We start from the raw sequence: 288,358 nt of genomic DNA on the forward strand, positions 1-288,358 counted from the left end.
GTTGGTCTTGCCATGTAGGTCACAGCAATCAATGAGACTTTTGTTGTAAGAGGTTAACATTAAGGAACTTCAATGTAGCTGGCTTTCCAACTAGGATTGCCAGGCTCAAGGCCCGAGGATGCTTCTATAACTTTAAGAGAAGAGAAAATTCAGCCAACTGCAGGTTTTCTTGCAACACTGTAATGGGAAAAACCACAGAAGACCTCTTGGAGGCTGGGCCTGGTAACCAACTGATGTAGTTTCACAGTGTTCCAGAGTATCATAGAGAGTAAGATGCTAACACTGTAGAATTTCTACACATAGACCTACAAAGCAGCCTTGCTGCAGCCCCTGCATGTGTCAAATCTCATTTTACATTCTGAATCATAGAAATGTTTCTGGCGGAAATAATGCTTGACTTGTTATACATCCAAGTATTATGAACTGGACAAATTTGTATTCCAAACCACTTCATTATGAGCTCCAGCGATATCTCTGTTTCACTCACTGAGCACTACTTCTGTTGGTAGCTTCTCTTCCTACAGCTGCTTCTGTGTGTTTTGCCCCAATGTGTCAGCTGATTACTGGGGACTCTCTGTGACATTAGTAACCATTAGTTACCATTAGCAGTAACTCACTCATGTGTGCTTATATGTGTCAATTTGTCCTTTGCTGTCTCCCTAGCAAGGACAAAAACAAACAGAGATGGAAAGGCAATTTAGTAGAAGAAGAAAGGAAGGAAATATTTTGTGGAAGAACACTCTCTTTTAGCGTTGCCAGGCTCAGGGCCTGAGGATGCTTCTGTATCTTTAAGAGAAGAGAAACTTCAGCCAAGTGCAGGTTTTTCTTGCAACCTGTAATGGGAAAAACCACAAGGTAGAATTCTCCCTTCCCCCTGCACAACTTTTAAAGATACAGAAGACCTCTTGGTTGCCAGGCCAACTTTTAAAGATACAGGAGCATTCTCAGGCCCTGTACCTGGCAACCCTACTCTCTTTAGATCTCCCTCTTCTAATTATACTAGGAATATGCTAGGACTGAGACTCCCAGGGAGTTGCAAAGTCATCCGGGGGGGGGGGTTGCAAAGAGTCAAGAGAAGAATTATTTATTAATAATTGGCTGGTCTGAAGTGGGATATTTCTATTTATTAATTTTTAAAAAATAATTAATGGCTGGTCTGTGCACTAGCAACTAGCACGTGCATGCAGCCATTTCCAGCTCCCCTTCTTTCCTTCCTTCCTGCCCGTACAGTCAGTTCCTGCCAAACAGAGCACTGAGCAGTATAGCACTCAAGTGAGTACATCAAGAGAAGGGGCCAGCTGGGCTTATTTAAGTTCCAGTACATCTTTCCCCCCCCCCTCCAATTTTGTCAGTGGCAATGAGGGAAGATTGATTAAGCTGGTTGTCTCTGGCTTTAGAGACAGAGGGACCCCGGGAGGGGTCCACCTGCCAAAAAAAGTAATGTATGGAGTCCTGGAGCATCCCTCCACGAATGCACACCTAGACATTCATTAAAAATTCACTATATAGTTAACTTATCATACAATGTATACATGTCTACTCAGAAGTAAGTCTCTTCATATTTGATGGAGCTCACTCCCAGGTAAATCAAACTGCAGTAATCAGACCAGACTAAGAGTCTGTTGAAGCTTTGAAGGTGTACTACTTTTGGGTGGTGGGGGGAACATGGGGATTTATAGTATAAAGAAGCATCATTCTGGTTAAAGGAAGTAAAAATGTATGTCTATAATACAAGGACATACACTGCAATCCTAACCAGGTCTGCCCAGAAGTAAGTGCAATGGAGCAACAACCATCTGAGGTAGGTTAGGCTGAGCGTTAATGGCTGACCCAAGGTAGTAAGTGAGCCAAAAATAAAATAAAATGGGTGAAATAAATTTTAAAATGTGAAATTGCACGTGCTCAGTGTATTTTCGTTGCTGTTTATCAAGGCTTTGAGTGTGTTTTCATACAATTGTATATGTTCATTGTAAGATATTTTAAAATATATTAGGTTCTCCAGTTTTGTTGTTTTTACTCTTAACTTGAGTTCTCTGCATGGCTTCGGGTTGCCATTGGGGGAGAGCAGGGCTCTTGCACCTTAAACAGCTGTGTGGCAGGCAGAAATTAAACAGAAATTAAATTAAGCCTTTTCTAGTATGGAAATACAATTGTGGGGAAAGCACCTGTTGAGATTTGGTCTGTTAGGCATATTATTAGTATCATCATATGGAACCTTCTGAGCCAAGTGCTGAAGAGGAGGCATCGTTGTATACAGGTGGAACACTTAAAACCAGGGTCCAAATACCCTGGCATCAACCAGGCTCTGTTCACCACTCCTTCCTCTCATTTCCTTCAGCATTTGTTAAAAGGCATTTATATTGCTGTAACCTGCCCAGGGACCTTCTGGTGAAAGGCAGGTGATAAATGACATCATCATCGTATTTGTTTTTGTGATGAATAAAAAGTGGCATTATTTAATTCTTCGTTATGTATTTTTTCAATTAACAGAGACAATTAGCATGTGGGGGGAATGAAAATTGTTGAGGTTACAAAGGGGGTCCCATACTCATAAAGACTGGGAACCACTGTACTAGTATATTCCTTATACTAGCAGTGGGCAATCAGTCTATTTCAGCCCATGTCACTGTTGCATGTGTTCATTCATAAGTCTGTTGAATCCTGTTTCAATGTATGCTACTTTCTCATGTGTTGATTCCTAAATCTGTTGCATCTTGTTTCTGCACTAATCTGTAGACGATGATGATGATAGATTATTTCACCCCTTACATGCCCATATAATCACTGCACTCTTCAAGGGTGGGTCTCCTGCAGATGCAATCTCATCAGGAGCTCCATTCTGTACAACGTAGGAATCAGGCCTTTAGTGTGGCAGCATGTGCCCTTTGGAACTCCTTCCTGTTAGATATGTAACATCTCTGCTATCTTTTGGTGCCTATTTAAAACACCTTGTTTTTCCAACAAGTCTTTTAGGTAGATATGCATTCCAGATGTTTTTATGGGAAGTGATTAATTAATTAATTAATTAATACACACACACACACCCATTGTACATTTGGGAAAGACAAAAGCCACAGTATAACCAAGTTCCAAACTGCGCTTTAGTGAATCAGGTGACTTCATATTGGAATTTGCAAATACTGGATTTGTTAAGTGTCTCTACCTTACCGGAAGCCGCAAGAGGAACTCGCCAAGCAAAAAACAAAAGCAGACTACAAAGCCACATTCCCTGTTACAGTGTCCAAAGTGTTTACTGGGGGGGAAATAGAATATGCTTCTTTGAATAAGCATTTAGAAGCCTTTTTTCCCCGGAAGGAGAACGTCTGATTAACTATGTTGGGGGAAGTTCTGTGTTTGCCAGAGTTTTATTTAAAAGCAAACAATAGGTTTGGAACTGAGAAAAAGAAATATTTCTTCATGCAAAGTATTCCACATTTATAGAAGAAATTGCCATGAGATGCAGTAGGCTACTAGCTTCAAAGTGGTTTAAGCAAATGTGTGGAGCGACAGATCTGTAATTGCACCCACAACATGGAATGATGAGGCAAGATACTGAGATGGGGTAACTAAAGGGTAACAACTTTATTTAGTCTCCCTGTATGGTATGAGTAAGCCTAGCCCTGTTCTGAGTGCGAGCAGTAGATAGCCTCGCTTGTGCTTGGCCATCTCTTGATTCCTCCTAACTCCCCGTCCCCCTGAAACCTCATGACTTTGGGTGTGTGGTTCAAGTGGGTCTCAGAGGGGGTCCTTTCCCCACTCCAGGGACCCATAGCCCTTTAGGACAGGTCTCCACCTTTTGTGCCATAAATGGGTCTGAGGCTCACCAGTGGTTCCCTTTCCCTGAAATCGCCGCACAGCCCTGCAATTGGGATCCATGGGTTGGGCCTGCTTTTTGCATGCAGCAAGAATTATTTATTTCAAAAGTTACATTCTTTTTAGGCATGCAAACTTTATTTCTTTTCGTTTCATATCCCCACCTTCAACAAAGTCAAAGTTTTTATAAATGCCCTGCACCTCCTTTCCCACAGCATGTAGAAGAATGGATGATTTAGGCATAGGAATATAGGAAGCCGCCTTATATCAATGGACATTGGTCCATCTAGCTCAATATTGTCTGCACTGACTGGCAGCTGCTCTCCAGGGTTTCAGACACAAGTCTCTCCCAGCCCTACCTGAAGATGCTGGGGATTGAACTTGGGGTCTTTTGCATGCAAAGCAGATGCTTTGCCATTGAGCTATGGCCTTCCCCTGATTTGATCTTATTACTTTTCTCTTCTGCTCCTATTGCTGCCAAATATATGCACTTTTGTACACTTTGTTTGGTTGGAGAACTGCATCACAACATTCAGAGAAGTGTGAATGTCAAAGGATAATTGTGTTTTGGTTCATGTGTTGGCTCAAGAAATGACATTTGTTTGCATTTCATTAACATGCAAAGAAAATAGAATTTCTCCCTCATCCCAGTGAGGGTCCCACCAGAATCAAATAGGTGGAATGGGTGCCTAGAGAACCTTGGTCACAGACTAGGAGAGTGCTGTTCTGCTTGTGCCCTACTTGCGTGCTTCCTATAGGCATTTGGTTGGCCCCTGTAGGAACAAGATGCTGGACTAGATAGGCCAGTGCCCTGATTCATCAGGACTCTTCCTATGTTCTTAGGGCATTGGATTATGCAACCCTCTCCAGATTTAGCTAGCAAAACAATTAAATTGGGAGAGTTCCTGCTATGGGATACCAACAAAATGAAGTAGACCAATTAATCTGGGGGTTTTTTAAGCCAGTTCTTTTATCTCTTCTCCAACACATGCAATATTTTTAGGGAATCACTCCCAACACATTCCAGCTCTTACAATCTACCATATAGCAGCCACAAATGATTTCCTTTATATTTCACTGGTGAAGTTACAAAGACCAAACCTTTGTGATGGATTGTCCAAGACAATAAATTTCCTAGTGCTGAGAAGGCCCATGCTACATTTCAAAGGAATACACTTACTGAGATAACACTGTCATGTCAACTATTGGCACCTTCCCTAGAAAAATATTTAATGCACATTCAGGATGTATTTATAAATGGATCTCCTTGTTTGCAGCTTGCGGGGGGGGAGCACACAGACATCACACTCCACCTAGTGAGAAGTGAAAATTGCCTGTGAATATGTTAACACCTACAAAATCAGGTTTCTGCTCATAACGTGCATTCACTAGGAAAGAGCAGAGAGAAAGAAAGCCTTTCAGTACATTGAAAGCCATGCATTTTTTCAACGTTATGGATAAAGGGGGGCACAACACACACACCTCCACTCAGATCAAGAGCAGTAAAAATAACTTACTGAAACTTTTTCTTGTAAGCTTATCACCCTCCTCCAACCCTCCTCCCCAAAGCCCTCAACACTCTTGTATGAACATATGAAGCTGCCTTATATTAAATCAGAGCTATGGGGTGTGTAGACCAGTACCATCTACTTTAATTAGCAGCTCTTCTCCAAGTTCCCTTTGTTTTCAAGAAGCTAGAGACTGAACCCAGGATTTCCTGCATGCCAAATATATGCTCTGCCACCGAGCTATGCTCCCTTTCCTTCTAATTAGGGGAAGCAAGGCCCTGCTTAAGTTCTTGCGATGCAGGGTGCCTGACAAATGACCATCCAGACTTTGCTGGAATAACCCTGGTTCGCCCATTAAGCTTACTTCTAAGTAGACCTGCCTATGATTGCACTGTTAATTTCATTCATAAAATAGATCCAGCAGCCATGAGCATGGGGAACCCAAACTAGTAGGTGTGGGCGGGGGAAAGTCTCTGTCCCTACAAAATTAATTTGTTTCTGTAAGATCCTTTCATAAATAACATATGATAAGAAAACCAACTGTGATTCTCTTGTATGGCAATCGGCAATTTCTTCTTGCACTCACATCAGTGTGGAAACTGTTGATTTAAGGTCAAGGTGACTTGTTGACTCAGTCCTTATCAAGCTACACCCTGCTGAAGACTGCCGCTGTTTGGAATAGCTAAGGACTGAGTAAAATGGAACCAGGACCTCAGAGTATAGTTCAGCATAATGAAAGCTTCAATTTAATAACTGCTAATTTGTGTCGCTAGTAAACCAACAAAATTAAAACCAAACCTTTTTTTTCTCATGTTGCTGTGGATACTTTTGAAACCCACCACTGATTTTTATTTTTATTTTTAACTGTAAAGGCTGCTAACTGTGATGAATCTCAGCCTTGTGACATTTCCTTCCAGGGACCATTATTTTGCGCAACACTAAGAGATTTTCACATACATCTCCACACCACTGACATAGCTTGACACAACACAATGTCAATGGCTACTACACAGTTTTGTTTCTTTTTTTATTTTCTGTAGTATGTTCTGTATCAGCTAATAATTGAAAGGCATGTTTCTGCTTTTAAATATGATTGAAGCAAAACATCTCTAATTTATTTTAAGTTGTCTTTATTGCATTTTTTTTAAAAAAACTGACCTTTATTTAAAATCCTGTCCTTTCTTCAAGTTTCTCTAGACAGTGTACATGATTTCTTGTCCTGTTCCGGTTTAATGCTGGATCCCATGGAGAAAGCGGCATGGCTGGAGGCAAGGCTGATGGACCACAGACCAAGTGAGCAACTTGCTGAAAGAAACATTGGGAGAAGACTGAGGCCTTTTGTGCCTCTATCTCCAGACTATTGCCTCCAAAATTTGCTCTCTTGAGAGAACCTCAGAGCCTTAAAGAATCAACCCCCTGGGCACTCCTTCTCTATTCCATAGCCTCCCACCTGGTACACTCCCAGAACTGCCAGACTGGTGATGTGTGGTGGGAGGCATCTGGTTCTTTAGGGTAAGGGAAGTTGCCCATGAGGGCCCAGGCTCTGGCCCTACAGGCCTTGGTGGTCTGGGAGATTCCTCTGGGAGTTCCTGTCCATTAGCCTCAGTTGCAATAGTCTCTCTGTCTTCAGCAGTCACCTCTGAGCCCTGACCGGGTCCCCATCTGGTGCCCCTGCAGCCTCTGACTCTGTGCCCAGATCACTGCTGGTTACAGGGGTCATGGAATTGTTAATCTTTTTAATCTCACCCTTTTTTAATCTTCACAACAACCCTGTGAGGTAGGATAGGCTGAGGTGGAGTTGACTACCCAGGGCCACACAGAGAGACTGAATGGCGATTTCAACCTGTCTCCCTAGTCTTAGTCTACAACTCTGAGCTCTGATACAACATTGTCTGTCTAGTTTCATAGTCACTCTGAGGGTACCTGTGACGTTCCTGTATGTCTCTGGGATTCCACCTTCTGATACCAAAAGCCTAGATCAGGAAATCCCACTGAGAAGTCTGCCTCAGCCTGGGTCAGATATGCCCTCTTAACCCCAAGCTTCACCCCACCACCTTTTCTTCCAATCCCAAAAGGGGTGACCATTGGTGTAGACTGTCAGTATAATGGGCATATGTATAGGTATAGAATAGGACCCTGATTGGGTGGCACACATGACCAATCTGACAAGCAAGATCTTAAAGCAAACAAAGGTTATTATTTACAAGATGTTGAATGCTGATAATTATTAAGATGTTGTTCTCCCTATTCTACCTACCTATCCTACCCCTCTAACCACAATAAAGCCTCCCTCAACACCCCAGCCCCTCTACCTAGATGGTCACTTCACAATCCCTAAACCTATCTCCCCCATGTCAATTCCTTATATAACTCTGTCAAAAGCAGCTGCTTTGCACTTTCACAACCCACTTGGAAGTCTCACTCACACACACCCTCCCACCTGTCAGCCTTGCATCATCCACACTTCCTGGCATTCCACGAAGTCTTTCTTACCTGAATAACATTTCATAACAAGCTTAAACATATAAACAAGTCTGATTTCATAACAGTATCACGTTCAGTACAGCTGAACACAGGCTGGTGAAAAAGGCTTCCCAAATTTTAAGCTGCTTCAGGGGTGTTTGGTGTTGTTCTGTTTTCCTGGCTGCTGAGGCCAGTGGTAGTTGGGGGATGGGGAACGGTCTTGTTGCTGCTGCTTACTGGGAGGTAGAAGGGAATGGATGAGGTGGTAGTGAGACTGGTGCAGTGCAAGCACATCAGCAGAGCACACTCCAGTGCTCCCACTGATGCATTTGCAGCACACCAACCTTTCTACTCTTTCGCCCCTTCCCCTCTATCTTCCAGTAAGTAGCAGCAATGTGGAGGCAGAAGGTCAGGTGAGTACACCAGGCCCATTGACCACTGCAGGCTACTGCTGCTTGGCACCATTTTCATTCTTCATACTCCATGGCCTTGTTTGTCCATGCTGCCTTTGAATCTGACTGGCTATGACAGACTACATGATTTTCTTTATGAGTATCCATGTCATCATAACATCAGGTGTAGTGTCATGTTAATCACATCGCTTGTGACGGCCAATGAATTAATTTTGGCACTCCAGATGTTGCTGAACTACAGCTCCCGTCATCCCTGGTCATTAGCCATGCTTCTTGGGGCTGATGGGAGTTTTAGTTCAACAACATCTGGAGGGTCAAAGATCTTCCACACCTGGATTAAGTAGTGGTGTGGGCATTTGAAGCAGAGGGATAGGAGGGCAAAAGAAAAGAAGGGGACTCTGGACTGGAAGAACAGCATTGAACATTTTAAAAATGAATATATTAACAACTACCTAAAAAACTCAAAAATGGGAGTCGGTTTTTAACACTCATAAAAAAGAATGTGATGTGAGTTAAGTAGTTGTACATGTCAAAAAGCCTGCATAGTTCCCATTCATTTCAATGAGATTACAACGGTCTGCTGAATAGATGGTGCCTGTAGGCAATAGGCTTACCAGAAAGCCTCAGGAAAACATAGGACACTTTACATCTAAAATGTAAGGTCTTGATGATTATGATGATCATCGAATCATACAACAGTAGAGTTGGAAGGGGCCTATGAGGCCATTGAGTCCAACCCCCTGCTCAATTCAGGAATCAAACTGCATTGATGATGGAACTGATGATGATGATGATCTCCTTCTTCCATATCAATCTGCCTGTGCTTTCAGATCAGCAGATGATGTCCTCTTTGGGGTACCAACACAAGTTGAGGTAGATGGTATACGGCGGGCCCAGGGAAGTACCTTTTCACTGGTGGCTCCTCCTATGCAGAACTCCCTCCTTACTGAGCTGCATCTCGCCCCATCTCTTTACAGTTTTAGGTGGCTGGTAAGGCCCACCTTTTTTGGCAAGCATTTGTAGGAGGAGAGACCTGGTTAGAAAAGTGGATTAATTGCTGCTGTTATTGGTAAATTGCTATTTTGTGAGACATTAGTGAATTTTAAGGACTGCGTTATTTTATGGATTTTATGGATGTTATATATTCTTTTTATCTTACTTGATTTGTTATAAACTGCCCTGTGACGTGTGCAAAGGATGGTATATAAATCATCCACATAAATTATCATTATTATTGTTATTAATATTAATATTGTTTTATAATAATTTTATGGATCTATTATGTTGGGTGGTAGTCAATGCTAATTCTACTCAGAGTAGACCCACTGAAGGTAACAGACATGATTAACATAGGTTTATTAATTTCAGTGGGTCTACTCTGAATACGGCTTGTTGAATACAAGCATTTGTTTTATTGTTCCTCTCTGATCCAAGGGGAATCAGGAAAATCTAGACATTTATAAATATCCACCATTCCTGTATTTTGAAAGCCCATTTTATTTACTTAGCCTGTTCCAGTTTCTTGAGCAGCCTAACAAATCATATATTTTTTTAGCATGCAAAACTTGGCAAACCACTTCAGCGAGGTTAGATGTCAAATCAACAGTATGAAATTATGATGTGATTCTGAAGTGGTTTGGACAGCTAGTCAAATTTGTTTTAATTGAGTCTTGTAGCATCGAGTAAATCTCCGAAAGCAAGTCAGCGAACTCATGCAGGGAGATCATTAAAGCGAGCTATAATGATCACATTCTAACAAGCTGACATGCATGAAAAAGTTTGAATGTTGTTTTTGTAGTTGTTGGACTCTTGTTCTTTAAGATAAGTGAATGAAAATTTGACACACAATTGAGGGAGAATTTGGGGAAATATGGGCAGCAGGCAAAGGCAATTATCATTTGTTAAAATGCTTTAAATAACTACAGTAATAGTGAAACATTCTGCAGTGCTATCATTAACATGAAAAAAATATGTCTGGCAAGAAACAGCGTTGTCCAAGAGGCAAATTTTGAGTCAACTGACTTCTGGTGCTTGCTAAGCCACTCTATCTTACATTATGTCAGCCACATTAAAAAAAACACCTGGTTGGCTGCTTAGATCTCTCTGCATTCCCAAAGAAACAAAGTCCTGTTCTGACTTGCATACAGTTTTCCTGGACAAGATCCATCTTCTCCCAAATGAGAAGCTGCTAGAGCTGGGATGCATGAAAGTGAGATGAGGTCCTTGTAAGTCAAAAACAGATTATTCCTTCTTCATTTGTCTTTGACCTGCATAATGTGCCTCACCATTACCTTGGATGGGAAGGTTGTATACACCTCCCATAGGTGGACCCAGCAGCACTGCACTGTACCCAGCACAAGATGCACCTACTGAAAGCTTGTTGGTACAGATGGCAGCCACTAATCCCCTTCTTTCCTCAAATTTGTTATTTTTTTAGTTTTGTTCTTCCTTTCAGGAATTTGTTTTTCCTGTTAATTATTTTTCTACACAGAGCTGGCACCAGAGGGTGGCCAGGTTGGGCCCTGCCTGAGGGCCCCTGGGTCCCAAGGGACCCCTGAAGGGCCCTTCCTTAGGGTAGGGTGGTTGATGGCAGGGATGCACGTGCACAGCACACATGTGTGCCATCAACCAAGATGGCAGCGGAGGCAGCGCCTGCAGTGCAACCAACATTTACATCAAGGGAGAGGTAGGTAGGGCCTGTGTGGCAGTAGGGAGTGTCTGGGAGCTCCCTATCCACGGCAGGGGTGGGAGCCAACTCTGCTGTGGATCACAGAAGGTAGGTAGGTGTGGCGTGCTTGTGGGTGCCAGGGCATACCTGGCATCGGCCCTGCTCCTACATGCACCTGGTCATTTGAGTTCAACCCAAAGGGTTGTTAATCCAAAAACTGTGATTCAGAAGTGAACAGTTTTTAAATCATAGGCAAGGGGTGAATATATTGGCGTGCAAAACCTGTTGCTGCATGGGCAGATAAAAGAAAGTACTTCTTCACGCAGCCCATAGTTAAACTGTGGAATTTGTTCCCACAAGAGGCAGTGATGGCCACCAACTTGGATGGCTTTAGGATCATAGAATAGTAGAGGTGGAAGGGGCCTATAAGGCCGCCAGGTCCAACCCTCTGCTCAATGCAGGAATCCAACTTAAAGTATACCCAACAGGTGGCTGTCCAGGTGCCTCTTGAATGCCTCCAGTGTTGGAGAAGCTATCACCTCCCTAGCTAATTGGTTCCATTCTAGTACCACTCTAACAGTTAGGACATCTTTCCTGCTATTCAGCCGATAAAAAGTGGATTAGACAAATTCATGGAGAAAAAGGCTATCAATGCTCTGCCACCGTAGTCAGAGGCAATATGCTTCTGGAAACCAGTTGCAGGAATCTGCAGGAGGCGAGAGAGCTGTTGCACTAGGGTCTTGCTTATGAGCTTCCCATGGGCATCTGGTCAGCCACTGAGAACAGGATTCTGGACTAGATGGGCCACTGGCCTGATCTAGCAGGCTCTTCTTACATTCTTACGTTCAAATCATCGCTATCATTTTACTGTCACTTGCATTCCTATGACCTTATCTTTTTGTTACAGTCACCCAGAGGGATTTTACAGCCACCATTACTATTGGCTTTCACCCCTCATGGCAGCCAATAATGTTCTTTCTACATGCTCCCATCTAACAGCAAGAATCTAACCAAACTGGGAGCTATACAGACAAGATTTCAGGATAGCATCTCACCTTCACGGTGAACCCTGAAATGGCACCCCCCCAAAGGAAATTTCTCTGCAGAGATACTCCCAGCAAGCCAACCATCAGCATACATCTTTCAAAAAGCAGAAAACACACAGGCTTTCTTCCCCTTAAGGAGTGTTACAACCCTAGCCTTCCCCAACCTTAGTGTCCTACAGACAATTTGAACCACAACTCCTGACACCCCTAACCATTGGCCATATCGGCTCACATTGATGGGAGTTGTAGTCAAACAACATGTAGAGGGCACCAGGCTGTGACAGGGGCATAGGAAGCTGCCTTACACTGAGTAGACCATTGGTCCATCTAGCTCAGCCTTTCCCAACCGGTGTGCCTCCAGATGTTGTTGGACCACAACTCCCATCAGCCTCAGCCATGCTGGCTGAGGCTGATGGGAGTTGTGGTCCAACAACATCTGGAGGCACACTGGTTGGGAAAGGCTGATCTAGCTTAATATTGTCTACACTGACTGGCAGCAGCTCTTCAGGGTTTCAGACAGGGTTCTCTCTCAGCCCTACCTGGAGATGCCGGGGATTGAACCTGGGACCTTCTGCCTGCAAAGTTAATGCTCTACCACTGAGCAACGACCCTTCCCATGCTGGGGAAGTTATAATAGAGGGCAGTGAGGGAAAGGCAAAGACTTGGAAGGGAAGAATGTGATCTGTGGCAGTGCCTGATGTTGCAAATGAAATGTGACCTAAATCCTTCGCTGAGCTCAAAAGCACCGGCCACAGCCCTTTCCAGACAGAAGAGGATGTGTAATTCATAGGAGAAACCAGGTTTCAATCTGCACTCCTTGATCTAGCTTTCCATCACTAAATTAAAGTTCAGCGTCTTGCTTAGAAATATTTCTCTTTCATCTGTTGCCATAAATCACTCATTTCAATGTGCTGTGTTTCCTTTTTCATATTATTATAAAGAAGGATCCAAAGTTTGAAGTGATCAACATGAACAATATTTTACCTCTTAAAAGCATCTTAGGTTTTCCAGGTTCTGAATCTGAGGGTGGAATACAATAGCCGCTGTGATCAGTGCAAACCAGGCTCCTTTAGAAGCTTTCCTTTACAATGTAGGCAGCAGAGGAAGTACCCATTTAATTGATCCAAATCATCTTGCAAAGCTAAGGCATGACATGAGAGTTAAAGAATGAATGCAGTAAAGATAGAGCAAGGCCCTGCATCTCCCATCATTATCCCCTCTAATTATGCTCCTCACTTTAAAATAAGCTTTGCAGGTCATGGCATAGAACTTTATCAACTTCCTTTCAACTTCCCTGTTCTTTTGCTGCAAAGTTTCCTATCAAGAAGCCTGTCCAGTGCGAGAAACTTCATGCCCTTGAAGTATTTTTTAACAACACAGAAGCTCAAAGGGAAAATGAATGAAGCTGCTTTGAAAGGTCAGCCATGCTAATTTTTTTGACTGCGCAGATCACAACCTCACTTTGTTCCAGCTGGAGAGAAGCTCAGGCTTTAGGACTAAGAAGGCACAGGAAAATTGGATTGTGTGCTAGGTAGCATTTAGGGCAACGTCTTTAGTTAGTTGCCACCAAATTTTTCTGAAATCAAAATTCAAGGTGATTTTCGCCAAATGTCTGAGAAATGTTGAGGGCAGTCCAGAATCCTGATAAGATGCGCGTGTGCATGCATGTGTGCGTGCGTGCGTGTGTGTGTGTGTGTGTGTGTGTGTGTGTGTGTGTGTGAGAGAGAGAGAGAGAGAGAGAGAGAGAGAGAGCTTTAGGTTCCACTAAATTTCACCTAAAATCACATGTGAAGTGAATTTGGTAGTTTCTGCTCATCCAAAACATCAAAAGAATTTTTATGACCAAAGATCAGCAATCATTCTCTGTAGGGGTGAGGTCCCTAATTTTAGCACAGTGAAGAGAACTTCAGATTTTGTGACACTAGGGTTCAAATTCTAGTTCTACTCTTCTGGGCAAGGCTACTAAGATTTTATATGAGACAGATTATATACCAAAAATACACGAATGTGCTGCCAATTCATGTGAGCTGCACAGAGTTGGGTATCACCACATGCTCTTCAAATACCTTTTACAGTCTCATTCCATTGTGATGTCCACCACAAAGGGAATGTGATGGCCCAAACAGGGCGATCAGTAGGTCTGAGGTTTTGGAGTAGAGTGGAAACTTAAGGTAAAGCTAGATCAGGACCTTGGACAAGTCCCCAGATGCTAGTTCAGGACCATGGTTAGCACAACACAGCACAGCAGCTTAGGCATAAAGCACAAGTTGTCTCATCTCAGAGTACTGGATCAACTGGCAGAACTTTAGTCTCAGTGAGGTAGTACTAGTCAAGACAAAAGCATGCAGAGCTTTTGGTCAGCTAAACAGTTGGAGCTACAGAAAGAGGCACCAAAAATTTAACTATTAGATATATATTTAACTGTAGCATGTATAGTCACAAAAAGCAAGCCACCAGTGAAGATTGTCTTGTCTCAAGGTTGAAATGATGAGCTGGTTTTTGCTCCCACAAGAGGCTGAGGGAGGCTGCTGCCTCTTTCTATGTCCTCATTTATTTTAACGGCTTTGTTCATTTATTTCTTACATTTGTATCCCACCTTTCCTCCAAGGAGCTCAAGGTGGTGCACATGGTTCTCCCAGGCCCTAGTCCAACAAGGTTCACCATGCTGTCTTTAAAAGGGGATTAGAGAAATATGGAGCGAGAAATGCCAGATGTCCAAGCTGGATTTAGAAAATGAAGAGGTACCAGAGATCATATCGCAAACATACGTTGGATAATGGAATGGAGCAAGGAATTTCAGGAGAAAATCACCCTGTGCTTTACAGATTACAGCAAAGTCTTTGACTGTAGATCATGAACAACGATGTAATGCTTTAAAAGAAATGAGGGTGCCACAGCATCTGATTGTCCTGATGCGCAACCTATACTCTGGACAAGAGGATACTGTAAGGACAGAATATTCAGAAACCAATTGGTTCCCAATCAGAAAGGGTGTGAGACAGGGGTGTATTTTATCACACTATTTGTTTAATCTATACGCAAAACATGTCATATGGAAAGCCGGATTGGACCAAGATGAAGGAGGTGTGAAAACTGGAGGGAGAAATATCAATAATTTAAGATATGAGATGATACCATACTACTAGCAGAATCCAGTAATGTTTTGAAATGAATGCTGATGAAAGTTAAAGAGGAATGCACAAAAGCAAGACTACAGCTGAACGTCAAAAAGACTAAAGTAATGACAACAGAAGATTTATGTAATTTTAAAGCTGACAATGAGGACATTGAACTTGTCAAGAATTATCAATACCTTGGCACAGTCATTAACCAAAATGGAGACATAGTCAAGAAATTAGGCTAGGACTGGGGAGGGCAGCTATGAGAGAACTAGAAAAGGTCTTCAATTGCAAAGATGTATCACTGAACACTAAAGTCAGGATCATTCAGACCATGGTATTTCTGATCTCTATGCATGGATGTGAAAGTTGGACAGTGAAAAAAGTGGATAAGAGAAAAATCAACTCATTTGAAATGTGGTGTTGGAGGAGAGCTTTGCTCATACCATGGACTGCGAAAAAGACAAATAATTGGGTATTGATTACATAAAGGAAGCCACAGATCTGAACTTACAAGATCTGAACAAGGTGAGTTATAACAGATGCTATTGTAGGTCGCTGATTCATAGGGTCGCCATATGTTGAAATCGACTTGAAGGCACATGACAACAACAAGAGAAAATCATGGAGGATAAGGTTATTAACAAGAGAAATTCATGGAGGATAAGGCTGCTAGTCATGATTTATTTATTTATTTATTTATTTATTTATTTATTTATTTATTTATTATTTGATTTATATTCTGCACTTCTTCCCGGCAAGAGCCCATGATGACTATATTAGCTCCAATATCAGAGGTAGCATGCCTCTGAATACCAGTTGCTAGAGACCATAAGTGGAAGAGTAATTTTTTCTAGGGGTGTAGTTGTCTGGGGTTGTGGGGGGTTGTAGACTTCTTAAATTTTGGTGACCAGGGTACGAGACAATCAGGGTCCCAGCAAGGTATGAGCCAATGAGCATGGAAGGGGAGTGAGTTAGCCACTGAGAAGAGTCTTCTCACTTGGGTAACAACATACTTGTCCTTTTGTGCTGATTGGAGCCAATCAGAATGAAAGGAGGTATTTCAGGACTCTGAGAAGACTCTTCTCAGTAGGTAACACATGCCTCCCCTTTCATGCTGATGGGCTGATAGTAAGTGAGAAGTGAGCTTCATGGCAAATTACCTTTTTCTCCCACATCCTAGTGGTATCGGCAAGACTAGCCCCCTTACCAGTGAATGCACAGGGTATAGGATTCTTGTCTTCCTTTCCCTGTATCTACATAGAGTCCTTGTATGCTGAACATTAATTCACCTAAGCTCACAGGTTATCAATAGCAGTCATCCGGTGTAGGCAGAGAATTCTTGAGTCTTGGGAGGTACCAGAAATTTTCTATTTGGGAGTCAGACTTCAGACAGCACAACAGTCTTTATAATATATGCTATTTATTCATATCTTGCACACTACAACGAATAAAATGCATTCTAGGTGGCCTTAGCCATCATTGCAGAAACAGAAAAATAGAAACATATATCAGCATGAAATAAGTTGCTGGATATCCATTTAATATCAAAGTATAAGGCTCTGAAGGCACATCTTAGTTAAAGCGAGTTACAATAGATGAAGGACTGAGTTAAACTCTAAGTCATATCACAGAGCCAAAGTTACAAAGTACACAGGAATACTTGTCATGATACATCATCCATCAGACATCATTGCTGGAATAGATGGTTGGTTCTCTTGCATTCTTCGACCCCACACTCCAGCAGAGCTGAGGGGTCCTGAGTACTATACAACCTGGCTTTTTATACACTTTCTTATCTAAGGGAAGGGGTGTTCCCATGGCCTTATCAGCTATTGCCTGTTCACAGCTCTTTACTGTGCCTCAGTCGTTAGTCAGGCTCCTGGTGGGACTTCTATTCTCAACTCTCTGGAAAATCTGCTTTGCCCTGCTTGCAAGTATCAACCACACCATATAATGAGCTTCCTTTTGCTTCATATTGATGGTAAACATAACACATTGGCTGTCTGCCCAGACATTTTATCTCTATGTCTGTACTCTGCTTTAAGAAAACATTGTTCAGAAGGGAGGGTTGGAGAAACCCACTTTCAAAAAAGAACTTTTCCTCTATGTTCTATGCCATACTAAGCCATTATAAGTTTATGTAAATGATTTCAGCACATTATATGCACACTTTAAGCCATTATCTGGGCTGTCCCATTACACTAGTCCCACACTTGGCTTCATTTCAGAATTCTTAAAATCAAAACGTTTCTGGCAATGTTTAGCCCCCAGAGAGAGAGAGAGATACAGGGGGTGGGGGAAGAGAAGCCTATGTACACAGCAGTTTTATTCTGGTTCTATAGTTCTGCAATTGAACAAGAGAAAGTGAATCCTGGGAGCATGGCTGTGAGGAGGCAAATCATGACTATCATGAAGGGACCCTGTATTTTTGCATTTGCCATTACACAACTGCTTATTTCACTCATGTCCTGCCTGTGGGCATCCCAAGGGGTATCTGGTCAATCATAGAATGCTGGACTAGATAAGCCTTTGATCTGATCCAGCAGTCCCCTTCTTGTGTTCTTAAGAGATTATGTGTTGTATCCAACTAAGTAAACCCATTGAAATTGATGGATCCAAGTTACCCACTGAAGTTAATGCCCAGGACTATGACAAATATTGGATGCAACCCATTGTCACAACTGCACAATTCTGGGAAAGCATTTTTAATGGCAATTTGCCAATTTCTGTCATCTAAACTCTGAAATCCAGATTTTTAAACCCAGAAAATCTGGTCTTTCTTCTCATCCATAGGTGTACAAGCAATTTCCAAATAATCAGCTGCTGAATGGAGACATGATACCATTAACGTACATTTTTTTTCTGTGACTCCTTAGTTAAACCCAATTTACATTTGGAGAGATCATGAAACTTTGTATAAACTTATGATTATCTGTAATTAACATTAGAATGGGAATGCTGCAGCTCTCCTTTTTGCCTCTGGGTTCCAGTGTCTTGCACCACAAAAAATTGGGGAGGGGTGTGTGGAGGAGAAATTGTAAAGTAGGCTTAATTAAATTTCCCAATTTGAAGTCCAGAATAGCTCACCAAGGTCTCAACAGCCTCAAGAAGTTGCAGATGAACCAGATGCAAAGGAAAAGAGGGGTCCTGTACCTTTGAGGGTATTGTGAATTGGGGGAGGGGACTTGAGCAAGTGCAGCTTACCAAGCAGGAGTGAGAAAAGCTACTTCCGCTCAAAATCCCTCATCTACACAGCAGTTGAAGATACACAACTTCAGTTCTTCATTGTGTCTTGTATACCTGTGGTGAGCAACCTGTGGCCCTCCAGTGGTTGTTGGACTTCAATTCCCATCAGCCCTGGCCAGCCTGGCCAGTGGTAGTTGTAGTCCAATTGGAGGCCCACAGCTTTCCCCTCCCTGTGGTTTTTCTTCAAACAGATGAAAATAGGAACAGAAGTATCATAGAATAGTAGTGCTGGAAGGGGCCTAGGAGGCCTTCAAGCCCAACCCCCTGCTCCATGTAGGAATCCAAGTTAAAGCATACCTGACAGGTGGCTGTCCTCTTGAAGGCCTCCAGTGCCGGAGAGTCCACCACCTCCTTGGGTAACTGGTTCCATTATCATATTGTTCTAACAGTTACGAAGTTTTTCCTGATGTTCATCCAAAATCTGGCTTCATGCCCCCATTTTCTAACTAAGGACCAGTGGCTGAGGACCCACCTTCCCACTAGCTATTGTACGTCAGCAAATGCATCATCATCATCACCATCATTTATATACTGCCTTTTATTGCAGGAATATATTACCTACTAGATGCTATAATCATGCACTCTGCAAACCTCAGTCCTTCACTAATTTAAAAGCCAGAAGAATGTTTGTTTTTGTTAAAGATAAACTAGAAAAACAGAATTGTTCTTAAACTGCTCCCCCTTCTATTTTCTGACATTTTCCACAAATCAAAAAGTAGCTACAGAGCCCCACCACCACTGTAACCACGGAGGGTGGTGGTAAATGAGCCCTGCAGTGCCACTGTGTGGAACAACTAGAGCCACAGTGAAATGGTGCCTTCTCAACGCATTCCCACCAGGTGGTCCACAAGGATACCATGAGCAGTGGTACTGAATGCCACTGAGAGATCCAGTAAGAGAAGATGGAGAGAATGAGAAAGAATGAGAGGGCGGAGAGTGCATAACCATTTCCCCTCCAGCTGATTTCAACACAAAATTTACTCCTTAAGTTGCTTTTTCCCCATGGGGCAAAAAGATGCATCACCTGTACCTCCAGGAGCTGAACAATGGATAAAAGAAGGGCTATGCAGCCTCTGCTCTATCCCTTTGTCTACTCAAGACTGCAGCCTCCTCTCACAGCAGCTTTCAGCTTAAGAAAGGCAACTGTGTGTCACATGTAGTTTCCTTCAGGGTTAATATTGTAAACACAGTGGGATGTAAGACCAAGTACTGGGCTTCCCTGCCACATGTATAAGCTTAAATTAGGACAATGACATATGGACATAGGTAGGCTTCACAGACACAAGCTGCCCATCACAGAAAATGGTAAATGAATCACACAAATAGGCACATCATACATCATACAGCTGCTTATGTGATTGTGTCATGATGCCACATAGCCAGTACAATTCAGCTATATGGTGATGTTACTAAGAGCAAATGATGTCAAATCAGAGTGAGGGCAATACTTCCTGTACAGGTCACATAGGTAATCCTAGCCAATCAGGGACCATACTGTAAACTGGTGACATTACTGAAGGCAGACAATGTCTATCGAGGGCTGGAATGGGAAACCTGTGGCCTTCCAGACGTTGCTGGATTCCAACTCCCATTTGCCCCAGCCAGCATTGCAAATGGTTACAGATGATGGGTAATGAATTTCAACAACATCTGGAGGGCCACCAATTTCCCACCCTTGATTTAACGCAATATTTCACCTATCACTCAAAGCATTTTGTGGCCTATTGTCCCCTAAAATATCATAAAGGGAAAGAGCACCTTTCAGTGTTGAGGGGAGATTGTGTGTACTTGCTCAACCTTATTTTTAATGGGATTTCATTACTGGGATAAATATCTTTCCTTTTTCCTCCTACAGCAGTGTGACCTGAGCAGGAACATAAGGCTTAGCTTCAGTTTGAAAAACAATTTGTTTACCCCCCCCCCCGTCTCTTATTTATGGGTCATCTGAAGGACTAATTAAGTTTTAAATGTTTGACCAGTCGCTAAGGCCAAAAAGAGAGAGGTAAACACAGGGAATCTTATTTCCTTCGGTAAGTTTTCTCTATTGAAAATGCTGAATGTTTAAAAACAACTTGGCATTGTGGGAAAATTGTTCTCCTATTTCTGCTTCATAAATATATAATGCATGGTTTTATAAGAGAACCAAACTAACATCAGCAAAAAATATGTAGTTCTTTCATATTTTAAAACCTGAAGGGTCCCCCACCTCCAGCTTAATTGGTTTTACTTGTTAACCTGGTTAAAACTATCCACAGAATGTCCCTTTGCCATTGGTTCTGATTTTGAAAAGGCTTGATTTTTGGATGCTCCTTCATGGCTCTGTCAAGCCAAGTTATTTGACATATGGGCTTGCAATCAAAAATGGCAATTCCTGTGTACATTCTGCTATGGCACTGGGGGAGCCAATCCAGCACTTTTGCTGGAGTATCTGCCCTGACCTGCCCTCCACGCTGCCTCAGCTTTCTCCCTCTGCCTCCCAGTAAGCAGCAACAACACGACTGGCCAGAGGTCAGGTGAGTGTGGTGCCCCACTGCACTGTCTGGTACGGTCTGTAAAAAGTAGCAACACTTACCTAATAATGCACTATCATCAAAGCATGCTTTTCTCCATCAACACTGCAAATCACTGATTGCTGTCTATGAGGATAAGCACTCAGTAATGTCACTTCCCAGGGCTTTTCAAATGGGTGCTTCAATCTGGTGTTTTGGACACCAGTTCCCATCAGCCCCAGCCAGCACAGCCACACTGTCTGGGGCTGATGGGAATTGAAGTCCAAATCAGGAGAAGGGGCTGTAACTCAGTGGCGGAGCATCTGCTTTGCATGCAGAAGATCCCAGGTTCAATCCCCATCATCTCCAGGTAGGGCTGAGAGAGACCCCTGCCTAAAATCCTGGACAGCTGCTGCTAGTCAATGTATATTTATTTATTTATTGGATGGTAGGGCATTAAATTGAGCCAATGAAAATGCCCTCCTACACTTGGGAACAGATAGCCAACTAAGATAGGGCTTCCCATCCTTACAAGGAGCCCCTGATAGGCCCAATGTCAGGGGGGATCAGGGGCCCTGGGCAGCTGCCGAGAGCTCTTGGGTGTCAATGTCCGCTATCCTCTGTTTAACTATCACCTTGGCGGTTCCAGGCTCCATAGTTAGCAAGTCTGAGGGAGAAACACATACTGAGATAACTTTTTTGATTACCACCTTTGTCCATGATGGCTCATAAGCTTCTCTCATAACCAGGGATGTAAAGGGGCTGTGAGTATACACACAGCAGCAGCGAAGCCAGTAATGAATAACACAGACCCAAGCTGAGCATTTCAGAGAGTTAAGGCCAGTCTCCAGATTGAGGGTAGCTCCAGAAACACATCTTACATGTTTTGTATCTTACATGTTTTGTTCAACTGTAGATATTATGCAGGGGCCAGAAAAGATCTAATATACCCAATTATACAGTCCTTTCCGGGCTGCCCCCTTGAATCTCTTCTTATCACTCTACTTGAGGGTTCTGACAAGGCAATAACCGTGCAGGTGGCAAAATTTCTGAACCTGGCCATCTCAATCAGACCCTGTAAGATTGTAAAGGGCAACTAACTCAATTGGATTGTTTTGTCTGCTATAGTCTCTGAATTCAAGCATTGTATCTTTTTATCTTTTAATATTTAATACCATGTTTTGTATCTGTGGTCGGTTGACCGTAAATAAAGATTGTTGTTATTTATTTATTGCATTTGTATACCACTCCACAGCCGAAGCTCTCTGGGCGGTTTACAACAATTAAATTTAATTTACACAAATTTAAAAACACATTTTCTAAAAAGCAATTTGACAATACTGATCTAGATGGACTCACGGTCTGACTCAGTATTATTTATTTATTTATTTAGTTGACCGAAGAACGGTACACTCCTTCTATCTGGGATGGTTGTCCTCTTCCACCGAGCGTGGAGCTTCGGGAGGGACACACATGGAGCGGTGAGGGAGGAAGGGGACACCCGCCTAGCCAGCCAGATCAGCCGAATCAACCCTGGCGATCAATGGGGTGACAGATGTCACAGCCAGATCGCCCTCACATCCAGTTGTTTATTTATTTATTATTTGATTTATATCCCACCCTTCCTCCCAGCAGGAGCCCAGGGAGGCAAACAAAAACACTAAAAACATTTCAAAACACCATAAAAACAGACTTTAAATACATTAAAACAAAACATATTTTAAAATATTTTTTAAAAAGCTTTCAAAACATTTCTTTTAAAAAGTTAAAAACATTGTTTGTTCGTTTGTTTTTTAAAAAAGAAGATTTAAAAACATATTAAAAAGCAATTCCAACACAGACACAGACTGGGATAAGGTCTCTACTTAAAAGGCTTGTTGAAAGAGGAAGGTCGTCAGTAGGTGCCGAAAAAATAACACAGATGGCTCCTGTCTAATATTTAAGGGGAGGGAATTCCAAAGGTAGGTGCCACTACACTAAAGGTCCACTTCCTTTGTTGTGCAGAATGGACCTCCAGATAAGATGGTATCTGCAGGAGGCCCTCACCTGCAGAGCACAGTGGTTGATTGGATATATAAAGGGTAAGATGATCTTTCAGGTATCCTGGGATAAGGTCTCTACTTAAAAGGCTTGTTGAAAGAGGGTCTTCAGTAGGCGCCGAAAAGATAACACAGATGGTACCTGTCTAATATTTAAGGGGAGGGAATTCAACAGGATAGGTGCCTCTAGACTATAAGTATATATACTTCCACACAGTATAAGGCAGCTTCCTGTGTTCCTACCTCTTGAAGGGCACCAGGCTATGAAAGCCTGCTGTACATTAAGGGAATTGGGGTAGGACACCACAAGAAGATGTCATTTTATATAAATGCATGTTATACACATTTTTATACACATTTTTTGAACTGACACTGCACCACATAATTCAGGGAAATGTGCAATCCAATTGTTAACTGTGCTGCAATCTGTGTATAAATCCAGGCTCATATTAGGGCAGTTTGTTTTAAAATACGGATCCCAAAAATCAAATTCTCTTCTATCCCATCTTCCCACCCATCTTCCAAGAGTGAAATGAGATGCATTTCCTGAAGACTATGAGTTTCTTCACAACCCCAAGTAGAAGTTAATGAAGTGGAATGGGGACAGGGGAACTCTGAGTGATACCATAGGGACATACATAGAACAGAGAAAGCTATCTTTCTACCAAGTCCAATCATTGGTCCATCAACCTATTGTCTGCATTTATTGGCAGCAGCTCTCCAGGGTTTCAAGCAGGATATGCCAGGGTTTGAACCTGGGACCTTCTGCGTGCAAAGCAGATGTTCTGTTGCTGAGCAATGACCCTTCCCATCATGTCACATGTTTGGAATAACCAGATGTTATGGGTTGTAGGGGAAAATGCAGGTTTACTATTTTGTGCAGGAACCCCATCTTCCATAACTTCATATATAGCCATTACAAGAGAACTGATTTGACTGTTTCCCTCTGTAATCCTTTCCCCTAGATTCATTTTTTTTGTTCTCTCACTGATTTTAGTATTTGCTTTAGAGTGTTTTAATGCATATCTCTTAATTATCTTTGATGAGGTCACTGCACGCTGTAGCTTTGACCTTTTTGGCTTAATTAACCTTTGGCTTGAACACATTTCTAAGTGGAAGGGGGATTCTTAGAGGCTGAGCCATGCAAGAGAAGCTCCTTCACAGACAAAGCCTCACATCTGCTGAGAGATGCATGACACTGACGATTACGCCAATTATTTGTCCTGCAGTACGAACTCTGCTCAAGTGGCTTTTAAGGAGATCCTTACAGCAGAAGCACAACAAGGCTGACTATTGTCCAGGTTTACATCAGTAAGAAGCCAGGAAATTAAAAGCCCCAACTAATGAGATGTAGTTAGCTAATTTGGTTCTAGGTGGTGCATTTGTAGGAAGTTTTTCCTGCTTGTCCCAAAACTGGATCCTAAGCTCCTGGCCTCTACACTCATCCTGCTTGGCCCATGCCTTGCTGAGTCCTAAGAAGATAAGAAGAGCCCCACTAATGCTACGCCAGTTACACTGTCTTCCAGTCCATATCGGGGCCCAGTTCAAAGTGGGGAAGAATTCCAAGTTCTCTCAGTTAACTGTTTTTCCAATCTTAAATTAACTTCTCTGCATTATGACATCAGTGTGTGATTAAAAGAAAAAGAGCCATTCGCATTTTGTGTGCATTTCATCTAATACGTGATTTTTAATGTAGTTTTGCCAAAGATACACATTTAAGCAAGCAAGTTTACCTAACATAATTCATTTTATATTCCTTTTTGTGAACTGTGTTTTTGCATGCACCATTCCTTAATATAATTCGATTTTACATTATTTTCATCAATTAAGCATGTTTGTGTTTTATTTTCCCTACTATAATTAATATTTTCCCATTGTTTTCACGAATCAAGCATTCCTGTGTGTACTTTTCCCTGGTACACAATTTTTTGTGTGCATGTTTTGGTCGCAGAACTGCATCACAAAGTTCAGGGAAATGCACATTTTGAAGAACAATGGCATTTTGGTTCACATATTGCAGAGCTGAGGAACCTGTGGTCCTCCAGATGTTGGACTCCAATTCCCATCAACCCCAGGCAACAGAGCCAATGGTGAGGGTGCTGACTATGACTGCATTCAGACAAGTGGTTTATTGCGTTAGGTTAACTGATTATAATGGTAGTGCTTCTGTCCCGATTTCTAACATTCCTTTCATACTGTAGTACCTGTTGCATTAAGGAGCTGTGGCTATTTGACCAATATAGTGCATGTTGCACTAAATTTCATTGAAACCACAATAATGAACAAAGGACATCTTACTGTTGCCCACCTGTTATGCAGATGCACTGGCACAATTTTTGTCAGGTGAATTGATGTGAGCCTAAAGAGTGGGCACTCATTGCATGCTGGGATACTGTATCACAGCGTGTCTCATAAGCAGCTGCAGCTAACACAAAGCTACCATGATTTTCTGGGTTTCAAAGTTTGCAAATGGATTATTTCTGGAAGCATTTATCATGGAAATGAACACTAAACTTCCACCATATTCTGCTAGATTCCCAGGTCTCGCTTTTACATCATATGAAAGATCAGATAAAATGTGGGAATTACGTTGTAAGGAATTGTCGGGGGAATGGAATAACATGCAGTGTGAATGCAACCTATGTTAAACTCAATTTAGGAGCCCACACAACATGCCAACAGCCAGCAAATTGAATTGACAGAAGTGTAGCGTAGGCAAAAAAAGGATGCCCCCAAAGGCCAATCAGAGAGCACTCTAAAAATTCCTACTCAGACCTAGATGCTGTCTGGCAAGACTCACGCTAGGGATGGAAAGATCTGTCCATTTCTCATTTTTCCAATTTTAATTTCAGGTCTCCACATTTCTGCAGCAATTTGCGACTTTTTTTTTTTTAAAAAAAATCCTAATGAAAATTCTCCAGTCCGAATTTCTTCTAACAAACAAATTTTTGTATGCCATTTTGACCAACGTACACATTTTTGCAAGCAATTTCTCATCATATACTGCATTTTTGTATGTTATTTCCACTCGTATATTCATTGTTATGCACACTCTCCCCTCACATAAGGATTATTGTAAACATTGTTTGGTTGGCAGACTGCATTGCAAAATTTGAATAAGTGTGAATTTTGAAGGGTGGTTGTGTTCTGGTTCTCATATCGTTTCAGAAAATGTGAATTTGATAGGTTTGGCTTTAAATGCAAACTGAATCAATTTTCTCAGCCATCCCTAACCCACACTACTCAAAGGGTAGGTGGGAGATACTGAAAGAGGTGAAGTGCAAGTGCCCCAAACCTCCTAGCCCAAAGAGGCTATGTGGGGAAAACCTCAACCCCTCCCTCCATGGGGAGACCTTGCAAGTCTTCTTCCTAAAAGGAGGTGGGGTAAAAATCACCCCCCAGCTAAAGGCCAGGAATGGCATTCTCCAAGGAGATCAGCCTGGTGCCTCCTTTTATTTTAATCTTTGGGTGACAGGTGAAGACCCCAGGCCTTTATTTTCCTTGAAGATTGTTCTAATCTGGCTTTTAAGATACTGCTGCCTTTTAATCTTTAGGTCTTATTATTGTCTTATTATTATCTTCCCTTTATTGGAAAGTATATAGAAAGGCAGTGTTGAAATATCTGTCATAAATAAATAGATAAAATGGATAAACAGAATCAGACTACAGGCAGCCCAGAATCCTGTTGGTCACAGCAGCCAACCAGATGCCTTTGGGAAGCCCACAACTGGGACAAATTGAAAGAACCAGAGAAGAGATTAAAAGAGCATGTTGGCCAGTTCCTTGCTGTAGATAGGACCATCCTTCCATACATCATGTGCACATCCGGTTCTGCAACTCAGACCACAGATTTTTGGTAATCTTGGTTGATATTTTTTGGATAAGTTTACAAAACTTTCATAATATTTTTTTCCCAAGAGGCACCTGTCTTTTGGGCAGTGGGAATTGCTATGAAGCATGCCATGGTCAAAACCTCAGGCCATCCATTTCACTTTTGCCCTTCCTGGAGCCTTACTCAGAATTGTGCATCAACCTTCACCATCCTGGTGTCCTCCAGAAGTATTGGACTACAGCTCCCATCAGCTGTAGTAGCTGAGGCAGATGACAGCTGTAGTCCAAAACACCCAGAGGAATCTAGGTTGGCAAAGACTACTGTGCAGCAAAAGCTCTTGTCAGATGTGTGTTCCAAACACGTGCATAGGCCTGTGAGAATGCACGAGGCTATCTCTGCCCTCCCCATGATGCTTCATGACCCAGCAACACTCCTGAACCAACATGTGATTGGCTGAATCTGAAGAAGACCACCATCACTGTGCATAGAGTTTCCAACAGAGGGATGGGAACTCTGATTGGCTAGGATTACTGTCCCTGTGTTGAAAACCCTACCTGTGAAGAGTAGCCACTTCAGACTCAGCCAATTGTGTGGTGGATTAGGAGTGTTGCCAGCATGAGCACCGTCATTCATGGAGTTGTTGCTGTTATTGTGATATACTGTACAACATTAAAAACAGTTTAAAACAAATTGCAGTCACAAGGATAAAGTGGGTCCTAAAAATATACTTCTCAAATGTCAAACGCCAGGGCAAAGAAGAGCATCTTCAGCATTCACCAAAAACTGTATAGTGAAGTTGCCACATGCACCTCTGCGGAGAGGGACTTCCACAACTTAAGGAATGCCCCAAGGAATGTTCTCTCCTGGGCCACCACCACCCAAGCTTCTGAGAGTGGCCGAGAGGGTCCGTAGGGAAGGAGGTGTTCTTCTAAATATTTTGGGCCTAAGTCCTTTAGGGCATGAAATACTAATGTGAGCACCTTCAATTGGGCCTGGAAACAAACTGTCAATCAGCGCAGCTGTTTTAAAAGCAAGGTTTTATGAATTCTGAATAGAACCCCAGTCAGTTATCTAGCTGCTACATTTTGGACCAGTTGAAGCTTTCCCATAGGTCTCTTCACAGGTTCAGAAATCAACACCTGAAGAGGATTAAAATGTTGCTGTGAAGGGAAAGACTTTTCAGCCCACTGCTGCAGTCCAAAGGCTTCCTTTCCTTGCCATTTGCATGGCTGATGCTGCTCACTTGCATGAGAAACAGGCATGTAGATCTCCAAACGGCAGGACACTTCCACCTCAGCCTGGTCCTTTATTCTTCCTAACTATGAACTTCTATCTTGACCATGTGGATTGAAAAAAAGGCTTGTGTCATTTCCACAGATGATTTTATTTCACAGCCCTACTTTACCAACAACTCCATTTCAAATACCGCTCAGAGAATCACGGAGCCAAACATTTTAGCTGGATTGTCTTAATGACTATTGTCATTTTGAAAGCATTTCTGTTGCTTGTCAGTTTCAGAAAAGTTTGTACTATGGTTGCCAAAAAATGAGGGTGGGGGAATGGTAAAAAAGAAAAAAAATCCCTGTGCCTATGAATAAACCTGGGCAGCTAGCACTGAAGGCCAATTCATTCATAGTAAAAGGCTGAACTTGCTAAATTGATGCATCTCCTTGGCACACAGTCCAGGAATGTATAGTACTGGCACTCTTTCAAATGTCTGTCCTGTAAAGGAAGTCAATGCGTTGGAAGAAAAACCACAATGAATGCATCAAAAAGTCAATATATACTATAGACTTGAACTTCTCAAGGAATGCTAATGAATATGTCTCTTGAAACAGAAAAGGAAAGTTCCAGCTGATAACTCAGAAACAATATTCAGATGTACACACCTTAATCCTAGCAATTCCCGTGCTATTGAATGCGGCTCTTATTGATTGCCAGTATTACTGACTCATAAAATGCCCATTGGTTTAAAGGCTAGCATGGGTACCAGTTGGCAGCTGCCAGGAGAGGCTCAGGAGACAGTCAATGAGTTGCATCACCCACCCTTTCCCCCCACACACACACATACCCATCCCAAAGCTTTCCTGGGTTTTCATCACTTTTTTCTCAAATGGGAACTGTTGTCTCAGTATTGTCAGGCCCAGGATGCGACTCAGGAACCAGACCAGAGGTTGTAGTTAATTCGTGTTTTATTAGAGTAATGTCCAACAAAGACTGCGCTTTCTCATGAAGCAATACAGGGATACAGGTCCTGCGACATTGGGAGAAAGTTGACAGAGCAAGGGGCTGCTTCCCACCTGTTCTTTAAGAAGGGGCTAAACGGGCGCGCAACCTTTCGCTCCTCCTTAACTCCCCCTCAGGTACTGCCCGCCTTCCCCCCCTTCTCTCCTGTCTTTTCAACCGTCTGCGTGTGCGTGGTGAGGGGAGAGGCATCACCTCCTCCTCTTCTGAAGTGTCCGATTCCCTTATGGGTGATAAAGGAGGAGCTGAGGGTAAACCATCTCTCCGCCTTTCTGCTGTGATCAGCCCTCCCTCTTGCTCTGAGCTGCGGAGAAGGGAGGGCCTGGGAATGTCTGGGGGGGATTCTAAAACTTCAAGGCTCTCAGGCTCCCCGTTGCTAGGCGACCCTATCTCTGGCATGTCCTCTGTTTCGGCTTCGCTCCACAGAGGGTAAGTTCCTCCCTCCTCCCTCTGCCAGCCATTTGAATCCTCTTCTGACAACCCCCCAGGAGCCCAGCTCATCCTCCCGACACCATCCCCCTTCTCAAGCTGTGCCCCCCTCCCCCTGTCTGGCTTGGGGCGGTGAGGAAAACGTTGATGGAAAAGCTTTACTAACTCTGGAGCATGCACATCATCTGCATTTTCCCATGATCTGTCAGCCACTCCATAGCCCTTCCAGTGAATCAAATACTGCAGCTTGTGGTGTCTAATCCTGGAATCCAAGATTTCCTCAACTTCAAACTCAAGCTGCTCATTTACCAGGAGTGGGGACCCAGGAGGCTCCTCCGGCCGCAGCTCACTGGGAGGGGCAGCTTTCATCAAGAGGGATCAATGAAACACAGGATGTATTTTAAACGTGTCAGGTAGCTTCAGCCGGTACGCCACGGGATTAATTTGAGTTTCTATTTCAAAAGGACCCACCCTTTTGTCTTGTAATTTTCTACATTTGCCCGGCATCTGGAGGAAACGGGTGGACAGCCATACCTGGTCTCCTGGTTGGAGGGGGGGGGCCTCCTTCCTGTGCAGGTTAGCAAATCGCTTGTACTCTGTTTTGGCTTCGTTTAACTGCTGTTTCAGTGTTTGTTGCGCCGCTTGCAATTCTTTTAGGAAGTCCTCAGCTGCCGGTACCAGCATTCCTTCTGAGCTGCTTGGAAAGACTTTAGGATGGAATCCATAATTCGCGAAGAATGGGGTTTGTTGAGTGCTGGAGTGTAGAGAATTGTTGTAGGCGAACTCAGCAAAATGCAAATATGATACCCAGTCAGTCTGTTGATAGGACACATAACTTCTTAAATATCTTTCCAAAACGGCGTTCAAGCGTTCCGTTTGCCCATCTGTCTGGGGGTGATGGGCGGAGGAGAGTTTTAATTCCGTCTGCAACTGTTTCCACATTGCTCTCCAAAATTTGGCTGTGAACTGAGTTCCTCGGTCTGAGACTACACTGTTTGGCAACCCATGCAGTCGGTAGACTTCTTTGATGAATAACTTGGCCGTTTCCTTAGCCTCTAAGGCCCCTGCACAAAGGAGGAAATGCGCCATTTTGGTGAGTAGATCTACCACGACTAAAACGGCTGTCATTCCTTGGGATTTGGGTAGATCAGTTATAAAATCCATGGAGAGATCCTTCCAGGGTTCATGTGGGACAGGTAGCGGTTGTAACAGTCCTGCTGGTTTTCCTGTTTGTCTTTTTGTCCGCAGACAGACAGAACAGGACTTTACATAGCTTTCAATATCCCTACGCATTTTAGGCCACCAGAAGTCCTTGGCCACATTCTGAATGGTCTTGTAAATCCCAAAGTGTCCCGCTGTGATGGAATCATGGCACTGGCGTAGGATTCTGAGCCTTAATTCTCCTTCTGGCACATATCTGGCTGTTTTGAACCATAATAGTCCATTCCTCCAGTGAAAGGTTACTTCTGAGTCTTGACTTTGTCCCGTCTCCTGCCCATATTTTAGTACGTCTGCATCTTCTTGTTATGCCTTTTTGAGTTCCTCTTCCCACGAAGACTGGCATGATCCCAACATTAATTTCTCTGGCGGGATCACGTACTGAGGCTGGTCCTCGGATTCACTTTCTTTGTACTGTGGCTGTCTGGATAAGGCAGCTCTCTGGTTTTTGGCTTGGGCATGGTAAGTGATCTTGAAGTTAAACCTGGTGAAGAACTGGGACCATCTTATTTGTCTCTGGTTCAGTTTTCTGGCAGTTTGGAGGCTTTCCAGGTTCTTGTGGTCGGAGCGCACTTCGATCTGATGAGGGGCCCCCTCTAGGTATTGTCTCCAGTTTTCAAAAGAGTCCTTGATGGCCAGCAGCTCCTTCTCCCAAACTGTGTAATTCTTCTCTGCAGGCTTTAACTTCCAAGAGAAGTACGCACAGGGGTGCAGCTCCTTTCCTTCTTGGTCTAATTGCAGAAGGACCCCCCCGATAGCAAAATCTGAAGCATCTGCTTCCACGATGAAAGGGCGGGTCGGGTCAGCAAAGTGCAGAATGGGCTCAGAAGCGAACCTTCTCTTCAGCTCCTCAAAGGCCTGGGTGGCATTCTCTGTCCATTGAAACTTCTTCTTTCCCCTTAAACAGTCAGTCAGAGGAGCTGTCAATTTGGAAAACCCTGGAATGAACTTTCTGTAATAATTGGCAAACCCCAAAAACCGTTGTACATCCTTTTGGGTGACAGGTTGGCCCCAGTCCAATATACAGCTTACTTTCCCTGGGTCCATCTCCGCGCCTTCCGCTGAGATTCGATATCCAAGGAAGTCTAGAGACTTGAGGTCAAATCCACATTTCTCTAATTTAGCATACAGGTGATTTTCTCTCAGTCTCTGCAACACCATCTTCACATGCTGGCCGTGGTCTTCCTGGTTCTTTGAGAACACCAGGATATCATCTAAGTAACAGATTACATATGTGTCCAACAAGTCTCTAAACACGTCGTTCATGAATTTTTGAAAAATTCCTGGGCTTCCACAAAGTCCGAACGGCATGACCAGGTATTCATACTGTCCGTAAGCGGTCGAGAACCCTGTTTTCCATTCATCTCCCTGCTTCATCCTGATCAGATTGTACGCTCCTCTCAAATCCAACTTCGTGAAGATTTTTGCAGAGCACAGTCGGTCCAACAACTCTGAGATCAGGGGCAGCGGGTAGCTGTTGGGGATGGTGATCTGGTTCAATGTGCGATAGTCGTTACAGGGTCTGAGTTCCCCCCCCTTCTTTTTCACAAACAATAGTGGCGCTCCAGCAGGGGATTGTGAGGGGCGTATGAATCCTCGTCTCAGGTTTTTATCCAGGAATTCCTTCAGGGCCTCCCTCTCAATCTCTGTGAGAGAGTAGATTCTCCCTGATGGAATGCTGGCTCCTGGCACTAGATCAATCGCACAGTCGTAAGGGCGGTGGGGGGGTAAAGTCTCTGCCTCCTTTTCATCAAACACCTCTTTGAATTCTTCATACTTTGGCGGCAGGGTCACTTGCTCGATCTCTTGCACTGCCCCCGCTAAGGTGTTCTTGATTCCTTCAGGTTGACAGTTCTCCTGGCAATACTGTGAGGTGAACCACACCACCGCCTCCTTCCAACTTATTGTGGGTTCATGCTTTGCTAGCCAGGGCATTCCCAGAATCACCTCAAAGTTCGAGAGATCTAACACGTATAGCGAAATGAACTCTTCGTGCCCGGGGATTTGAAGTTTCACTTCCTCCGTGGCTTGTGTCACCCCTCCTGACTTCAGGGGTCTCCCATCGATAGTCTCCACAGCTAGGGGAGCGTTCAGTTTCCACCGGGAAATTCCATGATGCTTGACTAACTTTACATCAATAAAATTTGTGGAGGCTCCACTGTCAATTAAGGCAGTGGAATTAAACACCACTCCTCTGGAAGTTGTAATCCGAATAGGCAAGACCAACACCCCCTTTGAGGGAGGTTGGATCGTTGGGGGGCCTTTATACAACGCTGCCCCCAGTCCACCGGCCTGCACGTGGACTGGGTGTTCTAGTTTCCCGACGGCTCAGCTTTCCCCCCTTTTAGTCCACAGTCTCTTGCCACGTGGCCCGGCTTTGAACAATAAAAGCATAAACGTTCTCGGTGGCGTCTTTCCTTTTCTTCTTCCGACAGTCTTGGCCTAGCCCCTCCCTGTCCCTCAGCTGCATTACCTGCCATTCCTGCAGAGGGAAGGGTCTTGCTGCGAGATGCCGAGGCTGAGTATCTCGGGACCTCCTGCTTCCTTTCCAGGTGCCTTCCTTCCATCCGGTGATCTATCTGTAGGCATAGCCGGATGAGCCCTGGTAGGTCAGTGGGGGGGGAGGTCCTGGCCAACTCATCCAGGATTTCAGCATTTAATCCACTCCGGTACATAAACATCAGGGCGGCATCATTGTAACCAGTTTCCTGGGACAGAATTTTAAAAGTGTTAGTGTACTCGGATACAGTCCCTTTAGCTTGCTTCAGAGCGCCTAGTTGCCGCGCTACTGTTTCAGCTCTTTGCGGGTCTTGGAACATCTCGGTCATCTCCTGTATAAATCCTCTGTATCTTCTTAAGACAGTATCTTTTCTCACAAGATACGGAGTCACCCATTTTGCAGCTTCTCCCTCCAGGAGGCTAATCACGAAGGCCACTTTAGCCCCATCGTCTGGAAACTCCATGTGCCTGACATCCAGATATAACTCACATTGAGCCACGAAAGTTGCCAACTGATCACTTTGTCCCGCGTATTTTGGGGGCAATCCAATGGGAACCTTTACTGCGGCAGCTGGAGGGGCTGTTTGCATCTGGTCTATCGTGGCCTTCAAGGTTTGATTATCCGTCTTCAGCGCCTTGACTGCTGCTAGCAGGGCTTGGACATCCATCTGCAATTCAGCTACCTTAGTCCTCAGGAGTTTCACTTCTTCCGTCTCAGAAGTGGGGTTCGTCCCCCCCGCTGCTCCCTTTGACATCTTGTCCCAGTCAAGTGAAGAGAGCGTTGAGGGTGATTTAGGTGGCTCTGTCAAGCTGTCAGGCCCAGGATGCGACTCAGGAACCAGACCAGAGGTTGTAGTTAATTCGTGTTTTATTAGAGTAATGTCCAACAAAGACTGCGCTTTCTCATGAAGCAATACAGGGATACAGGTCCTGCGACATTGGGAGAAAGTTGACAGAGCAAGGGGCTGCTTCCCGCCTGTTCTTTAAGAAGGGGCTAAACGGGCGCGCAACCTTTCGCTCCTCCTTAACTCCCCCTCAGGTACTGCCCGCCTTCCCCACCTTCTCTCCTGTCTTTTCAACCGTCTGCGTGTGCGTGGTGAGGGGAGAGGCATCACCTCCTCCTCTTCTGAAGTGTCCGATTCCCCTATGGGTGATAAAGGAGGAGCTGAGGGTAAACCATCTCTCCGCCTTTCTGCTGTGATCAGCCCTCCCTCTTGCTCTGAGCTGCGGAGAAGGGAGGGCCTGGGAATGTCTGGGGGGGATTCTAAAACTTCAAGGCTCTCAGGCTCCCTGTTGCTAGGCGACCCTATCTCTGGCATGTCCTCTGTTTCGGCTTCGCTCCACAGAGGGTAAGTTCCTCCCTCCTCCCTCTGCCAGCCATTTGAATCCTCTTCTGACAACCCCCCAGGAGCCCAGCTCATCCTCCCGACAAGTATTCATTATTCAAGTCCAATAGCGCATCATAATTTTCCTACCATTTATCGCTCTTGGCTTTTCCCTCATCCTTTGTCTTCAAGGGGCGTTTCAGACAATCATCCATGCCTTGAAAGTGTGTGTGAGGATGGTCATGGGTAGGGATGGGGGAGCAATTTGCTTCAATTGGCATTCAAAGGTGAACTAACCAAATCCACACTTCTTGAAACAAATGGAAACCCAGTTATCCTTCAAAATTTGCATTTCTCTGAATTTTGCAATGCAGTTCTTCAGCCAAGCAATGTGTACAAAACTGAAAATATTGCACTAAAGTGTGCATACAAATGCACATAATAGTGAAAATAACAAAAAATGAATTGCATTAGAGGCAATTGCTTTATAAAACTGTAAATCAGAAAAAATGTATACAAAAGTTGGTACATTAGCAGAAACTCACTAAAATGCTGGTGAATTTTCATGAGAATTTTTTTTAAAAAAATTGTAAATTGATGTGGAAGAGCGGAGAACCTTATTTAAGACTGGAGAAATGAGAATCTGAGATATACCAAAACTGACATAGTCACCCATCCCTAGTTGTCAGACTGCATGTGCTAATTCTGTCCTCACAGCTGACCCCACAGCCCTCTGTATTTGGCTTTACATAAGGGCAGGGATTATAGACACTAGGGGACATCCTCCCTCACATGGAGAAGCACTATATCTGTACTAATACAGAGTAGGGGAACCTCAGGCATGGGGGCCAAATGCCTCCTGTACCAACGTAAAATTTACATTTATTACTCTGTCCGCTTTTGCCTCTAGTCCCACCCACAATGTGGCTCCCAGATGTGGCTCCTGGAATGTTGCCCAGAAGCAAATGTGGCCCTCAGACTGAGTACTAATGTATGCACATTTAGCCCTTTCACATGTCAATTGAAAGTGCAAGTGGCAGGAGGTGTAGACATAGTGCATGTCAGTGGGGGTGGGACTATTCTGAATGGCCTTGCAACCTCTCTCAAGCATTGTTTCAAGGCATGTGTGAATGGGATTAGGTGAGCCATTGTTTGTTGTTATGTGCCTTCAAGTCAATTACGATTTATGGGGACCCTATGAATCAGCGGCTTCCAGTAGCATCTGTCATGAACCACCCTGTTCAGATCTTGTAAGTTCAGGTCTGTGGCTTCCTTTATGGAATCAATCCATCTCTTGTTTGGCCTTCCTCTTTTTCTACTCCCTTCTGTTTTTCCCAGCATTATTGTCTTTTCTAGTGAATCATGTCTTCTCATGATGTGTCCAAAGTATGATAACCTCAGATTCATCATTCTGGTTTAATTTGTTCAGACACCCAATTATTTGTCTTTTTCGCTGACCATGGTATCTGCAAAGCTCTCCTAGGTGAGCCGTTAGAGATGCAGAAATCTAATCCCCTGAGTTGGGCAAAATAATCCCCTCCTGTCTCTGACCCTATAGAGTTTTCTACACCTTGCTCTATTGGACTAGGCTTAAGGAATGCACAGCCTCCTGATCCTGGGGGCTGGAGATGGCAACCACTTTCAATCAGAAATGGATTTTTCAGGGTTTTGAAGCACAGTTTTACCAGACACTACTGTGAGATGCTGGTACACACTACAAGGAATTGTGCTTGTTTCATACTGTCTGATTTGCACCACAAATCAACTCTCTGAGAAAACTGTTATTTGTCTCTAGCCTTCAAGGGATAAAGACTGTACTCGTTGGCACAGGCTATCACAGTGAAGTTTGGCTATGATGAAGAACCTTGTTTTAGTGCTTGGACTGTTCTCAGGGGCCATCATAATCCTGGTCCTGGTCCAAACCTTCTGTTCTCCAGACCTTATATAATCAAATCCCATAATCCAGCAAGGGAGAACCAGCTGTAAAAGTATCCATCTCTCTATGTCCATAAGATCAGAACAAATCAAGTGAAGATATAAGAAATTTGTATATGGGATGGGAAATCTGGGACCATCCAGATGTTGTTGGATTCCAACCTCCATCAGCCCCAGCCAACATAGTAGTAGTTATAGTAGTAGTAGTAGTAGTAGTAGTAGTACAATGATGATTTAAGAGGCATACATACCATTTTTGAGAGCAATCATCTCACAGAGCAGTTTACAATCACAAAAATGCATGAATAACAATCAATAAAATACAGCATTCCATTGCAATCAGAAAATAAACATAGGCTAAAATAGGCTAAAACCAGCATTGGATACATGGCTCAGCCATTCTAACCCATCAGCAGACCTCACACTTTAATCCCCAAAGGCCATTCTGAAAAAGTATGTCTTCAGAGATTATTTAAAAGAGATTAGCAATGGGTCTTGCCTAATTTCCCAGGAACTGTTCCGTCAATGAGGGCCACTGCAGAAAAAGCCCTGCTCCTTGTGCCCGCCAGCTGAATAGCTGTTACCGACAGGTATCTCTACAGGCCTCCAAAGTAGATATTAGAGTACAGGTAGGTTGGCATCGGTGCAGGCAATTCTTACAGCTACCTGATACCAAACTATTTAAGGGCTTTAGTCAGCAGCATGGCCAATGCACATTATGTTAGTTGTAGTCCAGCCACATCTGGAGGGCTAAGATTCCCTGTTCCTGATTTAAGATCTGCACTGAATATTCTCCAGTTGGGATTTTCAAATAAGAACCAGCAGTTTCAGAAGTGTAGCTCCCCTGTAAACTCTTTCACTTGGTGAATGTTCACCCTGTTTCTGATCCTGTTTCTGAGCCGTTGTTCCCCTTGGTTGGAGTGCTTCAGCATGCATTCCTCCCCTAGTGGTGACTGCTGCTTCCTTCTTGGGCTAGTCGTAAATTGGGGGGAAAGTCACAAAACCAGGCAGCCAATCTGATCTAACTCCATGATGTGGGCACAGAGGGCAATGGAAAGTGAGGACAATGTAAATAATCTAGCTCAGTACCGTCTACAGTGACTGGAATCAGCTCTCTAGCACAGCAGGAAGGGAACATTCCCAGCCCTGCCTGGAGATGCTGGGGATTGAACCTGGGACCTTTTGCGTGCAGAGCAGATGCACTACCACCGAGCTATGGCCCTTCTCCAAAACAGATGAACCTTTTCACAAGAAGGGTAAAACCCCACCATCACCAGAAAGGAAGTATTTAGCTGAATAGCATTGTGGAAAGTGTGTGTTGTCTCTTCTCAGCTCTAATATATCCATATCTTAAGTGGAAATGTATGTTGTGTATATACTTGAGTGATTCTGACACTGCATTTTATAGCAATCCCAGAACAGCCAAGATAATAAATAGCATTGAACAGGAAGGCATTGTAAATGCGAGATTAATGGGTAAAAATGTTTATGTTGAGTTTTTTCCTCATCGATAAACTACTCCTTGCACCTATTTGCATTTTAATGGCTACCCTCGTTCCGAAGTATAAAAATGCAGACTTTTCCCAGCTGCTCTTTAAATGCTACATTATAATTTGGAGGAAGCATAATACATAATTATATTTAATAGACACGGAATTGATTGAAACACTTAGCAGAAACAGAAAGGGGGGGGGACGGGAAGCCAGGCCTGATTTTGTAAACATGCCATTGTACAGTAACCCCTGATGAGTTTGTTCTTAAATCTCCTAATTAATTTTTAATTAAAAAGCTCAAAGATGCTATTATACTCCTTGTCGTAAATGGCAGCCTTATGTAAGTGCAAACGATTTCAGTTCTCAAACAAATATCTCCCATTAAAGCCTCTGTTAATGATGGCTCTGGTGTGCGGTACAGTGGCCATTTGAGCACCAGCAGACACCACAGTTCAGAGTAATCATTGTGCAGAGAATGTGGCTGACTTTTATTCTTTTCTTAATGTGTGTCCTAGATATAGGTTTGTACAGGACAGTATAGCTTTGCACATGACATGTACATTCAAATTGTCAGTTCAGCCTTATGTTTTCCTGGCCCTACACAGTCACATCTATATATAGATCTGCAATGAAGTGTTAAATGATGAGTGGATCCTTGATTTTGTTGCCATAAAGCAGGGCTGGGAAACTTGTGGCTCTCTAAGTGTTCCTTGACTCCAACTCCCATCAGCCCCAGCTAGGATGAGCAATGGTCAAGGATGATGGGGCTTGTAGTCCAACAACATCTGGAGGACCACAGCTTCCCCATCCCAGCCATAAAGGCACATGGGCAACTTGGTGGCAGCGTGTTTAGTGCATTCAAAACAAAAGCAGCCGTCTGTACTGGAAATATGCAGAAGAGAGTTGTGCAGTGAGGAGTAAGATGTTGGTGAACCACTCTTGCTTCTTTCATGGCTAGAGATTCTTTGGGGTCTAAGCCTTGTAACAGGTTAATTTATATAAATTAAATAATAATAAATAAATATTTTCCTCTTATTCTATAAAATTGTGGCTGTATGCAGAGATTACACTGCTGGGCAGAGCTTGGGAATGCTTGTCATTTCTCTTGAGAGAGATAAGCCTAGTATAGTCCCATGGTGTCCACCTGGTATTGTACGGGGCTGGAAAGCTGATTAGTTATCTGTCTTGGCTACTCGCGTAAATGCTATCTTGACCTTGCAGATGTAAAAACATTGTCAAGATTATTGATGTATAACCAAAATAGCAGATGTGATTAATTAGAGTACAACAGTATATGAAGCCCTGCAAATACCTCCAGTATTGGAACTCAGACTCAGCATAGACCCCAAATCCCGGGAAGGTGCTACATATTGTATTGGCCAGCTCCAGCTCCAAGGGTCCATCCATTGTTGTTTTGAGGGTTTCCCAGACAGCAGAAAGGACATAAGGTTGGTAATCATCTCTCTTTGCAAGCTTTTAGTTACTAAATAAACATTCAACTTTCACCCCATTTGTGTGGTCATTGCCTCTGAACCCACAAAGAACCATTGCAATTCATTCTGTGCCAGAAAACTACAACTTCTTCAACTTGGGGTAGAAGGACGAGGGGCTCAAGAGTCAGAGTCCCTGTCTATGACATCATCAGCTTGTGCCCAACCTAAAGAACTTGGCAAGGTCCTCAGTCATTAAAAAAAATAGAGGTTTCTGCAGAGGCTTCTGGGATAGTGTCATTTCCCTGTGATAGCTGGGTGAGAGGCAACAACTTGCATGTTGCATTTGGACCTGCCAGTGCTATTCATAAAGCTGCATCTGCACAATAGCACTCAGGCTGATCAGCACAGAATAGGCAGGAAGGGTTGGAAGGAATTAGAATGGTGCCTCATGAGGCCTGCAGACCATCATTGTAATATTTCACTTATAATACAAGAGGTTCTGGGACTCAGGGTCAGAACCAAGATTTATTTATATGTATTTATTTATAGAAAAGTGTTTGCCCATCTTTCTAATGTAACAAAAAATGCCTAGGCCATCACTGGACCATCCCATAATAACTCTGGAATGGCACTACAACACGAGACGGTATCGTTGCCAAACCAGGCATTGTGAGGGCAACATGATGGCTTTCTTGGCTACCGCTTGAAAGACCTCTACATGACTTGAAGCAGAGCAGGCTTTTGTTTTGTTTGTTTTAAGTGAGAAAGGAGGAAGAGATTATGTTTACACTGCATTTACTAGTAAGCCTCCATCCCCAAAGACTTATGACTTTCTCCTGCCCTTTCCCTTCAGTTCTGTCCTCCCCTTTCACACACACATGCACCTGAGATTCACGCTTTGGTTAGGGATCCATCTCTGGACCATGTCCATTTCTCAGGTACTCATTTATAAGCTTGTTCCATCCTGCTTCTGCATTAAGCTGTCATTTTTTTAAAAAAGTGATGAAAATTCATTTTCAGTACTTATATGAATATGCATTAATATGCATTTTATCACAAAATCTGCATTTAAAGATATATTTTATTTCAGTGTATGCATTTCTGAATGCATACACTGAACTCAAAACTCAGCCTCTCACCCAGTTTCTTGCTGGGGCTCCACCGGCTGCTATAAACAATGAGACCTCCATTTTGCCTCAGAGGTAGAAGCAAGACCTAATGACAGCTGAAAGGTCAACTTTAGGGGAGAATGGATTTAATCCTTGCATCAGCAACCCTAGCTTTTGCAGATCTTGTTAGCTGTTAAATCTTTCTCTGTGCACAATCCCTCCCCCCCCCCCAGCTATAACAGAAGTTCAGGCTTTGCGAAACCTCAATCTCAGCAAAGGAAAGCCAGGCACCACGTTGATCCTCTGGCCCTCATATAATGATCATTTCTGTTTTGTCCATTTTAATGGCTCTTTCCATCAAATGCACCACAAGAGTCTAATCCAGTAATTGAAGCACAGTGTGTTATCCTGGGAATGGGGGTGATGTCACAAATGTGAGATTATTAATAGCGTAAAACTGTGCAAGCGCCTTTTCTATGAGCAACAACCTGTGAATAGCAAAAAAGGGGTTGAGGTGGAGAAACACCTGAGAACAAAAGAAAGCTCCTCATTTGCTGATTTTCTGTCCCTCCTCCCCTTTTAGCAAAGAGTGAGAACCAATTACTTTCAGCAGAGTTCTGTTCCTGAGAGGGAGCATTTCAAACAGAATTCAGCAAATTTTATCATGCACAAAAGCAAAGTTTTGGTGTTAAAAATGGCCAAAAATAAAGCAACTTGATCTGCCAAAAGAGGGAAAAAAGTGTAGTCGTAGTTCCAGTACGACAGGAACAAAGATTTCTCTATGTCTCCAATTAGTTTCTCTCAACAGAATGCTTGCTCTTTTCCTGGAGCTCGCAAATATGATTGCTGATGTATTGCAAATGTCCTCTATCTATTTGTAGCTATGTGTGAACAGGGCTAACATTAATTCCCAACCTCTGCTTTCCCATAGATAGACAGAAACATGAGTCCTTTTTGGGACTCATGTGATGTTAACAGAGAGTCACTTGGACGTACATGAATCTTTTAAAAAGTGACAACAGCAGCCATTGGAAGGGCCAGTTAGGACCAGAACTACAGCACCAGGAAGGAGTTCCCTCTTTCTTTCCAAGCCATTGTGGAAGGAAAACTCTTCACGCTTAGTTTAGGAGAAACTGCCAGATGGACAGAAGTTTATTGCAATGCAAATATAATGATTGAATTGAAATTGAAATTGAAACTTTATTTTTACCCTGCCCTTTTTCCAAACTGGAACTCAGGGCGGCTTACAGATAAAACTACATATGGTTAAAAACATAGAAAAACATACAATTAAAATACAATTAAACTATGCACAACCTTAAAACCGTAAAGGGCACTTAAAAATCTAAAAACAATTTAAAATAATACAGATAATAATATAAAACAATAAAACAAGCCTTGTAAAGCCCAATCCTAAACACCGTCTATCCCAAAAGCCTGTCGGAATAAAAAAGGTTTTACATGCCGACGGAAGGATGGCAAGGAGGGGGCCATTCGTGCCTCCCTAGGAAGAGAGTTCCAGAACCTAGGAGCAGCCACCGAGAAGGCCCTATCTCGCATCCCCACCAATCGCACTTGCGAGGGTGTTGGGATTGAGAGAAGGGCCTCTCCTGAAGATCTCAGGGCCCGGGCAGGCTCGTATAGGGAGATACGGTCAGACAGATAGCCTGGACCTGGGCCGTATAGGGCTTTAAAGGTCAAAACCAGCACTTTGAATTGTGACCGGAAACAAACTGGGAGCCAGTGGAGCTGTTGTAACAAGGGAGTTGTATGGTCCCTGTAACCAGCCCCTGTTAGTACTCTGGCTGCAGCTCTTTGTACCAGTTTAAGTTTCCGAACAGTCTTCAAAGGCAGCCCCACGTAGAGTGCGTTACAGTAGTCTAAACAGGATGTAACTAAGGCATGCATCGCCATTTCCAGGAACGGGCGCAGCTGGCGCACTAGTCTTAAATGGGCAAAGGCACTCCTGGCCACAGCCAAGACCTGGGCCTCCAAGTTCAGAGCAGAGTCCAGGAGCACACCCAAACTGTGAACCTGTGTCTTCAGGAGGAGTGTAACCCTATCCAGCACAGGCTGATGACCAACAGGAGAGAGTTCCTAGTGACGCACAGCTTGATCACTCAGGATGGCCTCTCTGTCTGAGGCATGGTTACATACTGTTTTTATACTGATGCCAAGCAGACCATGCCGGAATAGGGGAATGCGGGACAGATGCATTATATCCATCCCATGTTCCGGGTCTGCTCAGAACCAGACGAAAACTGGGGGATGTAAGGTTCCTACCGACCTTTGACTGCTGTTATGTAATGCCAGGTCTGTGGCTCAGAAAACCTCGCTCATCCATGATATGATCTTGGATGGGCGGGCAGACCTGGCATGTATTACGGAGACTTGGCTGGACGAAGCCTCTGCTCCAATTCTTGAGGCCATGTGTCCGCCAGGTTTCCGTTACGCACAGCAGCCGAGGGTGGGAAGGCGGGGAGGGGGTGTGACAGTCATTTATCGAGAGTCCTTGGTTTTTACCAGACCTCCTCTCCATAGGACTCAATTTCTTGATTGTATGTACTGGAGGTTGGGCCCGAAGGGCAGTCTAGGGATCTTGCTGGTGTACCGCCCACCCCGCTGCACAGCAGATTCCCTGGCCGAGGTGCTGGAGGTGGTCTCGGCTGTACGGGCATTGTCCCCAGAATTGTTAGTGCTGGGTGACTTTAACGTGCATGCCGAGGCCGCCCTCACAGGAGCCCCTCGGGATTTCCTGGAAACCATGGCTTCCTGGGAACTGCACCTAAGTAATACTGGGCCCACCCATGTAGCCGGTCATGCTCTCGACCTTGTGTTTGTCCTGGGAGAGGAGAGAAGTGGTCTGAAGTTGGGAGTGGTTCATGCCACTCCTGTGTCATGGTCAGATCACTACCTGGTAAATATGGACTTCTCATTTCCATGCCCCCTCCGCAGGGGTGAAGGACCTATTAGAATGGTCTGCCCCAGGCGCCTGATGGATCCAGATGGATTCCTGACTGCGCTAGGGGAATTGGAACCTGCTGAAAGTCGCCCGGTCGAAACCCTGGTGAAGGAGTGGAATGAGGGGATCACCAGGGCATTAGACCGGGTGGCTCCGAAACGTCCTCTCCCCCTGAATAGAACTCAACTAGCACCATGGTATACACCACGGTTGCGTAGTTTGAGACAGGAGGTGAGACAACTAGAGCGCCGGTGGTGGAAATCTCGCTCCGAAGATGTCTGGACACAGGTTAGAGCAGCAGTAGCTGCCTACCAAGTGGCAATGAAGGCAGGAAAGAAGGCTTTCTTTGCTGCCTCTATTGCGTCTGCGGAGTGCTGTCCCAGGAGGCTGTTCCAGGTGGTCCGAAGCCTGGTCGGTCCAGTTGCTCAGGAACCCTTGGAACAGTCAAAGGCCTCCTGTGACATATTAGCAAAGCACTTCGCTGATAAAATCAAACACTTACGGAGCTCGATCCCATGCGCCGTGGATACAGTGAGTGAACCAGAGTTGGCCAGTTGCAAGCCGGTAAGTTGGGATCGGTTTCAGCTTCTCCCTTCTGAGGAAGTGGACAAGGTGCTTTCGTCTGTGAAGCCTACCACTTGCCTCACTGATCCTTGCCCCTCGTGGCTCCTTATGAGCTGCAGAGAGAAATTGGGCGAGGGGATCAAAGCGGTGGTAAACGCATCCTTGAAAGAGGGTGTGATGCCATCAGCCTTCAAGGAGGCAATTGTAAAGCCCATCCTGAAGAAGCCCTCCTTGGATCCCCAAGTTTTTAATAACTTCCGCCCAATTTCAAACCTACCATTTTTGGGCAAGGTCATTGAGCGAGTGGTGACCAACCAGTTGTCAGCACACTTGGATGAAACGGATTACTTGGATCCATACCAATCGGGTTTCAGGACTGGTCACGGAACTGAAACAGCCTTGGTCGCTCTGGTAGATGATTTGAGGAGGGCATTAGATAGGGGAGAATTCACCTTTCTTGTCCTCCTCGATCTCTCAGCGGCTTTTGATACTGTCAACCACAGTATCCTTTTACGTCGCCTGGAGGGATTGGGAATTGGAGGCACTGTATTACAGTGGTTCCATTCCTTTCTGTCCGATAGGTACCAACAGGTAGCACTGGGGGAGGAGGTTTCAGACCCTTGGCCTCTCAATTGTGGTGTGCCACAGGGTTCTATCCTCTCTCCCATGCTATTTAACATTTATATGAAGCTGCTGGGGACAATCATTAGGAGATTTGGGCTGCAGTGTCACCAATATGCAGATGACACTCAGCTCTATCTCTCGTTTAAATCTTCACCGGAGTTGGCTGTGGAGACCTTGTCCAAGTGCCTGGAATCCGTGAGTGGATGGATGGGAAGGAACAAGCTGAAGCTGAAACCTGACAAGACCGAGGTGCTGCTTGTGGGGGACAAAGGAAGGTTGGGAGATGTTGACTTGAAGTTCAATGGGGTAACTCTACCCCTGAAGGACCAGGTCCGCAGCCTTGGGGTTGTACTTGATTCCAGGCTGTCCATGGAGGCTCAGATTTCGGCAGTGAGCCGGGCAGCCTGGTATCAACTATACCTCATACGAAGGCTGCAACCCTACCTTCCTGCTCATCAGCTCCCACTGGTAGTACACGCCCTGGTCACCTCTCGCTTGGATTACTGTAATGCGCTCTACGTGGGGTTACCCTTGAAAACGGTCTGGAAATTACAACTTATACAAAATGCGGCGGCTCGACTACTTACGAACAGTCGCCGCCGAGATCACATCACACCAGTGTTGTTCGATCTACACTGGCTTCCAGTTGTTTTCCGAGCCCAATTCAAGGTGTTGGTATTAACCTTTAAATCCCTATACGGTTTCGGCCTAGTTTATCTTACGGAGCGCCTTCAACGCCACCAATTATGCTGCCCGACAAGATCAGCCACACAGGGCCTTCTCTCAATCCCGCTGACAAAAACAGCCAGATTGGCAGGTACTACAGAGAGGGCATTCTCAGTGGCGGCCCCCACCCTCTGGAACTCCCTCCCACAAGATCTCCGGCACGCCTCTTCCCTAAATGTATTTCGGAAAGCCTTAAAGTCCTGGCTCTTTCAACAGGCCTTTGGGATCTCCGGGGAGGGTTAATTGTCTTGATTGAAATGCCTGCTGCCCTGTTTTAATATTGTTGTTGCAGCTGTATTGCTTTTATACTGTTTTTATATTATATTATTTTATTTTATTATATTGTGTTTTAATGATTTTGTACGTCGCCTAGAGTGGCCATTGGCCAGATAGGCGACACAGAAATTAAATTTATTATTATTATTATTATTATTATTATTAATTATAATACCATATTTGGTAGCAAAGTTATACATGAGGGATGGTCTAACAAGCAGATGGGTCAGCATACACGTGAACATATTTCCAGTCCTTTCCAGCAAACTTCATGACTTGGTGTAACCAATAAACATCTCCAACTGTTACCAACATTTCCTGTTTTCAACTCTCCCATCCCTGAAAGCATAAGGCATCTTGTGCAACCTTACTCACTTCCTCATTTCTGCCAGCAGCTTGCAACTCAAAAAACTATGACTAATATGAGTGCAGTTTAAACCATTAAATGATTAGAGTCTTATATGGGAGGGGGTCGAAGCCAGCCTTCCACACCATCCACCTAATCAAACACAAATGCACACTAAGGATGAGGGAGAAATTTGATCAGTTTGAATTTATGGCTGAATTGATCAAATCCGCACTTTCCAAAACACTATGAAAACTGAAACATAGCCGTCCTTTGAAATTCACACTTACCTGAATGTTGCAATCCAACCAAATAATGTTTGCAAAAATGTATACATTAGGGGGCAATGTGCATTAAAAATGAATATATTTGTGAAAATAGCATATAAGAATGCATTACATTAGGAGAAATTGCTTGCAAAGATTAGTCAAAACTGCCTACATAAATGTGTTTATTAGGGAAAATTTGCACTAAAATGCTGGAGAATTTTCATGAGGTATTTTTTAAAAAAACTGCAAATTGCTGCAGCAATGTGGAGAACTGAATTTAAGATTGGAAAAATGAGAAACCGAGAGAACAGAATTTGGTAGATCCTTCCATTCCCTAATGCACACAGACTTCTATTTGGCAAGGGAGGGAAGTTGCCGCTGGCCAAAATGGACCAATGGAGGAGGGGAGGGATAATTTGGACCATGATATGGGATGACAATGGCTGGTGCTATGAAAGTTTGCAAAAAAATTCATCTTGTAACAAAACAGATATGAAGCTATTACCTGGCACAGTCTTGATCTATCTGGTCTACTGAACAGAGTGTTGGACTTAGACCTGCAGCAGGCCAGATATAATCACATCCCTTCTCAACCATGAAGCTCGCTGGTTGGCTTTGACCAAGATGCCTTCTTTTAACCTACTTCATGGGTTTCTTCTAAAGATACAATGGAACTTCCCCATGGATTCCACCCTGAACTCCTTGAAGCAAGGTTAGGTGTGACAGGTACAGATCTATAAACCACCTAATGTATAGATACAGACAAAGATGCTGCCCTGAAACCACTGCAGAGAGTAAGCATATATGTGTAGGAAGCATACTGTCCCTTCCATGGGATGGGAGCATTGCAGAAGGTGGCCCCAAGACCTGGAACCAGAGAAGTGAGGTCAGCCATTTGGGGATTGGTTCATTGCACTCAATAATCTCTGCAAACAACCGGCACTACTACTGACAATATTCAAGGTGGGCTTGATTTTTGTCTTCAGCTTTTGTCCTCTGAGGAAAAGCTATACTGCTTCTCCAGATGCCTTTACACTCCCTGAGCATTTCATTTTTCCCCACTGCCCCCTTACACACACACAAACCATCCTCTGATGACTCACCAGTTTCAAGGAATCTCTTTGCCAGTATCTCCTGGTTCCTCCTTTTCCCCCTCTCCCAAGCAGAATAGAGCAGCCTTTCCCAACCAGTGTGCCTCCAGCATGAGGCTGATGGGAGTTGTGGTCCAACAACATCCGGAGGCACACCGGTTGGGAAAGGCTGGAATAGAGCATCTAAATCATCCTAGCAGCTGTCCCCATGGGACTGTCTGGAGGTGCCATCTTGCGACAATGTGAACTGCATGTTATATCTTAAGAGAGTCAAGCCAGTTTCAAGAGTCAGGAGAGAAAGGATTTATGGAGAAGACCAAAGAGGTAAGAGCTCCAGTCCCCCTGCCAGAGAAATGCCGCTAGTCTTATCCAAACTCCTTTGATGTTCCTCAGTTTTGTCACCTGAGAAGGAATCTCCAAGTTCTCTTCTAAATTTACCACAGCTGAAAAGTTTGGGGCAGATCCTCTAGCCTTAACTGTGCATGTGCGGAGATAGCCTCCCATCACAGGCATCACTGCTGTGAACCGGCATGAGGCTAGAGCAGGGCAGTGTTGAGGCTGAGGCTGCATGGTTGCAATGGTGGGAGCACTGGATTGCTGGTGACTAGGGAGTGGTTCTGCAGTTCCGCCCCACCACACACCCCACTACTGGAACTTGCCCTAGGGAAGAGGCTCCTTGCCCTTTTGAAACATCCACCTGGCTTTTATTTGGAGCCGGTCCTCCTTTGGGAAATCTATGAAAGAGGAAGTCAGCATATCTTTGAACTCTCAAGCTAACATGGGCCTGTCTTGGTCTATAGAGCAGGAAAATATTCAAAGCAGGCATTACCCAAAGAAAGATGCCCAGTGTTTTCAAGTGTTCTATATTTGCCCAAATCTCTTTGTGGGCTTAAACGAGAACCCCTGCTGTGCCACTTATTCATCCAGCTGACAGCACTTCACATATGCTTAGATTCAGAAACTGGTTGTCTGTTTCCTTCGAATCTTACATGACATGCTGTTGGAAAGGTCCATTTACTGCTTGATGATAGTTATCTTCCCGGTTTAAGAATGAAACCTATAAGGAGAGGGGGATATTACCTCACTCCTCACTTGGGGCAAGCATTCCAGGGTTGCAAATTTTTGATCCACTCCCCTGTGGCTGTCACTTCAGTCTGCTCTGCAGCAATTAGTGGTTAGGTACCACTTCTGCAAAGGAGACACTTCTGTATGTACAGCTGAATCAGGACCCCTGTATGATCTGGTGTGCATGAAAACCTGCACACATTGAGCTGTATTTGCTGATGTGTCCCCTTTGCAGGTGTTGCACTCAGTGTGCTGGTGTCCAGGGGGAGGGGCATGTGATGGCAGAGCTGGGGCTAGGAAGCATGGCTCCATTCTCCGGCCATGCATGTAGCCCAACTCATGGGTAGGGAAGGGGGAGGAATTTGATTCAGTTCACATTTAAAGACCTAATTCACACTTTCCAAAACAATCACAAACTGAAACACACCCATCCTTTGAAATCCGCTCTTCTCTGAATTTTGCAATGCCATTCTCCAGCCAAGTAATGTATAAAAACAATGCATATGCTAGGGTAAACTGTGCATAAAAATTAATTCATTCATGAAAATAACATTTGAAATGCATTGTATTAAAGAAAATTGCTTTGCAAAACTGTGTACATATGGCAAAATTGCATAGATGTTAATTGTGAATGTTAGGAGAAATTTGCTGATGAATTTTCATGAGGACTTTTTAAAAAAAGAATTCACAAACTGATGTGGAAATGTAGACAACTGAAGACTGGGAAAATGATAAAATAACAGCAACTAAAACTGACAGATTTTCCCCATCCCTATGTCTGTTGAGGGCTAATGCTTAGCTTTATGCCACAAACAGTTCAGTCCCCTGTAAAGGTCACTAGAGCAGGCCAGGCCAGTTTTTCCCCTGACCAGTTGGCAATCCAATTTCACTCCCTTGTGATCCTCATCCTCATAGCTGAAGTGGTGGTTCTGCAAGTGCAGACCCTGAAAGTGCACAGAGATTGATCAATTTTGCAAACAGGATGCACACCTGACCACAGAAACTTGAAGAAAACTTGCTCAAAACAGCATTCTGACAAACAAGCTCGGGGGGGGGGAGAAGAGCCTTCTGCTTCTTTTCCCCCCACTGTCTTCTTTTCTTTCACACTCTTTTTAGACTTTCAACAGAGCCGAGAAAAAGATCAAATTTTCTTTCACTCACATGAACATAAATGCAGCTCACAGGAGGGGAAACCATTTGATGGCGATAAGTACTATATCCATCATGTTACGCTGTATAACATCCAATTTTCACAATCTTTTTTTAAACAAACTTAACAATACTTTCCTCCCTGCAGAGGTCTGGGTTGCTATTTTGCTATAAGTGTGGGTTTCCTAACACAGTCATCACAGGATTTGTATAAATTTTTGAACCAAGGTTTCACCGTGAGACTGTTCACACTGCATGTCTTACCTTGCAGCCCATGTCAACAGGAACACATTTACTTATTGAATTGAATTGAATTGAAACTTTATTTTTACCCTGCCCTTTTTCCAAACTGGAACTCAGGGCGGCTTACAAATAAAACCACATAAAAACATAGAAAAACATACAATTAAAATACAATTAAACTATGCACAACCTAAAAACTGTAAAAGGCACTTAAAAATCTAAAAACAATTTAAAATAATACAGATAATAATATAAAACAATAAAACAAGCCTTGTAAAGTCCATGCTAATAATGCATTATCCACAGCATCCAATAAATTAGGTTAATTATCAGGAAGTGTCTGTATGTTGCATTGCTCACTTCAGATTTTAAAAGTTTGAGTTTTTCTTGGGCAGGGCCAGAGGGCTGATACAGGAGGGTACAGGGAAGTTTCCTATATTATTCTCTCTGGATTCTTGCCCTTTTCTCTTTTTTTAAGCAGGAAAAAATAATAATGATCAAAGTTGAGGGCTTGTCAATTTGTGTAGAGCTGCCTGGTGGGTAGATAAAAATAGCAACAGCTGAGAGCAACATCTCCTCCTCCCCTGCCCCATCCTCAAAAAAGTGCTAACATGGTGTGAAAACGCTAGTGTTGTTGTGCTAATGAATGGGTGTTGAGAAACCAGATTTGCCTCCTAATGGGTTCTTTAAACTTAAAATGACCTTTAGGAACAGATTTGCATCTAGGCAGAGATCATCGTTATTGTTTAACGGAGGAGCTCTTTATCTACAGAGGGAAAGTTTCCCAACTCTTGTTTGGTGGGGATGGACATTATTTCATTTGATGGATTATATGGTTCTTCAGCCAACTAAGGCCTGAGAATTTAAAATGAGAGACAATTTGTGTTGTATTCCAAGAAGATATTTGAATGCACTGGATGTTTTCTGTGCGAGAGAGAGAGTTGCCCTGTATATTGCTTTTTAAAGCATGGGAAATGCTTAACCTTGTTTGTTTTCACAAGGCAAAGGTGCAAAAATGCAAGTACCCAAAAGCTGCTCTTGTGTAAAAAAATACATCATGTGCATCTTGGCTATTGTAGAGGCCAGGGATCCTAGAAAACATCATTGGCTTCTAAGTTTTGCAAAACCCAAAGGTCAGATATATTGTGAATTAGCGACAGGGAAAGAAATTTGTTCAGTTTGCATTTTAATGTGAGCCTACCTAGTTCACACTTCGTAAATCAACAGATGAACTAACATTCTTCAAAATTCACACTTCTCCAAATGTTGAAATGCTGTTCTCCAGCCAAATCTATGAACCAAAAACAAAGAGAGAGAGAGAGCACATATTAAGGGAAAGTGTGTGTGAGAGTGAAAACAACATGCACTAAATTAGGGAATGCATTACAAAAACACCTTTTATTTGAGGAAACTGCTTGCAAAAATGTATATATTAGGTGAAATGCACAAAAATGTGTACAAATTTTCATGCTGGATTTTTTTTAAAAAAAGGTTAGCAAACTGATGCAGAAATGATGCAAACTAAATTTAAGACTGGAAAAATGAGAAACTGGAAGCAACTGAACATGGCAAATCCATCCATCCCTGTAATTAATGGGCCCATTTTGCTGGAACCCCCCCCCTCAGCAGAATGACCAAGAGGGCCCCCAAATTCAGCAAGTCTGGCTTTACCCCATTTTGAAGTAATAGACATTACCACCTAAAAAGAGGAACCCTGTAGGACCAACAGGTCCAAACAGTGGCAGCTGGTGCCCATCGGGAAGACAGGGAGCCCAGCAGCAAGCGGAGCCCGAGCCAATGAGTGGCAGAGGCAGCTAATTCTGGTTTTATCCCCATCCTGCTCCCTTTTGAGTTCTACAAGGACAACAACAAGACAGAGGAGGAAGATGACAGGTAGCGCCACCCCCTGGATAGGTTGTAAGTAAGAAGGCAGGCAGGCGAGGGCTGGCTAAGGGTTGGCTGAGGTTAGTGGGGCAATGCCCCACTTGCCCTAATATATCAGCCTCCACTGAGTCCAAACTCTAAAATTTCCTCACTGTACCCCTGCTCCAGCCTACATGCATATCAATGCATACACATGAACATTAGTGCACTGTCTAGTAAATAGGGACAATCAGAGTATTTGGTTTCTTCCCATAAAAGGAAAGATAGTAATCATAATCTATTTCTCTCTCTCTCTCTCTCTCTCAGCAGAGAAACCAGTTTGGGGGTGTAATTTTGACTTGAAACGGATGGAAGGGAAAGGGTTCAGCAACTCCACATCATTTTATTTGTTTGAACTGACAATCTCCTGAGGGGGTTCTGGTTAAAAGAAAGAAAGAAAGAAAGAAAATCAAGGGGATATCATGAAACCTTACGTGACCTCTATCCTGAGCCTCACTGTGAAGTAGAATCAGGGAGTGGATCAGAAATATACATGCTCCTTAGGAATAATCAGATGAAGTCTGAAAAATGGAGGGCGGGAAGGAAAATGACCCCCTGCTCTCCCTAAATGGTATCCTGCAGCATAAGGCACGCTTTGCTGCTGCAAAGCAGCCTGGGTACTTGCCATTTAGTTATAGCTTTGTGCTTATGAATAAACCCAAACAGCTGATGCTATAGGCTGATTCATGTTTACTAAAAGACTAAGCTTGCTAAATTAATGTATTTCCTTGGCACCAAATCCAATGATGTATAGTATCATGCTGACTCTCTTTCAAGTACTTATTCTGTAAGGAAGTAAACATGTTAGAGGAAACCACAGCTCATGCATCAAAAGAAGTCAATAAAGAATTGATCTTCTGAATGAATGTAGATGAACATATCTCAAAACGAGATTTACAAGCAAAAGTTGATAATTCAGGTTCAGTTTCTCACTTGTACAGTGTAGTTAGTAAGCAGGGCCGGTTCTAAAGGGCGGCCAGGTTGGGCACTGGCCCGGTGGCCCCGGAGATACAGGGGGGCCCTCAGCCACCCCTCCACTACCCTTCCGTGATCCGCAGGCCCCCCACGCCCCCCCACACCCCTCCACCTACCTGTCTGCTGTCTTTTACCATTGCCCTTAACGAAGATGGTGGCTGCAGTTTCCCTAAGTTTCCCTTAGTTGATGGCAGAGATGCACACGCATAGCACACACACATGCCATCAACAAAGATGGTGGCGGAGGCATCATCCCCTTAGGGAAACCACAGCCGCCATCTTCGTTAAGGGCAATGGTAACAGACAGGAGACAGATAGGTGGGGGTTGGGGGTGCTGCACATGCATGCATGCGTGCACGCACACACACACGCCGGGGGCCAGGGCAAGCTGATGTCTAAGGGTCCTGGCATTCCTGGAGCTGGCCCTGTTAGTAAGCAAGCACCTACTTCACAAAGATGCTGTGAGAATTATAATCCATTGTCATATACTGGTTTAGGAACTTTTGACACATTCAAATAAATTATGGGGTTCAAGGTTGACAGATGCCATTTTCCTTCCCATTAATGCTCCTGTGAGCTATGCTGGGTCATCATGCAGCATCATTCACAGAGATGTTCTGGAAATGCAATGGCAGCCACTGGTGATGCACTGCTCCTTTTGTATGTGTGAATAATTCCACGTTGTAGAATCTATGTGGTGACATGACATCTCTCACAGAGGCATTGGGAGGAAGGGTGACAACTGCTATCTGAAGACCACCAAGAAGAGCACAATGCATCTAGGTGTGACTTTGCTTTCACCTCACCCAGATTTGCCTAATGAACATTTGGTACAACATCTTCCATTTCAGCAGCCACAAATAGGGTAGTGAAATTGAGGCAGGGGCACTTTGGCTCAGCCGTGTGGCAGGTAGAGATTCAGGGCCAGTGTCAGGAATCAGCATCAGAATCCCCTGGCCCTTCTCTGCCAAACACTGACCTTACATGATGTAGTTGCCACCACCTCTTTCTCTAGGTAGCAATGGTGAGACTGGGAACCCTTCAGGTCTGCCCCATCATCTTGGAGCAATGCCATGAGGCCACTTGCAGCTTTAGCTACTCCCGGTAGAATGAAAAGAGGGGAGCAGCACTGTCTACCTTGGGGTAGTGGTGGCAGATTGCTGTTGCCCAGAAGTAGGGGCATCTGGTAGCTCCTCCTTGCTGGCACTGATACTGGGCATTCTTGGAGAGAGGAGGCTCCTCTGTTGCTGAGTTGGTGGCAATAGGGCCACCTGCAGATGGTGGCAATTCTCCTCCCCCTTCTCATCCAAGTAGAGGAACAAGGCAACTGGTCTCCTCCCCATCTTGATAGGCCTTGCATTGATTGTTTTGATTGCTAGTTGATTGATTGCATTTGCATTGATTGATTTTAATCTGTGAACTAACCAGAGAACATGTATTTATTTACCCCACCCTTCTTTCACCAGGAAACCCAAGGTGGCATACATGTGGTTCCCAGGCGGTCTCCGAGGCACTGACCAGACCCAGACCTGCTTAGCTATATAGTAGATAGATAGTCTGACTGACTGACATGCGTTAACAAATATTGATCAGAATGAATAGCCATTTTTTCCCCATTGTGGAGTGTTCTCCAATGATGCCATTATTGTTTGTTTGTTTGTTTGGTAGATACTTCAGACGTAAAATTAAATAAGCTGTGATCACATCTGACATATCTTTTTTTTACTGGCTTCCAATTATTCCTCAAAGAGCTGAGATGTTTGACAATTTGTGCTCAGCTTTCCAAAGCGATGTATATAAATAACAGAACCAGATATTTTTTTTAATTGGACATTAAAGAATTGAAGTGTCTGAAGAACCCAATCAACTAGTAGCGTGTAGCCAAATAGCTGCCTTGTTGTTTCAAATTCAAATGTGAAACTTGTCTCTGCCTCTGTGCCCCCCCTCGCTTGTTCACACTTTCTTAGATCTTGTTGTCATTCTGAACTCTGTTTTTGCCTTTGGCTCCTAACCACCTTGCTTCCCTATTTCCTGGAATCTCTTCCCCGATTTCAGCTTGCTCCCCCACAGAACCTGTACTGCAGGTATTCTAATAGTTTTATTTCCTGAGAAGGTGGGATATTCATAAAGATTCTGTGCCATCACACTAGTTCAGCCAATTGGCTAATCTCCTCCTCCTCCCTCCACCTAGCAGTTGTCAAAGTCAAGAGCCAAGGTCTCAATACGAAGTTACATGGTCAAACTATTAATTTGCTTATTCTATGTCATCTTATATCACACTGGCTTTCAGCATGGCCCAGAATAAAATATGTTCAGAGAAGCAAGGGAATGTTGAGAATCACCGTGAGTCTGCGAGTCAAAGATGTCGGCACGGCTGCAACAATTATAGCTGTTTGGGGAGAAAAAAACCTGTATACATTCAGTGTCTGCGGACATTAATCTGCAAGGCTGTCATTAAATGGAATGGGGTCAGAGAGGGAGCTGTCTGCCAGCCATTCTCCATTAAATTCAGCTACTTCGGCACATCTCTAATTAAGAGACTCCAGCTTGAGTTCCAATTGACAAACCACTACATCTGGATGACAGACACTCAAGAATGCTTGAGGATCTAATACAGTGAGATGGGGTGATGGTTGAGGTAATTCTGGGGGAAAATTCTAATTACTTTCCACTTCAGAGGTTAAAAGCAGAGCCGAATTGAATTGGCCACTTCAGATTTTATGTGTTTCATCCAGGTTGCTGTGCTCTAAAAGCAAATATCTGGATCCAAACGGGTGACCCTTTGCTGATATATTCAGTATGATGCCATTTCATCTCTCCTGGCATTCATTGGTCAATGCTTTGCCCCTTCATTGGTTTGTAATTCAGTATACCAGTGCTCTGTTCAACTTAATTTCCAGTACATAATGCAAGATAATCAATGACATACCTTTAGAGAAACAAGAGCCATCAAGTTGAAAAATAAGAAAGAGAACCAAATTCAAGATGATGAACAAAGAACTCTGTATCTTGGTAAGTGAACTATAAAAATCCAGGCAACAAATGCACAGGAAAGGTGATGAATACATGACTGAATAGTCAGTTCTGTCCTAATATAAAGGCATGTTGCATGCTGGAAACTGACAAACAAGCTACAAATTAGTGGAATCCCTGTTTGTTAGGGATGCTTAAGAAATCTGATTTCTGCAAATTACAATACGAATGGAACTGATCTGCATCTCTGGATTAAAATATGGATTGGAACTTAATTATCTACTGTCTTTTGAACTTCCCATATGTTCCAGCTGAGCTCTCATCTGAAGAACTATCTCAAAATACATTTAACAATGCATTTTATTTAGAAATACACATTAAGAAATGCATATTTTGAGAGAAAATACGTAAGTCCAGACATACATGCTTGCGGGTAAGATGGCGGCGTAAGAGCTCGCTACGGCTGGAGCTCCGCCACCATCTGTTTCTTTCAACATCTTTCAACATCTTTTTAGCATTATTTTTGGGATTGGGAACGCCTCCTCTCTGTTTTACAACTTGCAATTAACGAGGGCCATTAACAGCAAGAACGCTAAATAAGAACAAACATAGGAACGAGCGCGAACTTACCATCAGCTGTCGAGCTGGCGCTGCGAGGTTCGGGTGAGAGCCGTTCCCTCGTGGTGCCGAGGTCGGGTGAGAGACGACCTTTGTTGGCTCAGGCTTGTTGCTTCTGCCTCGCCCTGCCGTCCCGTCGCTGTGTTTGTGCCTTCGGTGGTAGCTGTGTTGTTGTGCTGCTGACTGGGGCGTCGCGGTGTTGTGGCGTTGTTCCCATTACCTCGCCTGTTTGCATGCAGCTGGGCTGCCGCTGGAATTCCATTGCTGGGGCTTGCGCACGCTGTGGCCGACCTGCTCCTCGGGGTGCCGTTGTCGTGGTGGGATCGCTGTTCTTCATTGCTGTCTACTGCTTGTCTGCTGTCGTTGTCGACTCGTTCGCTTCTGCCGCTGCTGTGCCGCCGCCGTTGCCGCCCTGCCGCTGTGGGCCGTTGGTCTGTGCCGCTGGTGGTGGGCGCCTGCTGTCGAGAGTGAGAGCATGGCGTGCGGAGTTTGGGGCGTAGCGGCGGGCTGGACCCTGTGATGGTGAGAGCGTCGCAGAAAGGGTCCAGGCTCATGTTTTAGAGGACACCGCGTGGAGCTGCACATGAGGCAGAGATTCGGCTGAGTACAGAGGACGCTGTGTGGAGCGACGCTGGAGGAACGAGACTGCCGGGTTGGCAAGAACAACGCGGAAGCCCGGGTGAACGCCCAGGGGCCATGTAGCAGCTTGTCAGTGGTGAGAGCACCGCAGGAGGAGGCTAGGCTGTCGTCGTGGGCCAGCTGACGGCGACGGCAGGGAAATGCTGCGGAGGATACTCTAGAGAAGACTTGCTACGGAGGAGGGTTTTTAATGCTGGTTGTTGTTGTTTGGCTGTATTTTAATTTGTTTGTTTGTTTGTTGTCTGTTGTCTGTTGTGTGAATGAGATTGAGTGGATGTGTGTGTGTGTTTGTGTTTATGTTGTTTAAGTGTTTTGTTGTGTTAGTTTTATTCTAAGATGTGCCTGGGAGAACATACCTCGGGTTTCGCAAGGAGTTTTTCGGGGGCCCCAATTAACATTGTGATGGGTAATGGGAGGTACGGTGTTGGGAGGAGAACGTGCCAGGTAAGGGGAAGTTGTCCCAGACAAGTCGTGTCTGTGCCTTGTTCCGGTTCTCCTCATACCCACAGGATTGTTGGTTGTACTGTCAGCCAGCTCTCGGTTCTCCAGGTGCTGCTTTTAAATGCTAGGTCGGTCATTAATAAAAAACCCCTTATCCACGATTTGATTGTGGAAAAGGGCGCTGACCTTGCGTGCATTACCGAGACCTGGGTGGGTGAGGAGGGAGGAGTTGCTCTTTCCCAGCTTTGCCCACCTGGGTATTCGGTGCAGCACTGTGGTAGATCTGAGGGCAGGGGAGGCGGGGTTGCTGTGGTCTATCTGAGTTTTTTCTCTCTCACCAAGCACCCTGTCCAGTTGGCGACTGGTTTGAAGTGTCTTCATCTTGTGTTGGGCCATGGAGACAGATTGGGAATACTGTTGGTGTACCGCCCACCTTGCTGCCCAACGGCTTCCCTAGCTGAGCTGACGGAGATAGTCTCGGAGGTATTGTTGAGGTCCCCCAGACTGGTGGTACTGGGAGATATCAACATTCATGACGAGGCTGTCTTGTTCGGGGCGGCTCAGGACTTCATGGCCTCCATGACAACCATGGGGCTGTCTCAAGTTGTTACTGGCCCTACGCATGTATCAGGACATACTCTTGATTTGATCTTCACCGCTGGTCATGGAGATGGTGATCTGAGGGTGGGGTATTTTTCATCTACCCCATTGTCATGGACAGATCACCGCTTGCTGAGCTTTAGACTCACGACAGCCCTTTCCCTCTGCAGAGGTGGGGGACCTATTAAGTTGGTCCGCTCCCGGAGGCTTATGGATCCTGTTGCTTTCCAGAGTGCTCTGGGAGTTTTTCCGGCCAATAGTACTGGCGCTCCTGTCGAGGCCATGGTCAACCTGTGGAATACGGAGATGACCCGGGCCATTGACATGATTGCCCCCGCGCGCCCCCTTCGGTGCAGAACTCAAACAGCACTGTGGTATACCCCGGAGCTGAGAGTGATGAAGCAAGAGAGAAGGAGGCTAGAGTGCAGGTGGAGGCGAACTCCTGATGGATGCAATCATTCTTTAGTGAGTGCCTCCACTAAGGCGTATGTAAAAGTGGTTAGGGCGGCAAAAAAGTCTTACTTTGTTGCCACCATTAGATCATTTCTTTGCCGCCCAGCGGAGCTTTTTAGGGTGGTATGAGGGCTCTTACATTCTGCCCCTCATGACACTAAAGAAACATCAGAAGCCCGCTGCAACGAATTTGCGGAACACTTCCAAGACAGGATTGCTTGCATCCATCAGGACTTAGATTCTGATGTTATTACAGATGATTCCATTGGAGTGTCCAGAGCGCGGTCTTGTTCTCCATTGTTGGATGAATTTCAGTTGGTGCAGCTTGAGGAAGTGGACAAGGTGCTTGGAATGGTGCGGGCGACCACGTCCGCCCTGGATCCTTGCCCATCTTGGCTGGTGAAGGCTGGCAGGGCTGTAACCACCGGCTGGGCCAAAGAGGTGATAAATGCCTCCTTGAGAGAGGGAGTAGTCCCTGGTAGTCTCAAGGAGGCAGTAGTGAGACCTCTTTTGAAGAAACCTTCTTTGGACCCAGATGTTTTGAACAACTACAGGCCGGTGGCGAATGTCCCTTTTTTGGGCAAGGTCTTGGAACGGGTGGTCGCCGGCCAGCTCCAGGCGCTTTTGGATGAAACCGATTATCTGGATCCGTTTCAATCCGGTTTTAGGCCCGGTTTTGGTACCAAAACAGCCTTGGTCGCCCTGTGTGATGACCTTTGTCGGGAGAAGGACAGGGGAAGTGTGACTCTTTTTATTCTCCTTGATCTCTCAGTGGCGTTTGATACCATCGACCATGGTATCCTTCTGGGGAGGCTCGTGGAGTTGGGAGTTGGGGGCAGTGCTTGGCAGTGGCTCCGCTCCTACTTAGCGGATCGTTGCCAGAAGGTAGTGCTTGGGGAACATTGCTCGACACCCTGGACTCTCCATTGTGGAGTCCCTCACGGGTCGGTCTTGTCCCCCATGCTTTTTAACATCTACATGCAGCCTCTGGGTGCGGTCATCAGGAGTTTTGGAGTGCGTTGCCATCAGTACGCTGATGACACGCAACTCTACTTCTCCTTTTCACCTTCTTCAGGTGAGGCTGTTGATGTGCTGAACCATTGCCTGACCACGATAATGGACTGGATGAGAGCTAATAAACTGAAACTCAATCCAGACAAGACTGAGACACTGTTGGTGAGCTCTTTACCTGCCCAGATGGTGGATGTTCAGCCTGTTCTAGATGGGGTTACACTCCCCTTGAAGGAACAGGTTCGTAGTTTGGGGGTCCTTTTTGACCCTTCCTTGTCACTTTTGGCTCAAGTGGCCTCGGTGGCGCGGAATGCGTTTTACCATGTTCGCTTAGTAGCCCAACTACGCCCCTATCTGGACAGTGACGATCTCGCCTCTGTTGTTCACGCTCTGGTAACTTCTAGATTGGACTACTGTAATGGGCTCTACGTAGGGCTGCCCTTGAAGACCGTTCGGAAACTTCAGCTTGTGCAAAACGCGGCAGCCAGGTTGTTGACGGGGACCCATTGGTCCGCGCATATAACACCTGTCCTGGCCCGCTTGCACTGGCTACCTATTTGTTTCTGAGCCAGATTCAAGGTGCTGGTTTTGACCTATAAAGCCTTACACAGTGTGGGACCGCAATATCTGATGGAACGCCTCTCCCGCTATGAACCTACCCGTTCACTTCGTTCAGTATCTAAGGCCCTCCTCCGGGTACCAACCCATCAGGATGCCCAGAGGATTGTTATTAGATCCAGGGCCTTTTCTGTGGTGGCCCCCGAACTATGGAACAGCTTACCTGAGGAGATACGCCTGGCGCCTACGGTACTTTCTTTTAGGTGCCAGGTTAAGACCTGGTTATACTCCCAGGCATTTTAACGTTCATGTTTTATATTCAATGTTTTTTACTCTCCCTTGTTGTGACCTTGTATGTTTTATTGTAACTTTGTATTTTAACTCTGCTGTTCACCGCCCAGAGAGCTATTCGCTATGGGTGGTCTATAAATAAATTAAATTAAATAAATAAATAAATAAATAAATACTATCATCCCTGGGAGGGTGTCCTATGGATCATAAGAAGCACTGGATCTCTCTGTTCAAGGATGGAGAGGGAACTCTGACCTCAAAAAAGGAGATCCAGTGTTGGATTCCTCCTCCCTTCCATTCTGGCCCCACCAGTGTTTGAGCTCCAAATCCCTGTTGATGGACAACAGTGAAGATGTACTGTTCCACTCATGTCCTTCTTATGAGCTTCCCATAGGCACCTGATTGGTCTGTGTGGGAACAAAATGACTGAACTAAATAGGCATTTTATCTGATCAATGAAGACAGGAGATACAGCAAATATGTTCAATGATGGCTATAACATCTACCTATGCAAGTAAAATCTAGGTAAGGCCAAATTTACCCTCTCCAGGCATGCAGGCTTAGTTTCTACTAAGATGAGAGCTAGAAAAGCTATATTAATTATCATGCTGTTTGATAGTGTCTTGAATATTTGTATCATCTCTGCAAGGTTGGACTTCCTCTAATGGAAGAAAAGCAGGATAGAATGACATTTCTAAAATCAACCAGTCAATTAACCAATCAATTTCCAGCAGCTCAATTTGGCCAGGTGACTTCACCCAGGCTCCAAGCATCAAATCAATAATACACCTGGCCATTCCTCTCCACTGTCCACATACCTTACAAATTTGTCACGGAGGCCTTTAAGTGTCATCCATCCTGAACCAATAAGTGTTGGGGTAAATACAATAAGTGGATTCTGAGTGGTGCCTCCCTGCCAACTGTCACCTCAAAATGGTAAGGCATAAGAGCTTTCTTTGGGTAATATTTTAATCGCTTCCTCCACTATAGCCTCCCCTGGTCATGGCCTCCTTGAATAACCTGGCATAGAAGTCACTATAGTTGGCGAAGGCACTGACTTATAGTGAAAGGTATTCACTCACAGCACAATCCTGTAAATGTCTACCCAGGAACAAGTCCCATTGATTACATAGGTGGGTGGGTCTTTTGCTGTGAACAAGGATGTACAGGAACATAGGAAACTGCCTTATATTGAATCAGACCATTGGCCCATCTAGCTCAATATGATTTACACTGACTGGGAGTGGCTCTCCAGAATTTCAGACAGGGAGTCCTTCCCAGCCCTACTTGGGACAAACCTGCATGCAAAGCTGATGTTCTGCACCAAGCTACGGGCCTTCCAAAACAAGCCAAATGCTTGAAATATAATATCTGTACAAAACATTGATCTTTTTTCTCTTGCTCACCATATTAATAGAACCACAAGCAAGTAAATACTAATTATGGGATGTAATTGGAAATCCCCAACAACAACTCCTGTATTTATGGTGGAAAGGATTTGGACAATAGCTTTCTTGACTGCGTTCACTTGCTAACAAGAGATGAGATTAACGTTCTCAGCAATGAAAGGTCTCCATTCTCTGTTTTGTTTTTTCACTGCTAGGTTCTGGAGGAGGAAAGGTTCAGCTACCATTTTGTCTCCTCCCATAATGCCCTACATGTAGCATTGTTCCAGGGCATTATGGGGGGAAATGGTGGCTGCCACATTTCCCCCTAAAACTGTTTGACACTATGCCCCAGACACCACAGAGGCAACAAAAGAGTAGCTAGGCTGTCCAAAGAGGTGTTCTAGTCCTGCAGACACTTGGGATAGTGGCAAAAAAGATAAATAAAACAGTGATGGTCCCCCTAACACTGAGGACCCCTCCCAAAATTGACGGTGAATTTTTCCGTCAGCTGAAAATCAAAACAGTGCATTTACCAATGGCAAACGGGAAGGAGCATTTCACAACAGCCCTACACTATAACAGAGATAAAGACAGACCATCAACAGACGTATATATTGAGAGACGTGTTTCATTCATCAAGCACTGGAATACTAAATGTAATAGTAATGTTAGCCATAGTTGCTATTCTCCCATTATAGAGAGAGAGTGAAATGAATATACACATTCATATCTCTAACTGCAGCTTTGCCCAACCTGGTGCCCTCCAGATATTTTGTACTATTTATAACGTTATCCAACTTGTTTGCAAAATGAAACTCAGTGTCTGTTATTATTGCTTGCATGTACTATGGAACCATCTAGTTACCCAAGGCCACCGATGACAGAGTGCCCTATGTTATGATAACATGTAGAGGATGTGTGGTGTGAATGAATTTCTCTTTCAAGTATGGCTGAAACTGGAGGCTTGGAGGTGCTGAAGGTTATTAAGGCGACAGCAGCTGGAGGGTGTCTTGATTACATCAACCATAAACAAATGTTATAATTCTAATGTATGTCTGAGTACCCTAAAAGAGATCCTGTGACCAGCGCCCTTGATAGGCACCAAGCTGGTATGAGAAAGAGGAGATGCAGTTCTGAGAGCATGTATGTGCCAAGAGATTGACATCACTTCAAGTGCCAGCTGACCAACTGATGGATGAGATACCACAGCTCATTGAAGATATCAAAAGAACATAAAAACATTATTTGAATTTAAAGACACCCCAGCTTCCCCAGAAGATCTGAGAAGTTTTCTACCACACCCTACCACCTGAGACTCTGTGAGTATGCCTCTTTCTCCAAGTCTCTTCTTCCTTACTACAGCACTGTTTGGCCACCTGTTACTTGCATGGGTGTGTGAGTATGAAAGATGAGGACTATTGGGCATATTTAATTTTTTTATTCTACCATTCCTGCAATGGGTGACTCACAAGAGCACCTCTGGCTGTGTCAATTGGACATCTTTCAATAAATCTTTTAAAACCTTTTATCTTAGTGTGGTCCCAACACTCCTTCTGCTCATTCCCAGTTATGCCTGGCTTGATCACCCAGGAGTGGCTTTGGGTTCAATGGTAAGACCTAATTCCCCGATGCTACATATCAGACTCATGATTTGACCATCAGACAGTCCCCACCACCCTTCCACTCTGTTTACCATCTTCTAATCAAATGAAGAGTTCTGAAGAACTCGAAAGCTCACAAAGTATTTTGTGAAATTTGGGTTGGGTTTGGGGTAATTCGATGTTACGCTAACATGGATTTTGGAATTACATGAATTTACCTAGAATCATAGAATCATAGAGTTGGAAGGGGCCTTGTAGGCCATCGAGTCCAACCCCCTGCTCACAGCAGGAAATCCACAGCTAGAGCATCTCCCGCAGATAGCTGTCCAGCCTCTGCTTGAAGACATCCAGCGAAGGGGATCCCACCACCTCCCTAGGCAGTTGGTTCCATTGCCGAACTGCCCTTACTGTCAAGAAGTTCCTTCTAATGTCCAATCTGAATCTACGCTCCTGCAACTTAAAACCATTAGACCTAGTCCTACCCTCTGGGGCAGCAGAGAACAAATCTGTACCCTCCTCTATGTGACAGCCCTTCAGGTACTTAAAGAGTGCAATCATGTCGCCCCTCAGCCTTCTCTTCACCAGACTGAACATGCCAAGTTCCTTCAACCTTTCCTCATAAGACTTGTTCTCCATACCGGCTATCATCCTCGTCGCCCTCTTCTGAACCCGCTCTAACTTGTCTATATCTTTTTTAAATGAGGCGCCCAGAACTGAACGCAGTATTCCAGATGAGGCCTGACCAATGCAGAATATAGTGGGACTATTACTTCCCTTGACCTGGAAACTATAGCTCTGTTTATGCAGCCCAAAACCGCATTTGCCTTTTTTGCCGCAGCATCAGACTGCTGGGTCATGTTCAACTTACGATCCACTACAATTCCAAGGTCCTTCTCACATCCACTACTGCTAAGCCGGGTATTTCCCATCCTGTACCCGTGCATTTTGTTTTTGTGGCCTAAATGCAGAATCCTGCATTTGTCTTTATTGAATGTCATTTTATTAATTTCAGCCCAATTTTCTAGTCTATCCAGGTCCCTTTGGATTTTATTCCTGTCTTCCATTGTGTTAGCTATCTCTCCCAGTTTCGTATCATCCGCAAACTTCATAAGGCTTCCCTCCACCCCATCATCTAAGTCATTGATACAAATGTTGAAGAGTATCGGCCCCAGGACAGAACCCTGTGGCACTCCACTCGAGACCTCCTTCCAGTCCGAAGCAGAGCCACCGACGACCACTCTTTGAGTACAGTTTTCCAACCAGTTGTGAATCCACCTGACAGTATTTCCATGTAGTCCGCATTTGACTAGTTTGCTAATCAAAAGGTCGTGGGGGACTTTGTCAAACGCCTTGCTGAAATCTAGATAGATGACATCTACAGCATTTCCACCATCTACTAAGCTAGTGACCCGATCAAAAAAAGAGATGAGATTAGTTTGACAGGATTTTTTCTTGACAAACCCATGCTGGCTCCTTCTAATCACAGCATTGTCATCTAGATAGTTGCCAACGGACTCTTTTATTATCCGTTCTAATATCTTTCCCGGTATTGAAGTCAGAGTGTCCGGCCTGTAATTCCCCGGATCTTCTTTTTTACCCTTTTTAAAGAGCAGGATGACGTTTGCTAATCTCCAATCCCCCGGCACCTCTCCTGTTCTCCAGGATTTCTCAAAGATGATGGCAAGAGGTTCCGAGAGTACATCCGCAAGTTCCTTCAATACTCTGGGATGCAGTTCATCAGGCCCTGGAGATTTGAACTCATTTAGGTTAACTAGGTATTTCCTGACTATCACCTTATCAACCTTGAACTGCAATCCCGACCCCTTACTGAGATTGCTACCGATGCAAGGTTGCACACTGTTCCCTTTTTGGGAGAAAACGGAGGCAAAATAGGTGTTGAGCAGTTCTGCTTTTTCCTCGTTATCTGTCAACATTTTGCCATCTTCATTGAGCAGCAGTCCCACCGTTTCCTTGGTCTTTCTCTTGCTTCGAACATATCTGAAAAACCCCTTTTTGTTGTTCCTCGCTCCCCTCGCCAGCCTCAGCTCATTCTGGGTTTTAGCTTTCCTTACGCTATTCCTGCAAGCCCGAGCTGCTCGTCGGTACTCTTCCTTGGTGATGCATCCTTCCTTCCATTCTTTATACATGCTCTTTTTTACTTTTACCTCCTCCACCAGTCTTCCGTGTAGCCACATTGGCTTTTTCCGATGTCTTCCATTTTTCTTCCTCTTTGGAATTGTTTGCGATTGCGCTTTTTGTAATACGTTCTTCATGAACTCCCATGCTTCTTGGGCTCCTTTTTTCTTTAGTCTATCTAGCCACGGGATCCTACCCATCATTTCCCTGAGCTTGCTAAAATCGGCTTTCCTGAAATCCAAGGTCCATGTTTGACTGTATTCTTCTTTGGCTTTCCCCAGAATCCTGAATTCCAGCATTACGTGGTCACTTTCCCCCAAGGTACCGACCGCTTTAATTCCCGTGACCAATTCGTCCATGTTAGTTAAGATCAGGTCCAGGATTGCCGATCTCCTTGTTCCTTCTTCTACTTTTTGAAAGAGGAAATTATCAGCAAGGCCCATCAGGAATTTGTTGGAGGCTTTGTGCTTCGCAGAGTTTGTCTCCCAGCAGATATCCGGGTAGTTGAAGTCCCCCATCACTACTACTTCTTGCCTCCTTGAGATTTCAGAGATTTGTTTGAGAAAGGCCTCATCTACCACCTCTTCTTGACCAGGGGGTCTGTAGTAGACACCTACTACCATGTCGGTTTTATTTGTTTCTCCATTTATTTTTACCCAAATGGTCTCTACCAGACCACTTTGTTCGCTCTCTTGGATTTCCATAGAGGTGTATTTGTCTTTGACGTATAACGCTACTCCCCCTCCTTTTCTGTTGCTTCTATTCTTTCTGTAGAGTTTATATCCTTGAATGGCTATATTCTAATCATGGGAGTCATCCCACCAAGTTTCTGTTATCCCTATGAAGTCATATTTGCCTTGATGCACTAAGACTTCAAGCTCCCCTTGCTTGTTTCCCAAGCTCCGCGCGTTGGTATATAGACAGCAGAAGTCTCTTTTGTCCCAATTGGATTCCTCCGTTAATATACTGTGAGCTTTGCCGTGCATCCCTTTCTCTCTCCCAGTGTCTCCTGTACCCTTCAAATCCTTGCGTTTACAACCCGCTGTCTTTGGATCGGTATTTAAGCTATCATCTCCATCCCCCAGAGGCTTTAGTTTAAAGCCCTCTTGATGAGTTTTGCCATACTTCTGCCCAAGAGATTCTTCCCAGTCCTCGTGAGGTGCAGCCCATCTCTTGCCAACAGTCCCCCCTCCAAGAAGCTTAGCCCATGGGCCCAGAATCCAAACCTCTCCCGTCAACACCATCTGCGTAACCAGTCATTGACCTGCAGTATCTTCCTTTCCCTTTGTAGTCCTCTATCCTTCACGGGAAGAATTGATGAGAAGACCACCTGCGCCCCCAAATGGTTGACCTTCCTACCCAGAGCCTCATACTCCAAGGTGATCTGTTCCAAGGTGTTTCTGGCCGTGTCGTTCATGCCCACATATATGAGGAGAAAGGGGTACCTATCTTGTTTCCCAATGAGCCTCGGCAGGTTGTCAGTGATGTCCCGGATGCGTGCCCCAGGGAGACAACAGTCTTTCCGATTCATTTTGTCTGGCTGGCATACCGGTGCCTCTACCCCCCTGAGCAACGAGTCTCCAACCACCAGCACCCTCCTCTTTTTGCCACGAGCAGTGGTTGCACCAGCTTCCTTCTTCCGGGGTGTGGAGTCTTCCTTTGCAGTCAGTGTCTCTTGATGCAGGTGAGTTTGTTGAGGCTCTTCAGAGGTGCTGTCTGCCGAGAGACACTGAAAGTGATTTGTTAGTTGCATCAGTTCTGAATCCCTCCTGTTTTTCCTTGCCCTTACAGTGACAGTCCTCCACGGGGATTTGTTGCTGTTGCAGTCCTGTTCTTCCTTGTCACTTTCTTCCTGTACTTTGTGTCACTCCCTTAATTCCTCTTGTGTTCTATCGAGGAAGTCCTCATCTTCTCTGATAAGTTGCAAGGTGTCTATGCGTTGCTGCAGCCCCCTAACCTTTTCTTCTAGGAGCGCCATGTGATGTTCCTGTATTAATGTAAATATGGTAAGTGCTGTTTATATAGAAGACATATGTAAGTGGAGTGAAAGAGGAGGGGGGAGTACATGAGCAGTAGAATGCTGGATGATTGGCTGAGTGTTTGAATGGCTGGAAGTATAAATGGAAGAATGACAGTTGAATCTGGGTGGGTGTTAGTTGGTGGATGTGAGAGGAAGAAGGTGTTTGGTGGTGGATGTCAGGAGAGTGTGGAGAAAGAGGGAGTGGGAGTTCGGATTAATAATAAGACAAGTATCACAGGAATAGATGAAACCATATGCTTATGTACCATTATAAAAGTAATCTTGTTATTTCTGATATTTAATAAATACTATTTTGGTTTACCGAAGGCCTGATCCTTGGCTGGGGTTTTCACAGACCAGAAGGGAGGGCAAGGTAATTACCAAGGCTGAAGGGAAACAGTAACGAATGGTGGCAGCGGTGAAGAGAAGAATAATAACATTACAAGTATCCAGCACAACCCAGAGTTATATGAGTTATCTATATAGATACAAAGGGGTTGGGAACAGCATAAGCATGCAGTCACAAAAGTAACCAGATAGAGAGAGGCTCAGGCAAAGTCTCTGAGAACATTGGTTATAGGACGTGACTGGTGGTGCTGCCTAGCAGAGGGATCTAGTGAGATCTGTGCTAGAGCGGAGAGAGAAACCATAAAAAAGGACAGTCTGGACTGGTGGAGTCCCTGGTGGTGCCTAGTGAAAGGTAGTAGCCACAAGCAGGTGGGAACCTGACAGGGAGAACCAGGGAAGGACGTCACACGCCACCAATCTGCACTTGCTGCAAGTGTAATCTCATCTGGTTTCCTTTAAGAAGATGAACATAGCGCACACGTTGCAGGTGACAACAACTGCTTCATCCCCCTCCATCTTATGTTTGTTGTTTCCTATTTCTGTTGTCAGTGGCAGTCTTGATGTTTCTCTTGTGAGTGCCAGGAATTAGTTGAACGGATTTTGGTTTGGTTTTTTTGTTTTATTTAAATTTGCGTGCCGTAAGGTGATGGGAAAGAAAGTATGCAGATGAGCTGCTTACCTCACCAGAGCTCCGCCTCCTCTCTTGGTCAGCTGCCTCCCAAGTCTCTCAGGTCTTTCAGGGTCAGGAATCCCGAGTCCCTTCTCCCTTGCAGTGAGTGGTGCCGCCGAGCCAGATGGGAAAGAAAGTATGCAGATGAGCTATTTACCTCACCAGAGCTCCTCCTCCTCTCTTGGTCAGCTGCCTCCCAAGTCTCTCAGGTCTTTCAGGGTCAGGAATCCCGAGTCCCTTCTCCCTTGCAGTGAGTGGTGCCGCCGAGCCTCACCAGAGCTCCGCCTCCTCTCTTGGTCAGCTGCCTCCCAAGTCTCTCAGGTCTTTCAGGGTCAGGAATCCCGAGTTCCTTCTCCTTGCAGTGAGTGGTGCCGCCGAGCCTGATGGGAAAGAAAGTATGCAGATGAGCTGCTTACCTCACCAGAGCTCCGCCTCCTCTCTTGGTCAGCTGCCTCCCAAGTCTCTCAGGTCTTTCAGGGTCAGGAGTCCTGAGTCCCTTCTCCCTCGCAGAGAGCGCCGCCGAGCCTGATGGGAAAGAAAGTATGCATATGAGCTGCTTACCTCACCAGAGCTCCTCCTCCTCTCTTGGTCAGCTGCCTCCCAAGTCTCTCAGGAAGAACTTCCTACTGTGGAAGAACTTGAGATGTTATCATAGCACTTTCTGGATCTCATATGCTCTTGGTGGAGTGAGAATCAATCTATGTTTCGCTAATTTGCCCTTAACATTCATCTCCTTTGCACTGTACAGATATAACTGGATTGGGACACAGAAACCAGGATATGAGATCTTGAGAATGTGCGGCAGCTGCAAGGCAAAGTTTGCACATGTTAATCTTATTGTCACTGGGGGGAGGGGAGTTTTATTATCAAAGATTAAAAATGTAATAAAGTAATAAGACAAGGAAGAAATAGAAATTTCGCTACAACTGATCCAGAAAAGCCTGACAATAACTGGGCTTAGTCTGTGGCTTACAAATATCAGGAACCTGGACATGGTACTGATTCACTCCTGCAAAAAATTATAATGATGAGTACTGTCAGGGCAGGGAAATGTATTCATGGAGCATCACAACGCAGAGAAAGGAATTAGATGAGAATCTTGACACTAAGAGATTAAGGGGATATAGGGAGGAAATCAGAAAGCTCAATACAGGAACATACAGCATATTCGTAGCTTATTTGTTTTCTGCTTCGTAACACCAGCCATGTGGGAGCTTCTGGAAGATGAGGAATGGGGTGAATTCTATCATAGTATAAAGGACCCTAGAAAGCTGCCTTGTACTGTGTCAGACCATTGGTCCATCCAGCTCAGTATTTTCTATGCTGACTGGTAGCACCTCCCCAGGAGTTCACACAAGAGCCTTTTCCATCCCGACCTGGAAATGCCAGGGATTGAGCCAGGGATCTTCTGCGTGCAACGCTTCAGGTAGGTTGTGTTCATTTTGGGACACTTCTCTGTGTAATGCTCAGTGGTTGTGTTATAGACATGGAAAGTTTTTGATGAACAAAGGGCAAAGTTCATCATACTCTGATCATCTTCATGGTTTTGTTGTTTAGAAAAGCTTATTTCTAACCCTCAAAGTTATAGAATCATAGAATAGTAGAGTTGGAAGGGGCCTATAAGGCCATCAAGTCCAACCCCCTGCTCAATGCAGGAATCCAAATCAAAGCATTCCCGACAGATGGCTGTCCAGTTGCCTCTTGAATGCCTCCAGTGTCAGAGAGCCCACTACCTCTCTAGGTAATTGATTCCATTGTCGTATGGCTCTAACAGTTAGGAAGTTTTTCCTGATGTCCAGTTGAAATCTGGCTTCCTGCAACTTGAACCCATTATTCCGTGTCCTGCACTCTGGGACAATCAAGAAGAGATCCCGGCCCTCCTCTCTATGACAACCTTTCATGTACTTGACAAAGTGGTGAAGATAATCTTTAAAATGTATAGAGCACAGGTAGGCTGCTATCATTCTTGCATGGTGTAACAAAAGATATAATTTCAATTCTCTTGCTCTCTTCAGAAGAACCTACTTCTCCCCCCAAATTCTTTTTGCCCGTGACCCCCCAAGTGAGCAACATGTAGACACTGGGTTGGTTTTGCCTGAATACATATGGAGTGTCTGGCAGGAGGAGAAGAGAAATATCTCAAGTTTGCACCTATTTAAATTTATATCCCGCCCTTCCTCCCAAGGCAGCCCAGGGAGACAATCAACAAAAAACAATTGATCAAGAAAAAGAAAAACATTCTAAAAATAGTTTAAAACATTCTAAAACACAGTTACAGTTCACAACACTTCCTCAGTTGAATCAATGTGTCAAGTATGGCCATTCTGCATATGTGTGAAACCTGAGAAGGAGAAAGCCCAGGACACGAACCAATTGGTCACTTGCTTCTCTGCCATTCCCATCTGCCATTGACACTGGAAAACAACCTTAAAAATTATCAGTTTAGACACACTTTTGACTTCCATTTGCCTGGGACGGCTTGACCTGTTCCCTTCCAGAATGGGACCCATGCTATTGGCATGCAGAAGAAAACTACGCTTCCATCAGTAAGTTATTGGAATTACTTTGAGGGTCTATATCAGTCATAAGGACTACCCAGAATATCGTTTGATTTTATTTCAGTGCAACTTCCTGTTTATTCTCACTTTCTCACTCTAACTTCAAACTCAAACAAAAGAATTGAATTAGATGTCTGAAATTAGTATTTTGCTAACTCAAGACTGGTGTCACACACTTGTCTAATAGGGGTGTGCACTGAATTTGAACAAATCCCAAGATGCCTCAGGGATATTTTGGATTTGTCAAAAGTGAAGCAATATCTCTACTACATGGGCATGTACAAGGACCTCTGAAACACTCCCTAAAGTGAAGTACTATTATCTGTGAGAACAGTAAGACAGAATGAGGCTACAGAAAATCATAGATAAACCAAAGTCACATTGGCCAGATTGTCTATACAAGTGAACAATCTCAGACCACTAGGTTTCCAGTATTAGAATCTGGAGCCTGGCTGGGGACTCCCCATACAGTAGGGCCCCACTGATACGGCGGGTTCCGTTCCGGACCACCGCTGTAAAGCGAAATCAGCTGTAAAGTGGAACGCATCGACTAACATTGAAAAAAATGGCGCCTGATGCCCGGAAAATGCCGTAAAACCGGAACAAGTGCCGTAGGAGCGGGGCCTTTCTGCAATTGACAACCGCTGTATCGGGATGCTGTAAAGCGGAGCACCACAAAGTGGGGCCCTACTGTACGTTGTTGGAGTCCAACTCCCATCCCCCCCAACCAGCATGGTCAATGAATTAGGGATGATGGGAACTATAGTCCAGCAACAATTAGAGGGTCACAGGAAGGTGAAATTCTCCAACAATTTGGGCGAGTGGGGGGTGAAAATGGAAATTCTCAGGAAGTTTCTCAGAATATTATCTTGAGAAAATTTCGGTTCACCTTGTGAGCAATCCTAAGTTCCCAGAAAGGGCAGCTGGGAGGCCATTGGGTACTGCAAACCTCCCTCTTCATAAATGTAGGGAAAGATCTGAAGCTGGAGGAAGAGGCCCAAGGCCTCCTCAGGGCAGAGGCAAAACGCTCCATGGCCATTGCTGATCTGCCATTCGAATCTTTTTTAAAAAGGAGTTCTGGGAACATGTCAGGGTCAAATCAAGGGAGGTTTGGATCTTCCAAATCCAACATCCCCTCATTCACCATGGATGGCTCAGGAATGCAGGGGGGGAGAGGCACAGTTCTACATTGGAACTGGTGTAATTATTTCCTTCCCTTTTGAAATAGTGGGAGGGGAAATTTTAAAAGAAGGAATTGGAGATAGAGAAATCGGTAAAAACATGTGTTCCTGTCAATCCTCCTTGAACTTGCAGAGGCAATTGATACCATCAACCATGGAACACTTCTGGAGTGACGGTCCAAGGAAAGGTTGGGTGGCACTGTTTTGCAGTTGTTCCTGTCCTACAGTTCACCTTCTTCAGAGTGTGGGATCATCTGGAGTTTTGTATTATCAGCAATATGCAGCTCTCTTTCTCCTTTATTATTTGTGTTTATTAGAGTTATATCCCACCCTTCCTCCCAGTAAAAGCCCAGGGAGGCATCTGCAGCTGCGACAGTGGATGTGCCAGACCAGTGTCTGGCCTTGGTAATAGATGAGATGAGAGCCAATAAATTGAAGCTTAATCCAGATAAGACTGGGGTGCTGTTAGTGAGTGGCTCCCTAGACTGGATGGGTGGCATTCAGCCTGCTCTGAATGGGGGTACACCCACTCTGAAGGAGCAGGCGTGTATTTTGGGGGGGTATGTCTGGATCCATTACTTTCACATGAGGCTCCAGTCACCTTGGTGATGTGAAGTGCCTTCCATCAGCTTCACCTGGAGTAGCTATGCCCCTCTATGGACAGGGATAGCCTACCTTCTGTTGTCTCTGCTCTGGTAGCCTTGCATTATAATGGGCTGATTTTGAGGACAGTTCAGAAACTGTAGCTGGTGCAGAATTTAGTGGCCAGAATGACCTTGCTGGCCAGGGCAAGACAGTCTGAGCATACAAAACCAATCTTGGTACAACTGCACTGGCTACCACTTAGTTTCTGGATCCAAATCAAAGTGCTATTTTTGACCTATACAGATTAGGCAGCTCTGGATCCTAATACCACCTCTCCCAACATGAACCAATCCAGAGCCTGCATTCATCATCTGAGGCTTTTCTCTGTGCACCCCCTCCAACAGAGGTGTAGAGGGTGGTGACACAAGAACATGTCTTTCAAGTGGTGGCTCCCATTTGTGGAATGCTCCCCCAAATGAGGCATGCCCGGCACCATAACTATCTGCTTTTAGGCAAACATTTTTATTCACCCGAGCATTTTATCATTAATTTGAAAGGTGCTTATCTTTATAGCCTATTGCTTTGCTTATGTTTATAGTGGGATGAGTTGAGTTGGATCTGCCCTTTTATGCATAATATCGATGAGCAGTTGAGGTTGTTTTTACTCTTGTTTTTATGCTTGGTCCTAATGTTTGCTTTACAAATTGCTTTGAGTCACTTTTGTGTAAAAAAAATAAATGTAAATGTACTGCCTTCAAGTCCATTCTGACTTATGGCGACCCTATGAATAGGGTTTTCATGAGGCTGAGAGGCAGTGACTGGCCCAAGGTCACCCAGTGAGGTTCATGTCTGTGTGGGGATTTGAACCCTGGTCTCCCAGGTCGTAGTCCAACACCTTAACCACTACACCACACTGGCTCTGTGTAAAAAGCAACCAATAAATAGAATAAATAATAATAATCAATCATCATAATCATCTTTCGATAATGTTGCTCTGCCCACATTGAATGTGACCCTACTGTTGGTTCATATTGGTGGAACACAGGAGTCCACTATTCCCTTCAATGAGATTAAAGCCATTCAATAATATTAAGTCTGGATCCACAGCTACACCTGAAATCTTCCACCCTATTCATGGATGGCAAAATGGGAGAGGGTTGCAAAACATTCTTCAGAGGAGGACTAAAATTTTCCAATCGTTCAGGAGAAGCTCAGAAAAGACCATCTCCAAATGTTTATTTATTTATTTTTTAAAAGTTCATGAAAGCCTATACCATAATAAATTTGTTCAACATTAAGGTGCCAGACAACTTTTTGTTATTAATAAATTAGCTCAGGGGGTAGACAATGTTGTACTCTCCAGATGTTTTGGACTACACCTTCCATCATCTCTGACCATTGGCCATGCAGGCTGGGGGGAGCTGTAGTCTATAATTTGTGGTTGGCCATCCCTAAATTAGCTACATATTTGTATACCACTATTTTGTTAAAAGCATCAAAGAGGTTTGTAACAAATTAAAACAACCATACAATAAAAACATTAAAAATACAATAAAAACAAAGGTCAACTATCGCAAAAAGATATCTTCTTAAGTGCCTGCAGAAGCCTGGAGGAACAGAAAGGTTTTCAGCACATGTTTAAAAGTTAAAACAGAAGGCACCTGCTAAATATCTGTTGGCAGAGCATTCCAGAGAATGGGGCCAATGACACTGAAGACTCGATCTCATGTCGATTGTAAAGCAGCCTCACCAACTTGGGGGATGACCAAGGCTGCTCCTGCAGATGATCTCAGTTATCCATCTGGGATACTGTATTAGGGTTCAGATGGTTCCTAACATACCTTGGACCTAAGTTGTTCAGGGCTTTGTAAATTAATACAAGGATCTTGAACCTGGCTCGGTAGTGGATAGACAGTCAGTGCAGATGTTTTAAGAGTGGTGTCACATGTTGTCAGCCACGGGCTCCCATCAGCAGTCTGGCCACCGCATTTTGCACCAGCTGGAGCTTTCAAACCAGGACCAAGGGCAGCCCCACATAAAGTGCATGCAGTAATCCAGCCTATGGTAGCACTGAGAAAGCTCTCTTTCTCCCTCCCATATTTGCTCAAAACTTATAGGGTGGGGGGGAATGTTTGTTTTTTTAAAAAAGAGAAACCTATCTGAGCATGGTGAAATTCAAGAAAGCACCAGAACTATTCTGAAAGGACAAGAAGTATTTAAAATATCAGCAGTGAACTCTTCTGCCTGGAGGGCACCTCTCTCTAGATTAAAGCTCTGGTCTAGCCCAGAGAACAAGATGAAACTTTAAAAAAAAAAAAATCATTTGCTCAGGTCAGAGAAGTGGTATGGGAATTTTTCATCAGGGAGCTAGTTGTGCTGCAGAAGCAGCTTAAAAAGTAAGAAAGGCCAATTAAAACTTGAGCTATTCTAATAAATAAATGATAAGCCCTGTATGAAAAGACTAAAGGAATTGGGGGAGGGGGACCCAGCTGGCTCAGACTGCACAGATGTAAAATAAGTTTAGAGGCTCTGGTAAACTTGTGTAAAGAAAAGAAGCATTATCTGGCTGAGATAAAGGGGAAATCCCACTATAAGCAACATACCTTTCTTTCTGTGCTTGGAAAATAGTTTTTATTCCCCACCCCAAGAAAATAAAAAAATCTAGAAAAATATACACCACCGTTTTGTAAATTATAAAGATGGTTAATTTATCACTTATGACAAAGAAGCTCACAAACTTAAGGACACAGGATATGGTGATCACTGAACAAAGTAGGGCAGCAGGCTATTGACTTATCAGTGCATGTGTATCCTTCAAGAAATGAGGAAGATTAGACCCAGGAGAGCTTGAGTCATCTCCTGTCCGCAAAGCACTGGCATCCATCTTCTGTCCATTCTGTCTTCTTCTTTTGTATCTATCTTCTGTATCTTTGTTTTGGAAAGTTGTTTGTCCATCTGTTCTCTATGTATTTGGACACCTTTAAATTATTGTAACCACATTCCCAGAGTGGTTTAACAATCAATCCTTCTTCCCAGGGAATTCTGGGAATTGTAGCACTCTGAAGGAAATAAGCCTCTCCTAATAACTCTCAGCACCCTTAACAAACTACAGTTCCCAGTTCCTTGGGAGAAGCCATGCCAGTTTAAAGTGATATGATCCTGCTTTGAATGTATAGTGCATATGGGGCCTTTGAGTATAGCATTCCTACCACATGGTTATTTTAGGCAATCACCTTGCAGTGGTTTTTGAGATGGCTGTGCCACCAGCATTCAACAAGCAGGCCCAGATTATTGCCTTGCTAATCTCACAATGGTGGGGCCAACCAAAAGAGGAGAAAACCATTTCCAAGTCCCCAGTGCCTCATGGATCTTCACCCAACCCGCCCCCCCAAACAAAAATTGTGGCAAGAAGCTGTGGAGAGGGAGGGAAAGAGATGGTCATCTAAACTTGCTCTCTGTTCTTCCATCTTGCAATCCTCATTTCATGCAGAGCGGGTACATTTTCAAACACTTCTCCAACAGGACTTAGGGTAAAAAATTAATTTGCTTAACATTCATTCCATGTTAAATATTAAACTTTCAAAGATGTGTTTAAACTTGAAACAGACTGAAACACCTCTTCTTTATTAAACAGTGCAGTAAGGGGCTTTCTCCTTCTTCTTGAGCACAGAGCTGTTTGAACAAGAAAAAATAAAAAAGCATGGCATTGAATTGTAAGATGTTTTAACTTAATGCAGTACTTAGCTTCAGCAGAACTACTGAGTGAAGCGCCCACCCAAACCAAATCCCTTAGCAATGGCAGATCATTTGAAATGAAATCAAACATAAGCGCTGCATAAAACATATTTATGGAAGAACCCTTTTTAATCATGGAAAATGTAATTGAATTGACGTTCCCGGAAGTGAGTGCCCAGCTGGTGGTTGTCTCTGAGAGATCTCTGCCTCAGAGGAAGCTTTTTTCAGTTTAAAAGCCAGCCAAGAGGAAACTTTGACTGGCTTAAATGTTCTCCAAGGTAAAGGTGAACCGATCAGATTTTACACAGGACTTCGTTGAGCTGTCGGCGGCTGGAATTGATCAGGAATTCCCTGAGATAAGAAGGCATACCGATCGGCTGAAGACGGGGTCAGGACTTCCAACAAGCTGTACTGAAAAAAAGCGAGGCGTTTTTTCTTCTTCTTAAAAACGTTCTTAACCAGCGAGCCTCCTTCTGTCTAAATCTTATCATTTGGCTTAAATTACTACAGTAAAAGGGATTTGTTTACGAATCAGCAATTGAGAAATCTGGGTGAGTCATACTTTTTCTCTGTTAAATATAATTAAGGAAGAAAGAAAATGTAAACAATTTATATATATTTTTTATGACAAAAAGCTGGCCTGAATTTGGAGTTATAAAGATTAAAAACGGATGAGAGGCAATTATTATTTGATGGAAATATATTTTGGACTATTTTTCTCCTTGGATTATTTCTTTTTGGACGAATCTGCTGTTCGTATATGTTACTAATTGCTTGGTGTTGTGAACCAGAATTGTTTTGCATTCCTGGACGTAGATAAGAACTGTGCTGGCCGGACTATAATAACAGGCCTGGAATATTAACTCTTTTGTTGATGGAGGAAAAAAAAGAAAGAAATAGACTGCCTCTAGGTTTTGCAACAGTGGTTAATATCAGAAATTAAAGGGTTCTTTTGAGAATGACAACTAGAAAAGCAGCTAAGGCTCAGGAGCGAAGAGGTTCAATTGATCCACAGGAAGGGGTTATACCCCCAGATATGTTTCAAAAAATAATGGAAGGGATTAGTGATCTAAAACAAGAAATGAAAACTGAATTGAAAGATATAAAAGACCAAATTAAAACACAAGTGGATGAGATTAAAGGGACAATTGGGCAAATAATGGAGGATGCAAAAAATACTAAAGAAAAGGTACAAATCTTGGAGAATAGAACAGATATATTAAATCTGGAATTAGAAAAAAAATTGGACTACATGGCTGTGATTGAGATGAGAAATAAAGAACATTGTTTGAGATTCCGTGCAATCCCTGAGGAAACAGGTGAAGATATCAGAGATAAAATTGTTAATGCCTTAGTAAAATTTTTGGATTTGAATGAAGATCGGATGAAATTTGAAATAGATAAAGTTTATAGAATTAATTCCAGATATGCAACAATGAAAAAAATTCCAAGAGATGTGCTTGTTCACTTTATAAAAAAGACGACCAGAGATATGGTATTACAACAACACTTCAACAATACCTTTAAAATTGATGGTAAGGAAATACTGGTGATGAAAGAAATTCCTATTAGACTTTTACGTAAGAGAAAAGAATATGCTTTCTTTACAGAAAAACTTAAGCAATGCAAAATTCAATTAAGATGGGATGTTCCAGAAGGAGTGATTTTTTACATTCAGACAACAGAAATATCGATTGAATACTGTTCAAAAAGCAAGGGATTTCTTGAGAAAAGCTTCAAAAGACATGGAAGAAGATAAACTCAAAGATATGGATATAATTCCTGGGAAACAAAGTCAACAGGAACATGCAGAGGAAGGGAAGGAAGATGATGGATTAAAGGGAGCATCAGGTACATTTTAAAATACACGCTTAAAGATGGATTACAAATATCTAACTTGGAATATAAATGGAGCCAACACGGCGCAGAAGAGAAAGAAAGTGTTTCATTATTTGAAAAAATTAAAATTGGATATAATTTGTTTACAAGAAACTCATATTAAGAAGAAAGATTCCAAATATTTGATTTGTAAAAATTTGGGTGAAGAATTTATTTCGGCTGGATTAAAAAAAAATGGAGTTGTTCTTTACATTAACCCACAGTTGCTTCCTAAATTGATATTACTGGATGATAGTGGTAGATTTGTGGGGGTTGAAATTACTTTACAGGGCATAAAAATTTTGATAGTGGGTGTTTATGCCCCCAATGAAGATAAAACAAGGTTTTACACAGGACTTATGGAAAAATTGTCAGAGTTTTCATATGATCATTGGTGTGTCATGGGTGATTGGAATGGGGTAATCTCACCAAAAATTGATAGACTTTCTGAAAAAAATATTAAAGAGACACAGGGTAAATTACCGAAGATTTGCTTTGAATTGATGGAAAATTTAGAATTGGTGGATACCTGGAGATATATAAATGATAACGCAAAGGAATTTACTTATTTTTCAGAAAGACATAAAACATTTTCAAGGATTGATATGATTTGGATGTCTAAAAATCTAGTGAAAGATATTTTTAAAATGGATATATTACCAAAAACTTTTTTGGACCACAATCCTGTGATATTAACTTTCAAAAAAAAAAAAATCTTGGATTTAGATGGAGACTAAATGAATCTTTATTACAGAATGACAAAGTAGTACAAGAATGTAAGAAGAAATTAAAAGAGTTTTTTGAACATAATTTACATAAAGGAACAAATGAAAATATTGTTTGGGATACAAGTAAGGCATTTATGAGGGGATATTTTATTAAATGTAACTCTGAATTAAAAAAAAGAAACAACAGAAAATGCAATTAATTTTGGAAGAAATAAAACAAAAAGAGGAAGAATTGAAAAAGAATCCAACTAAAGTTTCTATTGTAAATCAAATTAAAATGTTACAGAATCAAGTATCAATGCTGACAGTTAGAGAAATTGAAAGGAAACTACATTTTGCTAAACAAAGGACTTTTGAATTTGCAAATAAACCGGGGAAATGGTTAGCATATAAATTAAGAAAAGAATGTCAAAAAATATTATTTTAAAGATACAAGAAGGAGATGAGATGCTGACAGATAATGTAAAAATCAAAAAGATTTTTCATCAATATTATTCAACATTGTACAAGTGTCAGGAAATCCCATCTGAAAAAATAGAAGAGTATATATCTAAACAGAATTTGCCTAAAATTACAGACTTTCAGAGACAAGCAATTAATGGCCCTATCACGTCAAGAGAGATATCTGAAGCTATAAACAAAATTAAATCAGGAAAGGCGCCAGGACCAGATGGGTTATCTGCAGTGTACTATAAATGTTTGGAGGAAGAACTCTTGCTACCTTTACAGTATACAATGAATTCTATTTTGCAAGAGGGAAAGATACCGGATAGTTGGAAAAGTGCTAACATAACATTAATACCTAAAGAGGAGCAAGATTTAACTAAAACAAAAAATTATCGGCCGATATCTCTATTGAATAATGACTATAAAATTTTTACAATGATTTTGGCAGAAAGAATGAAAATAATATTGCAACAATTTATCCAGGAAGATCAATCGGGGTTTTTACCTAAAAGACAATTACGTGACAACGTCAGGAATGTCTTGAATGTGTTGGAATATTTAGAACAACGAAATGATAAACAAGCAGCTTTGATTTTCTTAGATGCTGAGAAAGCATTTGATAATTTTAATTGGAAATTTATGTTTCAGGTTTTGGAGCAAATGGATTTTGGAGACAATTTTATAAAATGGATTAGATCGATTTATACATCTCAGAAGGCTCAGATAATTGTTAATGGAGATTTAACGGATTCATGTGAAATACAAAAGGGTACAAGACAGGGATGTCCATTATCTCCTCTTCTATTTATTCTGGACTTAGAAGTGCTGCTTAGAGATATAAGGCAAGATAAAAGGATTTCGGGATTAAAGATAAAAAAAGAAGAATATAAACTGAGAGCATTTGCTGATGATTTGATAATTGTATTAGAAAACCCTTTGGAAGGAATTAATGTATTGATGGATAAATTAAAAGAATTTGGACCGTTAGCAGGATTTAAGATCAACAATCAAAAAACAAAGATGTTGGTGAAAAATTTAACTTTAAGGGAACAGAAAGAGTTAATGGACAAGACAGATTTTACAATAGAGAAAAAGTTGAAATATTTAGGTATCATTATGACAAATAAAAATTCAAAGTTGTTTCATAATAATTATGAAAAATTATGGACAGAGATTAAGAAAGATCTGCTAAGATGGGATAAACTACAATTGTCATTAATGGGTAGAATATCTGTGATAAAAATGAATGTATTACCGAGAATGATGTTTTTGTTTCAAACAATACCTGTAATATCCTCTGATTTACCTTTTAAACAATGGCAAAAAGATATTTCTAAATTTGTATGGCAAGGAAAAAACCAAGAGTTAAATTTAAATTACTACAAGACGCCAAAGAAAGAGGAGGACTGGGATTACCAAATCTGAGACTTTATTTTGCTGCCTGCTGTTTGGTCTGGATAAAGGAATGGATTTTATTGAGGAATAAAAGACTATTGGATTTGGAGGGCCATAACCTGAAGTGGGGATGGCATGGATATCTATGGTATGACAAAGTAAAAGTAAATGTAGACTTTAATAATCATTTTATAAGACGTCCTCTGTTGAAAATATGGAATAGATATAAACCAAGGTTCTATTCGAAAATACCATTATGTGTCTCAAGTCAAAAAGCGTTTTACAGAAGAGAAATGGCTGGAAAAGAGAAATGGTTGACTTATCAAGAACTATTAGAAAATGTACATGGAGAATATATAATGAAAGAGAGAGAACAACTGATAAAGGAATGATATAGTTCTCAATGGTTTGCCTATTTACAATTGTTAGAAAGATATAAAATGGACAAGAAAATGTATGGGTTTGAAATAAGTAAATCTGATTTTGAAATAGGTTTGTGTACAAATGATGAAAATACAATTGTGAAAATGTATAAACTCTTGCTGAAAATGGATATGGAAGAAGAACAAGTAAAAGAGTGTATGGTAAAGTGGGCAAAAAATTTTGGTTATAACATACAAATGGATCAATGGGAAAATATGTGGAAAAAAGGCTTGAGATTTACATTATGCTATAATCTTAAAGAAAATTTCTATAAAATGATGTATCGTTGGTACATGACTCCAGAAAAGTTGTCAAAAATGTATAGTAATGTTTCTAATGTTTGTTGGAAATGTAAAAAACAAGAAGGATCATTTTATCATATGTGGTGGCTGTGTAAAAAGGCAAAATCATTTTGGGCACAGATAGGTAGGATGATGCAAAAAATTCTAAAGATAAATATTCAGTCAAAACCAGACTTTTTTTATTGGGTTTTATGGATAAACAAATAGAAAAGAAATATGGAAGAATAATATTATATATGATAATAGCAGCAAGATTATTATATGCACAAAAGTGGAAAATGGAATCAACACCAACAACGGAAGACTGGCTATTGAAATTAATGGACTTAGTAGAGATGGATAAATTGACATGTTTACTTAGAGAAAAATCGACAGACACATTTCTTAAGGAATGGAAGCCTCTCTTAGACTTTTTGTTGAAAGATCAAAATAAAATGATGATATTGGGATTTGACGATTAACTAAGATAGCCTATGGAGAAAAGTGATCCTGTACGTATATATTAAGGGACAGGTTTGATATATATTATATACTTATAGCTGATCTGCGACAAATCGGAAGTCAACTATTTTATTTTATTTTATTTTGTTGTACTGTTATGTTTTTGTTGTTTGACCTTGTTTTGTTTGTCTTTTGAAAAATTTGAATAAAAATTATTAAAAAAAAGAAAAGAAAATGTAATTGAATTAATTAATGTTAACTAAGTGCCTTTTTTCCCCCTCAGAATAGGATTTGAGATTAGGATTTGAATTAAATTCCTCATCTCCGTAATGTGGCAATTAAAATACCCACCTAGGATAATGGATGGTGTATATAAATCATCCACTCCACCCCTCTCTGACATTGGTATTATACTTCTGGTCTAATGAAGACTAGCAGTGATTATTCAGTAATGAAAAAGAACTCTGCATACGTTCAGAGGCTCTCTTTTTATTACTTCACATGTATCAGGGAGAACTGTGGCATTTAAACAGTTAAGCCAGGTGTGGGAAGCCTTTGGCCCTCCAGATGTTGCTGAACTACAACTCCCATCAGCCTTAGTAACTGTGGCCAATGGCCAGGGATGATGTGAGTTGTTATTCAGCAACATCCAGAGGTCCAAAAGTTCCCCACAGCTGATTTAAGGATTGATGAGCCCTCCCTCAAATTTAGTCCTGCTTACTAAATCAATTTTTTGGAGGGGGGACTCCTAAGGTCCATTTCACACTGTACCTGACAGCAAACCCAATTTTACCACTGAGCACATATTCAGCTACAGTCAATTTCGATTTCCTACATGACACATTTGCAAGCATGAATTTGTCACATTTACACTTTATGTTTTCAAATGCCTACTTAAAAGATCTTAGGTGCATACCATAAAAAATCTAATGTGTGAAGAGACCCTAAGCTAATTAAAAAGTTGAGGGGTTGGGGAAGTTCTTCCAAAATAAATAAATAAATAAATCCCTGAGAGAAACAAATCCTCCATAAAGTTGCACATTCTGTTAGAGCTGTCCTGTTTAGAGTAACGACAGAAAGCATTACCTTATTCTGGTTTGGCTTTGTGATGCCATTGTGTAATCTGTCTCAGAGGCACTGTGACATCATCATGCTGGCTACATGTGATTTCTGATTTGCTGTATCATATAACCAGAAAAAGGAAGTTCCCTTTTTTAAAAAAATAATGTACTAAATCAATTGAGAAGGTGGACAGGAGTGAAAGAATGTAGAAAATGCAAGGCTTTGCAAAGAGAGACTTTCAGAGAACTTTTTGGAGTTCTGAAATTTCCCCCTTTTACACTGAAATGTTCATCTGTGAAAATGTAGCTCAAGCACAGTAAATAAGACCTCCTCATATCACTTCTTTATGTGTATTTAGAGTGCAGCCATCATTGTTAGGAAGTATGAAGTTTAAAGCTCTATGATATGGGGAAGTTAATCTGAGTTGGGTTATGAGACTTGAAGAAATGTGGAGACTTTGGGGGGCAGAGGAAAATTCTGCGATCAGATGGTCCAGTTTAGTAACCTGGAAGTTGAGCTACCTTAATTATAGTGGCCCTTTGGCTTTATTTATTGCCCCTTTATTTATTGCTTAGGGCAGGGGTGGGACAGCTTCAGGCTTGTAGGGTCTAATGTGTGTTGTTTTCACTAGTATCCTGAGATCCTCCAACTGGAGCCAGGTGCAGAAAAGTGGCTAGGGTGTATTGGCATATGCTCAGAACTGAGAAACAGGGTACCTCTGAGCACATGCTCATTCCAGGAATATTAGAACCAGTACCAGGAGCAACTTCGAAAGTCCTTTCATACAAAAACCTGCTGCTGTTCCCCATCCCCCATGTGGTCTCTGTGGTTTGGTTTATTTGCTACCTAATTCAGGTGGGAGTGGTGCTTTTAGGTTGTTGTTATTGTTTTATAATTCTGAGTCAGAAACTGTTGGCATGGGGAAGGGCAATAGCTCAGTGGTAATCTGCCTTGCATGCAGAAGGTTTAAGGTTAAATCCCCAGCATCTCTGAATAGGACTGGGAATGTCTCCTGTCTGAAATCCTGGAAAGCTCCTGGCAGTCACTGGAGACAACAGTGGAGGCTGGTGGTTCCAATATCAGTGGGGCAGTGAATCTGCTCTGGGAATAGGTTTCAGCACCTTGGACAGTTCCTTGAAAATTCAGATTAAAACCCAGAGCTGATCCACTGCCCTACTGACATCAGAGCCACCAGTCTCCACTGGTAGACAATACTGATCTAAATTGACCAATGGTCTGACTCAGTATACAATAGTGGCCTATGTTCCTTCTGCAAATATCCCAAAGTCTACCAGTATATCCCATTCTTCCTTCTCCCCACCTCAGCCTAGAGCAGGGTAAGCAGAAGGTAGATCAGGATCTACTGCTACTGGTAGAATGCCGGGTGGTTTGCAGTAGATCACCAAGGATTTCTGACTTTGGCTTTTGTTTTGTTTTGAAATTAGGCTGTTGGTCATTTTTAAAAAGCCTAGGTGAAAGCCTGTAGTGGATGTTGTATGAAAAGACTGCAAGCTCAGTTCTAGTAAAGGTAAAGGTAAAGATGTCCCCACACTTGTAGTGCGAGTTGTTTCCGACTCTTAGGGTGACATCTTGCAACGTTTACTAGGCAGACCATATATATGGGGTGGGATTGCCAGTTCCTTCCCTGGCCTTTCTTTACCCCCCAGCATATGCCGGGTACTCATTTTACCAACCATGAATGGATGGAAGGCTGAGTGGACCTCGACCCCTTTTACCGGAGATTCGACTTCCTCCTTCCGTTGGAATCAAACTCCAGCCATGAGCAGAGCTTCAGCTGCGTTACTGCTGCTTACCACTCTGCGCCACGGAGGATCTGGTACTGAAAGCAATTCTTCATCTGAGCCATGTTCTCAGACACACTCTGTTCCCTAATTCTCCTTGCATGTCTGTCCCCCACATAAGCCCCTATTTTTGCACCTGGCACCAGCTGATGGACCTCAGGGTTCTAATAAAACAAACAAATGAAGATCCTGCAAGCCTGGAGGCTGCCCATCCCAGGCTTACGACTTGTTTGTGTGAGAGTCTGCTGTGGTTTTGAGCATTCCACTGTGGTGAGATGGTTTGCAGTGCAATAGTTCCATGCACAACTTTTATTTTATTCCTGTTGTTGAACTAATATGAAGCAATTGTATGGAGAATGGCACTTTTGATTAATAGCAAGGAGATGCAAAGGAAAGATGAGCCATTTCTTTTAAATCTAACCTGACACTAGATAGGAATGTATGAAATCATTCCTCCCTTATTTATTGAAGATGCTTTTAAATTGGCAAAAATTATTCTAAACATAGCTCTGATTGAGGAAGATGGTGCAGCAAAGGCCAAATCTTTGGAGATCTATGTCCTGCAGAAGCCTCTATCTCAAACTTAATTCCTTCCCCTTTAATACATTAGAGAACTTGGAAAGGGGGGAAATTATTTTCTGACTGATCTGCTTTCTAGAATTGGCTTTCATCACATACAGAGTATGTTACAAAAGACATAATTCAGAATAGGACACTTTCTGGCTAGCCTTACAGCTACAGAATATACTGAGAAGACCTTAAATTTAACACCACCAAATGCTTTATGATGTGCTGGTAGCTGGTAGCTTTATTTTAGTCAAAAAGATTTTCTAGCAACCACAGATTTTTATTGTCCCAGATTTAAGAAAAAGTGGTAGGAAGGCTGGATCTGGCTTGAATTCCAGGGGAAAGATGTGGGCCCTTAATGAAATCCACAAATACAGCCCCTGAATCTTTCCAGTTCTACCCAAAACCATGACTGCCCTGAGCATTCTAAAAACAATAGCTGGGGACCACAAAAGATGAGATGGCTAGGCCCCATCTGTCCCTCCCTGTAATTCAAGTACATCAATGGATCAGGATAGTCAGCGTCCATCTCTGTCACCAGGAAACCACTCTGTCTTGGAGCTGGCTGTGAGGGCCTGCACCTGGTGTCGGGCCGAGGAGACAGTCAACTAGGGTTGCTGGTGGTGTACTGTCCACCCTGCTGCCCGGCAGCTTCTCTGACCGAGCTGGTGGAGGCCATCTCAGCTGTGGTGTTGGAGGAGCCCAAACCGATAGTGCTGGGTGATTTCAATGTCCATGCTGAGGCTGCCTCTAGTGTTCCGGCTTGGGACTTCATAGCTTCCATGATGACCATGGGGCTGTCTCAAATTGTCACTGGCCTGACACATAGAGCAGAGTACACTGTTGACTTGGTTTCTGCTCCAGATGGAGGAATGTGTGGTCTGGAGATAGGGGGGTGGATGTCACCCCATTGTCATGGTCAGATCACTTCTTGGTGAAGTTTAGACTTATGGCTCCAATCCTTCCCTGCAGGAGGGGGGTGGACAGATTAAGATGGTTTCAGTTGATGCGGCCTGATGACGTAGACAAGGTGCTTGTATTGATGTGACCAGCAACGTGTCGTTTCAACCCTTGCCCTTCTTGGCTTATTAAAGCTTGCCGAGGGGGGTTGACCGAGTGGATCCAGGCTGTGGTCAATGCAACAAAACATCTTTAAAAACATTTTTAAAGTCTGTTTTTATGATGTTTAAAGTGTTTTTAGTGCTTTTGTTTGCTGCCCGGGGTTCTGGCTGGGAGGAAGGGCTGGATGGAAATCAAATAATAATAATAATAAATAAATAGGTGAAGGGGAGAGGCTTACAGTCGTGTCAATGTCAACCAAGCAAAAAGCATGAGAGTAAATAAGGGGAGTAGGCATGAGTGACTTGTGATCAGGGAGAGAGGTTGTGTCACCTCTCAGCAAACCTCAGCACTCCTTGCACAATTAGGGCAGGCCCAAGAGGTTTTGCTACCAGCAGCAAAGGACATTCCACCTACAGGATCTCAAATGGACTAGCAGCTGAATCTTTCTTCAACACTGGCAATAAGACAGAATATATTAGGGCAACTGATGGCATCAGGCTAGTTTAGGGGGTGTACAATGGGCCTCGTTTAGGGGATGTAGGACCATGACATACATAGTTCTGATCTTAGAGAGGCTCAGGATAAATAGTTGGGAAGCTGCCACTGCTGTTCCTCCCCCCCCCCCCAGCATCTTGAGCATCTGCCACACTTGGTCTAATGGTAGGACCAGCCCAGTAGCATCTTCCAAGTGATCTGCTGATATCTTTTCCCTTACTCTATGGGAAAAGAGTAATCTATGGGAGGTTCAGTACCTTGAACTTTTCCTGCTTGTGGAGCCTGAAATCAGAGAGACTCTCCCCATCCCATAACTGCTCAAGGAATCTTGCCTTGGAATCTTCACATTTGCTACAACTGGACATCGTCTCAGGATTCCTAAAAGCTCATTTTCACCAAGGGTGCAGGGTGCATTATTTACCATAAAAGGTGAATGCTGGACTCTTTATTTTTTGTCAGCTGTGAAGGCAAGTTCTGACCCGTCATTTATTTTTCTGCAAATGCAAGGCTTAGAAGGAGAGCTGTGTTCCACAGAGACCTGTATAAATAATATCCCATCTCCAAGAACAGAGAGGGATTTATTGTTCAGTTGAGACATGTTACTGTTGGTCTGATACTGGCTTAGTTTGCTACAAGTAGTGGCTGATGAAATTCTGCTGAAAGTACATTTTTTCATTTTCACACATGCAGAATTCACACTATTCTCTTGTCTCTCACATGCATTGTTCTTCTCTATGAGAAAAAGAGGCATTTGCTGGAATTTCCATTAAGAGTTCAGAAACAGATGGGGCTAGGGAGGCTTTATTCCTGAACAATGCCATGGAATCCTCAGCATTTGGAGGTTGGGGAAAGAAGCAAGATCCCTATTCAACTTCCCTGCACAGTTCTAAATATTAGGTATAATATCTCTCCTGCCCTCCCTCAAGCAACAGCATGGTTATCATGATACACACCACATTTTCTACATTTCCCAATGGATAGGGTAGCTATGGATCCTACTTTACATAGGACAGTCCTCTTCAAAAGTCCTCATGAAAATCCATCAGCACGTAATGTTAATATACACATTTTTGCAAAGCAATGATCCCCAACAAAAGGTGTTTTTGTTTGTAATTATGGCTAATCTGTGCATTGGTATGCAGACTTTATCCTATTATATGCATTCTTGTACACATTACGTGGCTGGAGCATATCCTTGCCAAATTTAGAGAAGTGAGGATTTTGAAGGATGGCTATGTTTAGGTTCTCGTATCATTTTGGAAAATGCAAATTTGGTAGGCTCACTTTTAAATGTGAACTGACTCTAATTTCTCCCCCATCCCCGGTCAGAGGTCATGCCTCCATTTGTAGGCATCTCTGTTTGAATGACTGTCTGGTCCAAATCTGATTGGGATAGAACAGGCCTTGGATTCATCCATTCACAGTTAGCACCTGGCCAATACACCTGAACACAATATGTATCATATGTCTATTTAAGTTATGGAAATCATTTTTTAAATTTCCACTTGTATGTACACATTGGCATATGCACATTTTATGTAACTTGAGGCCCTCAGTTGTCTTCCTTTTTGGGGACACATTTCCTCCTTTTGGGCAATGCATAAATGCCCAGTCTACCAATGGGTAGGATAAGGATGCCGGGGGAGTGCGCACAAAGGAGATTCTATGTTATCTTACTGCCAGTGTGATGAGCTAAGCAGGAGAGAATGCATGCAAGCATCTGACCTGCCTTGAACACTCTTCCCACTTGCAGTGCAGCAGGCAGCTGAAGAGCTTAACCACTATCCTTCCAACCAAGCTATGGCAAGGCAAGACAACCAAAGCCAGTCGCTCCATGGCTGTAGAGACTTGTTACCAGGCAGGCACATGCCCCAGTGCCAATCAGCTTGCATCTGCTAGGCTCTAGGTGCCGTCCTCTCCTAACTCAACAGGGATAGCTCAGTGGTAGAGCATCTGCTTTGCATGCAGAAGGTCCCACGTTCAATCCCCAGCATCTCCAGGTGGGGCTGGCGAAAAAGACTCCTTCCTGAAACCTCTGGAAGACTGCTGCTGGTCAGTGTCAATAATACTGAGCTACACAAAACAGTGGTCTGACTCAGAATAAAGCAACTTCTTCTGTTCCTATGGCTGTCACAATCCTTTGGCCTGTTGCTTTTGTTTCCAGACAAATTCCTCCCCTTTTTTCCTGTCCTGAAGCCCCCAAAATATCCACGTTATCATTCTCAGTGTTCTCTGACACCTGTGGCTGCTGCATTCATTCCCAGAATTTATTGAGGTTTCAAAGCTGGCAGCTGGTTGATTCAGATTTCCCTTTCCTTTCAATGAACACTTTCACCAACAAACTTTATCCCCACCACCCCTGCACCAGAGCACCATAACAAGCCTTTAATTTACTGCCTACAGCCAGAGAATATGTTTCATCCAGCTAATCATATGACACAAGGATATGGCTCCTCCAGTCCAGAGTGAAATGCGTCCTTCCAGGCCTCTCTTTCTTACCCTTGGAACACTCCTAGGACCATATCCATATCTAGGGATGGGAGATCGATTCAATTCAGTTCACATTTAAAGCTGAATTGATCAAATCCGTACCTTCCACAACAATATGAGAACCAAAACACACTCATTCTTTGAAATTTGCACTTATCCGCATTTTGCAATGCAGTTATCCAACCAAGCAACATTTACAAAATTGCATATATTAGGGGAAAGTGTGTACAAAATGACTATATTGGTAAAAATAACATACAAAAATGTATTATATTAGGATGAATTGCTTGCAAATAATGTGCACATTAGTCAAAACTGCCTGCAAAAATGTATTTATTAGGAGAAAATTGCACTAAAATGCTGAAGGATTTTCATGAGGATTCTTTTTTTAAAACAAAATCACAAATTGCTGCAGAAATGTGGAGAACAGAATTTAAGATTGGAAAAGTGAGAAACAGAGAGAACCGAAACTGACAGACCATTCCATCGCTACCCATATCCCAGCCACACCATCCTTTCCCAGACTACACCCCTCACTGGCCTTGTTTCACATTTTCCATGAGTGTATTTGGCTCACTGGGATGTGTTCTTGAACTCTGACAATGACTCTTGCTTTCCTGGATTGGTGACAGGAGGGAAGGGCTATAGCTCAGTGGCAGAGCATCTGCCTTGCATGCAGAAGGTCCCAGGTTCAGTCCCCGGCATCTCCAGGCAGGACTGTGGAAGACCCTTGCCTGAAACCCTGGAGAAACACTGCCAGTCAGTGTAGACAATGGTCTGACTTGATATAAGGCAGCTTCCTATAGAGAGGAGTATGTGAGTGTGCGTGGAAACGTAACATTTATAGTCACTGTTCCAGCTGGTATAGTACAGTGGGGAGGAGAGCCTGGCTGGGAGTCCAGAGTCTGTGAGTTCAAATCCCCATTCATGTCTCCTGGGTGTCAAGGGCCAGCTAAAGATCACCCCTACAGTGAGTGGCTCAGGGGTTATGTGCCCTGCCACCTGTGCAGCCGTGGGCAAGCTGCAGAGTCCCAAGGAGCCCAGTTGCCCCCCAGCTGGCAGTTGCAGACAAGGAAGGGGCTGGCTTGTGCAGCTGTGGCAAGCTGAGCAGGCCCTAGCCAGCTGGGGAGGACTAGGCTCAGAGGGGGGCAATGGTAAACCCCCTCTGAATACCGCTTACCATGAAATCCGTATTCACAGGGTCGCCATAAGTCGGGATCGACTTGAAGGCAGTCCATTTCCATTTTTCCACCTATTTTTGCCTCTGGACCCCACACCACCACTGACAAGTGGCTCCCAGAAGGCTGCTCAGAAGGGAATGTGGCCCGATTGGGCTGTCTAACCTTTTGCACAGAGACCAGGATTGCAGCCTTATTTGGCATCTGTACTTGTTCATGTGTGATTATCTGCTTCTAGGACCGGTTCCAGCATTTTCTCAGAAAATCAGTCTTATGCTTCAGCCAGAAGCTAATTTCAATCCTGATGTTTCATACTGCATTATTCAGAACTATAGGTGACAGCTTGGCACCTTGGATAAACTTAAGTCTTTTTTCTCCCCCCCCTTTTTAATACAAGAACCTTGCTGCTAAATATCAAATTTTAGCCTATTGCATATCAGCTTTCTACAGTTTGTGCAAACACAGCCAAGGAAATCTAATCAGGCAGGTAAATTGGATGTGCAAATACATGGGCAGTGATCTTAATCCTGACACAGTACCCATAGTTCCTTAAAATCTTTTCGAGCGAAATGCAGTTCATGTTTTCTGATATAAAATAACAAAATTCTGGGCCAACCGCTTTTCATTTCATTTGTAGGAGTTTTTTCCCACCCATTATTTGATTTTTGTTTTGTTTTGATTAAAGCAGTATACGTTTCCAAAGAAAATATGAATAACTTTTGAATACCTTCAAGTAGCAACTTCACAGTAAAACAGTCGAAGGGGAAAACCTTCTTTCCTATTAATTTTGACAAAATCATCCACTTTCAATATTCTCTTTTGCCATAAAGTTATCCACCCTTGTGTTTATGTTCACTTTTATTCCAGGGCCATTAAATCACAGAAATTGGTTTTATGTTTATCTACTGTGCTTTTGCAGTTGTTGTTTAACTGGAAAAATATGTTTAATCTACATGAATATCATGCTACATGATGGCCCATACTGTGAAATGTACCACAAAATATGCATATGGTTTGTGACCCAGTCCTCTTAATTTTCTGTGTGTGTTCTGACTTCTTAATTTTCATGACAACAGCTCACTGCAAAAGCTTCCTAGCTGCATTTAAAGACACACACATACACAGGGCCAGTCTTGATGTTATACGAAGCATACAGCTGCTGCCCAAACCAATGGGTGGATCCAGTGTAACAGCACAATCCTAACCATGTCATCTCAGAAGTAAGTCTCAATGGGAGTTACTCCCAGCTAAGTGGGGCTAGGATTGCAGCCTTTGTTTATTGAATGTAGGTCCCATTGAAATCAATGGCAAACTTTAGTTATGTCTTATCTCAGTAGTGGGGAACCTCCAGTCCAGGATTTGACCCACAAAACCATTCTGGAAAGTAGGCATCTGCCTTATACTGAGTCAGACCAATGGTTCATGTAGCTCTGTATAGTCTCCACTGATGAGCCATGACTCTCCAGGGTTTCAGAGATGGGACATTCCCAGTCCTACCTGGAGATGTTCTGATAGTCATGGGGGACAGCAATGCAAAAACAAGGAACAGAGAAGAACTAGAAATTATGCGGAAATGGGGCTTGGGAGATAGAAATGAAGCAGGAGAAAGACTTACTGATTTCTGTGAAGCCAATAATTTGTTTCTTGCAAACACATTTTTTAAGCAACCAAAAAGACGACGGTACACGTAGAGATCATCAAATGGTCGATATAGGAATCAAATTGATTATATAATTGGTAGCAGAAGATGGAGAAGGTCCATACTTTCTGCAAAAGCAAAACCAGGAGCAGACTGCGGTACAGATCATGAACCAGTCAGATCAAAAATCAGAGTAAAGCTAAAGAAGAAGAACAAAGCAATCATGATGCCAAAATACAATTTAAATAACATACCAGAAGAATATAAAGATCAAATAAGGAACAGGTTTGAGGCTTTAAACTTAGTTGACAGAGAACCAGAAGAGCTATGGAGTGAAGTCAGAGACATTATCAGGGAAGAATGCAAAAAGACAATACTTCTAGTTAAAAAGAGAGAAAGACCTCAATGGAGGACTGAAGAAACTCTTAAAATGGTTAAAGAGAGAAGGAAAGCAAAAGCAAAAGGAGATAGAAACATGGTTAGAACCCTAAATGCAACAATACAGCGACTAGTACGTAGGGACAAAGAGAACTATTACAATAGTTACTGTATAGAAATAGAAGAGGGCAACATAAAGGGTAGAACAAGAGCCCTATTCCAAAAGATTAGAGAAATGAAAGGGAAGTTCAAACCAAGAGTAGGGATGTTGAATAAGCAACCGAGGAACACACTTACTGACTGAGATGAAATAAAAAGAAGTTGGAAGCAATACACTGAAGAACTCTATAAAAGAGATGTCAGAATGACAGATTCATTCATGGAGGAACCATATGATGAACCAGAAATTTTAGAATGTGAGGTGAAAGCTGCTCGTAAAATACTTGGAAGAAACAAATCACCAGGAACACATGACATACCAATACAGTTGCTACAAGTTACTGAGACTGAATCTGTCCAAATTTTGAAAAGAAATTGTTAAGAAATATGGAAAATTAAACAATGCTGCACAGACTGGAAGCATTCAATGTATATCCCAAAGAAAGGGGATCCCAGGGAATGCAGTAATGATATCACAAACATATGTTGGATAATGGAACAGACAAAGGAATTTCAGAAGAAAATCATCCTGTACTTTATAGATTACAGCAAAGCCTTGGATTGTGTAAATCATGAAAAACTATGGAATGCTTCAAAAGAAATGGGGGTGCCACAGCATCTGATTGTCCTGATGCGCAGCCTATGCTGGACAAGAGGCTACTGTAAGGACACAATATGGAGAAACTGACTGGTTCCCAATTGGAATGGGTGTGAGACAGGGATGTATTTTATCACCCTATTTGTTTCATCTATATGCAGATCATACAGAAAGCGGGATTGGACCAAGACGAAGAAGATGTGAAAATTGGAGGGAGAAATATCAATAATATAAGATATGCGGACAATACCATACTACTAGCAGAAACCAGTAAAGATTTGAAACGAATGCTGTTGAAAGTTAAAGAGGAAAGCACAAAAGCAGGAGTACAGCTGAACATCAAGAAGATTAAAGTAATGACAACAGAAGATTTATGTAACTTAAAAGTTGACAATGAGGACATTAAACTTGTCAAAAATTATCAATACCTTGGCACAGTCATTAACCAAACTGGAGACAATAAAGAAATCGGAAGAAGGCTAGGACTGGGGAAAGCAGCTATGAGAGAACTAGAAAAGGTCTTCGAATGCAAAGATGTATCACTGAACACTAAAATCAGGATCATTCAGACCATGGTATTCCCAATCTCTATGTATGGATGTGAAAGTTGGACAGTGAAAAAAGTGGATAAGAGAAAAATCAATTCATTTGAAATGTAGTGTTGGAGAAGAGGTTTGCAGATGCCATGGAAAGAGACAAATAACTGGGTGTTAGAACAAATTAAACCAAACTATCACTAGAAGCTAAAATGATGAAACTGAGGTTATCATACTTTGGACACATAATGAAAAAACATGATTCATTAGAAAAGACAATAATGCTGGGAAAAACAGTTGAAAAAGAGGAAGACAAAACAAGAGATGGATTTATTCCATAAAGGAAGCCACAGACCTGAATGTACAAGATCTGAACAGGGTGGTTTATAAAAGATGCTATTGGAGGTCACTGATTCATAGGGTCACCATAAGTAGTAATTGACTTGAAGGCACATAACAACCACACCTGTAGATGCTAGGGACTGAGCCTGGGAACTTATGCATGCAAGGCAAAAGCTACGGACCTTCCCCCTGAACAAGTCTGGACAACCCACATACAGTTGCCACTCACCTGATGTCACATAATTGTCAGTACAGGACAGTTAAAAGGATCTCTTATCTTCAATTTAAGCACAACAGTGCTGAAATCAGAGATAAGCCCTCTTTGAGAGGAAAATGTCAAATGGGGATCTATGATCTTAGCACTGTGGTCCTTACTGCTAAGTTGGGGGGAAGAACATCCCTCTGCCTGCTCTTTGTCATAAATCTTATTGAAATTTTACAATATACAAATATTTAGCAATATACAATATATGTGAATGAGAAAGGGAGAGACTGCTGTTTGTGTGCCTGGTGAATGTGTGCTTGTATCACGAGGTGGGGGAATAAAGATTCTTTCTTTCTTTCTTTCTTTCTTTCTTTCTTTCTTTCTTTCTTTCTTTCTTTCTTTCTTTCTTTCTTTCTTTCTTTGCTCCACCCACCATTGGTTTGCAGACTCCAGAAGTTTGGACAAGCTCCCATCTGGCCCTTGGGCTGAAATAGATGCCCCCCTCACTTAACTGAAGTCCAATTGATTTCACTGTGAATTAAGGTCAAGCTATTTAGTCTGCATCCAATCCAGCATCTTTAGCTCCCTGTCAAAATCCAGCCCAGCCATGACTCTGTAGGGATCTACTGCACCATTGGGGGCTATGAAAAGCCCACTATCCCAGTTGAGCAGCCTGAATTCCCAGCCCCAAAGACACCTTATCTGGCCCTCTCCGATGATCCTACACCTGGATCCCGGAGAGTTGGGGAGGAGTGCTCCCCTGGCAGCTGGAGGGAGGATGGAGAATCTAGAGAAGGATCAGATGTGCATTGGCATCCATCAGATGCCCAGAAAGGGAGAGGAGCTTCCTGAGAGGATATAAAGCTGCCAGCCTCTTCTTGGCCTTTGCTGGGACAACAGCTCTCAGGTATAGGGAACAGACAATGGGCACTTTCCTCCCAACCCATAATGTCTAGTAGAGTATTTAAAAAAACCTGCTAGATCAGACCAATGGTCTGTCTAGTTCAGCTACACAGTTTTCAAGAGTGGTCAGCTGGATGGCCACAGCCTTCCATGGTGACATCACAGTGCTCTTTTTGCCCCCTTCCTCCACTCTCAGGGCTGGCCAAAGGTATTTTGCTGCCTGAGGGACAACTTGGCACACACACCCTCCGTTACAAGTACAGAAACTAACTGGACTGGCAGCTGAATCTTAATTAAGTGCTGGTGATGGGGTCAGTGGCATCCCCCACAGCTGAGGGAGGCAAGTCAGTCCAGAGGACACAAGGCAGGTGATGTGACCCACGGGACCCTGCTGTCCAACACCATGCCACTGCTCCCTCCTTCTCAGCACCGGATACCTGAGGCAACTGCCTCACACTGCCTTGTTTTATCTTTTGTACACCGCCCAGAGAGCCTTCGGGCTTAGGGCGGTATATAAATTAAATTAAATAAATAAAAATAAATAATGGGCGGACTGGCCCTGCTCACCCCACACTATTGGATGCTGCTGGTGGGAGACAGGGAAACATTCACCTTCTTCATATGTTATGCACAGGGGCAACAAGGACGGATCACTTCAGAAGTGGGTGAGGGCCTTTTTTAATCAGCTTAGGCTCCCTACACAATTTAGAACCCTAAGGCCCAGTCTGCCCCCTTGAAGGATATATATATATATATATGTCAATTTCTGTTCTCTCCATTTCCTCATTTTTCCAGTCTTAAATATAGTTCTCCACATTTTTGCAGCAATTTGCAATATTTAAAAAAACCCTCATGAAAATCCTCCAGTATTTTAGTGTGAATTTCTCCAAATACACATTTTTGTAGGCAGTTTTGATGAACGTACACATTTTCGGCAAGCCACTTATCCTAATATAATGCATTTTGTGTGTAATTTTCACCCAGTATATTCATTCGGTGCACACTTTATGCGTACACACTTTGACAGATTTGGCTTGAAATGCAAACTGAATCGAATTTCTCTCCCATCCCTAGTTTCAGGTAGGAGTCTTTCTCGGGGATTGAACCTGAGCCCTTTGCACCCAAAGCTCTAGCTACAGCTCAGTTGCCAAGCATTTGTGACTATTGGGTTGTGGTCTTAAATCATTCTTATAACGGCCCTGTGATGTAGGTCATTATTATTATTATTCCCATATTGCAGATGGCGGGGGGTGAGGAAGCTGAGGCTGGAAAAACCAGAGCTTGGAAAAGTTACTTTTTTGAACTACAACTCCCATCAGCCCAATCCAGTGGCCATGCTGGCTGGGGCTGATGAGAGTTGTAGTTCAAAAAAAGTAACTTTTCCAAGCTCTGGGAAAAACAGTGTGATAATGGCATTGGCAAGATTTGAACTGGGGATTTAAATGTTTCACAGGCCAGTCTCACACTCACTCATCAACACTGGGCATATAGGGCAAATAACATAGCTTGATTTTTTTAAAAAAAAAAACACATTCAAGTCACAAATTACTTAAATAATATGCAGATTCTCAAGCTGTTGGTTTTTCCAACCCATGATATATACAAATTTGTCTATTGATAGGGAAGTGTAATATGGCACGGAGAATCTCATGGTACACAAACCGAGATTGGTATCTCCTTAGGGAATGAGGGAGGTGGAGTGACTCTTAGGATGACAACATCCTTAGCTTCCAGGAGATGCCAAGATGACCTGCAAAGATTAGTCGGCACATATCATTGGGCACTGTGTGTTTAAAGATTGACCAGCTACAATAACACAACAGAAGACCCTGAGTCACCAGGATATCATCTATATCTTTTTTTGAACCCAACAACAAAGTATATGCAAGATGAAAGAACACATCTCCATGTTAAAGCTAATAAAGAACTTTCCTCTGGCTGCAAATGGCAGGACTTCAGCTAAGTAATCTTACTGTGCAATGTGCTGAGTCTGAGGCCAAGGCATGCTGTGAATTTGGAAGTAGATGTGCAGAAAGTTCACTCATAAAGCTATGAAAGTATCCATGGGAGCTGTTAAAAATACAGTCTACTCCCGCTTTAAAAAAGCTTCAGTTTTTAATGAGGTTCAAATGGGGTTTTAAATACCTGCATTTTGATTTCTGTACATGCTAATGTTTCGCAAGATGGTCATCATTTGCATCCTTCTCAGGAGCTACAGGAAACCGTGGTACCTCTACAGTGCCAAGAAGAAACTTTTTGGATTTTAGTGAAAGGTGCACAGATGAGCAGCAGGTTTAGAATGTGCTTACAAAAGAAGCTGGTTGCACACTTGGGGCTGTAATCCTATCATATGCACACTTGCTTGGAAGTAAGACCCCATTGAACTCGTTGCTTTGCTTTGCAGTAAAGCTGTACAGAATCAGGCTCTCAGCCATGCTAAATTAAATGGGGCAAGTTAATTTCAGCTTCAGGCTCAGCCCTGTATTAAATGAGTCATGTGGAATAAGCTGTTCCTAGAAGCAAGAAAGGCTGCTGATGCTTGAAGTGCTGCCTTTTAGGAAGGAGATAGCCAGAGTCATGTGGCACTTGCATTGGAAGGAGCAGCTCTTCGCTTAGATTTTGTGCAGCTAATCTTCCATAGCAGCTGGAAGGGACAGGGGCAGAAAGATTAGCCACAAGAGAGTTAACAATGCAAGTTACTGTATTTAGAAACCCAACCAGCAGCAGCAACTCCTGCTCAGAGTGAGGGCCATGTGGCTGAGGCCTCTCTCTGTTCTAGGACTGCAAGGCCACCAGGTTATCAGGCCTCTCCAGCTTTACCTGCTACCCTGTAGGGGACATCAGGGACAGCTCATAGGAGGGAGCTCTCAGGGTGCTAAATAAGCAGAGAAGGGCTGTTGACAAATGTACTGCATAGGCTGGCTTTACCATAAGTCCCATTGGCTTCTACAGGACTTAGGTTTGGGAGCAGACAGATCAGACAGAGACAGTATGCTTGGTCAGTGCAAGTTTGGACTGGCCAGGTTATTAGGATGTATGGCTGCATTGTTTGTTTTCCCCTGGGAGACTATTTTCAGCCCATCCACCTTTATTGAGGTCATAGCTCTGAGTAAAACAGGCATAGGTCAAGGCAAATTTTCTGGGCCACAAATAATGGAATCTCATTTTTGTTGCAGATGTGTAGCCTTCATAGCATAATGTCCTGAATCTGCTATATTTTTTTTGAACATCAGCTTCCATTTAAAAAAAAAAAACCTGACATTTTTAGCCCTTAATATGACAACCTGGCATAAGCTTATGCTCTTCCATTTTCAGAGTTCCAAGAGTCAAGGAGGAATGGAAGTCTTGCTAAAAGGAGCCAATGGTGGGGATTTGGAGGGTTTAAAAAGGAGTTTGTGGATTCAAAGTCGTTGGGGGAGATCTTCAGTCCCCATCACATTCCTGATTATTCCATTGGGACTGAAGAAGACCTGCCCTGGGAGTGAGTATCTGAGCCACTGGGTGCTGCTGCTCGCTCCTTTGGGTTGCTGTCTCTCAAGACAGCTGAAGTCCCTGGTAAGTGCTGCAAGGACTGGGACCCCCTGCCTAACCCTGGCTCCGGAGAGAGGCTGCAGTCAATCTTGCAGCCTCTTGCATCAGCTGCTGGCTGGGGTAGGAGGCATAAAAGCCCAGCTGCCCTTGGGCAGCAGGTCTGCCGCCAGTGGGGTCACCAATGAAGGGGGTTGCCCCTTGGGGAGTCCCGAGGCGAATGCACTACCCCCTTTCTATTACCTTTTCTTTTCTTTTTAATTTGTTTTCTGTTAAACCAATCTAGAGAGACTGGTGGTGGGGAGGGTGTGTGGTGCATGTGTAGTTCCTGCACAGGGTGAGAGCCTCTGCAATGAACTGAATGATAGGAGAAAGTTGCCAAATGACTTCAGAGTGAGAGTCTGTAACTGGCAGAAGGCTGGCCTTCCCTGGGTGTGAGACAGAGGGGGAGAGATGGGCCCCGTGTGAAGAGGTTTGAATGGGTATGACTGTTCCCAATTCTCGCAAAGGCCTACTGGGACAATTGGCTCCGGCAGGTTTTGTTGGTGGGCTCATGTTGGGTCCATATTAGGTGTTAGGAGGAGTCTTAGTACGGAGGAACATGGGTGATGCCATCCCAATTTCAGTGATCACAGGGAGAGGGAAATATAGCCATGGGGATGTGGGGAATTACCATAGAAGACGAGAGCAAGGCGATCTGTGCCTTGTTCCTTGCTGCTATTCCTCTCATGGAGGGGTTCCTCGTTGCTCATCTGCTGTGCCCACTGGCCTGTGTGTGTTGTTTAATGCCAGATCAGTACACAATAAGACCACTCTCATCCATGATTTGATTGTGGATGGAGGTGCTGATTTGGTGTGCATTACTGAGACCTGGGTGGGTGAGCTGGGACCAATTGATCTGACCCAGCTTTGCCCATCTGGATACTTGGTGCAACACCAGCATAGGCTGCAGGGACGGGTGGAAGGAGTTGCTGTGGTCTACAGAACTTCCATCTCTGTCACCAGGAAACCACTCTGTCTTGGAGCAGGCTGTGAGGGCCTGCACCTGGTGTCGGCCCGAGGAGACAGTAAACTAGGGTTGCTGCTGGTGTATTGTCCACCCTGCTGCCCGGCAGCTTCTCTGACCGAGCTGGCGGAGGCCGTCTCAGCTGTGGTGTTGGAGGAGCCCAGAACGATAGTGCTGAGTGATTCCAATGTCCATGATGAGGCTGCCTCTAGTGTTCTGGCTTGAGACTTCATGGCCTCCATAACGACCATGGGGCTGTCTCAAGTTGTCACAGGCCCAAAACATAGGGCAGGGCACACCCTCAACTTTGTTTTTGCTCCAGATGGAGGAAGGGGTGGTTTGGAGATATGTGGGGTGGATATCACCTCATTGTCATGATTAAATTACTTCCTGGTGAAGTTTAGACATGGCTCCGATCCTTCCCTGCAGGGGGCATGGACAGATTAAAATGGTCTGCCCCTGGAGCCTAATGGAATCCACAGGATTCCTGAATGTCCTGGGGAAGTTCTCAGTAGATAGAGCAGGTGAGCCTGTTGAAGCCCTTGTCACCCTGTGGAACAGTGAGGCGTGTCGGGCTCTCGACACAGTTGTCCCCAAATACCCTCTTCGCATTGTGGAGCCTGGTTTGCACCTTGGTACACCAGTGAGCTAAGGGCAATGAAATAGGCTGGGCGATGGCTAGAGCGCAAGTGGCGAAAGATGTGCTATGAGGCTTATCGGGCACGAGTAAAACATCATAACTGTGCTTACTGTGTGGCGGTGAGGGTGGCGAAGAAGGCCCAATTCTCTGCCTCCATTGCATCCTCAAGTAGCTGTCCAGTGGAGCTTTTCCATATTGTCAGGGGTCTGTTGACAGCAACTCCAGGAAATTGAGTTTTAGACCCTTCAGTGGTCCACTAGGAATTGTTTGCAAGGCACTTTAAGGGTAAAGTTGCTCGCCTCCATAGCAGTCTTAATGCCCCATCCACATCTACTGTAGTCCCCAATGAGGTGTCCAGTGCAACGTCTTCTGCAACATCTAGGGAACGGTTTCAGTTGATGCGGCCTGATGACGTGGACAAGGTGCTTGCGACGATGCGGCCAGCAACATGTCCTCTCGACCCTTGCCCTTCTTGGCTTATTAAAGCTTACCGAGGGGGTTTGACTGAGTGGATCCAGGGTGTAGTCAATGCATCAGTGTGGGAGGGAGTGTTCCAGCCGCCTTGAAAGAGGCGGTGATCCGACCACTCCTGAAAAAGCCCACCCTGGACCTATTGGTTTGTGACCTATTGGGTATTGATAAAAAAGCAAATTATTTTTCTCCTATTAGGTGATCCCAACTCCAAAGGAGTCAAAGGAGTTAATTGACCTCTAGCTGGAAACAGACCCTGCAAGATGGACCCTCTTATATTCTTATATGTTGAATTATCCAGCATATGGCAACTCAGTAATATAGGAGCTCTGCAGGAATCATTTTACTGTGCTGGTATACACTTCCAAATTCCTTGAGCGATAGGAAGTTCCAGGGGTTGGGACTTGCGAAGGGGTTGGTGATGTTTTTTTTAAAATTTGACTTTGTTTACAAACATACATGTTGAACATAGATGGTGGCAAAGAGCACAGCAGTCCCACAAATCTACTGCCCCATCAGATCCATAGAGAGACACCCCAAAAGTAGCTCAAAAGTAGCTTTTTCCCCTCTTTGTCTCACTCCAAAAATACTTTTTATTGTTTTCTCACACACACATTAGTATTACCTTAGTTAGCTCCTTTCTTCGGCTGAGGGGAGGGAGAGCATAAACAGCCCGATTGCTCTCTCTCCTTTCAGAACATTTCAAATTGGCCTCTATATCAAGAAGCAATGTTCTAATGATTAGCTCCCATTGAGAGATGTCACCTCAGTATCTCAAGCTATTAGCATTCCTGTGTCCAATCCCAAACTAGAATCCAACATTCCTTCAAGGCCTCTTTGCAGTAAGCAAACCCATAATAGTACCTCCCATCCTAACAGGGTGCACTCACATACTCCTCATTCATTTCAAAGGGACTTTGCGCAGAAGAACTTTCCAGCCAATGTTGTTGTTCCCTTCTTTTCTGAACAGGTGGTTTCTACCACATCTAAAAATTAGCATCTGTTAATCACACACAGATTCTGGAACGGACTGCAAGTTGCCACACAGGAAACCACTGTCGTGATTTTTTTGCCATTTTGCATCCAATCAAGAGGACTACTGGGACCCTCCAGTCATGCACAGCGAGGAGGACATGTTAGCTAATTAATGGTTATATTTAGAAATGTGACACACGTTTTCATTTTGCTCTAAGAGAGGCTAATATGGCAGCATGTAGGTAAGTACAAGGCAGACACTAATCACAGGATGTTCTGTCTCAGTAATCTGTAACTGCTTGGGAGCCAATTGAAGATTATATTGACCTGCTGAGATTTTTTTTTATTACAGGGGGTGCAGAGTGAAGCGAGGCTCCCATGACTTGCTCCTGAATCAGCCTCTATTCCATTGTTCCGCGTCTCCATTCTATAATTATACACTATGAATTACACGTACAGAAAACAAATAGGCTGAAGCATGGGAAGGACATGGCTCAAGAGTGTTGAAATAAAAAAGGTTTTCAGCTGGAATCCTCAATGGATCTTGCAACACATCTAAAAGGCAGCATGAAAAAACCCCATAAATTTTAAGCCAAACCAAACCAGCCCAACTATAGCCGGAACAGGCATTCCATGATCTCCACCTGCCTTTTCTCCTCTCTTGGGCCACATGCACACCATAGATTTAAAGCACTCATGGGACTGCCTTCAAGTCGATCCCAACTTATGGCTACCCTATGAATAGGGTGTTCATGGTAAGGGGTATTCAAAGGGGGTTTACCATTGCCTCCCTCTGAGGCTAGTCTTCCCCAGCTGGCTAAGGCCAGCTCAGCTTGCCACAGGTGCACAAGCCAGCCCCTTCCTTGTCCGCAACTGCCAGCTGGGGGGCAACTGGGCTCCTTGGGACTCTGCAGCTTGCCCACGGCTGCACAGGTGGCAGGGCACATAACCCCTGAGCCACTCACCGTGGGGGTGATCTTTAGCTGGCCCTTGACACCCAGAAGACACATGCGGAGATTTGAACTCACAGACTCTGGACTTCCAGCCGGGCTCTCCTCCCCACTGAGCTATACCAGCTAAAGCACTCTTATACCATGGGTACCCCCCAAAGCATCCTGGGAAATGTAGTTTTTTTGAAGATGCTGAGAGTTCTTAAGAGGCCTCTATGTCCCTCACAGTCCTGGTGACACCATGACAAAGGCTGTTACTTTCAAGGAAGAGAGAGAGCTTTATTCCAGGGGGCTGTAATACAGGTTCAGCAGTAGGCTCAGGTTCCAGGGAAGTTCAAGACTGGGTAGTCGCAACCGAGATGTCCCAACAAGCTGCCAAACCCCTCCCACTAAGCCTTTAAAGGTGTAGTTTACTTGCACGACTCTCATCCCGTATGAGAATGCTGCTCTTCTGTGAGGGGGCTGCACCTATTTGCGCTGACAGGCAGCACTGAGTCCATGGTGATGGAACATTGGCCTGTCCCCCTACCCTGCCACCCCTCCCAACTGGTCGATGACCACCAGCCTGATCCATCAGGGCTCTTTGCTTGTTGTTGTTGCTATGTGCCTTCAAGTCAATTGCAACTTATGGCAACCCTTTGAATCAGCAACCTCCAAGAGCATCTGTCATGGACCACCCTGTTCAGATCTTGTAAGTTCAGGTCTGTGGCTTCCTATATGGAATCAATCCATTTCTTCTTTGGCCTTCCTCTTTTTCTACTCCCTTCTGTTTTTCCCAGCATTATTGTCTTTTCTAGTGAATCATGACATGAGTGAGTGAGTGAGTGAGTAAGTGAGAGAGAGAGGGGGGGGGATTTCTACATTGCATATTGAACCAGATTTGAGCTGTCTTGCTTTAGGTCTCTACATCTAGTGGTTTCTTAGTGGTTTGTGGACAAGAACCCAAGCATTACGAAGATGGTAGCTACTGCAGCGGCTGCCTGTGTGTTTCTGAGCCCGGTTTCAAAGTGCTGGTACTGACTTTTAAAACTGTAAATGGTGTGGTCCTCTGTACATTGGATACTGCCTGCTCCTATATGTACTGCCCTGTGCCCTTAGATCCGAAAGCATGGCTCAGTTATGGATGCGTATATTTTTTACAGGGGAGGTTGATGAGGATGCGAAAATAGGTCTTTCCTGCGGTGGTACCATATTCTAGAATGCACTTTCAAAAGAGGTCTGCCTGGTGGCTTTTCACGTCATGTGAGCTAAGCTCTGTTCATGCATTTTGTCAGCCAGTGAATTTTGCTCTCTGTCTATTTTATTGATGTATGGTTTTTGTATAGTATTGGTAGTGTTAGTATGATATATATGATTGTTTTAAATGGTTTCTTTATTCTAAAACACAGGCTGCTTCAGCTGCCATTAGTTGCAGAGAATGCACCTAAAGAGATGTAAAGGGAAAATAAGTAATAGTTAAATGCATTTGTTTCTGCTGTTGCTAGAATTAGACACCAGCTGTCAAATGTGGGGATGGATAAATCTGTCAGTTTCAGTTTCTCATTTCAGTTTCTCATTTTTCCAGTCGTAAACTTGATTTGCCCCATTTCCACACCAGTTTGCAAACTGGTTTTTTTAGAAAAAAAAAGGCTGCACAAAAAGGTCATACAAAAATTTGTATGCATTTTTGCATACGTTTTGCCTAATATACACAGGTCTGCAAGAAAGTTCCCCTATAATAATGCATTTTCATGTTATTTTCACTATTTTTGTATGATATTTTCACTAATATATGCATTTTTGTGCAAGGTTCTCTCTAATATACACACACACACACACACACACACACATTTTTTGGTTGGAGAACTACACTGCAAAATTCAGAGAAGTGCGAACTTTGACAGATAATTGCATTCCAATTCATTGATTGGTTCAGGAAGTGCAAGTGAGGAAGGTTCACATTAAAATGCAAATGGAACCAATTTCTCCTCCTATAGGAAAAGTACAAGAAGTATAAGACTAGGAAAAAGAACTGCCATGCAATCCAGTTTTCTGTTATTTCCAGAACTGCGCTCTACAAGACATGCCATTTCACAGTTTCATAGCATACACTGTCTTTATAGCATGGCCCCTTGTGGAACTGGTGTTTGAATAAGCCATGAAATACAGTAAAGGATCTAGTGTAGATTCCCAACTTGGATACCTTTCAGACTGTCCTTTAACATGAAACATATTGAATAATACATGGAAGATCGGTGTCTCTTCTGCAATGCTTTCAGCTCATTGTCTTTCACACAGAGCAGCCTTTCCCATCCTTTGAGTCCCCAGATGTTGCTGGACTATGACTCCCATAGCTCCAGCCAGCACGGCCAATGGTCAAGAATGATGGGAACTGTAGTCCGGCAACATCTGGGGAAAGGCTGATGGAAAGCAAGCCCTAGAGTGGTGCACAGCCCATCCTCAACCCATTTCTCTGTTCTCCAAACTGTGGTCACAAATGTCAATAGTGAAAATCCCAACACTGGGACCAAAACCATGTTATAATCCCAAGATACTAGCTACCGGAGAAGAAACTGTGAGATTCTTGTCTCCTTTTCTCTCCCAGACACGCTTCTTCCTAACAGGTAAGGATTAATGTTTTATGCCTTGTGCTTCACAGGATGTGGAAAGGCAAGATACAACACAAGAATGGGGAATTATGTGTCAGAAAGGATTAAAAACAAGCAGTCTCCAAAACTTACTTCCACTACCATCCCAAACCAATTATGGGGATTAAAATCAGCAGAATCTATCATGGACAATAAATTACAGAGAAAAAGAAGGGAAATTAATGATGCAACCTATACACCAGGGAATAAAGTCCACTGAGCACAGTGCAAATGAATTCCATTGTAGTGCAATCCTTTGCAAGTCGACTCAGAAGCAAGCCTGTTGAGTTCCATGGGACTCACTCCCAGGTAAGTGTGTACAATAGGAGTTGGGAACTTTTTTCCAGCCCAAGGGCTGCATTATCTTGTGGGCCACTTTCTGGGGGCCATGTGACAGAAGTGAGCATTGCCAAAGGCAAAAGTGGGTGGGTCAACACATGTGACACTGACCTTTGTAAGATAGGCTACATTCCAGCCGCGCAAAAATCAGAGGTTTATACACATACCCCCCCATCCAAGCAAGCAAAGGGCATAATCACAGCAAGGACGCATTCTACAGAGGCAAAAGCAAATGAGGAAGGCATGTAGCAAGGCCAGTGATGGGTGTGGCCTGAGGAAGTGGCACGGCCTGGGCAGACAGAGAGGCCTGGAGTAGGAATGGGAAGATCTGCCCATTTTGATTTTGTCTGTTCCTCATTTTTTGCTGCCCTGGGTTCCTTCTGGGAGGAAGGGCAGGATATAAATTTAATAAATAAATAATATTTGTTATGATTTTCAATCTTAAATTTGTTCTCCACATTTCTGCGGCAATTTGCATTTTTTAAAGAATCCTCATGAAAATTCTCCAGCATTTTAGTGTGAATGTCTCCTGATAAACACATTTTTGCAAGCCATTTCTCATCATATAATGCTTTTTTGTATGTTATTTGCACTCATATATTCATGTTTATACACGCTGTCCCCTAATATATGCATGTTTGTAAACATTGTTTGGTTGGCCAACTACATCGCAAAATTCAAATAAGTGTAAATTTCGAGATACTGTTTTGTTTCAGTTCTCATATTGTACTGGAAAGTGCAAGTTTTATAGGTGTAGCTTGAAATGTGCACTGAATCAATTTTCTCCCCCATCCCTACCCTGGAGGGCCATATTTGGCCCTTGAGCCTGAGGTTCCCCACCCCCAAGACTGAAGCCTAAATTGCTTATGCTCCTTACAGCAGCCATTTGAAACCAGATCGTGTGTGTGTGTGTGTGTGAGAGAGAGAGAGAGAGAGAGAGAGAGAGCATCTGTGTGCATGAGAGGGCACACAAGCAAGTGAAATGAAAGGACAATGAATGTATGAATTGCATACATTCTCATTCTTTTTCAAGGGGCCATCCTATTTTCTGGTACCTGTCTCCACTAAATTACTTTACATCTTTTGGGGATATTTCAGAGATGCCTTTCTAAACTTTTTGTTGAGATGCACACATGCTCTATAGCTTTCCTTTCACCACTACCCTGTGACTTCCTAGCCAGATACTGAACGCAGCTCAATGTGTCTGTTCCTCGGTATTGTCTACAGTTCAGTATTGTAGGCTCTTCGGGGTTTCAGAGAGGACCACTTCCAGCATTACCTGGGGATGCCAGGGATTGAACCTGGGCCCTTCTGCATACCAAGCAGATGCTCTACGACGTTTGAGCCTTTGCGAACACAAACTTCTCACCAAGGCTCAATCACTTTGGGGGATGAGCAGCAGGATTCTTTCATGTCCCTACAGTCAACAGAACTATCATCTCGCTGTTCATACATCTCAAGAGCTACTTGGGCTAGAAATGGGGATCTATAGGTTTATGTGCCATTGCCTTATATAGTGAGCTACAGATGGGATTGTTCTGTGGACAGTGATGTATTCCTAGGCACCAGAATGACTCCTCCCAAGACTGGGAACTGAATTCTCCTGATTTGGAACAACTCTAAAGGCTTCCTAGTGAGGCTGGACTTTGCCTGAACAACACTGTGAGAACAGGATGTTGGACTAGATGGGTCTTTGCCCTAATCCAACAAGGCTCCTCTTATGTCGGACAACAGACTCCACTGGGACTGGCTCTCACTCCAATATCATGGATGGGAACTTAGGGGTGCTTCCAAGGGAAAAGGTGCTTGCAGAGTTTATTTACTTATTAAACACAATTTTCACACTGCTTGATTGTAATAAAACGTCAAAGCAGGTTACAAAAAAAGAGTTGGGCCAAGATATTTTGCTGCTCCCAGCCATTTGTTTGTTTATTGAAAGCCTTTCATTATAGGGAAAGGATCGTAGCTCAGGCCCCATCTGCACTTTACACTTAAAACAATATTATACCATTGCAAACAGTCATAGCTTCAAATCATCCTGGGAATTGTAGTTTGTTAAGGGTGATGAGAGTTGTTAGGAGACCCCTCTTCCCCTCACAGCACTACAGTTCCCAGAGGGGTTTAACAGTAAATCCCCCATCGCAAGGAACTCTTGGAATTGTAGCTTTGTGAGGGGAAGAGGGGTCTCCAATCAACTCTCAGAACCCTTCACGAACTACAGTCCATGACTGTTTAAAGTGGTATAGCAGTGCTTCAAATGTGTAGTGCAGATGGGACCGCAGTGGCAGAGCATCTGCTTTGAATGCAGGCGATGCCAAGCTCAAACCCTGGCATCTCCAGGTAGGGTTGGGAGAGATCCCAGGCTGAACCCCTGGCACATCACTGCCAGACAGTGCAGTGAGCTAGATGGACCAGTGGTCTGACTTAGTAGAAGGCGACTTCTTATGTTTTATTTTTACCCCTCGCTTTAGCAACTTACAAGATCAGTAGTAAGGCAGTCCCTGCCCTCGGGCTGACCATCTGAAAGACACAACACGAAAGGAAAAAGGGACGCTGAGGGAAAGCAAGCTCTGAGAGTTGTGCCCCAGGGAGAACAATGTCACTGAGCATACTAGGCAGCCCCTCTTGGGGAGCATGCTGTTTTGCTGGTGATCTGAAAGATATTGCTGTCCCAGGTGGCCTCCTGAATGATGCATGCTGCTGGCTCCTGTTAAGTTGGCCCTGCATTTTTTTAGAGATGTGCCCTATGTATCTAGCTGTGTCTTGTATATTTTAGGGACAGTCCCAAATTAAGAGGAAGGTGGAACTGGAAGAACCAATTCTCAGAACCCCAAACTACAGACAACTGATTTTCCAATTTCGTGTCACAACTGCTACTAGAAAATAATAGAACCAGAATAACAATCTAGGAGCTGGCAATCAAACTATTCTACCAAACACTTGAGCCGTATTAATATATCTGTCCTTAACCACAAACTATATCCCCATTTCTGTCTTCTTTTTTTACTTGTATCATTCTTTTTTTAGCCGTAAAAGATTGTAGACTACCCAGAAAGCTGACACCTACTATCAGACACAGTTCATTTTGCTGTGCCTGTTTGCTTGACAGAATTATTTATAGCTGTAACTCACCCCAGACAACTTGTAGAACTCCTGTTTCTTACAATCAAGATTGTATGATGAATCATCATTGCAATTTAGAGGAATCCAGACACTGGGCATTTGCAGAGGATCAAAGGAAATCCAGCTGTATGTTTAAGCCTGTCTTTGCTCTTACGTATTTTTTGAGAGAAGAGGGGGAAATAGCAGAGTTCTAAATATAACAATTTTGGGCAACCAAAATGATCAAGGTGGACAGCCAAATTGATCAGTGGGTTGGAGCAACTCCCCTATGAGGAAAGGTTACAATATTTAGGAGCTTTTTAGTTTAGAGAAAAAAGGTGTATAAAATTATGAATTGTGTGGAGAAAGTGGATGGAGAAGGGTTGTTTTCCCCCTTCTCTCATAATATTAGAGCTCAGGAACATCCAATGAAGCTCAACATTGAAAACTTCAGGACAGACAAAAGAATTTCTTCGCACAGCACGTAGTTAAACTCTGGAATTTGCTCTCACAGATGTAGTGATGGTCACCAACCTGGATGGCTTTAAAAGAGGATTCGACAAATTCATGGAGGAAAAGGCTATCAGTGGCTAGCAGCCACAATGGTTATGTTTCCCGTTCACTGTCTGGGGCAGTATAACTCCGAATACCTGTTGGTGTGAATCACAAGTGGAAAAGTGCACTCAGGTCCTGCTTGTAGGTTTACCATAGGCATCTGGTTGGCCACTATGAGAACAGGATGATGGACTGGATGGGCCTTTGGCATGAACTAGGAGGGCTCTTCTTATGTTCTTAATATTTGGGAATTCTGCATAGACAGAATGAGTTCAGACATATATGTTCATCCCTTTGATAACTGCAATGTAATGACTACTGTGCTGGACTGAGCCATTACAGATCTAGCATAGCACAGCTGACTTTTATATCACTAGGGGGTGCCCTTCTGCTTGCTCCATTCACCACTCCCCACTCTTCTCCTCCCACTCCATTTCACCTCAGCACCCCATAATATCAAACCTATCTTTCCTTCCTCCTTCTTCCCTTTGCCTAAACTCCCCCTAAATCACCTCAGCCATATCTCATCTTCCTCCTTTGTCAGATACCTCCAACTCCTGAGGTCTGTCCTCCACCAGCAGCCTGCTGCCTGACCATCCTCACCATCAACTTCTCTCCCCCTGCTCCTCTTTTCATTGGACAGAGCTAGCTTGGATCTAAGGTACATCATAGGTACATGTCACAGACAGTGAAGATACTGCTGACTTTGGCTCTGTTGTTATTTATTTATTTATTTATTTATTACCCGCCTTCAGGCCAAAGGCCCTCAAGGCGGCTTACAAAAAACACAAATATAAAAATACAATATAAAATACATCAATAAAATAATACAATTTACAAAATACAATTTACAAAAGTTAAATAACTGTCTGTTGGACATGCTCCCTCTGACAAACTGTCATCATGCTATAATCTACCTGTCTAGAGGCAGCACCCTCTAAGGAGCAAAAGACAGAACTACAGTGTGACAACAATCTTGTACGGATATAGATATAGGGAGATATCATATAGAAATACTTTCAAATGAGCCAATATGTTTTTAAATATGTTTTGTTTCAATATATCTTAAAGTCTGTTTTTAAGATGCTTTAGAGTGTTCTTAGTGTTTTGTTTGCCACCCTAGGCTTCTTCTGGTGGGAAAAGTCAGGATACAAATTTTAAAAATAAATAATAATAATAAATCCCAGCACATGTCATCATGTTTACAGTCAGCACATATGGGTAAATTAAGTTACATGCATACAGGTGTCTACAAAGTTGACAGCATCTGAACGGAATTAGAAATGGTTCTGCCATTTACTGCTAGCAAAGGGCATGTTTTGGAGCCACTGCTATTCAGACAGGGCTGGCTCTGCCATTAGGCAGGGTGAAGCAGCTGCCTCAGCCAGCAGATGCTGAAGTGGGTGGAGCAGCAGAAACATGTTGGAGGACAGAGCTGTGTGGGGTGGCACATGGTCTGCCCTGTACCTTCTAAGCCAGTCTGCTGCCCACAGATTCAGCGGAAGACATTGCCCCTTCACCAGGGCTGGAGAAAGATTCAGTTGCCAGTCTGGTCAGGTTTTGTACATGGAATGGGAGAGGGTGCCATCTTGTCCTTTGGCTCAGGCAGCAAAATGTCTTACACTGGCACTGCAGTCAGAGGATACAATACTGGTAGGGATGGCCAAACAGGAGTCTTCTTGATTCAAAAATGAACCTGGACCACTTGAACAACTGGCTCAAACATTGAAACCCCTTGAAGGAGGGCAGGTTGATGTTGAATCTGCCATTTAAAGGGGCCTAATTCTATTAATGCTGGCCAACCAACAGAGCACACTGACAAAGAAAAGGCTGTGCTAACACCATGACTTCTCAATCAGGACACTCAAGACTCTAAAGGGGTTAAGTAGAACTGCCAGTGTCATAATGTGTTTATACAAATCTATGGTGTTCGGCATGCATCCTTGAAATGCTGCGCAAGATCTGATCTCTATCTATCAGAAATGATATCACAGAGCTGGAAAAGGTGCAGAAAAGCAACTCAGATGATCAGGAGACTGGAAGAACCACACTGTGAGAAAAGGTTATGACATTTAGGGATTTTCGTGTCAAAAGAAAGCAAGTAGAGCATAATATATAATGCATGGAGAAAATGGAGAGAGAAGAACCTTTTCTCCCTCTCTCATAATACCAGAATGCAGAGTCATCCAGTGAAGCTGAACAGTGGGAGATTCAAGGCATACAATAGGCAGTACTACTTCATCCAGTGCATGGTTAAGCTTTACAATTTGCTGCCACATGATGCAGCGACTGTCAACAACATGGGTGGCTTTAAAGGGCGATTAGATAAATCGACAGAGGGCAAAGTTATCATTAGCTAAGAATCATAGCTATAATGATGCCTCCAGGATCAGAAGCAGTATGTCTCTGAGTTCCAGTCACTGAAGAACAACTCGCCACATGTTCTACCTTCACTGTTGGAAGCAATATGCCACTGTATACTAGTTGCTGGGAATTACAAATGGGGAGAGTGCTGTGGTGTTCAGGTCCTGCCTTTGGGCTTCCCATGGGGGGCATCTGGTTGGCCACTGTGAGAACAGGATGCTGGACTAGATGGGCCACTGGCCTGATCCAGCAGGACTCTCCTTAACAATGAGAGAGATCAATTGCTCCCACTTCTTGATTATGAGCCTCCCATTGCCATATGGTTGCCCACTGTGGAAATAGGATATGGGGCTAGATAGAGCTTTGGTCTGATCTTGCTGGGTTCCTTCTGGGTTTTTATGACTCAATGCATTTCAGCATCAAATGTTCATATTTTTATAAGGAAAAAATGAATAAGATAAAGCATTCCTTATAACCTGTTTCAATTCCCTGGGGGGGGGGGGGAATTCTTAGTTGCACAGGAATCCCAAGCAAAACCTTTGCATTTGTGTAGTTTCCTCATTCCTTCTGTTTACATTGTTACCACAGAATATCCATGGTTCTCAACAATATCTTCAATGCTAGATGGATTAACTCCATGGAAACCCAGTCAAAGACAGCTGCAGCCAAATATTATATGACTAACACCATGCTGTCCAAAGAGAACTTCCCCTATGTCCAAATGTAAGGAGGCTGAGCCTCAAAAAATGTTATTACAGAATGTTCCCTCTGTCCCCTAAATCCCTGCCCTTTTCAAGCTTTGTGATACATTTCACTGAGGGCACTTTAATGACCAAGCCCAGAATCAGCACACAGTATCTTTGAGCAGTTGCCAGGTCCCTAGCACACATTCAAGGTCCACTACTAATGTTTGTCTTGAGGTTAAAGTTTTCCCCCCTAGTACTCAGCGCCAGGCAGCTGCCATTGTAATTTCCGGCAATGCCCTAGAACAATTCACTAAGGCAACCCCCCTTGCGGTTTAAGAATGTACCTATAGCCCACAGATATTTCTATCAAACTTTAAAAAGCAGGGAAATTGGGCAGCTATAGTGAATGCACCAGGGGAGCAGGAGACCTGACCTCCTCTCTGAGATATTGTACTGCCCTACAAATTTGTCAAAATGCAAACACAATTTGGGTTGGTCTTTCACAGTCCAGGCACATGTTACCAAATTCTTCCAGGCTACACAGGAAATGGATTGGGCAGTTTTGATCATTTGCATGTTTGAGTTCAGTGGGATTTACTCCTATGCAATCATGCTTAGGATAGGTAAAACTGACCATGGAGAGGGAGGCCTGGAGTGGGCAGGGGAGGGGGAGGGGAGGGAGGGGGAGGGGGAGGGGAGGGAGGGGGAGGGGATTGGATGGGTGGGCACTGGGCAGAGGGGAAGCCCCTTTCCTTTCCAAAAGGAAAACATTGTGAACAGTATCATTATTTTTCAGGGCTTCCCCCACCTTTTTATTCTACAACAGGTTTGGTCATTTGCATGCTTGTAGAGTTCAATGGTATTTACTGTGCAATCATGCTTAAGATAGGTAAAACTGACCATGAGGAGGGCGAAGGGGGAAGGGGAGGAAGGGGAAGGAGGAGATTGGAAGGGGATGGGGAGGGAGGGGCAAGGGAAGGGGCAAGAAGGAGGAGAAGGGAGGGTGGGTTTGATCATTTGCATACTTTTTGAGTTCAATGGGATTTATTTCTATGCAATCATGTTTGAAAATGGAAATGGACTACTTTCAAGTCGATCCCGATTTATGGCAATCCTATGAATAGGGTTTTCATGGTAAACAGTATTCAGAGGTGGTTTAAGCATTGCCATCCTCTGAGGCTGAGAGGCAGTGACTGGCCCAAGCTCACCCAGTGAACTTCATGGTTGTGTGGGGATTCGAACCCTGGTCTCCCAGGTCGTAGTCGAACACTGACCCAGGGGAGGGGCAGGGAGAGGAGGGGGAGGGGAAGAGATTGGGTGGGTGGGCACTGGGCAGAGGGGAAGCCCCTTTCCTTTCCAAAAGGAAAACATTGTGAACAGTATCATTGCTTTCCCCCCATCTCTTTATTCTACAGCAGCCCCATGTAGCCTCCCACCAAAATTTAAACCAAAGCTGTCCCTGGCCACATCCACACCAGGCCTTTATTTCACTTTGGACAGTCATGGCTTCTCTCAAAGAATCCTGGGAAGTGTAGTTAGTGATTGGTGCTAAGAGTTGATAGGAGATATCCTGTTCACCTCACAGAGCCTCAATCAGAGCGGCTGACTGCTAAACCAATCTGGTCACTGGAGCTCTGTCAGGGGAATAGCAGTCTCCTCTCAGCACCCTTCACAAACTACACTTCCCAGGATTCTCTGGGGGAAGCCATGACTGTCTCACATTAAATCAAAGTCTGGTATGGGTGTGGCCCCCTGATTAAGCAAGCCCAGCAGCTGGGAGTCTGGCTTTTAGAACACTGACACTTGGTTCTTATTGAGCATGCCTGACATTATCATTGAGTTCAAGCCAACATTTCTTAAATTAATTAAAAATCAGCCAGGCATTTTTGGAACTTTTAAACTGCAGAATATGAAGGTCAGAGTATGGGGCAAGGTCAGTAACAGGATTACAGGTACTCTGTGAACATGGCTGATTTTTAATGAATTTCAACAGTTTATGAAAACTGAGAGAAAGAATTCCAAAAGGGCTGTTTTTTTCTCTTTGTACACTTTGAACTCTCGATTCTCTCTGACTGTTTTGTGTATCGCCATGAAAATTTAGAGGGTTGTTAAGCAAGCATTTCTGAGTTTAGGACTATAGGTTTTGTAAGGTTTTGTTTTGCAATGAGCTTATGGGAAGCATCAGAATGGCATGGGAAGTATTTGCAATTTAACATTGTGGAATGTGAAAAATCCATGCTGACTATAGTATACAGCCACTCTCATGGCTGTATCATTTATTGGTGTACTGCTGCTTCTTGGTGAGCCCACCAGGGAGCCCTCTAGCATAGGAGGATGTCAGTGCCAAGGGCTCCATTAAGTCTGAAACTGGCCCCTCTAATGCCCTTATTCCATCCAATTTGCATGACAGCTTTGTTTGCAACTGCCACCTCTCCCCCACCCCCACATATTAGAACTCTGATTATAGGTATCAAGTCATCTGACTTATTTGACACAAGCAGAAGCTGCCATTTTGCATTCCACACTCAACCTCCTTTGAAACCAGGAATGTACAAGAGACCCACCCATCTGGAAAATGTTCAGTACTCACATCAAAACTCTCTGTCTCCTCTCTTGAAAATCGTTCAATGTTTGCTTGTTTTTCCTGAACAGAAATCTACAATTTCTTCTCAGAATTTTCATTTCAAGTGGAACATGGTGGCCACTTAGGTGTGTGCAGAACTCTAACCAGGTCCTGATAAGTTTTACTAGTGTTATCAAAACTCTGTTTTGCTTCCCTTGAAATTCTGTGGGGTTTTTAACCGATCAAAAGTTGCCCTGGGTTAATTCTTTTGTATGAAATTTAGTGGATGCTATGTGTTGGGCTGAGGCTTGCTCTTGCTGTTCCTGTGTTGGCTTTTGTTTTGTGGGCTCCTGGTGGAAGGAAGGGTGGGATATTAAATAAATAAATAAAAGTAGGACAGCATGAAAAGTCAGCCTTCTTGGGCAAGTGCTGAGACTCTGGAACCTAAGAAGAGTCTACAGCCAGCCCCTGACTCACTCCTCTTCTTTCTGAAAGAGGAGCGGACAGATGTACAGGTGTAAGACCAGAGCTTGGAAAAGTTACTTTTTTGAGCTACAACTCCCATCAGCCCCAGACAGCATGGCCACTGGATTGGGCTGATGGGAGTTGTAGTTCAAAAAAGTAACTTTTCCAAGCTCTGCGTAAGACAGGTATATGCTGGGGAGTGGCTCCAAAATTCACTTTACATCTGTATCAGTGCTTTTTTTTAAAAAAACATTCCGTCTCTTGAGTTTCTCTGTGGTATCCCTGCTTCCATCTGTGCTTGAGTTCCGAACCACTCTTTATAAAGTAGCGGTCCCCCATTCACAATAATGGGGAATCTAAAACAGCTATAACTTTTAAAAAGCTTTTTAAAAAAAAATTAAAAGTTTAAACCTTTTCCCCATTTGGCCAAAGTGGATGAAATTAACAGGCACAGGAGCCCCTCCTGATGGATTAATCCTACCAAACTGCAGACAAATAGGTCCAGGGTCTTTTTGTGTGGGAAGTTAAAAGAATTCACTTTCTTCCATGATCTCTGGGGTTGGTGGGGGGAGCTGGAGCTTGTCTCTTACTCTTTTCTTACCTTAAAATAATGAAAAGGTGGCCAAGTATTCTTGCTGGTACATTTTTTAAAAAACTTTGCAGATGCACAGGGGCTTTCCTCCAGGTGCTCGTGTCCTGTCCTCCATTATTCCTCACAGGCATCCAATAGGCCTTACAATGGTGATCTGTCCAAAATATTGTTTGCAGAGTTTTGAAGAGCTCTATGGTGTTATTAAAGCAGAGCAATATAAGATCTTTAAAAAAAAATGAAACGTCTAACTTTGTTTAAAAAAAAAAAACCACTGCTGTGCTTTAAAAACAAAATCCAGAGCTCTTCTGTGATCCACAGGTAACATTTTGGACAGCCTCACTTCTTGCAAATCTGATGAACATACAGAAACATAGAACTATAGGGAAGCATATAGCTATTCTGGTCAGAAAAGGACAGAAAAACAGAAATACCACAGGTGATGATGCGGCTGAAGGCCTCCAGAGGTTTGGGGATCTCAGCAACTACATCATGGGGAAAGCCCCCTTAAGTCTGGAGCTGGCCCTGAGTAAAAACAACATGACCTGACATCCTGTATCCATGTTGAGCATATGTGAGAGAGTCTAACCTAGCCCTTTTCCAACGTGATGCCCTCCAGATGTTTTTCGAGTACAACTCCTATCAGCCATACCAGGAAAAGCTGGAAGCAAATCTCTCTTTCTTATATAAGGATGTTAGAAAACAATCAGCAATGTAGCATTTTGTTTTCCTGTATTGTCTAGTATGCTATTTCCCCCACCCTTTTTTACAGGTGGCCTGTTTTTGTTGTTGGTTTTTGTACAGGAAGAAACCCCATTAGCTACTTTAGAAAACCATTAGTTGCTATGGAAATGCATATCTGCACTAAATTGCACTTGTCTGATTTCTGTGCCTTAACAGCTCAGTGTTGCTTCTGTCCTAAAGATACATACATACCTGTGATGGCATAGACTAGGGTTGTATTCAATGATTGTTTTGCTCTAGTGGAAAGTGATTCATCTCACACAAAGCAGTGCACCCAATTTTAGTTAACACCCCTCATTGCTCACTGCAACCTTCCATCCCATATCACATACAATTCCAGAGGAACCATCAAGGACAGCTTTTCAGATGGCATGAGGAGCAGAGAGGGCTGGCAAAAATTGGGTGCTGGATACAACTCAGAGTGCCTTGGATGCAGTCCACTTCTACTGTAATAGCATCCAGTTACGTGATAAGAAGCAACAAGATGAAATTGGCAGGTGATATCAGAGACAATGGTTTGTGATTATCATGTGATAACTGATTACATCAATTTTCTATGCTCACCTTATACAAAGAGGTCCAACTAATTTCCTCTCAAAAATTCTCCTCTGCAAATGTCAATATTGCATATTCTCCATCTGTTGCGAAAGATCCCCCAACTATCTGTAGCTGAAACCCCATATTTAGTTGACAGTATTGGATAGTTGATACTGAATGGTATTTAGTATTTGACAGTATTTGACAGCTCGCATCCAACAGTACTTCATAACTGACAGATGAACCAAAAGGGGACAATGATATTTTTTTCTTGTGAAATTTTTGGCATTAAAAGAAAAATTACTGGTCTTTCAGCAATTTTTCAGACACTGTATCAAAAGATGGCAAAGGTGTTTGCCTATTCAGAGTTTAGACAATGCTTTCTGAAGCCCATGTGTTGTCAGTAACATCACAACATAGCTGACAAACTATATGCATATTGCTATGATATCAGGCCTCTCCAGGAATTACGTTCAGGAAGGAACAATAGGAGAAAAGGGCTCTGGGTTCATGGCTTTAGCCCTACCCCATCATGCTGCAGCTTGTGCCAGCTTAGAGTTTAATTTGAACCCCTGGCCAGCAGCTGTGAGGCTTGACGGAGTGGTATACCAGGGAAAATGCCCTTTCACCACACCTCTTCTCAGGCTGACACAGCAAAGAGTCCTGGATTGGGCCCATTTCCAGCAGCAGGGGCCAGGCTTGCATCTAGTGGAGACTGGCGGCTTCGATGTCAGTGGGGCAATGAATCCACTCCAGGTTTTAGTCTGAACTTTCAAGGAACTATCCAAAGTGCTTTCAGTCATTGGGTCAGGTCCATTGGGGCGCTCATTGCTAGCAGGGCTTCCTCACCACTGATAGAGCTCCTCTGATGGTGGGGGCTAGCAGAGCTGGGCAGTGTTAATCAGCTATTAATAGTTAATCAATGGATCGTATCAGGGTTCATCATACCATGCCAAATTCTGACCTATGCATCAACCCTCATTGGATCTTTTCAGTCCTGGTTCAGTTTGCTCAGTAGCAACCCAATGGAACAGGGAGGAAAACACAATTCATGGCTCAAACCCACAAACCCAAAACTTATAGCTGAAACAAATACGCCAGTTGATAATATACAAAGTGTGATGGAATTATAGGACTGGTGGGGGGGGAAACCAAAGATAATGTTTGAAAACTATAGCAACTTAAAGTAACTTTAAAAATATCTTAAAGCAATGTGATCACACACACACAAATTAATTATTAATGATGAGTTGCATTAACAATAAAATAATAAAAATATGGACTAGTAGCACTGACAAGATGGTTAAAAATAGCATTAATTGAACCAGGACTGAAAGGATCCAATGAGGGTTCATGTACAGGCCAGAATTTGGCAAGGTGTGCATAAGCATTGATAGGATCTACTGATTAACAATTATGAGCTGATTAACAGGCAGGACTGGGTGGAGGGATACCTTCACCCTATCCAAATTTTCTCCAGCACAGCAGATGGGTGGTGGTGGATTGCTCTGTTATTTATTTTATTACATGTATATCCTGCCTTCATTCTGTCATTGAACTCAAGGCAACACACATGTAGGTCCTCTTTCAACAAGCCTTTTTACACCATATCCCAGTCTGAGTCTGTGTTGGAATTGCTTTTTAATATGTTTTTAAACCTTTTTCTGAATATATATATATATATATGTTTTTAAACCTTTTTTTAAAAAGATGTTTTTAAACCTTTTTTAAAAAAATGTTTTTAAAGATGTTTTATTTCAATATATTTTAAAATCTGTTTTTATGATGTTTTAAAGTGCTTTTGTTTGCTGCCCTGGGCTCCTACCGGGAGAAAGGGTGGGATATAAATCAAATAACAGATAAATAAATAATGTCGTTCTCAGGAAGTTACTCACGCAGAACATCAGCAAGGTGGCAGTCTCATATGCCTTCAGACCATTCCCTAAAAGCCCATGTGATTAAGAACCCTGGTAGTAATCATACATGGAAGCTGCATGAGTAGAAAAGGTTCCCTGTTTCAGTATTTACATTAGAACATGGGCACAAGTTATGTCATGATGGGGGTGGAGCTAAAGGCAGTAACAGCAGTTGTGGTGGGATGCAGCCTTCTTCCTGATGCTGGTGGTGCCGCTGCTTACTTGATTGTGGCCATACGGGTACATGGGTGGAAGTGCAAGAGTGGCTGTGGTGCTCCTACTGGTGCACTTGCACAGCGCCTCTGACATCACTGCCAGCCCATCCCAGCCCCGTCCAGATAAACACCAGCAATCTTGTGCAGTCCCTTCATGGGTATTAAGCCTGAAGAGGGCCAATAAATATGTGTAGTACCATTTTAAGTTAGCTAATTTGTGTTTTTATTGAGATTAATTTTGTGAATTGGAGAGACAAGGCAGAAATGCTGGAAATAGATAAATAGATGTTAACTACAAACATTTTAATTTCACCCTTCAATCAAATTCCCAGGGCCGTTTGCATCAAAAAGAAAATACAGCAAAACAGTTAAAATTACAGATACCAATACAACATTTTTTAAAAATTTAACAAGGCAGCAAATCTCAGCTTGTACCCACCTACGATGTAGAAACATTAACTGACAAGCAACTATAGAATGAAGATTGCAAGCACCAAACATGCCAGAATACTTTGAAGAAACAAACAAAAAACTGAGAGAGAGATGAACAGACAGGCAGACAGATTCATAATATGCAGTTATAATACTGAGAATTTCTTGTATCTGCATATGTTTTCTTTTCCAGCAAAACTTCCTGAGGTTTGGGCAAAGGTCCCCTATGCACGCTTTATGGGACTTTTCTTTCTAAGAAAGGGAAGAAGGAATTTGGTTACATTCATAGGAGTGTGGAGAACGTCATTTGGGGTTATGGAATACTTGTCAAACATGCATTATGAGGGGGTGGTGTGACAGATAGCTCTGTTCAGGATAGAAGTCTACCCAGGGCATCTATGTAGCAGGCCATGAGCCTAGCAGTTAAGCTGCCCCATAGCTCTCCCTGAAACAAATGCCATGTGAAAAGAGAAAGAGAATTAGCCCCCCTCTTCCCTTGAGGACACACAGAAAATTTAGGGTTCGGGAAATGAGTTTTCAAGCAGATAAGCTCAGTAAACCAAGTTTCCTTTACTTAATAAAACTTAATCAAACATTATAGAAAAGAAATGAAATTAAGATAATAACATACAATATAATATACTACAAATCATAAGCATAGATATTATAAATTGATCCAGAGCTGAGAACTACCCTTTAATTACCTGAGTCTTCAAGGCTATCTGGGCAAGCAAGCAAGGCATGAACCTTCTCATGGAAGACTGAATTGATGCTAACATGCAGGAATCTTTTTACTATATTTTCCTTTGAAGATCACAAATTTATGAGATATTCCTAGCTTAATTGCTGCTTATCGTAATTGTCAGAGAAAAATTAACTATATTATACATTCCATGATATATCTAAATAAATGAAAGAAAAGCTATAAATTCCAGCTACAGCATACTTTTTTTTCTTAGACATGAGCTTTATTTGGTATGCATCTGGACATTCTAAAAACTGTCAATTAGAGAATGTTTTTCAATATTTCTATAAATAAGATATTCGACTAATTGGAGCCAATTAGGGATTTACGATAGAAATAATTAATGGCTTATTATCAGTGTGAGTTTATTGCTGATAATTGATAGTGGTCATTGCAGGATTTCATGGCTTTGACATAAGCATAACGTTTATGATTTAATTATTGAAGACCAGGTTTGAAGACAAACCTTGGAATGTGAATCTGTTTACTTTCAAATGTCGTGATGGTGAGGTTATCACAAATAGACAAACAGCTATCTATTCACTGTGTGATAGATTCAATTGGACTGTATTTGGTTGAGGAAAAGTATTAGTATGAATATTATCTCTGAATCCTCCATTGTCTCTGGGTTCAACTGGTTCGAAATGGGAATATTTGCCATAGTGGTCTGACAGCTTTCTACCTATTTCTTTTAAACTTCCTTAAAGGTTAGGAAGTAGAGATGGGTGAATCTGTCAGTTTTGGTTTCTCTTAGTTTCTCTGTTTTCTTGTCTTAAGTTCAGTTTTCCACATTAGTTTTTTTTTTTTAATCCTCATTAAAATTCTTCAGCATTTTAATGTGATTTTCTCCCAAGAAGTGTTGCAGCGTGTGTTGATACCGTACAGTGCAGAGGCACTGGAGCAGGTCCGAACCGGAATAATACAGGCCAGGCAAAGTACTTTGTAAGAGTCTTTTACTGACACTAAAGTTAACAAACGCAGTCCTCCTTCCATACAAACTTTCCCCCACACCAGAGCTGCCTTGAGTCCCCTTCTTATCTCAGCGGTTGCCCTTGTCAACCAGCTGCTGACCTTGGCAGACCTGGCACACTCTCTTGCTCTGCTTAACTCTTCTGCTTCAGGTTTCCAGAGCCTCTTTCTGTGAGACACACAGAACACATTACAGGCCAACAGCCCCCACCTGTGACTCACAGAAAGCAATATACATTCATCTTGTTTCATTTTTCATAATACAAATTTCCATTCCTATTCATTTCACTACACATATTTACATTTTGTTTTTCATTACTTAATACAGTATCTCTTTACATTTCATTTCTTGTTTTGTTTCTTTATTCATACAGTTCATTTACTTTCATTTGTATTCCAATACATTTACATTTCATTGCTCAGTACAGTACTTCCACATTAGATCCATTGTTTCAGTGTCTATTGGCCCTTCTTTTACCCATTCTGTAGGATATTCATCTATCTCATCCACCTTGTGTTGTGTTACATTGAATGTGAATCTATGTGGCGGTTTTCCTTTGGTTGTTCTTTCAGAACGTCTGACACTTTCAATTTCCATTTCTTCTTCACTTTCATCCTTTATTGTACCTGCACCTGCACTTGAGCCTGCACTAGTCCCTGCCACTTCTGTATCCTGCATCGCTATGTCCTCACTTCTGAGTCTTTTAACATTACGTTTGCCACCCTTCATCATATCAGTTAACACAGTTCTTAAGGGTATTTGATGACCAAAAGGAATATCTACTGCACTTTGTCTGCTTGCGTCATCAAGCACAATTGTTTGACTGTCTTTCCAAGGCTGGTCTACTACTTTAATGCTTCTGCTTAATACTACTTGTTGTTTCTCAGGTAACCAAATTCTATAAAACGCATTTTGAAATCCCAAAACACGACCTGCCTGAGCTCTTGGGGCCATTTTTCCATGTCTTTTCTGCTTAGAAACATGCACCCAGCATTTTGCTCCGAAACGCTCAATGTGTTTTAGCCCGGGTTTTCTCCCTGTCAACTTTTCATAGGGAGACATTCCAATCATTCTGTGTACAAGACGGTTTTGTATGTATACAGTATACAAAATACATTCACCCCAATATGTTTTATTCAAGTCTGCATCCTCTAGCATAGCTCTCATTGAATCCTGCAGAGACCTGTTCCTCCTCTCTGCAGTTCCATTGGAAAATGGGCTGAAGGGAGCAGTGAGATTTTGGATTATTCCCTTCTTTTCAAGATATGCTTTCAATGTATTACTTGTAAATTCGCCCCCCTGGTCTGATTTTATATTTTTAATAACAACCCCATATTGTGTCTCTGTTCTCTGTATAAACGCACGTAATTTGTCCTCCGCTTCACTTTTCTTTTTCAATAAATATACATGTGTAAATCTAGAAAAATCATCAACAATCACTAAGTAGAATCTTGCCCCTCCTTTTGAGCTCTGGAAAGGTCCTGCCAAATCAACATGTATAAGCTGATAAGGTTCCGTGGTAGTACTTTCAACGCTCTGATTAATTGGTGCCATTGTCATTTTTGTTTTATAGCATGCATCACACTCATCCACATGCTCACAATTTGTTAGCTTTAAGTCTTTACTGTGCTTTGGGGTGTTTTTAATCTTCTCAAGTTTGCGTGCCCTAATCTTCTGTGCCACTCATGGACGCAATTTTCATGTATGTTTTTATTCACTCCTAACCAGGCACATGTAGGTTCAGCATGCTCACTCTGAACTATGAACATTGAGTCTTGTAATTTCCCCTGCATACATATTACATTGCCTTTCTGCACAATGCATCTATTCCCTTCAAAAGTTATTTTACAACCAATCTGAGTTAATTTTCTCACTGAAAGAATGTTACATTTTAAATCAGTAACTAATAATACATCTGTCAATATCGTCTTAAGATTACTTAACCGTATCGTGCCTCTTGCAATTGCGTCCCGAGTTGATCCGTCAGCCAGATAAATTTTCTCTTGCACAGGCTTTGAAGTGTAAAACAAACTTGCATCAGTAATCAGGCAATTAGACGCCCCGCTGTCCAGAAGCCATTTAGTGCTAAGTGTTTTAGTGTCCTTCTCAGCAATAAAATTTACGCTTGGTTTCTGCCATCCATAGTCTCTGTTTCTCTTCTTACTTAAACAATGTCTCTGTATATGTCACCGGAACCCACAAAAATAACAAGTTTTATTCTCTTGCCTGTTTCTTGAATAATTCTGTTGTGCAGCTTCAGCCTCTTTAGACTCAGTCCTTTTACTCTCTTGTCTTCTGTTCCATTCCTGTTGCAGCTTTTGTTCCACAAAGTCCAAAGTTAAAGTCCCATCAGGTAACGTTTCCATACTTGTTACCAAATTGTCCCATTTTTGATCCAATGAAGATAAAATGATATAAATCATTTGAATGTCACTGTGATTCACTCTATCTTGAAGCTCAGCAAACAATCTACGAAATTCAGCAAGATGCTCTCTCATAGTCACTTCATCTGTAAAACGCATCTGATAAAGTTTCCTCGCTAAACACAGCCGGCTCCCTGCTGTTTGTTGCACATGGGCAGCCTTTAGCGTCTCCCACATCTGGTATGCTGTCGGCTCATTTCTTACGTGTAGCAGTTGAGTATCAGACAGCCCTAGAATAATAAATGCTTTCGCTTTCTCGTCTTTCTTCGTCCACGCTGCTGATGGAGCGGCCGGAGGGGGGTTTTCTATCACGTCATACAAATCTTCTTTGACCAGAACTGCTTTCATTCTCCACTTCCAACTGGCATAATTAACGGCACTCAATCTTTCCATCGCCATCCTGGTCGTCAGGTTTATTGCCATGTTGCTCACTCTTTTACTTGCCTCTATTTTCCTGCTTTCTCTCTCTTCAGCACCGGATCAGAACAGCACCAGAACCGCTTGCTTTGTTCGGTATGCTGGGCCCATAACCCGTGTTGCAGCGTGTGTTGATACCGTACAGTGCAGAGGCACTGGAGCAGGTCCAAACCGGAATAATACAGGCCAGGCAAAGTACTTTGTAAGAGTCTTTTACTGACACTAAAGTTAACAAACGCAGTTCTCCTTCCATACAAACTTTCCCCCACACCAGAGCTGCCTTGAGTCCCCTTCTTATCTCAGCAGTTGCCCTTGTCAACCAGCTGCTGACCTTGGCAGACCTGGCACACTCTCTTGCTCTGCTTAACTCTTCTGCTTCAAGTTTCCAGAGCCTCTTTCTGTGAGACACACAGAACACATTACAGGCCAACAAGAAGTACCTATTCGTATACTATTTTGCCTAATATCCTTATTTGGCAAAGCAATTTCACCTAATGTAATCCATTTTTGCATGTTACCTTTAGTGACATATGTCTTTTTATACACACTTTGTCCCAGGATGTGCATTCTGTATACATATTACTTGGATGGACAACTGCACTGCAAAATTCAGAGAAATGCAAATTTCAAAGCGTGGCTGTTTTAGTTAGTGCACTATTTTGGAAAGTGCAAATTAGGTAGGATTACTTTTAAATGTGAACTGACTCAAATTTCTCCCTCATTTCCACTAGGAAGTCTAGCTGCTACCACACGCTTACATTCACCTATAAAGTGGGGGGAATCTTGTTTTGCACAATCTAACATCACACCCAATTCCACAGGAAACCTGCCTTATACATAGTCCGGCCATTGGCTCATCTTATCTAGCTCAATATTGTTTACATTGTCTGGCAGTGACTCTGCATGGTGTCAGGTGACAGGTTTTCCAAGCCTTACCTGGAGATGCTGGGGATTGAATCTGGGACCTTTTGTATGCAAAGCATTTGTTGCACCTCTGAGCTACAGCCCTTCTTTGAATACAGATTTTGAGTCTCATGCTTTACAAAGCATCCATAATCAATTTAAAAGAACTTCAAAGAAAAGGGAGGTTAACCTAATTCCTATTCCTTGGGCAATAGGAATTTTAGGGCAGTCAAATTATCATCCAAAAGGAAGGGAGTTCCTTTAAGAGACTGACGCCAAGAAGAGCTTGACACATCTTGATGCCCCTCCTCGACTGCCTGGAGGGGCCCGGTCGGCGACGAGCCCTCTTGGCAAGGCCAATTCTCTGCCTCCTCAATCTCTAGAGCCAGGTTAATCTGATTTGAAGCTTGAGATGTATGATGTAGCACTCTATTTAAATCCAGGGACCAATCCAGAGGGAAATTTGGCTGAGGGGAGGGCATCCGTGACTGTAATAGTTGAACCGACACAGACACCAACTGGGGTGGTGAGGCAGACCCCAATGTCCCCTGCATACAGTCATCCCCGCAAACGATCCCCTCTGGACATAAGGTAGGCTCCAGTTTATCCAATAATACTGTTTCTGATTTAGAGCCAAAAAAGGACACTATCTTGGTTTGTTTGAGTCTTCCGAGAAGAGTCTCGGGAGCCGTTGGCGCCAGGCCCAGTGATTTGTAATCCTTCCTTGTTAGTACCATACTTATCCACAACAACAATAACACAAAAAGTGCCAAAGCAAAAGCTAGAGATAAACTAGAGGTAAAAAAAAAAAAAGGAAAAAGACTAAGGGAATTTTAACAGCTAAAATGGCCTTGACAGGGCTTGTCCAGACTGTAAGTAAAATAAAAACTCCTAAGTGAGTATAGCAGCGAAAATTTAAGCTGTTATCAAACTAGGCTATATTAGGTTAAAAGCAGGTCAAAAATCAAAAGACTAATGAGTCTGAAAAAGGCTTAACAGGGATAAAAAGGGCAAAACGCTGCAGCATATCTCAGATTGCTTACCGGCAGCGTCGCCATCTTGCCAACCAAGGAGTCAAACAAGGCTGTATTTTGGCTCCCACCCTTTTCAACCTGTATATTAACTCTTTAATTTCAACCCTGATGCATTGTTCTTCCCACCACCCCTCCCTAGCCAACAGACCGGTGTCGATACTATTATACGCGGATGACGCAGTTTTACTGTCTCTCACTTGTGTGGGTCTTCACTGTCTGTTAAGAGCTCTTTCCTCCCATTGTTCAAAAGACCAACTAGAGGTTAATTATAGTAAATCCAAGATAGTAGTGTTTTCTCGAAGGAAGTCAAAATATCACTGGATAGTAAACGATTCCCCTATTGAGCAAGTCTCATCTTATATATATCTAGGAATCTCTCTTCATTCCTCCGGCTGTTGGCACTTGCAGGCGTCGAGTGCCTGTGCAACAGCTGCAAGAACTTCTAAGGCCCTGCTATCCTTTTTTCGTTCAAACGGAGGTCAGTATATTCCTTTGGCTCTTAGGATCTTTTCTGCTAAGGTCATCTCAAAATTGCTCTATGGGGCTCAAGTAAGCACTTATAGAACCTTTTCCTCTTTTGAGAAAACTCAGTCTAAATTCCTGAGAAGTATATTAGGTACCCCCTCCGTGTTTCGAACATTAAACTCCATTTTGTTACAGGTATGCCCACTATTGAGTCACACATATGGATCCTTAAATACAGATACTGGCTGAAACGAAATTTTGAACCAGTAGGTCTCTCTCCCCTGGTACTAATAGACAACTTCCAATCGAGTTGGAGGAAATCCCTCACTATTCACCTTGCGTTACTGGGATTTTCTCCAACAAGTGTTTTGGCACAGGGCTATATGAAAGCTCTGGACACTATTAGACAGAGAATCTTAGATGTAGACTATCAGTCCCTCGTGTCTCTTTCTGGACACCGGCTTGTCTCTAACCTGTATTCGAAACCGTTTACCATGGCTCAACATTTACTCCATCTATACACGTCCAAACTCAGAAGGGCATTTACTCTGGCTAAATTAAACGTATTACCATCCGCTCTCTTAGAGGGCAGGTATAGAAAAATTCCCTTTTCAGAACGTTTCTGCCCCTGTGATTCGGGAGCTATTGAGACTGTCGAGCATGTCCTATTGGACTGTAGATTTTATGATGCCCCACGAGGCTGTTTTATCCTGCCCCTTATTCAGAAATTTCAAGGTAGAGATACATCTTTCTATGCCCAATACCTATTGGCAGATAAAGATTCTTTTATTACATGCAAGGTCGCAAACCTTTTTGTGGCAAAGCTAGAAATTCGCAGAAAATTGATGTCCCAGGAATCTTAATCCATATAGAAGTTTTAGTTTCTTTTGATTTAAATTTAGTTTTGTACTTGATTGTACTGATTAACTGTTTATGCTTCCTTTTCCTTTGCTTTTAATATGTATCAAGGGAATATTTTATTTGGTAACGGTTTGGCTGGTCTATGACTGTAACAATAAATATTCATTCATTCATTCATTCATTCATTCATTCATCAATGTGATTATCATCATCAACCTTTTCTTTTTCCATCTCAGGTGGGGGAATCTTTTGCATCCTACTTAAGTTGGGATCCAAAATACCAGCTCCCTTTCTAAACATAGGAAGCTGCCTCACACTGAGTCACACCCCCTGCTCCAGATGGAAAGGCTTCTCTCTGATTATTCTCTACACACTGTTCTTCAGCCTTGAGTCTCCACATGCTATTGGACTACAACAACTACATCATTCCCAGGCAGCATGGTCAATGGTCAGGGTTGAGGGAGTTGTTTTATTTGTTTGCTTGCTTGTTTCTTTATTATTTTATTTATATCTCACCCTTCCTCCCAACAGGAGCCCAGGGAGGCAAACAAAAGCACTAAAAACACTTTAAAACATCATAAAAACAGATATTAAAATACATTAAAACAAAACAACTTTAAAAACATTTTTTTAAAGTTTTGAAGACATTTCCTTTTCTAAAAAAAGGTTAAAAACATTTAAAAAAAAAAAAAAGGTTTAAAAGCATATTAAAAAGCAATTCCAACACAGAAGCAGACTGGGATAGGTCTCAACTTAAAAGGCTTGTTGAAAGAGGAAGGTCTTCAATAGGCGCCGAAAAGATAACAGAGATGGTGCCTGTTTAATATTTAAGGGTAGGGAGTACCACAGGGTAGGTGCCACCACACTAAAGGTCCGTTTCCTATGTTGTGCGGAATGGACCTCCTGATAAGATAGTATCTGCAGGAGCCCCTCACCTACAGAGTGCAGTGGTCGACTGGGTATATAAGAGATAAGGCAGTCTTTCAGGTATCCTGGTCCCAAGCTGTATAGGGCTTTGAACACCAAAACTAGAACCTTGAACTTGGCACGGTAGCAAATGGGTAGCCAGTGCAATTATTTCAGCAGCAGGGTAACATGTTGGTGATACACTGCCCCAGTGAGCAGTCTCGCCGCTGCATTTTGCACCAGCTGCAACTTCCGGACCAACCTCAAGGGTAGCCCCACATAGAGCACATTACAGTAATCCCGCCTGGAGGTTACCAGTGCATGGACAACAGTGGTCAGGCTATCCCAGTCCAGAAACAGTCACAGCTGTCTTACTAGCCAAAGCTGGTAAAAGGCACTCCTAGCCACTGAGGTCGCCTGTGCCTCTAGCGACAAAGATAGATCCAGGAGCACCCCCAGACTACAGATCTGCTCTTTCAGAGGGAGTACAACCCCATCCAAAGCAGGCAACTGACTAATTATCTGAACTCAGGAACCACCAACCCACAGTGCCTCCGTTTTGCTAGGATTCAGACTCAGTTTACTGGCCCTCATCCAGCCCACCACCAAGTTCAGGCAGTGGTCCATGGCCTGCATGGCCTCTCCCCATTCAGATGTTACAGAGAAATAGAGCTGGGTGTCTTCAGCATACTGCTGACACCTTGCCCCAAATCTCCTGATGACTGCTCCCAAGGGCTTCATATAGATGTTAAACAGCATAGGGACAAGATGGTACCCTGTGGCACCCCACAGCACAACTGCCAGGGGGCTGAAAGACAATCATCCAATGATTCTCTGAAAACAACCCTGTAAAACAGTGCCTCGGATACTCATCTCACCAAGTCGGCCTAGAAGGATACCATGGTCAATGGTATCAAAAGCCGCTGAGAGATGAAGTAAGAGTAACAAGGATGCACTTCCCCGTCCTTCTCCCGATAAAGGTCATCCATCAGGGTGACCAAGGCCGATTCAGTCCCATAACCAGGCCTGAACCCAGAATGGAACGGGTCAAGATAATCTGTTTCATCCAAGAGTACTTGCAATTGCTGCGCCACAACCCTCTCAATCACCTTCCCTAAAAAGGGGGTATTTGCGACTGGTTGGTAATTGTCGCAGACCAATGGGTCCAGGGTGGGCTTTTTCAGGAGTGGTTGGATCACCACCTCTTTCAGGGCAGCTGGAACCACTCCCTCCTGCAATGATGCATTGACCACACCCTGGATCCACTCGGTCAAACCCCCTCGGCAAGCTTTAATAAGCCAAGAAGGGCAAGGGTCTAGAGGACACATTGCTGACCACATCATCACAAGCACCTTGTCTAAGTCATGAGGCCACATCAACTGAAACTGTTCCCAAGAAGTTGCAGCAGACGTTGCACTGGACACCTCACTGGGAACTACAGTAAAGGTGGATGTTGGGTTTAAGCAAGCTTGCATGCCGCCCCCTTTGACAGGGAGATGTTCTCTCTAACCAGTATTGGGGACAGGGCCGGTTCCAAGGCGCGGCCAGGTGAGGCACTGGCCCAAGGGCCCCTGAGGCTACAGGAGCCCCTGGGGGGGCCCTGTGCTCCCCTTCCACGATTCATGGCAGGATCGCTGCCACGAATCGCAGGGCAAGAGCTTCGGAGCTCCGCCATTCCCTTCCTTAACTTATCTTGTTCTGCGGTTGCACATCCAGCAGTGCCCTTAAGAAAGATGGCGGCTGAGGTTTTCCTAAGAGGCTGAAGCCTCTGCTGCCATCTAGGCTGATGGCACGTATGTGTGCTGTGCGCTCGCATCCCATCCATGAACCAAGATGGCAGCAGAGGCTTCAGCTCCTTAGGGAAACCTCAGCCACCATCTTTCTTAAGGGCACCGCTGTGTGTGCAACCTCAGAACAAGGTAAGTTAAGGAAGGGAATGGTGGAGTCCCGAAGTTCTTGCTGTGTGCGAGTCGCGGAAGGGGAGTGCTGGGGCCTGGGGCAGGCTTTTGCCCAAGGGTTCCAGCATGTCTGGGGCTGGCCCTGGGCACGCACACACGTGTATGTGTGCATGCGCACATGCGTGCCAGGGCCCAGGGCAAGCTGGTGCCCAAGGGCCCCGGCATGTCTGGGGCCGGCCCTGATTGGGAATATCTCTATATGTTTGTTTACCATGATGTGACTTCCTTAAAGGGTAGGGTTATTTACCTTCTTCTGCCTCCTCCTTTGTATGGGGATATTGATCCTTTTGCATATTCTCCATTATCCTCTAGCAGAGGGAGCAGGCAGACGCTTCTTCCAGGAGCATCCTCACCAATGACTGAAAATGGACTGAGACTACAGATTATTTCTGTCTAAACTAGAGCCTATGTTTTCTTAAACATATGAAGGTCATGAGTTGCCAGGCCGGCCTCCAAGAGGTCTTCTGTATCTTTAAAAGTTGTGGAGGGGGGAGGGAGAATTCCACCTTGTGGTTTTTCTCATTACAGAGTTGCAAGAACACCTGCACGTGGCTGACCTTCTCTTCTCCTAAAGATACAGGATCAGTCTCAGGCCATGGACCTGGCAACTCTATGAGTAAATATTCTTTATTATTTTTACCTAAGAAAATTGTCTCTGTGAGTTACCTGATTAATTGGTATGTCTGAGAGAAGGTGTGGGACTGGTTATTCTCAATCCGCTGTTGCATTTATACTTTGCTAAGAAATAGGACTACATATTGTTCCTGTTTCATTTAATCAAACAGTGGATGGGGCATCAAACTGCTAAGGAGGCGAGCAACTTTACCCTCAGAGTGTCTTGCAAACAATTCACAGTAGCCTTCTGAAGGGTCTAAAACTCCATTTCCTGGAGTTGATGTCAACAGACGCCTGACAATATGGAAAAGCTCCACTGGACAGCTACTTGAGGATGCGATGGAGGTAGAGACATGGGCCTTCTTCGCTGCCCTCACCACTGCACAGTAGGCACGGTTATGATGTTTTACTCATGCCTGATCAGCCTCACAGCATGTTTTTCGCCACTTGTGCTCTAGCCGTCGTCCAACCCATCAACATCTAGCAACCCAAGGTTGAAGAACAGTGGTCTACACCGACTGGCAGCAGCTCTCCAAGGTCTCAGCCAGAAGCATTTCCCAGCCCTAGAGATGCCGGGAATTGGACCCTGTGACTTTCTACATGCAAAGCAGTTGCTCTGCCACTGAGCTATGGCCCTTTCCCGAGTGAACCAAGTGTCACTTGTCGTTTAGGCCTTTCCAGATATTATAGCAGGTTTGGGGAATGACAGCGTTTTGTATTGCATTTAATAAGAATGATGGCATATTATTCTCTTTAGAAGAACTCCCTTAGCTGCAGCTGCTTTTCCTCCTGCTGCCTACCATCGTGAATTTCAAGAAGATTTTAGACAAGATTAGACCAAACCTCTCAGAGGGAGTTTGCATAGTTCTGAATTTCTCTAGGTCTTGCCTTTAAAATGCATGAAAACTCTCCTGGCAGAGATTCAGACAATTATGGCAAATCAGATGAGGTCATCAACAGTGTTCTTAAAAACTTTTTTTTTTTTGCTTTTTTCCCCCAAAGCAAAATTGTACAGTTGTTTTCAGGCAAAACAGATGGAGGAAATTCAAGGAGAGTTGTAGTTTTTTCTTACAAGGGTAACAAAAAATGTCAAGAGGAGTTGCAGATTCCTAAGTTTTAAGGCTGCAATTTTAGGCATGGTTACTAGGGAGTAAGTCCCACAGAATCCAGCAGAGCTTGATTTTTAAAAAACTTACAAAGGACTGAGCTGCAAATGTAGCTACTTTGACTAAATGCAAAATGGCAGGCAAATATGCAAGATTTGAAGATTTGGAACCAGAGATTCCACCACCTGCCATATCACACACAAATTCCACTAGCCTATAAACCACAGCTAAACAGCCTTGATGCTGCCTTCTTCCATTGAGATCATATTTAACTGAACTCTGGCTGATGGATGAAGCATTATATACTTTTTATGTACATCAGCATCAATCTAAAGAAAAGAGAAGGGGAAAAGCCATCAATGATCAGATTTCAGAGTCGCAGCATAATTATTTTTGTGAATCACAATGTGAACAAGATGTCTACAATTTACTTCAATAAATTTTGAACTACATTATATTCATGGGTCATGTCATCAAAGTTCTGGGGATGGGTGAAAGTGTCATTTTCTCTCATTTTCTCACTCAAGTTCAGTTCTTCACATTTCTACATCAGTTTGCAATTTTTTTAAAAAAAGTCTTCATGACAATTATCAAGGTGGTTTAAGAGTCAATCCGTCTTCCCAGGGATCTCTGGGAACTGTAGCTCTGTGAGGGGAGTAGGTGTCTTCTAATAACTCTAAGCACCTCTGAACAAACTACAGTTCCCAGGATGCTCTGGGGAAAGCCATAACTAAATAATAATAATAATAATAATAATGGTATGATGATGCTTTAAATGTATAGAGCAGATGGGGCCTCTCTCTCTCTTGAGATCTAATACAGGGTAGTAGATCTCCAGCTAGGGATACTTGAGGAATTCATTCTTATGAATTCTGATATGAAGTGACCTGCTTGACAGTTCTTGGACTAATGCTTGGATGAATATGTAATTATCATTGGGATTTTGCACTTTTTTGAATTGTACGCTGCCTTTGTCAGCTAAAAAAGGACACACAAAAATGCATCTTAAATGAACATTTTGGCATTTTGAAAAGAAAATAGGTGGGCAGTGCAATTCAGACCTGGGCTGGCAGCAGCAGCCGTTAATCGAATGGCATCACCATGACTGCAACCATAGCCCCAAGTCTTGCATTGTCCAGGGCAGGAAAAAATGCCATTTCAGTACACCAGCTCCCAGGCTGGTGCAACAGAGAGGCTGCATTGCCATAATGTGATGGCAGCATGGCCAACCGACCCCTTCCTGCCCCAAGACACCCCATTTCAAGAGGTTCCACTGGCTATTGCTGGCAAAAATTAGGGATGAGGGAGAAATTCAGTTCAGTACTCGTTTAAAGATGAATCTACTTAATTTGCCCTTTCCAAAACAATACATGTACTGAAACACAGCCATCCTTCCAAATTTTCATTTTTCCCAATTTTGTAGTGTCGGTCTTCACCCAAGTAATGTGTACAAAAATGCATATACTGGAATAAAGTGTTTGTAAAAATGTACAGGTTAGTAAAAATAACATACAAAAATACATTATATTAGGGAAAATTGATTTGCAAAAAATGTGTTATACGCCTTCAAGTTGATTACAACTTATGGTGACTCTATGAATCAGCGACCTCCGGTAGCATCTGTTGTAAACCACCTTGTTCAGACCTTGTAAGTTCAGGTTTGTGATTTACTCTATGGAATCAATCCATCTCTTGTTTGGCCTTCCTCATTTTCTACTCCCTTTTTCCCCCAGCTTTATCGTCTTTTCTAGTGAATCATGTCTACTTATTATGTGTCCAAAGTATGATAACCTCAGTTTCATCATTTTAGCTTCTAGTAATATTTATTGATTGATTGCATTTGTATACCGCCCCATAGCCGAAGCTCTCTGGGCGGTTTACAACATTTAAAAACATTAAAAACAAATATACAAATTTAAAAACACATTTTTTAAAAAAGCAATTTAAAAACACATGCTAGTGATAGTTCTGGTTTAATTTGTTCTAACACCCAATTGACTTTTTCGCAGTCCATATTATGCACAAAGCTCTCCTCCAATACCACATTTCAAATGAGTTTATTTTTCTCTTATCTGCTTTTTTCACTCTCCAACTTTCACATCCATACATAGAGATCGGGAATACCATGGTCTGAATGATAAATTGCATACCAAAAATGTGTAAATTAGGAGAAATTCACATTAAAATGGCGGATCTTTTTGAAAAACAAAATGCAAACTGATGTAGAAAAGTAGACAACTCAACTTAAGCTTGGGAAAATGAGAAACCAAAATTCACAGATTCACCCACCCCTAGGGAGGATACCAACCACCATTTGGGCAGGTGCATTAAGGAGAAAAACCCTGCTGGATCAGGCAAAAGACTCATCTAGTCCAGCATCCTGTTCTAACAAATGCACATGGGAAGCTCATATGCAGGGGCCTAAGTATAACAGCTCTGGATACTGACAGAGGTCAGTAGAGGTTGACTGAGCCAAGCAGGGCTAGGCAGAGTGGCACCTCCATCTCATCCAAACCCTTTAGGCCAGTGGACTGGGGTTTAAACATCAGTCTTAGAAATGAAAATTGTGTGAGGTAACGTTCAAAATTAAAAATACATATTTCAATGTGAACTTTTGTGTGATTTTTTTTAAAAAAGCATAGGTTAATTTGGAAATGGGATGGAACATACTTATAAATGAACATGCAACACTGACTGGAAATAGACTGATCTGCCTAGCTTTATTAGCAGCTTCCTAGTAATCCCTGGTGTTTGCTGCCATTTATGCTTGTAAATACAGCAAATATGACAAAAAGCACCTTGAACCTCCACTGCTCTTTTTCTCTCATCCAGAGGACACTAACCCTTGCACCATTGACCCTAAACTCATCACAACTCAGGGAAATGGGGTAATACTGCAATATGTTTAGTAATGAAATTGATCATATTCTGAAGATTCTGTAGATGCCGGAGTAATACTTTTTTCTGCATGTACAGGGGGTTGGACTAAAAGACGTTTGGATGTACCTTCCATTCTATGGGTTGTATCCAGTGTTAGTTATACTCTGAGTTGACCTATTGAAATTAACAGACCTAAGTTTGTTTGTTTGTTTGTTTATATCCTGCCCTTCCTCTCAGCAGGAGCCCAGGGTGGCAAACAAAAGCACTAAAAACACTCTAAAACATCATAAAAACAGACTTTAAAATGTATTACAACAAAACTTCCTTAAAATATATATTAAAACAAAACATCTTTTTATTAAAAGTTTAAAAAACATATTAGAACGCAATTCCAACACAGACACAGACTGGGATAAGGTCTCTACTTAAAAGGCTTGTTGAAGTTAGTCATGTCCTTTAATTTAAATGGGTGTACTCCAGGTAGGACACAACCTGGATAGGACCCTATCATCTTATATTCTGATAAATTACTTTGGTTTTTGTCACACATATATATTGCAAGTTTAGAGGTTGTGGTTTGCTGTCTGCAACAAACACTTGATGACCACATCACTATTCCCAGTGATAGGGCAAAATGTCTCATTATCTCCCTGGTACACCAGACCCAGAGAAGCCATTTCCCCTGAAAATGTCAAATGAGTAGCTGCCGCCATTGATAGTGTTGACTTTCTGCACTGCAGAGAAGATGAAGTTGGCTTGACGATCTAATATTGTCGCTTTTCCTATTCTTGCTGATTGCACATAAATGCCATAAATACCGCTAGAACTCGTGCAGTTGCTCTCTGAAATGCCCCATTAAATCATGTTCTTTTGGGGGCAGCAGTCTGAGTGGAGAAAGGGAAAATAAAAATATGTGCCTTAATATTATTTTTCATTTCTATTGCCCTTTTACAGCCTAGTCTAGATCTGAATCAAAATGGCTATTGCCGACTTGGTTTAGAACTCAGATTTTCAGAAAAGGCTGCCAAGAACTGGAGTTTGTGAATATGGGGTCCATGTTCATTGTCACACTTATATTAAAAATAATGCATTGCTAACACTTATAATGCACTTCTGATATAATATAATGCCATATATATTTTAATAGAGCACATTCAGGATGTAATTTAGTTATTGTAAACCGCCCAGAGAGCTTCAGCTATGGGGCAATATATAAATTCAATAAATATATAAATAAAAATAAGTATATGAATACAACGTATCATATAATGGAAGCTTGTAATGGGGCAGATCCACTGGAAGTGCATCTGCCACGTCCATTGCCCAGCTGCCAGCAGGGAAATAGCTGGGAGTGACTTTTTTTCCTTCTACCCTCATTGGCTACAGTCAAAAGGAATTAACTACACCAGCCCCAAATTTTCTCCCAATTCCATGAACATGCTAGGGGAACGAAGGGGAGTGGGGTGGATCTGCTGGACCTGCCCCCATCATTCCCCCAACAGACCTCAACATACCTTGCCCCCACGTATCTGATGGGGTATCTACACCGGCAGACCTTTCCCCCCTGCATACTGGGAGACCTCCAGTGGTGTAAATGGAACAATACACTGAAGCTCAATCCTGGCAAGACAGAACATAGGAAGCTGCCTTAATCTGAGTCAGACCACTGGCCCATTTAGCTCTGTATTGTCTTCACTGACTGGCAGCAACTCTCCAGGATTTCAGACAGGGTTCTCTCCCAGACCTACCTAGAGATGCGGGATATGGAACCTGGGACCTTCTGCATGCAAGGCAGACGTTCTACCACTGGCTACCAACTTGGTTTCCTACCAACTAAGGAGTAAATAAGCAGCAGGTAACAGGCAAGAGAAAACAAAAACAGCACTAAAAATAGGGAGTTGAACCATCACGAAATACCAAAGAAAAAAGCTATAGAAAATATAAACCTGGAACTTTTGTTCTGAACTAGAGCTTTCCAAGGTTTCAGATTTGGGACATTCCCAGCCTGACCTGGAGATTCTGGGGACTGAAACTCAGACTTTCAATGTACAAAGCAGATGCTCTAGTACTGAGCTATAGCCCTTCCCCCTAAGTCTCAACAGTGAGTCGTTTCCAAGTCTGGGAGACAGACCACCACTGGGAGACTTCCATAGGCATATGCCATTCCATGGGAGGACCTCACTCCCAGCGGGACAGCACATCGGCTACTTCCTAAGACCCTCCAATGGGGATTGCACCATAATAAAGTAAATATAATTATAAATTATACTAACACAAAAATATAGTTACTATAACTTAGCACTGCAAATAATATATATACAGCTCCATAGAATTCTGTGTACTATAGAACACAGAGTCCCCTTGCTCCATAGAATTCTGTGTACTATAGAACACAGAGTCCCCTTGAACCAATTTATTTATTTACCCAGCACATTTATATTGTGGTCTTCCTACAAGGAGTCCAAAGCTCAGACACAGGATTATCCCACTTTATCCTCACAACAATCCTGTGAGCCATAAATTCACAGATGTTACTTACTGTTGGATGTTTGAAACTGTCAAATTATTTTATTTATTTATTTATTATTTGATATATATCCCACCCAGGTCAGCCAGCAAATATTGTCAGATACTGATTACCACAAGCCATCTACAACCAACCTCTGACCACTGTTGCAAGCAAGCTGTCACATGTTGACTTCTGATGAAAAAACTTTAAGGGGGGCAATGCCAATGCCAGTACCTGTCTGTGATGTTATACATGTTAAAATGTTGTATGTGTTTGCATTGTGTTATATATGGTAAGTTAGGATATTAGAATGAATCAGGTAAGTGGTGAGTGTTGGGAGGGGAAAACAAGTGAGACAGAATGTTGGGGAAGGGAATGCTGTTTGTGATTGGCTGAATTTCTGTTCACACATTGCAGTCAACAAGTGTACAATCTATGTACCTGGGTACACAAGTAGTTGGGCTGTACACTCATACAGTCATTCACACGTAACATTCAATGAGTGTACAATCTGTGTATCTGAGTACACAAGTAGTTGGGCTATAAACTCACACTGTTATTCACATGTAACATTCAACGAGTGTACAGTCTCTGTTATATACACATTTGCTGCCAGGAAAAGAAAATGGCTTCAATGACACCTATTAAATGTGCCACTGAGGCAATTCCCTTTTACCGGCAACAAGGCAAGGCATGCTGGGACTGTTATATTTCCTGAAACTGTTTCCTGTCAAGGTATACATTAAATAGAAAGAGTTTTGGCAGAAACAGGAATGTAGTTTTATTCTTTTCATTTTTTTCCTGAGATTCAACTTTCAAAACACCAACTTTGAAAAAGAAAATACCAACTTCTGTAACTATCATAATTATAGCTATTAAAATATTGCATTTTTCATTGCCTATTATTCCTAACTAGAGCCAGTGTGGTGTAGTGGTTAAAGTGTTGGGACTACAACCTAGGAGACCAGGGTTTGAATCCTCACACAGCCATGAAGCTCACTGGGTGACCTTGAGTCAGTCACTGCCTCTCAGCCTCATGAAAACCCTATTCATAGGGTCGCCATAAGTCGGAATCAACTTGAAGGCAGTACATTTACATTATTCTTAAAGTATGCATGGTTTTTGATGCAGGCTTTCAAGCAACAATCATATACATGTCTCCCGAGATATAAGTCCTATAGAAATCAATAGGACTTATAGATAAATCTGTGTAAATGCTGATCTAAATATATTGAATGTTTATATATGAAAATATTTTGAGGAGGAGGGGGCTGCAGCAAAAACAAGCTGTGTAAGAATATGAACTGAAATTATTCTTCCAACATGGTACACATGATTATTTCTTGAGGATATCATGTGTTTTAATACACAGAACTATACTCAAAATATAAATGTGGGGGAAATTATTTATCAATTGGGCTTTCCAGCCTGCTGCTCCCAGTGTAACATGTTCTGTCCCCTGGCAAGCCTTTTCTAGTATTTGGGAAATGGGAAAGCTATGCGTTGTGCTTCTTACAGTTTTTTCAGTGGAAATGTTTGTAGCTCATTGTCAAAAAGTGATCATCACCATCTCTTTTTATTTTTCTATCATAATGTTTAGCTTTTGGATAGCTCTTTAAATGCAGGGTAGACAGAAAGTAAATCAAATGTATTGGTATATCTCAGGGTGACTTGCAGAAGATCCATGAGGATTTCAGACTCCTGTTTCACAATGAAAACAAGAAAATAACCATCCCACCATTATACTGCTGAAAAGAAGAAAGCTGGGGTTGGTAATCAGGAGTGGATTTTTGTGTGGAAATACTGTGAGCTCAGTTCAATTCTGGAACTCAAAACAAATCCCTTGGCTAAGAATTATTTAATTCTAAGTGCATATATTTTGTGGCTTGCTCTGGTTGGTGGATCTTGAGTTTTTGTAATAGTAATAATAATAAATAAAATCAATACTAAAAACCTGAAGTCTAACTATCTTGATCTAGAGTATTACAACCCTACAAGGCAGGTTTGTGTTACCATAAAATCGTGTGATGCAGCTACTTCTGGCAGCAGTTTCTAATGGAGGCAGCCATTATCATGTGTTTGACCATCAGATGTGTTTAATTCAATCAATCAATCAATCTTTATTTTTACCCCGCCCTTTTTCCAAAACTGGAACTCAGGGCGGCTTACAAATAAAAACTACACATAGGTAAAAAACATACAAAAATATACAATTAAAATAGAATTAAACTATTTGTAACATTAAAATCATGAAACATACACTTAAGATACTAAAACAATTTAAAACATTAAGAATAGGACCATAGAACAATATAACAGACCTTATGAGGCCCTATCTTAAACATCTTCTAGTCCAAAAGCCTGTCAGAATAAAAAAGTCTTTGCCTGCCGATGGAAGGATAGCAAGGAAGGGGCCATTCGTGCTTCCCTAGGAAGAGAGTTCCAGAACCTGGGGGCAGCAACCGAGAAGGCCCTATCTCGCGTCCCCACCAATCTCGCTTGCGAAGGTGCTGGGACTGAGAGAAGGGCCTCTCCTGAGGATCTCAACACCCGGGCAGGCTCATATGGGGAGATACGGTCTGACAAATAGCCTGGACCTAGGCCGTATAGAGCTTTATAGGTCAAAACCAGCACTTTGAATTGTGACCGGAAACAAACTGGCAGCCAGTGGAGCTGTCGTAACAAGGGGGTTGTATGGTCCCTGTAACCAGCCCCAGTTAGTACTCTGGCTGCAGCTCTTTGTACCAGTTTAAGTTTCCGAACAGTCTTCAAAGGCAGCCCCACGTAGAGCGCGTTACAGTAATCTAAATGGGATGTAACTAAGGCATGCATCACTGTAGTCAAATCAGGCATCTCCAGGAACGGGTGCAGCTGGCGCACCAGTCTTAGCTGGGCAAAAGCACTTCTGGGCACTGCAGAGACCTGGGCCTCCAAGTTCAAAGCTGAGTCCAGGAGCACACCCAAACTGCGAACCTGTGTCTTCAGGGGGAATGTAACCCCATCCACAAAAGGCTGAATCCCTATTCCCTGATTTGCCTTTTGACTAACCAGGAGCACCTCTGTCTTGTCTGGATTTAATTTCAATTTGTTCGCCCTCATCCAGTCTATCACTGATGCCAGGCACCGGTTCAGGACCAGGACAGCTTCCTTGGCTTTAGGTGGAAAGCAAAAATAGAGTTGGGTGTCATCCGCATACTGATGACACCGAACCCCAAATCCCCGGACAACCTCACCCAGCGGTTTCATGTAGATGTTAAATAACATGGGGGACAAAACTGAGCCCTGAGGGACCCCATATGTCAATGACCAAGGAGTCGAACAGGAATCCCCCAGCACCACCTTCTGGGTTCGTCCCTCCAGGAAGGAGCCAAGCCACCGCAAAAGAGTGCCCCCAAGTCCCATTCCAGCAAGGCGGCCCAGAAGGATACCATGGTCGATGGTATCGAAAGCCGCTGAGAGGTCCAGTAGAACCAACAGGGACACACTCCCCCTATCCAGCTCTCTGCGTAGGTCATCCACCAAGGTGACCAAAGCCGTCTCTGTCCCATAGCTGGGCCTGAAACCAGACTGAAATGGGTCAAGATAATTCATTTCAACCAAGAATCTCTGGAGCTGGGCAGCCACCACATGCTCTATTACCTTACCCAGAAACGGAATGTTGGAGACTGGCCGATAATTACCCATTATAGAGGGATCCAGGGAGGGCTTTTTCAACAAAGGTCTTACAACTGCCTCTTTTAGGCACATTGGAATTCTGCCTTGTTGCAAAGAGGCATTTACTACTCCCCTCACCCAGTCGGCCAGTCCCCCTCTGGCACTCTTAATGAGCCAGGAAGGGCAAGGGTCTAGCAAACATGTGGTGGCACTTGCCTCTCCAAGGATCTTGTCCACATCCTCGGGCTGTACAAATTGAAAAGAATCCATTGTTATTGGACAAGAAGGCGCCAAGGTTACATCCCTTGAGACTGTATCAATTTTAGCATCCAACTCAGAGCGAATCTGAGCGACTTTATCTGCAAAGTGCCGTGCAAATTCTTGACAGCGGGCTGTTGAGTGGTCTATATTACCCTCTCGGGGGCCTGAATATAAAAGACCCCTGACCACATGAAACAGCTCCATTGGATGGCTCCCAGCAGACGCAATGGTGGCAGAAAAGAAAAGTTTCTTCTTTGCCTGCACTGCCACGGAGTAGGCCTTCAAATAGGGTCTAGCCCGTGTTCGGTCAGATTCGTTCCAAGTCTTCCGCCAACGTTGCTCTAGTCCCCGTCTTATTCGTTTCATCGCCGCCAGCTCCCTGATAAACCAAGGAGCTGGTTTGGCTCCACTCCGTGAGAGGGGACGCTCCGGGGCGATTGTGTCCACTGCCCTGGCCATTTCCCCATTCCAGAGGTCAACCAGGGCTTCGACAGAATCACCTGCCGAGGTGACAGGAAAATCCCCAAGAGCCATCAGGAAACCATCCGGATCCATCAGTCTCCTGGGGCGGACCATCCTAATCGGTCCCCCACCCCTGCAGAGGTTCTCAGTCCCAGTGAGTCTAAACCCAACCAGGTAGTGATCTGTCCATGACAACGGTACTACAGAGAGTTCCTCTACACCAGGATCACCATCATCCCAACCCGCACAGAAAACAAGGTGCAAAGTGTGGCCAGCGGCATGAGTGGGGCCAGATATTACTTGGGACAGACCCATGGTTGTCATGGAGGCCATGAAGTCCTGAGCCATTCCTGACAGAGCGGTCTCAGTGTGGATGTTGAAGTCACCCAATACCACAAGCCGTGAGGACTCCAACACCAACCCCGAGACCACCCCAGCTAGCTCAGGAAGGGAGACTGTTGAGCAGTGGGGTGGGCGGTACACCAATTTCGATGCACGACACTTGACACAGAAGGTGAGAGCTACACAGAGAGGAGGAAATCCACATTTTTTTCTTCTCAGTTTCTGGGTACACAGTGGAAAGGTGACATTGCTTTTTTGAGAATGCCTTCTTTGGCAATGTTTTGAAGTGCCTTACCTCTGCTATTGTAGTTTCATTCTTGCAAACACTCATTTCAACCATGCTACAACAACCCTGCAAGGTAGGCCTGTGCCCATACAAATGATTTAGTGCAAGGATGGCCAGAAGGTAGACTGTAATCTATTGGTAGATCCCTGGGCGATTTGTAGTCAACTGGTAAGCACTTCTGGCTTCCAGTTGCTTAACAATAGCAACAAAATGACACACACCCATTTGGAAATTTGACAACTGAAATTAAGAATACTTGTGGAAAGCAGGAATAGATCTATCTGTGGAAAGACTGTAAGGTCATCTCAGTTCTGATAACCCTGTGCCCAGCATCTCCTCAGAGACACCATGTTCTTTCATACTAGATGCCCGTCTTTTGCAGCTGGCTGTAGTTGGTGACTCTTGGGATTCTAGCAAAACACAGGGTAGATCCCAGACTCTGCAACAGCAGTACTCTCCCAGTAATGGCAGCAGTGCCACTCATTGAACGGGGATGGGGCAAGGTGCCTGCCAGTTCAGGGCTGGTGGCACCACCATCCTGCCACAAGTGGGCACACAGCTGCAGGCTAGTGCTGCATTCCACCAAACTACCCCCAACCTTGCCATCTCAGTGCCACTGCCATTCTGCCCCCGCCATGGGTCACTGCTGACCTATGCCATCAAATTATTGGAAGAGTCCTGGCTATATTTCTCTCTCTTGACCTTTAGGAGAAAATATAAAGCACACAACAGGATTTACATTACCAGTGATTTCAATAGGTTTTAAAAGACCAAGGAAGAAAAGTATAGTGGGTAATTTATATTGTGATTTATAGAGGTACTGTAGTGTACAGGTTCTGCAAAAGCCAGTGTGGTGTAGTGATAAAACTACTGGGTTAGGGCCTGGGAGACCTGGGCTCAAATCCTCATTTAGCCATGAAGCTCACTGGGTCACTTTTGGGCTAGTCACCTTCTCAACCTAAACTACCTCATAGGGCTATTCTGAGGATGTATTGGGGAGGCACAGGACTACTTATGCCATATTGAGCTCTTTGCAGGAAAGCTGAGACATAAAGGAAATAAGGCATTAAATAAAATTAAGGCTACAATTCTATGAACTTTACTTGACAGTAAGCTCCATTGAACATTGAAAGTTACTTTTGAGTAAACCTGCTTGGGATTATGTTGTTAAGATTCCAGGGATAACTATTACCCAAAGTTTCTTTTATTGATTGATAAGTATCATTTCTGCGCAATATGTTACCTAGCCATTAAGTTATTTTCTTATTGCAGCTGTGACTGCAACTATTACTCATTACATGCCACAGGGGTTTGGAGCAAGTTTAAAGCAGACTCTTTTGAATCTATTTGTGGCACAATCCTGAAGAGTAGCTGAGCTCCTCTGTAGCAAGCAATAACAAGAGTCACATGATGACACGTTGAACATTTAACAGATTTATAAATTTTATAATATTTATTGATAAATCACCTAGTATTTAAAGGAAAAAAATGAATTTAGATGTTAAATGCTGTAATTCTATGTACACTTTCACTTAAGGAGTAAGTAGCAATTTTCACTTGTCTGAGCCCACAGGGGCCACACACGCTCTGCTTCAGTCTTAGGGTCCCCCCCCCCAGCCTTGTCTCTCTTCATTACCTCTCTGTGGTCCTTTCACCTCTTCCTACATTCACCTCGAAGTGATGCTGCAATCCTATCCCAACCCCACTTACCTGGGACTTACTTCTGAGTAAACATGGCTAGGACTGCACTGTGAGCAGACATATAGACAAACTCTCTCCCCTCCCTTTGTTTGCCCCCCAACAGTTTCTTCTATGGGGCTGTAATCCTAATCCTTCTTAGCTGAGAGTAAGTCCCACTGAACTGAATGGGATTTCCTTTGGAGTAGGCATGGTTAGGATTGCACTGTGAATGCAAACCAAACTTAATTTTTTTTTAAAAAAAACTAACAATTTAGACAGTCCATGCCTAATTCTAGCTTCCCTAGCTTCACTCCTTTAGGCAATCCTAACTCCACTTACCTGTGAGTAAACCCCATTGAAGGAAGTGGGACTTACTTCTAAGTAGACATTTTTAGAATTACAGTATGAGCCCTCAGAAGCTGCCCTCCTTATCTCTCCTCACTAGGTTTCTGCTTCCCTGCATCCTTTTGCCTTCCCTCAGAACAGCAGTTTTCCCTTGTCTGAGACCACAGGAGGCTTGAACTTCATTTAATTTGTAAAACAAACTTAATTTTTTAGAATTAACAATTTAGACAGTCCATTCCTCGCTCTAGCTTCCCTGATAGAATATCTCGTTCTTAGGCACTCCTCTCCACTAACCTGGGAGTAAGCTCCACTGAACTCAATGGGGCTTACTTCTGAGTAGCCTATCTTCTGTTATAGAAATCTGTAGGTTTTAAAAGACAGGACTGGTTCTTGGCCATTAGCACAAATAATGCAAGTGCTGGCAAAACATACACAAAGGTGGAAACAGCATCAAATGGTGGCAGCGGGGTTTACCCTAGAGAGTAACTGTAACAGGTTACACAGGATCATCCCAGGGCTGTGATCTTTTAGAGATACAGAGATACACAGGGGGATTGAGGCTTAACTGAATACCTGCATGTTTGTTAGCAAAGGCTGGGGGAGGGGGAGGGAGAGGGAGAGGGGGAGGGGGGACAAGGCAAAGTCCCAAACAGCAGCATTGTTACAGAGTGTGTGACAGACTGATAAAACGAGTCTCCCTCTCCTAAAGGCAGAGTGCAACACTGACCAACATTTGCAAATCCTAAGAATACTCAGGGAATATTCACCATCAAAACTGAGAGAGGAGAACTCTGAAGGCCACATCCATTTCAGCTCTACGAAAAGCCCTGGATCAGACCAAAAGCCCATTTAGTCTAGCATCCCTGTTCTTACATTGGCCAACCAGATGTCTGTGGAATACTGGTAGGATTGCCAGGTTCAGGGCCTGAGACTGATTCTGTATCTTTAGGAGAAGAGAAAGTCAGCCAAGTGCAGGTGTTCTTGCAACACTATAATGGGAAAAACCAGAAGGTGGAATTCTCCCTTCCCCCTGCACAACTTTTAAAGATACGGAAGATGTCTTGGAGGCTGGGCATGGCAACCAAGAGGTCTTCTGTATCTTTAAAAGTTGTGCAGGGGGAAGGGAGAATTTCACCTTGTGGTTTTTCCCATTACAGTGTTGCAAGAACACCTGCACTTGGCTGAGTTTTCTCTTGTCCTAAAGATACAGGGTCAGTCGCAGACCCTGAACCTGGCAACCCTAAATACTGGTGAGCAGCACCCGAGTGCAACAGCATTCTCCCTACTTGTGCTCCCCAGCAACTGGCATTGAGAGACATACTGATACTGGAGGCAGTCCATATGACTAGTGGCCTCCCTGATAGCCTTATCATCCAGCTCAGATTGAAGGGAGGAGCAACACTGGGGAGCACTGCAACCAGAAACTCAACATCAGGCATGCATGTAGTCTGTGAATGGCTACCAGCACCCAACATTGTCTACACCACTGTTCTTCAACCTTGGGTTCCCAGATATTGTTGCATTACAATTCCCATCATCCGTGGCCATTGGCTAAGCTGGCTGGGGTTGATGGGAGTTCATAGAATCATAGAATAGTACAGTTGGAAGGAGCCTATAAGGCCATCAAGTCCAACCCCCTGCTCAATGCAGGAATCCAAGTCAAAGCATTCCCAACAGATGGCTGTCTACCTGCCTCTTGAATGTCTCCAGTGTCAGAGAGCCCACCAGAGCTTGGAAAAGTTATTTTTTTGACCTACAACTCCCATCAGCCCAATCCAGTGGCCATGCTGGCTGGGGCTGATGGGAGTTGTAGTTCAAAAAAGTAACTTTTCCAAGCTCTGGAGCCCACTACCTCTCTAGGTAATTGGTTCCATTGTCGTATGGCTCTAACAGTTAGGAAGTTTTTCCTGATGTCCAGTCGAAATCTGGCTTCCTGCAACTTGAGTCCATTATTCCGTGTCCTGCACTCTGGGACGATCGAGAAGAGATCTCAGCCCTCCTCCATGTGACAACCTTTCATGCAAAGAGTGCTATCATAACTCCCCTCAGTCTTCTCCAGGGTAAACATGCCCAGTTCTTTCAGTCTCTCCTTGTGGTTGTAGTCAGACAACATCTTGGGATCCAAGGTTGAAAGACAGTGGTCTACACACATGCTGTATGCTGCTTGCTTCGCAGCAGCCATGACCCTGAAATGAGTTTGCAGCCCCTGTGCCCTTCAGTGAGGCCAACTCCTCCTTTCCTTTGCTTGCCATATCCTTTTACCCATCAGCAAACTGCCATACTAGCTACAAATAAGTCCTGCCCATCATCCTGACTCTCTCTTATCTGCTCTGATTTCCTGAACACCAGTGAACTCTTAACAGAAAAACAATTAGATCTGCAACACTTTAACAATGCGACCCCATGCATGTTCAATAGTGGTGCACATTGGCTCTGTGTTGCGGCCAAAATAACAAGGTACATTGGTATGATCTGGGGATCTCCTCCCATTCCTGAGTCAAAGTATGATGTCACTGGGTTGGAGGCCCTACAAAGCCCTGTGTCACTCTAACATTCTGTTTCAGTGCTTTTGAGTTGTATACTACTCTATATTTTCCTATTTATGTTTCTCTAGGGTCATGGGCGTTGCAAAAGGCTACAAAGTGAGGCTGATCAGAATGTTGCCTACATACAAAGCACTGCCGTTCAGGATTTATTTATTTATTTTTAAGTTAAAAGCTTAATTTAGTTTAATTTAGTTTAGTCCAATCCACTTCCTTTGGTATATTATTTTCACTGATATATTTATTTTTATGCACACTTTCCCCTAAAATATGCATTTTTGTAAACAAAAATTCATTGGTGAAATGTGATGATCCTGTATTAGTGTAAATATGGTAAGTGCTGTTTGTATAGGAGATACATGGTAAGTGGAATGAAAGAGGAGGGGGAGTGAATGGGCAGTAGAATGCTGGATGATTGGCTGAGTGTTTAAAATGGCTGAGCATATAAAAGGAAGAGTGAAGTGGAATCTGGGTGGATGTGATGAAAGTGAGTGGGTTGTTTTGGTGGGTTTTAGAGAGTTGTTTGCCAGGAGAGCGTGGAGAAGGAGGGGGGTGGAGTTCGGATTAGTATTGAGTAAGGCTTATGTGCCTTATGAAGAAATCTTGTTATCTTTGTTGTCTCTGTTATTAAATAAATACTTAATTTGGTTTACCAAAGGCCTGATCCTTGGCTGGGGTTTCACAGACCAGAAGGGAGGGTAAGGTAATGACCAAGGCTGAAGGGAAACTGTAACAAATGGTGGCAGCGGTGAAGAGAATAACAATACAAGTATTCAGAGTCTCTGGGAATACTGGTATTAGGACGTGACTGGTGGTGCTGCCTAGCAGGGGGATCTGTTGAGATCTGTGCTAGAGCAGGGAGAGAAACCATAAAAAAGGACAGTCTGGACTGGTGGAGTCCCTGGTGGTGCCTAGTGACAGGCAGTAGTCACGAGCGGGTAGGAACCTGACAGGGAGAGCCAGGGAAGGGCATCACAGTGAACTGCATAGCAAAATTTCTATTATCTGGACTGATTGCAGGTGTTGCCACTATTCACCATATGCTCAGAGGCACATGTTACCTACTTCTTCCAGGCTACACAGGAAGTGGATTGGACTTTGAAAAACCAACCTAAATTGTGTTTGCATTTTGACAAATTTGTAGGGCAGTACAATATCTCAGAGAGGAGGTCAGGTCTCCTGCTCCCCTGGTGCATTCACTATAGCTGCCCAATTTCCCTGCTTTTGAAAGTTTGAGAAATATCTGTGGGCTATAGGTATGTTCTTAAACCGCACAAGGGTTTTTTTTTTGCTATTAGTGAATTTACTCAAAAATCAGACCCAGTGTGTTCAATAGAGTTTACTGAAAGTGTACAGAGGATTGCAGCCTAACGATAGACAGGATTTTTGTCCCACTATAGTCCCTGTTCAAATAGATTTTGTGCGTTCTAAGACCTAGAAATTCCTGCAAAATCTACTTGACCATAGCCCTTATTAAGGCAGTGTGGGCAGGAATGAATATGTATAACCAGACAAACATGCAGTCTTCAAGACTTTGGAAAAACTATTGCCTGGACATGGGCACAATTTACAACAATTTTACTGATTTATTACAGACTTGGGACCTGATTTTTTTTAGCTGTAACTGTTATTGTCAGGCTTTAGGTTTATTAATTTATTGAATTTATACTCTAATCCATGGTATTCAGGCTAATTTCTGTGTGGTCAAAGATTGCGAGAACAGCTGCATAATTTACAGGGGTGTGTGTTTTGAGGTGTACCTTGGAAATCTCAATTCCTACCATATAATGTCACTCAGCCACATAGAAAACCTAAAAATGCACATAGTAATTTAGGCTTTCTTTAGTCATGCTTACCAGGTCGGGTGGGAGGGACCTATCGTAGCTCCACCTTTGAAAACTCATTTGCTTCTATATATTCCTTCCCATGCAGGCCTTATAAATTAATTATTGCACTTGATGCCTTTTAGAGAACCATAAGATTAACAATTTTTTTCTTTTCCTTGTTAAAATATAAATAGAGAAATCTTGATGTTAAAAACAAACACTTTCTTTCAAAGTGCAGTAGAAATTCAACTTTCTTGAGCCCCAATGGCTCCCAGCTACCAGCAATATACATTCAAAGGGCAAACTCCCAAAGATTTTCATTACACAGTCAAATATCATCCTAACTACCCACCCCCTTCTGAATTAAAGCAGATCAACAAAGTTATCTAGGTTCAGCAGGAAGAAAGGGCTGGAAGTTTTGATCCAGAGGATGACACCAGCATAAAAAAAGAAATGCTTGACTGCGACTCCTACTGCATAGTTTAATCTTTTTCAATTAAAAACTCCTGCATTGTCATCTGAGTAGTGAGCAGCAAAATGCAACAGTGCCATCTATAGGTTGCAAAGAAGTTCTTTCTGCAACCACAGAAATATTACTGAAGAAGAAACAAGAGCTGCTTTGCCGAATCTGACATGTGGTTGGTGGTGGTTGTTAGGTGCCTTCAAGTCGATTGCGACTTATGGCGACCCTATGAATCAGTGACCTCCAAAAGCATCTGTCATGAACCACCCTGTTCACATCTTGTAAGTTCAGGTCTGTGGCTTCCTTTATGGAATCAATCCATCTCTTGTTTGGCCTTCCTCTTTTTCTACTCTCCTCTGTTTTCCCTAGCATTATTGTCTTTTCTAGTGAATCATGTCTTCTCATGATGTGTCCAAAGTATGATAACCTCAGTTTCATTATTTTAGCTTCCAGTGATAGTTCTGGTTTAATTTGTTCTAACACCCAATTATTTGTCTTTTTTGCAGTCCATGGTATGTGCAAAGCTCTCCTCCAACACCACATTTCAAATGAGTTTATTTTTCTCTTATCCGCTTTTTTCACTGTCCAACTTTCACATCCATACATAGCGATTGAGAATACCATGGTCATTCATACCATGGATCTGACATACCTTGCAATATTTCACATGTAAAATAGGGACACACTTGCTATACTCTCCTTTTCATACTACAGATCCCTGCCAGAGCCCTCCCCCCTAAATATAACTTGTTGAGACAGGCTCTATTACACCTGTTTCATGCTATATCCATATACACTTCAATAGCCACTCTTTCACTTGATTAAAGCAGGGCCAGCCCTACTATTAGGTAAAATGAGGTAATTGCCTCTGGCATTGGATGCTGCGGGGAGCAGGGCAACCCTTCATCCAGCCTTCCTTGTTAGGTGGGGAACCACTTTCCTAGGTGGGGCATTTGCAGGGGAGGTGCATAGCACCAGCCAATCCCCCCTCTCACTGTTGGAGAGGACATGAGGAGCAGGCTAAGGGAAAGGAAAGACAGTGACCTTCCCTGTTACTCCTCCTTCATCCTCCTGTAGAAAAGAGGAGTACAGCAAGTGTGTTCTTTACATTAATCTTACATAAACCAAGTTTAACTTGGTTGGCTTTAAAAGTGGATTAGACAACTATCTGGAGAATATGGCTATCAGTGGCCACTAGCCATGATAGCTGTGCCCTTCCACCACACTCAAAATGCTTCTGAAAACCAGTTGCCAAAAGCTGTAGGAAGGGAGAGTGCTCTTGCACTCAAGTCCTGCTTGCAGGCTTCCCGTGGGCATCTGGTTGGCCACTGTAAGAACAGGATACTGGAGTAGATGGGCCTCTGGCCTGATCCTTCAGGCTCTTCTTATGTTCTCAGTTGAACAGAGAACCCTGGGAATACTAGACTCAAGAACTTTACTTTCCCTATAGCTACAGTCCTCTTTCATCCATGGTCTGTCCCTAGGGTTGCCAGGTCTCTGGTTTTCTGCCGGAGTCTCCGGCAAAAGTGGGCCGTCTCCGGCCTCCGGCCATATTTGGTGTGAAGAGGCTGATCTCCGGCTTTTGGACCTCCCCCTCAGGCACGCATGCGTGATTGACACGCATGGCTGCTGGGTGGGAGGAGCAGCCGCGATGGGCGTTTCTGGCTGCGGTTTGCATCGTGGCCGATAGAGCAGTTTGGAATCTCGTTTGGAAGCAGAAGGCTGCTGGGTGGCAGGAGCAGGTTGGGCTGCGGCTGATTGCAGAGAGAGGCCTGAGAGAGAGAGGCCTGAGAGAGAGGGGCCTGAGAGAGAGGGGCCTGAGAGAGAGAGAGGCCTGAGAGAGAGAGGCCTGAGAGAGAGAGAGAGGCCTGAGAGAGAGAGAGAGGCCTGAGAGAGAGAGAGAGAGAGAGGCCAGAGAGAGAGAGAGAGAGAGAGAGAGGGGCCTGAGAGGCCAGAGAGAGAGAGAGAGAGAGAGGCCTGAGAGAGAGAGAGGCCTGAGAGGCCAGAGAGAGAGAGAGAGGCCTGAGAGAGAGAGGCCTGAGAGAGAGAGAGAGGCCTGAGAGATGGGGCTCAGCAGTCTCTGGCCATCACCACACCTTGGGGGAGGAAATTCCATCACACACACACACACTCTCACACCCCGGGGCCCCCCTCTTACTTTTCTGATTGTGGAAAGCTGGTGGTTCCATGTCTGCCACTGCTCCTTGGATTGTTGAAAACCAAATGTTTAAATAAGCAAAATGTATAGCAGGATGAGGTTGCCATGTGATTTTTCCAGCTGGGTTTGTGTGTGTATGGAACTTCAGCAGGTGAACAGGCCCGTCCCCTCATCTCTGTGACAATGAAAGTTCTACGTCTTGAATTTCTGGCTGCCACCCAAAGAAAGCTGGCAGCCTAGGGAACAGGTGGGTGCAGAGTGGGTCTTAAAATAAAGAATCTTGCAGACGGAAGGCAGGGAAAACCAGGCCAGGTTCCCCAGGAACAATGTCTGTTTCCTAATCCCTATCCCTGATAAATCACAGTTTCCATTTTAAGCATCACTTGTGTTGGAATTGTGGAAATGCAACTCGATTTGGGTGTTTCCACGTCTGGAGGGAGACAGAGAGGAGACCTCCAGGTTGCTAGGCTGTGCCTTTCCTTTGGTCATATGCTCATCTTCCTTCCTGAAAACTGATACCTCTTAGGAATGCCGACCACACCTTCCAACTCTCTCCTTCCTGCTTCTTCTCTGTCTCTTGAAGAGAAGAGATGTCTTTGCTTTGTCTCTCTCACCTGCAACATGAGGGCAAAGGCCTTGTCAGGTCCATGAACCTCCAATGCTGGTAGTTTACTAGAACTAGAATCCCTTTCCTATCTATTGTGTATTTCCTTCAATGAAGCAAGCTGTTCCTTATTTTACTAAGTCTGAATCCTCAGTTATTGCTGCAGCATAAAAGTCTGCTACTTCACAGGGAAAGTCTCTCTCTCTCTCTCTCACACACACACACACACACACACATACACACATCAGCGCTGGGTGTGCTCTTGATCCCAAACCTAACTCTGCTAACAAGTTTCTAGTATTTTTTCAGAATTGAGTTGCCTCCACTCAAGACTCTGGAAGTTAAACCTCTCAATGTGCGTGCAAAGCCCCCCGCAGCAGAGTAGGAAGCCTCTTTTTGTCTGTCAAGAGCCATTGACCACCAGCAGCCAAATCAACCTGAGGCCCCAGCTGGCTTTGTCTGTGGGTCAGTGACCTGAGGAGAAGATGCCTTGGGTCAGCTGCCAGCCTGCCCAATGTGCACTTTCAAAATTCTCCTCAAGCAGAGACTGCCCAGTGCTGAACACCCTCCCGCCTGAGAAGAGCCTGTGGAGCAGGTGATATTGGGGGACCTGCAGGCCAGAGCCCATCCCCCCCTTTTAAATCAAGGGAAGATGGCCGTAACTCAGTGGTAGAGAACATGGACAGTCGCTGCCAGTCGCTGTAGACAGTGCTGATGCTGAACCAGATGGACCAATGGCCTAACTCAGTATAAAGCAGCTCCCTGTTTAAATCACCCTTCATTCAGAACCATAAGGACTAGAATCTTACTTTATTTTTAGGGAAACTGTTGCGCATGCAGAAGGGCCCAGGTTCAGTCCTCAGCAGCATCTCCAGGTAGGGCTGAGAGACATCCCTGCCTGAAGCCCTGAGAGCCGCTGCCAGTGCAGACAGCACTGGGCTAGAGAGCACCCATGGGTCTGCATCCAACATTCCTGGGTAAATGAAGCAGATCCTCGCATCTGGTCCAGTCCTGCCTCAGGCCAGGGCTCGGAGTCTTAGTTTGCCTTGGCCACCCTGCTTCATCTGCCCGTGCTGGGAGCTGCACAGCAGAAGTTGGGCCCATCTGTTCTCCTGGTACCTTTCAGTAGTTTTCAGGTTCCCTTAAGGACATAAGAACATCTAGTTCCTCACCCCAACCGTAATAGGAAGCCTGCAAGCAGGACCCTTCTGGGAGGAAGGGCGGGATATCAGTTTAATAGATAAATAAAATAAATAAGCGCAACTGGCCTTTAGAGGCATATTGCCTCCAAATGTTAATGCAGCTTCAAATAGCATTTGCCTTTTTTGCAGCCACATCACACTGTTGGCTCATATTCAGTTTGTGATCAACAACAATCCCAAGATCCTTCTTGCATGTATTCTTGCAAGTATCCCCCATTTGGTTTCTTTTTCCTAGGTGTAGAACTTTACACTTATTCCTGTTAAATTTCATTCTGCTGTTTTTAGCCCAATGCTCCAGCCTATTAAGATCCCTTTGAATTTTGTTTCTGTCTTCCAGGGAATTAGGTATTCCTCCCAATTTTGCATCATCTACAAGTTTGATAAGCATTCCCTGCCCCTCCTCATCCAAGTCATTAATAAAAATGTTGAAGAGCACTGGGTCCAAGACCAAGCCCTATAGTAGCCCGCTAGTTACCCCCCCCCAGGTTGAGAAGAAACCATTGATTAGCACTCTGAATATGATTGTGTAGCCAACTGTGGACCCACCCAATAGCTGTTCCATCCAGTCCACATTCAGCTAGCTTGCTAATCAGAATATCATGTGGCATTTTGTCAAAAGCTTTGCTAAAGTTGAAATATATTGTGTCCACAGCATTCCCACAGTCTATCAGGGAGGTTTGTTGTTGTTGTTATGTGCCTTCAAGTCGATTATAACTTATAGCGACCCTATGAATCAGTGACTTCCAAGAGCATCTGTCATGAACCACCCTGTTCACATCTTGTAAGTTCAGGTCTGTGGCTTCCTTTATGGAATCAATCCATCTCTTGTTTGGCCTTCCTCTTTTTCTACTCCCTTCTGTTTTTTGCAGCATTATTGTCTTTTCTAGTGAATCGTGTCTTCTCATGATGTGTCCAAAGTATGATAACCTGAGTTTCATCATTTTAGCTTCTAGTGATAGTTCTGGTTTAATTTGTTCTGACACCCAATTATTTGTCTGTTTTGCCTAGAATACCCTCCCTTGTCCTTAACATGGCTGCAACCATATCTACTCAGAAGTAAGTCCTATTGAGTTCTATGGGGCTTAGTTCCTTAATAAGCATGTTTACAGTTGCTGCCTTCAGGGGCATCTATCTGTGCTCCCATCTAACGTCTCTGCAACACTAAGCTCCTTTCTTCCAATAATGGCCTGGCCTGAGGGCACGTAAACCCTTCTTGCCAGAAGCAAGGAAGCTAGATTAAATGTTCCCTAAAGGCATTGAACTGTGACCTGGCAGACCAGGGTTCGAATCTCCACATAGCCATGAAGCTCCCTGGGTGACCTTGGGCCAGTCACTGCCTCTCAGACTCAGAGGAAGGCAATAGTAAACCACCTCTGTCTGAGTACTGCTTACCATGTAGACCCTATCTGGGATCAACTTGAAGGCAGTCCATTTCCATTTTGCATCACCCTAAGCTTGTGAGAAAGAATGACCTTGTCACTTCAGATGGACCTAGGAACACCGTATTTTAGGTAAGATTTCTATTTTAATCTCCAGAGAATTTTTTTTTGAATGGTATGCTCCAAGCAACTGTGGTTGATACAATGTATCATGTTTAATGATATCACTAGGGCCCACACTGTGATGTCACTAGGGCCCGCCCCCTGATGTCACTAGGGCCCACCCCCTGATGTCACTAGGGCCCGCCCCCTGATGTCACTAGGGCCTGCCCCCTGACATCACTAGGGCCCGCCCCCTGATATCACTAGGGCCCGCCCCCTGACATCACTAGGGCGCACCCCCATTTTCTCAGGTTTTTGGATGGTTCCGACCTGGCAACCCTATCTGTCCCTGTTTTCTGTTTCTTCATGAACTGAACTATTTTGGTAATGACAGTGAGCCCTTGAGCTTGGCTTTGATGGTGCAATAGGTATCTCAGTTCTAGATTCCACCTGGAAAAAGAAACTGTCCATACTTGAAGTTTAGGGAAGGGCAGAGAGACAATAAATACTTTAGGGTGAGTTTGTTAAATCATTCTTAGAGTCTCACCTTGTAGTCTTGTTCCTGACCTTTAGATTTTCCTTCCTTGTTGAACCATCAAGGGAAAGTTTTCTTAACTGGCTGCTATACAAAGGACTAGCTAAGCAATTGGAAACTGATGGTGGAAAGCAATTCGATTTTTTAAAAAAACTGGTTGCTGAAAAGGCCTCATGCTGAGCTGCACATACTGGGAAAATCAGAAATAAGGCCTGAGTTACAACCTAGATGGCTGGCCAGCTAGCCAGCTCGCTAAATGTAGTGTACGCAGCAATATTTCTACACCTCTAGGGCTGTTTTCAGCCTTTGTCATCAAGTACTCAAGAAAAAGAAAAAAATAGCCATTATGTTAGTGCTTTAAAAGAGTAAGGAGCAACCATTTTTTTCAGATTACTTTATCTCTTTATTTCACTCTTTAGCAATAAACACCCAATCCTGCTCTACCCATCATAATAACTGCAGAATAAACAAACTCTTACTTCTCACTGCAGGCAAACAAACATGCTTCTTTACCGCTGGCTGGGTAGACAGCAAAACTGAAACTGAAAAGCAGAGCAAAGGAAAGTCCAAGGGGTGGAGTCTAACTCTAGCCCATAATACAAAGTTCTGATATTTAACTCTTCAAGGATTATGTTACTATATAGCCTGTTTTTTTCAGGATCACTTAAGTAATTATAAGGTGACTTTGATCATGAAAAATCCACCCTTAGGGAAAATCTTGCTTGAGCAGACTTTGGAGGCTCTTCTAGATGAGGCTCTTGTTGTGCACTCGCCCTGCCCTATTTACTGATTTTTTCAGAGGGTCCTATTTTTAAATTGCTCCTTAAAACAAGTTGTTGTTCTTTAAATGGAGATTGTCATTGTCTATCATGTCACAAATTTTTAAAAAATGCAATTTCCCCCCCAAATCTGGGGCGCGCGCAAAGCTCATCTCTAGGGGGTGTCCCCATTTGACCCCCCCGGCTACTGACCTGGAGGGGGGGCAGATATCAGAGGACAGCGCTGTATGTGCCTTGCAGCCTGCCTTGTGCTCCTAAGCTGCCATTCAATACAGCACACAAAGAGTACAGGCAGAACACAAGAGAACATCCATCCCTGTTGTCCCTCCTTGCATACCCACCAAAATCTGTTCCAGAGGGTGGGGGGAAGCATATGTGTTTGTATTTTTAAAAATATATTGAATAAAAGAGTTTGCGGGGGGGAGGAAAATCTGGGAGGAGACCTTGATGACAGACAGATTCTGAGTAGCTTGCTTTCTTTTCTGGATGAAGACAGACATACTATTTTAAAAAAAGAAAGAAAACTCATGGTGAGCTCCTCAATCACAGTGTAAACTGGGTTTTTCACAGTTTGAGTGACCAGATTACATATCAGTGAAGTGAACTCGGTTGTCAGCCTTCCTATGACCCTCCTTGTGTTTTTTAAAATGCCACACACATTCTTACCCATTTATGCATTCATCCTTCACCTTGTTATAGAATTGGAGGGGGGGCTTTATTTTATTTTTTAATATAAAACAGCTCTGGGAATTGTGGGAGGAGAGAACTGGAGGGGGAGGTTTCTAGGTGACATCATAGGCACCATCCAATTAGTGCTCTCCACAGACTTTCCTCAGAGCACACTTCTAACACACACGTCTTCCCCAGAGTTAAATAATGTAGGGAAATAGTATATTTTAACTGAACATCGTGAAAGTGTGATCAGACACAGTACTGTAAAAGGAAATTTGGTTCTCTTCATCAAAGCAAGTCAGCATGTGATTATTTTCTCTTCCAGGTAAGCATTAGGCCTTTTTCATCCCCTGAGACCAAATGTCCACAGCCTCTTTTTTCCTTGCAAGCTTTCTTGGCCCTTAGCTGCCTTCTATCAGTGAGAACAGTGTACAAACCAACTCTTTCAGAGCACTGCAAGATGCAGCCAAGGATGAAGGAGAAAAGGAAGTTTGGGATTATATTTCATGTGCAAAGACAGCTAAATCATCACAACCACTGTTTGACAGGCATCTCTACATGTGAGTCAGTGGTGATGTCCACACACTATTTTCCTTAAATGTGTATATAAAAAGGCATAGGAACCCAATAATCAGCATCTACTGTGAAGATGCACAAGTATCTAAATAAAAATATGAATTGACATCCTGGCCCATGGAATTTCTGAGGTGCAAATAGATTGAGAGATGCAGAATCAGTTGTTTCAAACCAATGGTACTGCTAAGTAAGGGCAGGGTAAAAATTAGGTTCAGTTTTAATGTGAACCTATTTAATTTGCACTTCCCAAAACAATACATGCAATGGTGTCATCTTGCCAGGACACTCCAGGACATTATCCCATTACTTTTATGGCAGCCAGAGCCTTATATCTCCTGTGAGTCAATGAGCATGAAAGCAGAGCATATTAGCCCCTGAAAACAGTTTAATCACTTGGCTCCTTGTCCTTTTATGCTGATTGGAGCCAATCAGAATGGAAGGTAGTGAGTCAGCCACTGAGAAGAACACACACCTCCCTTTTCAAGCTGATTGGCTCCTAGAAAATGTCTGTTGTGAGAGATGAGGGAGTGGAAAGACAAGGGAAAGTGGAAAAGAAAGTATGCAGGACTGAGCATTTTTTCTCCCCCAGTACTATGGGCTCCATTTCTGCAGTAATTGGAGTTGCCATCAGATATTATTTCTGATATTCTCTATCTTTGCAGAGAGAATGTTGCAGTAGCAACTCTCCACACGTGGTTTCCAATTCAATCTTCTTTTGTTCTAATTTGTTTTTTTAAAAATTCACTTTGAAATTATCGATAGTGTGAGTGATACTTTTATCAATCTATTTTCTATGTGAGCTCTTCAAATATGTATTCCCTTTCACTGATGTCAATGAGGTGTTGATCGTAACTGACAGACAGAAAACAGCAGGGGGGAATGAAGTGTTGATTGTAAGCAGTGGGGGGGAATTGACTTGATTATCTGCCTTAATCTGTTTGCAGTGCACTTGAAAAGGAATGTAAACAGGCAACTATTTCAGAGTTCAGAATAAAGATTGATACCAGTGGAGACTCGTGAATAAATAACGATTATAATATTGATAATTCTCTGCAAAGCAAAAAAAAAGTATATCAGAGGAGACTGGAAAAATGAAAAGATATGAGAGTAAAAAGAAATCAGATTAAGGACCACCAGGGGCCACACTTAAAAATAAAATGTAAAAAAGGAGGGATTCCATCCCTGCCCAGTACTCAAAGTAAATGTGCCTTGGATTGCAGCCTTACCCCCCATTCCAATGTATACTTACTTGGAAGGAAGTCACACTGCATTCAGTGGGGTTACTACCAAGTAAGTGTACATCTCTATAACAACCAGAGGAAGATTGTCAGAAAAGTCTGACAATGCAAATGAATTACCATGTGACTGATTGTTTTTGGTGTGTGTGTGTGGGGGGGTCCACTTTAAAGCAGTAACTAGAAACCTTCTCAGATTGGTACCTTATTCTCTTGGAGCAATCATTTCTACAACTTTGGGGTACAATATTCATTCATCAGTTCACAGCTCTTGATTTTCAACAACATTCTTTTTACAAATGAATTAATATCTTCCTAGCCTTTAAAACATTCATAAAATCACTGGCAGTACAATCTTTTACATGTCTACTCAGCAGTAAACCCCACTGAGTTCAATGGAGCTCACTCCCAGCAGGACCAGGTGTGGAAGACCAATGGGATCTGCCCTGTATAGAAAAACATACAAAGGATGTGTGTGTGAGAGAGAGGGGGGGGAGAGAGAGTGCATGCACTCTTTCTTTATTAACAGGAACCCAATCCAGCAGCAAAAAAGGGAGGGTGTGGTTTTGTCAAGCCCCAAACCAGGAATTAGGGAGGGAAAGAAAGAAAAATAAGTTTTTGGGGGGAGGGTGTGGTGTGTGTGTGTGTAGTTCAGTCTAGCTGTGTGTTTCTGTTGGCAGGGATGGAGTTATGTTACTATAAGTCTTTCACCTACTGAACTTATGCTGGTAATGCTATATTCATTGCACAATCAAGCATTGCACTGCAGATGGAGAGGGTCAAAAGTGATTTAAGATTTACAGCAGTTATGTTCAGATGCTGATGCTGGAATAAATTTAAATAAATTTAAATAGTTAAAAATCAAGCACTGTATTCATTTCTTGTTTTTTATTAATACTTCATAATAAGTACCACATTTTTTCTTTTTCATTTTCATTTTTGAGCAAAAAGGATTTGAAATCCCCACTCAGCCATGAAACTCACTTGGTGCCCTGGGGACAGTCACTACCTCTTAGCCTAACCTACCTCACAGGCTTGTTGTGAAGATATAGAAGGTGGTATAAAATGACTGCAAAGGGGGATTTCGTGCTTGTATCATAGGCATCAAATTTTGCTTCCTTTAACCAAAGTGATGCATCTTTATAAAGAAAGGGACATGTTTTTCTACACCCACCTCACCCGCCTTAGTATACCTCCAGGCGCCATCCAGTCTGGAATAATTATTGTGTTTACAAGCAGCAGTCCCAATTGTATCCAAGTGAGCTTACTCCCAGGTTAGTGCACACAAGGGGCCCTCTCCCCATGGACTGTTCTCTTGCCTTTCCTCATAAGAAAGCCTAGGCTATAATCCCTTACTTACTTACCCACTTACTTGGAAATAAACCCCATCAAACACAAACAGACTTACTTCTGAGTAGACATTCATACCATGGAAATTTTTGACATCTACCCACACCTATTGTGTAGTAGAATCTGTAGAAAATAATTTATACAGGGTCATCTCAAATGCAGATTACAAGGAGACAGAAACCACTACCAAGTGCAGGGAAGGAGAGAACAGCAGCTCTATAAGACCCTGGGGATTCCTCGTGTGCAAACAACTCACATCAATCACAGAGACTGAAAGCTTATTTTTATTGTACAGTCTAAGAAGGTTGTATAATCTTAGAAAGGAGTATGGCTGTGAGGGGGCATGACATGTGAAGGGACTTTGAACTTCTAAATTTGCCTGCAACTCTGAATTTTGGGATGGAAATCTCCAATCAAACAATAAGTACCAACATCCCCATATTAGAGGAAGAAATGCATATATTAGGGAAGCTAGCATGCAAACATGCATTACTATGCAAAATTGCATACCAAAGGGTGTATTTTAGGACAAATGCTCACTAAGGGGTTGACAAATTTTCATCAGGGTGATTTTTTAAAAAAACAACAGCCAAGTAAACGGATGCAGACATATGGTGAACTGAATTTAAATCTGGAAAATGAGAAACTAGAGAGAAGCCAAAATCAACAGATTCATCCATTCCTACTCCTAAATCCCCAAGAATACAAACGTGTGAAGATTTCACTGTGTCTTCCTTTCAAGTAAGTGTTGCAGGGTTGAACAATTAGTACTTTCCTCATTGCGTAGTAATGTTCATGAGTGATGAAAGGCTCGTTCCACTTGTTATGAATTTTCAACCATCCTAACAAACATATTCAAGTTATATCAGCATGGCTCTCCTAAGTGCCATTTCAAGTTTTCAAAAGCAAGAATTGTGTGTATCATCTTTACTAGAATAGGTGCACCTCTTCTCTATGCATACATTTTATATAATTAGAAAAGCAGTTATTGTATTATAACGTAGGATCTTGATAAACACCCTTTTTCACAGTTGTTAGGGACACAGCTTTTGAATGTCATGAAATGCCTTCCTGGAGCATCTCATCGGTTCTTTCAGTCTATAGTCCTTTCCTCAACAGGTGTTAATTTAGAACTTAGAGAAAATGGTTCTGAAACATAGCACTTTTGATGCCACACAATTAAGTACTCTCCTATGAATACAATTTCAAGCTTTTCAATTGCAGCAGGAACATCTCTGAGAGATTTCCATAAATTACAATAAATAATGCTCATTTAAGCACAAGGTGCATTGTTTAGGTGAAGGCTGAATGATTCTAGGGCAGCTCTGTGCATTCTCCACCGGTGCTTTTCTTTCTACCAGTCAATCAGATTTGCTGGGTGCAAAATCTCACATGTCTCTTGGATGAATAGGGAGCAGACAAAGCATAAGAAATGCTTACATTGAAAGCCCATTGCAATAATATTGGCTTTATCCCCTTAGACCTAGAGTCTCTCAAAGTTTCTCACAACTGGATTACTGCAACATGCTCTATGTGGGGCTGCCCTTCAGTCTGGTCATAAGAACACATTAGAAGATCCTGATGGATCAGGCCAGTGGCCCATCTAGTCCAGCGTCCTGTTCTCACAGTGGCCAAATAGATGTCCATGGAAAGCCTGCAATCAGGACCTGAGTGCGACAGCACTCTCTCCTCATGCAGTTTCCAACAACTGGTATTTGGAAGCATATTGCCTCTGACTATAGCATAGCCACAGAGTAGCCATTGATAGCCTTATCTTCCATGAAGTTGTCTAATCTTCTTTTAAAGCCATCCAAGTTGGTGGCCATCACTGCCTCCTGCGGGAGTGAATTCCATATTTAACTGTGCTGCATGAAGTCGTGCTTTCTTTTGTCTGTCCTGAATCTTCCAACATTCAGGTTCATTGAATGTCCATGAGTTCAAGTGTTATCAGAGAGGAAGAAAAACTATTCTTTATCCACTTTCTCCAGGCCATGCATAATTGTATACACTTCTGTCATGTCTCCTCTGACCCGCCTTTTCTCTAAACTAAAAAGCCCCAAATGCTGCAGCCTTTCCTCATAGGGGAGTTGCTCCATCCCCTTGATCATTCTGGTTGCCCTTCTCTGAACCTTTTCCAACTCTACAATACCCATTTTGAGGTGAGGCAACCAGAACTATACACAGTATTCCAAATGTGGACACACTGGAAACTTCAGCTAGTGCAGAATGGTGCAGACAGGATGGGAATACACTGCCACTGACAAATGACCCTGGCATTAAAAGACCTGCACTAGCTCTCCATCTGCTACCAAACCAGGGAGCACTATTAGAGGAATGTGTGCATAAAAGTGAATATATGAGTGACAATAACACACAAAAATATGACGAGAAATTGCTTGCAAAAAAAATGTGTGCATTAGTCAGAACTGCCTACAAAAATGTGTTTATTTGGAGAAAATAGCACTCAAATGCTGGATAATTTTCATAATATTTCTTTTTTTAAAAAAATCGCAAATTGCTGCAGAAATGTGAAATAAATTTAAAATTGGAAAAATGAGAAACTGAGAGAACTGAAATTGACAGAACTTTCCATTCTGACATCCAAGGCAAATGTGCATTGGCTGGACCACATAAGCAAAAGAAGAGTTTGGACAGAGATCAATTTGATCAAGGAGTCTCGCAATTTTGAGCACTGGTGATTTATGAAGTTTTAGGATGGATGTTCTATTTCAAGCTCCTGCATGGGTCATGTAGATGTTCTTTTCTCCTAGCTCGTCATATTAAATCATTTCATCTTTACCCTTTTGCTTCCTCCTCTCTTGCTGCCTTCCTCCTTGGCCTCAGAATTGTTCCAGTTAACATTAAAATTTATGGGAAGTTGCTCTGAAAGGTTAAAGCAGCTGGGAGAGTTCTAGATGGCCACACTAATTTGTGGTGACTCTAGTTAACCTTTTCTCATGGCTGGCAAAGGAAATTCGAAAGCATTAACATCTTAGATGGGCACTGAAGGGACATACTATTTTTCATAGAGGACTATGGAATAGGGCTATGAGGGGGTCTTCAACTCATTATGCCAAATGAGGCAGTGTTACAGGTAGGGGACTTCTCTGGACTATACCACCAGATTATTGAGGGAGGACTCTCTTTTTTTAAAAAAAAAAATCTACCCTGCACATAAAAGCTAGCTGCTTTTATGGAAATGGGAAGAAAGGGTTGGCATAGTCCGCTTCCTGTTCTGCTTGTTATTAGACGCAGGGAAATTTTTGCGTGTGGAAGTATTTCAAAAGATGACTTCTCCCTGTATTCTGAAGTGGCACAGCCCATAATTCAACCATTTTGGACTCACATTACACTTGGTGTGATGTGTAGAATGGCTCCTAACTGTTAGAGCAGTACGACAATGGAACCAATTATCTAGGGAGGTGGTGGGCCCTCCATCACTGGAGATGTTCAAGAGGCAGCTGGACAGCCATCTGTCAGGTTTGCTTTAAGTTGGATTCCTGGTTCCATCCCTTTGATCACTCCGGTTGCCCTTCTCTGAACCTTTTCCACCTCTACAATACCTTTTTTGAGGTGAGGCAACTGGAACTATACACAGTATTCTAAATGTGGCCTTATCTAGGGAGATGGTGGGCCCTCCATCACTGGGGGTGTTCAAGAGGCAGCTGGACAGCCATCTGTCAGGTTTGCTTTAAGTTGGATTCCTGGTTGGACTCAGGGGCCTTATAGGCCCCTTCCAACTCTACTCTTCCATGAGTTTGTGATTCTTAATCATAATATTTCCCCTTTATATAAATCAGGGGCAGGGGACCTCAGGCCCATGTGCCAAATGGGGTCCTCCAGGCCCCTCTGTCTGGCTCTTGGGAATCTGTCCAGGCCACACCCCTTCTTCCCAGGCCACATCCATCACCAGTCCTGCTCTGTATCTTCCTTGAGTGCTTTTGCCAGGCTGGAAGTGAACTTCGAACTGTGATAACGCCTCTTGCCGACCGGGATGGTATGTGGAAGAACCTCTGAATTTTACAAGGCTGAAATTTAGCCTACAGGGGTGTCTGCAGAAATATTTTGGCAAGGGAGAAGGTCTATGACTTTTTCTACAGATCATTGGCAACCCACTCCACCCATCATTACATTTAACATTCCAGGAGGGGCATGCACCCCTCCCCCCCGTGGACACCCTTAGCAACCTACTGTACAAAGACAAGACTCACATCAATTACTCCACCCATTTTTGCCACTGGCTCTGCCCACTACTAGTATGCTGCCCCTATAAGGTTGCCCATGAGGCAATATGGCCCTCAGAATGAAAAAGGTTCCTCACCTCAATATAAATCAAAGGATATGGGTGTCATGCTACTTTAGTTTTTACTAAAAGCTACTTTAGTTTTTACAAAGCAAAATGGTGGCTTAGTGGATGCATCCAATTACGTACCACACCCCTACGCTGGCAATACCCTTCATATGCATGCCCAAATTGCATCTAAGCTACTGCAGCTCAGGGATTCTAGCATATAGTTCTAAAACTAGCCTGAAGAGTTTCAAAAGGAACCTGGTCAAAAGAACCCAGTTAAGACTCATTTGGCTAGGTGAGGAACATGTGGTTGTCGCTCTGACTCCCCAGGGGAAAAAAGTGGGATAATTTATTTTAAATAAATAAACATGGACACTGAAAAATAAGCAATATTTACAAGGTTACCGAGGATTTGTTTTACTTGCTGTTGTAAAAGCATTAAGAGTTAACCCCTGCTAGTCTACTGCAAACCCCCAAAGATGTTTCAGGGGATCCCAATCTACCTTCTGCCCATGTCTGATATAATGGGGGGGTGTAACCCTCTGAAAGTATATAAAATCATGGTATCAGATTGTTTGGGGGACATACTATGGAACTACCAAGCTAAATATTTATTCTCTTCTATCTGATCCAAGATGGATGGAACTACCTTTGGGGCAATGGAGACCCAGTGTGGTTGTAGCGGTTGGACTAGGACCAGGGTTCATATCCCCATCAATCACTAAATCATCAATCACTAAATCATCAATCATAAAATCATCAATCATAAAATCATCAATTGTCAATCACTTTGAGCCAGTCACTCTTAGCCTAACTCGCCTCACATAAAGGGGGAGACAGGACAATCATACATGCCATCTTGACACCTTGGAGGAAAGGTGAGACATACGTGTAAAAATAAACAAAATTAAAATAAGTAGCAGGTTGCTCTTTTGGATGATTGGGTGGTGGACCTATCTGCTAGAGTTTTGCCCAGATATTTTCTTATATTTCTCAGCTCAGACAGAAAAAATGTTACATCCCAAAGGAGATGAGCAGAAGATACCTGTCTGTTTTCTTTGGAGGGGGGGGAACCACCATCTGGTGTTGATACAAATACACACAAAAAATCCCATGTGAAATTCCAATATACTATCTCATTAGCTTTGCAAGCTTAACAAATACACCATAAAATCTCTATCTCATAACATAATAGTAAAGAAATTGAACTGAGATTCATTTGAAACTCATCAGGAGCAGAATGGAAGTAGGGCTTGTTTTCAATTAGGCAAAAATCATAAAGTTTTACATAAAATCCCCATACCAGCTAATTGACATTAGTATGAAATTCTAAATACCGCACCACAAATCCTCTGAGCCTACCCACAGGTCAGAGATCCTTGCTTCAGAAAGCAATGATTATGCACCATGGAGAGAAGATGGATGATGTGGGTTAACAAAGGCTGCACCTTTCAGAAATCAAATGAACATTTCAGGGTTCAATTAGGGCTGCTCAGAACAGGAACTTTCTTCACTTTACGTTCATTGCTGCCCTTAAACCACTACTGGCCCGTTCCTATGTTACTGGAATGGTGCAGTCACCATTGTACCACAGCTGGATTCAGCTGCATTCTATGCAGCTCAGGCAATGGTAGGAAGGAAGGGTGCTCAGCATCTTTAAAAAGATGACATAGTATAGAGGCACAGCACATGAATGCACAAGGCTACAGGACCAATCATTGGCACTTCTAATTAAGGATGGAAAGATCTGTCAGTGTTGGTTCTCCCAGTTTCTCAATTTTTCCAGTCTTAAATTCAGTTCTCCACATTTTTGCAGCAATTTGCAAATTTTTATTTTAAAAAAAATCCTCATAAAAATTCTCTAGCATTTTAGTGTAAATTTCTCCCAATAAGCACATTTTTGTAGGTAGTTTTGATGAACGTAAACATTTTTGCAAATGATTTCTCATAATATAATGCATTTTGGTATGTTATTTTCACTTATTCATTCTTATGCACACTTTCCCCTAAAATATGTATTTTTGTGAACAGAAATTGGTGGGTGAACTGCATAGCAAAATTTCTATTATCTGGACTGATTGCAGGTGTTGCCACTATTCACCATATGCTCAGAGACACGTTACCTAATTCTTCCAAGCTACACAGCAAGTGGATTGGACTGTGAAAGACCAACCCAAACTGTGTTTGCATTTTGACAAATTTGTAGGGCAGTTCAATATCTCAGAGAGGAGGTCAGGTCTCCTGCTTCCCTGGTGCTTTCACTGTAGCTGTCCAATTTCCCTGCTTTTGAAGGTTTGATAGAAATCGCTGTGGGCTATAGGTACATTCTTAAACCGCAAGGGGGGTTGCCTATGAAAAATGGACTGCCTTCAAGTCAATTCCAACTTATAGCGACCCTATGAATAGGTTTTTTATGGTAAGCAGTATTCAGAGGGGGTTTACCATTGCCTTCCTCTGAGGCTGGAAAAGCCAATCAGTTTTACCTGTTAGGAGCTCAATGGCTCTTTCCAAGCTTCCTCCCCTTGTAGGCAGAAGACCAATTCACACACATGCATCCTTTGCAGTGCAATCTTATGCATAATTACTCAGAAGTAAGCCCCACTGAATTCAATAGAACTTACTCCCAAGTGTGTGGTGGTGTTGTTATCTGCCTTCAAGTCAACTACGACTTATGGCAACCCTATGAATCAGTGACCTCCAATAGCATCTGTTGTGAAACACCCTGTTCAGATCTTGTAAGTTCAGGTCTGCAGCTTAATTTAAGGAATCAATTCATCTCTTGTTTGGCCTTCCTCTTTTTCTACTCCCTGCTGTTTTTCCCAGTATTATTGTCTTTTCTAGTGAACCACGTCTTCTCATTATGTGTCCAAAGTATGATAACCTCAGTTTCATCATTTTAGCTTCTAGTGATAGTTCTGGTTTAATTTGTTCTAAAACCCAAGTATTTGTCTTTTTCACAGTTCATGGTATCCGCAAAGCTCTCCTCCAACACCACATTTCAAATGAATTGATTTTTCTCTTTTTTCACTGTCCAACTTTCACATCCATACACAGAGGTTGAGAATACCATGATCTGAATGATCCTGACTTTAGTGTTCAGTGATACTTCTTTGCATTTGAGGACTTTTTCTAGTTCTCTCATAGCTGGCCTCCCCAGTCCTAGCCTTCTTCTGATTTCTTGACTATTGTTTCCATTTTGGTTAATGACTGTGCCAAGGTATTGATAATCCTGGACAAGTTCAATGTCCTCATTGTCAACTTTAAAGTTACATAAACCTTCTGTTGTCATTACTTTAGTCTTTTTGATGTTCAGCTGTAGTCCTGCTTTTGTGCTTTCCTCTTTAACTTTCATCAGCATTCATTTTAAATCGTTACTGGTTTCTGCTAGTAGTATGGTATCATCTGCATATCTTAAATTATTGATATTTCTCCATCCAATTTTCACACCTCCTTCATCTTGGTCCAATCCCGCTTTCCGTATTATATGTTCTCATGTAGATTAAATAAATAGGGTGATAAAATACACCCCTGTCTCACACACTTTCCAATTGGGAACCAATCGGTTTCTCCAGATTCTGTCCTTACAGTAGCCTCTTGGTCAGAGTATAGGTTGCGCATCAGAACAATTAGATGCTGTGGCACCCCAATTTCTTTGAAAGCATTCCATAGTTTTTCATGATCTATACCAGCCTTTCCCAACCAGTGTGCCTCCAGTTGTTGTTGGACCACAATCCCCATCTTTCCTGACCATTGGCAATGCTAGCTGAGGCTGATGGGAGTTGTGGTCCAACAACATCTGGAGGCACACTGGTTGGGAAAGGCTGATCTATACAGTCAAAGGCTTTGCTGTAATCTATAAAGCACAGGGTGATTTTCTTCTGAAATTCCTTGGTCCGTTCCATTATCCTACATATGTTTGCAATATGATCTCTGGTGCCTCTTCCTTTTCTAAATCCAGCATGGACATCTGGCATTTCTCGCTCCATATATGGTAAGAGCCTTTGTTGTAGAATCTTGAGCATTATTTTACTTGCATGAGATATTAAGGCGATAGTTCAATAATTACTGCATTCCCTGGGATCTCCTTTCTTTGGAATTGGGATGTATATTGAAAGCTTCCAGTCTGTGGGCCATTGTTTAGTTTTCCATATTTCCTGACAATTTTTTGTCAAACTTTGGACAGATTCAGTCTCAGTAGCTTGTAATGACTGTATTGGTATGCCATCTGTTCCTGGTGATTTATTTCTTCCAAGTATTTTAAGAGCAATTTTCACCTCACATTCTAAAATTTCTGGTTCTTCATCATACGGTTCCTCCGTGAATGAATCTATCATCCTTGCATCTCTTTTATATAGTTCTTCAGTGTATTGCTTCCATTTTCCTTTTATTTCATCTCGGTCAGTCAGTGTGTTTCCCTGTTGATTATTCAACATACCTACTCTTGGTTTAATTTTCCCTTTAATTTCTCTAATCATTTGGAATAGGGCACTTGTTCTTCCCATTTTGTTGTCCTCCTCTATTTCTATACAGTAACTATTGTAATAGTTCTCTTTGTCCCTACATACTAGTCGCTGTATTCTTGCATTTAGGGTTCTGACTGTGTTTCTATCTCCTTTTGCTTTTGCTTTCCTTCTCTCTTTAACCATTTTAAGAGTTTCTTCAGTCATCCATTTAGGTCTTTCTCTCTTTTTAACTAGAAGTATTGTCTTTTTGCATTCTTCCCTGATAATGTCTCTGACTTCACTCCATAGCTCTTCTGGTTCTCTGTCAACTAAGTTTAAAGCCTCAAATCTGTTTCTTATTTTATCTTTATATTCTTCTGGGATGTTATTTAATTGTATTTTGACATTATGATTGCTTTGTTGTTCTTATTTAGTTTTACTCTGATTTTCGATATGACCAGTTCATTATCTGTACCACAGTCTGCTCCTGGTCTTGTTTTTGCAGAAAGTATGGAACTTCTCCATCTTCTGCTACCAATTATATAATCAATTTGATTCCTATATTGACCATTTGGTTATGTCCACAAGTACAGTCTTTTTTCAGTTGCTCAAAAAAATGTGTTTGCAAGAAACAAATTATTGGCTTCACAGAATTCAATAAGTCTTTCTCCTGCTTCATTTCTGTCTTCTAAGCCCCATTTCCCCACAATTCCTAGTTCTTCTCTGTTCCCTACTTTTGCATTCCAGTCCCCCATGATTATCAGAACATCTTGTTTTGGTGTGTGATGAATTTTGTCCTGTACTTCTGCGTAAAATCTCTCCAATTCCTCTTCTTCTGCATTTGCCGTTGGAGCATAGACTTGGATGATGGTTATGTTAATAGGTTTCCCGTTTAATCTCATTGATATCACTCGCTCAGACCTTGTGTTGTAGCTCCTAATTGCTTTTGCTACATCACTTCTCATTATTAAAGCAACCCCAAGTGTGTATGCTGCCTTAATCATTCTACATTTATATATTATTTATTTGTTTTGACAATTTATATACCACTTAATTGCCATCGTCCCTAAGTGGTGTGCAAAAGACTTAATGTAATTAAACTAAGAATGAGTTAAAGCTATAAAATCAGAATTGTGTTCATTTATTTGGTTTTTATGTATTAAAACATTTGAGGAAGGGTTGTTGCTCAGTAGTAGAGCATCTGCCTTGCATGCAGAAGGTCCCAGGTTCAATCCCCGACATCTCCAGGTAGGGCTGGGAGAGGCTCCCTGCCTGAAACCCTGGAGAGCCACTGCCAGTCAGTGGAGACAATACTGAGCTAGATGGACCAATGGTCTGACTCAGGATAAGACAACTACCTATGTTTATCCTGCCTTTCCAATGCATCATCTTAAAAAAAATCCAATTTTTTAAAGTATAAAACAACCCAAAGTAAATTTGCTAGTGCAGTGCTGAAATCTCTCCTCCAATTTCTTTAAAATTTTGTTCCTTTGCCAAAACAAATAAACAAACAGACTTCCATTTCCCCCTCTTTTTCATGTTAGAATTTCATGGGAATTTAGGTAAGTGTTGGGTTAAGCTTACCTTAGCATTACAAGGTGGCCATGGGTGATGTTTCTTGGAAAGAAAAAGACACACCTCTCTCCTGTACTCTGCAGCTTCCCCAACTCCCTGCGCCTCCTGCTCTGAAAAAGCCCCATGGGAGATTTCCCCTGAGCTTTATTTGAAGCACAAAAAGCCAAAGAGATGGGTTACTGAGCGCCTGAGTTCGGTCTGGTTGCTGATTTACCTTAACCAGTCAGTATCTACTGATGTTTCAAAGTATGTTTTTAAGTTAAGGATGTTTTTACAGACTTTATTTGTGTATTGTCTACCACCTTGATATATTTTATGAAAATATGGATTATAAATATTTAAATAAATAAAGTGTAAATAGCAGGGGTGTGGAACCACTCAGGGGAATCAGTGTGATTGATTTGGGATTATTTCTCTCATCATACATAGTGTCAGATTATTATTTTTAAAATTGGTGACCTAATGATTTCTCAGTGAAGCTTCATGTCCTCATAGATGGAATGTAGGTATTACATTTATGGGGAAGGGCCATAGCTCAGTAGCATAGCATTCATTTTGCACACAGAAGTTTCAATCCCTCACATACCCAACCAATGCTGGGAAAGACTCCTGCCTGAAACCGTGGAAAGTGGCTTCTAGTCAGGTTAGACTACAGCCTGCATCCCTCCAGATGTTGTCTGACTACAGCTCCCTTCATCCCTGACTACTGACCATTCTGGCTGAGGCTGATGGGAATTGGAGTCCAACAACAGATATTTTAGAATGTTTGCAGTGTTTTTGTTTGGTGCCCTGAGATAATGCTGGAGGGTGTTTTCCATCCCTGGAGAGTATACGTTCCTATATTTTAATTTCCCTCTACAGTTTTTTTTTTAAGCCAGTTATTTGCTTGAGAGGGACCCTCCAAATTCACCTCAGATTTTGCTCAAAATCTGGCGGGTAGACTCTAAAATGGTGACTGAGGTTTAAACAGTTTCTTTTAACATAGCCTGGGATAAATCTCCATGGAGTAAGCAGAATATCTCACCCTTGAAGAGTGATTATGATTCTTTCAACTCTTGAGAGAGGCCTTTATAATTCATCCATACCTGAGGCACTTATGAGTTATGGGGTCCTTCATACTCTTGAAAGAAACCTAATGCTCGCCCTTCATGGATGAGATCTCCTATATATATTTAAATTGTTAAATTAAAGTTTGCAGGGGTTTTTTTAAAGTTATTTTTCCCCTCCTGCACATGAAACATAAATGCAGCTAGGGGAATTCTACCCCTCCTTTTAAAACCTGTGCCAATAGATGTTAGTAGCAATACATGACAAATATAAAATATTAGACTGACACAAGATCCATTGTATTCTACATGAGACAAGAACTGAGAAAGAGAAATTGCCTTTTCCAATGATCATTCTTCCGTTGAGCATCATGTTGTCACTCTCTTTGGAATGCCTCCATATTTTCTCATTTTTATGAGCTGATGTGACTTTAATAGGAACTGAGGGATTACGCACAAAAATGTCAGCACCTTGCTGATGGTTATGGAAAAGATAGGACTGGGCTTTACAGTAAGATTGCTCTGACAAATAGTTTGGAACAGACTGGGAAAGGCTCAGTGGTGTGTTCCAAGAAATTCTAGAGGTGCATGAAACCCTCCTGAGAAATGTTGCTGATTTGAACAAAACACTTTTTGGACTTTCTGTAACATTGCTCAAAAGTTTCACTTGAGGAGGAGCTTCTGAATTTGCTCTGAATTTCCCACTTTAGGTGGGATGTGTGCAACTTCATGAACAATTTTGCCAGCTATTGTTATTGTTATTATTATTTATACTTATTTGTTGCTTGCTACAAAATAAATTGTCTCAAAGTGGCGTACAATTTTAAAAAGCATACAGTACCAGATTTAAAATACAGTACATCAGAAAATAAAAGAACATTAACTAAAAATGCTCACTCGGCAATAACATAAAAAGGACACATTCTACCCCACCCAGCTAAAAGATGAAGACAAGAGCAAAATGCCTAGGTGAATAGGAATGTCTTCACCTGGTGCCTAAAGGCTGACAGTGATGGCTGTAGTTGCATTTCTCTGGGGTGAGCATTCCACAGAATATTAAAGCTCCCTTGGCTTCCCTCAAAGTTCTTCAGATGTTTTGCTTTCACTTACCCTGCAATCTGATGGTCCCTTAGGGATACAGGAAACATCTGATCTCCCTCTCCAAGGGTGGACAGAAAGCCCTGATCTCATAGAGGGGAGGGTCTGGTGTCAGATACCCCCTCCCTGCCGTGGAAGCTTCTGTGGTCTTTGCCCTGCTGGCTTCAGAATTCTAACATGGGTAGGGGCAAACAGAGAGCATGCAGGGGCAGAGTAGGGATGTTCTGTGGATGGACCAGGGAAAGGCTTGGATCGGAAGAATCCAACATCTTTCCAGTTCCTGACATGTCACTAGCATAGTTGTCAAGAACTGCCATAGTTTATCCCCTGTCCCAAATTGGGAAGAATCACATCTAGGATTCTAAGTAGGTGTGTATAGGATTGCACTGTCAGGTTTTCATTTTAAAAGAAATTTCCTTGGCAACTCTTAGCCAACCCTTCTTTGATTAAAATAGGTAGTTGGGGAATTCTGTGGACCAGTTCTTCGCTAAGAACAGACATCTGAAGCATGTTATCTTGCTTTGGGATGTACCCATTGCAAACAATATGGGGACAGGAGAGTTTGGGGGGCAGGGTTGAAAGTAAGGATAGGTAAGAATGTCAATTCAGCTCACATTTCAAGCTGAATCTTTCAAATTCTTACGTTCCAAAACAATATAAGAACAGAAACACAGCCATTCTTCAAAATTTGCACCTATCCAAATTTTGCAATGAAGTTCACCATTCAAACAACGTTTTACAAAAATGCATATGTAAGTAGAAAGTGTGCATAAAAATGAATATATGAGTGAAAATAACATGCAAAAGAGCATTATATGATGAGAAATTGCTTGCAAAAAATGTGTGCATTAGACAAAACTGCCTACAAAAATGTGTTTATTAGGAGAAATTCGCACTAAAATGTTGGTGAATTTTCAGGGGAATTTTTAAAAAATAATTCTCAAATTGCTGCACAAATGTGGAGAACTGAATTGGAAAAATGAGAACCCAAGAAAACAAAAATTGACAGATCCTTCCATCCTTAGCTGGGGGGATTGGTCTGGAGGTCCCAGATTCAGGAGAATATTTTGATAGTGGAAGTACGATGAATTCAGTTTTAGTGTGTGTGATGCCCGGGGGGGGGGGGTTAGTGTTAAGAAATTGATCAAATGAGAGTGAAAGTGTTCCCCATTACTCTATAGTACAAACTGCCTCCAACATTCACATTCAGAGAGCCCAGAGAGCTTCAGCTATGGGGCAGTATACACATGTAATAAATAAATAAATAAATTCAAGCCCTCCACAAAGTCTGAGAAAAGGACTAAAAATAGAAAGCTGAACAGTCACAAGAACATGAAACTCCAAAAAAGAACAGTATGGGAAATATAAACCTGGAACTTTAGTTCTGAACTAGAGCACCAAATGTGTAAAATGGGCCATTTTGCAATAAATTTAATTTTTCAACAGAAAACTTTGAAGCCCCCAAATATTTGTTAAAAAAATAAGCCTCATGAATATTTGACAGAGCCCTAATAAAATCCAAGCATCCTGGCTTAATTAGTTTGTGAAGCAGGTTGCACGCCTTTTTGATAATTCCCTCTTGACAGCAAGGATAGTAAATTATCATTATTCTGTTAGAGGCATTAATGCTGAAGAAGCCTCCAAACAGCCTGTGAAAATGCACAGAACTAGTTAATGTGTTCTTGTGGCAAACTTGAACCAGGTTCAAATCCCAGCTTAGCCAGGGATTTGTTGAGTGGCCTTGGAAACATTTACTCTCATTTAGCCTCTACTGCCTCTCTGGAACAGAAGAAGAATAAAGCCCTACCTCACAGAGCTGCTGTGGAGGATGAATGAAATACAGTTTGCATGTGCCTTTGCATACTAAATTATCTGTTTGCGTGACTGAAAAAATAATGGTGGTTCCAGAATGGAAAGAGATATCTGGGTAGCCTTGGAGAGAAATTGGTGCAGTGGGAATAATAAATTACATAGAGCAGAGTTTTTCTTTTTTTTTTTCTTTTTTTTTTCAATTAATTTTTATTCTAATTTTCAAAACCAAAATAATACAAAAAGAAAACAACACAAATCAATAACTAATACAATACAAAAAAAATACATATATATAAAAATATTGACTTCCGATTTGTCATAGTTCAGCTATAAATCTATAATATATAACAAACCTATCTCTTAATAGATTATAAAATCACCTTCCTCCAGCGGTTATCTTAGTTGGTTTCAAATCTCATTAACATCATATCATTTTAATATTCCACAAAAAGTCAAAGAGAAGTTTCCAATCCTTGAGATATATATCAATCAATTTTTTTTCTAAATAAACATGCCAATTAATCCAGCTCATCAAATCTACTAAATCCAGTAATTTCAAAACACTATAATTCAACTATAAATCTATAATATATAACAGACCTATCTCTTAATAGATTATAAAATCACCTTCCTCCAGCGGTTATCTTAGTTGGTTTCAAATCTCATTAACATCATATCATTTTAATCTTCCACAAAAAGTCAAAGAGAAGTTTCCAATCCTTGAGATATATGTCAATCAATTTTTTTTTCTAAATAAACATGTCAATTAATCCAACTCATCAAATCTACTGAGTCCAGTAGTTTCAAATCGCTCTTCTGTCATTATCCATATTGGGTCCATCTTCCATCTTTACGCACCCAAAAATCTTGCTGTCATAGTCATATAATAAAAGTCTGATAGGAATTTCCTCCATCACAGATATTTTCTTACCATCAAATCCAAACGTAACACTGAAGTATTGTTTCAAAGCCGCATCTCTGCTCCTCTTTTCCACATGATACACTAGTACATTTCTTGAAGGTTTTTCCATTTACACAAAACAGGGATTAATTCTATTAACTTTCTCCATTTCAAGTTCCATCAAATCCTTCCAGTCCAGGAATTTTTTTGAACCGATAATATCTTTATCTCCAATCTCTTCAATTCCTTCAGAGACAGCGCTGTATTCCAAACTGTAATATTTATCTCCAGGATCCGTCACAACCAGGAAATCCAAATCTTTTTTCATGTCCATATTTAAGCCAATCTCCATAGATTGAACCTTGCCTTTAATTTCTCTTTCATCCTTTTTTTGTTTTCCAGATCTATCTTTATTCTCCTTTCTCATAGAATCCTGAGTTTCTTTCAGCTCCTGTCTCATTTCATGAAATTCAGTTCTCCACGCTTGTCTATTATTTCTCAGTTCTTGTTTTATTGAGTTAATCCCATCCATCATTTTCTGAAGCATGTCTAGAAATAAAGTCCCTTCTTGTACATCCATGATCTTCTTAATTGCCATTCTTAAAACCAAAAGAACAAAACTCCTTCAATTTTCAATGTCCCAAGCAAAGAGCAGTTTATTTCTTTATCCAGTTACAAAGGAGTTAATCTTTCCAACCAACTAACGTCACACGCTAGACAGTCCTTATCTCTTAAATGTCCAGAAGTGCAAAAACAGCTTTTAGTTCACAGCGTTCAAATAAGTAGTAGCAGAGAGAATGAGCAGATTCGTCAACAAAAAAAAAATAAAAGTAGATCAGAAAAAATAGTCCCTTATATATATTACACAAAAGTCTTGTAAATCAAAAAGATTTCTTATCTCTCCCAATCAGAAAGCTCTCATCCGTTGTAATCTTTAAAACGCAATTTTCCATGTCAGCTTTTTGCAATTAAAAAAAAAAGATAAGCTATTTATATTTTCTTCCCCCTTAGTTCTGTAAATAAAGAAAGAAAGTCTTACCTCATCTAGGTTATCTTAATTGCTGTTACTTTGACAAATCTCTTTAGCTATATAGATAAGAAAATGATAAATGTAGACAGGAGGTTTGCCTGCTAGTCCGTTAAAAAAAAATGGGTCACTTATCCAGCTGAGCTAGCATAAAATCCTCGCTCTGTCTGAACTGCTGGAAGACAGACAATTCTGACGAATTCCAGGCTCCAACAATCAAAACAAAACTATGTGGCAGATCTCACGCTTCTTCCTTATCCGGAAGAAATCATCCCCAGTCAGAAAAAACCCATCTGACTGAATTTAAAACTGGATAAGTTTCATCCAAGACGGGAGCCCGTCTCAGAGGCAGCACAGGCGGAGGGATCCTCCTGGGAAGTCCCACATAGAGCAGAGTTTTTCAAGCTCAGCTCCCCACATGTTCTTGGGCTACAACTCCCATCATCCCCAGCTAGTCTAGCCAATTGTAAGGGATGATGGGAACTAGTCCAACAACAACCACAAACTGGGAATCCAAGGTTCAAGAATGCTGATACAGAGTAAGGTGTTAGTGGTAGCTAAGGGGCAGGCTACACCTTACACTTACTATGTGGAAAGCATCCAAATGTTGCTTGTTTCGAACCTTGAAGGCTTCCTCCCTACCAAGAAAGAAAGGTAGAGAGCCTGTAGCATGGCAGCCAACATTTATTTATCTATCTATTTATTTATTTATTACATTTATATACTGCCCTATAGCTGAAGCTCTCTGGGCGGTTTATAGCAATTAAAAACATTAAAAACAAATATACAAATTTTAAAACACAAAAAACAATTTAAAAACACAATTTTAAAAAAATTAAAAACACATGCTAAAATGCCTGGGAGAAGAGTAAGAGGTGTTCTCCAGGTGTTTATAGACTACCTCTCCCATCACCCCTGACTATTGGACATGCTGGCTGGGACTGATGGAAGTTGAAATCCTATAACATTTGGAAAGCACCGTGTTGGCTACCCATTGCCTTTTCTCCTCCTCCCAGGGAAGACAGTCCTAGGCATGTCATGGCTTCTTTCTTCCATCATCATCTCTCATTTAGGTTAATCTGCCCTAATAGTTGGGAGGGGACGGAAAAGTCTCTGTTTGAATCCCCTCTAGTTTTCATTGGGCTGATTCACACAGGCCTTTCACTTATTGGCTAGCATTTCTCTCGTCACCTAAGACACACTGCTTTTCAGTGGGGTAAATGCACACATTTACTTGTGAATTATCAGCTGTGCCATCATAAATTGACACCTAAGCTAACAATTGAATTGGTCCTGTTAACCTGGGTGTTTGGGCTGTTTTCCCTGAGCCAGGGGTGAGGAACATGTTATCCACCAAATGTTGCTGGACTACAATTCCCATCGTCCCTGACTATTGGCCATACTCTCTCTGGGGCTGATGGGAGTTGGAGTCCAGCAACATCTGGAGGGCCATATTTTCCCTAACTCTGCCCTGAGGGATTAGGTAAAACAGCTCTGGGATATTTCTGGCAGTGGCGGCCAACCTAAGTCTGCCCTCAGCTAGCCTCTGTCTGCCTGTCTTATGACTTAGAGCCTGAGCATTTTTGTGATGGTTCCATAGCACTTTTATACCAGCTCCTCATTTTTTACCAAAAAAACCCAAAACCCAACTGCTTACAACCAATCCAGGGATGACTCTGTGTATCATTGACTCTAACGTCACATATTGCTGGAGTCTCTGACTTCTGCCTTACCAGTCCCAATGTGCACTAGCCCCTCTCCCCCAGATTTCTGGATATGACACTCTTCCTGGATACCCAGGTAGCAGTGATGGCCTGCAGTACTTTTCAGCACCTTTGGCTGGTAAACTAGTAGCATTCCTTCTTGAAGAAACAACTGGACTTGTTGCCATTTCTGTCCTTGTTCTATTTGGCTTGGATTATTGCAACACACTGTTTGGGGACTGTCTTTGAATTCATCCAGAAATCTCTGTTGGTTTCTTTAGAATGCAACTACATTGGACTGCTGGCTGGTATGAAGCATTCTGATCACATCACCCCACTGCTGTTTCAGTTGTACTGGCAAACCACCAGTTTGCTTCCAGGCTCAATTTAAAGTGTTGTTCTTAACCTTTAAGGTACTAAGTGATCTGGGCAAGAATATCTTATGGACCACCTCCTTCTGTAAGGGGCTTGCTCAGGGTCTACATTCAACAACTGATGCTGTGTTGATTGCATCCTGCTCTTGCTCATTTGTAATTCAGTGGTCAGGCTGCCAGATATTGCTTCTTTTTTTAAAAAAAAATGATAGCGCCAAGACTGTGAAATGCCTTCCCTTCCTGCTTGCCTTTTGGCAAGCTGTTAAAATAGTCATTTAATAATTCTTTTGAGCCTAGTCTGATTTTATTTGCTGGTGCTGTAAATTTAAGCACTGAGCCGCAAATTGTTACCATTCCCCATCAATTTATGTGAAACTGCATTCAAAACATTATGAGAGGGGGAGAGAACGTGTATATGAAATTCTCTTGGGTGGTGCGCAGGGAATTTATTGTGCTTACCTTAATGTCTAGGTGAGCAAAGGCTGTTTGTGAGTGACCTTTCTTTCATTCTACAAATCAGTGGCTATGTTCTGTCTCCACTATGGGAGGCAATATGCCTCCGAATACGAGTTGCTAGGAACCACAAGTGGGGAGAGCGTTGCAGCACTCAGACTCTCTTGCAGGCTTCACATGGGCTCCTGGTTGGCCACTGTGAGAGCAGGACGCTGGACTAAATGGGCCCTTGGCCTGATCCAACAGGGCTCTTCTTATGTGTTTCCTGAAAATTGCATTATGTCCTTGTGGTGAGACCTGGAGTCACTAAATAGATGATACTCCACCTTGATTTCAGGGAAGATGGCTGCTGGCAGGCAGGTCCACTAGCGAGCTCTGGAGCTCATACCCACCTCGCTTCTTTTTTTGCTATCTTTAGAGATATTCTTTGGAAATTTTTATTCTGGAACCTAACAGCATCAACAACACCTATTTTTTGAAGGCTATGGAACCATTTTATCAGCAAGAAAACAGACTCTTTATCAGCCGGTGAGTCACAACTCTGCTTCGCATTACTAACTCAAGGAATATAATTTACCATAACAAAATCTAAGGATTCCTAAGATAAAACTACTTAGCCTTGGAGTCGACAATTTATAATTATACCTCCGTTCATCTTAGAGTTTAAAAGGCAAACCTTATAGTTTTTAAAATGGTTCAAACAAGGAAAAGATGTTATGAACATGACCATAAATCAGACCAGGTTTTGGAAGAATCTGGGAATGGGGATCAACAGCTTAAAATTACAAACTTCTTTTTACCAACCAAAGCAGATAAGACAAAGAGAAATGCGTCACGATCTATTGAGAAAACCCCTTCCCAAATCGAAACAGATCAATTCTGTTCCTGCTTGAGTGAGGAATTCCAGGCAAGGGATGACCCAGAAATTATACAAAGCCTGGTGTATGGAACATCCACAGATCCCCTTTTTGGGCAGACGCATACACCTAGTCTGATCAACTCTCTGCTGCAGGTACCTGAAAGCAAGGAGACGCCATCTTCCTCTCTGTACAAGGACACTGACTTACATTCCCCCTTAGACATTCTGTCTACTGTGCATGCTACAGACATCGACAGCCAGACTCCCATTTTTACTCAATCACAGCCATCTTCTGCCTGCTCTACAGAAGTTACTGAAACCACGGAACTGGCACAAATTGGCCAAAAACTACTTCTAACTGGCCAAAAATGTCTGCAGTTACAATTAGCCATTGTGGCAAAAGAGACTGAAAACATCAAAGCTTTTTTGGAAGAAACAAACAACCTTCTAAAATCATTTATGGAAGAACTATCCAAACTATATTTGAGCCTAAACTACACTCTTCCCCCCCACAAAACAACAACAACACTGAAGTGTGCAAACATAAACCTCGTATTGCACCTAAGGAGAAAAAATCCAAAAACATAAAAAATTACAAACCGCCAAGGAGTAAGAAGATGAACTTTCAGAAACTTTTTAAAGTACTTAAAGCTCAACAGCAAACAGCTTCGCAAACAAAGAATTTATCTGCTTCATCTACAGCGAGAACACCCCCTAGATCTTATTGCAAAGCCTTACCAGAAAGCAAAAAAAGTCCAAATCTCCCAGAGCTACTTACTCACCCCAACCCGAGGTCCTATAGCGGAATATGCTCTACCAATAACAAGATTTCACGACGAGAGAATACAAATGGGAATTGGCTTCTCAAATATAATTCAAACAAACTTGCACTGCTGAATCTTCCTCTTCTTAACATCAAAGAAAAAGTAAACATCAGGAAGCAAAGAGTGTGTTACGCCCTCCAGTCGTTAGGTGTAATGGATTTACGGCCTGACGATATCTCGTATGTGGAATTCCTTTACAACCCCTCAACAAAAACGTCTGCTTTACTTACCTTTAAATCGGCTGAGACAACAGCACGGATAATTGCAAATAAATCCCTTCTCAGCTACCATGGAATATCCATTCAGAGACATTTCACAAACCTGGCTAGTCCAATTTCCTTGTTCACAAAGAGAACTCCAACAACAAACCTTATCTCTTCACATGAGAGGAGGAAGTTTTCCTCGAACAGCAGCAAAAATATATCAAACTCTGGAAACTTGGATCCATTCCTGGAACAGCTTCCTCTTAAAAGCACATTAAACATGAACTGCTCTTCTCTATCATTAGGACCAACTATGCTGGAAAAGAATTTATCCCCTTTGACTCCCCCAGCACAAGAAACATTAAACTTTGAAACACTTAACTCCATAAACTCTGATCTTATTATTTTGGATGAAGTAAGCTCCTCCCCACCACCAGCTCCCATTTTCGTTCCGTTACAGTCACCTCCTTCTCTGGTAAACAGTAAGGAAAATCAAGATCTTGCATTTGACTTTGCTTGTGAGGGAGAGGAGGAACTATTAAATAGTTTCCATACATTCACTGAGAATGAACAAAGTGAGGTCATAAACAAAATGCAGAATCTGTTAAACAATCTAAGGGCAAAAAGGACATGTTCCAGATACTTGGAGGACTATGAACTGAACTCACCATCCAGCATTCAAGTTTCTCCTCTGAAAGTTCCCTTAAAGGTACTGCCACATTGTTACTCAAATGTTTGTAGACCTAGCACAATATGTGATGTGATAGTACATGAGGTTCCTGAACTGACTTGACAACCCTTATTAAATTCTAAAAACCCGATTCTATCCTGTGAATCTCCTGAAAAAATGGTAAACCCTCATTTCAGGACATCACAGCACTCACTCTGCAAATCTTATACAGCAAAGGAAATTTCTCATCCTACGAATCCAATTATTAATGCATGCCAGGTTTCTGTTCTCTCACCTAAGTTTACATTCCACCTTCTCTCCTGGAACATTGCAGGGTGGAATGCCAAACAAAAAATTCCTGACTTTATTACTTTTCTGAACAAATTTGACTTAATTTTCTTACAGGAGACGTGGTGTACCCTTAAATTAATAGTGGATGGTTTCTCTAGTTCATGTTTACCAGCGACCTATTCCCAACCCAGTTCCAAAGGCAGACCCAAAGGAGGCCTAGCCATACTCATTTCTACTTCTGTAACAGCTCGCTCTGTAAGTTTAACCCCTTGTAAAAACATTGCACAGGCTGTTTTATTATCTTTTAGCACATTTTCTCTTCTGTTAGTAAATGTTTATATTCCCCCTCATGCCTCTCGGGCACAAATTGACTGTGACTGGGACGTTCTTACCAATTATCTAACATCACTCGAGGCTAAATTCCCCAAAGCGCCTCTCATTGTTATGGGTGATTTCAACGCCAGGTCTGGCCCCCACAATGATGCGCTATTTGCTTCAAACCTCTGGGGGGGCGAGAACACCGCCCCATACCTCCCAGGCTATGCTAGGACTTCCAAGGACCCCAAGATAAATTATGGTGGAATATGTTTATACCGATTCCTTGCTAGACACAGCCTAATAATGTTGAACGGTCATAAGCAGATAGATTCATGTGCGGAATTTACCTACATCTCTGGCCTCAGGTGCAGTGTCATCGATTATGCCTTGATCTCGCATTCCCTGTTCAGGTTTATTTTGGACTTTTCTGTCGGCTCCAGACAGGATAGTGATCACCTTCCCCTTACCTTTTCCTTTTATCTACCAGAACGCGGTCACTTGCTCCTTACCCATAAACCAATGGCAAATCTAATCCACCCTACCCATAAAAGGACATTTTGGACTCCCACAGTAGCCTCTAATGTGGCCTTATTTCTCACTTCCCCCTCTGCCCTGTCCTTACAGAGGGAGATCATGCATGCTTCTGATTCATATTCAGCGTCAATAGCGTATAACTCCTTAATTACCAAACTTAAAGCCTCTATTATCCCACCATCTTCTTTCCTCAGGGCTCCTCCTACCACTGGTTTTCCCAGATGGTTTGATAAGGACTGTCTTGATGCTAAGAAACAGCTGAGACGGCTATACCTTCAATATCGACACCAAAATTTAACCACCCTCCCCCCTGAGTATTTTATTATCAAAAAATACTATAAGCATATGATAGTCATCAAAAAAAGGCAGGTGATGCATGAAGATTGGGAAGCCTTAATTCAAGCCTCCAGATCAAATAATTCGAAGTGTTTTTGGGAGCTGATTTCTGGTTCTATGAGCCCACTAAATCCGGCCCCTTGCCACATTTCCCCATACCTCTGGGAGAAATATTTTTCTGCAAACAACGAGACTGTAAATGCTGTTTCCTTTATTGCTAATTTAACAAATCTTCCCACTTGGCCACCTGTAACCCAAAAAGAAATTATTGATTTGATTGCTAGCTTGAAATCCGGCAAAGCTCCTGGACCTGATAACATACTTTCTGAAATGTTGAAGGCGCACCAAGCTTGGTGGGCCCCTCTTCTAGCAAATTTCTTTACTCTGATCAATAATTCCGGATGCTTCCCTGAGTCTTGGCTTGAATCCATAGTTATCCCTATATTTAAAAAAGGGAACAAAGAGGACCCAGCAAATTACCGCCCAATTAGCCTCCTTTCCATTATTGGCAAACTATATGCCTGCTACTTAAAAGAGAGACTCTCATCTTGGTTGGAGGAGGATAATATCCTTGGGAGGGAGCAGGCAGCTTTCCGGAAAGGTAGGTCTGGGATAGAACACTGTGTGATTTTAAATCACTTAGCTGAAAAATACAAGAACCGCTGGGGTAACGGCCTGTTTGTTGCCTTTGTCGACTTGAAATCGGCTTTTGATTCCATCCCTAGGGAGATACTATGGGCGAAACTCGCAAAATCTACGATCGACAAGAGACTCCTCTTCTTAATTAGCCGTCTGCACCACCACACATCCTTTCGTGTTAGATGTAGTCGTGAAGGTCATCTCACAAACCCCATTACTACAACAAAAGGAGTTAGACAAGGCTGCATACTAGCCCCACTTTTATTTAATTTTTTCATGAATGATCTGTCCCTTTATTGTCAATCCCCGGACTTCCACCCCCCTAAGTTAGCAAACCTGCATTGTCCCTTGTTATTGTATGCAGATGACGCTGTTCTCCTTTCTGTTTCTAAAGTAGGACTCAAACGCCTAACTAAAGCTTTTATGAGTTTCTGTCATGATAACAAACTATAAACTTTTCCAAAACTAAGATCTTAGCTTTTGCCAAGCACTCTCCTGCTCACGCATGGACAATTAATACCCATAAAATAGAACAGGTTTCTCATTTCAAATACCTTGGTATACTTTTTCATTCCTCTCTGTCCTGGAATCCCCATATCCGAGGGGCTATTTCTACCGCTCGCAACTCAGCCAGTGGTATTCGAAGGTTCTTCTTCACTAAAGGAGGACAATATATTCCGGCAGCCCTAAAGGTTTTTAGATCCAAAACTATTTCTCAACTTCTCTACGGGGTACCTTTATGGATTGGCGCCTTCAACTCTTCTGCGGAGGCAGTTCTCTCCTTGTTTCTCAGACAAATTTTTGGCGTTCCCAGGTGCGTTCCTGCGGCGGTCCTTAGGTTAGAATCTGGCCTAGTCTCACTTGAGTCTCAAGCGTGGTTGGCCGCCCTAAATTTCTGGTTTAAAATGTCTTATGAAAAATCTACTGGCTATCTCCCTTTACTCTGGGAAGACTCTTTTACCTCGAAATGGGCCCGTACGTTTACAAATTACCTTGCAAGTATTGGCCTCTCAATTGAACATCTGATGTCCCTCGCTCCAGAGACAGTTAAACATTCTATCCGGACTCGTATCAACGATATGGACTTCCAACGCTCCATAACTGCAGCCACCTCGACCTGCTCTCCTATACACTTTGGTCTGAGCTTTGTGCCTATGCTCAGTGCCCCTTATCTGGAAACTCTTACGATCCCCAAATATCGTCTAGCCTTTACAAAGGCTAGATTTAACTGTCTTATCTCTGCCTTACTTGAAGGGAGATTTAAACGTATCCCGTATGCAAACCGATTATGCCTTTGTGGTGTCAGCGCCATAGAAACTCTCTCTCATGTCATCTTTGAGTGCGCCCTATATGACGATATTCGCTCCAAATTCATAACCCCCATCATAAATAAATACCCCTACAAACCGCTTAACTGTTTACTTTTACATCTTTTGTCAGCAGCTAATAAGGATACTATCTTGTCAGTTGCTAAATTTATTTTTGCGGCTCAATCAATTCGGAAGGCATCTATCCTTTCAGAAGCTTCCGCCACCCAACTGTAACTGTTTTCCTTGTTGTTTTATTGTTTTACTGTTTTAACATGACTGCAACTTTGTAACCTTTTATTATAAATGTATGTAGTTTTATTTATAAATGTCTTTTGGTCTATGACCGTATCAATAAAGATTGATTGATTGATTGTCCTTGTGGTGCGTCCTTCCCTGGCTCTCCCTGTCAGGTTCCTACCTGCTCGTGGTTACTGCCTGTCTCTAGGCACCACCAGGGACTCCACCAGTCCGGACTGTCCTTTATTTTATTTTTTCTCTCTCCGCTCTAGCACAGATCTCAACAGATCCCCCTGCTAGGCAACCACCAGTCACGTCCTAATACTAGTATTCCCAGAGACTCTGAATACTGGTATTGTTATTCTCTTCACCACTGCCACCATTTGTTACAGTTCCCCTTCAGCCTTGGTCATTACCTTACCCTCCCTTCTGGTCTGTGAAACCCCAGTCAAGGATCAGGCCTTTGGTAAACTAAATTAAGTATTTATTAAAGATAACAAAGCTAACAAGATTAACAAGAATTCTTCTTAAAGCACATAAACATATGGTTTTACTCAATACTAATCCGAACTCCACCTCCCTCCTTCTCCACTCTCTCCTGTCAAACAACTCTCTAAACCCCACCAAGCAACCCACTCAGTTCTCTTCTCCCCCCCTGATTCCACTCTCACTCTTCCTTTTATACGTTCAGCCATTTTAAACACTCAGCCAATCATCTCACATTCTACTGCCCATTCACTCCCCCTCCTCTTTCACTACTTACCATATATCTTCTAAACAACCAACACTTACCATATATACATTAATATAGGAACATCACATTCCCCCCCCCTTAAAACAACGGCAGAGTATTATTCCTGTTCCAGGATTTATACGTCACGTTAACAAATAAAAGTCTCTATGGGGAAAATGTCTTTCTTTGTTCCTCCGTCTGGTCACGTCACTGCAGTCCCAGCCACTTGCCTGGAAAGTCCATCGGCCAGTACATTGTCCTTGCCTTTTATGAACTGGAAGTCCACTTGATAGTCCTGTAGGGCCCAGGACCACCTCTGCAGCATAGTGTTATGGTTTTTCATAGTCTGCAACCATAACAAGGCCCGATGATCCGTAGTCACTGTGAATCTTCGTCCCCACACGTATGGGCGCAACTTGTTCAGTCCCCACACGACCGCTAGGCACTCCTTCTGGACCGACGAATAGTTTTTCTCCCTCGGCGTCAGCTTGCGACTCAGGTACGCCACTGGATGTCTGGTGCCTTCTCTCTCCTGCAGCAAGACGACTCCCAGCACCAGGTCTGACGCATCTGTAGCCACGATGAATGGTTGCTCATAGTCTGGTGCTATTAATATGGGTCCTTGGCACAAGGCTTGCTTCAGTAGATCAAAAGCCTTCTGACATTCATCCGTCCATACCACACGCTCAGAACACTTCTTCTTTGTTAATTCATGCAAGGGGGTTGCTATTTCCCCAAAATTTCTCACAAACTTCCTATAAAATCCAGCCACACCCAGAAATGCCCTTACTTGTTTTTTGGTTAAGGGGATCGGCCACGCTTGTATTGCCTCCACCTTGCTCCATAAGGGGGTGATTTTCCCACTCCCCACCTTATGTCCTAAATAGATTACTTCCTTTAGTCCAAACTGGCATTTCTTAGCTTTTATTGTGAGGCCTGCTTTTCTTAAGGCCTCCAATACTGTTGTCAGGTGTTGGACATGCTCAGGCATCGACTTGCTAAAAATGGCCACGTCATCGATTTAGGCCACTGCAAAATCTGACATGCCTCGCAACACAGTATTGATTAGCCTCTGAAATGAACTTGGTGAGTTCCTTAGTCCCATGGGTAAGGTCACAAACTCATATAACCCATCTGGTGTACTGAAGGCAGTTTTGGCTCTGGATTGCTCGTCTAGTTCCATTTGCCAAAATCCTTTACAGAGATCTAGTGTAGAGATAATGGTTGCTGCCCCCAATAACTCTAACATTGCGTCTACCCTAGGCATAGGATACGCATCTGGGACAGTAATTTTATTGATTAGCCGATAATCAATGCAAAACCTGGTCGTTCCATCTTTTTTCGGAACCAGGACAATACTTGAGGCCCAGGGACTGATGGATTCCCTGATCACTCCTAATTCCAGCATCTCTTCCACCTCCTTTTTGATCTCATTCAAAACTTTCCCATTCACACGGTACGGAACAGATCTGATTGGGGCATGATCTCCAGTATCAATGGAATGTATAACTATACTGGTTCGGCCAGGTTTGTTGCTAAAGAGATTCCTATAGGTTTTCAAAACTCTCAGAATCTCTTCTTTTACTTCCTCCTTCACCTCCTCTGACCATTCCACTTGATCTACCCCTCCTTTGTCTTTGCTTTCCTGTACCAAATCTGGAAGTTCAGGCCCACTTCCCTCAGGGAATAAGGTAACTTGCAACACCTGTGCATCCCTGGTATGGTAAGGCTTCAACATATTTACATGAACCACTTTGCTTTTGTTTAATTGGTCTGTGGTAATTACATACGTCACTGTGTCAAGCCTTTCTCTGATGGTATATGGTCCTTCCCAGTTAGCCTGTAATTTGTCATGTTTCCTGGGTATGAACGCCATAACCATATCTCCCACATCATACACACGTTCCCTGGCTGTTCTGTCATACCAGTAACTTTGCTTCTCCTGTGCTTGACTCAAATTCTTTTTCACCATCTCCATCATTGATGTTAATTTATTGCGGAATTCCAATACAAAATCTACTACAGATGTTTTGTACTCTCCCAGGGTTCCTTCCCATGAATTTTTTAATAGTTCCAAAGGTCCCCTCACTTTTCTAGTGAACATGAGTTCAAAGGGTGAGAAGCCTGTTGACTCCTGAGGGACTTCTCTGTATGCAAACAAGAAGCATCCCAACCGTTCATCCCAGTCTTGTAGGTGATCTTGAACATAGCTTCTGATCATGCCCTTCAAAACGCCATTGAATCTCTCTGTTAACCCATTAGTGGCGGGATGGTAAGTAGTGGTCTTTAGATGTTTTAGACCACAACATTTCCACATACATTGCATCACTTCTCCCATGAATACACTGCCTTGATCCGTCAGCACTTCATGAGGGAAACCCAGCCTCATAAAGATTTTTAATAAAGCCTCTGCCACTACAGGGGCTTCCACGGATCTTAGTGCATCTGCGTCTGGGTACCTGGTGGCAAAATCCACCACCACCACTAGATATTTCTTGCCATGCCTTGTGGGTTTGGAAAAAGGGCCTACCAAATCTATCCCCACTCTATAAAAGGGTTGTCCAATTATAGGAAGGGGCTTTAAGGGTGCCTTAGTCTTTACTCCACTTTTTCCCACCTTTTGGCATATTCCACAAGATAGACAATGTTGTTTTACATCTTTGGAGATGTTTGGCCAATAATAGTGTGCTGCCAATCTCCTCTTGGTCTTTTTTATTCCCAGATGTCCTGCACATGGGACATCATGGGCTACCTCCAGCAATCTGGTTCTGTATTTGCTAGGTACTATCAATTGCTTCACTGGTTCACATTCATCCTTTCTCTCAGCAGGCATCCACAGTCTATATAAAATCCCATTCTCACACACAACTTGATTCCTCAGTTTGTCAGTGAAAGGAATCTGTTGGGTCAGAGCTTGTTCCTTTATCTGCTTCAAACTTATATCTTTTTGCAGCTCTTCCCTGAATTGATCTGCCTCATCATTATCAGAGAACACTTGATACAGTTTGTCTCCTTCAGCAGGCCTGCTAGTGGTTGCTATGGTGACCTGAGGCTGGTTAACAGATTCCACCCTGTTTGTTTCAGCCCCCCTTAATATGGCTTCTTTTTCTCTGCCAATTTGCTGTCTGGTCACTACATAGATCTTACCTTGGGCTCCCATTACATCTCTTCCCAGTATTACTGGTTCTTGTTGCTGGGCATTAATGCCTACTTTATATCGGCCCTCTCGGCCTCTCCAAGTCATTTCCACCAGGGCCACAGGCAAACTTTCTGGTTGACCTCTCACTCCTTGGATAGTCACAGTTTCCTGAGGTAATATTACCTCAGATTTTATTAAATCTGGCCTCAGTAATGTCTGAGCGGCACCAGTATCAAGCAATGCCCAATAATTTGCCCCTTGTACACTCACTTCCTCTCTCAGACTTGAATCAAGGCCTGTTACTTCTGTCCAGTTTATCTGGCAAAACTGAACCTTTTTCGCTGTTTCTAAAGCCTTGGGCTCTGTTTTCACTGCCCTTGTCTGAGCAGGATTACTAATGGGGTTGGCAACCTCACATTGAAAACGTAGGTGCCCCGGTCTACCACATTTGTAGCATAATTTCTCCTCACTTTTAGGGTACACAGATCCACTCTGGGGTGTCCTGTGCCCTTCAGATTTTACTGGAGGACTCACTCTCTGTGGTACCACATCCCTTCTGCCAGTGTTATATGGTCTGGGTTTAAAATCTCTTGATGTTTTCCCCACCCAGCCAGTTCTGTTGGAGGCAAAGTGATCTGCCATCTCTGCGGCCTCCTGCACCGATGTAGGGGAACGGTCTTTGACCAGGAGCCTTATTTCTGGTGGTAACTGATGGTATAATTGATCCAATATCATGAGGTTTTTCACCTCCTCCACAGACTGAGCTTTTGCACTTGTCAGCCATTTCCCAAATATGTCCATCAGTTTTGCCCCCAGCTCCACAAAAGACCTCCCTGTCTGTATCTGGCAATTTCTGAAAAGCTTTCTAAAATAATCAGGCCCCAGTCTGAATCTTTTAAACACTGCTTCTTTGAATTCAGCATAGGTGACGGGCCTGTCTGAGGGGAAATATTGGTATACCTCAGCCAATTCCCCTTTAATCAGGTTTGATAAATACTGCATGTATTTATCTTCAGGTAGCCCCCACAACTGAGCTGCTTTTTCAAAGGTGCTGAGGTAAATTTGAGGATCTTGACCAGGCTCATAGACAGCAAAGTCCTTTGGAGTAATTTTTATTTTTGCTCCATCTCTGTCCTTTCTTGTTTCATCAGAATGAAACTTCTCTCTTTCAAGTTTTAACTTTTCTACTTGTAATTCGGCATCCACTGCTCGTTGCTTCTCCCTCTCCTCAAACCCCATTCTCAACTTCTCAGTTTCCAACTCCCTCTGTTTGTCTTTTTCCTCAGCCTCAAAGACCCGCTGTTTGTCTTTTTCTTCAGCCTCCATCCTCATTCTCTCAGTTTCCATCCTCAACTTCTCTCTCAAGTACTCTATATAAGCGGGATTGCTTAAATATCCTTCTGGGGTCTCTTCTCTGACAGGTTGTTTTTGCTGGGCAGTTGCAAATCCTATAAGTGCTACCCTCAATTCATCTACCCCTTTACCCTCATGAGGTAAATTGAATGTTACACACTTCTCCACCAGCTCCTCTCTTTTCATTTTTATATATTCAGCCATGGTGTTTGAGTTCACTCACTCTTTGCCACACACTCTTTGCCAGTCACTCTCACAAGTAATCTTGTTTTGTTATTTCTGTTTGCCACACCACTGGTAGGGATTCTCTAGTATTCGTATCTCACTGCTACAGCCAACACCTGTGACGTAGTCTCCTTTGTTCGGATCTGGATTCTCTGTTGTTCGTATCCCACCGCTACTGCCACCACGTGTGGTGCGTCCTTCCCTGGCTCTCCCTGTCAGGTTCCTACCTGCTCGTGGTTACTGCCTGTCTCTAGGCACCACCAGGGACTCCACCAGTCTGGACTGTCCTTTATTTTATTTTTTCTCTCCCCGCTCTAGCACAGATCTCAACAGATCCCCCTGCTAGGCAACCACCAGTCACGTCCTAATACTAGTATTCCCAGAGACTCTGAATACTGGTATTGTTATTCTCTTCACCGCTGCCACCATTTGTTACAGTTCCCCTTCAGCCTTGGTCATTACCTTACCCTCCTTTCTGGTCTGTGAAACCCCAGTCAAGGATCAGGCCTTTGGTAAACTAAATTAAGTATTTATTAAAGGTAACAAAGCTAACAAGATTAACAAGAATTCTTCTTAAAGCACATAAACATATGGTTTTACTCAATACTAATCCGAACTCCACCTCCCTCCTTCTCCACTCTCTCCTGTCAAACAACTCTCTAAACCCCACCAAGCAACCCACTCAGTTCTCTTCTCCCCCCTGATTCCACTCTCACTCTTCCTTTTATACGTTCAGCCATTTTAAACACTCAGCCAATCATCTAGCATTCTACTGCCCATTCACTCCCCCTCCTCTTTCACTACTTACCATATATCTTCTAAACAACCAACACTTACCATATATACATTAATATAGGAACATCACAGTCCTCAGCTGGGCTTTCCTGCAAATATGGGAAGGCTGCCCACTGTGTGCCCAACATTGCTATCTCTCCCTTTTAAAAGTGAAGTCTTTTTACTTTGAACAAATTGGTGTGGAAAGAGTATTTTTTAAAAACGAAATTCATATTGTGAAGGCCTGTCTAAACAGTACTATTTTCAGATGATGTCTAAAAGAAGGCAGGGGAAGCTCCCGCCAAACTTCTATTGGTAAGAAGTTCCACAGGGCAGGGCCCATGACAGTCAATCACTGGTGGAGGCCAACCAAATTTGTTTGTAGGGCAATCGTGTTGAGAAGGAGAGATCATGCCACTGGCCCCATCCCTGATGATGGATGCTCCTCTGGCCCTGGCCTTTTATGTCTATGTGCCCATCATGCATGTTTGGAAAGCGGCACTTATATGTGAGAACCAGAATGTGCATTGGTGCTCCTCATAATCAGTCTTGAACAATAGTGCCAGGCTACCAGTTTAAGCTCCATAGCCCGGCGCAGCTTTGGAAATGAAAGCAGTGGAGTGTTTTGCACAAGTCTGGTTAAGTGAAGAGGCACCATATTGCTACAAAGTCTGCATCCTTTCTTTCTTTCAGCCAGCCTCTCTATAGAACAGGGGTGGGAAACCTTCAGCCCTTCAGATGTTGCTGAGCTACAGCCTCCATCATCCTTGGCCATTAGCTACGCTTAATAGGACTGATGGGAGTTGTAGTTCAGCAACATTTTGTTTATTATTACTTTATGCATTTCATTATTACATTTATATCCCACCTTTCCTCCAAGGAGCTCAAGGTGGTGTACAAACATGGCTTTCCCCTCATGATTTTATCCTCATAGAAACTCTGTGAGGTAAGTTAGGCTGAGAGGCAAGACTGGCCCAAGGTCACCCAGTGAGCTTCATGGCCAAGTGGAGATTTGAACCCTGGTCTCCCAGATCCTAGTCGAACACCCTAACTACTTTGGAGGGCCATATATTCCCCACTCCTGCTTTAGATCAAGGGTAGCTTACAAGGTGCCCACCAGATGTTGCATACTCCAACTCCCATCATCCCCACCCATTGGCTATGCTGGCTGGGTAAGGGTCTGATGGGAGTTGCAGCGCATGATGTCCTGAGGGTATCACATTGGTTACCCCTGCTATAGAATTTAATCAGGTGAAAACTGCACCTCTCAAAAGAGATCCAGATTGGAAGAGAGCAGCCTGGAGTGGTATATGTCCTGATCTTATCTCCCTGAGGGCCAGAGCCTGGAAAAGTTACTTTTTTGAACTACAACTCCCATCAGCCCAATCCAGTGGCCATGCTGGCTGGGGCTGATGGGAGTTGTAGTTCAAAAAAGTAACTTTTCCAAGCTCGGGCCAAATCGATCCATGAATGGACTTAGGTCCTCATCACTACTGTAGGTGGCCTGTAAGGCTCCCTTTGAAATGCTCAGTCTTACATTAACTTATCAAGCATCTTCTATCCAACAGAACATTGTTATCTTTTTAATGCCACAGCACTGGTGTTTTCTCAGAGACCTGGACCACCTAAATGGTGGAAGCACATGGAGAGCAGTACAGGGCAATTTCAGGATTAATAAACTGTATAAAGGCTGTTTCAATTGATTGGATGAAACTATGGGCTGCAATGCTTAGCCAATTAGTTTGATCAATTGATTTTTTAAAGAAAAACACATACGTGACTTGGCTACAAGTTTGCCATAATTAATTTGCCATCTATTTTTAAAAATACCATTATTAATAATAATACAAATGCTTGTAAAAATACCTTAAGAGAGGCACACTCTCTTCTTTTACATATAGAAGAAATGCTTTTTCTAAGGTGATGCCTGCTGTGAGATGTGTGTGCATCATTTAAAAACAGAGTAAGGATGGTTTTGCTTCAGAAATGTTGTTTTTAAATGTAAGCAAAAGTATTGATCTGTTATTAATAATATAAAACTCATATGATTCATTGGTTAACATACCCAACAAGCTGCCCTCGTTGTTTGTAATTATTTGTTATCCTTCAAGACAGATATTACAGATCAAAACACGCTGGGAATAAAGAACAATCAATGCTGATATTTTCTTCCTGTGTTGCTTCCTGAAACACTCCCTCAAAAGACCAACTGGCAGTGATTTTTTTTGTTTTGCTATTACTGAATATATACGAGATTGAAAAATAAGACACACCAAAAACCACCACTTACGTTCTATACAAGTGATTGAAATTTGGCAGGGATATTACTCTAAGGACTGGATACAACTCACATGAAGCCACATTACATTGAGTCAGATTCTTCAGACACCCAACCTAGTATTGTTTACTGGCATTGATGATCACTTAAGGGAGAATGAGGGCACTACCCCCTGAGACCTTTCTTATGGCCTCCAGTCTGGATGAATGTATGTTGCTTGGTGAGAGAATATGGACAGAAAGCTATTGGCCACTAAGTGAGGTAAGAGACCATGATAATTGTGGCTATAATCCCCGTCTGGGTGAGAGTGAAGGTGGCAGTTTCTGTGCTACCCCAGGTGAGAGGTGAGGTGGGGACCGTGGATGTTTGAAGACTGAATCTCATAACCAAACCACTGGATACAGGTGCATCATTTGGAACATGGCGATGATGTTTTGCACCTTGGACAACTCCTAGAAAGCACCTTGGACATCTCCCAGAAAGTTCCAAACAAAACCCAGAGCAGATTCACTGCACTGCTGACATTGGAGCCACCGGCCTCCACTGCATACATATGATGCATATACATTTTCATGCAGATTTTTTTAAAAAAGAAAAATGATGCAGAAATGAGGTGAACTAAAAATGAGGAAATGAGAAACCGAGAGAAACTAAAATCAACAAATACTTCCATTCCTAGTCCCTTTCCAGCTCACAGGCTGCCAGTTGGTTATCACTGGCCCACAAAACAAAATTCCCCCCAAAATAAGTGACAAAGCTCTTGGCTATTACAACAACTACCTCTAACTAGCCACCCTGGGCTGCTGCTGGGAGGAAGGGCGGGATATAAATCAAATAAATAAATAAATGAGCTTCCTATTCATATACCAGCTTTATTTTTTTTAAATCATGTACTATACGTGATTTACAGCACGTTTATATCCTGCACAATTTAAAGAAGAGGAATCATTATAATTATATAAGCTTGCTGTTATTTAAATATTTACCAACATTAAACACCAAAGGGGCTGTGTGATTGATTCAGGGGATTCATACTGTTCCAGACTAATACTTTTTGTAGGACATTATGCCGCAAATCTCATAAACTTTTATTTTGTTGTTTTAGCTTGGAGCACCATGTCCCAAGGCAACAATTTACCACATTGAAACAGATAAGGTTTTAATAATAAATACTGATGATGAATAAGTCAGAAAGTTTGTGCAGTGCTAATGTTCTCGTTGGCCCCAGGGTAGTTTATTAGATAAATAAGCAACATTTTCTAACTTGCTTGTACTCGGGTGCCATTTTTGTTTTCCAGGAAATCCTTGTTTGATAAATTATTTCAAGGCATTAGGTGTTAAATGGCAAACGGTACTCATTTTCAGTTTGCTCCAACTTTCACCGAGAATCAAGATTTAAGGACAGACATTATGTATTTGTTTGGATGAAACTAGCAAGAGAAATTAAACTTGGCTTAAAGATGAGGTCAGACTAGCCTGCCTGATGTTGAAAATTTAAAGCAGGAAAGTGACATAAGAACTGTATGCATTTATTTATTCTGAATCATTTTTATACCTCATTACACTCCCCCATCTTAAAACAACCTGTCTTAAAAGATCATATAGAGCATTACAATATATATATATATATATATACACACACACCCCCATAAAATCAAATACAAAATACAACAATTCACATTTAAAGCAGCATAATTAATAGGAAAATGACATATTCTCTTAAACATAAAAAGTAATAGAAAAATCCCACATATGAAGAATCATTAGCAGTTAAAGAAAATAACTGAGGTAGAAGCTGCACCCACACATTTCCCCACAGTAATATCTCACACTGAGTGTTGTTAAGCAACTTTACAATCCACAAACATATTACAATCCAGACGCTCACTCTGGACAGCAACACACACACCCCACAATTACAGTTACCACCCAATAACACATCACTCATTTTCTCCTGCCAGACAATAAATTCAACAATAAAAACTTAAGGGTGGTGGTACCCTCACCTTTATGGCAACCCCAAAGGGGTAACGCTCTTTGATGTTTCTCCTTTGGAATTTATCCCCTCCCCCGGCTGGCCCGGTGTCAGCAGCTTCCTGCAGTGTACAGGTCCTCTTATCTAGAATGTGGGCTGGGATGCAAGTCAGTCAGCCACAGCTGACTGTGAAATTAGTCCTCTGAAATTAGTCCTCCTCTTAAATTAGCTCTGACTCAACTACAGTGTCCTGGCTGGCAGAGAAACTGGGAACAGAATGGTTAGATAGATGGCATGGCCTCTACCCTTACCGTGAAAGTAGCCTCCTTTTGTGTAGCTGCCATGGCTCGTAGGAAGGCATTTATGAGCCCCTTGTAATAAATAACTAACTATAGCCAACCCATTTTAACCAGATGATTTTGACTTAAATTTTAACTCACATTTTACTGTGGCCTTTTTAACGTTTCTCTTGTTACACTTGTTATATTTGTATTGTTGTAATCTCTTTTCTGGTCATGGACTGAAATAAATTAATTGATTGATGGCCTCTACCCTGTCCTGGGACTCCTTATCAGCAGCAAAAGCCAAAGCAAAGCAGGCTAACATCTTCAGAATATCTCACAATTTATTTATTTTTTTAAAAACGTACGATATCTTGGGCAGAAATATACAATATCAGATCTTGATGTGTTTGGATGGTTGGATGGGCTACTTGATGCCAACCTGTACCTGATTAAGTGAGGGGAGGGGGATATTGTAGGGGCAATACCCTAGTATACAAAGGATACTTTATTTTCTTTGCTGGAATCTTTCCAGCGCTTATTAGAAACCTCCATTTACGAGGCCATTGTGTTTACTTACATGAGCTGTTATCCTGAGACCACAGCCTTAAGAACATAAGAACATAAGAAGAGCCTGCTGGATCAGGCCAGTGGCCCATCTAGTCCAGCATCCTGTTCTCACAGTGGCCAACCAGGTGCCTGGGGGAAGCCCGCAAGCAGGACCCGAATGCAAGAACACTCTCCCCTCCTGAGGCTTCCAGCAACTGGTTTTCAGAAGCATGCTGCCTCTAACTAGGGTGGCAGAGCACAGCCATCACAGCTAGTAGCCATTGATAGCCCTGTCCTCCATGAATTTGTCTAATCTTCGTTTAAAGCCTTTTAAGTCACTTCCATCTATGACTGGATGACATGATGAAAGGAGCAGAGAGACTGTGGCTTGAGTTAGACAGGACAGTAAGTGCACAGATGTCCATGAAAATGGCAAATTTCTGTTTCGTTCTCCCTCCATCACATTCAGTAGGATTTATTTCTAAAATGCATGCATTTCTGTGGTGTAGCAGTGTCAGCATCAAAGGTCAGCATGGTCAGGAATCTGCCAAGGCCCACAGTCTACCAAGGTGTCCACTGACAAGGTTCCCCTAGACCTGAGGAGACTCATAGAGGGAGGGGGTCATGAAAGTCTTCTTGCCCAAGGGCCCTCCAAAACCGAGAACCAATACAGAGAAAGCCCCTGGGAGCTGACTGGTCATCTCTGGACTACAGGCAGGGGTGAAGACCCTCACACCCAGGGAATCAAATGCAGCCCTCCATGCCTAAGTATCTGGCCCTCGGGACTCTCCCCAACCCACACCCCTCACTGGCCCTGCTCTGCATCTTCCTTGCATGCTTTTGCAGGATAGGATGTGTCCTTAAAGTGTGGTCATGTCTCTTGCTCGCTTGGATGGAGGTTAGAGATAGATGTGTACATGGAGTGTGTATGTAGAAACCTCTGACTTCATGCGGCTGGAGTGGATACTACTGTACAGAGGTAAAAGGCCCACTTCTCTGCCACCATCGCATCCTCAGGCAGCCATCCAGTGGCATTTTGAGGGTAAAGTTGCTCGCCTCTGTAGCAATCTTAATGCCCCCTCCACATCTAGTGTAATCCCCAGTGAGGTGTCCAGTGCAACGTCTGCTGCAACTTCTTGGGATTGGTTTCAGATGATGCAGCCTGAGGACATGGACAAGGTGCTTGCAATGATGCAGCCAGCAACAAATCCTCTCAACCCTTGCCATTCTTGGCTTATTAAAGCTTGCCGAGGGGGTTTGACCGAGTGGATCCAGGGTGTGGTCAATGCATCATTATGGGAAGTAGTGGTTTCAGCCACCCTGAAAGAGGCAGTGATCAGACAGCTCCTGAAAAGCCCACACTGGACCCATTGGTTTGTGACAACTACCTCCCAGTCACAAATACCCCCTTTTTAGGGAAGGTGATCGAGAGGATTGCGGCACAGCAATTGCAAGTACTCTTGGATGAAACAGATTATTTTGATTCATTCCAATCTGGGTTCAGGCCTGGTTATGGGACTGAATCGGCATTGGTCATCCTGATGGAGAACATTTATTGGAAGACGGACAGGGGGAGTGCAACCCTGTCATTCTTACTTGATCTGTTGGCAGCTTTTGATACTATTGACCACGTTGTCCTTCTGAGCCAACTTGGTGAGATGGTTGTTGGAGGAACTGTTTTATAGTGGTTCTGATCTACCTCCAGGGTAATTTTCAGAGAATAGCATTGGGTGATTGTCTTTCAGCCCCCTGGCAGTTGTGCTGTAGGGTGCCACAGGGTACCATCTTGTCCCCCATGCTGTTTAACATCTATATAAAGCCCTTGAGAGTGGACATCAGGAGATCTGGCACGAGGTGTCAGCAGTACGCTGATGATACCCAGCTCTATGTCTCTGTAACATCTGAATCAGGAGAGGCCGTGCAAGCCCTGGACTGCTGCCTGGACTCGGTGGGTGGGCTGGATGAAGGCCAATAAACTGAATCTGAATCCTAGCAAGATGGAGGCGCTGTGGGTTGGTGGTTCCCAAGTTCAGATAATTGGTCAGTTGCCTGCTTTGGATGGGGTTGTACTCCCTCTGAAAGAGCAGGGTTGTAGTTTGGGGGTGCTCCTGGATCCATCTTTGTTGCTAGAGGCCTGAGTGACCTCAGTGACTAGGAGTGCCTTTTACCAGCTTCGGCTAGTAAGACAGCTGCAGCCGTTTCTGTTGTCCATGCATTGGTAACCTCCAGGTTGGATTACTGTAATGTGCTCTACGTGGGACTGCCTTTGAGGTTGGTCTGGAGGTTGCAGCTGGTGCAAAATGCAGTGGTGAGACTGCTCACTGGGGAAGGGTATTGCCAACATGTCAGCTGCTGAAAGAATTGCACTGGCTGCCCATTTGCTACCGGGCCAAGTTCAAGGTTCTAGTTTTGGTGTACAAAGTCCTATACAGCTTGCAACCAGGATACCTGAAAGACCGTCTTACCCCTTATATACCCAGTCGATCACTGTGCTCTGCAGGTGAGGGCCTCCTGCAGATACCATCTTATCAGGAGGTCTGTTCCACACAACAAAGGAAGTGGACTTTTCATGTGGAGGCACCTACCCTGTGGAATTCCCTCCCCTTGAATATTAGGCAGGCGCCATCTCTGCTATCTTTTTGGCACGTACTGAAGACTTTCCTCTTTCAACAAGCCTTTTAAGTAGAGACCTCATCCCAGTCTGCATCTGTGTTGGAATTGATTTTTAAAGATTTTTTTAAAGCTTTTTAAAAAAGATCTTTTAAAAGATATTATGTTTTAATATGTTTTTAAAGATTTTGTTTTAATATATTTTAACGTCTGTTTTTATTATGTTTCATATTATTATTATTACTAATACTAATACTACTAATAAAAGTCACCTCCATCGCACCACCTCCTTTTATCTCTGGCCCCACCCATCACTGATATACAACCCTCAGAAGGTTGCTCATGAGGAAATGCGGCCCTCGAACTGAAAAAGATTCCTCAAACCTGAAAAAAAGGGGCAAACTAGATGTGATGTTAAATAGGTCTTTGCAAATAGCATTGGTTGGGGGTTGATCAGCAACACAGCTAGCATGGAAGGGGAGATTAATTCTTTCCTCCCTGTTGGAGTACCAGGGAAAATTTCTCCTCAGAAGTTGCTATTTGCATAGCAAGGAAAGCTCCCATTCACTCCAGTGAGGGATTTCCTCCCAATGTAAATAGCATTTTCAGATGAGATATTATTCTCAGGATCACAGCAAGGGAAGAAAGGGTTAAATTTCCACTCCCTGCGTGCTGCAAGCCTGATCACCACCAGCCTGCCGCCACCACCCACCAGGTGATGCTATCTGCATTTAAGAAAACTTGCGTGTTAAATTCAAAATAGCTCTCACAGAGAGGTGGAGGGACCTGTGATCCTTCAGGTGCTGTTGGATTACAGTGCTCATCACCCTCCCAGCCAGCATGGCCAATGGTCAGGGTTGATGGGACTTATGGTCCATCAACACCTGGAGGGCACACTCCCCCTTTTGCCCGCACAATGCAGAATAGAAAAGAAGTGTTAGCTGCTTGCTTGAGTGTCCCTTTTCTGAGCACGACCTTTCTGTTCCTGTACTTCCATTCTGTATCAAGCAAGCCAACCCGGCATTTGTTTTCTTTTCAAGGAAATATTTTGTTATTGTTGTTCTCTTTTTCTTTTTTTTTTGCATAAAGCCCAATGCTCCTGAAAGTTTGCACCACCCTTGCATCTCTGAGAAGTGATCTTTTTCACCTTTTGTCTCAAATTATTTCAAGTGGTGTTAATTAAAGTGTCTCGCTGTGGCATAACAATAACAGTACGGGAAAATTGATTCCTTAAGCCTCTTATGAGCATTTCAAATTGGGATACGCTCAATTATTCTACACAGCCACAAAGGGATTGCCAGTCTCAGAGTTTCTTCAACAAACAAACTCTAAAAAAATTAATCAAATAAATTAATTTTATCCAAGCTATGATGAAACAATCTATTTGGAAACACCCCAGAAAAAATGTTGCTTATTTCTTACTATGTTATTTTCTGATTCCTATGGTCTATACTTACATTTCCCAGGGTTATTATTTTTTTGGGGGGGATAACTTCCTATATTTATTTTATCACAAATAACTTGGTCCAAAGGTTGAAAGTAAAATATTAGATTCAAGAGAATATTCACGCACAAATACATACATGCACACGTATATACTTGGTCTATCACTCTAAAAAGAAGGGCTAATTTCTACCTTCTTCCAATGGGCCTTCCACATGACAATTGGTTGTACATAGTGTGTAATGAATAACAGTAATGTAACCAGGGCCTAAAGACAGGGCCCACCAAAATGTGGGTACACCCTAAAGAGGCCTCATTGTTATCCAGTATCTGTAGTGTATTGTCAGTTATTTAAAATAACAAGTGAGACCTGTAACAAGATATTGCAGTGTGAAGTGCTCCTGATCAGGTTTCCAGCCAGACGTGCCTTTTCCCAAAATACTCCATTCCACTAACCCTCTCCCCCTCGTTTTCCATGTTTCCCTCCTCCAACAGCAGTGGTGGCTGCCACCCTTTGGGACTGATGGAGCGGAAAGCAAGGAGGCCAACAGAAGGCAGAGACAGAATCAATGACAAGTGGAGTAGGGTTGTCAGGTCAGAAGCATCCCAAACCCTGAGATTTTGGGGGCAGGCCCGAGTGATGTCATAGGGCAGGCCCAAGTGACATCATGGGGTGGGCCCAAGTGACATCATGGGGCAGGTTCAAGTGATGTCACAGGGTGGGTCCAAGTCATGTCATTAAGCATGATACATTAAGCATCAACCACAGTCGCTTACCACATACAATTCATACAAAACATTTATCTGATTGGAAATTAAGATAGAAATCTTAGCTAAAAGATGGAGCCTGGGTAGGGAACATGTAATCTAGAAGGCCAATTCGCATCTGGGGAAAAGGGTTCAAGTGCCCTCAGGCCAGGCCAGGCCAGTCACCAAAAGGCTACTGTAGGAAGAAAGGAGCCTAGTGCTTTGGAGATGTTAGATGGGAGCACTCAGGAGTAAAGATGGATGTCCCTGAAGAGCCGCAATTCTAAACACACTTACTAAGGGACTAAGCGCCATAGAACTCAATAGGATTTTACTTCTCAGTAGATATGGTTTGGATTGTGTTGTTGATAAAGCAAAGATATCCATATCTAAGTAGGGTTGGCAACCCCTAGCCTGGAATGCCCTGCCCCTACCTTTTAACATCCAAATTTCTTTACAGATTTGACCCTTCACTTCAGAAAGAGGTCTGAGTAATGAGTAAGAAGATTCTCTACCCTTTTCTGTCTCTCCTGTGGGCTGCTATAAACTCACTTTATCAGCCAACCCAATTCCAGTGAATACAACTGACAGAGAGAAAGCACACATGATTTGGTCTACCTTCACAGACAGCAGCTTGGGAACAACAATTGCAGCCACAATTCCAAATATGTGAATTCTCTTTTACCACTATTGGGCAAGAAACAAACAACAAAGTGCATCATCAGTAGGTTTAAGAAGGTTGAGCGGAGTGCATGGAACCACTGTTGTAACTTCTATGGATGAAAGGGAGTGAGGATAAAGATAAATGAAATGCAAATAGAAAAAGAAGAACAAAAGACAGTGATTTCTTAAATGCAATACCATACCAACCACAACAAGATTCCTACGAGTAAGGCAGAAAACTAAGCATCTCACAACCAGTCAGGATTCCTAACCAAAAACCAAAAATATGAAAAATGAAGAAATATTTGTATAAGCATGACTGTCAAATACATTTATTAGTTACACAACCTGTAAAGATAGTTATAGTGCAATCCTACGTCTATTTATTCAGAAGCAAGTCCCAATGTATTCAGTGGGGCTTACTGAAACAGGGACAGAACTGCAACCTCAAATGATAAGCAACTTCATTCAAGCAACCCAAAATTCAGAATCATGCCACTTTAAACTGTTTTGCAACTGTTTATACTTGTTTTTATGGTTATTGGATTTTAAAGGGATTTATTTGTTATTGTCAGCTGCCTTGGTTTCCAGACTGCAACCCTACCTCACAGCGTTGTTGGAAAAATTCCCATATATACACACACACTGGAGATATAAAAATACATACACCCCATATAATAGTTTATTGTCAAAACCAGTTGATCATTGCAGAACATTAAAAAAAAACAGTATTAGTCTCCTACATAATAAAAACAGTGATACCTAAGTAAGCCCTGCCTAATTGCTTTAAAAATAGGATTGGAGGGGGAGAGAAAGATATACAACACAAACACAATTCTTTCCTATGTTCACTCAAAAGTCCCATCAATTTACAGCACAATCCTAACCATGTCTATTCAAAAGGAAATCCTATTGAATTCAATGGGGTTTACTCTGGGTATGTTTACTCTGGAAAAGCAAGCACTAGATTATTATTATTATTATTACTATTATTTATTGCATTTATATACTGCCCCATAGCTGAAGCTCTCTGGGCAGTTTACAGCAATTACAGCAACATTAAAAACAAGTATATAAATTTAAACCATTAAAACCCATAAAAACAGATAAGCAAGTTAAAAACATATTATTAAAATGCTGCTAAATGCCTGAGAGAAGAGGAAAGAGGATTAAAGCTTCAATTTTGGAAGTTTGCAAAACACTGCCCTCTTCAAAATTTAAACCTGTCTGACTCCTACACACAAGAGAGAAAAAGACTGAAAGCTTATTTATTCAATCTGTGAGATGTTCAGAAAAGCAGGAAAAAGCATGTTTCTGAGCCTTGGGCCAGTCACTGCCTCTCAGCCTCAGAGGGAGGCAACGGTAAACCCCCTCTGAATACTACTTACCATGAAAACACTATTCATAGGGTCTCCATAAGTTAGAATTGACTTGAAGGCAGACAATTCAATTTGACTCTAATTTTTTTTTGTTCTATAATTCCTTGTCAGTCACAACCCTGACTTCTTATTGGCTAAAACCTGAAAGGGCAGAGATTAGAGCAGAACTTAAAGCAACTAAGAAATTTGGGGGGATCGGCTGATGTTTTGGTGGATATCTCTGGAACCAGACCACTGAGAAACTTGTTTTTTTAAAAATGAAAGCTGAAAGTCTGGAGATTAAGGTGACACCCAGAGACGTGGGGACCCCCAAAAACCAGAATCTCTGGCTGAAAAATGGAGGTCTGGTAACCCTAAAGTGGAGCCAACCTCCTCCCTGCTGAGTTCTACAAGGGCAACACTCAGACAGGCATGGGCACAGGGCCGGCCCCAGACTGCCAGGGCCCTTGGACATGAGCCTGCCCTAAGCCCCAGTGCTCCCCTTCCACAATTCACAGCAGGATTGCTGCCATGGATCACATAGCAAGAGCTTCGGAGCCCCCGCCATTCCCTGAAGCCTCTGCCGCCATCTTAGCTCATGTCATGGATGTGTGCCATCAGCCAAGATGGTGGCAGAGGCTTCAGCTCCTTAGGGAAACCTTGGCTGCCATCTTGGTTAAGGGCAGTGCTGCACGCGCAACCGTACAACAGCCGAGAAAGGTAGGTTGAGCAAGGGAATGGTGCGGGCTCTGGAGCTCTCGCTGTGAGATCTGCAGCAGTGATCCTGCCGCAAATTGCAGAAGGGGAGTGGAAAGGCACGTTAGGGGGGGCCCTGTAGCCCCAAGGGCCCTCAGCCAGGGCCCCACCTGGCCGCCCTTTGGAGCCGGCCCTGCATGGGCACACTCTGAAATGGTTCTAAGCAACAAAGCTGATACGTGAGGGCTATGGGGCAATTCTCTCCTTGCCCCAATGGACCGGCCTCCACTGGTGCTGAATGAGTAGGCTCAGTCTTCACTAGGACAGTTTGCAGGAGGAAGCATCCCACTCCATAGGATTTTTTTCCCTATTTTTCTTTTTTAACTTCTGCAAACCTTGGGGATCCACACTTGGAGAAATGAGTTCATTCTAATAATATATATACACTTTTAAACTACATCCTGCTTTCTTTTCGGTATGGAATAATTCAGCATGGCCACATTCACACCATACATTTATTCCACTTTTAACAGTCCTGGCTCCCCCCCCCCAAAGAATCCTGGGAAGTGTAGTTTGTGAAGGGTGCTGAGAGCTGTTAGGAGGAGACCCCCTATTCTCTTCTCAAAACTATAATTGCCAGATTGAATTAATAATCAGTTCCTCTTCCCAGAGAACATTTTTAAAAAGCTTTAAAAACATCTTTTAAAAAAAGGGCTAAAAGCATATTAAAGAAAACATATTAAAAGCAATTCTAACACAGATGCAGACTGGGATAGGTCTCAACTTAAAAGGCTTGTTGAAAGAGGAAAGTCTTCAAAAGGCGCCGAAAAGATAGCAGAGATGACACCTGCCTAGTATTTAAGGGGAGGGAATTCCGTAGGGTAGGTGCCGCCACACTAAAGGTCCATTTCCTGTGTTGTGCAGAAAGGACCTCCTGATAAAATGGTATCTGCAGGAGGCCCTCACCTGCAGAGCGCAGTGATCGACTGGGTATATAAGGGGTAAGACAGTCTTTCAGGTATCCTGGTCCCAAGCTGTGTAGGGCTTTGTACACCAAAACTAGAACCTTGAACTTGGCCTGGTAGCAAATGGGCAGCAAATGGTCCATTAATTTCAGTGGGTCTTCAGCCCTGAAAAGTAGCCCAGTGGTGCTACGCTAATATTGCTGGGAGAGGGAGGGGGGCTGAGAAAAAGTAATGAATGGCAAAGCTGCAGTGCAGTCCAGTGCTGTTATTCAGCCGTGTGTGTGTCTTTTAGAACTGTGCAACTGGCAAGCTGTTAAGTGGATTGCAGCCGCATCAATATGGTGGGATGGGGAGAGGTGATTAATTACTTTCCCAAGAAAAAAATTCTTGAGGGTGGGTGATTGCTGCTAGAGATGTGAAATCCTGGAGGGAAAAACAGAAAAAACCAGAGGTGAAATGCAGGAGTGCCTTTTCCCCCCTTTTTTCTGTTTTTTTTTCTTTCTGTAACATTGGGAGAGAAATGGAGGGGGGAAACATTTTTCCAAATTTTTCCATTCTTTCCTGGCCTTCATATCTCTAGTTGCCGCTGGCAGAAAAAGTGCTGCTTTTGAATGCCAGGTCGGTACATAATAAGACCTCCCTTGTCCATGATTTAATTCTGGAGGAGGGTGCCGACCTGGCATGTATAACCGAAACCTGGGTGACTGATCAGGGAGGAGTTGCTCTTTCCCAGCTTTGTCCACCCGGGTATTTGGTTCAGCACTGTGGTAGATCTGAGGGCCGGGGAGGACGGGTCACTGTGGTCTATAGGAGTTCTTTCCCTCTCACCAAGCACCCTGTCCAGACGGCGACTGGTCTGGAATGTCTCCACCTTGTATTGGGCCAGGGAGACAGACTAGGAATACTGTTGGTGTACCGTCCACCTGCTGCCCAACAGCTTCCTTAGCTGAGCTGACAGAGATAGTCTCGGAGGTGCTGTTGAGATCCCCTAGACTTTTAGTACTGGGGGATTTCAACGTCCATGCCGAGGCTGTCTTATCTGGCGCAGCTCAGGACTTCATTGCCTCCATGACAACAATGGGGCTGTCTCAATTTTCTACCGGCCCAACGCATGTGTCGGGACATACTCTTGATTTGATCTTCGCCACTGGACATGGAGATGGTGATCTGGCGGTGGGGTGTTTTTCATCTACCCCATTGTCATGGACAGATCACCGCTTGCTGAGATTTAGACTTACAGCAGCTCTTTCCCTCTGCAAAGGTGGAGGATCTATTAAGTTGATCCGCTCCCGGAGCTGGATGGATCCCGCAGGTTTTCAGAGGGCTCTGGGAGATTTTCCGGCTGATAGGACTGGTGCTCCTGTCGAGGCCCTGGTCACACTGTGGAATACGGAAATGACCCAGGCTATTGACACGATCGCTCCCGCGTGCTCTCTCCGCTGTAGAGCTCGTACAGCTCCGTGGTATACCCCGGAGCTGAGAGCGATGAAACATGAGAGGAGGAGGCTGGAGTGCAGATGGAGGAAAACTCCCAGTGGATACAACTATGCTTTGGTAAGTGCCACCAATAAGTTGTATACAAAAGTGGTAAGGACAGCAAAGAAGCTTTATTTTGCTGCCTCTATTAGATCATCCCTATGCCACCCAGCGGAGCTTTTTAAAGTCGTGCGTGGGCTGTTACACTCTGGCCCCCACGATACTACGGAAACATTGGAAGCCCGCTGCAACGAAATTGCTGGACACTTTCAAGATAAGATTGCATGTATCCGCAGGGATCTTGACTCCGATGTTGTGACAGATGAATCCATTGAAGTGTCCGGAGCACAGCCTTGTCCTTCATTATTGGATGAGTTTCAGTTGGTGCAGCTCGAGGAAGTGGACAAGGTGCTTGGAATGGTTCGGGCAACCACGTCTGTTCTGGATCCTTGCCCATCTTGGCTAGTGAAAGCTAGCAGGGCTGGGACCACCGGTTGGGCCAAGGAAGTGGTTAATGCCTTCTTGAGGGAGGGAGTAGTCCCTGGTAGCCTCAAGGAGGCAGTAGTGAGACCTCTTTTAAAGAAACCCTCCTTGGACCCAGATAACTTGAACAACTATAGACCGGTGGCGAATGTCCCTTTTTTGGGCAAGGTTTTGGAATGGGTGGTTGCTGGCCAGCTCCAGGGGCTCTTGGATGAAACCGATTATCTAGATCCGTTTCAATCCGGTTTTAGGCCCGGTTTTGGCACCGAAACAGCCTTGGTCACCCTGTATGATGACCTTTGTCGGGAGAGGGACAGGGGGAGTGTGACTCTGTTGATTCTCCTTGATCTCTCAGCGGCATTTGATACCATTGACCATGGTATCCTTCTGGGGAGACTCGCGGAGTTGGGTGTCGGGGGCACTGCTTGGCAGTGGTTCCGCTCCTACTTCGCGGACTGTCACCAGAAGGTAGTGCTTGGGGAACATCACTCGTCACCATGGACTCTCCATTGTGGAGTCCCTCAGGGGTCGGTCTTGTCCCCCATGCTTTTCAACATCTACATGCAGCCGCTGGGTGCGGTCATCAGGAGTTTTGGAGTGCGTTGCCATCAATATGCTGATGACACGCAGCTCTATTTCTCCTTTTCATCTTCTTCAGGTGAGTCTGTTGATGTGCTGAACCGTTGCCTGACCGCGATAATGGACTGGATGAGAGCTAATAAACTGAGACTCAATCCAGACAAGACCGAGACACTGCTGGTGAACGCCTTCCCTGCTCAGATGGTGGATGTTCACCCTGTTCTGGATGGGGTTACACTCCCCCTGAAAGAACAGGTACGTAGTTTGGGGGTTCTTTTCGATTCTCTCTTGTCTCTCGAGGCCCAAGTGGCCTCAGTGGCACGGAATGCATTTTACCATCTTCGTCTGGTAGCCCAACTACGCCCCTATCTGGACAGGGACGACCTCGCCTCCGTTGTTCATGCTCTGGTAACTTCAAGATTGGATTACTGTAATGCGCTCTACGTAGGGCTGCCCTTGAAGACAGTTCGGAAGCTTCAGCTGGTGCAGAACGCGGCTGCCAGACTATTGACGAGGACCAGTCGGTCTTCGCATATAACACCTATTCTGGAGCGTCTGCACTGGCTCCCTATTTGCTTCTGGGCGAGATTCAAGGTGCTGGTTTTGACCTATAAAGCCTTACACGGCGTGGGACCTCAATACCTTGTGGAATGCCTCTCTCGCTATGAACCTACCCGTTCACTTCGTTCAGAATCTAAGGCCCTCCTCCGGGTACCAGCTCATCGGGAAGCCCGGAGGGTGGTTACTAGATCTAGGGCCCTTTCTGTGGTGGCCCCTGAGTTGTGGAACAGCCTCCCTGAAGAGGTACGCCTGGCGCCTGCACTTCTATCTTTCCGGCGCCAGGTAAAGACCTTTTTATGCTCCCAGGCATTTTAATCTTTTAATTTTCTTAATCTTTCTACTTTTAATATGTATCCTTCTAAATTTGTGTTGTATTTCGTTTTTGTTGTGCTTTGTGTTGTTTGTTTGTACATGTTTTTGTGATTTTTTACTATGATATATTGTATTTTATCTTGTTTGTTCACCGCCCTGAGAGCTATTCTGCTAAGGGTGGTATATAAATTGAAATAATAAATAAATAAATAAATATATTCATGTGAAAGGCTCATATCCTTTTTGTTCAAGAAAAGAGTACCTGTTGGACCTGTTCTGATACCATCGCTGTAGTTATTATGAGGCATAAATAAATGTCACAAAAGCTCTTAGAACACACTGCTTGTTTTTTAACAATTTAATCTTGAATTTATCCTAGTATGAGCACCTGAACTTTGGCTGCAGTAAATCTTAAATCTCTTTTAATCACCTCCTCCTCCCAGCCATCTGAAAGGCCACCCTTGGTCTTGCACTGAATGTTAGCATTGCCAATCTAAGATCAATTGACAAAAGGCCTACAGCAACATGGCTGATTTACAGCTCATAAACCTTAGTTATTTAATGATTTAGAATTGCCATTGGGGAAGAGCAGGGCTCTTGTGCTTTTAACAGCTGTGTGGCAGGCAGAAATTCAAGAGGTTAAGCGTTTTCTAGTGTGGAAAAACAACTATGGGGAATGTTGCACCTGCTGACATTCTGTCTACCATTCATCATATTATTCATTTTATTTATTTAACAAACTTTATATACTGCTTGAATATAAAGACCCCTAAGCAGTTTACAAGAAGCATTATAATTATCAATAAAACAACTGCAAAGTAATTAAAACACATTTAAAACAATTTAAACAGCTACTAACTAAAATGGTTAAAACATATCAACATCTACGTGATTAGATAGGCTTGCCTAAACAAAAAAGTTTTAAGCAGGCACCAAAAGTAATACAGTGAAAGTACCCGCCTGATGTCAATAGGCAGGGAGTTCCAAAGAACTTGTTTGTGGTCTCCATCCCACTGACAAAAGAGGATAATTTCCATATGGCACAAGGTATATGCAAATCCTTTCTTTTGAATGGAGTGGAGGGCCGAATCCACTTGCAGTGTACCATGTCCAGAAAATCCTGTTGGCACCACTTCTGAATCCTGTGCGTGGGCAGGTCTATGCACCAAATCTGGAAACTGTCTCACACATAGAAGCGACTAATTGTAGCAGAAGGGGAAGGAGTCTTGCTGTCCCCTTGCAGAGGCCAAAAAGTAAAGGTGGGGAACATAAGAACATAAGAAGAGCCTGCTGGATCAGGCCAATGGCCCATCTAGTCCAGCATCCTGTTCTCACAGTGGCCAACCAGGTGCCCGGGGAAAGCCCGCAAGCAGGACCCGAGTGCAAGAACACTCTCCCCTCCTGAGGCTTCCGGCAACTGGTTTTCAGAAGCATACTGCCTCTGACTAGGGTGGCAGAGCGCAGCCATCACGGCTAGTAGCCATTGATAGCCCTGTCCTCCATGAATTTGTCTAATCTTCTTTTAAAGCCATCCAAGCTGGTGGCCATTACTGCATCTTGTGGGAGCAAATTCCATAGTTTAACTATGCGCTGAGTAAAGAAGTACTTCCTTTTGTCTGTCCTGAATCTTCCAACATTCAGCTTCTTTGAATGTCCACGAGTTCTAGTATTATGAGAGAGGGAGAAAAACTTTTCTCTATCCACTTTCTCAATGCCATGCATAATTTTATACACTCCTATCATGTCTCCTCTGACCCTCCTGAACATATTTTCCTGAGAAGTGGACCAGAGCCCACCAGGTTTGCACTTTTGCCTGCTATACCTATGAGAGCTGCTTAAGCCAGGGGTGGCTAAACTCAGGCCTGGGGGCCAAATGCAGGCCCCCAGACTTCTCTGTCCGGCCCTTGGGCAAGAAAAGGCTTCAAAAAGCCTTTTAAGTAGAGACCTTATCCCAGTTTGCAACTGTGATGGAACTGCTTTTAAATATGTGTTTTAAAGTTTTTGTTTTTAATTTTTAAACACTTTATATCTTCTTTGCCATACAAATATCTGTATAAAACAATACATAACACACAACCAAATAAAGAAAAAAGGAGCATTATTCACATTGTTGCATATAAAGAATTCAATTTTGTGTTAATTGCCCTTTGTTTAATAATTGTTCTCTTTTCCACTTTGAGATTTCTTGTACAGTCCTGTACAATGAGAGGCAGGTTTTAGGATTAAGATATATAAAGAGAAAACTATTATACGGAACCACACGCATGTTGACTGAACTTAAAGTAATCTTGTTTATTCCTTGTGTTATTAAATAAATAGTTTTAGTTTAACAACATGCCTGATCCTTGGCTGGGATATTACAGACCAGAAGGGTGGGCAGAGCAAATACCAAAGCTGGGAACAGTATCAATGTTGTTTTTTAAATATATTTTTAAGATGTTTTGTTTTTAAGATGTTTTAAAGTGCTTTTAGTGTTTTTGTTTGCCACCTTGGGCTCGTTCTAGGAGGAAGGGCTGGATAGAAATGTAATAAATAAATAAATCATAGAATAGTAGAGTTGGAAGGGGCCTATAATGTCCACCTCCCCGGCAGGTACACCCAGGTCAAACCCATCACTGACTTTGCACCATGCCTACCTTGGGTGCTTTTGCCTTACTGGCAATGTGTCCTTCCTTAAACTGTGATAATGCCTCTTAACTGGATGGTGATGACTGTATATGTGTGTGTGTGTGTGTGCGTGTGTGTAAACATCATACTTTTGCAAGACTGGAGTATAGCCTGCTATACAAAGTTATGAGTTGCATCCATTGCTCTGCCTACTTTTGCCTCTGGTCCTATCCACCATTGGCATGTGTCTCTGGAAGGTGACCCTCGAGGGAATGTGGGGGCTGGAAAAGGTTTGCCTCGCATTTGGATTACTGCAATGCGCTCTACGTAGGGCTACCTCTGAAGACAGTTCGGAAGCTACAGCTAGTGCAAAACGCGGTAGCCAGACTGCTAACAAGGACCAAGCGGTCCGAGCATATAACACCTGTTCTGGCCCGCTTGCACTGGCTGCCAATATGTTTCCGGGCCAGATTCAAAGTGTTGGTATTAACCTATAAAGCCTTATACGGTGCGGGACCACAATACCTTGCGGAACGCCTCTTCCAATATGAACCGGCCCGTACACTACGTTCTACTACGAAGGCCCTCCTCCGGGTTCCAACTCATAGGGAGGCCCGGAAGGTGGTGACAAGATCTAGGGCCTTCTCAGTGGTGGCCCCCGAACTATAGAACAGTCTCCCTGAGGAAGTGCGCCTGGCGCTGACTCTGCTTTCTTTCCGGCGCCAGGTTAAAACCTTCCTATTCTCTGAAGCATTTTAATTTAAATTGATTTAATTTTAAAAATGTTATTGTATTGATTTTAGACTGTATTATTTTGTATTATATTGTGTCATTTATTGTATTTTCTATGTTATTGTATTTCTATGTTCACCGCCCAGAGAGCTATTGCTAGTCGGGCAGTATATAAATTCAATAAATAAATAAATAAGTGTAAACCGATCCAAAGGATCAGGACTCTTGTATTGTAATAACAGAGGCCCAGTAAACAGATTAGATAATATTATTTCCTTTCGAATAGCCTCTAGGCTTATCTATGGCTTTAGTGGGAATAAAGCCTTTGGTCAAGCCAAATTATTGTATTTATTTTTACTTATTTACTGCAAGGCAACAGTTTGCCCATCTCTCATGCAAACACAGAGCAGCAAGATTAGATTTGCCTTGTTTATACAATTAGCAATGCTCAAAAAAAATGTGCTGTGAATGCAGATGGAAGCCAAAGGTCTATCAGCTCACAGCTCAGAGTATATTAAGCACTTCAGACAGCATAATGGTGCAGACACTGCTTAATTTAATTATGGAAAGGCAATACCAGCTCTAAATGAGTGATTAAAACTTCCTGCAAGAGACACTGTGGGAGGGGAAAAAGAGAAGATTGTATTATTTGTAGAGATCTGGTGCAGCATAAGTGGCTACGACCCAATTTAAACATCATGCCAGCTGAGGTGAGACTTGGGCTGGCGACACTCCTGCTTCACACTCTTGGGCCTGATTTAAATTTGACACTGGCCTAGGCACTTAAAACTTTCGAAGAACTCCACGTGGCTGCCATTTCAGTCAAATGCTTTTAGCCGATCCTTGTACATGCAATATCAGCCAGGAGCACATCCATCCAGAATAGAGTTTGCTGGTAGGCTTTGCTAATGATGCTGTGAACAGATGGGCCAATGCATGTGGTGAGCATATTCAAATGAGACAGCGGCCACATGGACCATTTACCCAGATAAGTGCTTGGGCAATGCCCCTGGGCCAACATCAGATTCTCTGATGGCTTAAGAGGGTGAGCTCTGAGCCAAGACATCTCCGGTTCAAAGTTCACTCTGCAAACTCACACAGTAGTGTTGGGCGTGGGACCCTCACTCAGCCTCAGATACTGCCCCCCCATCTGCCTTACAGAAAATGGGCAGGCTTATTGTTGATACAAATGTTGCAAGAGTGGCAAAGGGGAGGTACCGTGCCTCAGTAGGACAGAATATGTTCTGCATACAGAAGGTCCCAGATTCAGTTTCTGACATCTCCAGGCAGGGCTGGGAAAGTCAGCAAAGACCAACCTGGTGCCTGCCAGATGTTTTGGACCACAACTGCCATAAGTCCTGACAACTAGCAATGCTGGCTGGGGCTGATGGGAGTTGTAGTCCAAAATATCCAGGTGGAACCAGGTTGGGGAAAGTTAGTGTAGGCCAGGGTTGGGGAAGCTGTGACTGGAAGCTGGGCTGCTGGGATGGAAGGATCTGTCAGTTTCAGTACTCTCTGGGTCTCATTTTTCCAGTCTTAAATTCAGTTCCCTGCATTTCTGCAGCAATTTGCAATTTTAAAAAAAAATCCTTGTGAAAATTCTCCAGCTTTTAGTGTGAATTTCCCCTAATGAACATTTTATCCAGTTTTGACTAATATACATGTTTTTGCAAGCAATTTCTCCTAATATAATGCATTATGTATGTTTTTTCACTAATGTGTGCATTTTTATGTACACTTTCCCCTTATATATGCATTTTTTGCAAAGATATTTTGGCTAGAGAACTGTATTGCAAAATTTAGGGAAGTGCAAATTTTGAAGGATGGCTGTGTTTTGGTCCTCATATTGTTTTGGAAAGTTCCGATTTGTGTTTAAATGTAGACTGAACTGAATGTCTCTCCCATTCCTAGTAGTCAAAAATATCTAGAGGGACCCAAGTTGAAGAAAGTTAGCGTAGAGCAGGAGAGTGGAACCTCCAGATATCTTTGAACCACACCTCCCATTGTCCCTGACCATTGGTCATACTAGCTGAGGCTGATGCGTGTTGGAGTTCAAAAACATCCCTAGCGTAGGTAACACTAATCTAGATGGTCCAATGGTTTGACTTGGTATAAGACAGTTTCCTATGTTTGCCTTATGCAACAATTATACTGACCATGTGGAAATATTCAGAGGGTTCAGGGTTGCTACCTGGTCTAGGATTTGTTTGGTTTTTACCTGTGCACTCCCACTGAGTACTTGAGAGCCCATATATCAAGTGAGCAAGAGCCAGCATTGCTTCCTATGGCAAAGCTGAAGCAAGCTGGGTTTTAAATTAAGATTTAGACCACAACATCTTCTGGTGAGCAGCACTTAAATACCATTTAACTCCCTTTTAAAAAAATATACTTCAAGTACAGTATTGTCTGAGAGTTCTGCATGAAAATTGTTACAATGCTTGTCAAGTGTCATCATCTCCCCCCAACATACACACTTTGAATTTTCCACACTAGCAGCTGTTGCTATGATACATCATGCCCATTGATATCAGCATACAACATGACTCATTTCATGGTCAGGAGATGGCATGACAAGGACTTATCAGAGCGGGAAATTAGAAAGATGCTGTTCCAGAAAGGCATTAGCATAAGGCACCTAAATATAATTTAAAATAGTTTATGCTTTTAAGAAAATGACACACATTTACATTGTGCCCAAAAATGTGCCTCTATGTATCTTCCTGAATTCAGGACATGTGTTCAGGTACTAAACACTGGGCAGTAGGAGAGAACAGCTGGTTGAAAACAGTATTTGCTGTTCCTACCAACTTGTGGCCATTCCTCTCACTGACACACAGAAAAATGGTGTGAGAGCCAGTGAGCATATGGAGATGTGGGGTAACATAGCCTTCCTTGTCTGATTCAGCAATGTCCCGGGGGTGGAAGAATTGTCACCTTTTTGTGAACAAGATCCTTTGTCCTTAAGGGCTGCAATACACAGGTTCAGAAATTACATTTCAGGTTTTTGTGCAACTGTATGTGTGACTGCCAGTTAAAAGCACAGTGGGCAACCTGTGGCCTAGTGGCCAACTTCATTTTATGCAGCCCTGGTGCCCTCTGAAGCTGCATCCCATCATAGTTCCTTCCTTTCTGTTCATATTTTCTTTATTTTAGCTGGCTTTTAAAGAAGTGCTTTCCCCCTCTTTCTATGTGGTTTCAGAACAAATGGAAGAGGCAGTATTTTATTTGATAAAAATAAACTGGTAGTTTTATGTCAGATTAGTCTTTATTCTTGATTAATTAATCTAGAACACTTTTGTCTCTGGCTCTGCCCATCACCAGTTGTAGCTCTGCTCACTGCTGGCATACAGCCCCTGATAGGTTAGCTGTAAGAGAATGTGGCCCTTGACAAAAAGCTTCCCACCCCTGATTAAAATGTTTCTGAATCCCAGTTTCTGGAAACTGCAGGAAACTGTCCTTTTTGTGGGCTTCCCATGGGCATCTAGTTGGCCACTGAGAGAACAGGATGTTGGACTAGGTGGGCCCTTAGCCTGATCCAGCAGGCTCTTATGTTCTTTAGGTTACGGGCCCAGTCTGTGGTCACATTCCTTTGCATGTGTGGGGATTTTGTATTCACTGAGGTGAAGCCCTTCATGCACACAGCAGTGTTCCCATGCAAGGAAGGCTAGATCAAGACATATCTTGATGCCTTTATGATGAATGCGCTCCTTGAACCTAGCCAGAACTGCAGGTGACTTTGCACAGAGTCTTGTCCATCCCAGGTCCTTCATGGGACTGGAATGCTGGAGAGCACTCCAGAGTGACAATCAAGAGAAGTAGGTTTGATGTATGGAACCAAAACCCCAGTGCATCATATATGTGTATAGGCCAAAGTTGGTTGGAAAAAAAAAGTTTGCATTTATGTGCTTCCTTTGGAGAAGTTTTGTATGCACCATGTTGTCATTGCGCTATTCATTTGTCATTTTACAAAAAAAGAAGTTACCTCCATACGTTCCAGCAATGCAGAAAAGCCAAAATAGTACCCGTCGCTTAGCCAATTAGCAAAAAAAACCACATACACAACAACTTGGCTTTATCACATGACCGGCTGATTGCTGTTCACTCAGAGTATGGCAGGCTAGCAATTCTGCCTCAGCTTGCCTATTGGCCAGCCAGCACAAGGCCATTGCACCCAAAGTTTCATGCCCCACTCCAACAACGGGCAAAAACAAAGTGCCCGCCACTGCCCACGTTCCACAGGCTGGAAGCAGGCAGCTTTCTCAGAAATAAATGTGTGTAACTGGCCTTTTTATGGGTATGTCAGCCCTCTAAAAGACTCTGTCTCACTGTTCTTCAACCTTGGGTCCCCACATGTTGTTAGACTAAAACTCCCAGCAACCCCAGCCAGCTTAGCCAATGGCCATGGATCATGGGAATTGTAGACCAACAACATCTGGGGACCCAAGGTTGAAGCACAGTGCTCTGTCTGACTCTCAAGACTTTCTCGAGGCCACAGCTACTATTCCCAGGCCACAGCACCTTGTGGCTTTGCTTCACACTCTCCTTGAGTGTTTTTGCTTGGCTGGAATGTGTCCTTGAACTCTGATCATGCCTCTTGCTTGCCTGGTTGAACCACAGAGAGGGGAGTGTGAGTGTGCATTGAAACTACAGTAGAAAGGTCAAATTTAAATTGGTTGCTCCACCCACTTTTGCCTTTGGCCCCACCCACCACTGGCATGTAGCCCTTAGAAGGTTGCCCAGAAAGGAACGTGGCCCGTAGGTTGAAAAAGGTTTCCTACCATTGGCGCATGTTCAGGGCAGGTGCCAGGGATCAGTACTTTTGGGCCCCTGCCCCAGTAGAAGGTGGGAGCCCACTGCCAGTCTCCAGAACCCTCCGGCCCTGCTGCTGCTGCTTCTTGCTGTTGCTGCTTATTCACGTGAAATTCACTTTGAGGGAAGGGCGATAGCAAAGGGGTAGAACAACTACTGTGGACGCAGAAGGTCCTGGGTTTAATTCCCGGCATCGCCAGATGTCTATCCTCCATTTAGGCAAGCAAGAGGCATCAGCAGCATTCAAGGACACATTTCAGCCAGGTAAACACACTCAAGGAGAGGTCACCCTGGCTGAAATCCTGGAGAGGCACTGCCTGTCAGTGGGATGAGTGGTAACCTTCACATACCTTGGCCTCTTTCTCCAGGAGTTGTTACAGATTGGGCCCAGAGGGCAAAACAAGCAAATGGGCAGCAACACTAGTTGCTGGTGGTGAGAAGGAGGTGGACACACTCAGGGCAAGGGTCCACTAAGAGCATCTTACCCAAAGGGAATACTGAAATGTGGCATTATCCCTGGACATGTTTAGCTGAAATATTGCTACCTGCTTCAAACCCTCAGGATGGATCAGGCTAAAAAAAAAAAAGTATCAAAATATATTCATGGGGCATTGTATTGCCTTGAGAATCAGTCCAATTATGTCCATCAAGGGTCTGACATAGCCCAGAGTTAATAAACTACAGCGTATTATAAAACACATGATTATAGACATTTTCATTAAATCATGAAATTAGCCGAAAGATGTGTAGGTGAATTTAGGCACCAAGGCACTGATGAGTGCTTTATGAGCTCCACTAATGGCCAGTTTGAAAGTATCAGAAAGTACTGCAATCAACATTGCTCCGTTATTTTCATTAGCTTCGTGACACCTTTAATTGGATCCTCTTTCTTCCTGCAAACACTACCGCTTTTAAGTGTGCGGCATCTCAGGCAGTCCTCATCCGTGGCAGGCTGTTTAGAGAAATCAATGGAATATCACTTTCCAAAAGGGCTGCCTGATGCCTGAAAGAGGAAACGGCCTCTTGCAATCATCTTCAAAGGCTTTACTCAGCACTCAAGGGATAACAGCTGAAACGCAGAGGAAAAAAAAGCTTTGCCATTTCCACTGGCTAGATGTCCTTTTAAAAGAAGATGATAAAAAATGCCACTTTTGTTGGATTAAATTTAGCATAGAAAAGAAATTGCATCAATCTCCAACCTAATTGCTCTCTTCTTGAAAGCCAATCGAAATGTGCTTAACCCTCAACATGCTGATGGGGGCTTTGGGACTCCACTCTGTTACACTTAGAGTGGAATTTGCATCTAGAAGCTATGAAGAAAAAGAAACCATCTCAAAGACAAGGACAAAGGGGCATTAGATAGCGAATGGGTAAATGAAGGCAATTTTGCCCAAATACAGTAATGAGATGCACATCAAACATGCTAATAAGCTTCACATATTAAAATATTTATTTCATTATTTTATTTGTTTATTTATTATTTACATTTGTATGCCACTTTTCCATATAAATATGGTCATAGCAGCTCACAACAGAACAGCAAAAATGCAAGTCGCTACATCAATAACAATCAAATACTAAATCAGCTCAAAACAGCAATCCAAGAAACAACTCAGTTTGATTACATGCACATTATAACATTTAAAGTAATCATAAAACATACTATCAATCAATTAAAACATATTAATTATACATTCCACTCCAGAAATATAAGAAAAACAGTCTGTCACCCCAACTCAGATGTGACAATCTCTGCTGGCTGCTGTCAATGTTGTTGCTGCTGCCACCAAGAAAGGTTCACAATGATACCTCCTATTATCCCTGACAAATGTTCTTTCATCAAGGTGGCTTCTGGATTTGCACAACAATAATATCTTCTTACTTGGATAAGTGTGGATTTTGAAGGATGGCTGCGTTTTGGTCCTCATTTTCTTTGCTCTGGAACCCATCCTGGGAACTGGGAACAAAGCCCTATGAGGAGAGACTGAAAGAACTGGGCATGTTTAGCCTGGAGAAGAGAAGACTGAGGGGAGATATGATAGCACTCTTCAAGTAAATGAAACGTTGCCACACAGAGGAGGGCCGGGATCTCTTCTCGATCGTCCCAGAGTGCAGGACATGGAATAATTGGCTCAAGTTGCAAGAAGCCAGATTTCAACTGGACATCAGGAAAAACTTCCTAACTGTTAGAGCCATACAGCAATGGAACCAATTACCTAGCAAGGTAGTGGGCTTTCCGACACAGGAGGCATTCAAGAGGCAGCTGGACAGCCACTTGTCGAATATGCTTTGATTTGGATCCCTGCATTGACCAGGGGGTTGGACTCGATGGCCTTATAGGCCCCTTCCAACTCTACTATTCTATGATTCTAAGAAGTATACTTAAATTATGGAATTCGCTCCCACAAGAGGCAGTTATGGCCACCAACTTGGATGGTTCTCATTCAGGGTTCAGTATACCAGTTGCTGTGAAATGCAGTTGGGGAGAAAGCTGTTGCACTCAGGTCCTGCTTGTGGGCTTCCCATAGATTGGCTACCGTGAGAACAGGATATTGGATTAGATGGGCCTTTGGCCTGATCCTGCAGGCTCTTCTTATGTTTTTAAGTGGACTTTGTAGCTTCTCGGGATCCTCCCAAAGCCCTACTGTTCCTTGTCTTGCCTATTCAGAACCTTTGTTCTCCTCTGTGTCTCATCTTGATTCTTGATCAGCTTGTTTTCTACTCTTGACTTAACCCTCAGTATCCCACCTGGTCCTGATCTCACTTCAAAGGGCATTTTTACTAGTATAACTTTTCCAGTGTCCATCTGGATTGCCATGTTCTTAGCAGAGATTGGGAAAGTTATTTTTTTGAACTACAACTCCCATCAGCCCAATCCAGTGGCCATGCTGGCTGGGGCAGATGGGAGTTGTAGTTTTAAAAAGTAACTTTTCCAAGCTCTGGTTCTTAGATCCTGATGTCAATGCAATTCAGAGCTGGTTTCTGTTTGTCTACCCTGGAATTCCTCTACTTACCTGTATCCCTATTAAGGGTGTTCCTTGCCCACTAGCATTTGTAAATACAGGGGCAGCCCTACCATTAGGCCAGCCTTTCCCAACTAGTGGGCCACCAGGTGTTGCTGGACCACAACTCCCATCAGCCGCAGCCAGCATTGCCAATGGTCAGGAAATTTGGGAATTGTGGTCCAACAACATCTGGTGGCCCACTAGTTGGGAAACGCTGCATTAGGCAGAGTGATATGGCCAGTGCAAGTGAGAGACAGAGTGATTCGGCCATTGCAGATGGGAGGGAGTGGGGGTGAAGGACTGTAGGACAGAGCTCTGACCCACACAGCCTGCTCTACACGCCCTAAACTAGCCTGCTCTACTCAGGTTAATACGATGGAGGTGGAAGTTTGAAGTAAGATTCAACAGCCAGTGCAGTTATCTTCTGTATGTCGAATTACAGAAGGCATCATCTTGTCCACCTCAGGCAGCAAATTGTCTTGGGCTGTCCCTTGTGTTCTATCTGTATGCCGAGAAGGGGGAACAATTCCTCATTCATTTTTATAACTACTTCTTACTGGAAAAGGATGCTGAAGTGGAGTTTCCCTATTAAACTTGTTTTTAGCCTGTGTTGATTTAAATCACAAAAGACTGAGCATGGCCTAAGGTCCTAGGACTGGGCTGTACTCCCAAATAAAGGGCTGGGGGGAAGTCAGAATATTGGGATATCACAAATGACTAATAGCCACTTTTCACATTATGATCGACCAAGGGAGATCCATGTGTGCAAGCATTCTTCTGTTCCTGTAATGTGTAAGGAATGTGGATGAAGATATACAGATGCCTATCTGCACTGAGCTGCTCATCCAGCCCTTGTCTAAATGTGCCTTTTGATACTTGGGGTCCCCAGTTCTTATGTGTGACTAGTTGGCTACAGCTGGATCAGGGTTGGTGGTCTACATCAGGGATGGGGAACCTGTGGCTCTCCAGATGTTGTTGGACTCCAACTCCCAGCATCCCTGATCACTGGCCATGCTGGCTGGGGTTGATGGGAGTTGGAGTTCAGCAACATCTGGTGGGTCACAGGTTCCCCATCCCTGGGCTACGCCAAATGATGTTTGAGCATACACATAAAAATCTATCATATTTTTTGGATAAAAATCTATCCTATGAATGAGACATTAGCATGTTGGGAAAGCATGAATCATTCATATACCTTCTTCAAAGAACTCCACGTTGTGTGTACAGTTGATGGCAACTCCAGGTTTTCTACAGCACAATGTTAGGTGGAATGACCCTAAGGCTATTTCTGTTTCATGCTTTGGTGGGGAAAATGCTAGCTACTTGTAGCTAACTGAGAGGTTTTTTTAAAAAAAAACAACTAGGACAACATTGTTGTACATGTACCATTAATATATCATCCATGAGCAAGCTAGGATGATAAGCACTTCATTATGAAATTACAATGTCCTGGTGAATACTACATAGCTTTTGACACAATAAATTTCACCATATGCCTAATGTGGCTGCAAAATGCAGCTGACTGACAATCACTTGTCGAAATCTGGATTGCATACTAAACACCTACAAGAGCCTTCTCCTGGGCAGAGTGCGTGTAAATAAATGATCACAAGTATTATGCTTCAAACAACTGGTTTCTAAGGAAGGAAAAACTAGAGGCAGCATAATACCGATACACAGACCTTACAAAATGCTGCTGGCTCCTTTTGCATTCATTCCAACCCTTCACAAGGTTATTTTTTTTCCCATCAAGAGATTCAGTATTAATTGGAACTGTGCTACAGTATGTGTGTAAAAAGAGTATCTTCACTCTATTATTTGATCAGATAGAATAGAGCCTCCAGTAGGTCTACAACTGAAGTGTCTGAACCAGTATTGGATGATATTGCCAACTGCACAGCCCTTTAGCTGGACAACGGTATGTTTTGCATTTTCACATTCATCCATTTAATACAGGGTTGTATAACCTGAAGCCCAGGTGGTCATGGAATATTGCCCTCCAAACTTCGCTAGCTGGCCCTCAGGACTTTCCCCAGGCTACACACCCCCTCTCCACTCATACCCCCTACCGACCCTCCTAGAGTTTTTGTCTGGCTGAAATGTGTTCTTGGACTCTGATAATGCATCTTCCTTCCCTGGATGGAGGATAGAGGCAGGTGTGTAGAAACTAGACTACTGTACAAAGGTAAAATCTGCATTCATTGCTCTGCCCACTTTTGCCTCTGGCCACACCCACCACTGACATGTGGCCCCCTAGAAGGTTGCCCAGAAGGGAATGCAGCCCTTGGCCTGAGAAAGATTCTCCACTCCTAATTTAATAGATGCATTTACAGACTTGAGGTTTGGGCGTCTGGTTTCTGCAGGAGCAACGTATCTTCAACTTCCATGGGACCTTTGTTTATCTCAGTACACCAGAGGTGGGAAAGCTTTTGGGGACGAAGGGCGACATTACCCTGGTAGAAATTTATTGAGGGCCATATTCCAGCATTGGGGAGGGCCTCACCCCCAAAGTTGTACACCTTTAGCGCACACAATGTCACACAGAAAGCGATTTTCCATGGAAACAGGCATATTTAATCTTTAGTAACTCCTCTCATTTCATATTTCATTTTCCACTTAGACTATGACAAAAACAATTTAAAAATAATTAAAAGGTCTCCAACACCCTTCATCTGTCCTATGTAAAAGGCAAAAAGAACTCCCAGCAGAAGAATGCAGTTCATGTCAATGCACAGGGGAACTGCAAGCCCTATCTTACAGCTATTCAAAGGCTCTAGCTTCAACATGTAATTGCGTCCCCAAAGTGCATGCATTTAATTGCAAAATGCATGGACACTTTCTGCATATTTACAAGAAACACAAGGCTACCTCTCTGATGGGACATTTCCCCTTGTGCTGTGCAGCAGCACTCCTTGCAGAGGAGTGCAATTGTACATTTTGCATGACATCAAAGCCCTTTTCAGCTGCTCCCCACAGAACAGCTGATGGCCAGATGAAATCTGGCTGCAGGCCAGCCACTTGTAGACAATAAAAAGTTTTTAAATTTCATGTTTTGAATGCAAGTGTTTCCCAAGGGGAAAACTGCATCACAAATAAGTAAGGCAGCTAGATCTGCTTTCTCATATCACAGAATACAGTCTTGTGCTACTTTGCAGGAAACCTTTTTGTTGCGTCCAACCTACATTTAGCCTTCAACCTGCATCATGGGACATACTTTTAATTTTTTTAGCATATGTGTTTATCTTCCCTCTTCCTTCTCCCTTCCTCATGCACTGTCTCCTTATTTTAAATAGCTCTGTGGGCACAATCCATCCTTCCACAAGTGCAGCTGATCATTCTCTTAAGAGATCCCCACTGAAGAAAGCAAAGGGAACAACCAGCGGAGTCGTGGCCTGTGGCTCCAAACTGCAACCCATTCGATACAGCTTCAGTTGAATGGCAACACACTACCAGTCATCAGACCCCATTCAAGCTTGGAAGTTAGGATGAATTAATTTTGGTGATTTGGTCATTTTGGTCCTGCTGTACTGGATTCTGAACAACTACTTGAGCCAGTACTCTACTGTCTGCAGATTGCTCCAGCCCAATTCTCCCAGACCTTGCCTGTGCTGGGGATGCTCAGACCAACTATGGCAGGACACATATTTGCACATACTAATATGCTGGGCACCTACTGGGAGGAAAGGCGGGATGTTGTTGTTTTAGTTATGTGCCTCCAAGTTGACTATGACTTATGCCGACCCTATGAATGGTGACTTATGGCGACCCTATGATCTGCAGTGGTATGCTCACTTTCTACAAAGCAAAGAAAGACATTTCCTGAACTTATTTTTAAAAGTAGAGCTCATCCATATACAGTGTCTTCTGTTTTTGTTTTTATTTTTTCCTTTTCTTATAGTGGAAGTGGGATATTTATCCATTCATGCCTGCAGGGCCATTGGATTCCCCATCATTTGTCTGCTGCAAGTTTAGGAGAGTGGGGTATGCAATCAGAGAACGTAGATGATAACCCCAGAAGAAAACAAAAAAGAGCTATGTCACCCGCTACTACATTTAGCTTCAGGACTTATCCACGTGGGAGCATTACTTCATACTAAAGATGCAGTTTTTATCTCCATTTTCTATTGGCACCGTCCATAGTAAGGGCACGATGCCAGCTGCAAACACAGTGTTTTCTATTCACACTGAGGAGAAGGGTCAATCATGGAGTTTCCTGATGACCACGCCCTCTAATTCAACATTTCCACTCCCTCTGGTTACCTGGCAACAAAGCATGCTCAGTTTGTTCTATCAGTTGGTTTCTATCAGCTATTTTTTTAAAAAACTTGGAAGTGCAATTGTTTGTATTTTCAGTGCCACAATACAGCTGAAATACAAATCTTTGTTTGAGCAGTGATGCTTTTGCACACAAGTTAGGGGGAACAGAAAAATATGGCACCATTTACAGCAACATAAAAAAGGCTTGCAGAACGGGGGAGCAGCTGTTTGTCAGCCCACAGGAAATGATGTGAACGAAGGGAGAAGGAGGGAGTGGGCATGGAGAGGGGAACGATTGACAAACCCACCTAAAAGCATTGGAGCAAAACATCTGCAAGCACTAGAGAAATGGAGTGAAGACCTTTTTCCTTCCCTTTTCATATTATCATAGGACTGGGTTGGTACATATTTACGGGGGGAACTGCGTGATAGCTTTTGTTTGCCAGTAACGTCATGTGAATCATGCAAATTAAAAGGGGATGTGAGTAGCACCAAACACACAATAAACCACTGTGTAGATGAGCCCTCAGTTACATATTCTCTGCCTTTTTCTCATTTGTTCACAAACAAACAGGTACACGTTCAATGCAACACTCACCACCATCCCTTACCTTTGGCTTATTCGCAGCTTGTAGGAAGTTGAGAGTTTCTGCACTGTGGCCTTTCTGCATCATAAATATTAAATGTTAATGTGCACCCTCCATCTGGAAGCCACTTCATTTTCAAATTCGCCCTCCCATAATAACCAATAAGGGAGAGATCGTTAAGGAGAGGAAATTTTATTTCAGCACATTAAGAATGTGACCTGTAGTATGCTACATATGCAAAATATTAAGGAGAAAGGTTTTATCAGCCAATCTTTCTTTATCACTGCTTATTTGCAAAGAATGGGAGAAATAAAAATATGTGGAGTCATAAAAATAAAACTAGCACCAGGCCTAATTTAATGCTACAATGAAAATTACCTTGCTCACTTTTTTGATGGCGCTTTAGGTAGCTTTTGATTCTGAACCTATTGTCTCTTCACAATGTGGTCCCATAGCACTGTATCTATGCAAAAAGCCTTCAATTTATTCATTTCTATGACTCAAGCCACATGCAGGAAGGGATCTACAAGAAGAATAGCTCCATCCATTGGAATGAATGGGTAGCTCACGCACGCAAGAGCTGCTGTTTGCTGCCTGTTTATGGCTATTTTAGGTATCTCGTGGCAGCTTCTTCCTCTTTTTTTTACTCCTTGTTTAGCTGGAAGCACTAATCAGGGATCAGCATGAGGAAGTAATGATGTCATCAAGCTAATCGGATTTGGTTGCATGTAGAAGTCACAAAGCTAATCAGAGTCACAAAGCTAATTCAGAATGAGGGCAATGCTTCCTGCCCTCATTTTAAATGGGGAATCACTTTTGCTCCTGTCTGCAGCCTTCACCATCCCAAACAACAGTTGAAAAGAAGAGTGTTTGGTGGGGGGAGGTAAGGGTGTTCATGAAAATCACCACTGCACTTTTTCAGCTCAATACCAGTTTTAGGTAGTTCAGTTTCAGTTTGGAGGATCAAAAGGATGGAAGGAAGCAGAATGTCATGAAATAAAACCCTCCATCCAACCCATCAAGGCCTTGTCATGGAATTTACGACTGGGTTCTTTTTGACTTAAGAATGAAGCCAAAGCCTGTTTTAAGGTTGTTTATTTAGCTAAGCGCTTAGCCAGAGTAGAGTACAGGACTCACCTCTCTTCCTCAAAATGTTGGTTAGTTACAAACAGTTATATACCTTTACCTTCCTCACAATCATGGCAACAGTTACATTGCATTATTCTATGTTACAATGCTACAATGATGCTCTGCCCCCTGTACCATCCGTCCTTCTCTTCCCACTCCTGCGATATCAGCGTCCTTGGCATATTTTCACTACAGCAGCACTATCCTATTGCCTACGTGACTCCCTGTCTAGGGGAAATGGCAGTCAGACATGTTCATATTGATCAAAATCCTGCTCAGCCTCATCCCCTCACTTCTTTTTAAAAAAAATTTGTTCCTTTTGGTTTTGTTTCATTTAATTGACTCTTCTGTCCTGAATCCACTGTTACTACTACTCTATGGTCACATCAACACCATACATTTAAAGTGCTCTTATACCACTTTGACATGACTTTCCCCAAAGCATCCTGGGAACTGTAATTTGTTGAGGGTGCTGGGGACTGTAGCTCTGTGAGGGTTCTTCTAACAATTCTTAGCACTCTTAACAAACTACCATTCCCAGAATGCTTTGGGGGGAAGCCATGGTTGTTAGAGTTGTATAAAAGTGCTTTAAATGTATGATGTTGATGTGACGTATGCACTCCTATAGTGCCATAGCTCTGTTCTTTAAAATCCCTGCAACACACACATACACATATTAATGCATCACAATCTGTTCTGTGATTGAACAGACGTTGACAAGTCCTCATGAAGTAGAAAGATAAATAGCTACAAACCACTCACATAGATGTGCCAAGTCTAAACCACAAACACACGAAGGTGAAAAAATTCAAGGCAACCAGTCAGACAGACTGGAAAAAGAACTGTTCCCAAGTGCACCCACCACTGAAATCCCAAATTTGAAACAATCTCAGTGCACTGAGGCCACTGCTGATGTGGTTCAGGGCTAGCCCCCTCAAGGGAGTTATTGGCCATAGGTTTTCTGCATCAAGATTCCAGTAAAGCAGTAACGTAAGTAATATAGCCATCAGTAAAGGTTCATCACCGCTAGCTTCAATCTAAGGCCCCAAATAGTCCCTCTTTTCAAGGAACTCTGGGAATTTTAGCTATGTGAGGAGAAAAGAGGTCTCTTACAACCCTCAGCACCCTCAATAAGCTACAGCTCCTAGGATTCTTTGGGCAAGCCATGACTGTTTAAAGTGGTGTGATACTGCTTTCAATGTATAGGGCAGATGGGACCTAAATATAGCACGCAAACAGCTGTATTGCCCTCAATGCAAAATGAAGACACAATGTATAAGCTTCTCCTTCTTTTCTCACTGGGAGGACTGCCTATTGGTGCAAGGGATTTGCGTCCTACTTCTAACCTGGTGTAAGGAGGTTTGGGCCTGGTGGTACCTATAGAACATTGATTGGACATCCCTGGAAGATCATATGGGTTGATCTGGAGCCTGGTGAGTGGCTGGCTCTGTCTAGCTGCAGAGAGTTGGACTAGATGGCATTTTGACCCCTTTTAAAGCTGTGATTCTATAATAAAGAGAACTGGCAACCAAAAATATGGCCCAATGCAAGATTCACCTGAAGATGCAGGCACAGATTAGTAGTAGGGAAACACTAAATCAGAAACTGCTAAATCAGAAAAGTGCACAGTCTTAAGATGTTTGTAGATCATGCTGAAAGCAGCTGAAGAGAGCCATATAACCCAGTGGTAGAGCACATGCATTGCACAGAAAAGGTCCCAAGTTCATTTTCAGGTAGAGCTAGGACAGGTGCCTGCCTGAAGCCCTGGAGACCCACAGCAGTCACTGCAGCCAATACTGAGCTGGGAGAACCAATGGTCTGAGTCAGTATGTAAGGCAGTTTCCTGTGCTCTTTTCTATGAAATCCACATCACATCACATTTTATTAAACAGTGCAGTCTCTGTGAGTCCCCAGTCCAGCTATTAGGCTTAATGTACATTAAGGTTCCATTAAACATGACACATAACAGTTGCAATCCACACGGCTCCCATCCAAACTGATGTTTACCTGAAGGCCATTGAACGGATTTTGTCAAAACCCAAAGTAATTACACCATAAAAGGTTCGGCTCCCACTCTTGTACCTTTCTCTCTTCCCCAAATAAATATTGCATGAAGATGAAATGCAGGAAGGGCTGTTTATATCCGTCACTTTTTAAAATGTGCTCATGCAATTCTGAGTGCAGTATAAAAGAAGAAGGAAAAAATCCCCACAATGTATTATCCTAAGTCAGAAAACACAGATAAAGCAACGGATAAAACAAGCCAGTATTTGGTTTCTCCTCCAGACAACCAATCCCTTATGTCAGCTTTGGCATGGTAGGCGGGCCGGATATGAGTTAGAGTCCAAAACATCCAAAGGGCACTAGGTTAGTGAAGGCTGCTTAATGGAGTCATCCACAAAACAAACCAAGCAAAAAGGTTTTGGGATTCACTCCTAAAGAAACTGACTCCAGGGTAGCCATGATGAAGATGATGACGATGAACGTAATGTAAGTATTTTTCCTCTAAGGGGATGTACACGGTTCTTCCCCTTCTCAATTTATCCTGTGAGGTAGATCAGTCAGGGAGACTGAGGGCAGGACTACACCACACATTTCCCAACCTTTGGGTCCCCAGATGTGGCTGGACTACAATTCCCATCATTTGGCCATGCTGGCTGGGGCTGATGGGAGTTGTAGTCCAACAACATATGGGAACCCAAAGGTTGGGAAAGGCGAAAGCACATCCAATGCACATTTAAAGCACATGACTTCCCCCAAAGCATCATGGGAACTATAGTTTAGTTCCCACTAGTGCTGGGAATTTTTAGCTCTGTAAAGGGAAAATGGTAGTTCTCAGAATTCTTTGGGGGAAGTCATGTGCTTTAAATGTATATTGCATGTGCTTCAAAAATATGGTGTGGATCTGCCTTTATTAGACTAGTGCAAGGTAGTGCACTGAGTTTCATGGCTGAGCCCTGGATCTCCCAGGTCCTAGTCCAACACTCTACGCACTACATCACACATTCTGAACTTGTGTGTCTTTTAGATACAACCAGAAGCTCCTAAGGTGTTCAGGCGAAAAAGAGGATAGGGCTCCTGCAGTTATGCAGGATAGTTATGCAGAAGACAGGATTTCAGCAGATGTAGCTTCAAGCCCCATCCTCTTTTTTCATCTGGCTACCTTACTTTTTCAAAAAAATGAAGGAGGGAAGCACCCAAAAAGTCTCCAGCCAGAGAGAGGGAGACCCTCAAGGTGCCAAACCAGCAAACAGCAGAGAGTTGAGAATGAGAGATTTTTATTGCAGCCCAGTGCGTTTTGGGTGTTGGCTCAGCCCTTTCTCAAGGGCAATCTTGTGCAAATGACAAGCTGGTATCTCATCAATGTAACAAACTAGAACTAGTTTGTTATATACTGATGAGATACCAGCTTGTTATTTGCTGTTTGCTGGTTTGGCACCTTGAGGGTCTCCCTCTCTTTGGCTGGAGAGTACCTTACTTTTTCACCTGGCTGCTTTATCTTGCATAGACGCCTTCAAAGAAAGTATGTACAAATAAAAGAATATACATTTTAAAAAACCATGATCTGTAAGGATTGTGGCACACAACAGGCTGATCATCACTTCTGGAGACCTCCACCTCTTTGCTTTCTTTGAGTTACCAACCAGCCATAACTTTACAGGTCCTATCAGTGAAACCTGATTGATGTAGCAACAACTTACCAGAGCCCAACGTCCATGGCATGGTCAGTGTCAGAGGTAGGCCCTGTTGGGAAGCTGCCAAAGCCCACATCACACCTGACCCCCAGAACCTCCTGTATCTACCTCTCATCCTCCTTGCTGGGTTGTCCCTGCCTGTTCACCTCTGCCTTCTCTGAGCATTCAAGCAGTAACAAGAGTGCAGCTTCCTTCACATTCCTTGCACTCTCCCTTGGGCAGTTGTGGAAACTGAGGCCAGGCAGAGAGAGCAAATGACGGTGCAAAAGGATCATCAGTGGCTGATGGGGCTGGGGAGGAAGTGTGGCCTGGGGATAGGGATGGGGGTAGAATATCCACTAAATCAGACTTAGTATCGGATGCCAACTGAATTCAACAGTCTGCTATCTTTTCAGACTGGCATTGATTTCTTGCAGCAGGCTGTGGCTGAAATTGGCATGGATTTTTTGCAGTATGTGTGCCATCAACCAAGATGGCAGCAGAGGCTTCAGCCCCTTAAGGAAACCTTGGCCGCCATCATAATTGATGGCAAATCTGTGTGCAGCAAAAAACAATGGAAAGGTGGGTAAAGCAGGGGGATAGCGGGGGATGGCGGTTCGCGGATGTTTCCATGGATCGTGGAAGGAGAGCGGAGGGCCCCCTGTAGCTCCAGGGGCCCTCGGGCCAGTGCCCCACCTGGCCACCCTTTAGAACCAGCCCTGCTGATCGGAACTAGGCAGAGAACCCCATCCCTACCTGGGGAAAGTCCTGGGAGCCAGGTAGAGAGGTCTGGAGGGCCATATTCAGCCCCCAGGAAATTTCCTACCCGATTTAAAGGAACAGTACATGACAAAATGATGTTCTGACAAGTAACCAGTTGCAGGGGAGAGTGGGAGTTGAAAAACTGGTTAGCTGCTGTCAGGCTGCACCCTTAACCTACTAGATTCCTCCAGGATCCACATCAGACAGGTTAGGGCTCAGCCTGCTGTTGCTCCACTTTCTGGCTCCACCATGGAGGAGCACTATGGTTTTAAACTAAAAGTTGGCAACTCCGTCCCCTGTTGGAGGGCATTCAATAGATTGCTACTCTTTTCTCCTGCCAATCATCTGTTGTGTTGCGGGGGGGGGTGGATTGTGGAAAACATGTAGGGGTCCTACAAGTGGTGATGTCCAAATGGATTTCTGGACTCAGTGTTTATATTTTAAATAAAATCTATGTTATGCCAGGAAGCTCAAAACCATTTGTTACTTTATTTAAGCTTGCTGTGACAACTATTCAAAATGTGTTAACTGAGCATTTGGAGGAGGGAACAGGAGCATGTCCACTGGCCCTGCCCAGGGCCAACCCTACCATTAGGCAGAGTGAGACAGCTGCCTCAGGCAGCAGATGCTAGGGCGCAGTGGCAGTGAGGAGTTGGAGGACAGAGCTGTGTGTGCTGCACACAGCTTTCTCTGCATCCCTAAGCTAGTCTCTTGCCCACATGCATGATGGTGGCAGATGCTGCCCCATTGTCAGAGTTCAACTGCCAGTCCATTTTTCATCTGTTCATAGAATCGGGGGGAGGTGCCATCTTATCCTTTGCCTCAGGAAGCAAAATGTCTTGGGCCAGCCTTGCCCCCCAATCCTCGCACATTCAGCGGAAGGTGTGAATGGAGTGCTATGGACAATCAGGGATCCTTCATACACAATCATGCTATTTATGCACAGTCACGGAACAGCCTATGTGTTTTCTATTGTGCATGCCTGGAGCTCTGTTCATATCTTCCTCTAAATGTCAGAGGTTGTGAGCAGGGCCAGCAGGCACAATCCTTGCTCCCCCTGCCCATGTGTTCAGCGGGAATAATTTTGAACGTGGAATATGGTTTCTGAGAAAACTCTGACAGCAAGATTCTACTTCATGGGTTGCTGCATATGATAAAGAACAAAAAAGAAATAAATAAAAAGAAACCCCTGGCCTGTTTTAATACATATGCTTATTTTGAGCGCAGAAACATTCACGTTTTAAAGAAAAGTAACTCAGCCTTAGAAGATTTCACACTGTTTTGTTAATGTCGGTTAATCTAGCCTCAGAGAATGCTGAATGTTTGAACATCTCTCAAAACAATGCTTTAAAGTGCATTTTGCTCCCCCTTCTCATTAAAAAAAAAAAAGCAAGTATCTCTTTTGAAGACGAATTCTCAGCTAGCATGTCGCTTTTACTTTTAAACAGAGAAGGGAGAGATTTTCTTTGCCAAAGCTTTGGCTTCAGTCCATCCTTGTCTATCAGCCTTTCCAGAACTCTCTCTTCTTTTTGAAGGCGTTTAAATAAAATGTTAAGCTTTAGTCTTTACCTGGCCCTTCAAACTGAAGTGGGAAGGTTTTTCAGCAAGCAAAACAAAACACTGCTGACAAAATAAAACCAAGGCAACTGGCAACAGTAGAGAAATCAGGTCTTCAAAGGCCTGGCTCAAGCCACAAGGCTGTTTGCGTTACTGGAGATCTCCTAGCAAGTAACATATTGGCACAGAGAGTCTTTGTGCAGTCAGGCTATTGAAAGGTGAGAGCTGCAAAATGCTCTTGAGACATGCCTGTACTTCAGGGGTGGGGAACCTCAGGCCTAGGGGCTGAACGTGCTTCTCCGGGCCTTTCTATCTGGTCCTTGGGATTCTGCCCAGGAGTATCCCCTCCCCCATGCCACACTCCTCACTGACCCCTCCCCTTCTCTGTCCCTTCCTCTAGTGATTTTACCTGGCTGCAACGTGCCCTTTAACAGCGATAATACCTCTTTGTTGCCTGTATGGAGAGTAGTGTGTGTCTGGCCACATCCACCAGCCCATGGAAGATTGCCCAAGGGAATGTACCCCTTGAGTTGGAAAGGGTTCTCCACCCCTGCTGAAATTAATCAGGAACAATGTTTGAATTTGTGCTAGGAATAAGCAACTAGCACCCAGTCTAGCATTCAAGGCGTCCCATCTAGTACCTGCCTTCCCTTGCCTTTCAAGGAGGGGGGCACACAGGACCCCCAAGCCAATCCAGGTCCCCCCTTGCATGCAGGAGCTCTCCATGTATACATCTGTACAGACAGAGAACTCTTTCTGATTAATGTTAAACAGATATTTGTGGCAGAATTGCACTGCAATGGCACAGGCATTCAATGGAAGAAACTGTTCACACCCCCATTCCACTATGCATCTCCTTACTTATGCTATGATGTAAGTACAATGGACTAGCCAATGTAGCGTAGTGGTTAGAGTGTCGGACTGGGACCCGGAAGATCAGGGTTCAAATCCCCACTCAGCCATGAAGCTCACTGCATCAGTTTGGGCCAGTCAAAATCTCTCAGCCTAACCTACCTCACAGGGTTGTTGTGAGGATAAAATGGGGAGGGGGAGAATCATGTATGCCACATCGAACTCCTCGGAGGTAATGTGAGATATAAAGGTAAGAAATCATAATAATAAGTAATAATGATCGCATGTATGCTTGTTGTTCTCATGTAGAGGGGAAGCCAGTTCAAGATGGCAAGCCCTACCTCTCCCCATGCATACTTAGGTTTAGCTGAGAGTGTTTAGCTTGGAGAAGAGAAGATGTGGAGGGCCTTGTCAAGAAAACCTGTTTTGACCTGAAAACATGGTTCTGCCATGAAGGATTCTGGGGAAAATCTTGTGTGAGCCTGACAGGTAAAATCTGGGCTGAGAAAGAATGTGCAGAAAAGAAGCCTTTATTTTACAAGCTTCTTTGATTATTTGGCTGTGTGAGATCATTCTTGCACCTGTGTTATCTCTGATATGAGTGTTCCTCAAGGCCTTTATTTTCCCTCCTATTTGGATTCACATGCTTGAGTGGCAAGACTCTCACATGCACTCTAGGCTCAGAAAGTTCCATTCAAATTGCCCCTCTGATTGGTCAAGGCCTGCCCCAGGTCTAGCAAGTTCCAAGGATTTATCTCTTTGATTGGTCTCAGTATGCCTGGGTCTAGAATGTTCTGTCCATTTGCCCCTTTGATTGGCTACAGAAATCTGCCTTGGTGATGCTAGGCTTTCCTTATAAAAGTGTTTTGAAATCCTGTGTTCATTGCCCCATTTTTTGACCCTGATGTTGCATGTTTCTAATGGGGTCAAGTATTCTCTGCTGTTCTGAACTCTGTCAGTATATTTAGATTTAGGAAGAGATAGACTTTGTTATTTTGTCCTGTCGTATTTTGATGTTTGTACCCATACCTCATGAGTGATCTGGGTTTAAGGAATTTGATGCTGCTCTTTTTATGTATTTGCTTATTTTGATGCACTTATATATGTTCTTTATACACTTTTAAAATTATTAATAAAGATACATCATACTTACTTTGGTGTGTGTTCTTCCAGTAAAGCCCAGGTCTAAGTCCAGCACCTTGGCCCCTTTTGGTTACAAGCTACCGAATAACCTTTTTGGCTTAAGGCTCCAGGGGCAGAGAGCATGGCTTTAGCTCTTGTACATGAAAGGTTGTCACATACAGGAGGGCCGGGATCTCTTCTCGATCATCCCAGAGTGCAGGGGCATGGAATAATGGACTCAAGTTGCAGGAAGCCAGAGTTTGACTGGACATCAGGAAAACCTAATTGTTAGAGCCATACGACAATGGAACCAATTATTAGAGAGATAGTGGGCTCTCTGACACTGGAGGCATTCAAGAGGCAGCTGGACAGCCATCTGTCGGGAATGCTTTGATTTGGATTCCTGCATTGAGCAGGGGGTTGGACTCGATGGCCTTACAGGCCCCTTCCAACTCTACTATTCTATGATTCTATGATCCTTGGAATTCCAGGCAAGTCTTCTTATTTGGAGGCTTGGCTTGGGTTTTTCCCTTTGATGGCAATATGACTACCTGGCAGGGTTGGCTTTTGAGTTTTTTTACCAGCTCTGGCTGGATTGGCACCTGAGGGGTACTTTACAGGAGCTAGGGTCTTCAGAGGCTGAGACCCAGTGACCTTAACAGACCTGACAGCACTGCAGATACCTGAAGGGCTGTTACATAGAAGAGGGCAAAGACTTGTTCTCAGCTGCTGACCCAGAGGACAGGACTAAATTGAATGGGCTTCAGTTACAGGAGACTAGAATTTAGCTGAGCACAAGGACAAACATCTTGACAAGTAAGAGCAGTGCAACAATGAAAACAAGTAGCTAGAGGAGCGGTAGCTTCTCCCTTGATGGAGGTCTTCAATCAGAGGATGGAAAGCCAACTGTTGGGATGCTCTAACTCAGAGATGGAGAACTTGTGGCCCTGCCGATGTTGTTGGACTGCAACTCCTATTATTCCTGACCATTGGCCAGTCTGGCTGGGGCTGCTGGGAACTGAAGTCTAACAACATATGGAAGACCACCATTTTCCCCATTGCTGCTCTAGCTCTAGCAGGGGGTTGGATTAGATGCCTTACAAGGCCCCCTCCCAACTCAATGATACTAGGATGCCAATACTGGTCAGGTCTTCCTGTGTCACTCTGGATCTTCAATTTCCTTTGCCCATCCTTCACCTTTCTGGAACATTAGAGCAGGAACAGGGGAAGATGCATACAAGACCTAAGATACAATGGTAAAATCAGTCCTCCACCCCAGTATTTCATTCTCTCCTTTTTATCGGCTTTTCTTTCTGCTTGCCTGCCTGCCTGCCTATGTATTCACCTGTCCAGGCTTAAGCAAAAGGATTTATCTTCTAGTTGTCACATGAAGTCTTATGGAAATATCATTCAAAACCTTTTGCTGGGACATAAACTGCAGGCTAAAATGTCACCGCATTTTATTACACAATCTAAACTTAATTGCAAATAAGATGATGCACTCATAAAAAATGATGTAATACTTCTATTAAATCCTGCATCTGCTAATTATTCACAAGAGGACATAAGAACATAAGAAGAGCCTGCTGGATCAGGCCAGTGGCCCATCTAGTCCAGCATCCTGTTCTCACAGTGGCCAACCAGGTGCCTGGGGGAAGCCCGCAAGCAGGACCCGAGTGCAAGAACACTCTCCCCTCCTGAGGCTTCCGGCAACTGATTTTCAGAAGCATGCTGCCTCTGACTAGGGTGGCACAGCACAGCCATCATGGCTAGTAGCCATTGATAGCCCTGTCTGCCATGAATTTGTCTAATCTTCTTTTAAAGCCATCCAAGCCGGTGGCCATTACAGCATCTTGTGGGAGCAAATTCCATAGTTTAACTATGCGCTGAGTAAAGAAGTACTTCCTTTTGTCTGTCCTGAATCTTCCAACATTCAGCTTCTTTGAATGTCCACGAGTTCTAGTATTATGAGAGAGGGAGAAAAACTGGGCTAAACAGTGTTCATTTGGAAAACAAACATGGTAGCCGATACCAGAGCAGGAACCCTTCCAAAGAAAGGAAGAGGGACCACTCTTACTGTTGCCAAGAACATCACAAGCATTGCTCAAATAGCAAAGGCTGAATCAATCTCATTAGCTCAGCTTTACACAGGGTCACAGCAGTGGTGCTTATGTTGTTTGCAGAGTGCTTATGTCCTGTAGCTAAGGATGGGGGATAAATGTGATTCACTTCACCTCATTTGCACTTTGCAAAACAATATGAGAACCCAAACACAGCCATCCTTTGAAATGTGCACTTCTTCAAAGTTTGCAATTAAACTCTCCAGGCAAGTAATGTGTACAAAAATGCATATACTGGAGAACATGCATATGGGCTCCTACTGGGAGGAAGGGCGGGATATAAATCTAATAAATAAATAATAAAATAATAAAGTGTGCATTAAAAAAGGCAGATATTCATGAAAATAACATGCAAAACTGTATTCTATTAGCGGAAATGGCATGGCAAAAATGTGTTTGTTGTTGTTATGTGCCTTCAAGTCGATTATGACTTATGGCGACCCTATGAATCAGTGACCTCCAAGAGCATCTGTCATGAACCACCCTGTTCAGATCTTGTAAGTTCAGGTCTGTGGCTTCCTTTATGGAATCAATCCATCTCTTCTTTGGCAAAAATGTATATATTAGACAAAATCACATATAAATGTGCATATAATGAGAAAATCACACTAAAATGCTGGGGAATGATCATGAGGACTTCTTTTTTAAAAAATTGCAAGGTTATGTAGACATTGGGCTGTGCATAATTATTTTTTTTTTAAAAAGAACCCCTCCTCTATAAAGCTGTTGAGTGGAGGGGTTGATCCTGTGCCAGTGATGCCCCAGGCACCTGGTTGGCCTCTGTGAGAACAGGATGCTGGACTAGATGGGCCACTGGCCTGATCCAGCAGGCTCTTCTTATTTTCTTATGTTCTCAGGAAGTGACCCTGCAAAGTCACTGGGGGATCAATCCTCGGGGGGGGGGCTGGGAGACATCCGGCAGGCAGGCACTACCTTCTCCCGGAAGACACAGCCAGCAATCTGAGGTAGGTCTTGGCCTTTTTGCTGGGTCCTCCCACCCTGCCTGGCTCTCTTTCTTGCCTCATGCCCTGCCCCCTGACAGCCACAGATTGCTCTAGGTCATCCAGTCCAACCCATACAATCCGTGGCTGTCTGAACCTGACTCCTCCAATGCCTGAGTCCCTCAAAATAGGCCGGAGCCTAAGCCAAATGTGGTGTACAGCCCTGATGGAAATGTGGAGAACAGAAGTTAAGATTGGAAAAATGAGAAACCAAGAGAAGCCGAAACTGATAGATTCACCCATCCTTACTTATGGCTAGTTCATTTGGGGACAGATACCTTCCCAAGTGTACAACAAATGTTTGGAATGGGCCTATTTTGAGCAGAGTAAAGTGGACCTAACAAAGGTATTACCCAACCATGGATTTTAGATTTGTTCAAAATAGCCCCTTCTTCTTCCTGGTAATAGTGACACTGTCATGCAGCCAATCAGATTTGACTACTAGGAAGAAGAAAGGCTCTTTTTATCAAACAAGAAATATGCAAAACTTGCAGGTAATTGGTGCTGCAAAGACCTGCCAAACTGCACCCAAAGTGGTTTTGAAGCTGTTTCAGGGAACATTTTGGGGCCACTTTTAGGAATGCCCACTAGAGAACAATTGATACATCCCTAATTAAAACAGCACTGTGCTAATTAATTAATTAAATATTCATCTGCTGCTCCTGCATCCGCTGCACCTGCATCTAATACGTATTTACCCAATACCTTCATTAACAGGCTATTCCAAGATCAACCTGCAAGAAATGTATAGATTTATTCTGCTATGTTTAAGCACTTTTGCTCACTGAATTAATAATCTCCAATAGATTTGCCAGGCTGGGTTTTACAAAGCAGTTATTGCATGAGAATTAATAAGGGGTTTATAATCTATACAAGAGTGAGAGCGACTGTTAATAAACCTCCACAAATAAAGCTGGTCTCACTTTTAATGTCAGAAAGATTGACAGACTGGAAGTCACAGAATGATGGATTTTAATGTCGGGGCCCAGCATCAAGTCGCTCAGAAAGGAATTTAATTTACTCTCCAAATTTGGGGCCACAGCTGAATGCAGGCAGTACAGGTGAGTCAATTGTGCACAGCCCCCAGAGCTCAGGTGGGCAAAATGCAGAGGGACGTGATTTAGGATTGCATTCTCCAGAGCAAATCTGAATACAAAATCTTATCCTTGGTCTGAAAAACCCTGGGCAGATCTCTTTGGCAGGGAACAACATTTTCTCCCTCCTTGCTTCTGAGAGACTGGCTAAAAGTTACACTCAAGAACTGACCGTTAAGAAGTCTGGATGCTCCCTTCTTCCTGTCTAACAAAGCTAAAGGAGAATTTTTTGTCAGGCTGTGGAGAAAAGAGCTGACACTAGCTGGATCTCTGGCTTTTTTTTCCTCGTGTTGTCTCTCATTCTCTCACTCAGCAAATGTCCCCTGCTGTTCCTTCTCCTACCTGCTAGAGCAGGGATAGTCAACACAGTGCCCTCCAGATGCTGGTGAACTGCAACTCCCATTAGCCCTGCCAACAACATCTGGAGGACACCACACTAGCTTACCCCTGTGCTTGAGAGATTTGCTGAGTGTGGTCACTAGAGATCACAAATGGAAAAGCCCCGCCCCAGCTCCAGCCCCTCCTTCTCTCTTAATGTGAATTCAGGGTGATCAGGAATGCCCCACCCATTCAGTAAAATGAGGCAATTACCTTATGTGGCAGCAGCAGCAAATTAGCATCTCCTGGGCCACCCCTCACTTGTCCGCCAGCCAGCCACCTCTACTGCCACGCACCCAGATCTTGCAGGGATCTCCAGATCACTTGCTCCCTCACCATGCCTCAGTCTGGGGAAGGGGATCCTTCCTCAGAGTGAGTCCTTGGCGGGATTGCCACAGAGAGTGCTTGCATTGCTGCCGCTTTTCCAGAATGGCTATAGTTTTTATTTGTTTTAATCACTTAAGAGTTTAAAGTTACTTTAGTAATCAGTTTTAAAGTTGAGCATCACAACATTTGCAAGCAAGTCGGGGGAGAGGAGAGGAAGCGGCGACAAGATGGAGGGGTGACAGTAATGCCGTGTCTTTCACCAGGCAATCCCTCACTTTTCTCAGGAAGCAGACTTCACAGCTCTGAGCAGCCAGAGCCTGGCTTCATTTCAAGTGGCATGTGGACTATAGTGAGGGTGTCAACATATCTGAGACAGCCACATTTGAAGATGAGGTGCCCAAACAAACCGTCTGGACTTTCCTTGTACAATTCTGGAGGATCCTTTACAGCCAGTGTGGTGAAGTGGTTAGAGCAGGGTTAGGAAACCTCACCCTTGGGATCCGAATCTGGCCCTCTAGGTCTCACTTTCTGGCCCTTAAAACTCTCCCCAGGCCATATCCCTCACTTCACATTCTGAGTGTTATGCCTGGCTGGAACGTGCTGAACTTTGATACAGCTTCTTGATTGTCTAGGTGGAGAATAGAGAGGTGGAGGTGGAGAAACTCACCTGCAACACGAAAGGTATTGATCACTCTGGTGGGCTTTCCCTCCACTCCTTTCAGAGGAAATGTTCCTGGAATTACATGATGGGAGCAGAAGTTCTTTGATCTACTGTATACTTTGCATGCATTGTTCCTACCAAGATTCCTGGTAGCCATTATTGTCTAATTATTTCTGACATCGTGCAAATGTTTGTAAACATCTACAGAGAAATGGAAAAGACACCCACACAGTTCTTCCTCCCTTTGGCAACAAAGGAATATGGTGGTCTTTGTAGGTGACAAAAATATTTCTCATTTCAGTCTTTTTATCTTTTAAGTAAATGCTGATGTTATCAAACCTAGTGAATGAACACAATGCAGCATCAATACGCAAGTCTATGGGTTGCTCCAAATACTAGTCAGAGTAGATCAATTGAAATTAATGAACCTAAATTAGTCATGAGAGCCAGTGTGGTGTAGTGGTTAAGGTGTTGGACTAGGACCTGGGAGCCCAGGGTTTGAATCCCCACACAGCCATGAAGCTCACTGGGTGACCTTGGGCCAGTCGCTGCCTCTCAGCCTCAGAGGAAGGCAATGGTAAACCATTGAATACCGCTTACTGTGAAAACCCTACTCATAGGGTCACCGTAAGTCGGAATCGACTTGAAGGCAGTCCAAGGAAGGGTCGCCATAAGTAGGAATCGACTTGAAGGCAGTACATTTACATTTTTTAAATTAGTCATGTCCATTAACTTCAGTGGGTCTACTCTGAATATGACTAATGCTGGATACAATCCTATTGTTTCATAGTAGACCTATTTGACTTTAATAAGAAGACTTTTGTATAAGTGATGTCCATCTGGCACCTTTGTTGACATCTTTTCGGCGCCAGGTAAAGACTTATCTTTTTTTCCCAGGCATTTGATAGACTGAGATGATGTTTTGCTGCCAAGCTTTCTGGGGCTGTTAAGGGGGTTTCTTATTCTGTTTTTGTGGTATTATGTATTTATGCTTTTAATGTCTTGTATGTCACTTGGAAACCTACAACAATATAAGTACCTGTATATTCTGTTTTTAAAAGAACAAGAAATGAGTGGATTGTTTGTCCTGAGCCTCTGAAGATTTATTATTATTGTTATAGGTTAGATCCATAGATCTATATTCAACTAAGTCCTACTCAGAGACAACCCGTTGAAATTAATGAGCCTAAGTTAATCATGTCCATTAGCTTCAAAGGGCCTGCTCTGAGTAGGACTCACTAGAATACCACCCAGAGTTTGCTTCTACAAGCTCTCAAATCTCTTGAACAGAGGTCTATTGAGGACACTCCTAGAGCTGGAAAGAGGGGAAACTACTTTTACTGATTTCTCCTTCCCTTTACAGCTCCCAGTGACACTTCCAATTCTGTTTTGTGGGGTTCATCAATCCTCCAGAGCAGATTTTCACAAGGCATAGCTGGCTGCAGCGGGGAGGGGAAGTGATTAAAAATGCCTCTTCCACTGTTCCATTGGTGGGATTCCTCCATGGATCAGAAGCCTTCTGCAGATAGAAGGAGCCCTCCCGTTCCCAGGGAGCAAAGTGTGAATTCAGTATAATGTATAAATAATAGATTATACTTTTTACATATTTAACAGTGGTTGCATCTGATCCTGTAAGTAGGATGTACCACAGGATGTATCACAACAGTTTACCTGTTGTCTCTGCATGTGTGAGTGAACTATTCCAACAGAACAAATACAATATGAAAGAGTTTAATATCTTCTTAAGGACACCAGTATGGCCAACTGATACACAAAAGCACTAAAATAGGGCAACAGATTCTGTAAGGGGCAGGAGGTCTGAGAACTCCAGAGAAAAGAACAAAGAAGTTCCATAGCTCATGTGAAACTTCTCAGAACACTGTGAAGGAATATAAACAACTAGTATCTCCAACTTGCCCCAGAGTGCATCATCTAAACTGCGGTAGTAAGTGACCCACTCAGTTTCCCAAGGTCACCAACTAAGCATCATGATTCAGGAGGGATCAAAGCCCAGATCTCCATTGTCTAAGCCTTAGACTTTACAGCCCTGCCTTTAAGTCTTCATATTCTTATACTTGCATATTGCACTGGCAAAGTGGTTCTGAAGGAAACAATAGACAGACTGACAGATGCTTAGGGTGACAGACAGACAACTTTTTCTGTTATAGTACTCACCGGTAGGGAGTATTGTCACCTCTCTTTTTTTACTGCCCATGTCAGCCATTTTGTGCTGGCACCCACAGCACTTTTATCAAGATAGGAGTGTCAGCACTAGGGATGAGATCCACTTGTGGTAGCTGATCTGACCCAAATCTGTCCCATGTCTGCTCCTTTCCCCCAACTTCTTCCTTTGTCTGATTTGATTCTCCTGCATAACATAACATTTTAAGGGTTAATACTACAGAGATTAAAAGGCAAGCCTAGAGAGCCTCTTCAACTTTTCTAGGCCTGCCAATTAATCTCTGTAGTAAAAACCCTTCAAATGCCTTCCACCATGACCTTCAGGATCCACATATCCAAGTGGCTGCAGGAAAAGGAGGAGAAGGAGAAGGCACACTCCATCACACAATCTGATAATGGATCCTCAGTCTGCAGTCTGAGAATGGAGGAGGAGGTGGGAGAGGAGGTGCCCCACAGGCGGAAGGAAAGAGTAGTATGGCCACTGTGGCTTTTCTGAGCTGGGCTAGATTGCAGAGAAGAAGGAAGAGGTAGTATCCTTTTGCAGGGCAAGCAGGAGTCGCTCAGTGGCAGCAGTAGTGAGGTTCCAGAGCCATGGCAGGAGTGCCCCCAATGCGCTAGCAGGTCTGCAGGCAGAGTTTTGGCAGACTCAGTGGGCCTGGGTAGGAAAGAGAAGTATGCCTGGTGGCACAGTCTGCTGTTCAGCAAACCCAGTGTCAGTGAAAATACACAGGTCACAGCAAGCATACTCACTTCACATGTATGCAAACTGTTGAAAACTCCAGTTAGAAATCCTAAATAAGCAAAATTCTTGCCCATCCCTAATCAGCACCTAATGTTTTACCAAAAACAAAAAAGCACTGGATGGATAAATAGATAGGATAGACAAAGACAGAGAAAGACAGATAGATGTAGGTAGGAGGAAAGGCAGGATAGAAATTTCATAAATAATCTAATTTAAAACAAGGAACATTTCAGCAGATAATATTAGATTTTCCAGTTCTTTCACCCCATTTCCTGCCACCTTGTGCCAAACTCACCAAATTAACACATCATGGGAAATATAAAGCAAATTCTGGTGCCTGTGACTAGATAGATATACAGTAGGTATAGATATGGATGACTTTTGGCGTTATGATATGACTTTTATGCTTTGTCTAGCAAAAGCAAGCCATTTCAAGAGACACATGGACATAACACAGTGATACTTAACAGGGGCACCTGGAATTAACTCTGCCAGGCAAGGACTGGTGTGTCTAGAGCAAAAAGGATCAAAGCTTATCATCATTCAGCACAAAAGCAGCCTTGCAGCCACTTGTATGCTATGAACTGTTGAGACTTTAAAAGAAGAACTTCCCTAGCAGGACAGGGCAGAAATGTGGAGGAACCAAATATAAGACTGGAAAAATGAGAAGCTGAGAGGACCGAAATTGACAGATCCTTCCACCCACAGAGGAACTGCAGAATCACTCTCTCAAGGCGGATATCACTGCAGGCTACCTGGAGGAACCTGGGGCAGGGAAGGGGGGCAGCAAGGTCAGGGTTTGTGGGTGCACTGGCGGGAGCACTAGATAGTCTTTACTGGTGAATCTGCACAGCCCCACTCCAACCCCATCCAGGTAAGGAGCAGCATCACTGGCAGGGCACCCCTACAAGATGCTGCTGGACTACAACCCTCAACACTTCTGACCACTGGCCATGCAAGTTGAAATTGATGGGAGTTGGTGCCCAACAACATCTGGAGAGCGTCAGGTTCCCTACCTGTGTCTTAAATGCAGTTGGTATTCTAAGCTACAGAAATGTTGCTTAGATCCAGCCTTTTAACTAGCATAATTTGATGCCTACTTTGTAATTATTATTCAATATTTTCACATTTTTTATAATTCTGTATGTGTGTGTGTATAATTGCTATCTCTGTGTGTGTATATATATACAGAGAGAGAGAGAGAGTATACACAAAAAAGCCAGCCAAACAACTAAATCCACTGTTCATCTTCCTGACAGCCCAAGTTGGAACGTAAATACTTTGGGTGAGTAATACTTTCTCAGAGCGATGGGGCTTGGCCATCACTCATTCATGAAAGCCATTCAGACTGCAGCTCCGGCTTTCCGCAAGATGTGGTGGAGGCAACTTGTGTGAAATGGAGAAATCTCATTTGGCAAATCTATTCTGGCATGGGAATGCGGTGGGGAAAGTTGCAAGGGGTTTGCTCAAGCCTGTGCAGGGGAAAGGAGCTTAAAGGTCTTTTCGTAGTTCCATGCCAGGTGATGCAATTGCGCTGAAAATCTTCATAGATAGGAGGGAGAGGCCAGCTTACAGACATGAGATAGGGTCATATAGTGTAAGAATTGGCTGGGTCAAGAGGAAAGAATATTTTACCTGGAACAGGGAGGAGGAGTCATAAGAACATACAAAGAGCCTGCTGGATCAGTGGCCCATCTAGTCCAGCATCCTGTGCTCACAGTGGCCAAGCAGATGCTCATGAGAAGCCCACAAAGCAGGACTTGAGTGCGAGAGCACTTTTCCCCTCCTATTGCTTCCATCAACTGGCATTCGGAAGCGCACTGCCTCAGCCTATTGAGGCAGAGCATAGCCATCATGGCTAGTAGCCACTGATGAATTTTCCACCATGAATTTGTCTAAATGTAAATGTAAATGTACTGCCTTCAAGTTGATTCCGACTTATGGTGACCCTATGAATAGGGTTTTCATGAGGCTGAGAGGCAGTGACTGGCCCAAGGTCACCCAGTGAGCTTCATGGCTGTGTGGGGATTCGAACCCTTGTCTCCCAGGTCGTAGTCCAACACCTTAACCACTATGCCACACTGGCTCTTTTAAGGCCATCCAAGTTGGTGGCCATCGCTACCTCTTGTGGGAGTGAATTCCACAGTCTAGCTATTCGCTGCATGAAGAAGTTCTTTCCGTCCTGGATCTTTCAACATTCAATTTCACTGGATGCCCACAAGTTCTGGTGTTACGAGAAAGGGAGAAAAACCTTTCTCTATCCACTTTCTCCATTCCATGGATAACTTTATACACGTCTCTCAGGTCACCTCTGACTTGCCTTTTCTCTAAACTAAAAAGCCCGAAATGCTCCAACCTTTCCTCATAGGGGAGTTGCTCCCTCCCCTTGATCATTATGGATCTCCTTTTCTGAACCTTTTCCAACTCTACAATATCCTTTTTGAGGTGAGGCAACCCGAACTGTTCACAGTATTCCAAATATGGGTGCATCACAGAATTATACAACATCATTATGATATTATTTATCTATTTATTAAATGTATACCCCACCTTCCCTCCCAGAAGGATCCTAGGGTAGCAAACAAAATTATTAAAAACACAAAGCATCTTATAAACAAAATAATGATATCAGCAGTTTCATTTTCAGTACCTTTCCTAAAGATCCCTAGCATGGAATTTGCCTTTTTCACAGTTGCCACACACTGGGTCAACATCTTCATTGAGCTATCCACTACAACCCCAAGGTCTTGTTCCTGGTCAGCCACTGCCACTTCAGACCCCATGAGTGTATATGTGAAATTAAGATTGTTTTGCTCCATTAGGGCCTGCTTACGGGTTTCCCATGGGCATTTGGTTGGCCCCTGTGAGAACAGGATGCTGGTCTAGATGGGCCACTGGCCTGATCCAGCAGGCTCTTCTTATGTTCTTATATTAACTGCAGGGCCATAATAAGGCATAATCTAGGTATGGGGAACTTTTGGACCTCCAGATGTTGCTGAGATACATCTCCCAGCATCCCTGGCCATTAGCCATGCTTGCTGGGGTTCATGGAAGTTGTAGTTTAACAACATCTGGAGGTCCACAGGTTCCCCACACCTTGCATAAACCTTTGTGGACTAGGATCCACATAATTGTATGCATGAAGTGTAATTGTCATTTGCATGTGCCCCCCCCTTTTGGTGAGAGGGCAGAGTTGTAAGCAGTGAGATGAGAGAGAAATGAAATGCAAGAAGAGTTCTCGAAGTCCAAAAAAAAATAATCTTTCAGGCTTGCTCTGTCGACTTTTGCAGCCTTTCTGAGGATTCCTGCAAACTGCATTAGGAGCGTTCACATGACACATTCAATTACTCTGCAGTCTGTGTATACAACAGCTGAGTTGTACACATCAACAAGCACACACTCTGTGACACAAAACCCTGCACATGTGTACAGAACAGGCTGTACCTGTGTTTAGGATATCACGTGAATGAGCCTATTGGCACAGTCGTCTTACAGGCCCGCCACGTTGTTTCTTTAAGGAGGTTCCGTTGTATCCCAAAAGAGCCAACGTGGGTTGTATGAATCTGCTCGCACTCAGATTTTGCAAAGGGCAGAGTCCTATAGAACCACCTGTGTGTGATTTTAAGGATGCCTTGTAGAAATGTCATGAGTTTTTTTGAATAGCCTAAGGAAAGATCACTTTCCCTACCTGGGAAAAGAAAGGGAAAAAGAAAAGCTTTTGTGTTCTGTTTTCCAGAGACATCAGCCGCTCACACATTCTAAGTAAACTTTCTCTCCAATCCTCCATGGCCCAGACCTTTCTGTAACAAAGCACACAAGCCACAGCAGGTGCACACATGAAAGGCGGCTCCCGAAGAGAACTAGAAAAGCTATCAGCTCTGCCTGCCCCTTTCATGTCTTTTCCTCGAGCCCAGTGCATGTTTTCCTGTTGTTTGTCTGCGCCTCTCTGCTCACCTACCTCATGCAATGCACCTCATGGATGCTTCTGGCCTTTTGCTATTTGTTCACCAAGGAGGAGAAGAGGCTGGGATCAAAGACACAAATCTGAATATCTAATGCGGCTGTCTAAATACCAACTGGTAAAGCAACACATGCCGTCTCCAGCCGATCTTGAAAAGAGAGGAACACGAGGGTGGGTGGGAACAACCAGCAATATCCATATCGTAAGCAATTTTGTTACTAGGGGTAAAAAGAGGGCACAAAGAGATTGACCCGTCGCCAGGAAGCCAAGCTGTTTTGTCTCCCTGGATGGGTCACCCACTGCAACATCAGTGTTAAGTTTTTACATCAGTGGTGTAGAGGCTCATCCCAGAGACACGGCCCTATGGAGGCTTCTTCGCCATGCCTTCCCAAAAGGAGAGTCCAAACATGCAGACAGATGTGCAGATCTGCCCTCATTCTTGGGCTGGTGACAGGTTGATCCATGTGACAGGAGAGTGCATGGAATAATGATTGACAGCAGGGGAGCAGGTGGTAATGTTGGGGCGAGTGACAGGAAGAGACAGTAGGTTGTAAAATGAGGGCAGAAAGGTGGCAGAAGAGTGTGTTTTATTTGTACCTAGTAATGCCATCCTACTGCTTTTTGAAAATAAATTATTTTTTAAAAAAACAGAGGGAGAAAAGGGGGAATGAGGTGAGATAAAAGCATATGTAAAACAGTGTGCATAGTTGTTAAAGAGAAGAGTTATGTTAAGATACAGTATCAGAAGTATAAGTATTCTGTATGCAATGGCTACTTTTTCTGGATGCAATATTATTCAATTAAATATATGCCAGCCGAGACTGATAGGAATTGTAGTTCAGCAGCATCTGGAGAGCCATTAGTAAGCTAACACCGCTCTACATGGCTGGACTATTTAAAAAAAAAAACTCAAAAAGAAGAGAGGGAGTCTTGTAACTCTCAGATCACCTCCTAAATACTGGTTTTTAAAAATCTTTAAGAACTTTTCCTAAACACTGGTTTTCAAAAATTGTAATTAAAAAAAAATCTTTTGTGTTTCCATGTGCATTGTAAAGGATTTTTACAGACTTTTTCTTAAAATACCCTGTCCCCTGAAGAGCTGGAATGGATCTATACATCCTTGCCTTAGTGAGGGCAGGCCATTTAAGGGGACCCAGGAGCATCACAATAATTTTTTCTCCCAGATTGTTGATGGTGGCTCAAGAGAGGCATTGTGGTCTATAGAGTGTATCACTATTGCCTGCTGTGAACAGGTTTGTGTTTTTTTCTTTTATTTTGAAAACCTGTCACATGTGCTTGACCAGAGGCAAAACATGAGACAAATGAAATTTGTATATTTTCCTGCAAGCATTGAAGCCTAGTCATTCCATGTTCAATAGGGTTGTGCACTGACCCCAGTTGAATCCTAGATCCTGAACCAAATGGGGGCCTTCAGGTCAACCCGGGGTTCAGCCAGAGTGGGTTGAGGCAGTCCCAGATTTCCCCAGGTCAGATCAGGTCTACCCTGAGTGATCCAGGGCTTCAAAAGGGGGGGGGAGTTGGGTAGTGAGGAGAGAGGAGAAGGAAATGCACACAAGCAGCCTGTATGTGCCTTCTTCCTTCCTTCCCCCTCCACACCACATGCTTAATCAGGGTTTTAAAACCTAATTAAAGATTGTACAAGGCCCACAATTCAGGTCAGGGACTGGATCTGCGTCAGACTGAGCCAGCCCCAGATCATCCCGGGTTGGATTGGGACTGCTCTGAAGCATTGCATCAGGCCCCAAGTCAGATCAGCCCTAATGTTCACTTAATCCTATAGCTGGGTTGGAAGGGGCTTTGGAGGTCATATAGTCCAACCATCTGCTCAGTGCAGAATCTGCAATACAGGATGCATCCTTGACAAATGACCAGCCAACGTCTGCTTCAGTGCCTCCAGAAAAGAACTCACCACCTCCCAGGCAGTTGGTGCTACTGTCAGGCAGCTTTTAATGTTGAGATGTTCCTACCTAATGTTTAGCTGAAATCTGCTTCCTGGCATCTTCTACTCATTGATTCAGGTCCTGCCCCCTGGAACAACCAACAACAAGTCTGCTCTATCTTCTGCAGCCCTTCAAATATTTGAAGACTGAAATTGGGTTTCCCCTTAATTTTCCTCTCCCCTTCATAACTACAATCTAACTCCAGCTTCTGAATTACTCTTATTTCTTAGTAGATGCAGAATCCCTCTGTTAAACCATCTGTAGGCTCCTCCTTTTGCTGTGTCCAATTAGCATCTCTTCTTTGATGCACCTCTGAGCTAGGTAATACTGTTTTTGGATCAATGACCATCCAGCTGTGAAGATCGATACAGGAAGTTGGTGTTGCATGGGTCTCAGAGAATGGGGCCCCATCTGCACCATACATTTAGTCCACTATTATTCCACTTCAAACAGTCATAGCTTCCCCAAAACAATCCTGGGAACTGTAGTTTGTTAAGGGTGCTGAGAGTTCCCCTCATAGGGCTACAATTTCCAGCATTCCCTGAGAAGAGGGATTGACTGTTAAACCACTCTGGGAATTTTAGCTCTGTAAGGGGTATGGGGTCTCCAAATAATTCTCAGATCCCTTTACAGAATACATTTCCCAGTATTCTTTGGGGGAAGCCATGGCTGTTTAAAGTGGTATAATACTGATTTACATGTATAGGGATGATAGGGCCTAGGAAATGCAAGATAGTTAAGAAGCCATCCCAATCAAGCAAGGGAACTCTGTAAGCAGCTGCAGGCTTCTGTGAACACAGGCCAAATGTAGAATTGGATGGGAGGGGGCACATTTAGATCCATGGAAATGGAAATGGACTGCCTTCAAGTTGATCACGACTTATGGCGACCCTATGAATAGGGTTTTCATGGTAAGCGGTATTCAGAGGGGGTTTACCACTGCCTTCCTCTGAGGCTGAGAGGCAGTGACTGGCCCAAGGTCACCCAGTGAGCTTCATGGCTGTGTGGGGATTCGAATCCTGGCCTCCCAGATCGTAGTCCAGCACATTAGCCACTACCAGAGCTTGGAAAAGTTACTTTTTTGAACTACAGCTCCCATCAGCCTAATCCAGTGGCCATGTTGCCTAGGGCTGATGGGAGTTGTAGTTCAAAAAAGTAACTTTTCCAAGCTCTGGCCACTACACCACACTAGCTCTCATTTAGATCCATATCATGATGTTAATCCAGCCTCAATGGGACAAATCTTTTCATGACGACAGGAATATGCCAGCCCCTTCTAGAGTCAATGGATAGAAACAACTTTGTATTCATCAACCACTTTGCCACAGTTCTTGGCTAAAAAACACACATCAACATATGTTTTGAAATTTGTAATTCAAGTGAAAGTGCATTTAGAAGTGCATATTGAGAGAAAACAGTCGGAAATATATATATATATATATATATATAAATGCAAATTATAGTCTCGATTATGTAGGGTGTGGAGCTGGGGAGAGAGATAGGAAACTTTTCAACAGTCAGATAGTGAGGGCCCTGAAACTCTGTGCACTTACACCTGCAGTGAGATTTCACTGCCTGGCCCACAGGTTGGTCTCTTTACAGAGGGCCATAGCTGAATGGTAGAGCATCAGCTGTGCATGCAGAAAGTCCCAGCTTCTATCCCCGGCAGCTCCAGCTAGGAAAGATTCCTGCCTGAAATCCTGGAGAGCCACTGCCAGTCAGTCGAGACAATACCCAAACTAGATGGACCCATGGTGTGATTACAAGGCAGCTCCTGATGTTCCATGCTGAGAAAAGAGATGCAAGATGAACGGCAAAGGCCCTTTGAGCAAAACACATGCAAAGTGCAATTGAGAATTATACATTCTCTAGCACAAGTACATGAATGCACAAGCGCTTTTCCCTCCACTAAAAACTGGTCATAAGTATATCCTGAGAGAGAGAGAGAGAGAGAGAGAGAGAGAGAGTACACACACATAGATAAAGAGAGATCTTATCATCCCATTTCCATATTTTTATTCTTTCAGGACAATAACACTTGTGCTCCATTTTACAGCACTGTTTAGGAGGCCTGTTTATTTACAACCACAGCATAAACCTCAGATTCTATTTCTGCACAAGGACACACCATCTGCCAAGCGCAGACTCTCGCCCTGCCAAGGCTGAGCTCTTTATGCCTCAGTAAGCTGTATCACTAGAGCTCCCGCCCCATGGTGCTTTAGGATTTTTAAATTACTTTCCTTTCATCAAGAATGCAAGAAAATAACATAACATAAACCCTCTTTCTTCCAAAGGAAGTTTTCAGGACTTCAGATTCTTAACACTGCAGAGTATTTTACAGGGGATGCTTAAGGCACAAGCTGGCAGAGGTTTTGCTGGGGGAACTGAAAGCATATCCATGGCTCATACGTCCCCCATGGTCCACATCCACTCAGTATAAGGCAACATCCTATGTTCTCAAGTTTCTGTCCCTCAAGAACTCCCACACTGAATGTAGCATAAAAGAGCTCTACTGTATCAAACCAAAGGGAGGGGACAGCTCAGTCGATTTCCATTCCATTCTGTGTCCTCAGCTTTCCCTATCATTGATCCGTTCAATCACATTTCTGCACTATTTTTTAAAAAACACACGGGGGGGGGAACACTGGCACTAAAGAATGACAAAAATAATTATTTTTCTTGTTTTGCATATTTTGGGCAGTATTTCAGATGCTTGGGACTGTATTTTTACATGTATTTTTAAGCTGCCATCTGCATAGCAATATTCCAAGAAGAGTGCATACCAGCACAGGACCCTGCCTTATCATGAGTCAGGTAATTGGCTCATCTAGTTCACCATTGTCTACACTGACTGGAAGCAGCTCTTCACGGCTTCAGGCAGGAGTCTTTTGTAGCCCTGCATGGGAATTGAACCTTGAACCTTCTGCATGCAAAGCACATGCACTACCACTGAACTACAGCCTGTCCCCAACGAAAAGACAGAGCGACATCCAATTGATTGTTGTGTTATGTTCCACACAGCACAATCCTCAAGCTTCCCTAAACAGATATCCGTCTGGTCCTGCATCCCGTTTCCCATGGTGATCTGACAGGCTCTTCCCCCACCCACCGCATTTCCTCCTGGCAGTTGGTATTCAGTGTCATAGTGCCTCTAAAGACTCTGGTCATTTTTCCTGCTTCATCAACATGCTGTTGCTCTGTGCAGGTAGCTAGCCTGGGCTTTGCTTAGAGGTTCCTCTTCATTTAAAGGGGCCCAGAGTGCTTTAGTAGATGTTTACTCCAACGGTGCAGGGGAGACTCTGGTTGCATTAGTGCTAAAGCGGTCCTGGAAGCCATTTAGGTCATATGCAGTAGTATAGCGGCAAATTTAGAAGTCCAAGGTCCCTTCTTGAGTCATCAGGATTGGCCTCATTGGCCAAATGTGACAGGTGATTAGGGGCACCCACCTGTCAATCACATGGCATCATTGTCCAACCCACTTATCAAAACCCCTTGCAGGGGGTCCCCAAGCCACAACTTCCTGCTGGCAATCAGGTGCTTGGAAATGGCTGCACATGGGGCATTGCTAGTCCTGTGCTTAGTGCTTCCCAAAGCACCAAACAAAGAGCTAGCAAAGTAGTTGTTTCTCCCCTCCCCGTGAGGGGTGGGGACAAAGAAGCTGGTATTTTACAGGCATTGCAGCCTGCAAGAAAGGTCCCTCTCACTGCTGATCTGCAAAACTCAGGTTTCTTCCCCCTGCATTTTGAATATCAGCTGAGAGAAGGTCTTCTCTCACGCACATGATGCCTGTAAAATACAATGGGCATTGCTTGACAAGTGTTTCTTTCTCCTTGTACAGACTCACTGCAGCCAAAAATGGAGGGTGCATGGGGAGAGAAAGAGATTTGAGCAAGGTGGTTCATGACAGATGCTCTTGGAGGTCGCTGATTCATAGGGTCGCCATAAGTCGTAATCGACTTGAAGGCACATAACAACAAATCTGCAAAAAGCATCACTGAGGGAGGAAAACAAGCTTTACAAGCAATGCACCTTGTATTTTCGGTGCCAGGTTAAAACTTTCCTCTTTTTCCCAGGCATTTTAGCATTTTAGTATGTGTTGAAAACTGTCTTGATTCTTCTGGGAATTTTTATATTTTTAAAGTTTTAAAAAGTTTTAAATCTGTTTATATGTGACCTATTGTATTTTGATGTTGATTGTTGTGCACCGCCCAGAGAGCTTCGGCTATGGGGCGGTATAGACATTTAATAAATAAATAAATAAATAAATTTTAGAGCCTTCCTTCCTTCAGCCTTCCTTCCTTTGTGTCCCTTCTCTGTGAGAAAACACTGCTTTGCCTCACTCTTAGCCCCATCCTTCCTCCCCCTCCCCTCCGTGTTGCTGTCTTCACCTACCCTCCACTTTGGCTGCTATGGGTCTGCATGGGACTATTTAAAAGCCCTTTGTTTTAGTAAGATTCTGATGCAAACCCCCTCTTAAATCAGGCTTGGCTGTCCCTCCTCTTCTCAGTAAACTTCCCTCTCTTAACTCCTGTTGACTCTCTCCCTCCTTGTGTTTCTCTCCTCCCCACAACAATAGATGGCAGGAGCCAATTATAATGCAAGGAGATTCATATTGACTTCTGATTAGCTGTAGTGACTCCTGACCTTGCTGGATTCTCCAGCTTTCTTAAGGCAAGAGGAAGGGGCATAGCTTTCAAAATGTGTATGTCAGGGCAAATTGCATATAAAAAAGTGTACCCAGGCTATGGTCTGAACGCACATGAGGCCAGCTCCCTTCTGAAGCAGGATCTGGTCAGTGCCTGGATGGGAGACCACCTGGGGACCATATGTAAGCTGCCTTGGATTTCTATCATGAAAAGAAAGGTGGGGTATAAATGTAATAAATAAATAAATATGTTAGGATAAATTTGCATTAAAATGTTGCCAAATTTTCATGAGGACATTTTATAAATGTGGAGAACTGAACTTAAGTCTGGAAAAATGAGAAATTGAAATTGACAGATTTCCCATCTCTAACACTCACTCTCTCATTAGAATGCCCAAAGGGCTTTGCAGACGCATGGAACACATGTGACCCTAGTGTACACAGCACAATGCATATTCTGTGGGAAGGGAACCTGCAGCCTCATATGTATCTATTGCAAGGGCAACATTTAAAGCAACAAAGAACTGGAAAGATTAGGAGCAACAAAACTGAAAGGCTCCCAGAGAGAATTTATTATTTGCCAGAGGTGTGTTTTCCTGGCCAATATTATAACAGCATCATTGTACATGGAGCGATTAGAGCAACAACATATTCTGCCATTCCAGCTGATGTTTCTACACTTATTGCTGTGATAAAGCACTTTAGGCACAGGGGACATCTATAATGCTCCGATTATTATGATATACCTCTCTGGTACAAAGGCTTTCTCACTTTCATTATTTTGACAGGCAGATTCCTTTCAAACGTTTACAACGATCGTGCCTTTTTGTTTGCTTGTTTGTTTAGAAGGGGATTGAAAAATCAAAGCTAAAGGTTAAGGAAGTGCTGTACTATAGACCTGATTTTCCCATCCTGGCGTCCTCCAGATGTTGTTGGATTACAAGTCCCATCAGCCCCAGTCGGCATGGCCAATGGTCAAGGATGATGGGAGCTGAAGAGGACACCAGGTTGGGGAATGCTGCTATAGATAATAAATTCTTTTCCCACTGTAGCTTTTCAATAACATCTGCCCAAACATGTATCAAAAATTTAAAGTGTGGTGGTGCTGGGAGAGGGCTGGGGGAGGAACAGCTCTGGTTGCCAAAACATCTGGACCCCGCCAGACATCCTCAATTTATTTATTTATAAAAGTATTTCTAGACCACCATCTCATAAAATATCAGGGCGGCATACAACTGCAGAAGCAGCCGGAAGAGGAGAGGAGTGCAGAGGCCAGAGAAAGAACTGTGAGTGAAGAAGTGTTCTGTTTGCCATCCTTGGGATCTCCTGGGAAACTCACCCAACCGAACCTGCTGTAGCCTGGATCTGGGTTTGTGCAGGGCAGCTGATGGCACGCTGAATGGGACACAATTATGGGTAGCTTGAGAAAGCTCCATCCATATTGCTGTTCCTGCTCATAAAAGCAAGCTTAGAGTGATGCCTGGGGCGATGTCAGCAGGTTCCAGGACTGCTCTTTGTTGTGAGATTGTTTTGGATCTGTGAGTTTATCCACTTGAAATGTGCAAAGCTAAAGCCTCCAGAGAAGTAACTGGAGAAACCCTTCATCTCTAGAGTATACATGCTTGCAAGGAAATGATGGGACAAAGCAAACATTTAAGGAAAAAAACGTAAAAACCTAAACAAGGCAGACAGAACATTCTCACAACCATTTCCAAAAAGTTCAAGCAATTCATTGCATTTGAATATGCCCCAGGAGTAAGTTTTAACATGTGAATCTGCCTTAAATAGAGGCAGACTACCGGTCCATCTAGTTCCAACAGGCAGCAGCTCTTCAGAGTCCCCCCACAATGCTACCTGACCCTCCTAAGTGGAGATCCCAGGAATGGTACTGTGTGTGGACCCTCTGCATGCAGTGCACTTGCCTTTCCGCAGAACTCAGGCTCCTTCAAAAGGGAATAGGCTCCTTTCGCACACACCTCTTTCCGTCCAGGTGAGCACGAGGCATAATCTCAGTTCAAGGGCATTTCCTGCCAGGCAAAAGCACTTAAGGAAGAGCAAGGTCAATCAGGAGGTGTGGCCTGTTGTGAGTCCTGAGGGTCAGACACGGAGTCTTGGAGAGCTATATGCAGCCCATAGGCTTAAGGTCACATGCACGTTCACACACACACACACACACACACACACACACACACACAAGGGATAGAAGAACCTGACAATTTCGGTTCTCCCCATTCCTCAGTTTTCCCAGTCTTAAATCCAGTTTCCCACACTTCTGCAGCAACTTGCTACTTTGTTGTTATGTGCCTTCAAGTTGATTACGACTTATGGTGACCCTATGAATCAGCGACCTCCAAGAGCATCTGTCATGAACCACCCTGATCTTCATCTTCCAGCACTATCTGATGCTGCATTTTGGATACTCTGTTCATAGGGTTTTTGTGGTAAGAGATATTCAGAAGTGGTTTACCATTGCCTTCCTCTGACTTAGTCTGGTGTCTCAGCTGTGACCATTCCACTTTGGATGCACCTTCTAGGAGTCTAGCCTCTTGGTCTAGACTACTGGCAGCATTGCTATCAGCTTCTTCGACACTCTCAAACCCCCTCACCACGTTAAGGTGTGCATCCTGGACGGGGAACTCGCCACTAAAAGAATCTAATTTCTCCTAATAAACACATGTTTGTAGGCAGTTGTGATTAATGTACACATTTTGCAAGACATTTCTTCTAATATAATGCAGTTTTTGTACGTTATTTTCACTATATATTCATTTTAATTCACCCATTGTATGCATTTTTAAAAATATTGCTTGGTTGGAGAATGGCATTGCAAAATTCAGATAAGTGCAAACAAAGAAGGATGGCTTTTGGTTCTCATATTGTTTTGGAAGGTGTGAGTTTTGATAGATTTGGCTTTAAATGCAAATGGAATCAAATTTCTCTCCCATACATCCACTCCGGATTTTAGTCCAAACTTTCAAGGAGCTGCCCAAGGTGCCGAAAGCTGAGAACACCTTGGACCATCCTTGAAATTTTGCATTAAATCCTGGAGCAGATTCACTGCCCCACTAACATTGGAGCCACCAGCCTCCACTGCACATAGTAAGAAAAAAGAGGCACATGTATGACCAGACTGATCAGGACCATTCATATGTAAATGAAAAAGAGCTGATAAACTGGCCTTGATTGGTAATGGTCACCAATTTCACAAGCAGAGAGATCAGAAGAAGGACAGACAGATGTTCAGCTTCCTCATGATGCCCACCTTGAATAACTATGGAAAGTATGTCATATACCAGCAAATGGGCATAGATCAAAATGGGTGACTGCACATGTTGACAGGACACTAATTAAATTGATTCACACACTTTATGATTTACCTGTTTGGAGCTGTTAATTTTGCAAGAGTTAAGACAAGCTGCCTTGGTTTTCCAGAATGAAAAAAGGGGATTTGATCAGTGTCCTGCATCTTCAAGGTAAGGAGTGCCACCTACTGGACAGCCAGCATAATCTACAACCTGCAAACCAGATAAAGCTCTGTTTTTTATTTCAATCTCACATATGAGAAGACTGCACTGTAAAGCTATTGACTGATGCCATAGTATAACTAACCATCGCTCATTACTCTTTTTAGCATCCCAAAGGTTTTGTTTCCAAAGACTCAAAGCAAGGCTGTTCCTGACTCAAATAATCACATTATAGTAATAGCATGCTGCACAAACACCAGCACCTCCTTGGCTTGAAGTACTGTATCTGCATTTTTTTTCTGCTTGAATCATTTCACCTTGATTGAATATTGCAAACCCCTTGTAATACAGATCGATATATGTGTTGCTGTAAATATCCAGCCTGGTGAATGTTGACGTTCACATATGAATGCCAACCATCTCAGATGAATGTCGTAAATATCCATGTTCCCCCTTTTTCAAACACACACCGGTAATGACATTTGGGTGACTGTCAGCATTCACCAGTCTATTGCTGAGCTTTTGGTCTATCACAAAATTGGGACAGGGCTGTAGTTTTATGTTGGTGCATCTGTTTTGCATGTAGAACATCCCATGTTCAATCTCAGGCATCTCTATGTAGGGCTGGAAAAGACCCCTGTCTGAAATCCCCAAAAGCCACTGCCAGTCAGTGCAGACAAAACTGACTGAGACAAACCAGTAGTCTGCACTGGTACAAAGCAGCATGTCCAGGAATCATCAATACTCATAAGTGAATGGTGGAATGCTCACATACAGGGGTCACAACCCATCACCAAAACACTATTCAGTGCTCTGGGTTCCTTTGGGAGGAAGAGTGGGGCATCAGTGTAAGAGACAAATAAATATTTAGGGTCATGGGGACAACACACCAAATGGGGGGGGCTCCAAAACCAAATTGGGAGGTTCAAAACCTTTTCCTAGGGGTTGGGGGTGTTGAGACTTTCATATAGAGGGATCACACTATTCCCCGAAAACACCAAACATGGTGCTCCATGCAAAAAAGTTGGCATCCAATACAGAATGGCCACTCCAGTCAAGACTACAAAAAGAACCACATAAAACAAAACATGAATAGCAGCAGTAAAATCTGAAATTGCCCAAAAGCCGGAGCGGAAATGATCAGCAAGTAAGCAGCCTGGCAGAGCAGTGGAGAGGTCGGGCCAGACAGTTGCACCAGTGGAACTGTTGCCACCAATCCTGCACTCCCACTGATGCAACGGCCTCGGTCCAATGCCATCCAGGTCAGCAGAAGTGTTGCTGGTGTCAGGAGGGCAACTCCGTGGCTGTGCACCACTACTGTACACCCCTGTTGGCCACCTTAGAATAATGAGGTAGGCCCCAAACCCCAAACCACAATCAATTCTAAAGAAGTGCCTTGAGAATCCAGGAGAGAAAATGGAAGCCTCTTGATCTGTTTGTTTGTTTGGTTGGTTGGTTGATTTCTATCCCGCCCTTTCTCCCAGTAGGAGCCCAGAGGAAGCCTCACGGAGGAAGAAAATTGTTGAGAAACTGGAGAACAGATTTTGGCACTGCACTAGCCTGCCATACTTGCGTAGGCACTAGGGATGTACAAAGACATTGTTCCCCATTCCACCTTGTATTTGTTGCATGTAGCAGAGCTCCCGTTCCAACACATTCATTGTCCACCAAAAAAACAGTGTTATTTGTCCCGCTCTCCACTGTGGCAAACTTATGTAACACACATCATTAATTACATAAATTACATTAGGTTACATATTCATGATGATATTCCACCCCATTCACTTCAGGGCGAAGGACACACAATGCAAAAGGGAGAGGGGGAAGTAATCAATTATGTAACGTTGGCAGGCTGAAAGCAACACCAGTCACATTTGCTGGATTAATGTCCATTCCAGACATAGGACAAATGAGTGAATGTCGCTTTTTGTCGGAATTTCCAGCATCCCCAGCAGGCACCCAGTCTGAATCGCCACCCTGCAGTTTAGAACCTGCAGCCAGGCACAGTGATGTAAAGTCAACCATCTGATTCTTCTCTCCCTGTCTCCTATGATCTCAATGGTATGACTTTAAACCCCTGGACAGAGCCACAGTGTAACTGCATTCACTCACATCCATCTCCTGTGACCCTTGGCTCCAACTCTCCTTCTGTTGCATATCCCACTGTCACATTTAGATTCTCATCTCCTTAGGGGCAAGGACCTGTCATGTCTCCCCCTATGAAATACTAAAAATGACATGTGAATGGATGTTTATGCGATTTATTTATTTAATGAAAACAGATAGGCTACCTTTCCTCTCAAAAACGGCCCCTCAAGGCATGGTACGACAACAACGGCAAAAATTTAAAACAATCAATCAATACAATAAACAGCACCACATAAAGCAAAACATGAACAGCAGCCATAAAAATCTGAAATAGCTCGAAAGCAGGAGCAAAAGGGTTCAGCAAGCAAGCAGTCTTGCCAAAACCAAACACAGATGGGAGGGCATAACTGAACTGCTGAGTTCAATTCAGTTTTTATTACTGCTTGGGCCAAAGTCCATTGCAGATGCAAACAAAAGGATTAATTGAATTAATCAAATTAAAACATAGAGCTATTTACAACAGATAGAACATTTCAAGTGAGAAATCTAGATACTTAAATAAAATTAACAGGGAATTTGATCACTTATAAAATTATAAATTATAAAATTTATATACAATTTATAAAATTATAATAAAATTATAAAATCATTTGAAATGCGGTGCTGGAGGAGAGCTTTGCGCGTACCATGGATTTCAAAAAAGACAATTGGGTGTTAGAACAAAGTAAACCAGAACTATCACTAGAAGCTAAAATGATGAAACTAAGGTTATCATACTTTGGACTCATAATGAGAAGACATGTTACACTAGAAAAGGCAATAATGCTAGGAAAAAGAGAAGGGAGTGGAAAAAGAGGAAGGCCAAACAAGAAATGGATTGATTGCATAAAGGAAGGCACAGACCTGAACTTACAAGATCTGAACAGGGTGGTTTACAACAGATGCTCTTGGAGGTCGCTGATTCATAGGGTCGCCATAAGTCGTAATTGACTTGAAGGCACATAACAACAATAAAATTAAAATGGGTTATAATGTAAAATCAGAGCATTTAGCAAAAACATTAAATCAAGCCAAGTGAGGACACATCTAAAAAGAATTGGCTTCGCTAAGCATTGAAAGGTTAACAAAGAAGGAGACAGATGAGCCTCCTAAGTGGGCTCCAATGCCACACTCTGGGTCCAGCAACTAGGAAGGTCCTGCCCTGCATTCCCATCAAGCACACCAATCAATAGGACACAGGTAGGAAACATATGGCCCCAGCCTCCCAAAGCATTGTTCCTTCTCATCTGAATTCCTTCCTTTCATTCCCTTCTTCCTTGCTTTTTTTGGCTTTTAGAAGTTTGCACTATTTTTTTTTATTTAAAACAAAATTGCTGATGGATATTTTAAAGTAAAAATTCCCCTGATTGTAATGGCTTGAGAACAAGATGTATTTTTCTACAACTTTCTGAGAACAAAATGGTAGGCTGCTGCCCTCTGTGTGTGTGTGCTTGTGCATGCACAGCACACTAAAGTCAGAAAGGAATTACTGTCACTTGCTTACTAGAAAAGTAGTTGTATTGGTCTATTGTATACTTACTTGAGAGTAACCCCATCACACCACATCTTCTGAGTAGACTTGCACAGAATTGGGAAATATAATCTGAGGAAGCCATGGTGCAAATTAAAGCAGGGTGGTCTCTATTCCAGATCTTATCAACATGTTTGTTGCATCATTAGTCTCTGGTTCTGCCCGCTGCCAGCTTGTGGTGCCCAACTGATTACCCCCAATGGAATGCGACTCTGAGCAGAAAAAAAATTCTCCATCCCAACAGTAGGACACAGAGCACGGCTTTCAACAAAGACTTCAACAGAAGGGCAGCTAATGTGATGTTGCTTTCTAATATTCAACAGCCAACCTTTACTGTAATATATGTAGATATTTAGATCTTAATGTAGATATATTCCCATGTTACAGAGTGGGAAGCTGTTGACATTTGCACATGTGAGGTTTACACAGAATTTTCCTTTAATCGTTTTGTAAAACCTACATTGCCATTGGTCAACAGCAATAAATGCTTACTATCCTGCACCTCCTATGTTGCTAGGGATGTTTTTCTTTTGTGCTGCATTCTGCAGGAATAGCATTCACATCCAGTGCAAATAGCCTGAAACAGTATTTCAAAGGAGTTTTATTTTAGAAGATTTGATTGGGAAACAGTCTAACAAAATATACTTACTGGAGAGTAAATCCCATTGAGCTTTATGATGTTTACCTCTGAGCTGGGATGGGTCAATCTCACTCTCAGTTTCTCATTTTTCCAATCTTAAATTCAATGCTCCACATTTCCAGATCAATTCATCCGCATTTTAGTTTTAATGTATCCTATTAAACACATCTGTGTATGCAATTTCCCCTAATATATACATTTTTGCAAAGCAATTTTTTTCTAATGTGATGCATTTTGTGTGTTATTTTCACTTTACTACAATATATGCATTTTTGTACACAATGCTTGGCTGGGGAACTGCCTTGCAAAATTTGGAGAAGTGTGAATTTCAGAAAATGTGAATTAAGTAAGTTCCTCTTTCAGTGCAAACTGAATCGAATTTCTCCCCCACCCCACTTCTGACCAACCATGCTTAGGATGCTCCATGAAGCTCTGAAACTTCTACCTGTCCAGGATCACCTGGCAATTTCGGGGAACCCAAACCAAAGTTCAGTTGTTCGTTCCTCTGTTAACCCATAGACCAGGGGTAGGGAACCTGGAGCACTCCACACGTTGCTGAACTCCAAGTCCCATCAGACCCAGACAGCATTGCCAATGATCAGGGGTGATGGGAGTTGCAGTCGGGTAATATCTGGAGGACAGTAAGTTCTCCATCCCTGCCATAGATTACTGTGAATTTGAAGAAGGATGTGGGGGTGAAGGTTAATCTACACACAAGAAGAATTTCTCTTCTTCAAGTAAAAATGCTTCACTACTTCAGTGATTAATGTCACTACACTGCACTGTTTTCACCACCTCATAATTAAACAGGAGGTATTTGGCTGTACAGCAGTTGAGCATTATGACGGGTTACGCATTAGCTTTTTTTACCCTGCAATTTCCTAACCTATTTTCCACTTTTGTTGTTGTTGGGGAACATAATGCAATCATATATTCAACACCAAAGACTCAAGTGATGACCTCTAAATGTTCCTGGAGGAAGCAAACTCTGTCGCCGCTGATTGTAGCCTCGGTCTACCTGCTAAATTGAAATCTCACTCTAGAAGTAAATTTTCAGTAGAGCATTAGCTGTGCAATTCCTATTAACAATACCAAAAAGAAGAAGAAGACACCATGCACTTTTCTCCCTCCTCTCTCTGTTTTGATAAATGGTGCTTAAAATTGCCCCAGTCTTCACATGAGTAGGCTTTCGGGGGGGGGGGGTTAATGGTTACTTCTTTGTTTGTTTTTGAAGATTATGTTCATAATATTGAAAAGTTGTTTTTGCTTGCTGCTACATTTATTTTTATGCTACTGTTTTATTATTTCTTGTGATTAGGAAATCGTTTTTGCAATTGTTTTTGAGATTTATTTCTGTTCACCTTGCTGTAAGCCGCCTGGAGCACAATTTTTTGTGGAAAGGAGGCATACAAATAAAATGAATGAATGAATGAGTAACGAAGGCTACAATAAAAGGAATACTGAGGAAAGATGGAAGAGCTGCTCCGAGTTTGCCCTATGGTGCCTCCTATTGGATCATGTGTTTCCTGGTCCCTGCTGCGCAAAATGACTTCAATCCTAAGCAGGCTCACAAGCAGCACGTGGCATGCCTGGCCAAGGGGCAAGACCCTGGGGCACCAGCAGGGCCCACCCTTGTTGCTGCTGCTGGGTGTCAGGAGCCCCATGGTTCTGACAGGGTTTGGCCTGGAGTGGCAGTCTCACACAGATGTGGGGGAGGAACAGAGGATGGGGCTGAATCATGCCAACCTGGGGTGGGGGGGCAGAGCTGTTTGTCTCTCCAGTCTGACTCTAGATGTTGGGGGAGGAGAAGCAGACTCGCCAGTTCTCCCCTCTGCCCCTCCCAGGGAGCGGAGAGCCTCATTGGGAAGTGGGGAGGACTTGGATCAGCAGGGGGGTGGCTCAGTGGGAGGTGGAGGCTGAGCCAGAGCCTAAGGGGCAGGAGAACACAGTCGTGTCACCAAGAACCCGTCACCACCTTTGTCTGTGAGAACAGATAGACTCACCCTGGAGCAGCGTGCATCTGCAAGCACACCATTCCCATTTATTTATTTATTTATTTATTGCACTTTTAGACCGCCCTATAGCAACAGGCTCTCAGGGCGGTGTACAACAAGATAAAAACACATTTAAAACCAGCGAATGTGAATACGACATATAAATATAAAACACATTAAAAACAGATACGACAAAATTAATAAAAATTACAATTAATTAACTATAACATTAAAATTAAAACAAGACTAAAATGCCTGGGCAAAGAGGTAAGTCTTTACCTGGCGCCGAAAAGATATCAAAGAAGGCGCCAGGCGTATCTCATCAGGGAGGGCATTCCATAATTCGGGAGAGAGTCCTGCAAGTAAGCTCACCACACCTTGCCTTTTAAAAGCTTGGGGTGTGACAGCTTGTTGGGATATCTTCATTGCTTCTGTCTAGCCCCAAACTCGTATCCAGCCCCCAATTTCCCACACCTGCTGTTGAGCCTGTAAGGCTGCTCACTTGTATAAAGCTTTCCCTCTTACTTGCATATATACCCCGGAGCTGAGAGTGATGAAGCAAGAGAGAAGGAGGCTGGAGTGCAGATGGAGACGAACTCCAGACGGATGCAGTTATGCTTTGGTAAGTGCCTCTACTAATTCGTATATAAAAGCGGTAAGGGCGGCGAAGAAGTTCCACTTCGCTGCCTCTATCAGGACATCTCTCTGCCGCCCTGCAGAGCTTTTTAGGGTTGTACGAGGACTCTTACATTCTGGTCCTCGAGATACTATTGAAACATCTGAAGCTCGCTGTAACGACATCGCAGGGCACTTCCAAAATAAAATCGCATGCATCCATAGGGACCTAGACTCCGATGTTATGACAGACGAATCCATTGAAGTGTCCAGAACACGGCCTTGTCTTTCATTATTGGATGAGTTTCAGTTGGTGCAGCTTGAGGAAGTGGACAAGGTGCTTGGATTGGTGCGGGCGACCACGTCTGCTCTAGATCCTTGTCCATCTTGGCTAGTGAAGGCTAGCAGGACTACTACCACCGGCTGGGCCAAGGAAATGATAAATGCCTCCTTGAGTGAGGGAGTAGTCCCTAGTAGTCTCAAGGAGGCAGTAGTGAGACCTCTTTTAAAGAAACCCTCCTTAGACCCAGATAACTTGAACAATTATAGACCGGTGGCAAATGTCCCCTTTTTGGGCAAGGTTCTGGAGCGGGTGGTCGCCGGTCAACTCCAGGTGCTCTTGGATGAGACCGATTATCTGGATCCGTTTCAATCCGGTTTTAGGCCTGGTTTTGGCACTGAAACAGCCTTGGTCGCCCTGTATGATGACCTTTGTCGGGAGAGGGACAGAGGGAGTGTGACTCTATTGATTCTCCTTGATCTCTCAGCTGCTTTTGATACCATCGACCATGGTATCCTTCTAGGGAGACTCGCGGAGCTGGGAGTTGGAGGCACTGCTTGGCAGTGGTTCCGCTCCTACTTGACGGATCGTCGCCAGAAGGTAGTACTTGGGGAACATTACTCGACACCTTGGACTCTCCATTGTGGAGTCCCTCAGGGGTCGGTTTTGTCCCCCATGCTTTTTAACATCTACATGCAGCCTCTGGGTGCCGTCATCAGGAGTTTTGGAGTGCGTTGCCACCAGTACGCTGATGACACGCAGCTCTATTTCTCCTTTTCATCTTCTACAGGTGAGTCTGTGGATGTGCTGAATCACTGCCTGACCGCGATAATGGACTGGATGAGAGCTAATAAACTGAGACTCAATCCAGACAAGACTGAGACACTGTTGGTGAATGCCTTCCCTGCCCAGATGGTGGATGTTTACCCTGTTCTAGATGGGGTTACACTCCCCTTGAAGGAACAAGTTCGTAGTCTTGGGGTTCTTTTCGATCCTTCCTTGTCTCTTGAGGCGCAAGTGGCCACGGTGGCAAGGAATGCATTCTACCACCTTCAGTTGGTAGCCCAGCTACGCCCCTATCTGGACAGGGATGACCTCGCCTCAGTTGTTCATGCTCTGGTAACTTCTAGGTTGGATTACTGTAATGCGCTCTACGTAGGGCTGCCCTTGAAGACAGTTCGGAAGCTTCAGCTAGTGCAAAACGCAGCAGCCAGACTGCTGACGAGGACCAGCCGGTCAGCGCATATAACACCTGTTCTGGCCCATTTGCACTGGCTACCCATTTGCTTCCCAGCCAGATGCAAGGTGCTGGTTTTGACCTATAAAGCCTTACACGGCGTGGGACCGCAGTATCTTGTGGAACGCCTCTCCCGCTATGAACCGACCCGGTCACTTCGCTCAGCATCTAAGGCCCTCCTCCGGGTACCAACCCATCGGGAAGCCTGGAGGACAGTTACTCGATCTAGGGCCTTTTCTGTAGTGGCCCCTGAACTGTGGAATAGCCTCCCCGAAGAAGTACGCCTGGCGCCGACGCTTCTATCTTTTCGGCGCCAGGTTAAGACCTGGCTATGCTCCCAGGCATTTTAATGCGTTTAATGTTACAATTTTAAATCTCTTTGTTTACTGTTTATTTATTGTGATATTTTGTATTTCTGTATTTTAATCTTTTGTACACCGCCCAGAGAGCTACTCGCTATGGGCGATTTAAAAATGAAACAAATAAAATAAATAAATAAATGCAAGAGCCTCTGTCGTGTTTTGGGACGAGATTCAGGACACTGGGCTTCAACTGCCACCACTGGTGTTGCTGCCTAATAGTGGCAGGTGCCACCATGCAACTCTTCCTGTGACTGCTACTGGCCACCTGCTTGCCCATGGTGGTAGCAAGCAGGGATAGGGGCAGGAAGAGGAGGAGGAGGAGCTCCAAGCCCACATCTGAACTCACCTTTGCTGCCATCTAAATTACCCTGCCCCCACCCCTGCCATGTTTATGTCAGGGCAGACTGGTGTGGTTAAGATGGTGCTGCCAATCCATTGAGGCCCACAGGGTCAGTGATCTGGTCAGCAGCAGCACCAACAGCTTGCCCCCCAACTAATAAACTGTAGGAAGCAGCTACTTGTGAGGGGGGCATTAGATTGTCTAATCCCTCCCTCCCCCCAAAAAAACAATCTGGAGCCAAATCAGAATACAGTAACAGCACTGAATGTTCTATAGTTTCACTTTGATAGAAACCAGCAATTTCAATGGGGCAGGAAGAAAAAGATTCCCTCTCCAATTTTAAAACAGGGATTCTATATGAAGATTATGAGAAGGGCCGTAGTTCAGTGGCAGAGCATCTGTTTTGCATGCAGAAGGTAATAAGAAGGTAATAAATTCAATCCCTGGCATCTCCAGGAAGGGATGCGATTGTCCCCTGTCTGAAGCCCTGGAGAGCCACTGCCAGTCAGTGTAGACAATAATGAGCTAGATGGACCAATGGAATGATTTGATATAAGACAGCTTCCTATGTCCCTATGAGTGGGGCTAAAAGCCAGGCTGTGCCTCATTTAAGGTTGCCAGGTCAGAAGCATCCCAAACCATGAGATTTCAGGGGCATGCCCTAGTTATGTCATGGGATGTGCCCATGATGTCATAGGGGTGGGCCCTAGTTATGTCCTTCAGCATGATACATTAAGCATCAACCACAATTGCTTGGCGCATACCACTTAAACAAGTTTTTAAAAAACTGATTAGAAATTAAGATAGAAATCTTAGCTAAATGAGAGTGTTTCTAGGTCCAGCTGAAGTGATGAGATCATTCCTTCTCACCTGCTTAGACAGCCTGGGTAAGGAATATTTAATTTAGCCTACTTGCTTCTGGCAAGAAGGGTTTAAGCATTTAAGGGTTTCAGACCAGGCCAGTCACCAGAAGGCTCTTGTAGGAAGAAAGCCTAGTGTTGTGGAGATGTTAGATGGGAACACTCAGGAGTAAAGATGGATGCCCCTGAAAGCTACAATTCTAAACAGACTTACTAAGGGACTTACTTCTGAGTAGATATGGTTAGGATTGTGCTGTTGGTAAAGCTTGACTAGGGATCCTCTGCAATGATATCCACATCAAAGAGGGTTGACAACCCCTTGCCTGGAATGCCCTGCCTGCCTTGTAACGTGGCTGCTCCAAACATCTTTACAGAACTGACCCTTCACTGCAGAGAGAGGTCTGAGAAATGAGCAAGAGGTAAGAAGATTCCCTGCTCTTTCCTGCTACTTTGTGAGCTGCTATAAACTCACTTTGACAGCCAACCCAATTCCAGTGAGTAATAATTGACAGAGAGAAAACACACATGATTTGGTCTACCTTCACAGGCAGTAGATTGGGAACAACAGCAAATGAAGCCACACTTCCCAGTATGTAAATTCTCTTTTACTACTATTTACCACTTTTACCACAAGAAACAAACCATCATGCAAATAACAAAGTGCATCATCAGTGGGTTTAAGGGGGTTGAGCTGACCACATTGAACCACTGTTGTTGCTTCTATGGATGTAAGGGACTAAGGTCAGAGGTAAATGAAATGGAAATAGAAAAAGAAAAAACAAGACAGTGATGATTTCCTAAATGCAATACCATACCAACCACAACAAAATTCCTATGAATAAGGCAAAAAACTCAGCATCCCATAACCAGTCAGGATTCCTAACCAAAACTAAAAAAAAAAAACCGGTCAGCCAGTCAGCCAAAGTCACAGAAATCTCCATGCAGCACAATGTGACCCCAGGGCTGCAGTTAGTGCAGAACGCTGTTACATGATTGCTGACATGAGTGCGACCTTATCAGCACATAATACCTCTGCTCTAAAATCTGCACTGGTTGCCGATTTGCTACCAAGCCAAGTTCAAGGTGTGCTTTCCATGTTACGGGTGCTGCATAGTACTTGTTCTGCTCTTGTAAGAAACCAATCCTTTAGTGTGGCAGGACCTATGCTTTGGAACTCCCTGCCTATTTACATTAAGCTGGAGCCTTCATTGTACTCATTTTGGCACCTGCTAAAAACATTTTTGTTTAGGCAAGCCTACCCAGGCATGTAGAAGCTGTTATGTTTTTTAGCTGTTTTTAACTCATTGTTGGTTTAATTATTTTGAATGTTTTAAATACCTGTCTTTAAATGTTTTTGCCAATAATTTTATTGTTTTAATTTCTTCTACAAACTGATTTTAGGTTTTTTACAATAAAGTGGTATATAGATGTTGTACATAAAATACATAAATAATTTTCTGAGTCACTGTGGCCCTTGGGTCTCTTTTCTCTTTTAGAAACAAAGGAATCTGCCTTATACTGACTCAGGCCATTTAGTACCATCTAGCTCAGTACTGATGACATGGACTAGCATTGGGTCTCCAGGATTCCAGGCAGTAGTCTCTTCCAGAGATTGAATTTTGGACCTTTGCATGCAAAGCATGTGCCCCATCACTGAGCTACAGCCCTGTTTTAAAAAAGTATCTTTGAAAATTGTTCTTTTCAATGCATAAATGAATGCACAGGATACTATGGCAGATCCACACCATGCATTTTTAAAAAACACATTCAACATACATTTGAAGCACATGAATCCCACCACAGAATCCTGGGAACAGTAGTTTACGGGTGGTGGGAACCATAACTGTGAGGAGGAAACTACCCTTCCCAGGATTCTTTGGGGGAAGTCATGGGCTTTAAATGCAAGTTGGATGTGATTTAAATGTATTATGTGGATCTGTTGATTCACTAGAAAAGACAATAATCCTGGGGAAAACAGAAATGAGTAGAAAAAGAGGAAGGCCAAACAAAAGATGGATTGATTCCGTAAAGGAAGCCACAGACCTGAACTTACAAGATCTGAACAGGGTGGTTCATAACAGATGCTATTGGAGGTCACTGATTCAAAGGGTTGCCATAAGTTGTAATCAACTTGAAGGCACATAACAACAACAACAATGTGGATCTGCTTTACTTTATAAATGTTGCCCAAGTATAAATCATTTTAATTAAATTTTAAAATGGAAATAATCTACAAAGTTTACTGAGTGACCATGCAATGGACCATCTTCCAGCCTAATCTGCCCTTCAGGGCAAAAACAACAGAGGGGGACCATGACCACCCCAAGGAAGAAATTAAAATGGAGAGGAAATAATAATTTACAACCATAGTGTGAAATCAGATACCTATCAAGACATAGTATGAAAAATACTGATATAAGCATGAATGTCAAAGATGTGTATTATTTACACAACCTGTAAAGATACTTACAGTGCAATCTTATGCATGTTTACTCAGAAGCAAGTCCTAATGTATTCAATGGGGCTTACTCAGACAGGGAAGCATGCACAGTGTAATGAGGAATCAAATATTGGGGATTTTTAATCTTTGATTCATCTCAGTGAACCAGAGTTTGGAAAGCCGGCAACAGCAAGGATTCCTGGGAAACAGCCCCTCTGTGACCTCTGAGTACATATCTTGCAAACCTGAAGGTATAGACTTCCTGACTCCTATGGAAATTTGGGGAATGCCAGTCTTGGTCTTCCAGCAACTCTCCAGGAAAAGTATATGCAACTTCTGGGCCTCTTTCTTCCCCTTTTCTTTCTGTGTGGGTGAGTTTGATGTGAAAGTGTGCATAAGTTTAGTCTCTTTGCTTTAGTCTATCCAGTGTTGCTGAATGAATGAATAACAGTTAGTAAGCTGCTCATTGTTAACTGTAATTGTAAATGGCAATATTTTTCCTTGTTTCTTCTCTTAATAAAACCTCTCTTTATTTTACTTTCTGTGTATGTGTCATTGGGTTAAGGGTAAAATTATACATGCTCTGGGGGGGTGATGTGCGGGTAACTCCAGCAAAAGATCCTGCTGCTCTCTTAATAGGGGAACTTGGATTTCTAGTGAGCTATGCTCATGAGGAAGTTCAAGGTCCATTCGTAACAACAGGACTGCAATTCAGTGATAAGGACCTTCACTCACCTATTCCAAAATTCAGAATCATGCCATGTTAAGCTGTTTTACAGCTGTTTTGCAACTATTTTGTACTTGTTTTATGGTTCTTGGATTTTAAATGGCTTTATTTCTTGTTGTGAGCTGCCTTGGTTTTCAACCCTACCTCACAGGGTTGTTGGAAATATTCCATATACACTCACACTGGAGATGTAAAAATACATACACCCCATATAATAATTTATTGTCAAAATCAATTGGCCATTGTGGAACTTTGTTTTTAAGTATTTGTTTCCTGCCAAGTAAAAGCAGCAACACCTAAGTAAGCCCTGCATAACTGCTTTAAAAAAAAAGATCAGAGTGAGAGAGAAAGATTTACAACACAATCCTTTTCTATATTCACTCAAAGTCCCATTAATTTTCAGCACAATCCTAACCAACTCTACTCCAAAGTAAGTCCTACTGAATTCAGTGGGGTTACCTCACAGGTATGTGGAATTAGCATTGCAGCTTTACTCCCAGAAAGCTTCATATTGGGAAGGTTTTCAAAAACAGGTTATGAATAAGACAAATAAACTGCCCTCTTCAACAGTCCAGTAAAATTTAAACTTGTTTGACTCCTTAATTAGAAAAGTATAACACTGAAGCATGTACCCTTTTTAAAACTTCTGTTCAAAAATTATTTGAAAGATAAAATGTATAATATAATATGCCATTTTGCAAGTAATTAAAAAAACCCTGCATGTACACTTTTATGCCTACCAAGATCCTGCTGTTATCTTCTGTTGTAGTGCAACACTATGCATGTTTATTCAGAAGCAAGTCCCCATCCTGTACAAAGGAAGTACTCTTTATGCTGCTGAAAGCTACATATTCACTGAATTCCTGATGTGAGACAAACAGGAAAAGGAAACTGTGGGTTTAGGTATTGCCTGGGGGTCAATAAATCTTGTCAGTCACAACCCTGACTTCACTCATTGGCTAAATACCTGAAAGGGTGGGGATTAGAGCAGCTGGAATTTACAGAAGTTGCAGGGGAGGGCAACTCAGATTTTGGTTTATATCTTTTTGACCAGACTACCTAGAAACTTTTTTTTAAATGAAAGCTAAGAGTTTGGATATTAAGGTGACTCACCCAGAGACCCAGAGAGGACCCCCCAAAACTAGAGTCTCCGGGCAAAAACCAGAGACCTGGCAACCCTGGTCTCAATTAGCTTTTTGGCTTTAGCAGATATTGGGTGTCACGTAACTGAGAGCATCATCCAGGAGCTCAGAAAAGCAAACATTTCCTCCCCACCCTTACCCCCTGCTCCATTATTTCATCCATACAACAACCTTCTGAGGTTGAAAGACAGTAATTGGCCTAATAAGCTTTATGGCTGGGTCAGAATTAGAACCCAGGTCTTCCCAATCCTAGTCCAACTCTCCGGCCACTGCACCACACTGGTTCTCTGTTTTTAGAGTTTGCCTGAAACCACCACATGTGTTCATATGTCCCAATCGCTCCACATCCTCTCCAACAGAGTGGGGAAATCTGGGGATTTATGAGTGAAAGTCTCCTTGGAGTAAGGTACCATTGGTGAAGAAGTTTTAAAAGGTATGCCATTTCAGGGAGGATTCAGCAAAACACAACAAATGAGGTATTTTAGGGGTTGCTCCCAAATTACTCAGGCACCTCATCAATCCACGGATCCCAGCATTATAACAGCACTGGCTCTGATTTTCAACTTCTGATAGAAGTCTGTTCGATTGCTTCTATTCCGTAGCAATGCTGTCTGGTGCCCATTGGGACCAGTGGGGCATAAAGCAGGGAGCCCAGCAGTAGCCAGAGCCAAGTACAGGCAGAAGCAACTACTCCTGGCTTTGTCCCCATCCTCCCCCCACTGCATTCTACAACACTGAGACAGAGGAGGTGGAAGAGGTTGGCAGGTAGTGCCACCCCTTGGACAGGTTATAAGTAAGGAGGCAGGCAAATGAGGGCTCACTGAGGGCTGACTGAGGTTGGTGGGGCACTTGCCCAGACAGACTAGCCTCCACTATTCTGTAGCATCCTTACAGAAGGGGGGGGGACCTGTGGTATGTCAAGTTTTTTTTTGCCGGGCTACAACTCCCATCATTCCTGACCATTGACCAGGCTGGCTGGGCTGATGGGAAGTGGAGTCCAACAACATCTGCAGGCCACAAATTCCTCTCTCCTGACTTGATTTACAAGTTTACATTGCTAGAGTAGGTAGGTAAAAGGGAACAGGTGGAGGATTTTCCTCAAAATATTCAATAAGCCTGTAAAATGGAACGGCATCCCTCCTGCTCCCATCCCTCATCTAAGATCTATGCATGGCACTAAATCTATGGTGCAACCATGTCCTCCCCACGTATATCACCACCTATATATATAGTAACAGGGGAATCAGCCTTATACTCAGACACACACTGGTCCATCTGGCTCAGTACTTAGTGGAGGCTTGTAACTCCGATGTCAGTGGGCAGTGAATCCGCTCCAGGATTTAATCTGAACTTTCAAGTAGCTGTCCAAGGTGAAAGCACCTTGCAGGGGAGGGAGGGGAGGAGATTGTGGGGCGGTCACTGGGCAGAGGGAAAGCCCCTTTCCAAAAGGAAAAGGAAAACATTATTTCCCACACACACCTTTTTATTCTACAGCAGACACATGTCATCTCCCACCCAAATTTAAACCAAAGCTGTCCCTGGCCACATCAACAGTCATTTAAACAGTCATGGGTTCCCTCAAATAATCCTGTGAAGTGTAGTTTGTGAAGGGTTTTGAGCGTTGTTAGGAGACGCCCTATTCCCCTGACAGAGCTACGATCACCAGAATTCTCTGGGGAAAGGGGTTGCCTTTTAAACCATTCTGGCCACTGGAGCTCCGATAGGGGAACAGGAGTCTCCAAACAACTCTCAGCACCCTTCACAAAAGGTGAAAAACCTACACTTCCCATGATTCTTTGGGGAATGCCATGATTGTTTAAAGTGGAATAAATTTCTGGTGCGGGTGCAGCCCCTTGAGTGGCCAAGTCAAACAGTCTGACTTTCAGAACACTGATGAGTTGGTTCTTACTGAGCATGCCTGAGCTATCCATTGTTAATTTTCTTAATTAAAAATCAGCCAGGTATTTTTTTTTCAGCTTTTAAACTGCAGAAGATGAAGGTCTGAGTATGGGGAAAGGCCAGTAACAGATTACAGGGACTCTATGAACATGGCTGATTTTTAATTAATTTCAACAAATTATGAGACCACTGACAAAAAAGTCCAACAGGGGTTTTGGATTGCTTTACTCTTGTTTTAGACTTTGAACTCTGGATTCTCTCTGAGTGTTTTGTATATCACCATGAAAACTTAGAGAGTCGTTAAGTAAGTGTTTCTGAGTTCAGTGCTATAAATTTTGTAAGATTTTGTTTTGAAATGAGCTTATGGGAAGCATCAGAACGGCATGGGGGTATTTTCAATTTAACATTGCGGAATGTGAAAAATCTATGCTGGCTATAGTATACAGCCACTTTTGTGGTTGTATAATGCATTAATAAAGGCTGCAAGTCTCTGTGTACTTAACTGGGCATAAATGTCTCAGGGGACTTACTTCTGGGTTGACATATTGTTTGTTAAATTTCTAAAGTGCCCTCCTTTCGTTATGATCCTAGGGCTGTTTATAGTTCAAACATCAATATAATAGAACAAGGCATGTATAGGATTGAATTGAAAATCTCTGTAACACCCTATGGGTGGGCCAGAGAGTTTGCCATCACTTTAGCACTGGGAGGTTCATAATGTCTGAAAGCAAACGTCTGTGTAAGTAACAGCTTAAAATGTTAGGTCTTGAGCAATTTGTATAATAGCATTTGGGGGTCAAAATAGTGTCAACTCTCCAGCTCTGTGTCCAATTCCATGTTCTCATCTTTTCAAAAAGAGTATCTCCGTAGCAACAGACAACACACTTCATCTTTCCCTAGGGTCATATTGTTCCTAAATGATACAGAAATGGTCTGTTTGAAGCTGAAGAGCTGTTAATGTTGCTGTAACTATTCCTCAATATGTGAGGCAGATGAACTACCCTTGAACTCTGCAGGCTGCCCACAGACACTGTTCAAAACAGATTAAATATCATCCACTGAGAAGCCAAAGGTTGCTGAAGTCAACAGAACCAGATCTGTTGAAGTACATGACTGATTTGATCCTCACTATTCTCTGTGGGGTTTGGTGGGTTGGAGGAGAAATTCAACTGGGGCAGGGGTTGTCTAGCAGGACTGGACCAGCAGCACCATGGACAGAGACATTGTGCTGGCAACAATTTTCGCATCAGACCCTATATACTTCTCTTTGCCATGGTGATAAGCCATAATGATCAAGCCATTTCTCAGTACTTTTTCCTGGCATCTAGAGCAGTTAAAAAGTGACATAAGATGACATCATTTTTATTATTATTTAAAGTGGCCGGCCTGGCTCAATTCAGTTGCAAGTTCTGGATAATAATTAAAGGGCCTAGATATTTTCACAGGGAGGAGGGAGTTCCCTGTCCCGTAACATTGTGGGGCTTACAATCTCAAAGCTAGCTCTTATGAATGCATGCTATGGTCAAAGTCACAGTTCATCAGGAGTATTGTAGTCTTAAGGTTGCATAAACGACCGAGCACTTCCAAGATGACCACTCAGCAGACCAATGTGGCTTAAACATTGTGTCTGTTGTGGAACACCAAGGCTAAATATTGTTCTGTGTTATGTTTAGAATTGTGGCAGCAACCCAAATTCTAATTGTTCATGGTTTTTGCCATGGCAAAGAGGACAAGTGGAATTATCCAAAGTTGTTCTGGAGATCCAATCATAAACCACATTTGTTCTGTCCCTTAAGAGCACACGCTGTGTCACAATTGTTCTCTGAAATTAGACCTTAGTTCTGAATAAGGATAGAGGAGAAATTCAATTCAGTTTCAATTTAAAGATGAATCTACCAAATTTGCACTTCCTGTAAAAATATGCAAACCAAAATACAGCCATCCTTCCGAATTTGCACTTCTCCAAATTTTGAGATGCAGTTCTCCATCAAATGTTTACAAAAATAAAAAAATAGGAAATTTGCTTGCAAAAATGTGTACAATTAACCAAAACTGCATACAAAAATGTGTTTATTTGGAGAAATTCACACGAAAATGCTGGTGAATTTTCATTTACTGCAGAAATGTGGAGAACCAAATTTAAGTTTGGAAAAATGAGAAACTGAAAGAACCAAAACTGGCAGATCCTTCCACCCTGAACTGCTCTGAACACACTCTGAAAACACTACAAGATTCTTTTGGTTTATAGCTGGTATTTGGTTGCTAGTAGGGATGGAAACACATGTCAGTTTCGGTCCTTTCATTGTTCCAATCTTAAATTCAGTTCTCCACATTTCTGGAGCAAATTCCTGGGGGTTTAATTAACAAAAAACTTTCATGAAAATTCTTTAGCATTGTAGTGCAAATTTCTCCTAATAAACACATTGTGTGTGCTGTTTTGACTAATTTTTCTCCTAATATAATGCATTTTAATGTTTTCACTAATATATTCATTTTATGTACACTTTCCCCTAAAATAGGGATTTTAGTAAACATCGTTTGGTTCACAAACTGTATCACAAAATCTGGATAAGTGCGAATTTTGAAGGATGGCTGTGATTTGGTTGTCATATTGTTTTAGAAAGTGCAAATTTGATAGATTCAGATTTAAATACGAAGTGAATCAAATTTCTACTCCATCCCTAGTTGCTAGAAAGTTGTTCAGAAACCAACAAATTAGGGGTCAGATAACAGATACTTCTTCAGTTTTGAATAGTGAAATGTGCTGTTCTATGCTCTGAGCCTTCAGGTTTAAGAGATCCACCCAAACTGAGCAAGTGGGATTTTTAACCACGGTCATACTGCCTTCTCTTTATGAGACTTTTCTTACCCTCCCCCAAAACAGACAGGCAACCTGCCCCTTACCCACAGAAACCGCTTTCTCTTCTGCATGAGAGCATAGCAAATCAGATGTTTTTAGGCCTAAAAAAAGCCCTCACATTCTTAATATTTTCAGCACCTTTTGACAGTGGCATAGCTTGAGCTTTTGCCACCCGGGGCGGTCCCTGAGTTTGCTGCCCCTCTCAATACACTTCAAAAATACCTCCGCCCCCCCCCAGCTACACCACTGAGGAATTAACAAGTGAAGCTTTCCATGGTCTAAAGAGAAACAATCTTTATATTTTTCTTAATATTTACAGGAATATATATATATGCAGAAAGGTATGTGGTATACTGTTAGAGTGTTGGACTGGGATACTGGGAGGCCAAAGTTCACAGCCCCACACAACCACGAAGCTCACTGGGCGTCCTTGTGCCAGTCATCGTCTCTCAGCTTAACCTGCCTTACAGGGTTGTTGTGAGGATAAAATGGTCTAATGAAGACATAGTTGTTCTAAGCAAGCTTTGGGTTTATTTGCTGTTGGGATTTGAAGGTCCACTTTTGCTTTTTAAATTGCCTGATATGCTTTATTTGCTATTTGTTTATATTCGGCTAGATTGCATTTATAGTTTCATTACTGGAAAGGCTGGAATAGATACATACATACAGGAGAGGATGAGGAGGCTGCCAATGTGTCCTGGCCACGTCTCTGGCTACACAGTAGACAGAAAGTCAACAGGTGCAGTCTCCACACAGACACATGGAAATGCAGTGTTAATTATCCACCAGTCATGCTGCTTTTCCACAGGAGCTCCTGTGGGAGGAATGGTGGCACGCGCACACTGAGCTGCAAAAAAGCCCCCCCCTTGGTATTGCGGGACTGCACCTCGAATTGGGCTGAGGGTTGCATGTCTGAGGGGAGACAACGAGGAGTCCTCCAGGTTGCTAGGCTACCCCTGGCCTTAGCTCTTCCACTAATCTTCCTTCCTGTAAACGGACAGTCTTAGGGCTTATCCAAATGGAGCGGGATAATCCACAGTTTCCATATTCGGTTTGTCATCTGATAGTCCTCACTGTCTTTTAGTTCGCTCTTTCCCAATTAAAAAAAACCCTTTTTTGCACACGCACACGCAGCAGTAAGACCCCTACATTCTTTTCACTTTTTCCAAGCTCCGCCTCTAAAACCTCCCCCTATCAACCAATTGGTCAGCCAAAAAATTACGTATGCTCCTCTCCCCCTTTTCAACGAAGCACAATATGGCTGTAAAGGAGTTCTCGCCTCGGAAGGAAAGGCTGCTGGTCAGTTTCACACCTGCCTTTCCAGGGAGAATGAAATTGACACCTTTTTCTTGTTTGCATTTGCGATATTACACTTAAACGAATGTATGCTTTTCTGCCTTTATTGGTATTTAAGGAGATACACATGCTGGCAATGCACTTATTTCTCCAAAAAAGCAAGAAACGTGTCCCCCTTTCCGGAACAGGCTTGAAACCGACCAGAAGCTCTTTGCATTTGCGATATTACACTTAAACGAATGTATGCTTTTCTGATTTGAAGCAAAAACCCCAGCAAGTAGAATGAAATTGACAAGGATTTCGGAGGCAGGCTGAAACCGACCACCACCCCTTTCTCGCTTGCTGTGCATTGCAGGTCTCACCCAGAGCAGCCGCCCAGTTTGCAGGCTGGCAAAAAATAAAATGCATCTGCGCAGTAGTTGCAGACCCCCCCAACACCCCACCATTGTGATGATTGGTTCAATTTTCCCAGGCTTATTCTCGCACATGCACAAAAGTGCAGATACGTGATTGGCTGGAATGAGGAGAAGGGGCAAGGGGAAACACTCAAGAACCGCCCATCAGCTGTAAAGTCCGTGGTATTGCATCCTAACTCCTGAAGGCACAGCAGATGATTCCCGATTTTAAACAGCAAATCGCATTTTTGCCGGTATTGCAAGGAGCGGATTTAACCGGTGAAAATGTGTAACAGCGCGAGAAGTCATTTGGACAACCGAAAAATAATGAACACACATAGCGGGCGTGTCACACATTTTGCAGTCGTCTGGATGAGCCCCACTAGACCCAACTCTCGCTCTCACCTGCAGCAGGAGGGCAAAGGCCACACGTGCTCTTTGGGATGCCACCTTCGCCAACTGCTTAGAAGCAGGTTGCCTTTTCCTGTCTGCTCCATATTTCTCTCAATGAAGGAAGCGTCATTGTCGCTTTTGACCCCGTCGGGAGGCTCGGGGATTGCAGAGAGGCGCGCTCCCAGCCGGCGCTGCTGGTCCCAGGGCCGGACTCTGCCAGCAGGTGTCACCGCCCTGCCGCACGGGCCCGGGCGCATCAGAGGGCAGGCTGTGCCCCCGGGAGGGCTGTGCCCCCTGGCGGGAGGAGATGCAGCCTCCCTGTGCGCGGGTCCGTGGAGGACATGAGGGGGACGGCTGCACCCACCCGCAGAGCCAGAAATCGCCACCCCCCTTGCCATGCAGCGCCCAAGCGTGAGCTCTCTCTCTCTCTGCCTCTGCAACCAACCAGCTACTTTCCCCACCCCACCCCACCCCACCCCAAAGGGTGCCAGGGTCGGGGGGGCTCCCTGGCATTTCGGGTAGGCCCTTCCCGACCCCCCCGCCTTGCCGCTGCTTCCGTCACTGCGCGCAGCCCCAAAAAAAGTGCCACCCGGGGCGGACCACCCCTCCCCCCCACCTAGCTACGCCACTGCCTTTTGAAGACTTTCCTCTTTCAACAAGCCTTTTAAGTTGAGACCTATCCCAGTCTGCATCTGTGTCAGAATTGTTTAATATGTTTTTAATAATGTTTTTAACCCTTCTTTAAGGTTGTTTTTTAAATTGTTTTTAATGCTGTTTTGTATTAATGTATTTTAAGATCTGTTTTTATGAAGTTTTAAAGTTTTTTGGTGCTTTGTTTGCCGCTCTGGGCTCCTGCTGGGAGGAAGGGCGGGATACAAATTAAATAAATAAATATTTAGTCATCTCATTTGCAAACTGAAATCTCTGTGCTTGGTTTTGATTCACAAACATTAATATTCTAAAAACATCTAAAATCAATACTCCTACCTCACATTTGCACAGCACACATCACTAGTGTGTCAGGAGGGCTATCCTGATGCCAGATTTAAAGTGGTTTAATTTGTTCTAACACCCCTGTAGGATGCACACTTTAATCTGGTGAGGGGGTTTGAGAGTCTTCAAGAAGCTGAGAGCAATGCCGTCAGGAGTCTAGACAAAGAGGCTAGACTACTAGCAGGGGCACCCATGGCGGAATGGTCACAGCTTTGACACCAGACTAAGATGCATCCAAACTCAGAGGAAGGCAATGGTAAATCATCTCTGAATACCTCTTACCATGAAAACCCTATGAACAGAGTAAAAACTATGGAATGTTTTAAAAGAAATGGGGGTGCCACAGCATCTGATTGTCCTGATGAACAACCTATAGTCTGGGCTACTGTAAGGACAGAATATGGAGAAACCAATTGGTTCCCCATTGGAAAGGGTGTGAGGCTTTTTTCACTGTCCAACTTTCACATCCGTACATAGAGATCAGGAATACCATGGTCTGAATGATCCTGACTTTAGTGTTCAGTGATACATCTTTGCATTTAAGAATCTTTCCTAGTTCTCTCATAGCTGCCCTCCCCAGTCCTAGCCTTCTTCTGATTTCTTGACTATTGTCTCCATTTTGGTTAATGACTATGCCAAGGTATTGATAATCCTTGATTAGTTCAATGTCCTCATTGTCATCTTTAAAGTTATGCAAATTTTCTGTTGTCATTACTTTAGTCTTCTTGACATTCAGCTGTAGTCCTGCTTTTGTACTTTCCTCTTTAACTTTCCTCAGCATTCGTTTCAGATCATTACTAATTTCTGCTAGTAGTATAGTATCATCTGAATATCTTAAAATATTGATATTTCTCCTTCCAATTTTCACACCTCCTTCATCTTAATCCAAACCTGCTTTCCGTATGATACATTCTGCATATAGATTAAACAAATAGGGCAATAAAATACACCTCTGGCTCCATCATGGTATTTACATTAGTTAATGGATAGGTTGATAGCCTAGCTACTAAAACTACAATCTTATACCCACTTACCTGGGAGTAAGTCCCATTGAATTCAACATGACTTACATCTAATTCGGCATCCATGGGATTTCACTGCAAGTCAACTATCAGGCATTTCACATGGCCTTTAGCACAGTGGGGAGGAGAGCCTGGCTGGAAGTCCAGAGTCTGTGAGTTCAAATCTCCTCTTGTGTCTCCTGGGTGTCAAGGGCCAGCTAAAGATCACCCCCACAGTGAGTGGCTCGGGGTTACGTGCCCTGCCACCTGTACAGCCGTGGGCAAGCTGCATAGTCCCAAGGAGCCCAGTTGCCCCCCAGCCGGCATTTGTGGACAAGGAAGGGACTGGCTTGTGCAGATGTAGCAAGCTGAGCAGACCCTAGCCAGCTAGGGAGGACTAGCCTCAGAGGGAGGCAATGGTAAACCCCCTCTGAATACTGCTTACCGTGAACACCCTATACATAGGGTAGCCATAAGTCGGAATTGACTTGAAGGCAGTCCATTTCCATTTTGCTTTTCTGTATCTCATGGAATAGGGAGTGGCTGGGATTTTAAAAACATCTAGCACTGAGGATGTGTAAAACCATTTATTCCCATGGTTACTGCCAGCTTCCCACTCATTGGCATTCCATGCATGCTATTATCCATGGATGGCTTGCAAGTAAATCAGCTTGCACATCTCATTGCCACAGGGAAGATTTGTTTCACTCTGATTTTGTGTGTCTGTAGATCCAACAATGCCGAGATTCTCAAGCCTGATGCCTGCTCAGGACACTTACCTGCAGCAACCCATATGTGTACTACTCCTCAGAAATGGAAAATCACATATTTGTGGTTTGCCTAGCTACAAAAACAAGCAGTGGTGAGACTCTTTTCCAGCAAAAGATGTCAGTGCAAATACATTCATAATATCTCATTTCACATGTTGCAAGGGGGCTGAGCCCTGTTAGCACTGCAGATAGGTTTCATGAACCAGCCCTGTTGCACCATGCTTTATACTTATATAGTGTCTTTCTCATTCTGATGCAGTCTGGCTGTTTGCATACTGCTGAAAAACCAACATCAGGGTTAGTAGCTGCTGTTTGCATCATTTCCTATGTTTTTAAGCCATAGGTCAGAGCACTGTGGCATCAGTGTCCACCCATTTTCATGGTCCACATCATGTGGGCCGGACTGAGCTCTGCCAAGTTAAGAGTTTAGTTGCCTGTGTTCACTGCACAGGGAATGAGAAACCAGGAAGGGGGAAGAGAGTACATTTAAACAAACACCTCCTCGGGGATGAGGGTTCAAATCCTGATTAAGCCATCAGTGAAAATGAGCTCAGTGGGCCTATCCAAACCCCTTTTGCAATTTGCTACAGTTCATCATCATTGGCAGCCTGTGCCTAAGAAGAGGACTGCAGGAGTGGATTAGTGCACTTGCTGCAGATCAGAATTGAGTCGTCTCAGCAAAGCCGGGTGGAGAGGAATGCTGCCCGCCCGTGCCACAGCTGTCACATTGCTAAGCACTGATCACATTCCAAAGAGGAAGGCAAAGATGGGAGACAAGGGATTGTAAAACATAGTGAAGATTTAAATGGGAGAAGAAGGGGGGGAGTATTACAGCAAAGAGCCGACTCTGCCCAGCTTGGCTTAGATCCCATACTGTGAAGATAACACAATCGTTTCCTTTTTCTTTGTCTTCTCCCCTGAAATGGAAATGGACTGCCTTCAAGTCGATCCCGACTTATGGTGACCCTATGAATAGGGATTTCATGGTAAGGGGTATTCAGAGGGGGTTTACCATTGCCTCCTTCTGAGGCTAGTCCTCCCCAGCTGGCTAGGGCCTGCTTAGCTTGCCACAGCTGCATAAGCCAGCCCCTTCCTTGTCCGCAACTTGGGACTTCTTGGGACTATGCAGCTTGCCCACAGCTGCACAGATGGCAGGGCACGTAACCCCTGAGCCACTCACTTGTGACTCACAAACTTTGGACTCCCAGCCAGGCTCTCCTCCCCACTGTGCTATACCAGCTATTCTAGCTACAGCTCCAGAAAGTAGCAAGCATAAAGTGAAGTTGGTGGCGATTAGAATGGTCCGTCCCAGGAGGCTGATGGATCCGGATGGTTTCCTGATAGCTCTTGCAGATTTTCCTGTCACCTTGGCAGGCGATCCTGTTGAAGCCCTGGTTGACCTCTGGAATAGAGAAATGGCCAAGGCAGTGGACACGATCGCTCCCGAGCGTCCCCTCTTTCGGAGTGGAGCCAAACTGGCCCCATGGTTTTCCAAGGAGCTGGTGATGATGAAACATGTCAGACGGGGACTAGAGCGACGTTGGCAGAAGACTCGGAGTGAAGCCGATCAATCTCGGGCTAGAGCCTATTTGAAGGCTTACTCCGAGGCAGTCCGGGCTAAGAAGAAATCTTTCTTCTCGGCCTCCATTGTGTCTGCTGAGAGCCGTCCAGTGGAACTGTTTCGAGTGGTTAGGGGGCCTTCAAGTTCTGGCCCCCGTGAGGGTAATTCTGACCACTCAGCAGACCGCTGTCAAGAATTTGCATGGCACTTTGCAGACAAAGTCACTCAGATTTCTCTCCGACCTGGGCGCTAAAATTGATACAGTCTCTGAGGATGTAACTTCAGCGCCTGTTTGTCCAATTAAAATGGATTCTTTTCAACTTGTTCTGCCCGAGGATGTGGACAAGATCCTTGGAGCGGCACGTGCCACCACTTGTGTACTGGACCCTTGCCCTTCCTGGCTCATTAGAAGTACCAGAGGAGGACTGGTCGATTGGGTCAGGGGAGTAGTTAATGCCTCTCTACAACAAGGCAGAATTCCATCATGCTTAAAGGAGACAGTTATAAGACCACTGCTGAAAAAGCCCTCCCTGGATCCCTCTTTACTGGGTAACTACCGGCCAGTCTCTAATATTCCATTTCTAAGCAAGATAATAGAGCGTGTGGTGGTCACCCAACTCCAGAGATTCTTGGATGATACGGATTATCTGGATCTATTTCAATCTGGTTTCAGGCCTGGCTATGGGACAGAGACAGCTTTTGTCACCTTGGTGGATGACCTACAGAGAGAACTGGACAGGGGAGTGTGTTCCTGTTGGTTCTACTGGACTTTTCAGCGGCTTTCGATACCATTGGTCATGGTATCCTTCTGGGCCGCCTTGCTGAGATGGGACTTGGGGGCACTGTGTTACAGTGGCTTCAGTCCTTCCTGGAGGACCGAACCCAGAAGGTGGTACTGTGGGACTCCTGCTCGACCCCTTGGCCATTGACCTATGGGGTCCCTCAGGGTTCAGTTTTGTCCCCCATGTTATTTAACGTCTACCTGAAACTGCTGGGAGAGGTTGTCCGGGGTTTTGGGGTTCGGTGCCATCAGTATGCCGATGACACTCAACTCTATTTCTCTTTTCCACCTGAAGCCAAGGAAGCCGTACAGGTCCTAAACCAGTGCCTGACATCAGTGATGGACTGGATGAGGGCAAACAAGTTGAGATTAAATCCTGATAAAACAGAGGTACTCCTGGTCAGTCGGAGGGCAGATCAGGGAATAGGGATTCAACCGGTGCTGGATGGGGTCGCACTCCCCCTGAAGTCTCAGGTTTGCAGTTTAGGTATACTACCAGACTCAGCTTTGAATTTGGAGGCCCAGATTACTGCTGTGTCCAGGAGCGCATTTGCCCAATTAAAACTGGTGCGCCAGCTGCGCCCATTCCTGGAGCTGCCTGATCTGACTAGGGTGATGCATGCCTTGGTTACATCCCGCTTAGACTACTGTAACGCGCTCTACATGGGGCTGCCTTTGAAGACTGTTCGGAAACTTAAATTGGTACAAAGAGCTGCAGCCAGAGTGCTAACCGGGGCTGGTTACAGGGACCATACAACTCCCCTGTTACAACAGCTCCACTGGCTGCCAATTTGTTTCTGGTCACAATTCAAAGTGCTGGTTTTGACCTACAAAGCCCTATACAGCTCAGGTCCAGGCTATTTGACAGATCGTATCTCCCTACATGAATCTGTCCGGGATTTGAGATCTTCAGGTGAGACGCTTCTTGTGCTCCCCACACCTTCACAAGTACATATGACGGGGACACGAGATAGGGCCTTTTCGGTGGCCGCCCCTAGGCTATGGAACTCCCTTCCGAGTGAAGTGCGATCAGCTCCCTCCTTGCCGTCTTTCCAGCAACAAGTAAAGACTGTTTTATTTCAACGGGCATTTGGGATAGAGAACGACCAGGATTGTGTCATAGGATTGGTGACTACATTATATGATCTTGTTATTTTAAATTGCCCACTGTTTTTAATGTATGTTTTATGGTTTTAATTTTTCTCAGTTTAATTCTATTTTTAATTGTATACTTTGTATGTTTTAATGGTGTTGTTTTTTAGTTGTAAGCCGCTCTGAGTCCTATTGGAAAAAAGGGCAGGATAGAAATAAAGTTTATTATTATTATTATTATTATTATTATTATTATTATTATTATTATTATTATTATTATTATTATTATTATTATTATTATTTAGGGATCAAGCCCAGGAAACAACTCCTGCACCCAGCTGGAAGGACAAGAATGTGGAGCTGTAGAACCAATTGACCCAAAGATATGTCCTCAATCATCACTGAACAATGAAAACAGTTCATTCTCTAGCAGGGACACCTAGGAAGCTGCCTTGTACTGTCAGACCATTGGTCTATCTAGCTCAGTATTGCCTACACTGACTGGCAGCAGCTCTCTAGGGTTTCAGGCAGGGGAGATTCCCAGTGCCACCTGGAAGTGCCAAGCATGGAACCAGGCAACTTCTGAATACAAAGCAAGATTTCTACCACTGAGCTATAGCCCTTCCATACAATACAAATTTTAAAAAATGCATGTACTTGGGCAGTGGGATACAGGGTCTCTTTTCTTTCCTTAGTTCTGGAGCTGCCTGGCAAGGAAAGAAGTTGCTGCTGTGGAGAGGTTGGAGGCCAGAGCAGCAGCAGCAACCCTCCCTAGGAGAGCTATAGGAGCTAGGCATGAAGGAAGCTCCACAGAAATAGTAGCTGAATGTGACTTCCCGGAAGTGAGTGCCCAGCTGGTGGTTGTCTCTGAGAGATCTCTGCCTCAGAGGAAGCTTTTTTCAGTTTAAAAGCCAGCCAAGAGGAAACTTTGACTGGCTTAAATGTTCTCCAAGGTAAAGGTGAACCGATCAGATTTTACACAGGACTTCGTTGAGCTGTCGGCGGCTGGAATTGATCAGGAATTCCCTGAGATAAGAAGGCATACCGATCGGCTGAAGACGGGGTCAGGACTTCCAACAAGCTGTACTGAAAAAAAGCGAGGCGTTTTTTCTTCTTCTTAAAAACGTTCTTAACCAGCGAGCCTCCTTCTGTCTAAATCTTATCATTTGGCTTAAATTACTACAGTAAAAGGGATTTGTTTACGAATCAGCAATTGAGAAATCTGGGTGAGTCATACTTTTTCTCTGTTAAATATAATTAAGGAAGAAAGAAAATGTAAACAATTTATATATTTTTTTTTATGACAAAAAGCTGGCCTGAATTTGGAGTTATAAAGATTAAAAACGGATGAGAGGCAATTATTATTTGATGGAAATATATTTTGGACTATTTTTCTCCTTGGATTATTTCTTTTTGGACGAATCTGCTGTTCGTATATGTTACTAATTGCTTGGTGTTGTGAACCAGAATTGTTTTGCATTCCTGGACGTAGATAAGAACTGTGCTGGCCGGACTATAATAACAGGCCTGGAATATTAACTTTTTTGTTGGTGGAGGAAAAAAAAGAAAGAAATAGACTGCCTCTAGGTTTTGGAACAGTGGTTAATATCAGAAATTAAAGGCTTCTTTTGAGAATGACAACTAGAAAAGCAGCTAAGGCTCAGGAGCGAAGAGGTTCAATTGATCCACAGGAAGGGGTTATACCCCCAGATATGTTTCAAAAAATAATGGAAGGGATTAGTGATCTAAAACAAGAAATGAAAACTGAATTGAAAGATATAAAAGACCAAATTAAAACACAAGTGGATGAGATTAAAGGGACAATTGGGCAAATAATGGAGGATGCAAAAAATACTAAAGAAAAGGTACAAATCTTGGAGAATAGAACAGATATATTAAATCTGGAATTAGAAAAAAATTTGGACTACATGGCTGTGATTGAGATGAGAAATAAAGAACATTGTTTGAGATTCCATGCAATCCCTGAGGAAACAGGTGAAGATATCAGAGCCTTAGTAAAATTTTTGGATTTGAATGAAGATCAGATGAAATTTGAAATAGATAAAGTTTATAGAATTAATTCCAGATATGCAACAATGAAAAAAATTCCAAGAGATGTGCTTGTTCACTTTATAAAAAAAACGACCAGAGATATGGTATTACAACAACACTTCAACAATACCTTTAAAATTGATGGTAAGGAAATACTGGTGATGAAAGAAATTCCTATTAGACTTTTACGTAAGAGAAAAGAATATGCTTTCTTTACAGAAAAACTTAAGCAATGCAAAATTCAATTTAGATGGGATGTTCCAGAAGGAGTGATTTTTTACATTCAGACAACAGAAATATCGATTGAATACTGTTCAAAAAGCAAGGAATTTCTTGAGAAAAGCTTCAAAAGACATGGAAGAAGATAAACTCAAAGATATGGATATAATTCCTGGGAAACAAAGTCAACAGGAACATGCAGAGGAGGGGAATGAAGATGATGGATTAAAGGGAGCATCAGGTACATTTTAAAATACACGCTTAAAGATGGATTACAAATATCTAACTTGGAATATAAATGGAGCCAACACGGCACAGAAGAGAAAGAAAGTGTTTCATTATTTGAAAAAATTAAAATTGGATATAATTTGTTTACAAGAAACTCATATTAAGAAGAAAGATTCCAAATATTTGATTTGTAAAAATTTGGGTGAAGAATTTATTTCGGCTGGATTAAAAAAAAAATGGAGTTGTTCTTTACATTAACCCACAATTGCTTCCTAAATTGATATTATTGGATGATAGTGGTAGATTTGTGGGGGTTGAAATTACTTTACAGGGCATAAAAATTTTGATAGTGGGTATTTATGCCCCCAATGAAGATAAAACAAGGTTTTACACAGGACTTACGGAAAAATTGTCAGAGTTTTCATATGATCATTGGTATGTCATGGGTGATTGGAATGGGGTAATCTCACCAAAAATTGATAGACTTTCTGAAAAAAATATTAAAGAGACACAGGGTAAATTACCGAAGATTTGCTTTGAATTGATGGAAAATTTAGAATTGGTGGATACCTGGAGATATATAAATGATAACGCAAAGGAATTTACTTATTTTTCAGAAAGACATAAAACATTTTCGAGGATTGATATGATTTGGATGTCTAAAAATCTAGTGAAAGATATTTTTAAAATGGATATATTACCAAAAACTTTTTCGGACCACAATCCTGTGATATTAACTTTCAAAAAAAAAAATCTTGGATTTAGATGGAGACTAAATGAATCTTTATTACAGAATGACAAAGTAGTACAAGAATGTAAGAAGAAATTAAAAGAGTTTTTTGAACATAATTTACATAAAGGAACAAATGAAAATATTGTTTGGGGTACAAGTAAGGCATTTATGAGGGGATATTTTATTAAATGTAACTCTGAATTAAAAAAAAAAGAAAACAGAAAATGCAATTAATTTTGGAAGAAATAAAACAAAAAGAGGAAGAATTGAAAAAGAATCCAACTAAAGTTTCTATTGTAAATCAAATTAAAATGTTACAGAATCAAGTATCAATGCTGACAGTTAGAGAAATTGAAAGGAAATTAAATTTTGCTAAACAAAGGACTTTTGAATTTGCAAATAAACCGGGGAAATGGTTAGCATATAAATTAAGAAAAGAATGTCAAAAAAATATTATTTTAAAGATACAAGAAGGAGATGAGATGCTGACAGATAATGTAAAAATCAAAAAGATTTTTCATCAATATTATTCAACATTGTGCAAGTGTCAGGAAATCCCATCTGAAAAAATAGAAGAGTATATATCTAAACAGAATTTGCCTAAAATTACAGACTTTCAGAGACAAGCTATTAATGGCCCTATCACGTCAAGAGAGATATCTGAAGCTATAAACAAAATTAAATCAGGAAAGGCGCCAGGACCAGATGGATTATCTGCAGTGTACTATAAATGTTTGGAGGAAGAACTCTTGCTACCTTTACAGTATACAATGAATTCTATTTTGCAAGAGGGAAAGATACCGGATAGTTGGAAAAATGCTAACATAACATTAATACCTAAAGAGGAGCAAGATTTAACTAAAACAAAAAATTATCGGCCGATATCTCTATTGAATAATGACTATAAAATTTTTACAATGATTTTGGCAGAAAGAATGAAAATAATATTGCAACAATTTATCCAGGAAGATCAATCGGGGTTTTTACCTAAAAGACAATTACGTGACAACGTCAGGAATGTCTTGAATGTGTTGGAATATTTAGAACAACGAAATGATAAACAAGCAGCTTTGATTTTCTTAGATGCTGAGAAAGCATTTGATAATTTGAATTGGAAATTTATGTTTCAGGTTTTGGAGCAAATGGATTTTGGAGACAATTTTATAAAATGGATTAGATCGATTTATACATCTCAGAAGGCTCAGATAATTGTTAATGGAGATTTAACGGATTCATGTGAAATACAAAAGGGTACAAGACAGGGATGTCCATTATCTCCTCTTCTATTTATTCTGGTCTTAGAAGTGTTGCTTAGAGATATAAGGCAAGATAAAAGGATTTCGGGATTAAAGATAAAAAAAGAAGAATATAAACTGAGAGCATTTGCTGATGATTTGATAATTGTATTAGAAAACCCTTTGGAAGGAATTAATGTATTGATGGACAAATTAAAAGAATTTGGACCGTTAGCAGGATTTAAGATCAACAATCAAAAAACAAAGATGTTGGTGAAAATTTTAACTTTAAGGGAACAGAAAGAGTTAATGGACAAGACAGATTTTACAATAGAGAAAAAGTTGAAATATTTAGGTATCATTATGACAAATAAAAATTCAAAGTTGTTTCATAATAATTATGAAAAATTATGGACAGAGATTAAGAAAGATCTGCTAAAATGGGATAAACTACAATTGTCA

This window comes from Rhineura floridana, chromosome 6 (assembly GCF_030035675.1).
Source record: "Rhineura floridana isolate rRhiFlo1 chromosome 6, rRhiFlo1.hap2, whole genome shotgun sequence".
NCBI lineage: Eukaryota > Metazoa > Chordata > Lepidosauria > Squamata > Rhineuridae > Rhineura > Rhineura floridana.